Source organism: Gopherus flavomarginatus, chromosome 8 (genome assembly GCF_025201925.1).
Source record: "Gopherus flavomarginatus isolate rGopFla2 chromosome 8, rGopFla2.mat.asm, whole genome shotgun sequence".
Lineage (NCBI taxonomy): Eukaryota > Metazoa > Chordata > Testudines > Testudinidae > Gopherus > Gopherus flavomarginatus.
The window spans coordinates 38,501,297-38,789,654 of record NC_066624.1 but is presented as its reverse complement, the minus strand read 5'-3'; the positions used below and the strand labels follow the sequence as shown (position 1 = coordinate 38,789,654).

Here is a 288,358-nt window from a genome sequence, read left to right as displayed (position 1 = left end):
ATGCATGGAGGGACTTCCAGGACGCTATCTGTGTAACCTGGCAGTATCCTGGCTGTTGTACAACAGACCCTGTGCTTGTTCCCTGCTTTGGAGTCTGGCTCTGAGCCTTGGCTTGACCCCTCAATCCCTGGCTCCGACTCCTGCTCCAATCACCAGGCCCTACTTGTGCTCTGACCACTAGGCCTCACTCCTGGTCCTACCTGCAAGGCCAGGCTGCTCACGTCCTGGTTGAGACAGGTTACCTGTCCTACTGTACTGCTGGAAGGCAATCAGATACCATGGTGATGGGTCTGGTATAGGAGCCCGACTAGGCTAGGCAAGCTGTTCTGTGGTGTTTCTGAGCCCTGTACAGTGTGCCCACCTCTTTCCCTAGGCTCCCGAGCCCGAGTTCCAGCCTGAAGCCACAATTTCAAAGCACCGTCTACACAGCTATTTTCAGAGCACTATTGTGAGCTGTGCTTGCCCAAATCTGGTGACCCAGGCTGGGAGGCTCACTTCTGCAGGCTGTGTAGACATATCCACCATACCTTGCCTAGGAAAGAGAAGACAGCCTGCTTCTTTCTTCCTTATCTTTTGTCAGGGGAGCACAAATTTACCCACTTCCAGCAAAACACGAAGTCCTGTTTCTTTACGTCCCCTTCCTCCACACTGACCCATGTCTTGCTGTCTCCTTAGCCAGCCCCTTCCACTCTAGCTGACTCTTTAGTTGAGAGCTTTGTTCCTGCTCCCAGTGGACAATGAAGTATCCCATAATGCCACTGGGCTGTTCTTTCCTGCAGGAGCAGTGCCTCACTGAAGCCACTGGAGGTGGGAAGGGCAGTGTGTGTTGGCAGCATATAGCTGGGCATCTAAGAGGTGTAGCACAAAAGTCACAGTGGAGGGAGAGGGGGCTATGGAGGCTTTAAGCCACCTTTGTGCCCTCCCAAATCTGGACTCTTCTGCGGGAGCTGCAGTGGTCCCTGGCATAACATAGCTCTGGGGGCCTGTGCAACTTATCAGAGCATCTCAGACCAGGGCCACCCTACAGGTGGCAGCGTTGCCCAAAATCTCTGCACCGCTAGGCGCTGTGGACCAGCCCTGCCCACACATGTTCCTTCCATGCCCAGCCATGCCCTGTGTGCAGGGCTTGTGAGGAGGTTCTCGGAGGACAGCCTGCAGCCATCTTCTGCAGTGTTTGTCCTGAAGAATTCTTCCCTGGCTGGATTTGGGGCTTGTAAAGCCCCTTTATGCTGCTCCAACTCCTTTCTTTGATGTAAAGGGGGCCTGGGAATCTCATCCAAAATGTTTAAAGTCCATTTACTTAGTAGCCTAACTCATAAGTGCAACCTCTCAGTGGGGTTAGGTGGGCAATGTCTGAGCCACTCTCTTATATGCTCCCCCTCAATATAGCTTCAGGGCCTCATTCATGGGTTCTCACTCTCGGTCCTATCCTCCTCCCCACAATGTTTTGAATGTGGTTGCATATCTGGCCTAATAACTTTATTATCCTTCCCATCTTTATTTCTTCCAGAACTGTAAAATCATCTCAACATGGCGTTGAGAGCATGGCAGCACCCTGCAGATAAATCAGAACAGGGTGGGTATCCTGTAAAATACCAGAGAGAGTGTTTGTGTGGGCATGACTTTGTTAACATATGCAAGCTCATAGAAGGCTATTTATTGTAACAGTTTGGCTCTATATTTTTAGGTGAAGTCCTGGGAATAGGGCTTACCCAATGGAGGTGGGCTTCACCACATATACACTTAACGATAGGCTGTGCAGCCTAGCATAGAAACTGTGTTCCTTAAATTTCAAGGGCTGTCAGTTCGAGGCTTTGTGTAGGCTCATGTTTTTTATCAGCACTTGAAGGAGATGATGTTAACCAGTCAAACTAGTCAGTACCAATTATTTCTGAGAGAAAATCGAGGAAAACATTAATTTACTGAAAAAAAAAACCATTTTAAATAAAACCCACACATTTTTTGGCTTTCAAAAATGGTTTTTGGTAAAAATGTTCACTTTTCAATAACCTGTGGATATTTTTTAACCAAAAACTGAACGAAAACATTGAATTTTGTGATGAAAATTAAAAATTTGTACTCCCCAAATTTTGTTTTTTCTGTTTTTCATTGAAAAACTGAAAAATTTCAATCAAAATGAAATGTATTGCACAAATGTTTGTTTTGGACAAAAAGCCATTTTGTCCTCCCATCAAATATAACGTGTCAAGGAAAAACTTTGGAGAGGCTTTATTAAAAGGGCATTTTGATTTGGGAGGGAGGGGTAGTGGATGCCATTGAATAAGCTGTCACTGCTTTACGCTGATTAATGTACAGCAAGTAGCACCCATAAAGGGAACTAAGTGTTATTATTTTATTACGATTAGAGGGTAAATGTCATTTATTTTCATAGCAACCGCTGTAGCTCCAGCATGAGTTGGGCATCAGAACTAGCACCAAGAGGTGAGTGATTCACAAGCATGGAAGTTAATGAAGCATAATAAATGGACTCAGTTTCTGTCAGTTCTTGGTGAAGTTTAGGGCATGGCGCTAGCCCCTGGGTACGGGCTGGGTGGTGGAGGTGGAAAGCTGGCAGCATCTGAGTCAGGGTGATGGGATTCAGCTGATTGCACAGAGCGCAAAATGTATGACCACTTGCCATGTGAGCAAGTAGGAACAGTAGGAGTCTATAGGTATTTTACATAGCCTATGTATAGCTCTCCAGAGACTAAGAGGCAGGGCCAGATCCTCAGATGAAGTAAATCAGCAGAGCCTCATGGGTGTAAATGAAGCAATGCTGATTTACACCAGTTGAGGATCTGGCCCATGGGGGTCAGTGACATAGCTGAGCAGAGCCCCTTCAGAACTGCCATTATGGTGGACAAACAGAGACTGGGGGGTGTCAACAGACAGTTCCCTGAGGAAGTCGGCACTGCTGCTGCATCTTTTCTGGGGGTTAAGGATATTGGAGCCCAGGCGTGTGTCACTCTAGTACCTTTCACCAGGTCTCAAGGCACTAAGATCTATAGAAAATACTGTGTTTTTAGAGGCTCCTTCTTTTTACTACTCAAATGGCAGTGTCCAAAAACACTCTTTGGAAAGAAATCTGTAGGACTGTTGGCATGAGGTTTAAACTGATCTTCTGAACGCAACGGCCAGATTTGTGAGAATCAGACCAGCTGGGAGGTCAAAGAGATTGCAGGCAGGATGTCTTGTGTTCTGATTTATGCTGGCTGAAAAATGAATTCTGAGCTTGTGAACTTCAAGAACAATTCCTAACCCCACGAGCCCAGCTCAGGACTTTGAACGCCCCTGACTAAGGAACACTTGCTGTTTGGAACAAATGATCTATTTTGAAACCCAGAGCTCAGAGATAGCCAGTAAAATGACTCCCTCCAGTAAGAGACTTCCCAAGTAAACAGCAAGTTGGAGGCTTTTTAACAGCAAGTCCTAAACTATGAGTTTCTATGAACAAAAAACCCTCTGTGTGACCAAAAATTGTATTTATTTCAACAGCTGTGTGCATGGAAATTGTGCTGTGCATCAATCGGAAAATTCACACCAAGAAAGAGACATACCTGAGGGCAGGGAAGGAGCAGAAATCATCAAAAATGTTTTATTTTCTTGTGGAAAATTTCAATTGAAATACCAAGAATTTTTGGCTGGAAACAAACAAACAAGGACTGTGAAATGTCATCTGGTGCCTCATGGGAGTTCCAGTTTGGACACTTTGTGCTTCCATTCTCTTCTATAGGCTGGGTTCTCTGGTTGGATGTGGTGCATGGTGGTTTCTCCCTTGAAAATGGGAGAAGGCTGGCTGGGGTGCACCAGGAGAGATGTAGTCCATGCACTATAAATCCCAGGGTACTGAACACCACAGGAAGTGCCACCCACAGACAACCCTGTTGGCAGCAACCCCCCTAGGAAGCCTGGATATTAGAGGAGAATGGGGACATGAGGCAAATGAACTACAGCTCCCATGAGGCACTGCAGTTGCATATTCAAATTGAAATATTTCCCTTTTCTGCATTTAGGCTTTTGACAAAACAATTGAAATAGTCTGCAAAAAGCTGACAGATTTCATAACAAAATGTGTTCTGTTGAAAATCCAGTTTTCCATCAAAAAACAGTTTGGATGGAAAAATTTCAACCGGCCCTGCTAAAGAAGCATGAACCACTGAAAATAGAAAATGAGTCAAATTATCCTAGAAGCCAACGAGGATGAACCCATATAACAGGGAGAATTTAGTCTGGTTTGAACTAAAGAAACGATGCAATTCTGAGATTAATGTGTGACTAATCCGTACCTGGAAGACCATCACATGTGATCAAAGGGCTTTTGATTTTCACATAGGACAATAAGAGACTCATCTTATTGCCATTGGTTGATGCTTCCATAGGTTTTCAGTGCCTCTTGCGCCACAAAAGGACAACTCTAATCTTCTAATCTAAAACCTATCACATCCATAATCTAGACAGCTGCTTCGACCCATTCTCTGAATCCAGTAATAAATCTGATGGGAGCTGTGTAAAATCTGTGTGTCTGGAAACTTTAGACCAAGAAATTCCTTCCAGTTCCTCGCTAGGCTTTGTATAAAAAGCAGTTCCCCCAAAGTAGTGGTGTCTGGGCAGCAACCTACTGCAGAAGGTGAGTCATGATGAATATGTTGCTCCTTGTTCTAACGAAACACCCATTAAGGTCAGCGGCAGCATCTCTGAGTGGCACAAAATTGGAATGATGGGCACAGTAAAGTTAAAAATGAGCTAAAATGTTAATGTGGCTAGTACACTGACTGGGTGCTTCCACAGACAGTAAGTAAATCACCCTGCTTACCATGGAATGCTGCATCCTGTCGGCTTTTGTCATGGGCTTTAAAATCTAGCTAATAGCCCCCCAATGTGGAACCTGTGCTCTTTAACGAGGGAGGGAGAAGCCAATGCAAAGCAATAGGAGATTGGTAACTAAGGGCCCAGTCGTGGTGTCCTCACTCAGGCAAACTCCCATTGTCTTCATGCTGCCAGAATAAGAGCCAGCGGAGTAAGGGACTGAGCCATAAGACTCCAGTGCTCTGCTCCATGGCAAAACGATGTCAGGAGATGGTGTTCTTGGAGGCTGACAGATTCCGAGGTCTAGTATGAAAAGCTTGAACACTGGCAATACGATCTCTGCAGGGACAAGGGTCAGTAAGGCAGATGTTACTAGGCCCCCAGGGTGGCTTTCCATTACCAGAAGGATGCCATTTTGGGAGAAAGCCTTTGTTAAGGAGAGTGCAGCCAATGAAAATGAGCTTGCTCCTGTCAGAGTTAGACTCAGGACTCTCAGTTTGTCAGACCACTCTGTTTTATTAGCACAGCGCTCTGCTAATAACACCCAGATAATGTGAGCACCATGCAAGACACAAACTATTTTATTTATACAGATAAAAGGGCAAGAACTTAACAAGATAACAAATGAAGCAGAATCTGATAAGTTTACCTGGGCTAGACGTGCATATCTTATTTCCTTACTAACTATTACCAATCTTCTGTTAATGTTTCGCCATTAGCACCCTTGTTTATGCCTAATGTTTCTTTTCCTGGCACCTGTATTTCAACATTTCTTATTTCTGCTTAAAGGTATACACAACATTTCTTTAATCTGTTCTTATTTTTACAATATAATTCATTCTACTTTCACGCTCCTTTAGCTCTGGGTGACTGTAGTCTGATGAATGTCACTGGAGGAGGGTGAGGCTCAGGAGGGACCCGGTTCAGCATGGCACCTGGGGCTCAGCCAGGCAAGCTGGGCCCAGACTGCTGGCTGGTAACACTGGCCGCTCTGAATGCTCAGTACAGATCTCATCCCTGCAGCTCTGCTTCCCTATTCCATCCCATATGGCTAATGATTGGTGAGTCTGTGAGTCCTTGCAGCATCTGATTGTGTGCCAGTGCCTTGTGCTGAGTGCAGTCAGCTCTCTGACTTGGAATAGCAGCAGCAGATTATGGCATGATTGAACGGATCAGCTTGTCTGGATTCCTGATAGTGGAGGTGCCCCCACCAATATTTCCCAGTAGCCTTTTCTTTTGTGAGATCAGTTTGGGCTGCCTCTGGTCTTGCCCCATCCATGGTAACAGCAGATAGGAAGCAGTTCAGGGTATTTGCTTCTCTGGCAGGGGCAGGTCCTGCAGACTTTTGTGGCCTCTTCAGTCTGGTGGTTTCTGCAGCCATTCTCAGGTGGGATATCTGCTTGATCCTCTTTCTCAAGCTAACTCTTCACTACCTAGCCATTGATTTCTGCTTAGAGATGGGCCTGAGCTATGAAATTTGGATCTAGATCCCGCTTTCCCAAAGGCTTGGGGTGGTGGCTCTGGAGTTTCACCTCCCATCCATCTCTAGTTTCACTAAATTAAAGCTACAGCAATTAACTTTCCCTGTTCTTCCCCCCATTGCCCCATTGTAGTTTGTATGTGTGGAGGCTGCTAGGGGCAGTGTGCTGGGAGAGAAGCTGAGCCCTGTTTAGGGGGCGGGGCTTACCTGCTTAGGGGTAGTCGGCCAGTCAGGCAGCGGCATAGACAGCTGCAGCGGCACAGCAGCCAGCAAACAGAGCTGTAAACAGGGGAGTTTCAGAGGGAGTTTACAGGGGGAAGTTGTGGGGGAGACTAAGAGACCTAGGCAGAGGAACTGACAGGCTAGTTAAGGGAGTGGGCGCTGGTCTGCCAGTGTTCTGGTGCCTGTTGGGGGTTTGTTTTGTTTTGTGTTTCTTGAACTAACAGGTTTTAGGTGGGAAAGCTATGGCCGATACAGAGGCAGCAGTGAAAGACACAATGAGGATGACTGGATGTGGAAGCTGCGGCATGTACATGATCCTGGAGGGGGACCTGAAAAGAGTTTTGTCTGCATGAAGTGCCACCTGATAGAGCTGATGGAAGAAAAGATCCGAGGACTGGAGATGCAGGTGGAAACTCTGGTCGAGTTTAGAAGAGGGTTCGAGCAGATGATGGAGAAAGGCATGAGGAGGCTGAAGAGATAAGCTCAGACGTGCAGATGGAAGCAGGACCAAAGAATTCAGAGGAGAGACTGCTGGGTGAGGAAAGTGGACAGTGGAAGCATGTGACTAAGAGAACCAGGCAGAGGAAAAGACAGGCCAGTGAAGGAGAAACAGAGCTCAGGAACAGGTTTGCAGAGTTGGAAAATGAAGAAGAGGCACAGCAGGTGGCCGCTGAAGGAGAGAGGGCAAGGAAAAAGAGAAGAGCTGCTAGTCCTGCAGGAAGAGGGGAGGAGTCAATGGAAGCAACACCAAATATGAGCCCCAGGAGGATTGCAAGAGTGAATAGGAATCGAGAGGACTTGCAGCCAGTGGGTGCAGGGGATAGACCGGAGAATCACACTGTCACCAGGAAAAGGCAGCTCTATGTGATTGGGGACTCCTTACTGAGAAGAATAGACAGGCCTGTAACTAGAGCTGATCCAGAGAACAGAAGGGTGTGCTGTCTGCCAGGTGCTAAGATACGGGATGTGGACCTGAGGCTGAAAAGGATCCTAACGGGAGTGGGAAAGAATCCATTGATTGTCTTTCATGTGGGAACGAATGATACGGCTAGATTCTCGCTGGAACGTATCAAGGGAGACTATGCCAGAATGGGGAAGACGCTTAAGGAAATCGAGGCGCAGGTGATTTTCAGTGGGATTCTGCTGCTTCCTAGGGAAGGGCAACAAACGTGTGACAAGATTATGGCGATCAACAGATGGCTCAGGCAGTGGTGCTATAAGGAGGGCTTTGGGATGTACGGCCACTGGGAAGCATTTATGGACAGAAGACTGTTCTCTTGGGTTGGACTTCACCTGAGTAAGGAGGGAAATAGACTTCTAGGATGGAGGCTCGCCGACCTGATTAAGAGAGCTTTAAACTAGGAATTTGGGGGAGATGGTTGGGAGATGTCCAGGTGATCTCCATGCTGGAATTGAACCTTGAGAGGGAAGAAAACAAAGTAAGAGAGGATACAGCCGTGGACAGAAGAATTGACATAAGGAGGAAGGGTAGTGTAGATACCAGTCTAATAGGTGATGCTGGTGGTAGAATGTCTGTGCCTAACCGGGTAAAGAATGTCAGTGAAGCTAAACGGCAAAAATTAAGATGTCTGTACACTAATGCGAGCAGCCTAGGTAACAAAATGGAGGAACTAGAGCTACTGGTGCAGGAAGTGAAACCGGATATTATAGGGATAACAGAAACATGGTGGAATAGTAGTCATGACTGGAGTACAGGTATTGAAGTCTATGTGCTGTTTAGGAAAGACAGAAATAAAGGCAAAGGTGGTGGAGTAGCATTGTATATCAATGATGAGGTTAACTGTAAAGAAATAAGAAGTGATGGAATGGATAAGACAGAGTCTGTCTGGGCAAAAATCACACTGGGAAAGAAAGCTACTTGAGCCTCCCCTGAGATAGTGCTTGGGATGTGCTACAGACCACCGGGATCTGATTTGATATGGATAGAGACCTCTTTAATGTTTTTAATGTAAACACTAAGTAAACACTAATGGGAATTGTGTGATCATGGGAGACTTTAACTTCCCAGATATAGACTAGAGGACAAGTGCTAGCAAGAATAATAGGGCTCAGATTTTTCTGGATGTGATAGCTGATGGATTTCTTCATCAAGTAGTTGAAGAACCAACAAGAGGGGATGCCATTTAAGATTTGGTTTTGGTGAGTAGTGAGGACCTCATAGAAGAAATGGTTGTAGGGGACAACATTGGTTCGAGTGATCATGAGCTAATTCAGTTTAAACTAGATGGAAGAATAAACAAAAATAGATCTGGGACTAGGGTTTTTTACTTCAAAAGGGCTAACTTTAAAGAATTAAGGAAATTAGTTAGGGAAGTGGATTGGACTGAAGAACATGTGGATCTAAATGCGGAGGAGGCCTGGAATTACTTTGTCGAAGCTGCAGAAACTATCAGAAGCCTGCATCCCAAGACAGGGGAAAAAAAACATAGGCAGGAGTTGTAGACCAAGGTGGATGAGCAAGCATCTCAGAGAGGTGATTAAGAAAAAGCAGAAAGCCTACAAGGAGTGGAAGAAGGGTGGGATTAGCAAGGAAAGCTACCTTAGTGAGGTCAGAACATGTAGGGATAAAGTGAGAAAGGCTAAAAGCCATGTAGAGTTTGACCTTTCAAAGGGAATTAAAACCAATAGTAAAAGGTTCTATAGCCATATAAATAAGAAGAAAACAAAGAAAGAAGAAGTGGGACCGCTGAACACTGAGGATGGAATGGAGGTTAAGGATAACCTAGGCATGGCCCAATATCTAAATAAATACTTTGCCGCAGTCTTTAATAAGGCTAATGAGAAGCTTAGGGATAATGGAAGGATGACAAATGGGAATGAGGATATGGAGGTAGATATTAACACATCTGAGGTAGAAGCCAAACTTGAGCAGCTTAATGGAACAAAATCGGAGGGCCCAGATAATCTTCATCCAAGAATATTAGAGGAACTGGCACATGAAATTGCAAGCCCATTAGCAAGAATTTTTAATTAATCGGTAAACTCAGGGATTGTACTGTATGACTGGAGAATTGCTATCATAGTTCTTATCTTTAAGAAAGGGGAAAAAAGTGATCCGAGTAACTATAGGCCTGTTAGTTTGACATCTGTAGTATGTAAGGTCTTGGAAAAAATTTTGGAGGAGAAAGTAGTTAAGGACATTGAGGTCAATGGTAATTGGGACAAATTACAACATGGTTTTACAAAAGGTAGATTGTGCCAAACCAACCTGTTCTCCTTCTTTGAGAAGGTGACAGATTATTTAGACAAAGGAAATGCAGTAGATCTAATTTACCTCGATTTCAGTAAGGCATTTGACACAGTTCCACATGGGGAATTATTTGTTAAATTGGAAAAGATGGGGATCAATATGAAAATTGAAAGGTGGATAAGGAACTGGTTAAAGGGGAGACTACAATGGGTCGTACTGAAGGGTGAACTGTCAGGCTGGAAGGAGGTTACTAGTGTAGTTCCTCAAGGGTCAGTTTTGGGACCAATCTTATTTAACCTTTTTATTACCGACCTTGGCACAAAAAGTGGGAATGTGCTAATAAAGTTTGCAGATGACACAAAGCTGGGTGGTATTGCTAACACAGAGAAGGACCGGGATATCCTACAGGCAGGGCCAGTGCAACCATTTAGGCGGACTAGGCGGTTGCCTAGGGCGCCAAGATTTGGGGGCGCCAAAAAACGGCGCCCCCAATTTTTTTTTAAATGGTTGAGCAGCCGCTGCTGCTGGGACAGAGAGGGAGTCTGAGCTGCCGGCGGCAGCCCAGGGCCCGCCCTGGTCAGGGCGCCGCCGTGGCAGCCGGCAGCCCAGGGTGTCTCCTGGGTCAGGGCACTGCCGCGGCAGCCCGGGGCCCCCCCTGGCTCAGGGCGCCGCCGTGGCAGCCGGCAGCCCAGGGTGTTCCCTGGGTCAGGGCACTGCTGCGGTAGCCGGCAGCCCGGGGCTCCCCCTGGCTCAGGGCGCCGCCGTGGCAGCCGGCAGCCCAGGGTGTTCCCTGGGTCAGGGTGCTGCTGCGGCAGTCCAGAGGTTCGGGCTGCCCGCAGCGCGCTGACCCAGGGGAATCCCTGGGCTGCAGGCAGAGGCTCAGAATCCCTCTCCCTCCCACAGCAGGGGCTCCAGCCTATACCATTTTTCTCGTTGTCGGCAGGGGCGCCAGCGGCTGGGCAGAGCTGCGCAGCTCTGCTTAGGGCATGTAGCAGGAGCCCTGCGAGGGCAGCGCGACACTAGGGCTTCTGGAGGAAAGCGGGGGCTGCCCCCTGGCTCAGTCTCCATGTCAGCCCCAGCAAGGGGCATGGAGAAGAAAAGAGCCTCAGCGGTGGTCTGGTGGAGTGGAGGAAGAAAGAGGACCCCGATGCTTATGCATTGGGCAAGGTAAGCAAGTGTTTCCCCACAGGTCGGCCTCAGGTGCCTGTGCTCCTGCCCCCTTGGTCCTTGGCTGGTCACTGCTGCTGCTCCCCTTGTGCCTGGATGGCTGGAGAGAACAGCAGCCTGCAGAGCTGAGCTGCCCCAGTGCCACCAGGCACCCCCCGTCCCCATCCCCCCCCAGCCCTGACCCCCAGCTTCGAGCCCAGTCCCTCTGAGCTGGAAACCCCCTCGACCCCATCCCCCCCACAGCCCTGACCCCCAGCTCCAAGCCCAGTCCCTCTGAGCTGGGCACCCCCTCGACCCCATCCCCCCCACAGCCCTGACCCCCAGCTCCGAGCCCAGTCCCTCTGAGCTGGAAACCCCCTCGACCCCATCCCCCCCACAGCCCTGACCCCCAGCTCCGAGCCCAGTCCCTCTGAGCTGGAAACCCTCTCGACCCCATCCCCCCCACAGCCCTGACCCCCAGCTCCGAGCCCAGTCCCTCTGAGCTGGAAACCCCCTCACCCCATCCCCCCCACAGCCCTGACCCCCAGCTCCGAGCCTAGTCCCTCTGAGCTGGAAACCCCCTCACCCCATCCCCCCCACAGCCCTGACCCCCAGCTCTGAGCCCAGTCCCTCTGAGCTGGAAACCCCCTCGACCCCATCCCCCCCACAGCCCTGACCCCCAGCTCCGAGCCTAGTCCCTCTGAGCTGAAAACCCCCTCACCCCATCCCCCCCACAGCCCTGACCCCCAGCTCCGAGCCCAGTCCCTCTGAGCTGGAAACCCCCTCACCCCATCCCCCCCACAGCCCTGACCCCCAGCTCTGAGCCCAGTCCCTCTGAGATGGAAACCCCCTCACCCCATCCCCCCCACAGCCCTGACCCCCAGCTCCGAGCCCAGTCTCTCTGAGCTGGAAACCCCCTGACCCCATCCTCCCCACAGCCCTGACCCCCAGCTGACAGATAGTGTCCCTAACACAGTTATTGCTCTTTGCATCCTCTTGACTCTCCCAGTTTCTGTGGCCAGTGGTGAGCAAAATTTCTGGAAGCTCAAGTTGATAAAAACATACATGCGAACATCAATGTTGCAACAAAGACTTGTTGGGCTATCTACTTTGTCACTAGAACATGACATTCTCACAGCATTGACTTGGAGGAACTTGTTTCTAAATTTGCTAAACTTAAAGCGTGGAAACATAAATTCTAAATTATAACATGTTACTCTGTGACCGTGTATTGTGTACATTATATGTGATTTTTTTGGGGGGTGGGGGCGGGTGCAAGATGGAAGTTTCGCCTAGGGCGCAAAATGTCCTTGCACCGGCCCTGCCTACAGGAAGATCTGGATGACCTTGTAAACTGGAGTAATAGTAATAGGATGAAATTTAATAGTGAAAAGTGCAAGGTCATGCATTTAGGGATTAATAATAAGAATTTCAGTTATAAATTGGGGACACATCAGTTGGAAGCAACAGAGGAGGAGAAGGACCTTGGAGTATTGGTTGATCACAGGATGGCTATGAGCCGCCAGTGTGATATGGCCGTTAAAAAAGCTAATGCAGTTTTAGGATGCATCATTCGAGGTATTTCCAGCACAGATAAGGAGATGTTAGTACCGCTATATAAGGCACTGGTGAGACCTCATCTGGAATACTGTGTGCAGTTCTGGTCTCCCATATTTAAGAAGGATGAATTCAAACTGGAACAGGTTCAGAGACGGGCAACTAGGATGATCCGAGGAATGGAAAACCTGTCTTATGAAAGGAGACTCAAAGAGCTTGGCTTGTTTAGCCTAACCAAAAGAAGGTTGAGGGGGGATATGCTTGCTCTTTATAAATATATCAGAGGGATTAATATTAGGGAGGGAGAGGAATTATTTAAGCTTAGTACCAATGTGGACACAAGAACATATGGATATAAACTGGACACTAGGAAGTTTAGACTTGAAATTAGACGAAGGTTTCTAACCATTAGAGGAGTGAAGTTCTGGAACAGCCTTCCAAGGGGAGTAGTGGGGGCAAAAGACATATCTGGCTTTAAGACTAAGCTTGATAAGTTTATGGAAGGGATGGTATGATGGGATAGGTTAATTTTGGCAATTGATCTTTGATTATCAGCAGGTAAGTATGCCCAGTGGTCTGTGATGGGATGTTAGATGGGATGGGATCTGAGTTACTGCAGAGAATTCTTTCCTGAGTGCTGGCTGGTGAGTCTTGCCCACATGCTCAGGGTTTAGCTGATCGCCATATTCGGGGTCGGGAAGGAATTTTCCTCCGGGGCAGATTGGCAGAGGCCCTGGAGGTTTTTCGCCTTCCTCTGCAGCATGGGGCATGGGTCGCTTGCTGGTGGATTCTCTGCAGCTTGATGTCTTCAAACCACAATTTGAAGACTTCAGTAACTCAGGCATAGGTTAGGGGTTTGTTATAGAAGTAGATGGGTAGGATTCTGTGGCCTGCTTTGTGCAGGAGGTCAGACTAGATGATCATATTGGTCCCTTCTGACCCTAAAGTCTATGAATCTATGAGTCTACATGCTCTTCTGTTTACTCCGTTGTGTCTCTCGGTCAGGGATCGGCAACCTTTGGCACATGGCCAGTCAGGGTAATCTGCTGGTGGGCTGGGATGGTTTTTTTACCTGCAGCATCCACAGGTTTGGCTGATTGCAGCTCCTACTGGCTGCAGTTTGCCGTCCCAGGCCAATGGGGGCTGCTGGAAGTGGCGCGGGCCGAGGGATGTACTGGCCACTGCTTCCCAAAGCCCCTATTGGGCTGGAAGCCAATGTTCTGAGAGCAGCATCCACTGAGCAGAGATCGAGTGATATTCCTGAGTGCAAACAGATGTGGTCTGAGAGCACACACCTGGGAGGCAAGAACTCTGAGTGATGATTCCAGCTCTGTCTGTGGCCTAGGGCAAATCACTTCATCTCTCTGCCTCATTTTCCCCATGTGTAAATGAGAATAACAATCTCTTCTCTTACTTATCTCCCATGGGATGGGGAGGATTAATTAGTAAAGTGCTTTGAGATGAAAAGTGCCAAGGGTTGTCGTCATTCCTGTCCCCCGCCCACGCCAATGTTCAGAGGTTATTTCCTGCAGATCTCTGTGTTGCCCTACATAAGGAAGAGCTGTGACTTAGTGATTTCACTGTGCCAGACTGAGCTTCTGAATTGTCCTTTTTACTATGCCCTCGTCCAGACTAACCCGCGGCATCGGCGGGTTAAAATCGATTGCTCGGGGATCGATATATCGCGTCTAGTCTGGACGCGGTGTATCGATCCCCGAGCGCGCTTACATCGATTCCGGAACTCCATCAATCCGAACGGAGTTCCGGAATCGACGCGGAGAGCCGCGGACATCGATGCCGCGCCGTCCAGACTGGTGAGTACCTCGATTTTAGAAATTCGACTTCAGCTACGTTATTCACGTAGCTGAAGTTGCGTATCTAAAATCGATTTTAATTCCTAGTCTGGACGTGGCCTATGTTTAGCAAAATGATGATGTGGGCTAAAGCTGCCCTCTACCGTAGTGGGAGAAACAAGGACCCTGACAGGTGCAATGCTGCCATCTAGTGGTCTCTTATGAAACACATACAAGTATAATAATGGGTTGGATTCTTGGGAATGTTCTAAAAAGGGCCTGGAGAATTCGGAGGGGTGTTTATAGGTTTCATGAACCCTTTTGAGTTTTGAGAAAAACAGAAGTTATTTAAAAGCAAACCTGTCTCTCTTCCAATTTGCACAAAATGTTGGACAGCTCTGGAGGACTATGAATAATTGTAAAACTCATTGACCTACATTGTCGACTTATTTAGGGTGCTTCTATTTTGGGATGCTCAATGTGCGACCTCCAGAACCTGGTTCTTCTGAGATGCTGAGCACTGTTACTCCATCTAAGATATGTGGAAGCTGCGGTTGCTCAGCACCTCTGGAAATCAGGTCCACTGGTTCTCAATTTGAGCACTCCAAAATGGGGCGCCCCATATTAACAGAGACATTAAGAAAAATGAAGGCCATTGTGTTGTGGGCTCTCTCAATTCCAGGAAGGTGTGAGGGCAAGGTTTACATGGGTCTTGCTGCAACACTGCAGCCAACCTGGCCTCTTACTTGGGTGATGCTCCTAAGCCCCCTTCTGCCCAACACAAAACCCTCTGACCCAAGTTTGGTGTTGCTTTCAACCCAGGCTAGTTAGCCTTGCTAGAGCCCTAGGCTAGTAGGGTTTCACTCGGGCTGGTAACCCACCCATTTGGCATTGTGGACGCAGGCTAATCACCTTACATGCTGATAGTCCTTTGTTGCTTTCCCACAATTCCCCCTGGCCATATTTTCCTGCCCTCTACCTACTCCCTTCTGCACCAGAAGTCACCTATCAGTTTCTATACAGTGGCTTGGCATTTAAATCCCTGCTATGTTTCTGATGCACAGCACCTGAAAGGAGATGGCATTTGGTAAATCATTCTCCCCCACCCCCCAGCATGCTTCCAGCTGGCCAGAGCCTGACACCAAAGCCTGTGCTACAAGGAGATGGATGGGGTGCCCCGAACTCTCCCCCTGCCCTAAGCACCCTCACACCCCGAGCATGGCGCCTGCTTTCATGCTGGATGGGCTTTTGACTCTGGATGGTGTTAGTAGCCAACTGGGGCAGAGGGGCCGAGAGGACTTGGAGCAGCCACTGGGAGCACTGAAACTGGAGAGCATGGAGCACAGCCAGGATGACCTTGGGCTGGAGTCCCAGCACCTCTTTGGGGAGAAGACAGGGGAAAGGACCAGGGAGGAACCAGCATTGCAGCAGCCAGATAAGATGTAAGCCTCCATCTTTGTCACTGTTATGGAGGATATTGCAACATAAGGCTTAGCCAGTCTCATAACTGTGATGAGGCTGTTATGTGTGTGGGTGACGCTTTCCTGCAAAGCTTCAACTGAGAGTGGAAGAACCTCCATTCCCTCCCTCCACCCTTCTGCCCTGGGCACATGAAATCCAAGATAGAGGCTAAGTGGGGGAAACAATGATAAACATTTCTTGTGGCAGCCACTTCTGCATGCACACTAAGCAGAGGCTGTTAGTGTGGCCAAACAATGCCCGCAAACGCACACACATGGGTGACATTATCTATCTATCTATCTAATCACACTGGCATTAGTATTACAGCATTTTCAGAGGTAGTCTATATATGAAGTGTACTGCAAAGTGGAAATAAGGTGGGGGACAAAGTGGGGGATGTGACATCTTTTATTGGACCAGCTTCTATAGGTGAGAGAGACAAGCTTTTGAGTTTACACGAAGGTCTGGGAAAGGTACCCCAAGTGTCACAGCTAAATACAAGGTGGAACAGATTGTTCAGTATAAGTAGTTAACACATGTTTCAAGGGATCATTCAAGGTGAAACAGCCTGTTGACACCTCGCCAGTCACAGAGGGAGGGAAAACTGTGGGAGGGGGAGGGGTAAATGGATTATAGATTATTGTAATAAAACATACATCCAGTGTCTCTGTTCAGTCCATGATTTTAAGTGTCTAACAAAGTTATGAACCTACGCTCCCAGGCATGTCTTCTGAAAGGCGATCACTCTATACCTGACCTCTCAGTCGTCATCCCCAATGGAAACCTGCACTGGTAGTGGTGCTGGTCATTGTATGCTGCCATGTCCTAGTTCAGTATCTTCTTTATATTGGCCTGAGTTTCAGTTCACTCCTGGGTAATGATGCAGAAGAATGTCTCATGCAGCAGGAACTCTAAACAGTCTGCCAGGTTTCTAGGCAGAGCAAACTCCTTCCCCTTCCCTGTGTAGCTCACTAGTCCCCTCTAGTTATTAATCTGCCCGTCAGTCACCTGGTGATGAAAGAGCTCCATGGTACAGATGGATAGTTTTCTACTAGAGGCCTGGAGTTGCTGTTCTCTTTCCGTTCTGAGATCTGAAGCAAGTTCCCATCTTTCAGTGCCACCACAACCTGAAATAATGTCAAGACCATCACTAGTAAAAGGTCCCTGACTTGTCCTCTCCAAGCATTTGAGCCCACAAAAGCCAATTTTAAATTTTTTTAATAATAACTATTAAACAGCATGGTGCAGTTTAGTGCAGTGTGAAGAACCAGGGGATATACACCTAGAGGTCCTACCACCTCACACAGGTAAGTGCTGGATGCAGCAACTCGAGTGTGGCTGCTCAGAGCCAAGTGCTGATCACATGGCTAACTCTTCAGTGAAGACACACCAGAAGGAACATTGCATTGGGCCCCACTAAGTGTGGCAAGTACAGATGGCTGTTTGTATCCTTGAGTTCAGCTTGTCCTGAGACAGCTGCTGTTTTGTGGCCATCAAGGTAATTCTGAATGGTCTTCCATCAGCATAGTGAAAGAGATGGGGATCTTATATAACAGTACAGTGTGGGTCCTTTTGTTTAGGTGTTACTGCCATGAATGACTTCTATCCTATCACGATGTCTCTCAGATGTGTCTTCACTGCAGATGTAGTGCAGGTGATCTGGGTTTGAGCACCTGGGTTAGCTTAACCCAGGTGTGAGCATCCCCCCTGCAAAGCTCATTGTTTCTGCACTTGCTTGTGCATGTCTGGAGACACATCCCATGGTTCTTAGTGCTGAGACACTCTAGGATCCTTTCTCTGTCAAGTATGTCAATTGCAGGAGAACTTGTCTGGCCTTTGGGGGCAGGGGCGGCTCTAGCTTTTTTGCTGCCCCAAGCACGGCAGGCAGGTTGCCTTCAGTGGCGTGCCTGTGGGAGGTCCGCCGGTCCTGAATTGCCACCGAATCTGTGGGACCAGCGGACCTCTCGCAGGCAAGCCACCAAAGGTTGCCTGACTACTGCCCTTGCAGGGACTGGCAGGCTCCCTCCGTGGCTTGCGGCCCCAGGCACTCGCTTGGAGCGCTGGTGCCTGGAGCTGCTGCTGTTTGGGGGAATTGTGGGAAGGCATTGAAGGATTGCAAACTCTTAAGTAGTTAGCTTGTGTCCTCACTGCAAAGTGGGTGGGTTCCCGGCTGAGTTAAAGCAGAGCCCATGCTCTACCCTATAACCTGATGGGGGGGCAAGTTATATGGGCCTGTGGTGCCTGTGCTCCAGCAATATTCAGGGCACGTGGCTGGATCTCTCCCCCAGCCCCGCCTGCCACTCTCATGCGCCTCCCCGAGAGCATCCCTGCCTATGCCCTGTGCGGCGGGTGACTGCCCTGGCACTCCACACTGGCTCCCTCGCTTGCCGCTGCTGGCTACAAAAGGGAGTGGTGCCAGCGGCAGGCTGAGGCATTTGGATGGAGGTGCAGAGGAATGAACGAGTGACTACAGCAGCTCAGGCAGCCCCGGGTGGCTGCTCAGCCTGCTTTGGGCTTTTTCTTTTCCTTCCTCTCCTCTGCTTTTCTTTTCTTCTGCTAGTTTCCCTCTGTGGCTGTAGCCAGGGCACTCTGATCCCCCACCCCACCACGCTTCCTCCTCCACATCTCCACTTTAGGGGGAGAAACTCGAGCTGTTTTCCTGTCTCCCCCGCAAACAACTTCACTGCTTCTCCTCCCACCTCCCACTGAACCAGCTTCTTTCCCCTCTGTTCCCCTGGGTGCAATGTAGCCTCCTGCTGCTCCATGGCCAACACGTGAGCAGCTCCTTTTCTTTCACGCTGAGGGTGGGGAAAAGTTTGTTGATTGTCGGTGTTCCCTCTGAACGCTTGTTGCTCTTGTTTTTTAATGAAGATTTCTTACTCTGGGGAAGTGTAACTCCCTGGACCTCAGAGAGGCTCTAGGAGCACATGCAGTGACAGTGGTGTGGGGTGAGTGTGTGAGCTTGCTGCTGGCGGGGAGAGGGCTGAGGGGAGTCCTCCTCTCTGGCCCCAGCCCTGGGGCAGCTCACCTGCACCCCAAACTCTTCATCCTTAGCCCTACCCCAGAGCCTACCCCCCAGCCAGAGTCCCCACCCCCCACCTGCATCCCAACCCTCTGCCCCAGCCCTGAGCACCCTCCTGAAGCCCTCATCCCCACATTGTGCCATACAGGGGAACTGTTAAACACTTACTGTTTCCAGTCCATTTTTACATTATTTTAATATATATATATTGGCTTACAAGGCAGGACTTGGACCCATTCTGGGCACCACCAAAAATTATACAAACCTGCCAGCCCTTACCTGAGCCAGGTAAGCAGGCCCAGGTTTAAAGCCACTCCAAACCCAGATCAGGGGTTTTTCTGTGTAGATGGGAGGGGGGTTGAGCTAAAATGCAGGAAGGAGCCTGGGTTAACTGTGTGGTGAAGACATCCCTTTAGGAGTTCTTTAACTGGGTTCCTTTGTGTGCCACGCTGGAGCCAAGCATGTAGGTTGAGTCGTTCTGATTCCTTGTCTTCCACATGTCGGGGTGATCGCTGCTCATCTCCTTCTCCACTTTGACTCGGCGAGTCTTTGCCTTTCAGATTGTGTTTATATGCTTCCGCCATGTGTCATTCTGCCCCAGCCCGGCTGCCTTCACCTTCGCTCCTGAGCTATCTGCCAAGTGGGATATTTATCTGCTGCTTCCCCTATGAGCCACATCTCCGCGCTCAACTGGATTTCATCTCCTTGCTGAAGTGTGGATTGAGCGGCTTTCAAAAACATTAAATTCACTGTAGAGCAAACAAAACAGCCACAGCTAAGTGGAGAGCCTGGATTGGGTGCTGGGATCAGGATCTGTCTGGATTCCCTGGGAGACTGGAAATGACATAATTTAACCCTCTGGATGCTGAGTGCGAACCCCCCTGAGAGAGCTGCGCTGGAGAGCTGAAGAGAACCCGTAAAGGAATCTGCTCCTGTTCTTGGGTTTGTGTTTCCAGGGCTTTGGATGATCCCTCTGGGAGACATTTGTGTGGCGGCAGTAAGTGGAGAGCTGCACTGCTGTGTGCCATTGCTCTTGTCCAGGAGCTGGATGCTGGGAGGAGCTCGTGTGATGTTTGACCCCATCAGTTGGCCTCCTGTGGTGAAAAACAGAAGCACAGGCACCATGATATTTGGCCTTACTCAGGTTTTTCTGTACTCCAGTTTCTCCATCCTCCCCCTTGCAAGAGCCATGTCTTGCTCCTCCTCCCCTCAAAACAGGAGATTTAGACTGCTCCTAGCTGGCCCCTCAGCCCTGCCCACCCCCACACCACCACCTGTAGGACACCCTGCTCCTCCTGCAGTGTTTAACAGGAGCTCAGGAGAGCAGGTCCAACATTTTTATTAATGGCACAAACTCTCAGCTCAGCTTGAGTCTACTCAGGCTTCTTGGAAGCCCCTAATTCCGACTGAGCATGCTAAGAGACTGAAGACAGGAACTAGCGTAGTCATGCCCATGCTAGTAACCTGATACCTATCCTTATGTGTCCCAGGGGCTAATGGCCTCAGGTTCGCTCTCTTCCCTCCTTGCATGGAGTTGCTGTGCTGGTTCTGCCTCAAGCCGCCTGAGCTCCTCATGTGACCTGCCTCCCGTGTGGTCCCCCCAGCCTAGAGAAGGACCTGCAAGCAGCAGAAGGGGAAGCAGGTCACATGTGTGTGGGAGTGGGGAGGAAGGGCTCCAAGTGTGTGTGTCACAGGCAGGAGGGTTGTGACTTGCACCATCCTAGGGCCTGTTTTTTACCCCCCAATGGAGAGGAAACCCTGCCCCCTAGTGGTCACAAAACCCTTAGTCCAGGGGTGGCCAACCTGTGGCTCTGGAGCCACATGCGGCTCTTCAGAAATTAATATGCTGCTCCTCGTATAGGCATTGACTCCGGGGCTGGAGCTACAGGAGCCAACTCTCCAATGTGCCGAGGGGTGCTCATCGCTCAGCCCCTGGTTCTGTCACAGGCCCTGCCCTCACTCCCCCGCCTCCCCTGAGCCTGCCATCCACTCGCTCCTCCCTCTCCTCCCAGAACCTCCCGCATGCCCGAAACAGCTGATCGGGAGGTACGGGGAGGAAGGGGGAGGTGCCAATCAGCGGGGCTGCTGGTGGGTGAGAGGTGCTGGGAGTGGGGTAGGGGAGCTGATGGGGGGCTGCTGACGTATTACTGTGGCCCTTTGGCAATGTTCATTGGTAAATTCTGGCTCTTTCTCAGGCTCAGGCTGGCCACCCCTGCCTTAGGCAGTGATCCCAGATGTTCCTGGCTCAGCGACTCCTAAGGGTAAATGTGCTGTTTGTTGTCTCCTCCACTATAGTTGCTCAGAAGTATTCTGACCACCCCGAAGCCTCATTCCAAACCCGCAGAGCGTCCCATTCCAGCGCTGAGATGCTGGGATAAAAGGTGCTGTGTGAGTGCAGGGGCTTTTATTTTTGTCGTCTCCCCATGGCCTCTTTCGTTCATAGGTAGAGATGAACTTGACAATGTTGTTTGCCAAGCCCAATCCATGTCTTTCCTTTGTCCTTTCTTACAAATGCCTATGCTGCTTGTGCAGCCTTTGGCCCAAATAAAGGAGAGGAGGCTAGTCAGAAAGCATTGGCATTAGCTCATCTATTGATCCATCAGGCTTCTCGGCTTGCGTAGCGTTTAGGACATGCTGTAAGATCCTCTCAAAGATGCCCCATGAGAAGATCTTGGATCAAATTCACTCTCCCTTCATTGCAGCTGTTCACAGCCTGCAGGTGTGACCAGCATGGCCAATCCAGCAGCGACTGTCTCCAGCTGAGTGCTGTTCCAATGGGTCAGCAGGGCATGGAACACACACTGACCAGAGGGTTACGTGGATATACAGGATTTCTCCCTCCTTTTTCTGTTTGACAGAATGAGAAGGGAATTAAAATTGTGCAGGACCAGGGGGTGAGGGTGGGATTGAGAGGTAGCCTGACAAGAGGACTGGATGTAGGGCTAACTCGCAGGAGCTCCTGAGTTTGGCTCTGCCATTAACTTACTGTGTAGTTTTGGGAAAGTCACTTCCCCTCTCTCTTTGTTTCTATTTCTCGATCTGTAAAATGGGGAGAATGATACTCACCCACCTAACTGGCACTAAGCACCAAATATTAATTAAAGAGACTAAGGCCTGGTCTACACTATGGGTTTATACCGAATTTAGCAGCGTTAAACTGAATTAACCCTGCACTTGTCCACACAATGAAGTCCTTTATATCAATATAAAGGGCTCTTAATATCGATATCTGTACTCCTCCCTGACGAGGGGAGTAGTGCTCAAATCAGTATTGCCATTTTGGAATAGGGTTAGTGTGGCCGTAATTTGACGGTATTGGCCTCCAGGAGTTATCCCACAATGCACCATTGTGACCGCTCTGGACAGCAATCTGGAGTCGGATTCACTGGCCAGGTAGACAGGAAAAGCCCCGCAAACTTTTGAATTTCATTTCCTGTTTGCCCAGCGTGGAGCTCTGATCAGCATGGACTGTATGGGAGATACTGGATCGGATCACTTTATGGGGAGACAAATCTGTTCTATCAGAGCTCTGTTCCAGAAGATGAAATGCCAAAGCATTTGAAAAAATCTCCAGACAGAGGCCACAGCAGGGGCTCAACACAGTGCTGCGTGACAAGCATAACGGAAAGCCAAAGACTCAAATGGACACTCATGGAGGAAGGGAGGGGGGACTGAGGACTCCAGCTATCCCACAGTCCCTGCAGTCTCTGAAAAGCATTTGCATTCTTGGCTGAGCTCCCAATGCCTGAAGGGTCAAAAACATTGTCCTGGGAGGTTCAGGGTATATCTCGTCAATTTACCCCCCAAGTCCCTGTGAAAGAAAAGGGGGAAAAATTGTTTCTCGTCTTTTTTCAATGTCACCGTATGTCTACTGCATGCTGCTGGTAGACGCGGTGCTGTGGCTCTGAACAGTAGCATCCCCCCCCCCTTCCTTTCCTGATGGCAGATGGTACAAAATGGTGGAAAACCGTCCTCATCATCCTGTGAGTGCTCCTGGCTGGCCACGGTGAGATCGGCCTGGGGCGCCTGGGCAACAATGGGAATGACTCCTGATCATTCCCGGCAGACGATGCAAAAGGAAACCGTCCTCATCATAGCAACTGGGGGCTGAGCTCCATCAGCCCGCCCCTTTCATGTCTAATGAAGATTCTGTTCTGCATGGACTATCATAGCAGCGGGAGGTTGCCTAAAAAGTCAGTGTTTCTTATTCCTGCATTCTTTATTACTTCATCACACAAATGGGGGGACACTGCCACGGTAGCCCAGGAGGGTTGGGGGAGGAGGGAAGCAATGGGAGGGGGTTGTTGCAGGGGCACCCCCTAGAATGGCATGCAGCTCATCATTTCTGCGGGATCTCTGTGGCTGTGACCCGGAGCAGCTGTGCTCTCTGGTTCTCTAGTACACTTGCCCCATATTCTAGGCAGGACTGACTTTATTTTTAGACAAAACATAAAGAAGGGAATGACCTGGGGAGTAATTCCCATTTTTGTCCATAAGCCCCCAGCAGACCTCAGCGAGGCCAGCCAGGAGCACCCATGACAGCAGAAGACGGTACAAAAGGACTGATAACGGTCATCGCCAATTTCCAATTGCAAACGGTGCTCTAGCTGGTAACCGTCTCTTTAACCTTGCAAAGGCAAACGAATGCTGCTGTGTAGCACTGCAGTATCGCATCTGTCAGCAGCATCCAGTACACATACATTGACAGTGACAAAAAGCTAAATGGGCTGCATGGTTGCCATGCTATGGCGTCTGCCAGGGCAATCCAGGGAAAAAGGGAGCAAAATGATTGTCTGCCGTTGCTTTCACGGAGGAAGGATTGAGTGACGACATTTACCCAGAATCACCCGCGACACTGTTTTTGCATTGGGATCTCAACCCAGAATTCCAATGGGTGGGGGAGACTGCGGGAACTATGGAATAGCTACGGGATAGCTACCCACAGTGCAACGCTCCGGAAATTGACACTAGTCTTGGTACGTGGACGCACACTGCCGAAATAATGTGCTTAGTGTGGCCGCGTGCACTCGACTTCATACAATCTGTTTTAAAAAAACAATTTATGTAAAATAGGAATAATCCCGTAGTGTAGACATACCCTAAGGTGAATCAGTTGTTGGCCCAATGATGCCCTCTAGTGGGATTTTGTTAAAGATCTCACCTTGCATAGAACTGGCTGTGGATTTGTACCCGTTACTATGGCGTGCGAGTCACTCCAAGGTGATGCTTTGCCAGGAGCAAAGACAAAATAAGAAAATGAATGTGCTTATTCCAGAGGAAAGTTACACCCCACAGGGGTATGTCAAAAGAATTGCTGCAGCAATAGGCACTATAGATACCTACAGATAGCAACATACAGCTATTATAAAAACAGATTAGCATCTTTTCCCTCTATTTATGGGTGTGATTATATAGAACAGCAGAGCTGGATTTCAGCACGCTTGAAGTATTGAGGTGTTTGAAACCCAAACTCAGCTGTGCAGCCAAATTCTGCAAATGGCCCCTCCCTTTACAGCACCAAATCCCTAGAGCCAAGTGTTAGCCATTGAACCCCTATCTACAGACTATACACAACAGGAAGAGGGAGGTGTTAGCTACTACTCCTCTGGAGCCCTGCCACGTCCAGTGTGCTCCTTAGGAGATCCTCCAACAGCCCCCTCTGGCCAGGGCCGGCTCCAGAGCTTTTACCGCCCCAAACAGCAAAAAAAAAAAAAAAAAAAAAAAAAAAAGAGCCACAGTTGTGACCTGCAGCTCTACCGCCGCCACTTCAGTCTTCGACAGCAATTTGGCAGCTGGTCCTTCACTCCAACAGGGACCAAGGGACCCCCTGCCGAAGACCCGGACGTGCCGCCCCTCACCGTTGGCTGCCCCAAGCAACTGCTTGCTGGGCTGGTGCCTGGAGCCGGCCCTGCCTCTGGCTCCTCCTTCCCCTGCCTTCCCAAGAGCTTGGCTCAGAGGCTCTGCCTTTGAGATTTCCCTTCTCAGCAGGCTCCTAGAATCCCCTGTCCTGCAGCGTTCCAGAGCCATGTTAGACCTTGCTGCACTGATAGTGGCATTGCTCTCACCACCATATCTATGGTGTGTATATATGTGTATTTGTAGACATGCATTATGGGCCAGATCTGCAGCTGATATCAATTGAAGTCAGTGGAGCTAGGCTGATTTGCCTCTGTCTCAATACATCTAGGTACTGCAGTATTTCCTTTTCCATATACTCAAGTGTGTGCATATGCATGTGTACATAGAATGTATAAGAACTGTGGCAAAGTTCCTCCTTTACCTTGGTGGGTCCTGCGCTTATTGGCGGATTTGCTCATCTCAGTGATCTTCCCCTCTGGTGGAACCCACAGTCTGGGTCAACTCCTTCTGTGTTTGATCAGGAGTTGCGAGGTTTGGGGGGAACCCAGGCCCACCCTCTACTCCAGATTCCAGCCCAGAGCCCTGTAGATTGCAGCTGTCTATAGTGCTTCCTGTAACAGCTGCATGACAGCTACAACTCCCTGGGCTACTTCCCCATGGCCTCCTCCAAACACCTTCTTTATCCTCACCACAGGACCTTCCTCCTGATGTCTGATAATGCTTGATTGTCTGATAATTCCTCAATCCTCCAGTAGCACACCCTCTCAGTCTCAGCTCCTTGCGCCTCTTGCTCCCAACTCCTCACCCGCACTTCCTCTCCTCTGGCTCCTCCCCACCTGACTGGAGTGAGCTCCTTTTGAAACCCAGGAGCCCTGATTAGCCTGCCTTTATTGGCTGCAGGTGTTCTAATCAATGTAGCTATCTCCACTGCCTTCTAGAAAGATCTTAATTGGCCCCAGGTGCCTTGATTAACCTGGAGCAACTGCCATTTGGTTACCATGGTACTAGGGATTTGGTTAGCCTGTGGCTAACATACCTGTTCCTCAGTACTTTACTGTAGCCATCTGGCCTTGCCCCATCACAGAACATAAGAATGGCCATACTCGGTCAGAGCAAAGGTCCATCTAGCCCAGTGTCCTGTCTTCCATCAGTGGCCAATGCCAGAGGGAATGAACAGAACAGGTAACCATCAAGTGATCCATCCCCTGTCGCCCATTCTCAGCTTCTGGCAAACAGAAGCTAGGACACCATCCCTGCCCATACTGGCTAATAGCCATTGACGGACCTATCCTCCATGAACTTATCTAGTTCTTTTTTGAACCCTGTTGTAGTCTTGGCCTTCACAACATCCCCTGGCAAAGAGTTCCACAGGTTGATTGTGCATTATGTGAAAAAATACTTCCTTGTGTTTGTTTTAAACCTGCTGCCTATTAATTTCATTTGGTGACCCCCCAGTTCTTGTGTTATGAGAAGGAGTAAATAACACTTCCTTATTTACCTTCTCCACTGCAGTCATGATTTTATAGACCTCTATTATATCTCCCCTTAGTCATCTCTTTTCCAGTCTGAAAAGTCCGAGTTTCGTTAATCTCTCCTCATATGGAAGCTGTTCTATACCCCTAACCAATTTTTTACCCTTTTCTGAGCCATTTCCAAGTCCAATATATCTTTTTTGAGATGAGGCGACCACATCTGCATGCAGTATTCAAGATGTGGGCATACTGTGGATTTATGTAGAATTCAAGGTATGTGCATTATTCCTTTCTTAATGATTCTCAAACTCTGTTAGCTTTTAGACTGCCACTGCACATTGAGTGGATGTTTTCAGAGAATTATCCACAGTGACTCCAAGATCTCTTTCTTGAGTGGCAACAACTAATTTAGAGCCCATAATTTTATATGTATAGTTGGGATTATTATTTTCCAATGTGCATTACTATATTTATAATGCATTTGTGTACAAACCATTTTGCATATACTTTTAGTCTCTTTGTAAAACTTTGGCCTGAAACTCTGTTTCTCTTGCTTCTATTCCTCGTTCCCATTCCATTCTACCACTTAGCTTTCTTCCTTCTAGTGTATCTTGCAAGATCTTTGCTCCATCTTTTTTAGTGTTTCCCCTAGTTTGACTTTCTATCCATCTCTTTCTTGTTCCCTTGCTTTTCCTATTGTTTTTCTCCCTCTTTCCCCTGTGTCCTCTTGATTTCTCCTTCCTTTCACTGTTTTTCCTTCTCTCTGTCATCTTCCTTGTTCTCATATTCCTTCTGTCTCTCATTCCTAATTCCCAGCCATTCTCTCTTGTAACTTTTCCCCCATACTCTTCCTTCCCTCTGTCCATTTCTCATCCTTTCACTCTCTCTCTCCCCCCACCCCCAATCCCTCAGTACTGCACCCTCACCCACCGTTATTTCTTGGCATCACCCATTGTTCACAAGCTATGTTTACCCCAGCCATCACTCTGTCTCTCTCTGCTTCCCCTGTCTATCTAATCTCCTATGCATTTTAATGTACACAGCATGCTAGCATTCACAGCAGTGAGAACCTGTAATAGATCAGCTTTGTCCTCCCCTACTGTCAGAGAGGGCTACCTTAGGAACCCATAGGACCCCTTTGACCATCATGCTACCCTGCTTTGGGTTATTTGGCTCCTGGATTTTTCTTCCAGGCCTGTCTCTATTTTTTGAGGGCTCAGCTGTCAAGTGAAAGCTCTCAAGAGGAATTGCTTAATTTTGCCATAAACTAAGATGATTGGTTTCTGCATATTCTTTTCTTTTTTTTTTCCATGAGAAAATGTTCAGTAAAGAAACCCTATTCTTCCTACTTACTGGGCTCTTTTGTTTGTCATTTTTATAAATCAGTGTTTATTGGTCTAATTATTGTAAATGCAGAGCCCAATAAAGGTGACTGCGATTGCAATAGCTGATAATGAATTTTGTAACAAACCTGCTGAGCCTGGAAGCCACCAGCAGAAAAGACATTATGTCAGGTTAACAACAGAGGGGAGAAATCATCCTTGCTAATCTCCTCTTTTCCCAAAGCATGACGGATCTCTCTCCAACCTGTGTTGCTCATATAGGCTCTCTGCAGTAGAGGAACTCTGAGTCTCCATTACACCTAGACCTCTGTATTTTGCTTTGCTGTTAAAGGGGGCAGAAAAGGTCCCTAAGAATGCCCCTCAGCTTCCCTAGCTCTGCTGTAGGGGGCAGGTTACAGATGTATTGGGGGTGTTGCCTGAATACACTGCACTATATGGCTATTCTTTGCTTCCCAGGGAAGGAGAGTGCAGGTTAATGCAACCTTAGGGCTCTTCTATCTTACACCATCACCTCCAAATGCAGGGAATGCAAAGGTGGTTTAAAGCAACATTGTCCCTTCCACCCCTGTCTGCCCTTCCCCCAAGCTGTCTGAAAGCTGCTTTAACTCTTCAGCCTAAAGGACTCTAGGAGGGAGACAAGCAAGAACGCAAAAGAAATCTCTCTGGAATAACTCCCGCAATACTTCCCATGGCCATATTGCTAGCACAGCATAACAGTGCTACCATAATCGTGCTGTTAATCACGAGGAAGCTAAACCAATGTATTCGAAACTTTTCGACTGGACAAATTACAAACCCGGAGAAGTCAAAAATCATAAACCAAAACCCCCAAAATCAACAAAGTGACAGAACAGTCATGAGATTTAAAAAATAATAAACAGGTTCTTTTGATGTGCCGTCTGGCTTTTGACCCTTTTGGGCCCACGTTTTCAAGTGTTTCTCTGCAACCACTAGGACTAGAAAGGTCTAAAAGAAAGCTGAGATTCTCCCATAATCATCTCTCCCCGGGAACTGAGGATTTAAGGAAAACACCAAATACTGCAAGACTCACGGTAAAAATCGCAAAAGTTGGGATCACTGAACTAGCGTTTGGATCCCAGTTACTCTGATCACTGGGTGTACTGTGCCCTGATTAGATATAGCTGGATGAGAGGAGGTCAGAAGCCAGGTTACAGCCAATTTCAGTGGCTCCCTATGCGTCCCAGACAGATGGGGAGAGAGGCTTTTTCAGATTTGAAGCTTTTATGCTCTTTAAAGACTTTCCTTAAGAGTTGGCATGGTGTTGATCAGCCCCTGGCAGGCAGCATGGCTCTGCTGGCTTCAGGCTCTGCTGTGGTTGTGCGGAGCTTCTAAACGTCTGTCGAGGTGAAACAAGGGCTTGTCTCTCTCTTCCCTCTCCCCATGTTTTCTCTGTGTCACTTGACCTAGTTACACTGGTGCAAATGTCTAATGTAAGTACAGTTAAATCAGTTTTAAATTGCACTCAAACTGGTTTAGCTTAACCTGGGGTAACTAGAGTGATTTAAAAATTGGTTGAACTACCCAGGTGTGAGATTTTGAATAGATAAACACCTTAAGTGGCAAGCCGTACCAGGCCTGCTGTGTGGGTCTCTTCTCATCTCGCCACGTTTGGCATGAGTGCCTTCTCCCTTCTCCCTCTGGAACAGCCTCCATTTCCCATCTCCAGCTCTCTTCCTGTCTGCCCAGAACACCTCCCTGCTCTCCTCTGCCTAAGCCTCTTAATCTCTCTGCCAAGTGCTTTGAATAATGGTTTGTGTGAAAAAATTTTGTGCAGAAAAAGGCAAGATCCCTGCAGGCTTGTAAGAAGTGTCAGGTTTCCTCTGCCCGAACCCTGATGCTGGCGTGCTGGGAGGGTATGACAACCGAAACCAGGGACAAAGGGCATGGCTGTCCATCCTCACAGATATCCCACGATCTCTGGGGAAGTCCCACAGGTCCTGTGGCCTCCATTGTGGAGGGGCCAGGCCTTGTTGCAGAGGGACAGGCCTATACTGGAACACCCTGTTCCCCATTATAGTGTGGATCTATGCTGTTCTTTCATCCCTTTATAGGTCTAGCCATGAGAAATTCCTTTGACAGGATTCAAAGGCATAAATGGAGGCACCCAGGATGCTCTTGTGGTTCAGACACTAGACTGGCACTGAGACGATGTGGGTTCAAATCCTCTGCCACAGGCTCTGTGGGTGACCTTGGGTGAGTCATTTAAACTTTCTGTGCTTCCATTCCCTACCTGTAAAATGGGGATAATAATCCTTCCTTCCCCTGCCCTTTGTCTCCTCTATTTGGATGGTGAGCCCTTTGAGGGTTTGTTTCTTACTCCGTGTTCAGACAGGGTCTAGCACGATGAGGCCCTGAGCTGAATAAGAAACATCCACAGGGTCAGCATGACTCCCTCAGGGCTTTCCCTGGAGCCCTTCCAATCCCAGCTGGTTTTTGTTCACCCCTGTCCAAAACCTGGTGGACCAGCCATGCAGAGGGTCTTACCCAGAGTTGCAGGGAGGGGCCATGAGGCTTCTTAAGAGCTGGGCCCCTCCCTCCATAGACCTGTGGGCATTCAAGCAGTTTTCCTGATCCTTTCATCCCCTCGCCTGTGAGAAATGGGGGGTGAGCTTTCTAACAGCAAGCTGTAGTGGCAGTATAATAACGTTGCTGTGGGTGGGATACTCACTGTCACCCTTTGCATGTTTATCCTGTGCCAATTTCCTGATTTTTATGAAGTGAACCTTTTAAGGTGAGGAATTATTTGCTGGGGAAATGGATGTTGTTCTTGCAAGGTGCTCGAGTTGTGATTGTTGGTGGGAGATTTATTTGGCTCTATTAGTGGCGCATTTACTCAGTGTTGTAATTATTGAAAATGATGGTGTGTGTTGATGGGCCATCAGTGGAGTTGTCACCTACACTTTAGTGCCACTGATGGACCAGCCCACATTGATACTCGACAGAAAGGAGCATGCTAAAATTGTCCTAGATCCACAATGTTAAAGGTAAAGCAGGGAAGAGAGTGCTGTGCATAGGAGATTGCAGCAATCCAACCTTCCTTTTATATGAATTAAGCTAATTTAGTTGTCAGCAATGGTGCCAGTTGGACAGCCCTGAGATTGATTACTTCAGTCTACACAAAGAATGGGTGCAGTATGAGCTACGGTAATTTAGCCTTCTCCACACCATTCAGTCAATGGGCCCCATAGAACCAGCTCTAAAGTTAGAACCCATTCAGTCCCTGCACTCTTACCCAGTGTTTGGCATAAAATGGGCCAGGGAGGAGAGCTAGCTGGGTGTGAAGTCTTGGGACTACTGGGTTAAAACCCTGGTTTACCCTGAATATGGTGAGAATAAATGTGACTGGCTGAGGGGCCAAGTCACAAGGCAAAGGGGATCACATGTGGACCTGGATAATGGGGTGGCAGGACCCTGCGATGCCACAGTCACAAGCTGGTGTGCCACTTTGCCACAGACCCCACTGGGGAGTTTGGTCACTTTCTGCTGGGACAGGTTTGCAATGAAGACACACCAATTTTAGTGAGTAACCACAATGTAAATTCTTTTCCTACTTAGTCCAGTAAACAGGTTTCACTTAATCCAGTTTGTTCACACATTCTGTAGTGTCAAACACAGCTGCTGCCAATGGACCATCAAATGTACCAAAAAACCAGCCCAGCCCACCTGATGGCAGTTTGATGCCGAATGTTTTGCAAAGGGGCAGGCATCTAGTTCCCATAGCACTGTGGGCGCCTGTACAGAGGGCAAACGATTCCCTAATTTCCTGAGAGACACATTAGGTGTGTGTTCTGCAAGGGTTAAATAGTTTTTGAATATTCTCCTCCCCCAGTGTTTCTCTGCCTTATTTAAGAGGAAGTATGCTCTCTTTACTCCTTCATTTTCTTCCTTTTGAGTCGCAGATTTCTGCTGGAGACTGAACTAAACACCTTCAAACTTTGAGGCTGTTTGAAGTCAAAACCTGGTTCTGATCCAGATTTAGCAAGCTGTCCCTATCAATACAATGAACCAAACCAAGCCCTAAAGTACAAACACCCATGGGCAGTGGGTATTGCTTAGACTCCCCTGGCCAGCCTCCCCTGGCCTACCTCCCCAAAAAGCCAAGTGTGGACAGTGGCCCCGCCCACACTCGACCTCAAGGCCCCCTCCTGCCTCCTGCTCTTTCCCTGTGGCCCCAGTTCAGGCTGCTCTTCTTCCCCGAAGCATGCTGGGGCTGGGGCTGGAAGCGGGGGGCAGCCAGCAGCCCAGGACTTGGAGCAGCTGGGGTTGCCCAGCACTCTGGGGCTGGGGTACCTGGCACTCGAGCTACTCGGCGCTCCAGGTCTGGGGGCACTGGGGCTGCCTAGGGCTGGGGGGTTCTCCGGCTGGCCAGCCTGGGGCTGGAGGCAGCTGGAGTGGACCTCCTCTGGCCATGTTGGGGGGCTCAGGGCTTCAGCAGGGGAGGGAGATGGAAGGGGTGAAGGAGAGGTGGGGCCTCGTGCAGAAGGGGCGGGGCCGGGGGCTAGCCTCCCCAAACCGGCAGTTCACATGCCGCCCATGCAAACACTCCAGGACTCTGTTGGGGTCAAGAAGGAATTTTCCTCCAGGGCAGATTGGCAGAGACCCTGGAGGTTTTTCACCTTCCTCTGCAGCATGGGGCACGGGTCACTTGCTGGAGGATTCTCTGCAGCTTGAGGTCTTCAAACCACAATTTGAGGACTTCAATAACTCAGACATAGGGTAGGGGTTTGTTATAGAAGTGGATGGGTGAGATTGTGTTACATTGTGCAGGAGGTCAGACTAGATGATCATAATGGTCCCTTCTGGCCTTAAAGTCTATGAGTCTATGAGATCTGGACTCAGCTGGCCCATGTGTCTGTAATGTGCTGAATCAAAACCCCAGCGCTGAGGACTCTTAGCTTTCAGATCTGGATCCAAACTCCATGGCTCAGGCCAATCTCTGTCTTATCTGGGAGACAAAGGAAATTCTATGGGTATTCAAGCAATATTATGGGCCAATTCTGTGCTGCCTTATTCCCTGTGTGACCTCACTGACTTTAACAGGAATATGCGGGTGGTTAGTCAGTGCAGGATTCGATCCTGTGGTTGAGAAAGATCTAAAAGAGAAAAGTAATGATCATTGCAGCCCCAATGCAGCCATAACTCAGCAACATTGCACATCAGAGGGTATAGAAATTAACCTCAAATTCAGAATTAAAATATTATCTGTACACAAAGGTATGAGCTGAGATCTCCACACAAGTCATAACTGAATATCTTCTTGTCATCCTTATATTTAAAATTTCAGCCATAATGTCCCTCTTTTTCAGATGGGCAAAATGAGACAGACAGGCAAAGTGACTAGTCCAAGGATGCAGAGGAAGTCCAAGTCAGAGCTGGGATTAGAATACCAGAGTCCCTGCTCCTAGTCCTGGGCTCAGACTCATTCCCAGAGCACTGGCAGGTCAGTATCCTGTCCTGCTTACTGACTACACCAGGGGCAGCCAATTATTTTTGTCAAGGTCCAAATTTCTTGGTCAAGGTACAGTTAAGGTCCAGACTCCAGAGAAAATAAGAATAAAAATAACAACAATAATGATAATGAGTAAATAAAAATGTTGGGGTCTGTTCAAAAGCATCTGGTGGTCCAAATTTGACCCGTGGACTGCTTATTGACTACCGTGGCACTACACTGTACCATTGCTAAAGGGGTTAGAATGATTCCATTAGCTACATGTAACCTCCTCCTTTGCTAATATTATACAATGACTATATTACAGCAATAACTTTTCACATGCCACAAATCTCTAAGGAGGCACAAACTTCAGACAGCATGAGGGAGCGCTCCCATAGTCTTCCCACTTACAGTGGGTTGAGATCCCTAAAGCCGCCAGAAGGTTGACTAAATCCTTGATTCTTCCTAGCACTTACAGTCAGGAATGCATAAAAAGCAACTCATGCAAAACCAACCAGTGATTATTATCATCAAACCCTTCAGAATCCCAGGAAAGTTTAGCAAGGTCTAGATGAAGAAACCACGTCCCCCACACCAGACACCAAAATGTCACATCGTATTGGCCGATTCTTACAGAAGTTGTCAAGCAAGTGGCATCACGAGTCATTTCCAATTCTCTTTGTATACCAAGAGCCTTTGGATGATGTGCTTTCTTCTCTCCTGCTTTACAAAACAGACTGCATGCTGTTCCCTCCGTTTCCATCATCTGAATCGCTCTGGTCAAACTAGGAGAGTTTGAAGGTTGTGAACTGTGTTACTGGCCCCTCTGGCGCTGTTCCATATGTGCACATTCATCTGGTTACTAGGGAAGATCTCTGCTTTTGTTGTGGTGATTTGTGGAGTCTCATTATCAGCAGACAAATGAAAAGTTAGGTGAATTCTTACTCCAGTTCTTAAAACATTGTTTTGATGTTTAATACATGTCCGGGGGTACAGCTGTTTTTATTTTAATGCTGGTAGAGCATGCTGTAGAATTTGAAATATATTATTATAGGAAACAATAAATATATCATGTGAATGACGCGTCTGATGAACACACTGAACACAAAAGAGCTGACATCTCCACTCAGTTATGCTGGCGCGGCCCCCTTTAGCTGAATGCAGAATTTTTCTCCCTAACATACATTGGTAAGTTATAAAATCATTACAGAGATTGATACAGATGCGAATCTTGTTTACCCCAGTGTAAATCCAGAGACTGATAGAGATTTTAGTCTTGTTTACCTAGGTGTAATAGATCCATCCAGATTCTAATCTCATTTACCCTGATGTAAATCCAGAAATTGATCCAGATTCTAATCTCATTTACCCTGATATAGATGCAGGGTAACTGTATTGACTTCAGTGGTTTTACTCCAGATTCTCACCGCTATAAATGAGATCAGCGTGTGGCCCCCAATGTAGAATCAGTATAAGTACCCATCTGTCAATTCATTTTGGTTAATATCCTGTATCTCTCTCTCTCTAGCTTCGTGAAGCTCTGATCTTCCTATGGAGAAGCAAGATTTTGATTTTTAGCAGTGACTTCTGTTCAAGAACTGATGTGATAAGTCCAATTATTCATCTTGGTGTTTTGTGCCCTTTCATTTGGGTTGTGAAAACCCTTCAGCAAGATCAAAGAAGGGCATGTTTAGTGGAGCTGCAAACATCTGCTCTGGTCAGCAAAAGCTCAGCCAACCTGAGTGAATGCAGTTTGTGCAGATTAGGGCCCAGATCCGCAAAAGTATTTAGGTGATTTCAATGGGATGCAGGAACCTAATTCCCTTAGGATGTCTGGGTCTAGGCCCCTGATTCTCACGTAGAACTCCCCATCCCCTTTCTAACTTCCCCGCTCCGCAGGCCCCAGGGTTCTCCTTACTCACCACTCATGTCTTTGGTAGGGAGAAGGGCAGTGGCAACCTGACCCTGCTACGTCCTGAGCTTTCCAGTGTCTTTGGAAAGGGAAGCCTGGGCACTGGGGTACTAGCTGTCCGAGTGGTGTGATGGTGCAGGGGAATTACCCAGGCCATTTCCTGCCATTGCTGGAGATTTAGGGAGCAGCAGTGACCCCCCACAGAGGTGGGGGAGCAGCAAGCTGGCAGGTCCTGAACACTCTACAGCAGAGGCCCAATAGCTCCACGGGGCAGGAATGAGGAAAGAAGTCAAGCTACTCACCCTGCCCAAGTTGTCATTGGTAAGTAGGTGTCCCCTGGGTATGAGAAGCTGGCTGTGTACAGCTGGCACATGGAGATGAGAACTGAGGGTGGTTTCATGGGAACTTAGACGCACAGCAAACGAGCACTGCCTCCAACAAGCAGTCCTCCAACCATGAGGGTCATGTGACCTGCATGATTCAAACCCGCCCTGTTTGTGCAGCCATAGGTTTTCTGTACATTTCTACATATGACAGTGTCGCACTCCCAAGAAGGCACTTTTGGTTAAAAACTCCTCGTGGCAGGTGCTAATAACTTTTAAAGAAATAGTTTAAACTCTTTTGGGGTGGCATGTCTCCAGCCTTTTGTCAACGTATGGGGACATTTGTTAGGAACACGTGGTACAGTTTTATTCAGCTGTTTGAGTTATCCCACCATGGGGAAATGGCATTTTCCACAGCTTCATGTTTTTCTGATGCCCTTTTGAGCTCTCAGCTTAAAAAAACCAACCTTCCCCCTCCAAATCTCCTTTAAAAACTTCAGACTTGTCCTCCGCTCAATTCAGTGGAGACTAGTGCTTCTGCTCATGTATCTCAGAGAAAAGAGGCCCTGTGCTATTAATATGTCTGAAGAAACTGGATTTAGATATATCAAAGTCCCAAGTCTTTAAAGAACTGCACACTGTAGCTGTGCACTACACAATTTCCTCCTAGCTTTCAACAAATGGTGCAGTGCTCTATGGCCTGAATATACCTGTGATCTCACTGTTTGGCTCTGATTCAGCAACGGGCATCAGCACAGGGCTAACTTTAAGCACATGAGTAGTCTCATTGACTCTAATGTGCTTAAAATTAGGCACAGGCACTTGCTGACTTGGGACCTTAAATAGCTGCTGCCTTCCATCTTAAGAGCTAGATTTTGACATCCTTACTCCCACTGAGTTGCACCTTCTTATGTCACAGGCAGTTGGTTACATTTAAGTGGTGGATGAAGTGTAAGTAATAGGAGCCTGATCTTGTAGTCTTCATGTAAGCAGACATCTCATTGAATTTGATGGGAGTTGTGCCTATGTAGGAATTCTGGATTGGATGGTCTGACAGGGTGTTTATTAAACAATAGAAAGGAAGGGGTTGAAAGCAACCTGTGGCAGTCATGCAGGGAACAGCCAATCAGAGAGTGGCTGCACAGAGCAGCCAATTGGGATCCAGTGGGCTTACATAAAAGAAGCTGCAGGGCCAGAGACAGTCAGTGGCTGCAGGGAGCCCAAGGAGAGAGAGCACTGTGTTCCTAGCAAGTTGCAGGAAGGTAGCACCTTGGACAGAGCAGTTGCTGGCAGGGACCTGGGGAGTAAGAGGTAGCCCCTAACCGGCTGCTAGGACTTGTAGGCTGGAGGCCTTGAGAAGAGGGCAAAGAAAGTGCTGGGGCCCCAGAGAAGTGGCCCAGGGAATAGAAGCAGCTTGGAGTGGCATTAAAGAAATGCAGTAGGAGGTTGCTACTTACAGGGTCCCTGGGTCAGGACCCAGAGTGGAGGGAGGGCCTGGGTCCCCCACACTCACCACTGGGGAAGTTGCTGAACTATAGAACTGGGAGATTCTTAACTCCCCCTCCCCCTGGAGGGGTGAAGACATGGATGGTGGTACGGCCGGAGGGTTGCGTCATGAAAAGGACATTGTGGTTCCTGGGCTGAGACAGCTCTGCAGGTGGAGAAGGTGGTGGGCAAATTTGTTTTGTTTTTTTCCCTTTAATGGAAAATTATTCAGATTCTAGCCAAACATTTTTTTCTAATTAAGCAGACTATTTTGCATTTCTATTTGCATATGAAAAAAGCCCTCACCATAAATACAACAAATCTCCTTCACAACATAGTGTTTGCGAGATGGCTCTCTGGGGGTTAGATCCATCTTTGTTTTTTCGTGGGCTTTAGCAGGGGAATCTCCCCACTGGAGCTGGATGCTTTACTTCCATACACTTCAGCGCTACCATACAAGTAACAAGATGAGAACTAAGGAATAGCCCTAGGTTTCTATGGCAAAGCATATACAGCAGCCACCTTCATTATCTTTCATACTTGATCTGTAGAAATTAGTTTTGTCAATTTTAATTTCAGCCAAGCACAGCAGGATAAACAAAGGAAAGTACAAGAGAAGCAGATGGTTTGTCGAAAAGTGCAGGGCAATCAGGAAGTATGTGCATTTTTTTTTTATAGCCTGTAATGGTCTTGCCTGCCTGCCTGTTTCCATGTAAATCCTGAAATGAATTGGTCTTGAAGAATATTTTTGAAATAAAAGAAATCTCTTACAATGAGTCTGGAATATCAGTGCGCAGAAGTTGCTGGGATTGTTGCTGGAATATTAGATCAGATAACCAAAGAATTTGAAACCCTGCTAAACACTGAGGGCAGAGTTTTCTTCTCAGATCCACAGTGTTGATGTTAACACCAATATTCTTCTCTCCCTTCAGATACATGACTCCCACTAACATCATATGTCTCAGCATACTTCTCCTGCCTTATCATGTCAGCCAAGACCTTTTTAAACTTACCATTTGCCAGAGGAAGCCACACTCCTGGGTGGAAGAGGCAGGGATGGGAGACATATCTCAGGGCTCTAGTCCTGCAGGGAACTGCTGGCTAGTGAACTCCTGTGTGCACATCCTCCTAATCTGTGCAATGTTTGGTAGGAATGTGTGGGAGTTTTCCTTTAAGCTTTCTCCAAAGTCTTTGTGAAATCAATGATTTCCATATGAGCTGTAATACTACTGAGATGCTGTGCTAAAATTCACACACGGAATTTTAGTTGCTGGGGCCCTCGTGGCCCCATGTATCCTTGGCTAATTTGAACAAATGTCCTTTGTCATGCCGATAGATGTGCGCAGACCCCCACATAACGCCAGTCCACCCTGACTCTGCTTGTGAGCACCAGGGAGCACACAGGCTCCAGTTGAAATCCCTTTTATGTACTCCCAGAAAATATTTTCACAACTGAAGTTTTGTTTATAGAAATGCTTATAGAAAAAGGGAGTGTCGTGAAAACCTGTCTTGATATGGATTCGTAAGTATTCAATCTGGAAGTGTTCAGGGGCCATTGAAGGTAATTTATAGGTTTAAGAATCATCCAATCAAGGCACAGAAATAGTACCATGTTGCTTGAGTGATCAAATCACATGTTGCTAATATTGATTTGCAAATACAGTACTTGAACAGTTTGCAAACAATCCAGAGTCTGAAAGGTGTGTTAGTAAACCATTCATTGAATAAATTCAAATAAAGATCACACCTGTAAAAATCCAAGCATGTTTGCACATAATTAATTAACTGATAAAGAGGCTAAATTTGGCCAATAAATAGTTTGCTATAAACACTCTGCTAGTGCTGTCCATTCTAGTGCTGGTCTCTGGTATCCCACAAATCACTCAAGCGCTCGTGTTCTAATGGTAATTGCCAGGTCACTTAGATGGAATAGGTTACTGTTGATGGCCATGCTTTATTTATATTTTTAGTGGCAGGATATAGCTTTTCTGAACGCGAGCGAGTGGGGTTTTCTATGCACATAAATGAGTATCTGCGTCTGGAAGTAGAAAGAGTGGTGGGGAGACAATGAAGATGTGCTGCTGGTTTTAGAGAGGGGCTAGTCAAAGAAAGCAGTGATGCAGCCAGAACCAAAGGGTCACAAGAAAACAAAGTTCAAAGAGGCCTGTGTGAGCACTGCTCCCAGGGGAGGAAACAGCAGGCACTAAAGAAGAAAGCCCCAGTGGCATGTGTGCATTGCAAGATACCTATTTATTATTGATTTCATTTTATTTTGTTGTTTACAGCAGGCTGAGCAGCAGCATGGCAAGAACCCATTTAGATAAAGCAGGGGCTTTTAGCCAAGGTTTGCTTTGTGCTGGCCTGAGGTGAAAGTGTGAGCTGACAGAGACTCAGGGAGTGCTTTCCTTCTCTGATACTAGTGTACAATCCACTAGCTAAGGCAAGTGCTCTACAAAGGGGAGCCCTGGGCCTAAATTCCAAGATGCCTGGCAATGGCCTGCGATTAAGATTGAGGCCCGCTAAAGCCTTTGTTTGTTTGTGCAGGCATGTGGAATTTCAACTAGCTTCATTTCCATTAGTCAGTGCCTGAGATGTGATCTCTAATCACACCTTCAGGTTGAATAGGCTTTACACTGGATGGCTTCAGAAGGAAAGCATTAACCCCTCTGCCAGGATTAGTCAGCGACTCCAGGAGTGCTCTCTGTTATGGCTAATGTAGTTTGCATCTTCCCAGCACATCAGAACCCCCTCAGACTTGCAGCCCCAGGAGGTTAAATATGGACTGAGCTGAGGGGAGAAAGGGTTGGGATAGCAATCATTTCACAGCACTGGAGACTGAATACATGTAGAATGGGCAGTGGAAATGGGGCTTCCCGCCAACAGGCCTCAACCCTGCCTCTAGGGGTGAAACTGAGAGAGGAGTTCGGACTTCATGGCACAGGCCAATTTTTGTCTCTCCTGCTGATGAGATTTCTAATTGTGCAAATTGTGATGATAGGCTTGTTTTTTTTTAATCCCTACTAGGAAATAGAACTATTGAGTCCCATCCTCGACTTTTCCTATAGCGCATCAAACAGCCTCCCCAGTGGCCTATTCTGGAACATAGCCTTAGCATTCTGTCCACAGGGAAAGTTAAAGTGGGAGTCAAGTATCAGAGGGGTAGCCATGTTAGTCTGGATCTGTAAAAGCAGCAAAGGATCCTGTGGCACCTTATAGACTAACAGACATTTTGGAGCATGAGCTTTCGTGGGTGAATACCCACTTCCTCAGATGCATGTAATGGAAATTTCCAGGGGCAGGTATATATATGCTAGCAAGCAAGCTAGAGATAACGAGGTCAGTTCAATCAGGGAGGATGAGGCTATAGCAGACCTTAAGGTGGCCATCCTGCAGCAAAAAAACTTCAGGACCAGACTTCAAAGAGAAACTGCTGAGCTTCAGTTCATCTGCAAATTTGACACCATCAGCTCAGGATTGAACAAAGACTGTGAATGGCTTGCCAATTACAGAACCAGTTTCTCCTCTCTTGGTTTTCACACCTCAACTGCTAGAACAGGGCCTCATCCTCCCTGATTGAACTGACCTCGTTATCTCTAGCTTGCTTGCTAGCATATATATACCTGCCCCTGGAAATTTCCATTACATGCATCTGAGAAAGTGGGTATTCACCCACGAAAGCTCATGCTCCAAAACGTCTGTTAGTCTATAAGGTGCCACGGGATCCTTTGATGCTTTTAAAGTGGGAAGTGAACTTTGTTTTAAACTTGTTGTTATTATTACTTGCATTGTGGTAGCACCCAGCGGCCCCAAATGTGGCCCAAGGCCCATCTGTGTTAAGTGTTGTACAAGTGCATAACACAAAGACAGTTCCTGCCTTAAGGACCCTACAATTATGATGGAAGGCGGGTGGAGTAATGTTTGTTGTTATAGCATGGTGTGGAAAAGGCTGAGAACCACTGTTCTAGAATGGGAATAGAAGTTGCAAAAATACAGCCTTGTCCAGAAAAGAAGATGGAAACATATGGGACATGTGTTCAGAATGAAGCCAGAGTGTCTACCAGGGGCAGACAGGCCATTGGGCAGTTGGATGAACATGTAAAAGAGGCCAAATGGAAGAATCCCTCTGTCAAACAGTACACAGAGAGGGACTTAGCAACTTGGGGTGTATCTACCCTGTGCGGGTAGACAGACTTGCACTGGCTCGAGCTGAGATAGTGAGCAAAAAATAACAGTGTGGATATTGCAGCATGGGTATCTGCTCAGGCTAACTATCTCGAGCTCGGTTGCAGGGGACCAGGTGGCCTTTGACCCAAGTGGCTAGCCCCCCAAGCCACCGCCGGTGCAACAACGTCCACAGGGCTGTTTTTAGTGTGCTAGCTCTCCTTGAGCCTGTCTACACACGCTTGGACACAGACCTTCCAGCTGCAGTGTAGACATACCCGTAGAGGACATGCAAAGAAACCTAGGATAGACAAGGACAGAGGAGCTTTGTTCAGGCCCTAAGTGATATTTCATGGCGCAAGGAGGATTCTAATTCAGTCTATCTCCAGACTCTATGGAATGGCTTTTGGCACTTCTCTATAATAGATGTTTTTTAACTTCCCATCCCAACCCCTGAGTTCTTGTTTGCAACCTGATCTACTCTGATGTACCTTGAGGTCTCCTAGATCACAGCCCTAGATGCTTCTGACTCATGTATCTTCTCCCCGGCTTAGGCGATCCCCTGTGTTTGCAGTCAGTTCAGATGGTCCTGAGGCTAGAATTTCACTGATTCGAGGCTTTTCCAGGTCTGTCTCTGATCATCCTGGCTGCACTTTCAGTCTCCCGTCAGGGTCTGCAAACAGGAACCCAGGCCTTCCACTGTAGTCTTGGTTCTCATACTCAGCTCTGCACATCATATCATTGTCTTCCCCACTGCTGCTGTTTCTGAAGCTCAGACACTGTATCTGATCTTTGCAGTTCACTGCTCAGAAGCTTTTAGCTGGAGTAATGGCAGTGGCATGTCCTGTCATTAGGAAAGCTGGTGACAAACTCGATGGGGCATGCTTTGCTGCTCTGGAACGCATAACAGTCTGGAGCAGGTCTTGCTTGAAAGGCATCTCTCATGTCACATATGATCCAGTCTCTCTCTGGAGGCCTTTTCCAGCCTCTCCACTGTGGAAAACCCGCAATGCTATAGCTACAGCGAATGCCCCAGCTGCCCAGAAAAGTGTGAAATTCCATGGCGCAGAACAGGGGTCCATTATCTGTGCTCTCTCCAGTGGGAAAACAAGCCCAGCAGGATCAGCCAGTCAGTAACAGTGTGGAGCAAGGGAAGAGATACAGCTGTTGCTGTTTAAAATCTTAAATGACAGATAACCTCTGACCAGCAGTAGATGGGGCAGATCTGCTGCTGGTGTACGTTGTCATACCTCCCTTGACTCTCACTGAGTGAGGATAGTTTACACCTGTTGAGGATCTCCCCCTGAGCGGTGTGCCACTTTGAAGATCCCCAGATGGAGCTGGCGTGGCAGGCAGGGTAAATGTGATTCATTTGGTACAGCAGGTTTGATGGATTGAGCTGAGGTGAAGGGAAAGTCAGGGAGGTCGCAGTGTGGATGGATGGATGGAAGGGCCCTACAGATGACCTGTCAGACTTTCTCCAGTTCTTAAAAATGGTGCTTCTGTCAGAGTCAAGCTCTTTGATTTTGTGCCCCCGGTTGCCTATAGGAAAGAACGTGGTCTGCCCCCCGGAGAGTAAAGTTTGCAGCACTGGCAGTAACGCAATACAATTCAGGAATGAATCTTTAAACAGGATTATGACTTATTTTACCAACCACAGCTATCTATTATGGTTTAATAAAACACTGAATTAGTAATCCCCACCTGACTCAACCTAGGAAACGATGAATTTTGTGGCCCAGCTTTCTTCTTAACCTCATGTTGGAAATCTATAGAGGCTGAGATGTTTGTGATTGATCATGTAGGTAGCCAATATCAACAGCTGCAGAATCCCAAGAGAGATTGGACATGAATATTTAGATGTTGTCAGTACCACTGGAGCTACATCCCCATTCAGTGTCCTCATCTTCAAGACGTTGCTAGCATCCTGTCTGGAACTGAATGATGTATTGGCTCAAGGATGGTGTGATCCACATATGCAGGAAAACCCTCTCTGCACCAGGAGACAGATGTCTGTCCTTGGTTAAACACCATCAATAGTCCACTGACTGGGGTGCTCAGTGGGAGTGTCTGGTGGTGAGTCATGGACTCTGGAAGGTTCATGTCTTCTCCTTCCTGACGGACTGCTGCATACCACTGATGCAGGTTGAATGTCAGTGGGATTAAAATCTGTGGTGTCACCCCTGATGGGTCTGTTGAAGGAGGAGAGGGATTGGCTTGTGCCATAGGAGGGAGATGTTGCCCCTGAAACTTCTGACACTGTTAGAAGTGATGTGCAACTTTAGATTGCAGGTCTCACATTTTGGCTTGAAGATAGAATTGATAAATGGAGGGCACCAACTTAATCTTTTCCTTGCTGCGCTGTATAATCCTCTACTTCAGAAAGAGCGAGGCCAAGAATTAAATGGGCTCTGAGCCTCCGCAAACCTCCCATCCATCCTTCAGGTTAGATTTGAGGCATATTTTGCAGGGAGCTGCATGGAAGTTTGTAACATCCACCAACTCTAGGGGTCCTGTTGCCCTTGGACACTGGCAGGTGACTGCCCCTGCCAGCATGCACACACCCACACAAATAAGGCCTAACCACTGTTCTGCCCTATTACACCTGTTCTGCCTGCAAGGCCCAGCCAGCCCTGGCATCATCCATTGCCAGTACCTGAGCTGTCCTGGTTCTGTGATAACTGGAGGAATTCTGTCTCTGGTGCTGTCCATCTGGCATCTCTCAGAGATGCTACATTCAGGGATGCCAAAATAAATCCTAACAGACAATTTGTCATTGGCTTGGAACAAGATCCACCTCCGGATCAGTCATCCTAAGCTATGCCAGCTCTTTCCCCCTGCTCTGTGTCTGACATGATGTAATCATTCGAAGAGGCTATAATTACAGCCACTGTTGATCATTTTTCTAACCCTTTCTCCTCTCTCTTGTAGGTAATGTTTTGTGACAAATCGGTTTCTCTGACACTCCTGTCTCTCAGAATGCGCTGCCCAAGCACACCAATAGGCAGCCCGTGCTATGGTTTGGGAACATCGGGTCTGTAACAGATGGGGTACAGTAAAGTGTGAAACTCAGTTTGATGAGTGAGAACAATCCACACACACAGAGGGAGGGTACAGAGCTGGGTTTCTAATGTGTGTACATACCGTGCGCTGTGGTTTTCACACATCTGTAATTGCAGAAATAGTGAGTGGGGACGGGAGAAGGCGAGACAAATGTGCTCGAGCTGGAATTGGCATTGAGGGTTTTTGGATCCAGGTGGACAGTGTTTGAATCATAACATCATGGGGGCACACCATGCTGACTATGAAATCCAGAGATACTGTGACACTTTAATGGCAGAGTAACATGGTGGCCTGCATCTTTTAGGGCCAGGAGACCTGGGGCTAGTCAGCCCAGTTCAATCAGCTCCACCTGTGGCATAGTTAGCTGAATCTTCACGAGAGGAGGCTGGACTGATTGGGAGCCCCTGCCTTGTAAAGGGGCTGAGAAGTTCCAATTTTGCAGGAGGAGCCCTAGAGAGCATGTTGGGTACCTGTGGCAGGCCTTGCAGTAGGGTCTGAGGTGCTGAAGGGGGCTCCAGGGAAGGAGCCTGGGCATCAGGACAATCCCAGAGCCAGAGAGAGATGTAAAAGTGACTCAGAAGAGGCTGGGAGCTGACCCTGGAGGGTAGGCTGAAGAGGAGCCCAAATAGGGTAAAAGAACCTTTTGCTGTGTGAACTTTTGTCCCCGAAACGGGATTTGGATTAAGTGTCACATAGCTGAAGGGCTAAATTGTGGACAGGAACAGGCCATTGCAGGGCCAAGAGGTGATGAGCATGGGTGGAGGGCACCAGAGAAATAGACCCCTGAAGTGCCATGCCCTGATGCCAGAGGGTGCTGAGGTGGGGAGTGGAACTGTTTACACAGAGATGAACCCAAGCTGAATTCCCACATTTGGACATCCCCCAAACTTTGGTGAGATGGGGCTGGAATCTGAACCCAGAAGTGCAGCTGGGGCAAATCCTTCACTGGTGTCAGTTGTTTCCATTGGCTAGAGCAGAGCTGTGACAGTTTACACCAGTGGAGGATCTGCCACCTACATTTCACAGCTGGTTCCCAATGCTACAAAATCCCAGAAATGATCGCTCCTGGATTTTGGCATCAATATCTGGGCGTGAATTAGATGACTCAGAACCATCTCCATTTAGTAGCAAGGGAACATTCTGAAGCTGTCCAGTTTCTGCTGACAACGGTATAGTCACTTCCCCTTGTTGTGATGGTGTGGTCTGCGGCACACCCTCCAGTCTGCTAGAATAAAAGGGGAGCAAGGGGGAATATACAGTAAGTAGCTTGGTTAATGTTACATTTAGATGCCAATGACACATTTCCAGTGATGTAATAGCTGCCGCTCTCGCTGATATGCAGCATTCACTAACCTCCTTGTCCTAACTCTCATGTGGATAATACCAGAGCAGTTGCCCTGGATTGTGTCTCTGAATCACTGGACAAAGCCCAGATACTCTCCAGGTTTCTCCACTGTCAGTGCAGATCTCCCAGATCCCTGCCTGCTGAACACCCCTATAATTTTTTCCATTGGAGAGTCTGAAGATGGAAAAGGCATCCTTTATGCAGGGAAAGTGGGTAGGGTACAGTGCTTCCTTCACGACCTAGGATAACCTTGGCCAGCAGGTGGATCTCCTGCCGTGAGTAGTATGGTTCCCTCTTAATTCATCTATAGTGTTGCTGACTTGTAAACCCTGGGGCCGTCTGTTCTTTGCCTGTGCTTGTAACGGTTCACACAGTTTGTAAATCCAAGCAGGCATCCAATATGTGATCCTGAAATCCAAACACACAATTGTGCACTGAACTGCACTGCAGTACTTCTCTGTCCTGACATTGCGGTTGCACCTACACAAATATCACTGACTGCATTTTCATTGCTGTTAGTCCTTTACTGTCTCTCTATTTGCTAGAGTTGTGGTGCATGCAGTTACAGTGCTGTTAGCATATCTTGCTGTGTGTTTGGGGCTTGTGTTAACTATATAGCTCAGTTTCTGCCGTAGATAATATTAAGCACTCTTAAATGCTGTGATTTTTGGTTGGAGGGCTCTCCTGTTTGGGGAGTATGCATAGTTGGTTTCCTTTAATGGAAAATTTCTGGTCAACACTTCTAATATTCCTCAGGCTCAGAGCTGTGGGTACGTCTACACTATGGGATTATTCCGATTTTACATAAACCGGTTTTGTAAAACAGATGTGTATAAAGTCGAGTGCACGCGGCCACACTAAGCACATTAATTCAGCGGTGTGCGTCCATGGTCTGAGGCTAGCGTCGATTTCTGGAGCGTTGTACTGTGGGTAGCTATTCCGTAGCTATCCCATAGTTCCCGCAGTCTCCCCCTCCCAGTGCCTGATGGGGCAAAAATCATTGTCACAGGTGGTTCTGGGTAATTGTCGTCAGACATTCCTTCCTCTTGGAAAGCAACGGCAGACAATCATTTTGCTCCCTTTTCCCCTGGATTGCCCTTGCAGACGCCATAGCATGGTAACCATGGAGCCCATTTTGCCTTTTGTCACTGTCACCGTATGTGTACTGGATGCCGCTGACAGAGGCGATACTGCAGTGCTACACAGCAGCATTCATTTGCCTTTGCGTGATAGCAGAGATGGTTATCAGTCGTTCTGTACCGTCTGCTGTGCCACTGTAAATTGGCAATGAGGTGACGGTTATCTGTCATTCTGTACCGTCTGCTGCTGTCATGGGTGCCCCTGGCTGAGGGTGGCCGGGGGCGCAAAGACAAAAATGGGAATGACTCCCCGAGTCAATCTCTCCTTTATGGTATCTAAAAATAGAGTCAGTCCTGCCTAGAATATGTGGCAAGTGTACTAGAGAACCGGAGAGCACAGCTGCTCTTTGTCAGATCCTGCAGAAATGATGAACTACATGCCATTCTAGGGGGTGCCCCTGCAACAACTGCACCCATTGCTTCCCTGATCCCCCAACCCTCCTGGGCTACCATTGCAGTGTCACCCCATTTGTGTGATGAAGTAATAAAGAATGCAGGAATAAGAAACATTGACTTTTTAGTGAGAGAAAATGAGGGGGAGGCAGCCTCCAGCTGCTATGATAGTCCAGGCAGGACATTAAGTGGTGCAGGGGAGAGTTGCCCAGCATCCCGCTGCTATGATAGTCCAGGCAGTACAGAATCTTTTCTTTACACATGAAAGGGAGGGGGATGACCCTTCCAGTTGCTATGATGAAGACGGTTAGCAGCCATTCTGTACCATCTACTAGGAATGACCGGGAATCATTCCTATTTTTACCCAGGTGCCCCCAGCCAGCCTCACCTGAGGCCAGCCAGGAGCACTTACGGGCTGATGATAATGACAGATAGCAGTCATATTGTACCCTCTGCCACCGGGGAGGAGAGGGGAGCAAATACTGCTCTTCAGTCTGCAGCATCGTGTCTACCAGCAGCATTCAGTAGACATAGGGTGACATTGAAAAAAGTCAAGAAACAATTTTTTTCCCTTTTCTTTCACGGGGAGGGGGAGGGGGTAAATTGATGAGCTATACCCTGAACCACCCCGGACAATGTGTTTGACCCTACAGGCACTGGGAGCTCAGCCAAGAATGCAAATGCTTTTCGGAGACTGCTGGGGACTGTGGGATAGCTGGAGTCCTCAGTACCCCCTCTCTCCCTCCATGAGCATCCATTTGCTTCTTTGCCTTTCCATTACGCTTGTCATGCAGCACTGTGCTGTGGACTCTGTATCATAGCCTGGAGAATTTTTTCAAATGCTTTGGCATTTCGTCTTCTGTAATGGAGCTCTAATAGAACAGATTTGTCTAGCCATACAGCGATCAGATCCAGTATTTCCCGTACAGTCCATGCTGGAGCTCTTTTTGGATTTGGGACTGCATTGCCACCTGTGCTGATCAGAGCTTCACACTAGGCGAACAGGAAATGCAATTCAAAAGTTTGCGGGGCTTTTCCTGTCTTCCTGGCCAGTGCATCCGAGTTCGGATTGCTGTCCAGAGCAGTCACAATGGTGCACTGTGGGAGACTGCCTGGAGGCCAATACTGTCGATTTGCGGCCACACTAACCCTAATCTGATATGGTAATACTGATTTTAGCGCTACTCCTCTCGTTGGGGAGGAGTACAGAAACCAATTTAAAGAGCCCTTTATATCGATATAAAGGGCCTCGTTGTGTGGACGGTACAGTGTTAAATCAGTTTAACGCTGCTAAAATTGGTTTAAACGCGTAGTGTAGACCAGGCCTGCGGCTCTGCTTCTTTTCGCCCTCTGCCTTTGACTCACCGGTATGACCATTGAGTGCTCCGTGGTGAATCTTTGTTGAGGATATTCAGCTCTAATGCTCAAGTAAGAATGGCATTTTTTTGGCCTCTATTTTTCCAAGCTGTGTTTTGAGCCATACTTCTCTGGATATGCAGCAGCCATTTATGGACATTTCAGTCTGGCTTGCACTGCATTCATTTTCTTTTCACCATCTTTAAATTCACAGTCCTTCATAATACAGTGTCTTATCTCCATTGTAGCCAGTATCTGTTCCTTCACAGGAAGCAGAGCTCACCAACAGCCACCTTCTTCTATTACATTATTTACATTTGTATTTTCATAGTGCCCAACAGTGATTAGGGTCCATTGTGCTAGGTGCTGTACAAACAAATTATAAGGGATAGTCGGTGCCCAAAGAGCCTACTGCTCTTCAGTACATTTAGCCAGTTGCCCAATGCTGTCCCTAGGATGGAAATTATTTTAGGGATCTCAAGTGGCCAGTTCTGCTTCTCTCCTGAGATTTGATCACCCTTCTATTATTATTTCAACCTTTGTTGTTATGTAGGTTAAATGGTCATAAAACTGTCTATCTTGATGTTACTCTTGCAGCAGTGAGTTTCACAGGTTGGCTATAAGTTGCATTTAATAATATGGGGTGAAATCTTGGTCCCGCTGAAGTCAGTGGGAGTTCTGCCATTGACTTCAATAGGGCCAGGATTTTGCCCATGTTCTTTTATTAGTTATCCATTTAGTGGCCTTTGATTTCATTGAGTGGCCCCTAGTTCCCTTATGATGGGACCAGGGAGGGGCTAATAGGTTTTCACAGGGCAGATTTCATCAGATCTTTTCTAACTCTGCCCCTGTCCTGGTTTGATAATTACAGATTTTGCATTTGATCCATCTGCCCCCCATTATTTGTACGTGGTCTGAGGCCTGGGCATAGGTCTGGATAATGTTCAGTGGCTTCACATGGTTTTTCCATTGTGAATGTATGGCTTGTATTAGGTCACGGATTGACAGCCATGATGACGGGAGGCTTGAGGATCCACAGACCAGGCAGTGCAGGCTTCCCACTGTGCCTCCTTCCTAACTGGGTCCTTTCAAGGATCTGAAGGGACATTCAGACTCCATAGCCCATCCAGTCCTTAGCCTTTTTGCTGAGAAGGCCGGTTGAGATGCCAGTTGTAGTAGGGGCTTTTTGTAATGTTTCCCCTGGGATCTGGCCCAAAAACAAACATGTTCATTTTACACAGGCCATCAAGTAGCCAACAGATAATAAATACTTGCTACCAACCTGGGCTGGATTTAAGCCATAAGCCTAGAGGTGAAAAGCTGCATATCCCATTACTACTCCCCTGAGTTGTGTAGCACTTATGCTCTGGGTCTTAACGGAATGTACTGTAAGCATAGTGGGCAATCAAGCTTGCTTCCATTTGCATGAATATTGCCCAGTGTGCCCTTGGTTAAAGCGAATGTCTGCTGAATTCCTCATCCACTCATGCTGCTCTATCTGGGCTCCTGCAGGCTTCCCTGCATCATCCTGTGTTCATACAGAATGTAGCTGCCTCATTCGTTAGGTAGCTTGAAAAAATATGTTCCTGTGTGCTCCCGTGTGAGCTCTCCTGGCTGACTGCCCCCTTCACGAGGCATTGATTTGAGGAGTTTACTATTTACCTTTGATTCTTTGGCTGGAATTGTACTGAAGGTGCTGATAGATCCAATTTCAAGCTATCATGCTGCCCATTCTCTCCTTTCCTTCTCCTACAACCAATTGAATGTTCCCCAAATTAAATTCACTTCTGTGGGCAGCTAGGTTTTCTCTTTGTATGCTGCCACAGCACAGAGCACATACTGAGTTCCCTCGGACTTCCTGCTGTGCAGATGCATCCATCCGAGATTTGTATCTAATTCAAAGGGCTATATTTTTCTGGTGTAAATCTGGAGTAATTCCACTGGAATGGTTCTGGATTGATGCTGGTGTGAAGGAGGAGAATTAGCCCTGATCCCCTGCCATTTGTGTATATAGGCCTTAAATCTGAGTACATCTGCTTGTCTGGCTTTATATGTTTCCTGATTATTCAGCATTCTGTGATCGTTGATGAACGTTGCTGCATTAGTAAAATTGAATTAAACTATTGAGTGATACAGAGCTTACCTAATTCCATAGAGGTAAGATATGTTCTCTCTGTTACCCCTAGCCCCTACTGGAATAGAGAAGGGCCAGATTCTGCCCTTGGTTACATCTATTCAATGCCATTGACTTTGTTTATATTCATGCAGCTACACCAGTGTTAGAGTTTGGACTGGAGAGACACTTTTTATAGTTTTAAGGCTAGATTGATACAGTTGGCTCCCGCCTCCTTGCTATGTGCAAAGAGCTGGCACAGTTTTTCACCAGCAAATACTCTCAAAGCAGTTAGCCATCTAAGTACCTGATTGTGTTGCCAAGTAAGGTATAGTGCTTAGATAGTTAAATGATCCAAACGAAGCTGGTTGAAATGTTCTGACTGAACTGGACTGTAAAATAAGGTGCAGGACTTCCCTGCCGGCTTGATGTTCTGCCACTACTGTCACCTCTGCTGTCTGTGCCCTCACTGTACTGTTTTCTCTGCCTTCTTTTCTGTTTCAGCCTAATTCCAGTGGCCCTGGAATGCTGTGGGTTGTGCTGCCAGCCTAGCCAGCATGCCTTTGGCATCTAAATACTTAGTGCTAGCCCAGATAATATAATTCTAGTTGACAGGTAGCCATTTTTTCATCACCATCGGGTTCTTGTAAGTGCCACCACAGTCAGAAAGTCAGTCTGGTAAAAATCACATCAGGAGGTTCCCCATTTTAGATATGATTCTACTTTTAAGGCATCTCAAGGGGGGCACCCAAAATCAGTGGTCTTAACCTCCCTGCTCCACTCCTGAGTCCTTCCTGATAAGAGGCTTTGGCCTGCCAGGTGTCTGGTTTTCAACCGGAACACCCAGTCGAAGAGGGACCCTCCCCAGCCTGGTGAAAATTAGTGAGTGAGTGAGGGTGGGGGACAGCGAGCGAAGGAGGGAAGTGGGATGGAGTGAGTGGGATGGGGTCTCAGAGAAGGGGTGGGGCAAGGGTGCTTAGTTAGGTTTTATTCAGTTGGGCTTTGGCTCGAGCCCTTTGTGAAGACTGAGCTGTTAATATTGTAAAGCTCTAGTTCATGAGTATCACTGCTATTACCCTGCTGTTGCTCATTAGTGTACCGCAGCTCGGGGACCTTTCATGATGGTCTTGGGTAATGTTTTAGAGGGCAGAACCAGGTAGGGAAGTACAAATAGTACCGCTGCATGTAGTTCCCCCTTTCTTGTTCCACCACCCAACAACCCCTGGACTCTGCAATGCACTCCAATATAATGAGGGACAAGAGTATGACACCTTGAAATGAAGGACGTCACATTTTTTCTTGAACACACTGTTTTATGAAATATAGCTTTGTGTACAAGCATGCAAATAGCCTGGAACTTTTAATTGAACTAAACAATGAGTACTCGAAGCATACTTGAAGTGAAAACTATGCAAGCTCTCGTCACTTTAGAGACAAGCACTCAGCTGTAGCTGTCTGCCTTCACTGATGGATGTCGCAGGTTTTGCAAGAGCAAAGACATTAGGGGTATTTTTAAAATCATGCAATAAAATAATAAATGAATAGTAGTGTGAGGATTTAGCTATAAACTGTGCAGTTAGGTGACCAGAGCCAGAGGAGTGCATGGGTTATGTTATTGCAACACCAGCTTCCATGATCCAGTTTGCAGCCCATAGAAAAGCAGGGTGCATGCCTCAGAGTAGCAGCCCCTCGGTCTCCTAGGGACATAGACAGGAGAGGAGTCATCTCCCTGTTGGAGTGGATCTCCCTGTCCCTGGCCTCCTTGCAGCTCTGGATGGACTTCCTGAAGCTGGGCTGGAAATACACCTCTACCCAGGTGAGCCCCCGGTACAAGTTGCTGGAGATGCCCAGCCAGCCCAGCTCCTGCATGGGGAGGTGGTGAGTGAGGGGAGCAGTCCAATAGGGCACTGAGCAATTGCCAGGCTGCTCCTTCCTTGGCCTCATGGATGGCATGGTTGCCTGGAAGATGCCTTGGATCTTGGGCTCCAAGAGGAAGCTGGGCTCCTTTTCCTGGTGCAGGAAAGCCTGGAAAGAGTCCTGGCTGCACATGATCAGTTCCTCCAGCACCAGCTGCTGTGCCTCTGGATCACTTGAGCTTGGCTCCCTAGGGGGCCAACATCATATGGTGTCTGGCCTTTGCAGTGGCAATGCAGCTTTAAAATCGGGGCCAGGTGCTGGATGTCCACATTGTATGGGCTGGTTGAGAGGTCTGATCCAAAGCACTGAGTCTGGGAGCGGAGGCAGAAAAGTAAAGAAGGAAATGGGAGGCACAAGAGCATTTATCGGGGAGTCGATGAGTGGAAGGAGCCTTCTAACTAGGGTACAAGAGAAGAGGGATTGAAGAAACTGGTTCTGTTCCCCCATGACAGGCCCAATGGCAGCTCCACAGATGCCCACAGAACTGCCTGAGGAGGTTGCTTGGGAACCAGATGCTACTGCTGGAAAGTGGTTTCACAGAGTGTGGCATCTGTCTGCTGTGACTGAAATCCAAGTGGGATGAGGAAGAGCAAAGGAGGCATTGCCCCCCCTCCACTCCCCAATGCCAGCTAGGCTAAAAAGACCTAATGATGAGTAAAGTGTCAGATACAATGTGATTTGTATTGGGCTTTGGCAAAGCTTGTGTTGCAATGAGCAGGGATGGAAGCCCTTAAATTTCAAAGCCCACATGTGGCATTGTTAATGTGCATGCTTTAGTTCATAGATTTCATGAGGACAATGGATCATTGTATAACACAGACCATAGAACTTCTCAAAAATAATTCCTAGAGCAGATCTTATAGCAAAATAGCCGATCTTGATAAAAATGGCCCCTGATGGAAAATCCACCACAATCCTTGATAAATTGTTCCATTGGTTAATTACCCTCACTGTTAAAAATATACGCCTTGTTTCCAATCTGAATTTGTCTAGCACCAACTTCTAGCCATTGGATCGTGTTTACCTTTCTCTGCTAAACTGAAGAGCCCATTATTAAATATTTGGGATGTGGTGTGTTCTGCTCCCCTTTTTATCTGAACTGATAATAGGATTATGAATCCATTTTGCTGAGAGCACTTTCTGACTTCCAATGTGACAGGGGATATAATGGGCAGGGACTAGAATTGATTCCGCTAAATCTGCTTTGGGAAGTAAAGTGTTTTTAGTGCTAAGGGATCCAGCCAATACCTCTAGTAAATAAAATGTTGGACCCAAAATTAGGGATGGGAGCGTAAAATAATAACCTTGCTGAATGCCATGAATATTTGTGCTATTTGTCTGACTGAACGTTACCGAATGATTCTCTGCTCACTCATGGGGCTGAATAGTGCTTCTCGTCTCAGACCGGACAAATTATGGATGACAAAGACAGTCCTGCCAGTGATAGCAGAAATTTGGAGAGGCCATGTGGCTCAGGGGCTAGGTCAATGGCCTGGGACTCAGGACACCAGTAGCTCTGCAACTGACCACTCTGTGACCTTGGGCCAGTCACTTTACCTCCCTGTTACCCCGTCTCCATTTGTGTGGTCCATTTAGAATATAAACTCTTAGGGCAGGGGCTGTCTCTCGCTGTGTGTCTGTCCTGTGCCTACCTCTAAGGGACCCTGATCTGAGTTGGGCCTTTAGGTGCTATTGTAATATACATTATAATTGATATAACTTTCTATAATTATTTCAATGAAGAAATGTTTAACAAGCAAAAGAGTCAGTGTGAGGTCCCTTCCAGTCCCTCTCCCTGCCAATGCACTGACCCTGTTTGTACGTTTGGTAGGGGTTTGTCCCCTTGGTTTTAAATATCCCAAGCAATTGACCTTCCACCCCTTCCCTAGGAAGACCTCTCCACTGCCTCAGAGCTCTCCCTGGCAAGAAGGTTCTGCTGGAGAATCAACCTACATTTTCCATTTCTCAGTTGAATATCATTACTCCTAGTTATGCTCCCTTCTACTGGACTAAGTAGTTCCCCTTCCTCCTTAGTAGTTACTCCCATTATCTGGTTTCGAGTGTAATTTCATCTGTTTGTAGAGAGCTCCTAGCCCAGCTCTCTCTCCATATATATTTAACTCTCTTAATCTTTTTTCATAAGCCAGTCTCTCCAGCCCTCTGATCATTTTTATTGCTTCTCTCTGAACTCTTTCCAATTTATCTATCCCTTATTGGTACTGAGGGACCCCAGACGGAACATAATATTTCAGGTGTGGTCACATCTGAGTGAGATACAGACTATGGCCTCGTTAGACTAAGAGCTGATGCATTTTGAGATGCAGCCCCAAACTGCAGTGGCTTGTTTGTTTCCTTGCTGCTTTAATGCATGGCAGACTCCTGTGTCTAATCTGCACTCTGTTATTGGACTTTAGGGCCTGATCCTCCTAAATGTTCTTGCACAGGGCTCCAGCTGGCTTCCATGGGAGTTCTGTAGGAGTATCCCCTAACTCTCACTCAACAGTTGTGCTTCCCTGCTTTCTCCCTCCCATTGAATAGCTGTGCCGGAGTTTTTGCCCTACGTGTAGTAAATGTGCTTGCATTTGTCCAAGAAGCATCTCGTTTTATTATTTCCTGCCCATGTTTCTTATCTCTGTAGGCCCTTTTGCGTTAATTCTCTGTACTCTCTGATGCTCTCAACACCTTCTAATTTAGTATCATCTGCCAAATTCATTAACGTGCTGTTTACTCCCTCTTTCAGGTCATTAATGAAGGTATTAAATGAGAGCAGATCTATCCCAGATCCCAGCAGTACCCCATAAACATCTCCCCCTGTTTCTAATTACCCTTTGTTTATGGTCCTTCAGTCAATTTTCAATCCACATGGCACTATTCAAGTGATCAGAATTAATTTTCAAGTTAAGATTCTGTGAAACACAGTATTAAATGCTTTACTGATTGCAGAGATAGTCTTCTATTGCCTTAATGGGTGCCAGGTTTGTATAATTTTTGGTTGTGCCTAGAATGGGTCCAAGCAGAGTTGTCCCGTCCGTCAGACGGACTGGGACAACCGCCATGGGCCCTGCATTTTGGGGGGCTCTGTGCTTCAGGGATATGTGGGGTCCAGGGCAGCCTGGGGTGTTAGTGGAGGGCCTGGCACTGGCAGCAGCGAGTGACCCAGCCCCAGCCCACCCCACTCCACCCTGCTGGGTCCTGGTGTTGCTCAGGGGAGGAGGCGGAAGCCACAAAGAAGCAGGGTGGAGGTGGGAGCTTGGGGGAATGGGGGCAGGGTGGGGGTGGAGCAGGGCTGAGAAGGGGTGGAGTGGGGGTGGGGCAGGGACAGAGGTGGGGCAGAGCAGAGTGGGATGTGCTGGAGCTCGCTCGCTCATTGCTGCCTGCACCAGGCCTCCTGCTAACTCCGCAGGCTGCCCTGGACCCCGCGTCCACTTGAAGCACGGGGCCCCCCGAAGCACGGGGCCCGGAGCTGTTGCCCTGGTCCGTCCTATGGATGGGATAGTTCTGAAAATATAAACCCAAACATTGGTGGAGCCAGGCCCACGTTCCTGAACATTGGTGAAGCACTGGCACCACAGGCCCATATAACTTGCTGCCTATGTCTGCCTTCCCTGACTTCTCTCTCTCTGGCCTCAGTGATAACTCACAGCTCTTGTTCCTGGAGACCAGGTTAGGGGGGGAACAAAGATCTTCTCCCTTGAGGCTGGGGAAGGAGTAGCCAAAGAGGATCGACCTCTTTCTACCACTCTCCCCCTGGCCTTCCTTAAGTGAAGATTCCACTCTGTCCTCATCCCCACAGGCCTGGTTTTCACTCCCTTGGCCTCATGAGGAAGGGAAGAAAATAACCCAGTGAATTTCCTCTCTCAAGCAATCACTGGGCTCCCCTCCACCATTTACTCTGAGTCATCTTCAGGGATTGGGGTGTCGCTCTGATATTAATTTTATAGCTGACTGGACTGCTGCCTGTGCCAGTCCTTAAGAAGGAGAGATTTGCTAGAACATCTTTTGGGACCTGGGTAGTCTTCCTCTCCCCATTTCACAAGCCTGGGATATGTCTTGGGGTCCTGTTGCTGTAGATGGGAATGCAGGCAGGATGGAGACCCTCAAAGCACCTGGTTGGCTTGGGAAAGGCAGACCTATCTGCTCCCTCTTCTGAAGACAGGAAATGGGAGAGCAGGCTGACTGCCTCTGAAGACACTGGGAAAAGAAGGGCTGAAAGACCACCAGGCTTCCATGCTGAAGGGGATTCAAAGTCAGTGGATGATGCTTATGTGGAGGGCGTGGAGTGGAGTTGAGATGAATAGAGCAGACGTGAGGGCTGAGTCAGGCTAATAGTTGGGTGTGTAGGCCACCATACCATAGACATGTTTAGACATCCAAAGATCAGCCTGCTTTTCCATTTGTAAACCTGCTTTTGCTGCACAGAGGTAAATGTTCCTCTTGGAAAAGAAAATTCTCATGCTCATTCTTATCTAGAAACATGACTAATTCATTTTTTAGGAATAAAAAGGGGACCAAAAACATGCATTAAGAGATGATAATCCAGCAAGTTAATGAGCTGCTGAAACATGTAAAACCAACCCCTCCCCCCGCCGCCCATGCTATCCTTACTGATTTGATAGAATGATGGGGGAGAGGAGCAGAAGTGTTGCTGCATTATGCAGCATGGGTCCTGGGGGAATATAGGTCCTTAAAAAATTGATGTCGCTAATTCCTAAAGAAAGTCCTCTGGGCTCTTTCACTTATTGGTTTCCCATCTCTCTGTGTGCTCCCCCGCAAATGCTGGGCCATTACTTAAAACTGTTCCAACAGATTCCTTATCAATCCCAGTGAATTGAAAGGAATGTCACAGGCTTAATGGAACGCTTTGCCAGTCAGCACTATTTTAGTGGCATATCTGGCATTTTAAAGACAAAAATCTCTTTTCCAATATCCCCCACAAACAGGGTAGAGGAGTTGATTCGGAGAAAGGCAACATGCCATGAGCCACAAAATGCTGCAGCCCTTACTGAAAGTGACTGGAGTTTTTAAGCTGGTGGTGGAATAAGGAAAATACCACCAATGGTCACTAGATGTCCCTCTTGTGTCTTAAAAGAAACACGCAGCCACTTCCCCTCCCTCTGGGATCAAAGTAAATGGAAGACACGATAAAGAAAGAGGACTTTATTTGTGGTGTTGTGCCTTAAATGCATAATGGGTTTTAGTCAGTCAGATAAATTCCAGCTCTAAGGAAGTGTTTTCAATGACCATTTTGTCAATATAATTATTAAATGATTATTATTAAATGTACATATTAACAAACAGATCAGAAGAACTGATAGGATTGTAATTACCAGCAGATACAGGGAAGCTGCTTTGGCAACTGCAGCTTCATGTGGGGGAACAAAGCAGTGACATGATGACCCTAATTTCCTTCCTTGTTATTTAATGCCTGGAAGTTTGTTTTGGTGTCCTCCCCCCCTTCCCAATATGTGTCACAAAAGATTGGGATCATGAGGATTTTTAAAGATAAGAGTCATTGGTATTGTAAACGTTGTCAGATCTCCTTAATAAGGGAGATCCAATGCAGAGCATGTTTTAGGAATGTGATTGCAATTACAAAGGTAATGACATTGTACATGAATTGCATTCCCCTCTTTAGCTTTAAAAAGGCAGCAGAGTATACACATTCTATTACGTCTCCCTGAGGTAGCAGGTCTACTGACTGCTTATCTTGTAGCAAGCATCTTTTTAAATGCCACTGCAATGTTAATAATTTTACCTGAGTAATTCTTCCATTTCTTGTTACCTGGGGGATTGTTAATGGCTGAGAATCTTATTCAGACTTTCTCCAGCTCAATCAAATCTTGAAGGCGCCAGTTTACTTTTATTGATCAGTGAGTTCCTGACAAGGTTTGCCACAAGGAAGCATCATCATCCCCCCCCCTTTTTTTTTTACTCAAAAGGGAACAGATTGTTTTAAAGTTTGCAGCTAAAAGCTTCTAAGCATATCTTAAAAACATCTGAGCACAATGCTAATTGTTCTTTTAAAATGTCCAGGCAATATTTTAAAAGGCTGCCAAATACATAAATAACATCCTGTGTTTGAGACATAAAACCTTCTTAATGCCCTTTTTAGGCCTTTTTAATTATACCTAAAAGTACTTTATTGCCACACATTGAGATTAAAGGTAAATAACAATGTTCAATACAATTTGCTTTGTTTTATTTTTCAAAGACATAGGATGTTGCCATGTTACCTTCCTCAATATTTATACTCTGCATTTCTGAGATATGTTTACAAAATTAACACCCTGCATAAAATACATGTATTGTCAACCATATAGTTAGGTTGCATATCTTTTTTTTCTCCTGTGTTTCTATGCTGAAAGTCCTTGACACCTAAAATATTGTTAGAGCTTTCAAGTCAATGAAAAGACCCCTATTGACTTCAGTGGGGATGATTTAGGCCCTCAGTATTATGCTATCCTACAGTTTTTCCAAGTTTACTGTCCTACTGATATTCTTTGCCTTAATTTTATATACAGTAAGTTTCAATGTGAACCCCTTAGTATATTACTCAAATATAAAGTATCCAACCCAATAAAAATCTGACAAGTGGATTAATTTTGGCATACATAATATTTTTAAGTATACATTAAGGACAACTGGATCGGACCCTACGTGTTAGAAATAGACAGTAATGATTGTAGCAAACATTATGAATCCATTTCACTTTCATTAATCTCACAGTGAAAGTTTAATCATCAGCATTATGACTCTATCAATATTGTCACAGTGGCTAATTATTAGTTTACTCACCTGCTCTGAATTTACAAGTACAGGAGCTCATGGTATGAGTCCCTTTAAACTTTTTATCACGTATACCTTTTATGAGATGTTCATTACTCCCATAGACAGTTCATTCTAAATTGTTGACAGATAAACCTTTAGACAAAGATGTGCAGAACTCCCGCACATGTGCTTAACATATTTGAGGCTAAATCCAGACCTTTCATTCAGTGTGGAACATTCCTGCAGGAAGAGCTGATGAAATCAGTAATTAAAGGGCCCACTCTTGCTGTTTCAAAACTCCCTTTTGACTTTTTCTTGAATACAGACTGCATGCTTGGACTTTAAATATAAACATGAAACCAATACATTGAACCTACCAAAAACCAGCCAATCAACCAACCAAAAAATAGAAACACAGACAGACTCTTGTTCTCTGACTCAGCTCCCAGCCTACACTATTTAATTTACAAGCCTCCTGTCAGTTTCATTGATTAAAGATTCAGTCTGTTGGAAAGCTAGTCATGGAAGAGTTTAAACACCCCTCCTTTCTATTCAGTGACCCTAATTATCAGGCAGAGACAATGCAAGAAAAGGCCTTCTCCTGACAGTGTAACATTCATTATGGCCAGCTGATCTCAATTCAATGCACATTCCCATGTTTTTGGATTAAAGCCTTTTTGTTGTTGTTGTGCAACATCAATATTGGATGTGTTGGGCCTGAGAGAGATGTGTCAAAGCCAATGGCAACACAAGAGATCTTGTGTCATATGTTGTTATATTTGTATTCACCGCATTTAGTCTTTTTTTGGGTGAATTTTGTTTGTAAATGAAAGGTAATGCATTGAAGTAATGTCAACGAGAAAAATGTTGTGGCAATCATGCTTTCCCCCTTCAAAAAAAATAATGCATTATATGCAGTCAATATCTTAGATGAGCAAAGCCAGAGCTCAAACACAGCGGGTGGCTCTATTTAAAGAGGAAAAAGCCTTGCTGTATTTTGCCTCCAGCTTATTGCCAAACGCCTCAGAATATGAAGGGTGCATTTCAAAGTCGGGGGCTGTAGGGGAAAAAGAAGGAACCGTCCCAACATTTAAATCCATTAGCAACCAGACAAAACACATATTGATAGATAAAGCCCTGGTCGGTTTCACGAAAGGGAGTGAAAGCAAGAAGGAAACAGCCCGATCCTCGCTGCATCCCTGGCCCAGAAGGAAGCTGCGAAGGGCTCGACCTGCCCTGCCCGCTTTTAGGTACCACTCCGTAAGTTTCTCCAGCTGCCTCCCTCCCCTTGCTCCGCTTTGGCCCCTCCTCTGGGCCAGGAACGCGGTTCCATGGCCGCTGATTGGCTGCAGCCCGGCGTAGCTCAGGTCCGGAGCCGGGCTCTCTCTCCAGACTGTGTGGTGGCCAGGAGTTTGCAGCAGCGGCGGGGAGGTGAAGCGGAGCAGCGAGGAAGCCAAGCCGCCCAGCGCTCTGGCACACGCGTGGCACCGCTGGGGCAGGCTTGCCCCAGGCACCAGCACTCCCGCCGCCAGCCCTGCAGCAGCCGCGGCTCCTCAGGCTTTGGGAGGCTCGGATTTGCTGAAGAACTTAAATAAAAAGCTCCTCACTCGTCCACGGCGTCATTTCTGCAGGTTGGGCACACACACGCAGCCAGCCAAGCACGGCCCCCGCCTAGCGCTTTCCCTCCCCCGGCGTGCGTCCAGCCAGCCACGATTCAGTGACTATGAGCCTGCAAGTGAAACTTTCCCGGAGCGAGCTGTATTTCCCCTGCCCATTCGCAAAGCCGATGAATGCGAGATAATAATGGAGAGGAAAAAGGCAGAGGCAGTCTCCGAGCTCAGCACGCCAGCGCTCTGATTCACCGCGGAGCAGCCCGCACCTGCTGTAAGCGCCTCGGACTTTGCCTAGCCAACCTATTGCTCCTACTTTCCCCGGGTGAGCCGAAGGAAGAGGAGAGGTGGGACAAGTAGCCCGTTGCAGCTGCTGTACAAACTGCTGTAAGAACTTGCGTGGCGGATACGGTGTGAATGACTAGCTCGGGTTTCTAAAGGCGAGCGTGACTTTCCACTGCTCGCCCTATGACTCTCAGAGATGACACAGCCTTCGCCATCTCCAGCCCAGGGAAGTGGCTCCGCGGGAGGGTCCTGAGGAACCCCCACCCCCAAAATCCGATTCTTATTTTGCAGACGCTCCCCTCCTCCCCTCTTTTCAGGCTGTGACTTATGATCGGACAAGGCTCCCCCCACCCTTGCACGTTTGCAGCCGCACTTTCACAGCAGCCTCTGTCTCGGTGTCTGCTTGCTTGTATTTTTTTAAATAGGATTTTATTTTTAGTGCAATAACCACGAGGATGCGTTTAAAGTGCGCCTGGTCTCTGCAATGAGGTCTGTGCTGGGGGGTTTTTTTTCGGAAGGGGGGAGATATTGCGCATGCCAGGTGCAGATAAATCCAGATTCCCGCATCTATTGACTGCTCTGCGATTTTTTTAAGATCTCTCTATAAAAGACATTTTTTCTATAACTTCTGACTTGCATGCATATCGATGGGCGGAAAGCGCAACTGATTTTATTGGGGTGATCGATGCTAACTTTGATAAAGAGGTGACACTGACTGCCGGGGGAAGCAGACGAGCTGAGTGTGTCTCTAGACGATTTTTGCCTCTGATTTAACCCTATTTTAAAAGAAACCCCAGACAGCCAAGCACCAAAACAACACCCCCGCCCCCCGCGAGCCTGCTCCAGCCGGGCTATCAACAGGCAGCCAGGAGGGAGGCTGGGCGCCAGGTGTGCGGAACCGGGAGATGGATATTCTTCTCCCCGTCCTGCTCGCCTTGCTGTGGACCGGGGCAGGAGCCCTGATTAACCTGAAGTACTCGGTGGAGGAGGAGCAGCGCGCCGGCACGGTGATCGCGAACATCGGCAAGGACGCCCGGGAGGCTGGCTTCGTGCTGGACCCCCGCCAGCCCGCCGCCTTCCGGGTGGTCTCCAACTCGGCCCCGCACCTGGTGGACATCAACCCGGGCTCGGGCTTGCTGGTGACCAAGCAGAAGATCGACCGGGACCTGCTGTGCCGCCAGAGCCCCAAGTGCGTGATCTCGCTGGAGGTGATGTCCAGCTCCATGGAGATCTGCGTGATCAAACTGGAGATCAAGGACCTGAACGACAACGCGCCCAGCTTCCCCACCGACCAGATCGAGCTGGAGATCTCGGAGACGGCCAGCCCGGGCACGCGGGTGCCGCTGGAGAGCGCCTACGACCCGGACTCGGGCAGCTTCGGCGTGCAGAGCTACGAGCTCACCCCCAACGACCTCTTCGGGCTGGAGACCAAGACGCGCGGCGACGGCTCCCGCTTCGCCGAGCTGGTGGTGGAGCGCAGCCTGGACCGCGAGACGCAGTCCCACTACAGCTACCTGCTCACGGCGCTGGACGGCGGCGACCCGCCCAACTTCGGCACGGTGGAGCTCAGCATCCGGGTCATTGACTCCAACGACAACAACCCGCTCTTCGAGGAGCCGGCCTACGCCGTCAGCGTGCCCGAGAACGCGCCGCCCGGCACGCCCCTGCTCCGCCTCAACGCCTCCGACCCCGACGAGGGCACCAACGGGCAGGTGCTCTACTCCTTCCACAGCTACGTGTCCGAGCGGGCGCGCCAGCTCTTCCACCTGGACCCGCAGAGCGGCCTGCTCAGCGTCAGCGGCGCCGTGGACTACGAGGAGGGCCACAGCTACGAGCTGGACGTGCAGGCCAAGGACCTGGGGCCCAACTCCATCCCGGCCCACTGCAAGGTGACGGTCAGCGTGCAGGACGCCAACGACAACCCGCCCCTCATCAACCTGCTCTCGGTCAACAGCGAGCTGGTGGAGGTGAGCGAGAGCGCGCCGCCTGGCTACGTCATCGCCCTGGTGCGGGTCTCCGACCGTGACTCCGGGGCCAACGGGCGGGTGCAGTGCAAACTGCTGGGCAACGTGCCCTTCCGCCTGCAGGAGTACGAGAGCTTCTCCACCATCCTGGTGGACGGGCGGCTGGACCGGGAGCAGAGGGACCAGTACAACCTCACCATCCAGGCCAGGGACAACGGGGTGCCCTCCCTGCAGGCCACCAAGTCCTTCACCGTCAAGATCACTGATGAGAACGACAACCACCCCCACTTCTCCAAGCCCTACTACCAGGTCATTGTGCAGGAGAACAACACCCCCGGGGCCTACCTCCTGTCTGTCTCTGCCAGGGACCCTGACCTGGGCCTTAATGGCAGCGTTTCCTATCAGATTGTACCCTCCCAAGTCCGGGACATGCCTGTCTTCACCTACGTCTCCATCAACCCCAACTCTGGGGACATCTATGCCTTGAGGTCCTTCAATCACGAGCAGACCAAGGCCTTCGAGTTCAAGGTCTTGGCCAAAGACGGGGGCAGCCCCTCCCTGCAGAGCAATGCCACCGTCAGAGTGATCGTCCTGGATGTCAATGACAACACCCCTGTGATAACTGCCCCACCTCTGGTCAATGGGACTGCAGAAGTGTACATCCCTAGGAATGCCGGGGTTGGCTACTTAGTGACAGTGATCAAGGCAGATGACTATGATGAAGGGGAGAATGGAAGACTGTCCTATGAAATGGCAGATGGGGATAGAGGATTTTTTGAAATAGATCAGTTCAATGGAGAGATAAGGACCACCAGAGCATTTGGGGAGAATGCAAAAACTACTTATGAACTGATTGTGGTGGCGCATGATCATGGAAAAACATCACTCTCAGCTTCTGCCTTGATTTTGATATACCTATCCCCAGCTCTCGATGCCCAGGAATCTATAGGATCTGTTAACTTGTCACTGATTTTCATTATTGCCCTGGGTTCTATTGCTGCCATTCTTTTTGTCACCATGATCTTTGTTGCAGTCAAGTGTAAAAGAGATAACAAGGAAATAAGGACCTACAACTGCAGGTAATGTGAACTTGTTTCTTTGTACCATGCAATATGTGCTTTGATTTTTTTTCCAATCTAAATTACTTTTTGATTTGTTTTAAACCCACAGGTGTATTGCACTTACTTCAGGAGCAAGAATGAGGGTTCGTGATATTATGTTGCTTTTAAGAAAATTTCCATAAATGTTTTTTTTTTTTAAATTACTCTGGGAGAAGTGTTTTTTAAAAGAATATTCCAGTCTGAATAAGTGTGTTTTGACAATCTGTCCTAATATAAATTTTCTTATGCATTCTGTAGCAGAACAAACCAGTCTGTCTTAAATCATCATAGCTATTTCCTGTGAGTTTGGGGGGGGGGGAAATGTACAGATCTAATTATTACCAAAAGAGAGATCCCCTGATTTTAGATTTCAGGAGAGAACTGTGTTTCATATTGTTGCACTCACTCTTGGGTGAGCAGTACCATCCTGGTTGTAAAGCAAGGTTGGATTTTTGAAGCACTGAGTAGCTGAAAAGGAAAAAGCCCAAGGTGAGGAGAGCTGTAGTAGGTGCTCACAGCACTGAGTCAACACATAGGATAGCAAGTCCACACCTACAGTAGTAGTTGGCATTGATGGGCTTTGCTTTAAGGTTCCTTTGCATGGTGTTTGCATCCTGTCCCTACCAGAGGATGTCACTATGGGCATTTTTTATGTGTTGGTTTTCTTCAGGAGTGGTGGTTATAAAAGGAAGGTGGAAGCTGGGAGAACTCACTATGAAAGAAATCACGGTTCAGCTAGAATTCATAAAGTGGAGCAGTGCCCTTAAAGCTCTTTCTTTCATGTAAAAGAACAATTGTGCATGTATGTTTCAGGATGCAGCTCTTACAAGCAAAAATAAATCCAAAGGAATAGGGGGAAAAGAGTCATTTCCTTGAATAAACCCAATTCCTTGTGAAAATGTAATGGTTGATTTAGTTCTTTTTAGTTGTTTTAATGATCGTATTTACAACTCTGCATGATCTTGCAATGCACAATCACAAGTCCAAAATGAGGAATGGTAAGTCATCTCTGCATCTGAAACCTTAGCTGCTATGAAAGCCTAATGTTTGAAATTGGGTCCCCTGAATATGTAAAAGCCATGCGATTATTGTCTCTTTTACTATTCTCTGTGTTACACAAGTTAGTAGACAAATGCTAACCACACATGAATATCAATCAGATGCCATAAAGGAGCAGCTGCAATGCCTCATAAATGGTTTAATCCTGTTACTAGTGAAATAGCCATGACTTCTTCATTCCTTCAGCACTGAATCTTTCAGATGGAAGGAATGGAAATTAATTTTGATCTACCTTTGTAACGTACGATTGCCTGTGGCAATTTTATAGTGCAGAAGAATGTGCAGTCTTTAAAGTTTTATTTACAGAGATATAATAACGGAGAGTTCAGTTTTTATATCCCATTTTCACAACATAAAGCATGTTTATAAGCCCTTTCGCTGGATGGGGAAAAATCATCTGCAAATAAAGCACTGTATGTGCCATATTATGGGATGCCTAGCTTTAAGTGAGAGCTAATATACTGGATTTCTTGCCAGTTTGGTCCATTAAACAAGAATAGGATCTGAATGTCTAAAATCAAATCGTGGTGGTGCCCCTAACAACTTCATACATAGGACCAGGAGGCTTAATGTGTTTTAAGGATTAATGAAGTGCAGTTTAATGAAATAATTGGTCAATAGAGAAAGGACATCAAAATGAATGCTATGAGAATTGGAATCTCACATTGCTAAACTTAAACATTGAGGTAAACAAAACAATTAAAGCTCTGTCAAGTGTTGTTAGACTAGCCTGCGTGCATACAGATCTTCTGCACAACAAAAATCTCCTGAATTCCTTTAATTTATTGACAAGCACAATGGACTGAACATTCTATTATCAGTGTCAATCTGATCAAGCGAAGTCAGCTGCAGAGGCGCAAAGAAGTACTGTATAGGCTTAGCTGTGTATTTGATCGTCGTGTGTCCCATATGTGCATTTTGTGTATCTGTTTAGACTTGTCTTTTCTTATTTTTTCAAGGTGCCTATCAACATCTGCAGGAGGTTTTTCATAAAATTAGTTAATTTATGAGGTGTATGAAAGAGCTGTTTGATTTGGTGTTTTTTTTTTTTTCCCTGCACAGGCAATTAGCTTTGTAGAGCAAGAATGCTTGTACAATATTTACCTTTCTAGATAAACTTGTGTTACTTATTCTTCCTATTATCTCTTAATTGCAATTATTGGATTCCAAAAAACCCATCTTTATCATGATATGAAAAGTAACAAACTCCACACTTTTGAATGTATATTGCTGGTTATGGTAGTAGTTTAACATAATTCCTTTGAGAAGTATTGTACTGTCTGGCATCTTGTATGCATATCTATATCTATCTGCATGGCGTTTGATAATGGTACACGGTCCTCTGTGTCAAAAAAGAACCACAGTCACTTCAGGGATAATGGCGAGTGCAATCATGTTTTTCATTATTTTTTCCTGTAGTTTAATGATGACATTCTTCCTTTGGTATTTTTTAAGAGGAAAAAGACCCACATCCTGTATCAGTTCATTCTTTCAGCAGGTATGAAGCAAAGGGGAAAGAGAGGCATAGAAAAACAAGCTGATGTAAGAAGAGGTCAGAAGAATAGTTTCTCTTTGAAAACACCATTTTGCTCTGCAGTTTCTGGAAGAAAAACATTTCCCAGGAAGTGGAGAGGGGTATTGGGGGGAGGAGAGAAGAAAGGTTCAAGAGAAGATTTAAAGTTATCAAATGCTACCAGGAAAGAGTGGAAATAAAAGCAACCTGGAAACATTTTGTTATCCAAACAGCCTTCGGAGTGTGGTGGGATAAGTGTGCAAGATAAGAATATTGTGGAATTTGCTGTATTTACTGCTAAGATCTGGAGGAAATCCTCTAGTCATGCTGGTTTTTGAGTTACATGAACTAAACACTTTTAAAATCCTTATTACACATGAATATTACTTCAGGTACCCTATTCAGTTCATGGATCTTAACATTTCCATTTTTCTTTTCTGCAGGCTGAACTTTAATTGCTGATATTTAGTTATCAGGAATATAAACACCAAATGAAACACGGATGGAATTTTCCCTTCCCTTTCTTTTTGTGTGTGACCTGTAAACTTTATATATATGAAAACAAGCTAAAGATCATATATTGCCAGAGGATTCAAAACATGACATAATCTTCATGAATAAGAAGTCTGTGTTAAGATGGGGCTAAGTCCTCCGGGTTTCTTAATATTTATCAAGCAGGGCACAGTTCAGGATTCTATGAGATACTCATTTTTCTTCTTCTGTCCCACAGAATTGCAGAGTACTCCTATGGGCATCAAAAGAAATCAAGCAAGAAGAAAAAAATCAGCAAGAACGATATCCGGCTGGTACCACGGGATGTAGAGGAAACAGATAAAATGAATGTGGTGAGCTGCTCTTCCCTTACTTCATCTCTCAACTATTTCGACTATCATCAGCAGACCTTGCCACTGGGCTGCCGCAGATCTGAAAGTACCTTCCTCAGTGTGGAGAATCAGAACACTAGGAACACAGGCTCCAACCATGTTTATCCCCACACCTTCACCGGGCAGAGTCCCCAGCAACCAGATCTGATCATCAATGGAATGCCATTGCCAGAGGTGAGTGTGGCCAGAACTCCTACAAAGTTTAGGAGGCTGAATCTAAACAGTTTGACAACCTCCCTAGCAGCAAATGACAGTTTGGTGTATAGAACTTAGTGTATAAAGGAAATGTGTCTTGTTGCAAGTCATGCCTCCAGACTTTATAGTATCTGCTTCCAGAAGGAGGTGGATGTTAATGTAAATATACGTACATATAACGCATTTTAATTTTTGCAGAGTATTACACTCCATGCATCTGTTGGTGTTGCCATTGTAGTCTCTGGCTTTTAAGCATTGCAAAAGCTGCTGCTCGAACACAGCGACCAACCATATTTAATGCATGCTCTACATGGATGTTCAGATACCATGGTGATGAGCATATTATGAATATCTACTGGTTACATTAAGAGTTGGATATAAAAGTCTGAAGTCACATAAATCTGTCTAATGGAAGAACCAGCCACTATAGTAATCACTGACTTCAAATATGGGCACAGTCCTGCAACTCTTTCTCATGTGAGTAATTCTTGCTCACCACATGTAGTCCCAGTGAAGTCAGCAGGACTGTTAACGCGAGTAATGATGGCAGGGTCAGGCCCATGCTGTACTAATAGTGTTGGTGGAGTGTTGTTTTTACTTTTTCATGCCAATTTCATACATTTTAGCTTTAACGGGATGACTCTTAAGGAAACATCAGATTAGTCAATAGTTAAATTCTTAAGTAGGTCTTTGAAGGTTTTTTAATTTTTATATGTGGACATTGGTACTATAGCAGGAATACACAGTGCCTCAGGATTTTCACTTTAAATTAGGCAGCTGAAGTTCTAACCTCTCCCATATTGTCACCTCACTGTTGTTAATTAGTGGTGACCATTGAAATAGGTGTCTTCCTAAATATGAAGAAATGAGGCAAAGTGTCTGTGGCCCTGGTCATACTCACTGACTTCCTCTAATTCTGTCAGGTGTTTTCTGTACATCATGGGCATTGTTTACTGTTGCTTGTTTGTTTCTCTTTGAATTGTTGTTTGGTATTAAACAAAACAATCAAAGGTTTGTCATGTTTCCTACTTTAAACAGAATAACAAAGCTGAAAAAGCAGCTAAAATATTTATGGCCTACTCTAATCTGCTCTCAATACACCAGGGTAAATGCAAAATGAGTCCACTGAAAACAGTGGAGGTGCTCCAGATTTATACCTTTTTGTCTACCCAGCGATTAAACACCCAGGGCTTGGCCTGGGTCAGCTGACTTGGGATCACAGGACTCGAACTATGAGGCCATAAAATTGCAGTGTGGCTGTTTAGTTTTGGGCTGGAGCCTAGGTGCTGGGACTCTTTACCCTCATAATGGGTCCCAGAGTTCGGGCTCCAGCCCAAGCCCAAACATCTACACTACAATTTTAGAGCACCACGAGCCCGAGCCATCTGACCTGGGCCAGTTGCAGGTGTTTAATTGCTGTGTAGATATATACCAAGAGCACAGTTTTGCCCTTAGTGTGTGGTTGCAGGCCTATTTTAAAGCAGTTGGTGTCTGTGGGCCTGATCCTGCAGTGCCCATGTTGTCAAAATTCCCACTGAATTCACTGTTTGTAGCATTGTTATAGCTGTGTTGGTCCCAGGATATTAGGACAAAAAAGGTGGATGAGGTAATATCTTTTATTGGAGCAGCTTCGGACAGTGAGAGAGACAAGCTTTTGGGCAACACGCAGTTCAAGGTTTAGGAAAGGTACTCAAAAGTGTATTGCCTTAAATACAAGGTGGAACAGATTGTTTAGCATAAGTAGTGAAAACACATTTTAAGGTCCATTCAGAGTGAAGTGACCCATTAGCACTTCTGCAGTCATAGGACAAATATGGTGGGGTTAGTGAGTTAGATTGTTGTATTAAGCCATAAATCTAGTGTCTCTATTTAGACTATGATCTTTAGTGTCTAGCAAAGTTCTGAACTTAAGCTCCCCATCTCATCTTTTGAAGGTGTGCAGCTTTCTTGTGAGGACAAGGACTGAGAGGTCAGATATGGAACAATCGTTTCTTTTGAAAAATGTTTACCCTGAGGTTATATGGTGTTCCTGTCTTTTATCATGTTTCTGCGTGAGTGTCTGGTTTCACCCCCATGGTTGCTATGGAGGCATTTAGTGCATTGGATGATGTACAGCACATATTGCATTAGGCATGTGTAGAACCTAAGGCTCTTGAAAGGTGTGTTGTGTGGGGTATTGATCATTGTAGCAGTGGAGATATGTCTGTAGGTTTTGTTGTTATGGCAGGATCTGGTGCTACTTTGAGTTGCTGGGGTGTGTGGGGGAAATTGCTTCTGATGACGATGAGCTAGGCGAGGTTGGGGGGTTGTTTGAAGACCAGTAGAATTTACTAGTATTTTAGCCTCCATATGCACTGCATAATTAGGTCCTTTAAAGGGTAGCTTTTGGTGGTCCCTGAATAGGGATATAATCTTTTGGTCTTGATCTATTAAGGAGTCCCTAGGTAAAATCCAGGTGTAGAGTTTTAAAGGAGGAATTTAGTTTGTAATTAAAAGGTGACTCTTAGTTGTTTTCTAGGTCTTTCAGAGATCATCTGCTTTTACCCCTGCTTGCATTCCACATCTGTCCTGCCATAGCAGCTCTAGACTTTTTACATGTTGTCTTATGGTTTTGCCTTTTTCAAGGTTACCCACTTAGATGCACTGAGACAACTTCTGCATCAGTGCACAAGCACGTAGAGCCAGTACTGAATATAACAGCCTGTAGCTGCCAGGGCTGAGAGAGTGTCTAAATGCAATTAGGAGGGTACAGCTGAAGTAATAGAGCACTGTTCCACAGAATTAAAGCTCAGTTTAATCTCTGGTGTAGGTATAAAAGCTGTAATCAAGTGTCTTGGCTGTATCTGAATGGCATTGACTTGTATAATTTACTGTATAGGCTAGGTCTAGGCTAGGAAATTAGGTTGGTATAACTCTGTCACTCAGGGGTGTGAGTTTTTCACACCCATGAGTGATGCAGTTAAGCAGACCTAACCCACGGTGTAGAAAGTGCCAAGTTGACATGGGAATCTCCCATCAGCATAGCTGCCACCTCTTGGGGAGGTGAAGAACCTATGCTGATGGCAGAAGCTCTCCCATGGACACCGGTAGCGTCTTCACTGAAGCACTACAGTGGCACAGTTGTAGCGATGCAGCTGTGCTGCTGCAGCCATTTAAGTGTTGCCCTGCCTAGATACAGATACAGACCTGAGGCAGAACCCCTGATCCAAATGCCCTCATTCTTTAGGAGAGTTTGGATCAGTATCTAGATCTGAATTCTTTTTGGCTCAGGCTTGTCTTTAGTTACCTATGCTAGGGAAATTGATCATACAACCATCTTTGAACCCTCAACTCAGGTGGGCTTGAGAAAAGGTGAAGAATTCCAGAATTTGTTAATATTAAGGCCCCATCAAGATTCAGGCTTATCTGAGCACTGCATGTAATAATTTTTGAGGGGTGGAGTGTCTGAGAGTTCAGTTAGTACTTTTTTTTTGTTTTCAAGGTTGCGTGCAAGCAAAGACTTTTAGTATTCTGTGGGCAGTGTCCCTTGAATAATTCCTGCCTTAATGGATGGGAGAATGGTATCGTTTGGAGGAGGGTCTCAGAAGTGTTGTTGTCTGCTGCTGCCTATCTAAAGGCATTGGTACTCCAGAGCACTGTAGGAGCCTCCCATGCAGTTTCTACATATAGGGCAGTTGAGCAACACTATGAGTGCTCTGAGGTCATGATTCAGTATTACAGATTAAATTCAATCATAAAATCCATCACATGTTGGTATTAACTAGAACTGTCTATGGGCAGCTGGAGGTCTGCAGTTTTGGGGAAGAGGAAAATTATCAGGGGAGACGACATAGCTCAGCTAATAGTTAGTAGACATACTCAACCAGAATACATCTATGTACAAATTTCTCCCTGATGCAGCTGCATTACAGCTAAGCTTTGGATCCAGCTGTGTGTGAATCTCCCCAAAGAAGGCTCAACTCTATTAACTCTGTTTTTTTTTTCTGTTAGGGAGGCAGGACACAGGCAGAAGGGAATGGCATTTCCCTACATTTCTTGTCCCTAACTTGAGTCTCTCTGTCACTTCTTATAAGCTTAATGTATTAGAAGGCACTGAAAAATGGAGTGTTGAAATGAATTTTATTGTATTAACAAATGAAATGTTTCTATCCCCCACTTCAGTGTCAGCTTAAAGCGTAGTATGCCAACAGTTAAACTGGAACTGCATAAGGGGCAGTTACAAGATTTTCACAGTTCTATTAAGAATACAAGGAGCTCTTTCACGGAGTGAGCTCAGAAAGTCTTATCCAAAGCCCACTGAAATAAATGGGGGACTTTCCATTGACTTCACTGATCAGGCCTTGCACAAATCCAGCTCTGAGACTGTCTCTCCACCAAGGCATTGTCTATTTTGTTTGTGTCCTAATTTATATCCCTTGAGGAGAGGGAATAGTCTGTGCACCTCAGTTGCAATGCTGGGGGTGTTGAATGTTCTCCACACTGTATGCCACGCCTTCATATGAAATGAGGTTTAGGAGTGTTCAGCCTCTGAGATCTGACTGGGATCTCTAAGAGCTTTTAAAACCCCACCAGAATGCTAGATCTAATGATCCCCCTGCCATGTGATGCTGAGCAGAGCAAGACCAGAGAAAACCCATGCAAATATTGTCATCCACGCAGAGGCAGGGCCGGCTTTAGGAAGTGCGGGTCCCAATTCGAACAGTTTCGATGGGGCCTCGGCAGGGATAACTTTAAAAAAACCCAAAAAAACACATGGGGCTTGTACCCACCGGGTGGTGCCCCAAGTCTTCGGCGGCACTTCAGCAGCAAGTCCTTTGCTCACTCCAGGTCTTCGGCGGCACTGAAGGACACGCTGTCAAAGTGCCGCCGAAGACCAGGAGTGAATGAAGTACCCACCATCGAAATGCTGCTGAAGACCCGGAGTGCTGCTGGGTGAGTAAAAATTAAAAAGGCGCCTCTAGCCAGGGAAGGGATTCTCACTGGGCCCAGGACCCTCTTAGGCGCGGGGCCCGATTCGGGGGAATTGGTGGAATAGGCCTAAAGCCGACCCTGCGCAGAGGGGCAAGTGGATCTATGGTAGTATCCCCGTAGCATGTATCCTCCCCCTTATGAGAGTTGCATGTAAGCTGGTCTCTGTGAGGTGGGAGGCCGAAGCCAGCAAAGATGGCAGCAGAGTTGGAGAGCAGCTGTGCTACATAATATGCTCCCAAGGGAATGTGGACTAATACTGCATGTGGCAGACTGCTGGCTTAATGCTAATGCTGTTTGCATTAACTAAGTCCCTCTGCTCTGCTCCTCAGCACCAGTGGAGGGCCAGGAGAACATAGTGGGTAGAGGCATGACCATGAAAAGTGAGGCTGCCAGTTATTTACAGGTGGGAAGAGGTACTTCAAATCTGGAAGACCCAAGAGGTTCAGATGAAAATCCAAACTTTTACGTGCTTGTGCGAGTGGAGCCTCCAGACATTTGATGTGTCAGGCATCACTAGTGCCCAGATTATTGCCCAGGTAGCTCAGTGATGGGCTCTTCACAAATGCCCAACTTAGAAAGAAGTTGCACAAAAGAATATTCCAGAACTGTTCAGTATCTGTGGAGAAGCAACCTGTTATCAGAGCCCAGCTTTCTCTTACTACTTAACCTGAGTCCATGCTCTTCTCTTGCTCCCCCCTCTCCCCCCTCCCATGATCTGTGCTTCTAAAAGATAAATAGGTCATTGTCCCTTACCTGGCCTGAGCTCCTGTCCTCCCACCCAGTCCAAAACATGATGGTCGACTTCCAGGGTGCTTCCAGCCTGGGTCTGCTAGGAAGATGACAACTGCAGATCTCACTGCAGCAATCTCCATGTAACTGCAGTAAAACACAGTTGCTGTTCCTCAGTGTCAGACTGTATTACGTTAATAGAAGTTATTGTGCAGTAGCAATTACCTGTTTACGAAGCATATTATTATAACACTTCCAGGTGCAGACTCTTTAGTAATTACGATTCTTACCCAGCCACTTAGATTTCAGATAACCAAATTGTAGGTGCTAGAGAAGGGAAAAACCTGTTAAACTGGATGGGATATCTCCCAGTCAGTGCGGGGTTGTTCCCTGCAGTATATTTACTAGGACTTTTTCCAGTTTAGTTTTAAATGTCTCAAGTGATGAGGTCTCTGCCATTTCCCTTGGGAGACTGTTACACAGTTTATTAGATCTTGGTGTCAGGGAGATTTTACTAATGTTCAGCCTACATGTTGCATTCCATTTTTGTGCTGACGGGAAGGCACAACATTGGTTGATACAGGATACAATACAGAGGTAAACAGAGTAGCTTTATGTGCCAGCTAGCATGAGATGTTTGCATCTGAAAAGTAAGTGACTGTCTCTGAAAACAACCATTTCCCTAGCAGAGGATGGGTTTAGATTGGCTTGATATATAGCTGGTCTTTAATGTGAGGCTCATTTACTTTAACAGTTAAGAACCTTGAAATAAAAGTCCCTGAGGATGAGTTGTTTGTGGAGACAAATGCTCTTCAGGAGACACTTCCTCTTTCTCTGCAGCATAGTTCAAATGGTGGCAGGTCTCTGGGCTGAGTATACAGTGTCTTGTTGCTTATAATTGAACTCACTTATGCTCCCACCTTTTGTCTGATTGGTTTGGAGGGGATGAAGTATGCAGGGATTAGAATGTGATTCTGAGAAAAATTATTAGAGACTCTTACTCTAGAAAGGCTTTTTCTTTATTCTTTGGGCCAAATTGTTACTTCAGCGTGTGTCTGCCCGTAAAATCATTGCCAGGAGAGGATATGTGGGTGCGGGGGGTTCTTCCACTGTGACTTTTGACTCTAGTCTATTCCTGCCAACCCATCACTTCGCAGACCTTCTTTTGGGGGATTGAGGCAAGAGGGGACCTCAACCCCAGCCAGCACTGCTGTCAAGCACATTGATGGGGTGGTTCCCCCAGGGTGGGGCCCGGCTGCTGGTTCACATTTGTATCCAAGGGGTTAGACACAATGCCCCATCTCGTAAGGACGTGTCCAGTGTGTTACCTTTTTGGATCTGGTGCTTGAATCAGAAAGTTCCTGTGCTGGGCATCTGTCAAAAGTTGTAACAACTAAACAACCCTCATGTAGGTCCAAACTATGACCTCTGGGAGGGGGTGAATTCCAGCCAGCTGGTTACCTAAAACCCAACCCTGAAGTTTCGCTTCAAGGAAGATGGGAAAAACCCAACTAGCCTCGGCCAATCTGGTGGTGTGGGGGGAAAAAATCTTTCCCAATCCCAAAGTGGTGACTTGCGCATCCCACAGCAACCTAGATAAGGGAGGAAGGGTAGACTGACTGCTAGAAACCAGCAAACAGGAAGTGGCTCCAAGCACATGGCTTGAAATCTCATGCCAAATCCTGTGAGATGTTATGGCAGCAGATCACGGGCCAGGTCCTGTGATACCTCAACCCTATCCTGGAAGTCTTGTGGTGGCTGGAAATCATGTGGGACCTGTTCTGTCCTTTTGCCCTCTCCCATCATGGGAGCCACCAAAACACTGCCCTCTCTAGGGGCCCTCTTTCGGTCACAAGCAGAGTTTGAATTAAGTGTGACTTGGTGCCAATGTCCAGGATGAGTGAAAAGAGTCAGAGTTTGGCCCTTTATATTAAATTATATTTGTTTTGCAGCAGGGGCATATGAGGTACTCTTTGGAAAGGATGTTTTCCAGCCAAAGGAAAACTGTGCCCATTTTGTGCCTCAGTTTCCTAAAGCTCACTGTGGATGAGTGGCTACCTGGAGAGCCTGGGGAGAAGTTAGCCTTAAAATTAAAAGGGTCATATCTAGCCATCATGTTTTGCACAATGCATCTAAAGAACTTTGCTGGGAGTTATGCTTATGGATCAGTGGTGAATTGGAATGTGTCCTCTGTCTTGCGCTAATGGCAGCTACTTGGTAGAGAGTGACAGAGTGTTGGAAGTGGTTATGGAAGCCAGCATATGGGAGTGTAAATGCATTGGGATGAAGGTGGTATATGCATATGAAATATTACTTCTTATTAAGAGCTTGTAAATCAATTTCTGTCTTGCTTTGATGCTGGTTTATTATCAGCCCACTCAAAAAGGCTGTGCACGTAGTGCTCCTAGGACTTCAGAATCTACCATCAGATATTCCTCTTTGCTATTAAGCTTTTGGGGCCAGGTTTGCGGACCAGAACTGCACATGCATGACCTACTTTATGGAAGCTATGCATGCCTACACAGCTACCCACGTGCTTGTGCAAATCTGATATATGGATGCATGTGGGTAGTGCGCACATTTGTTCCAATGGTGCACTAAAATCACAGTCTCATAATTAGTCTCCCAGTGTTAACTAAGTACTTCTGTTGTTAATCTAGAATTAAAGCACAAGGAATACTAGTTTGCAGTCTAAACAGTTTGGAATGCCGTTCTGCTGGTATCACAAGTGAAGCTACTTTTTACTAAGATAGTGGACTCCAGCAGTAGGCTCAGAAATGACCATCAACCTTTATTCACTCACATGAATAATCTTTATTCATATTGACTTCATTAGGACCACTCACGTAGTGAGCAAAAGTTGTAGGATTAGGCCCGATTGCTTTTAAATATCTTCTTGCCAGGTAGTTAGTGCCTTTCTGACCATAGGAAATGGTTTTCCTAGCAAAAGAGGCAATTTTCTTTTTGGGTAACTCGGGCAGTTTTTGTTTGGAATATCTCTCTGTGTTAACTAACATACATTTTTACAGTTAGCCAAGAATTTTATTTTGTAAGAAATGAAATCAGTATGGCTCTTTCTCTGTCATTTCTGTACTTGTCAATTCTTTTCCCCCCTCCAGCTTCTTCTTTTGTGTGCTAGCCTTAAAAAGCCCCCAAAGTGTCTGTTATAATCATATTTTGTATGTCACAACCAGACTGAATGCCCTCACACTAATATGCCTGGTTTGAGGAAATCCGTTCCTGTCTGGTATAACAGGCAGTTTGTTATAAACCATGCCATTTATTTGTGGGGTTCTACTTGGGAAACAGCTGCATATATAATTGGAGAGGGTTTAGGTCACCTGTGAGTATTGCTGTTTATAGAACTAAAATAAAACCTTCCAAAGCAGAGAGAGTTTTCAGCACTTAGCTGTGAGATGCTGTTGAAATGCCGCTTATTTAAAGAGGTGATCATAATTAAAGCATTATCGGCAGTACTGTTCAGCTTGTCGGAAGATTGACTTCACATGTGAAGTTGCCAGCCTTGTTTTCTCTTTGGGAGGTCACTATAACTCAGCACTTTTCTTTAAGGTGTGTACACACAGGTCACTTCTCTAATTAGTGCATCTTCATGTTTGAGAGTGTGCACCTTTGTGTTGCATAGTATATTAATGGAAATTTTTCTTCTTTAAAAGCTTGGCAAAGACATGTGATGTTTTTAGTATTAGATAATGAATCCACCCCCACCGCTTCGTGGTTTTAAAAATAACCAATAGGTGTTTTATTTTTAACTCTGAAGCAATAAGAAAAGTCTGGGTTTTAGGAAATCGCAAATACACCTCTACCCTGATATAATGTGGTCCTCCGGAGACGACAGATCTCACCGTGTTCTAGCTGAGACCGCGTTATATCTCCCTCACCCCCCCCCATTCCTTGTTCCTTGATCACCCCCTCCAGAGACCCCTGTCCCTAATCACCCCCAGGACTCCACCCCCTGACAGGCACTCACCGGCAGCGGTGGGAAGCGGAGCAACGTGGCCCCAGCCCGCTCCACTCCTCCACCTCCCAGCCGTGGCGCTCCGCTTCCCGCCGCTGGTGAGTGCAGGGAGGTTTGGGGAAAAGATGCCACCTGCACTCACCTGTGGCCAGAAGCAGAACGCTGCAGCTGGGAGCCGGCGGAGTGGAGCGGGCTGGCTCTGATTCCGCTGCTGCCGGTGAGTGCAGGGGGATCCCTTCCCCCAAGCTCCCTCCCCCAAGCCGCGGCTGGGGCCGGCGTGAGGGAAGTGGAACGGGCTGCTCCTGGCCCCCTGCTATCCCCTGGGCCTTCAGGGCCCCCAAAAGTGCCCCCTCCCCAAGCTCCTGCCTCCCAGACTCTGGGGTGGAGGAGCTCCTGACCGCCCCTGAGACCGTCTGCCCCTTATTCAGCCTCTTGGCCTAGGCCCCATCCTGGCACCCTTAACACGCTGATCAGAGCAGTGTGTCAGAGCTTTACCACGTTGTATGCAAACCAGCATTTTGTCGGGTCGCTTTATATTGGGGTAGAGGTGTAGTACCAGGATACAAAACAAACATCTGGCTGATTTATGGGATTGCTAATGGGATATGTAGCATTACACCTGTAGGTCATCTCTTCGGCTCTAGCACAGGTTGGTGGCAACTGAGAGTCATTATCTGATTTGCTGTTTCATGTAATGAATTGGAAATCTTAGTCTTCTTCCTAGCAGATAGGCAATCATTTCACAAGATCCGCTGTCACAGTTGACACCACTCTTGGCAGCCTATGTAGAGAGGCCAAGGACAGAAAGGGCAAGGAGGCTGAAACTTGCCCTTGGGGATAATCTCTCCAGGTCAAGATTGAAGCATGTTAGTAGAGTAGCGTGAACAAAACTCCTGCTGCTGGTGCATGTTTGTATTTGTCTTGTGGATAATTAGAAGACTTTAATTTCCACTGCTGGAAATCCAGAACCTCTCAAGAACACTCAACAGTCACTTAAAATATATACATATGTAAATAGCCACATAATTGCAAGTCACGGAGAACTTCTCAGCTTAACTATTCCTGAACTGTTTTGTATATCATGATACATTCTGTGACCTTTTATAATGTTGGAGGCCAACATTATGGAAATAAGCAGCTTTTTATTCCTTTCTAAGGTCAGTCTAACCAAATTATGCATCTTCTAATGCAGTCGCTTCAAGCTCTGTTTTGAAAATTTCATTTTAATACCTTGCAACAGAGATAAATACTGTAGCTCATTTTCATGTTGAGCAATATATTGCACTGATCATCATTCTCGCTGCATGGTTTCTTGGGCCAGGGTCTTATTTAACGTTGCTTTGTTTGTTCTCTCTTTATACTGATGATAAAGGACTGTGATCCCACCCCAAAACACGTGTGGGGTCAATGTTGCAGAGGTTTCAGAGCTTTGCACCTCCTCCTGTTGAAGCTAATGGGAGTTTTAGCACTGATTTCAATGGAAGTAGGATTGATTCCAATAACCATTTGTGGGAGGTGGCATTTGTGGCCTTGTATGGAAGCAGGATCTGATGTGGATTTGTTTGTGCTTTTTAAGTGTACTGGTTCGGGAAAATAAACTTGAATCAATAGAAATGGACAATGCCCGGACATTGATACCTAGCTACCTATGACCCAGAGGGATATGAATTTTCCCTCTCTTCTTAGGGAGGCCGAACAGCATTTTCCCAGGTGAGAACAAAGGACTATGAAGATGTGAGGTGGGGATAAGAGTTGGCTGCTGGAAGGAGTCAGGTCTCTCACTGAGAGTTTGGTCTGATGAAGGAGGTCAGATAGAGAGATGGCGTGAACCAGGGGGTTCACTGCAGCTTGGCTGGGCTCTGGGCTGACCAGAATGGGCTCTGCTTCAACCTTCCATTTCTCTAGACTACCCTAAGAACTTCTTATGCTGTGTTCCATTTAACAAATAAACTCTACTGTTTTGACAGTTGTGTGAGCGTCACTGCAAATATTTGCTGAGGGGATTAATCCCTGAAGAGTGTGCAAGTTTCTATTGGACTTGCTGGGACTTGCTGTGAAATGAACAGCTCTTGGTCCCTTTCCTTTACATACTAGGCCAGATTCTCAGCTGCTGTAAAACAGCATGACTCCATTAAAATAAATGGAGCTATGCCAGTTTACATCAGTTGTGGAGCTGGCCAGCTGTTGTCTGTCAGACCACACCCAGATCCCTCTGCTAGTTTTGTTTACATGTTCCTTTGCCAGTTGCTAGCAGTTTCCAGCAGAGTTCTGTCACTACATTTTATTTCAGTCCATTTAATCCCAGTCATCTGTCAAAGGGGCAGGTTTTCATCCATATTGCTGCAGAAACCAGCAAGCACAGCTGAAAAAGACCAAGACTTGCCTTGATGATGTACTGAAGAAAATTGCCATTTTTCCTAAAATCATTCAAGCTAGAAATAGCAAAGAACTTGCTAGACCATTCCATCCAATTCATCCTCCTGCCTGTGCACAACTTTCCTCTGAACTGCGCCTTCAGATGTTTACTATAGTACAATTTAAATATCTCAATTGATAAGACATCTACCATTTCCCAGAGATTACTCCACAGCCTCACATCACTGTCTCCAGTGATTTTTCCCTTCCTCCCCATTCTTGTATTCATCCTAAATGTTCCATGTCTGGAATTCATTCATTCTACCCTACTAGTTATACCCTGTCATACCAACCTAAATAAACCTCCCATCTATAAAAAGGGAAATAAGGACAGCCTGGGGAATTACAGACCAGTCATCTTAACTTCTGTACCCGGAAAGATAATGGAGCAAATAAGAAATCAGTTTGCAAACACCTAAAAGATAATGAGGTGATAAGTAACAGTAAGCATAGATTTGTCAAGAACAGATTGTGTCAAACCAACCCGATAGCTTTCTTTGACAGGCAGTCAGTAGGAGAAAGCAGTAGATGTGGTATATCTTGACTGTAGTAAGGCTTTTTTGATACTGTCTCACATGACCTTCTCATAAACAAATTAGGGAAATACAGCCTAGAGGGAGCTTAAGGTGGGTGCATAACTGGTTGGAAAATTGTTCCCAGAGAGAAGTTATCAGTGGTTCACAGACTGCTGTAAGGGCATAACGAGTGGGGTCCTGCAGGGATCAGTTCTGGGTCCAGTTCTGTTCAATATCTTCATCAGTGATTTAGATAATGGCATAGAGAGTATACTTATAAAGTTTGTGGACAATACCAAGCTGGGAGGGGTTTCAAGTGCTTTGGAGGATAGGATTAAAATTCAAAATGATCTGGACAAACTGGAGAAATGGTCTGAAGTAAATAGGATGAAATTCAATAAGGGCTCCACTTAGGAAGGAACAATCCGTTGCACACATACAAAATGGGAAATAACTGCCTAGGAAGGAGTACTGCAGAAAGGGATCCGGGGGTTATAGCGGATCACAAGCTAAATATGAGTCAACAGTGTAACTCATATTACAAAAAAAACCAAACATCATTCTGGGATGTATTAGCAGGAATACTGTAAGCAAGACACGAGACATAATTCTTCCGCTCTACTTCAGGCTGATTAGGCCTCAAGTGGAGTATTGTGTCCAGTTCTGAGCGTCACATTTCAGGATAAATGTGGACAAATTGGAGAAAGTCCAGAGAAGAGCAACAGAAATGATGAAAGGTCTAGAAAACATGACCTATGAGGGAAGACTGAAAAAATTGGGTTTGTTTAGACTGGAGAAGAGAAGATTGAAGAGGGGACATAAGTTTTCAAGTACATAAAAGATTGTTACAAGGAGGAGGGAGAGAAATTGCTGCTTTTAGCCTCTAAGTATAGGACAAGAAGCAATGGGTTTAAATTGCAGCAAGGGCTGTTTAGGTTGGACATTAGGAAAACCTTCCTAACTGTGGTTAAGCACTGGAATAAATTGCCTAGAGAGGTTGTAGAATCTCCGTTATTGGAGATTTGTAAGAGCAGGTTGGACAAACACCTGTCAGGGATGATCTAATACTTAGTCCTGACTTGAGTGCAGGGAACTGGGATACATGACCTCTCAAGGTCCTTTCCAGTTCTATGATTCTGTGATTTTTCTATCTTTAGAAGTTCATTTTGCCCTCTCCTGGGAGATGAGGTGATGCAGCACAACTGATCCTTGTGCTGTAAAGCTCCAATTTGCCAGTTGTCTTTCTGGGAAATAGGTACTCTGAACAGAATGCAGTGTCTGCGTGCAGTATAGAGAAATACTGTTCCCTCCCTATCTTTTAATGAGATTCCTCTACATATTCAGCCCAAAGACTGCATTGGCCATTCCTTTTTTCATGCAGCCAGACTGCTTTTCAAACTCCTGTCTAACTTGCTGTCCTCTATCACCCCAGCTCTCTCTTGGCATGTGAATGCTTGTCAAATAGAACTTGGTAGCTGTGCATGCTCTCTGCTCTCCAGCCAGGTTACGTGGGTTTGCTTTAAAAAATGATGAGAGATTGTTCCATGTAGAGCCATAGTTGAGTGCCAATTACGTTTTATTAATTAAAATACAGGATGGTCTTATTTGTAGCATAAATAGTTCTAACCTTTTAATTAAAATTTTAAATTACAGTGTTCTCTGAATTTATAGAGTTGTGTGCTCTTGTGAAAATGCATATTTTTTAGGGCTTCGTCCTTCTTTATCTCAAATGCCTATTGACATTAGTAGGAGTTTTGTGTGTGCAGTAATACAGAATCATGTCAATAATTGGCAAAGTGGCATTAGGGGCCTGATTCCACAGTCCCTACTTAGACAAAGCTACCCATTGAAGTCAGTGGGCAGATTTGCCAGAGAGACACTGCAGTGTTGGTACTGCAGCATTTTAAATTAGGACAAAGTAATAGCTTATGTCAGCTGGACAAGTGATTATTACTTTGTGTGTTTAACACAGAATCCCAGTTAGTTCTTGTCTCTTTGTCAGGGTAGCCGAGGTTAGTGTAATGATGCCCTAAAAAATGTGTATTACATTTATTGTGGTACATCTCCTCCTCAGTGGCTTATCCAATATCTTCTGATGGAACTGCTCAGTACACTACAAGTAAAAAATCTCATGGGGGTAAAAAACCCCTCATTAAATCAAATAAATACTATATGAAAATTGGAGTTGATTTCTGTATCTTTGAGCTGCATAAGAAGGTCTCTGCCTTTCTGCATTCTATTGGCCACAAGAGATCTGGACATGAATCCTTTACCATCCTCTCGGGGGTCTTGAGCTTGTCGGATTATACCATCTTTTGTAATGGCAGGTGTATGCCACAGGGCAGGTTTTAAAATTCCTATGTTGGTGGATTGCATTAACCCATACTAAGTCAGGTATGTAAAATTCCATTAAGCTAAAACCCTCTGGCACTTTCTCACCAATGCTGGAGATCTGCAGGCTATGCTAATATAGTAGGTTTGCTCATCTATTAGTAGGATGATGGTTTTAAAATAATAACATTTATCTTTGGCTGTGGACTGACATAGTGCATGCTGAGCACAATTTTTTGAAAGGCTTTGCAGATGTTGCTTCAGTCAATCTGGGTCAAAAAAAAGATTGCTTAGAATCATAAAGGTTAGAAGGAGATCAAATAATTCTGCCTTTTTATTGCTTGAATAAAGTGCTTGGAAAATATCATTCACCATTATTAGACTAAATGAGTTGGGATAACATAGGACTCAATATTAATTTTTCCATGTTGGCTGATTTTACCTGTTTTTTTTATAATGCAGCTATATTCTGTATGATTGATTAGTAGCTTGCAAAACTAAATGTATGTATTAGTGTAAGCACATAGCAGTTTAATGTGTTGCATTAGAAACAACAAATAATTATTCTTCTGTTTTACAGAAACATTTGACAGTGGGAAAGACCCAGTTAAAGCAGCTGAATGTTGCATTCAAAAGTTGTTTCTCTGTTTCCTATGGTAGGGGTAGTATCAAGTGATCTGCCTAGACACTATGGAGAGTGTGAATGCAAATTTTTGATATGATAGGCAGTCTAATGGAAAGTTATGAGATTACTGTTTCAACAAATGTCTGTTGTTCTGCTGAACAGGGATTGCTTAACAAATACAAACATCATCATCTTTTAAAACATAGTTTTTTATGTTTCTTCTTTTCTGGGTATGGAAGCTTTTATTTATATATAAAACTTTAGAACCTACATGTCCACTCAGTCCTACAGCAGCCAATTGCTCAGACAAATAAGTTTGGTTACAATTTGCAGGAGATAATGTTGCCCATGTCTTGTTTACAATGTCACCTGAAAGTGAGAACAGGCATTCGCATGGCACTGTTGTAGCCGGCATTGCAAGATATTTACGTGCCAGATGTGCTAAAGATTCATACGTCCTTTCATGCTTCAACCACCATTCCAGACTATATGCCTCCATGCTGATGACAGGTTCTGCTTGATAATGATCCAAAGCAGAGTGGACCGACACATGTTCATTTTCATCATCTGAGTCCGATGCCACCAGCAGAAGGTTGATTTTCTTTTTTGGTAGTTTGGGTTCTGTAGTTTCCTCATCGGAGTGTTGGTTCTTTTAAGACATCTGAAAGCACGCTCCACACCTCATCCCTCTCAAATTTTGGAGGGCACTTCACATTCTTAAACCTCGGTTGAGTGCTGTATCTATCCTTAGAAGTCTCGTTAAATGCGCTATGAAAATGTTCTTAAAACGAATATGCTGGGTCATCATTTGAGACTGCTATAACATGAAATATTAGGCAGAATGTGGGTAAAACAGAACGTGGGGCAGAATTGTATGTCTCCATCAGTTCATTCACAAATTTAATTAATGCATTATTATTTTAACGAGCATCATCAGCATGGAAAGCATGTCCTCTGGAATGGTGGCCGAAGCATGAAGGGGCATATGAATGTTTAGCATATATGGCACATAAATACCTTGCAACACTAGCTACTTAAATGCCTGTTTTCACTTTCGGGTGACATTGTAACTAAGAAGTCAGCAGTATCTTCCGTAAATGTAAACAAACTTGTTTGTCTTAGCAATTGGCTGAACAAGAAGTAGGACTGAGTGGACTTGTAGGCTCTAAAGTTTTACTTTGTTTTATTTTTGAGTGCAGTTATGTAACCAAAAAAATCTACATGATAAAGAGTTGCACTGCAGTACTTGAATGAGGTGAATTGAAAACTTATAGTTCTTTTGTTTATCATTTTGTACAGTGCAAATATTTGTAATAAAAATAATATAAAGTGAGCACTGTACGCTTTGTATTCTGTGTTGTAATAGAAATCAATATTTGAAAATGTAGAAAAACATTTCATAGAATATCAGAGTTGGAAGGGACCTCAGGAGGTCCTCTAGTCCAACCACCTGCTTAAAGCAGGACTAATCTCCAGACAGATTTTTACCCCAGGATCCCTAAATGGCCCCCTCAAGGATTGAGCTCACAACCCTTGGTTTAGCAGGCCAATGCTCAAACCACTTAGCTATCCCTCCCCCATTTAATACATTTCTATTGGTATTCTATTGTTTAACTGTGCAATTAATCATGATTAATTTTTTTTATTGCAGTTAATTTTTTTAATTAATCGCGTGAGTTAACTGGGATTAATTGACAGCCCTAATATAAATATAAAACTCCATTAACTATTGCATCTACAGCTATGTATGGACAGTATTATACAGGTTCTCTGACATTATATTACAATGTTAAGAATAACTTTCAACTGCTTCTGCCATCCTTACTCACATCAAGTAGTACCTTCCTTCACATTTAAATAAGAATTAGACTGCTCAAAGTGTAAGATACTACTTACTGTAACAGTTGCAAAGTCAGCCCTGGATCACAAATGTCCTCATGTTTTTAGTACATCAGTAATGTTAATAAGAACTTAGCTTCTACATATATTTAGAGATGAACCTAAGGCAAATCCAGTGCCCCTGAAATCTGGGAAAGTTCTGATCCAAACTTGGTTCCTGGTTCTTGTGTTTATTATTGAACTTCGGCAAATTCAGTTTCAGGCTGGCTTGGGTCCACCTTCACTGACATTTAATAATGTGTTCATGACAAATGCAATCTTCAACTGCACAGGGAAATTGACTTATTTTAACTTCCTAAAGCTTAAAGACATCCTGCCCACCCCCTTTCTAGCACACTGCTTTTGAGCCCCTTTGGAAAAATGATGTGTGCTGGCCATGGTCCTGACTGTTTACTTCCTTAGGTATGAGCTGACAGCAGTGGTGTTGTCAGCAAAGGAGATGAAATTAGTGGCACATATGCCCTTCCCCTTCACATTTCACACCCCTCCCCAGAGATTCTCTACAGAGTCTGTCAAAAGAGCTTGTTTGATTTGACTGTTGCTGCAGAACCAGCAGAGGGAGCACAGAAGCACAAAACATTATGTAAGTTTTCTGGTTACAGTAGCTACGGGCTCTTTGTGTGCATGTGTGTGTGTGTCTGTGCTCAGTGACCAGAGATGAATTACTTTTTAAAAATGAAAGTATTTAGGAGTAGGCTCTTCCTTTGATTTTCACCGTTAAGTCTCATTAGCATAAGTGGGTGTTAACATACACACATTATGGGAGAAAGACTATATCTTATAGACTTTTGGGGAAATTCCTCATTAGACTCTAACAAATTATACCAAGCTACTGACTGCGCATGAGAAAACTCTTTTTGGAAAAGAGTATCGCTTTTCTATTCTGCTCTGTATTTTCTTTAGATTCTTCTCATTGATCTGATTAAAATAATCCTTTTTAAAGTGTGTTTCTTGGCAGAACGGTGATCCAGTAAAAAAAAAAATTACACACTGAGTTTCTGTATTTGTTGTCTCAAAGACATCCATATCAAATTAGCTTCCGAAGATCATTTATCTAATTGCCAGTATTAACAGCACCAGCTGGTATCAAAAAATTGAGGGATGTCTCTTCCATCACCCCAGTAATACAGATTCTCTAATCAGGATTTAGAGAATCCATTTTGTTGATGATACACATGGAAGAATAGAATCCACTTTCCCCTCCCATAGCTGTACTGGCTCTGCAGTGCTACCAGGAGTAAATGCTTGTTTGTCCCTAACATAAGCAAATGGGACTCAAATCCCACAGAGAATAGATCTGTTGAATTACGTAGTTACTTTTCACACTAAAATGACACTGTAAGTGTTCATCTGCCCTTGCTGCCTCTAGTTTGAAGCTGTAACTTGCCATGTGTGAACATGACAATTGCTTGCTGTGATAATGCTGCTCTGTTGTTGTTTGCTATATTATATGGCAGCTTGAGGCGTGTGACTGTTGCTGTTTTAAAGTCAATCAATAATAATTATTTTTACTTCAGGTGGGGAATAAGGGAATAGAGTGCAGTAGCAGACAAATTCTTAAATACAAAGACAATGTTTGCATGCAAATGTCCTTGGTGATAAAGAATAGGGATAAAATGTATATGTATTTCATGAAAATTGTTTCTAAATACAATTGTTTTTACAGATTTACATGAAGCTGATGGTTGTTCTCTGGATATTAAAACTAAATATCATACACCCAAAATCCTTTTGGGGATCTTCGGAAGGGGGGATGGTAGATTTGTCTACCTCTCTTCTCCCACCCTCCATTTACATAGGGCAAGAAAGTCATCCTGATGCAATCTGAGAAAATTATATATAGCTCAGTTTTCACATACCAGTTCTATCAAAGAAAAATTGAATGTGACAATCCTGGGTCTACTGTTATGAGGCAAATTTCTTATTCCTATGACAGCCACAGAAGCATTAATCTTGGGTGCGTAAAACGCATTCCACCCAGTGCATCTTTGTAAAGTAGCCCTCAGTGGAAGATGTTACACTTCTATACCACTGAAAAAGTTCTCTTTTTCAATATCTCCTCTGTGCACCTTTTTGGTTCTTTTTCAAAGTCCTTTTTTACTTTGTTTGGATGTTGCAATTAATGAGGTTTTGAAGTACATGTTCCGTCAGTGTCAATTCGGAACTTGTAAAATCTCGGTGGCCAAATCCAGTATTCTTGAATCTGCTCAGACTCAATGATAAGCATGATAGAAACACCTAGATAAACAGAGTGTGATTATTCAGGCAACTTTCTCCTCGCAGGGAAAAAAAATACTCTTCCAGCTCTCTTTTTGGAATCAGAATAACTTCCAGTGGCCAATTTTGGTTAATAATCACAGATGCTTATTCCCTGTACCCCTCATCAAGTACTGCATTGAGTTTCCTACTATCTGAGCTCATTAGATTCCCAATCACATCAGACCCTATTAGGCTATCTTCCATTCATAGCTGCTGAAGTTCCCTTATTACCTCACTGCTTGTCAAGATTTTCCTTTTTACGTTGTAAATTCTTAATTGTGTTCTGGCACAGCATAAGCTCGTTGTTTTGTTTTGTCCTGCAAAATAGTTTCTCTGATTTTGAGTGTTGTCTGTTGGATACCCCCATCCATCCGCAATGGTGCAGACCATGTCCCCTCCTGGTCATAGTCACATAATATCCCTGTGGCACCTACAGCAATTGCTTATACAGTAACTCCTCACTTGACGTTTTAGTTATGTTCCTGAAAAATGCGACTTAAAGTGAAACGATGTTAAGCAAATCCAATTTCCCTATAAGAATGAATTTAAATGGGGGTGGCTAAGTTTCCAGGGAATTTTTTTTTTCCCGTACAGTACAGTACTATAGTTGGGAGGTGCCCCTACCTTACTCCACTCAGGCACAGCCCACCGGCACTGGGGACAATGAGTCAGGCAAGGAGCCTGAAGGTGCTGTGCGCTAGGAAAAGCACATTACACAGCAGCAGCTTCCCCTACTCTGCAAGCACCAGGGGTGGGAGGCTCAACCCTTGGCCTGCCCATGCTACCTCTTTCCCCCTAACTCCCACCCTTAACTTGCCTCTTCTTCCCCCCCTTTACTCCACACCCCGCATCCTTGCTCCTATCCTCTCCCTCCCCTTGCCTCCTGCCCATGGCAATCAGCTGGCTTGCGGTGTTTGGGAGGCAGGGGAGGGAGGGGGAGTCTGCGCGCCGTGTCCTCGCTCCTCCCCCTCCCTCCTGAATACCGCAAGCCAGCTGATTGCCATGGGCAGGAGGCAGGGGGAGGCGGAGGAAGGCGCTGATCCGCAGTGTCTGCTAGGGGGCAGGAGGCGCTGGGGGGGGCGTGCAGGGGAGCTGATGAGGGGGCTGCCAGCTGTGGACAAAGCAAGCAGCGAAATGATGTTATAGCGAAGCATTGCACAACTTTAAATGGAGCATGTTTTGTAATTGAGCAGGGACGTAAGATCGAAACAACGTTAAGCAAGAGGACGTTAAGTGGGGAGTTACTGTTCAGAAAGGTAATATTAGGTGACTGTTTAATGTAACTGAGGAGCTGGAAATAAGGGAGAGGAGCCAGCACCATGTGATCAGCCAGATTTCCATGGACCATGGGCTAATGTGGCCCATGGATTGAGACCCTGTTCTGTTGATTATATGCCTTAGAATGCACTGAGTTTACAGATGCTTCCTTGCAGTTTTGTTTAATCGTTCTTTGCCCCATACATAACAATGAAATTCAACGCAATATTTTGTACTTACTACAAAGGGCATCTTTACCACAGACTTTAATTAGTATTATGTATGCATCTCAGAGAGAGACATCATCTCTTATAGTACCATATATGAGCCATATTGAGCACCTGCATATTCCCATTGCCTGAAATCATGTAATACTTAGGAGCAGTTATTTTCAGATTTGCAGGTTGGGAAATGATGTTTAAAATGCTTGAGACCTGTCAATGCTAGCAGCTTTGCACTGGTGCAGCTGCTGTATTGTTGGCTGTGGATGTAATACAGATGCTTCTTTTAGTGTAGACCTACCTGGTTGTGAAGAAAATATAAACTGAATGTAAACTGTTGCAGTTTTGGCTTTCTAAATCTGCAGACGTACAGACTAAAATGGTGGGTCTGAGTTTCAGAGATGTTGAACACCTGCAGCTCTTATTGAGTTGGAGATCAGTATTGCTAAAAACCACACCCAGTAGCTTTGAGAGGTTTTAATTGTCTGTTTCAGTTCACCGAAGTCTTAACCCTGAAGCCTAATGGTGACAACAATCCTAAAGCAAATTGTGATGCAAACCCATATTATTACTACTACTACTATAATAATAAAAATTTATTATTTATTTATTATTAATATCATTATCATACCTGTTTCACAGGTAGGGAAATGGATGAAGAGAGGTGAAGTGAGTTGTCCAAAATGTCATGTCAGAGCAGGGTTTAAAACTCAGAAATTTCTGGGCTTCTACTGCTGTGCTCAGTAGAAATAGAGTGTAATTTTCTGGCCATAGAACCAAATCTGTTTGTTAATGGTATATGTTTTTCATTTGACGGTAAGGTTACTTCTAGCATTACAACAAAAAACAAGTAACTGTAAATGACAAAAGTGTGATTTCTCAAGAGAAACATTTTAGAAAATGAGTTTGCTAGTGAAGTAGTTCCTTGTGGTGCTGGGCGAATTTCAGATTTTTTTTTTCCAGAGTAGCAGCCATGTTAGTCTATATCCGTAAAAAGAACAGGAGTCCTTGCGGCACCTTAGAGACTAACAAATTTATTTGAGCATAAGCTTTTGTGGGCTACAGCCCACTTCGTCGGATGCATAGAATGGAACATATAATAAGAGTGAATATATACATGCAGAGAAGATGCCACATATATTCTATCAGCAGAAAAACAGGTAACAGTAAGACCAGTAAGAACGTTTCCCAGAGTTTTAAAAAAATTCAGTAGTCTTTTTTTTGTTTGTTTGTTTTTTTAGTACAAGCATTTTGTCATGGTGTTTTGTGGCTGTAGCATTGCAGCATTATACTTGTGCCCAACAGCCAGAAAGTGAATTTGAGCCCAAGGGCTCCAAGCGTAGAACAACTCCTGTAGAACTGAGCGGAGAGCTTACAGCACTGAACCCCTGGACCAGAAAGAGACTCCATATGAAACTGAAACTGGCTGACCTATTTTCATTCTTCCAAGCAGAGAGAAAGACAGCAAGTAAATGAGCAGCATAAATAATGAGAATAAAATAGATATTTAATTTTTTTCATGTATTAATAGTAACAGAGAGAAGGATTTTAAAAGGGTGTTTTGTTTTACCCAAGAATGGACACAAATCCTATTTGACTTAAATGGGAGCTGGTTCTGTGGCTTTAACTATAGCCAGATGTACTTTTACAAACTTTTTCTGGGTTGTGATGAGGGGTTTCATGTGTCTGTAGGAAAAGCCTCCCATGTACATGCACTTATAAAAGCAAAACTGTGCTTGTTTCATTCGAAGGGCAGAAATAACTATGTGGGTGAAAGCACAGTTTTGCTGGTAGAATCTGCATCCACACTAGGAGCCCTTTGCTGGTATAGTACACTGGTACAGCTACTCTGGCAAAGTGCTCCCAGTGTAGACTTGACCTATGTTACAGCCTACAATCAAAGCTTCCCCCCATCTTTTTCTCCCACTTTCTTTTCAACCATCTCCCATCCCTTTGACACTCTTAATGATCCACTTTAATTCTGTGCAGGAATCCCTTGTAAGCCATGCTATAGAATTAAGCTATGTTGAGCGGTGGTTGGCTGTCATGCACCCAAGTTTTTATTGGCTCACTTAGTTTCTCATTTAATATTGATGATTTTTTTTCCTCCAACCTGCCGTTTCATCTCAAAGGGAACTATAAGGCATTTCTGAACAAGGTAGGCTCTGATCATCGTCCATCATGTTACAGATGTAATTGTGTACATTCTGTACACTCTGTGGGACTCACAGAATCGCCAGGCAGAATGTATCATTCATAAATTGTTTAGGGCGACCTTTTGTACAGTAGCACTAATTATTATTATCACAGAAGCCCAGTAAATGAGACTGGTAATTATTAGGGATTTATTTGAATGGACAGCTGAGCTTTTCTTGGCAAGTTAGTCAAAGCAGTTGTCATGACAGCCACACAAATGTGTCTTATGAATTGGGTTAATTAGGGTAATTAATAATTGTTGTTTTGCCCTTTTTTAACAAGGGATTGCCTAGGCGTTATCAAAAGGGGAAATCGTCCCTAGTGCATTTTTTTTTTTTTCTGGCACAACAACTTTCAAATCTTAAACCTGAAGTAGTAAGTACCTGCAGGACTGCCATTACATATGTAAACGTGGCATTCTTTTTTCTCTTGTGCAAGCCAGGGTATGTTTTAATCTTACTACTGAACCGCTGTTACTTGCCAGAGTTACATAGCGAAGGATTCATCATCACGAATCGTATTATTGTAGCACCTAGGAGTTCTAGTCGCAGACCAGGCTCCATTGTGCTAGGTGCTGTACAGTTGTCATGATCCTGTTCTGCCAATGGGATTTTTGTCACTGAGGGCATTGGGACTAGAATCAGGCCCTGTACACACTAGAACTTTTGAACTCATTTTAAAGCCTGGATTATAAATTATTTATTTTGTATTATGGTAGTGCCTGCCTACAAGCCAAAGCCCAGTTTTGCTAGGTGCTTGTACAAACATATAATGAAGAGACTGTCTCTTTCTTGATGAGCTTACATGACAGATGGATTTTGATTCTCTATCAGAATTACTAAGCTGAATTCTCTCTCTTCTGGTATGGATGACCAGTTGGAGCTAATCCTGACATCCTTGCTCAGGTAAAGCACATCTTTATTTCAGTACTTTTTGCAGTTTGCTTGAGACCTTAGACTTAGTCACTATTGTAATAATTATCATTAATGTTGTTTATAGTGTGTCGTGTCTAGGAGCCCTAGTCATGGATCAGTGCCCCGTTATGTTAAGCAGCATGCACACACAACAAGATGACCCTGTCCTGGAGAGCTCTCTGTCCATGTAATTTAACTTGGAAGCCTCATAGTCCCACTTCGCTTTACATTAAGTTACTGCTATTGTGATTTTCTCCATTACTGCTAGCGTGTACTCGGTGATTCACAAGACCTTTAGTGGAGACAGTCCCTGCTTTGAAGAACGGTAAAAATGTGACAAAGGGCTTCAGGATTTAGCTGCTGATTATTAAAAATGAACCAAGATAACAGGTGTGACTCAGGCATATTAAAATAAGCTTTGTACAGAAATGAACTGAAGACATGATTGGAGACCGTGACTGGCTTTTCAGCTGCAAAAGCCTTGTTTATTTTTTTTTATCACCTCTGGGTTTTTGAAGACCCCTTTAAAAATAAAGTTTATGTGATAACACACATCTTTTAAAAAGAAAATAATGAGGGTAGGAACCCTGCAGAGAGGCAACAGTTTTAATAAAGAAATACTTTACATCATTCTCTTACAACCTTAGGGCTAATAGCCTGGAACTGGTACTTTGGCTCCTTTAAAAAGCCCAACAAGGCAATCCAATTATGGACTCTGAAACATTTTTATTTTTAGTTTCTTGTAAAAGCAGTTCATCCTCTGCCATGGTACATTAACTGGAGGGAACAAGAAGCAGTGAGGTTTTGGCACCTTTTGTAATAACTAACTGGCTATATTTACCAGATTGTTAATGCAGAGGGAGTATTTTTTTTTCCTTCTTGTAAGGGGAGATGGAAGGAAGTTAGATGGAGTAAAAGAAGGAGAATGCAGTACAATCCATACCTTAATAAAGACCTACTAAGTTGGAAAGCAGTTTTTCTCCCTTTCCTACAGTTTATCCTCTTAATAGGCAACACTTTGGTTGTTTCTGCTGAATTTTTCTTCTCTGTCTAGTTGAGTGATACCTATCTGGGAATGGTCCCCTGACCTGTGCGTACTGATATTGTTCTGTGTCAGTTTGCTGTCTTCCCCCAGTGGAGGTTGGGCCAGAAAATATAGTTTGTTTCCAGTGCTCTCTCCAATCAGGAGAGAACAAATCTGAGCTATGGGTGTGAAGTCCCTGCTGAAGATACTTCCTGGTGCACGTAGCACTGAGCTATGGGTGAGGAGTACTATGTGAAGAAACTTCCTGTTATGTACAGCACTGCATCATCTGCTAGCTTCATTATGGTTTTGTTTTTTAAAAAAGCCATCCTCTGATGGATGAAATATTGGCCAGAGGTAGAATATTAGACATGATAGAACAGTGATTTAACCTGATACCGAAAATCCTCTATTCTTTTGACATTGGATAAAATAATTCTGGATACGTGTGTTAAAATGCATCCTACATCACTTCTTGTAAAAGAGTAATATGTTGGGCCAAACTTATCCTGGTCTAATTTCCTTACTTTCAAGGGAGTTACATCAGTGACTAAGTTGGCCCAGAGTGGCCCTCTACTAATAATTCTCAGTACAGGAAATGCCATTTGGAGCATGCTGCTCAGAATCCTTTGCAGAAAGCTGGGTGTGGAATAAAGATGAAGCATGAGAGAATTTTGGCAACGCACCTCAAAGTCTCCATCTCTCCTTAGCAAGCAAAGCCCCACTCACAGATGTACAATACATCACACTCCTCTATAGGCAAGAACTATGGGTAATAAGCAGGAAGAACTGGAAGTGCTAATAAATAAATACAACTATGACATTATTGGCATTACTGAAACTTGGTGGGATAATACACACGACTGGAATGTTGATGTGGATGGGTATAGTTTGCTCAGGAAGGATAGACAGGGGAAAAAGGGAGGAGGTGTTGCCTTATATATTAAAAATGTACACACTTGGACTGAGGTGGAGATGGACATAGGAGACGGAAGTGTGGAGAGTCTCTGGGTTAGGCTAAAAGGGGTAAAAAACACAGGTGATGTCGTGCTGGGAGTCTACTACAGGCCACCTAATCAGGTGGAAGAGGTGGATGAGGCTTTTTTCAAACAACTAACAAAATCATCCAAAGCCCAAGATTTGGTGGTGATGGGGGACTTCAACTATCCAGATATATGTTGGGAAAATAACACCGCGAGGCACAGACTATCCAATAAGTTCCTGGACTGCATTGCAGACAACTTTTTATTTCAGAAAGTTGAAAAAGCTACTGGGGGGAAGCTGTTCTAGACTTGATTTTAACAAATAGGGAGGAACTTGTTGAGAATTTGAAAGTAGAAGGAAGCTTGGGTGAAAGTGATCATGAAATCATAGAATTCGCAATTCTAAGGAAGGGTAGAAGGGAGTACAGCAGAATAGAGACAATGGATTTCAGGAAGGCGGATTTTGGTAAGCTCAGAGAGCTGATAGGTAAGGTCCCATGGGAATTAAGACTGAGGGGAAAAACAACTGAGGAAAGTTGGCAGTTTTTCAAAGGGACACTATTAAGGGCCCAAAAGCAAGTTATTCCGATGGTTAGGAAAGATAGAAAATGTGGCAAAAGACCACCTTGGCTTACCCTTGAGATCTTGCGTGACCTACAAAATAAAAAGGCGTCATATAAAAAATGGAAACTAGGTCAGATCACGAAGGATGAATATAGGCAAATAACACAGGAATGGAGAGGCAAGATTAGAAAAGCAAAGGCACAAAATGAACTCAAACTAGCTATGGGAATAAAGGGAAACAAGAAGACTTTTTATCAATACATTAGAAGCAAGAGGAAGACTAAGAACAGGGTAGGCCCACTGCTCAAGGAGGAGGGGGAAACAGTAACGGGAGACTTGGAAATGGCAGAGATGCTTAATGACTTCTTTGTTTCAGTCTTCACTGAGAAGTCTGAAGGAATGTCTAGTATAGTGAATGCTTACGGGAAGAGGGTAGGTTTAGAAGAGAAAATAAGAGAAGAGCAAGTAAAAAATCACTTAGAAAAGTTAGATGCCTGCAAGTCACCAGGGCCTGATGAAATGCATCCTAGAATACTCAAGGAGTTAATAGAAGAGGTATCTGAGCCTCTAGCTATTATCTTTGGGAAATCATGGGAGACGGGGGAGATTCCAGAAGACTGGAAGGGGGCAAATATAGTGCCCATCTATAAAAAGGGAAATAAAAACAACCCAGGAAACTACAGACCAGTTAGTTTAACTTCTGTGCCAGGGAAGATAATGGAGCAGGTAATCAAAGAAATCATCTGCAAACACTTGGAAGGTGGTAAGGTGATAGGGAATAGCCAGCATGGATTTGTAAGGAACAAATCGTGTCAAAGTAATCTGATAGCGTTCTTTGATAGGATAACGAGCCTTCTGGATAAGGGAGAAGCAGTGGATGTGATATACCTAGACTTTAGTAAGGCATTTGATACGGTCTCGCATGATATTCTTATAGATAAACTAGGAAAGTACAATTTAGATGGGGCTACTATAAGGTGGGTGCATAACTGGCTGGATAACCGTACTCAGAGAGTAGTTGTTAATGGCTCCCAATCCTGCTGGAAAGGTATAACAAGTGGGTTTCCGCAGGGGTCTGTTTTGGGACCGGTTCTGTTCAATATCTTCATCAACGATTTAGATGTTGGCATAGAAAGTACGCTTATTAAGTTTGCGGACGATACCAAACTGGGAGGGATTGCAACTGCTTTGGAGGACAGGGTCAAAATTCAAAATGATCTGGACAAATTGGAGAAATGGTCTGAGGTAAACAGGATGAAGTTCAATAAAGATAAATGCAAAGTGCTCCACCTAGGAAGGAACAATCAGTTTCACACATACAGAATGGGAAGAGACTGTCTAGGAAGGAGTATGGCAGAAAGAGATCTAGGGGTCATAGTAGACCACAAGCTTAATATGAGTCAACAGTGTGATACTGTTGCAAAAAAAGCAAATGTGATTCTGGGATGCATTAACAGGTGTGTTGTAAACAAGACACGAGAAGTCATTCTTCCGCTTTACTCTGCGTGGTTAGGCCTCAACTGGAGTATTGTGTCCAGTTCTGGGCACCGCATTTCAAGAAAGATGTGGAGAAATTGGAGAGGGTCCAGAGAAGAGCAACAAGAATGATTAAAGGTCTTGAGAACATGACCTATGAAGGAAGGCTGAAGGAATTGGGTTTGTTTAGTTTGGAAAAGAGAAGACTGAGAGGGGACATGATAGCAGTTTTCAGGTATCTAAAAGGGTGTCATCAGGAGGAGGGAGAAAACTTGTTCACCTTAGCCTCCAATGATAGAACAAGAAGCAATGGGCTTAAACTGCAGCAAGGGAGATTTAGGTTGGACATTAGGAAAAAGTTCTTTACTGTCAGGGTAGTTACACACTGGAATAGATTGCCTAGGGAAGTTGTGGAATCTCCATCTCTGGAGATATTTAAGAGTAGGTTAGATAAATGTCTATTAGGGATGGTCTAGACAGTATTTGGTCCTGCCATGAGGGCAGGGGACTGGACTCGATGACCTCTCGAGGTCCCTTTCAGTCCTAGAGTCTATGAGTCTATAGTGTTGTTCGTTGTGTCCCTCGGTGTGAGCTCCGTGTCTCCAATTTAAAATCGAGCGTCTGATGTTAGACCCAGTACTGAATGTGTGAGTCACAGCAAGAACACACAATCAGCAGGTGTCTAGAACAGCAGTAAGGCTCATCACGAGTCATCCGACAGACTGAGTGGCAGTTGGGTGATATCAGCATGTCACGGGCAAAGGATGGCAGGACAACTCCTTACACTTTCACTTTTTATGAAAAGAATTAAAACCAAACTGTTCCTTTCAAGGTTGGACCTTGGGCCAGGCTAGCAGATGCCTTGGTGCTTTGTGAAAGTGAGGCTCTGGACCTTTTGGACAGGGTGACTTGATTTAAATCACCAGGTGAAAAACCTCCATTTAAATCATCAATTTTGATAAACTTTTCCATTTGTACTTCACTTATTTTCTGAAGAAGCAAATTCTCATTGGTTGATATAAACAATTAAAAGATATTGATTTACAACTAAATGGAGCCTTACATTAGATTTGGTACATTTTTTTTCCTATGTAGGAGGGTACACTATAACTGTACATTTATTTAAGCAATTCTATAACTTAAATTCAGATTCTTTATTAATTGCCCATTTTTAGTATGTTAGAAAATGGTAAATGATATTTCTTATTTATTAGTTAATTAACTGTTCATGATTTGTGTCAAGCTGCATTAGGATGGCAACTGGAATTTAAACACACAAAACAGCATACTTTAATTAAATGTTTTCAGAGATTATAAGAAGTTTAGGGCTTAGCATATTTTGTATTAAATTCAGATACCACTTTTAATAGATTTATTTTTAAAAAGAAAAACTTACAATAATTTAAATACCATAAAAATCCAATTAAAAAAATTAAAAAAACTGATGTTTTCCCATCCTTTTCTTGGAGGAAAATCATCTGAAGGACTGTGTCTTTGGGGAAGAATTTCAGTCTGCATCTTTGACCTGGCACTGGGGTGCCACATGAATGTGATGGGTTTGACCTCTGAGGTGAGGGAGGAGATCGTCTTATCTGTGTCCCCTTTCCGTTCTTTCCGTTTTCCAAGGTGGATTAAAAAAAGTAGTTTCTTTAGCCATAGTCTTAAGTTTTGTGCATCATATTGTGCAACTTGTGCAGATCACATTGAAAGGCTTCAGTGTTTACAAGATGAAAGAGAAGTATGAAAATATAAACTCCACAGGATGAATTTCACTCTTGGACCCTCCAGTTTCATTGGTTACCCTTTACAAATGTGTCTCTCATCTTTGGCATTACATCAGTTTGAAATTTTTGGTGCCACTGCTGCTGTCGAAGGGAGGAACGAGATTCTCTGCTATACGCTGACTGATTCCACCCATCCCATCTCATGCAGCCTGCAAAGCATAGCCAGAGCTGTGCTGCTTTGTACATCGGTCAATGCATCGATCCCCCTGCAGCCTGGATTAAAACGCCTGACTTTTCCACAGTTTGATGGTAATTTCCCCTCCCTTTCTCATTTCAGAGTTCCTTTGTCAACTTCCCTACATTGGTACAACCTGGAGAAAGGCACAGTACCTTTCAGCCTTGCAGTCAGTCTCTTTCATAACTGCAGGGTATTTCTGTGGTTTGGAGAGCTGAGAGAAAAATTTTATCCATGCAGCAAAAATGGGAAAAATTGCTGTTTGATAAATAATTTCATTGTGAGTTAAATACCGTTGAGATTTACAGTGGTAGCCGCCAGAAGATACTTTGTTTGCAATTCATCCCTAGCAATTATAGATAAACAGTTTAAATGATGACAAGACAAGTATTCAGGGTATTATTTCACAGGGTTTGATCATCCTCAATTGTTGTGGGATTTTAGATGAAGACAGCTTGAGCCTGCTGGAGCCATGGCCTGACTTTTAAAAAAACGCATGGGCACAATTATGTACCTAATGTGCACGCACACATCTACTTTGGTTGCATGTACAAATGGTTATTTGTGGGTCTAGCCAACTGTATGTGTGTGTAAATACTCAATGTTCCCATGCACATTTTAAAAATCAGGCCTTCGGTCTCTGGCTTTGCCCTTTTACTATGGCCAGGTTAATTTCATTTTGAAAAAAATAGTGAAAAAAACTCTAAAGGGTTATGTAGATTGCAAATGCAGAGTTTGATAGAGATCTTTTCCCCTTAGGGAGAAATTTCCCTCTCATTCCTTGTGCATAATTACAATAAATGGGCTTGTATTTGGGAACTGTATTGGAATTGGGGAGATTGGATCCATCCCCCAAACTGTATCGCTTTGGATGATGATATCCTATGCTGTACTGGCCTACTCAAATGTGGCACAGAATCAAGCTTTGCCAAATGTGGTGGCCATCAAGTTATTTGCTCGCTCACTCTGCAGCAGCCATCTCTCCGTGCAGTGGAATTGCAGTAGCTCTGGTGTGTTCAGAGCCTTCGTTGGCCCCTATGCTGCTGAGGAGTTTTATGACCTTCAGAGGGAGAACACCTTCAACACTGTTACTTGAGGAGAGAATGTGCCAATGTTTTGTCTTGCAACTGCATTGTTCCTCCTGAAGGATTTCTCTTGTCTGTTTTTTCTCTCACTGATGAAATATACATGAGTAATACTACTAGTCAGTAATCATAGAGCTCCTTTCATTCATGATACTAAAAGTGTTTCACAAAGGTGGGGAGAGATCATTATCTCCATTATACACACGAAGAAACAAACATTGGAGGCTAAGTGACTTGCTCATGATCTCAAAAGTGAGTCAGATGCAAAATCAGTTACAGAATCCAGGCATCCTGGCTCCCAATCCCTTGTTTTCATCAATCTTTCCCTTGATGCCTTGGCCTGGAATTATGCAATGGAGGCAGGGGCACTGCTTAGGCACACAAGCTGATCTCCTAGAACTTCCTTTTGATTGAAATGGAAAGGCATTGGCGTGACCTCATGACTTTATTATTCCCAACACAATTGCAAAGACTTTGGGCATTTTTTGTCATGACAAATCTGAGATCCCTCCTCTGGTCCCCAAAATGTATCACTTCCAACTTGGAGCTCCAGAGAGCGAATGACAATGAGTTTTATTTAACCCTGGAGATAGGAACATTTAAAAAAAAATTGAATCTGTTACGTTAGATTTTATTCGTAACAGAAGGAGACAGGGAAAGGACGGTTTTTAAAAGGTCTCCAAGTCATGCCCCGTTAGTCTAAGATCTCTGATTAAATCAAGATTGTTTCAGGGCCAACAGCCTTGCAGTGCTGAGGGTGTTGAAGGAAATGTCTGAGGCTGCACTCGTACATATTGCACATCAGAAAATCCTAGACATGGTGCTACAAAAGACTTATTATTACGTTGTCTTGGCCTTTATCCCCAGGGACCAATTCATGATTTTTTCCTTAAAATGTATTCACACTTGTGTATGTTTCACACACACACCCCCCCCCCCCGCCATGCTTGTGGTGTTTGTGTGTGTGGAAACTGACCATGCAAGCGGTCCTGTGCACTCCCTGAACACAGGGAGTAGACTCTGTTAGCTTCAGATAGACTGGTATGGAAGGGAGCTTTGATGTGGGCTGGAGGGGGAGCCACATGATCTAAACGTAGGTGGCTCTGGTGGCTGTGAACTCTCACGCAGTGAGTGTAATTAAGGGGCAGTGACTGCCGTTGCAGCCCATAGGCTAGGGCAGTGGCTGTGGAGGGGACTGTGCTGAAGCCCATCACTGCTGCCCTACGTTGGAGGGTGTGTATTTAATTCCCCTGATTCTCTGCACAGGACATCCATACAAAGCTCAGTTACTCAAGCTTTATGTGAGCTTCCTGAATTTCATCCAGTTTCATTAGGCTTTTGTTAAAAAATTACTAATTAATGTAGGATATTATTACCCCTTTGGAGACAGGGAACAGAAGATTCAGAGTTCTATGGCTCTGCCCTTTGTTACCAGCCTGAACTTACCTTTAGGATGTTTTAAGCAGACAGTCCACATCATCAACCCCAGAGCTGCTGAAAGGAGCTGGAAGAAAGAAGGGAAGTCAAAAGATTTGATAGGCAGCAGCAGTGGCCTCAGTAGCACATTCAGAGAGAGATTCCTGAGGCTTTAATGTAGAAAGTAGTGTTTAAATGGGGTCTAGACTGGAGGAAGGGGAAGAGAGGCAGATAGGTTGGTAGGAGTGATGGGGAGAGGGGGGAAGAGACAGAAGATGGGACAGAAAAAAGCAGGGAGCTGACATCTTTCAAATGCAATCTGAGAGTTTCTTAGCAGTCACTCTTAGAGGCTTCTCTGCCATAGCTGCTGGGATGCAAGTGTCTCCACTCTTTCTTCCTAAACCTGCTCCATGAAGGAAATTGCTTGGGTTGTGTTTGCCAGCTGCGCACTTTTGCTTTTTTAGAGGCATGCCTCTGACACCCCACACACTGCTGCCATCCACCCAGCCCTAATTCCCTTCTTCTGTGAATGTGAGGCCCTGATCAGTTGTTGCTAAAGCTTGCCTAGCCCTCTGGATGGGTATTGGCCTTAACATCAGAACATCTCAGCTCCCTGGAACCAGCAGGGCCTACTTAGCGCTCTATCTGATCAAGGTAGATACCTTTGTGCCATTTACTCTGTGTAGGATCTTTCACATGGGGCCTTAAATACTGAGGTCCTATCTGCTCTGCATGGGCATTAAAGGTCCTAGGACACCTTTTTGTAAAAGAATGAGGTTGTCTTTGTGTCTTTGGGCACAATTTCTCCTCCCCCTGCTGCTTTGGGCCTGGTAGGTGCTGCCCTCCACCTTAGGGATGACTGTTTCTCAGTTTCTCTCAAATAAAGCCAAGTCCAGTATCCCAGCCAAAGGCAAAAATGGACCCTACAGAAACAGTATGACTCCAGTGTGAATGGGCAGGCAGGGCTGAATTTGGTAATCACTATGTCCCAGTGTGCAGGGTGGGTAAGAGCTGGTGGGTCCATGACCAAGCAGATAACTATGGTTATTCCCACCTAGGGAGGTGGAGCACACTGATGGCAGCAGGGGCTAACTCAGGGGTCAGAGCCATTTTTAAATTTTTGTCTTTTGACCAAAATATTTTGAGAACCACATCACATGCAAAGCTACTTGTAGAGTTAGAATTTATCAACTAATAATAATTGAACATATTAAAGTTATTACTACTCACCAATACTTTTAATATGGCTTCTGTTGTTTGAATTTGAGTATAAACAGGAGGGGGCTCCGGGCAGAGAATTGGGGTGCAGGGAGGGTGTGGGTTCTGGAAGGGGGTTGGGGTGCGGGAAGGGATGCGAGTTGCAGGCTCTGGCCAGGAGGCGCTTACCACAGGCGGCTCCTGGTCAGCTGCGCAGCAGGATTCTGGCCCCATGCCACTCCCAAAAGCAGCTGGCTGCTGGCACGTCTCTGTGCGCCCCTGGTGGGGAGGAGGCAGCTCCACGTGCTGCCCCCACCCCCAGCACTGTTCTCACACTGTGTGGGCGGTGCTTGCGGGAGTGGGCAGTGCACAGAGAACCTCTGCCCCTCTCCCCCACAAGGAATGCACAGAGATGTGCTTCCAGGAGTGGCATGGGGCCAAAGCCATACTGCACCATCGGCCAGGAGCTGCTTGTGGTAAGAGCCTCCCAGCCAGAACCTGCACCTTGCACTCCCTCAAAAAAATGACTGTCAGCAAGGGGGCAGCCAAAGAGCTGCATGCGGTTCCGGAGCTGAAGGTTGCTGACCCCTGGGCTAAGTGGTTCTGCTGCTGCTAGGTGGCTTGGGATCAGGGCCAGCTTTAGGAAGTGTGGGGCCCAATTCGAACATTCTCAGCGAGGGCCCGGCAGGGATGACTTAAAAAAAAAACAACCATGTAAAGAAAAGTCTTTCATTTCTTAGCAACCGGTTTCCCTATTAAAAGCTCTGATTTAAGGGATGTGTCATAGTATGTATTTTTTTGTACCAATAGGGTTACCATATGTCCGTATTTTCCCAGGAAAATTTCCCAATTTTAAAAATTCCTCCTGGATGGCGATTTAAGAACCAAAAAGACTGACGTCCCGGAAAATACAGCTGTACGTTAACCCTACCTAAAGTTCTTTTTTAAAAAGATGGGCCTGAACTAGAAATGAGCTCCATTTCACATGTGTGAGTCCCCACCACTCCCTGAGGGTGTGCTAGGGTGACCGATTTTATAGGGACAGTCCCGATTTTTGGGTCTTTTTCTTATATAGGATCCTATTGCCCCCCCAACCCCTGTCCCAATTTTTCATACTTGCTGTCTGGTCACCCTAGGGTGTGCATATGTGTGGGTCCCAGCTGCTCCCTGCCCCCTCATTGAAGCAGGTGTGCAGGGTTACTGCCCTGGGAACTGCAGGGCACTAGTGGACATGGGGCTGGCTGAAGGCAGGGTAGGGACTGACTGGAGGTAGGGTCTGGCTGCAGGCAGGGCAAGGAGTGCGGGGCTGGCTGACTTCAGGCAGGGGTGTGTGGCAGGGGTTGGCTGGAGACGGCAGGGGCTGCAGGGCTGGTGCGGGCAGGGCAGGGGGTGCAGCACGGGCTGGCTGGAGACGGGGCTGTGAGGCGGGCTGGCTGGCTTCAGGCAGGGCCGCAGGGCGGTGCTGCAGGAGTGGGCAGGGCTGGAGACAGAGGAGTGTGGGACTGGCTGGCTTCAGGCAAGGGGGTGCGGCAGGGGTTGGCTGGAGACAGGTTGGCCGCGGGCAGGGGGTGCAGGGCTAGCTGGAGACAGGGCCAGCTTTAGGAAGTGCGGGGCCCAATTCGAACAATTTTGATGGGGCCCCGACAGGGATGACTAAAAAAAAAACAAAACAAAACACTTAAAAAAACCACCTTTAATTTCTTCCATGTATTATTTACATGTATTATTTACTTTCCATGACTATGTACATAATAAAATTATATATTACATACATTACATCATACTGTATATGGCTTTTCTTACTCCCACTTGGGTACTTCCTACCAATATCTCTTGATCTCTTGCCCATATTGATAGAAGTCACCACATTCTAAAAGAATATTAATTATAGATTTTCACTTTCATATTAGGAAAATAATTTGTTTTGATAGTTGTACAACTGATTTTCTTCAATAATGTTTATTTTATGCCCCCTCCTTCCCCCCAGCATGGCCTGGCCCCGTGGAAACACTGCCCCCCACCAGCGCCGCCCACCTTGCAGAAACAAACCCTCCTTCCTCAGCACCACCCTGTCGAAACAGCTGTGGGCCAAAGAGGAAGGGGTGGGGGGAGAGAAACGGCACACATAGGCAAAAAGAAGTATTCCATTCTATTCGTCCGAAGAAGTGGGCTGTAGCCCATGAAAGCTTATGTTGAAATAAATTTGTTAGTCTCTAAGGTGCCACAATCACTCGTGTTCTTTTTGCAGATACAGACTAACATGGCTGCTACTCTGAAACCTGGCACACATAGGGTGACCAGATCACAGCAGTAAAATAGGACCTCCCCCTTCCTCGCTCGGCCCCACCATCACACCCCTCTTCACCCCCTAGTCCCCTGCTGACTTGCTGCGTCCCTCCTAGTCAGTCCCCCACCCACCACTCGCCTCCTTTCACTTTCTCCCTCCCCTGCCAGAAACCCCCATGCCTGCCCCTAGAACCCCTGCTGGCTCACTGCTCGCCTCTTTGCCCACCTGCCGCTTGCCCACTCGCTCGCTCCCGCACCCCCCCTCCCCCGAGTATATAGCCTCATTTAAAGACCCAGGGGTCACTATATTACTGCACACAGCAGTCAATCAATGCAGTTGTAGATAAATCTCTGGATTATGCATTTTTGTATAACTTTTATATGACTTTGTACTGAACCTTGATAATATGTTATAGCGGGCCCCTAAAGTAGTATAATTAAGGTAAAAGAAAAATGTCTTTGCTAGAAGTAGAATAGGATCTTTCCTCCACTTTGTAATCAAATGCCCTATTGAATGAATGAGGTGTGAATGAGGAAGGTGTGGAAGGCAGCACCTCCAGACAGCTGCAACCCTTGGAGAGGGGCTGGGAGCCAGACCAAGAAGCTTTGCCCAGGGCTGAGTGGGACAGAGTTTGGGTGCTGGGTGCAGGCTCCGGGCTGGGGCACGGGGTGGGGTGCAGGAAGAGTGGAGGGGTGCAGGCTCTGGGAGGGAGTGCGGAGGGGTGGGTGCAGGCTTTGGGACAGAGTTTGGGGGCTGGAGGGAGGTGCTGGGGGGAAGGGACTGCCATGTGGCTTCCTTCCTCCCGTGATGCCCCTCACCATAGCCTCAGTGGGGGATGGAGCTGCCCCTTCCCCAGTGTTTGTAGGAGTGGTGGCTGGGGGGAAACCCAGTCAAACTCTGGTTTTACTCTTTCGCTGATGGGCCACTTAAACCCCTTACAAACTCCTTCCTGCCTCTCTCACTCCCCTTTTCTACTGGGCTTGTTTGATCTTTTCGGTGGAGCCAGATGAAAACCACAAACCCCAGTGAGAACAGCAGGCTGGAAGACTAGACTGAACCCACAACCCAGCCTAGTCCATCCCAGAGCCCAGGACTGAGGGCAATGTCCCCCCACCCCCAGGCCACCTGCTTCCACTCCTGGCCTCTCCCAGCGCTGCCAGTGATTCTGTGTGGCTGCATTGGGTGGGATTTCAAGCGGACCCCTCAACTCCCCGCTAAATTCACCCCTGTTTTGCGACCACTCTGCACCAAGAGCACCTTCCTTCCTTGCCCTAGAGCTGCTGGATGGCTAGAAAGCTGAGCTGGGCATTTGATTGATCTAGAATATTATCATGCCCCCCCCAACCTTAATATTCACACAGCTTTGGGGGGGGCTATTCGCCCCCCCCCCAAGCCGGTCTATTTTGTTGTTGCAGGGCAAATGAAGGAACCATAGTTTAATGGAAATATTCAGCCCCTACAGCGGTCTTGCAGCAGGGAAGACAGAGTTGATGGGAAGGGAACTGGTTTGGATAGGAGCCCCAGTCCCCTTCCTGTGCAAAATAATTTGGAGAGGGAATCAGATCACACTGTGCCTCAGTTTCCCCTTTGGCAGGGAGATGGCGGGGGGGAGATAAAAGTCTCAGCCTGCCGTGCCATGTTGCAGACCTTTTGCATTCTCCTCTCTTGCTGTATTTGATTTCCTCCTCCAAACCTCCCTCTCTCTCTCTCTCTCACCTGGAGTTCACAGCACTAAGTACTAGCTGGGGGCTTTTTTCCTGGGTTACATGACATGATCCCAACTTTAGTTTCGAAACAGACACACGCAGGCACAAACTCACCCTCAAACAGCAACACCATGAAAACCACAACACCAACCCAATATCACAAACCTAGGGGGAATGACAGGGTCAAACACTCACCGTTGGAAGCCCCAGCAGCTGTTCAGGTGAGTGAGGTCCACTGCAGAGATTCCTGTGTTTCCCACCGGACCAGAAGCTCCCTTGGCGTCTCCTCCAGGCCCCAGGTGACTGCTGGGGGGAGGGGAGGGGACGGGAGGAAGGCTGCAAGCACGTGTGCCTTCTCCCCCGTCCCCTTCCCCTTCCCCTCCTGACCTGCAACACCCAGCGGCTGTCTCTGCCTCAGCCCTCTGCCGGCCAGCGTCTCTCGTTGCCTAGCAGCAACAGCTGCTGCTTCCGGGAGACGCAGAACTTTGCTTCCAGGAGACAGCCGGCCAATGCGGGGCCCCTTCAGGCGCGGGGCCCGATTCGGGGGAATCGGGCAATTCGGCCTAAAGCCAGCCCTGGCTGGAAACATGGCAGGGGGTGCAGGAGGGGCTGGCCGCGGGCAGGGGGTGCGGGTACAGGGGGTGCAGCCCACCCTGTATGGTGAGTGCCCCCTCCTCCTCTCCCCCCACCGGGGTAGCAGCAGCAGCCGCCCGGGGCTCCCCTGCTTCCACCGCCTTGGCCCTGTAAATAGCCACGGGAGCCCTGGGGAAGTGGTGGGGCTCAGGCGGCTATTTAAAGGACTGGGGTGGCAGAGACAGCTGGAGCCCTGGCCCTTTAAATAGTCCCTGGAGCCCGCCACTACACCAGGGCTCTGGGGGCTATTTAAAGGGCCCGAGGCTCCCCTGCTTCTACCACCCTGGCCCTTTAAATAGCGGGGAACCCTGGGGAAGGGGTGGGGCCGGTAGAAGTAACTGGAGCTCTGGACTTTTTAAATAGCCCCCAGAGTCCTGCAGCCATGCCCCAGGGCTCTAGCAGTGGGGCTCTGGTGGCAATTTAAAGGGCCTGGGGCTCCAACCCCTGCTGGGAGCCCCAGGCCCTTTAAATTGCCCCCTGGGGAAGCCGGGCCACCCCGGTAGAGCACACCGGCTCTTGCCGGTATGCCGAACCGGCTCTTGGGCGCAGGGCCCTCTTAGGGGCGGGGCCTGATTCAGGGGAATTGGTTGAATTAGCCTAAAGCCGGCCCTGCTTGGGATGGATGGTCTCCTCTTCCACTCCTCACAGAGCTCTCCAGCCACAGCCTGGTCATTCTGGATGCATGTAGGAATCAAGGATTTGACCTGCTGTTTGTAAAAACCTTTGGAGTGAAAGGCAACTTTACATAGCCCCCATTTTTGTTTGATACAGGGTGGGTATGAGCCTTGTTTTCCTGGTCAAATTCCCACTTGTGCATCCTTGTGCTGTCCTCTGAAAGAAAATGCCCCCTCTAGGTTCAATGTTCTTTGCTTCCCATTTGTTTTATAGTGCTGGTGCAAAATGACTGCCCCAGTTTACAGCCTGAGTGTCTGCATTGAAAATGATTGGTGCACCAATCCTTGTGTATAACCGCCTGTAAAGAGCTTTTGGATTACAGGGGCCATTATGAATGTGAGGTGGCTTTCTTATTACATTTGTGCACTTCATAATGACACTGCAGATTTCTGATATGCCATCAAATTCAAACTGGTGATATTATTTAGCCACTTCCAGGCTAATTATGGCTTCATTGTTGCTGCTTTCAGGACCGAATCTAGGTTTCTAATGCAATCCCCCTTTTTAAAATCAAGTCACAACAACTCCTTCCTCCTGCTTTCCATCCATTTCCAGTTTTAAAATGAGAGAAACATCTATTTATTTGGAGAGGGGACAGGAATTCAGAATGGATTAGTAAGTATGTCTGTGCCTTAATATAATCTGTTTTGATACTTTTTCTCATTATGGTGCACAGAGTGATGCTAAGGGATAAACTCTCCTTCGCTACTCCCAGTGATTTTGCTGCAATGCTTTTATTTTATCAGGAGAAAATGGAGGCCAGAGTCAGTCAGTTCCTTAAATGTCTAATAATTTCAAACAGAACTAAATGCCCTTTATTTAAGCTGCAGTAATAATTAGAGGGTTGCCAGTGATAAGCAACCATGTAGTCTGGCTCTGAGGAATGTTCATTGTGCCTCATTAAATTTGGAATTAGTACTTAAAAGGTCAGAAATAAATATTCTGTTTATATTTCTGAGACAGTAAATCTAAATGGATGCGATGTTTGCACATCCTCATCTCTGCTCATTGCTGCTGAACTGAGGCTCCCCTCCATTTGGTTAGCAGCAATTAGAATGTCTGGGGTGGGGGAGGAAGGAGAACATGGTTTCATTGATCAAGAGCAGGAAAATGACCTGCAATATTACATCTAATTATAAAACATCAATAGCAGAAGCTAAATGCACTTACTGTTTCAGAGACACTAAATTGCTAGTTTTCAGTTTGCAATCTCATGTATTATAGGCTTGAGCAATAAACTTGGGATGTAGGGAAAACTGCTTCAAATGGAGATACCAGAGGTCAGATCCTTTTAACCTTTATTGAACTCCTTCAGGTGACTGGGGCCTAAATGCTATTTATAGTTGAATTGCCTCACATTTTTCTATAGTCTTGTTTCCGGCTGTTGACTTAATGAGTGCACAGCACTGCCCTTCCTCTGTCTGAAAATATTTGGGAAGTTTGTGGTTATGTAGATCCATTCACCTCTAGGTTCAAATCCAGCTGAGTGTGGCACTGATGGAACGTTCTCCCCATCTGATTGTTGTTGCAGTGTCCTATGTGAAATGAGTTGGTAGTCTCCATCCGGTTCCTGGCTTGTAGGACTGTGCATCACAAAATCCACTATGACTGGCACTAATTGGCTCTGTTGCTGGCAGTCTCAGCAGAAAGGCCAAGGACTGAATGGGCTACTCAGTCTGAACTCCCCCTCTCATCCTTCTGGTCAGGGTGGAGGCACACTGGAGAAGTTTGCATTGCTGCTGCCTGTTGTGCGAATAATTAGAGGTCATCATTGTCCAGAGCTGTCAATCTTGCAACTTTTCCCATTATTAAATTCGCACAAAAAATGAACAAAAGGTTAGGGAAGTTTGATGATAACCTGAGTCAGTGTCCAGCAGCTCAAAAGGCTTATTCTGTACTCATGACTCTGCAGCACTTCCGAACCAAAGCACAAATTATTTATCTGTCAGAGAGGGTTATTGGGCTGTTGAATAGTGATGTGGGCTTTGTTCCTGCAGTCTCTCCAACAGCACATACCTATGATTCCCCTACTCTAACACCTTCTCCAAAACCTACACTAGGGTCACTATCAATGCTTTTGATGGCACTTCAGGCTGCAGAACAACCCCCTTCACCACCCCCTTGTACACTTGGCTAATTACATAATGTTGTCCATTCCTTCCTGGCCTCTTTGGTGATCCATGTACAGCCTGGAGTGTGAGATTTGATTCTCCTTATTTTAGCATGTACAGCTACCAGTCATGTTGCTGGTCGTAAAATTATGCATGCCTGTCTTCACCTGACTGCGATATGTACATATCAGAGATACTAATGGAGAAATCAAATTTGATGTGAGGCTGGTATGTTTGTGTGTGAATGAGAGGCATCAGAGTTTTCTTCTATTTAGATTAGAATGTTCCATCTCATCCAGTTTTTGCTTGAAGTCAATCTGATATTGCACATAAAAATAATAGCAATCTCACCTGTTTATAAGGAAATTAATTTGTAACTGTGTCCCATCAAGTAACTGGATCAGAAATGTGGTTTGGAGTAAAGGCCTCTTCTCTTAAAATGCATTAAGATCTTTTCCCTAAATACCCTAGGACCAGACTCTGAATCCAGTATTAACATAGATGAGCAGTAACTCACACTAATAGTTCCACTGCAGTTAATGAGTCAGTGAGATTACTCATTGATGTTAATGGTCCTGCCCTTAATTTTAAATTAACAAGGTGTTTTCTTTGTGAACTTCAGGATTTCTGTGCCATCCAATGAGAATTGTTGTCTGTGCATTAACTTCTGGTTAACTTCTACAGTAACTTCTGGTTCCTAAACACTATGTATGACGTGTGTGAGAATATCCTCTACAAAGCTGGTGCTTGGATTGCTGCAAGAAATTGTGTGACATTCAGGCACACACCCTTATTTCTTCAAAGCAGAACTGCAGAAGGTTCATAGTATAGCTCTTATTCATAATGTATGACTCATGAAATCAAAGATTAATTCAAAGACAAATACTCTCTGTGAGTTCAGGACATGCCCAGCGACCAAAAACTCTTGGGAATCTAACCACGTAACATCCCTGGAGAAATTGCAGGGCTGCTGGCGAACCGGCTCACAAAGGGGCACGTTTCAAAGAGATGTGCTAAGTTTTAGCTCTGTGACTCCGTTGATCCTTAGAGAACTGAAAATGAGTGGAGTCATCTTTAGTGCCCTTGAGTGAAGAACTGAAGATGAATCAGTTTGTCTCCAGCCCCCTCCTTCATCTTCCCATTCTCTAGGAGCCTCGTTTTTCTCACCCTCCTCTCCTGCCATGCAATGAAACAAGGGTCTTCCTGATTCCCTAGCCCTTCCCTCTCCCCCCCCCCCCGGTTTATTAGCACAGCGTTTCCCGGCAGAGGCTGGGCCATGAAGTACTAACTGGCATGAGGGAAGGAGCAGAATATGTAAGACAGCTAGGCCATTAACAACACATGGTAAGATCAAAGGAGATGTGATTGGTTTCATTTTCCTGAAAGAGGACTTAGATTCCAAGGGTATGTCTACCCAGCACCTAGACCCCCCACAGCTGGGCCATACTAGCTGACTTGGGCTTGGGCTGCAGGGCTGTTTCGTTGCTGTGTAAACTTCTGGGCTTGGGCTGGAGTCTGCGCTCTGGGATCCTCCCACTTTTCAGGGTTCTAGAGCCCAGAAGACTCAGGGCTGCCCAGAGGATTCAGGGGGCCTGGGACAAAGCGGGGGAGCTGTGGCGCTTGTACTCACCCAACAGTGGTCTGGGTCTTTGGTGACATTTCAGCGGCAGGGGGCCCTTCGGTTGCTCCACGTCTTCAGCAGCAGTGAAGGGCCGCTCGCCGCTGAAATGCTGGTCAAAGACCCGGACTGCCTCCGGGCCAGGGTTCACGGGGCCCCTGCGGGGCCCGGGGTCTGGGGCAAATTGCCCCACTTACACCTTCCCCCCAGGCGGTCCTGAGAAGACTACACAATAATGAAACAGACATGCAGCCCGAGCCTGAATCGGCTGGCACAGCCAGCCATGGGTGTCTAGATGCTGTGTAGACATACCAGCAGAATATACTAGAATGCTCCCTCTCTCATAGTGAGCTAAAGCCAACATTACCTACACCTCAATGGTGCTGCCAGCCATTTCCCTTCTCTCTTCCACTGCTAAGTCCATGCCAGCATTTCATCATGCCCAGCTTGTCCTGTGGATATTATTCACATCCTCATGCCCTTTCGTGGTCACATTGGGTACTCAGGCCCAGACAGGAAGAGGTTTTCCAGCAAGGGGAAGTAGATAGGAACAAATCTGTTTCTTCCCAAGAGTCCCAACTCATCTCCCTCTTCTTAGGCACAGCACACCTTCAGGTGTATATTTGAACTCCTAGAAAATGGTAAATCCAGTAGGTGTTAAAACACTGAGGAAATAGTCCAGTGCCTGCCCTAGGGTTGTCACTGGGAGTAACTGCTAAAATCTGACATGAGCCTTCGAAAATCTGCTCCAAGTTTGTGAGCCAGGTAGCAATGCTGGAGAATATATCCCTTCCCTGGGTTTCATAGATTGTTGCCTTTTACCTAAGGTATGTTTAGAATTGGGTAAAGGGCACATCACTAAGTTACCCTGGGCTGGACTGTTTGTTGTTTAAAAAAGTCTCTCTCCTTTTTTGTTTGAAGAAAAGAAACACATGCACAGAGGGGAAAAAAACAAGCTCAAATATTAATTTTTTCCCTAACGTTTTTAAAAGTGAATTTAGTGCTGTTGAAAGATGCCGAACTAGCAGCCTGGAGAGTTGGCATCTCTGGTTAGCCATAAAGCAGTACAGCATAGATAGGGACAATGCATGGCTCCTCACCCTGCCTTCCTCAGATCCTCAGCCCAGAGCTGCAGGAACAATGGAAAATGGGGAGTTCAGGCCTCATGGCCCTTTCCTTCCTTGGATTCTCTGCTGATGCTGCCAAGTTAGATGCCAGTTGTCATTCTGTATTTGTGCTGTGGAGGCTGCCCACTGAAAATTGGTCTCAGGCCACTGACTTATTTCCCATGGGACATCAAACGGTCCATTGGATAGTAATGTTTTTTAGCCATTGCTGGCCTAGGCATGATTTAACCTACACCAGTAGTTCTCAAACTTTTGTACTGGTGACCCCTTTCACAGAGCAAGCCTCTGAGTGTGACCCCCCCACTTTATAAATTAAAAACACTTTTAAATATTTTTAACCCCATTATAAATGCTGGATGCAAGGCAGGGTTTGGGGTGGAGGCTGACAGCTCGTGACCCCCATGTAATAACCTCGTGACCCCCTCTGTTTGAGAATCCCTGATCTACACCATGTTCTGTAATTAACCATGTTTTACTAATATGACAACAGATGCTTTATTTAACTTGCATGTATGTCCTATTCCACGTAATGTAGCTCAGATCATAACAGTTGGCGTGCTTATCTAATAGTGAGTGGTTGATGTATTTCAGAATCTGCAGGTTTGTGATGGATTGTCCCATGGAGAACAAGGCTGAGAATTAAGTGGGACTGAGAGAAGTGGTATTGCATGCCTTGCTTTTTCCACCAGAGAGGCCATGTGCATTTTTATGAATGAGTTGACATTTTTGTGATCTCTGAATACACCTGCAGCACTGATGTAAAGTCAGAACACTTGCTCTTGTGATGACTACGTTAATCTTAATCCTTGTTGTGCTGGTTAGGATTGAGGAACTATCGTATTGGGAGGGCGGATTTTATTAAAACCAAACCAAGAGATTCAGACAACAGCTCTGAATAAAGTTCTAAGTCATTTTTTAATTATGAAGAGTGACACACAAGTTTTATTAATGAGGCATGTAAAAAAGGCTGAGGGATAACTCTCAAAAAGTGGTACTAAAATGTCTATTGTCCTGTAGCTCATTTAGTGAAGGATTTCTGCATGTGTTAGCAGGAGGTTGCAGCAGGTTTACAATTATTTGTAGAAAGACAGAAATGTTTTCATCTTGCTGTGAAAGGGCCATAAAAAAAAGTACAAAAAGGGCTGATATGTTTTATATTCATATTCCAAGTCTGAGGTTTTTATAGAGATGGGTACATGTCAATAGGATTGGGGTAGATAGGAACCCAGCTCTGAACACCCCTGGACTTTGCAAGGGGTTTGAAGTCCAACATTGTGCAGAGTCCCTATCTCTACAATGAGCCAAACCAGAGATCTTTGGACCCACAAACGTTAGGGGTATTCAGAATCCAGATCCAAATATAGTGATTTGACTCTATCTCTAGTTTAGGGGTTCAGTTTTGATAAATGCCCAGAATATCTGAATTTGATCAAGTTCTTCAAACTTCTTGGGTCTGCAAAACTGGACGTGAATTCTTTGGCCTTCTCAGGAGATTGCTGTTTCCAGTCAAGTTTCTTTTGCAGCATTACTGCTCCATCTCATGGTATTTTAGCACTCCAGTCCCAAGGGATGGCAGAGACAGTGGAAAGAATAAAAAGTATTGGGGGAAATGTCAATTGAACTTTTCTGACCCTCAGGCCAGTTTGTTATGATTTTAGGTGAATGTTGAGGTAGGAGGAGGTTATCTTGTTTCATACTCTCCATTTTGCCCATCCCTAAACCATTATAGGGTCAAATCCTGGACACTTGCACAAAGCCAGGGGATAATGGCCTGTCACATGGTTTGAGTGACAAAATCCTTCTCTAGAGGGTGAATAGCACAGCTATGTGCAATCTATGGGCTATAGTGACATTGACTCCTTCCCTCCATCAGTAGTTATGGCTGGTTGATCTAGTTGTGGACACACTGTCCGTGCTTCCAGCTTAGTTCTCCAGACACCCTTTCTTCTCCAGAGTGTAGTCCCCCTGCAGTCATGCATTAATATGTCCCAACCATGGATCCACATGGAAGGACTATGTGCCCATATGGAACCTATTTCAGGGGTTGGAACACAGATAAGACAAGATGGGCAGGAGGAAATGACACACAAAGGGCTGGAGGAAGGAAGAGTATTGAGAGTCGGAGCTTCATTCTCTTGCCTATACCTCTATGCAAGGGGAGTGCAAAGTGGGTGTACGTACTGCTACCAGATCAGAAAAGTGGTGTTCTATACCCACTTTTCATTTACTTAGCGCTGGTGTAAATAACTACAGAGGGAGCAGTGGAGAGAAAGAACATGTAATATAAGAGGCTAAAGAACATGTGGGGAGGTTGCATGGAAGTTAGTCTCTGGTCTGCGGTGCCACAAGGACTCCTCGTTCTTTTTGCTGATACAGACTAACACGGCTACCACTCTGAAATATGGAAGTTTTGGAAGATGATTTCTTGTTTTTAATTGTTTCCTTGAAGTAGTAAATTTTGAGATCAGACTTTGGGTCTGATCCAAAGCCCTTTGAAGTTCATAGTAGTCCTTCATTGACTTCAGTGGGCTTTGGATCAGACCCTTAAGGAGGCAAGGGTGGAGGGGTCAGGAAGGGATTGACAAGTACTTTTTAGATTAGTACTGTATCCTGTGACTAACAGGTCATTTGGTAATAGCAAAGCCAGCTCCCCCCGCCCTGTCCAACTTGAGGGCAGGGGGGGGAGTTTCATTGATATTTATGACAGATTTTAGAGTAGCAGCTGTGTTAGTCTGTATCAGCAAAAAGAATCTATTTCCCCATGTTAAAGTATCCTCACACCTTCGTGTCAACTGTCTGAAATGGGCAATCTTGATTATCACTTCCGAAGTTTTTCTCCCCTGCTGATAACAGCTTCTCTTAATTAATTAGCCTCTTACATTTGGTATGGGTACTTCCATCTTTTCATGTTCCCTGTATGTATAAATATCTTCTTATTGTATGTTCTATTCTATGCATCCGATGAAGTGAGCTGTAGCCCACAAAAGCTTATGCTCAAATAAATTTGTTAGTCTCTAAGGTGCCGCAAGTACTCCTGTTCTTTTTATTGATATTTATGCAATTTTTAATTTAATAGGAAAGACTTTTCATTCAGAACAATAACAGTGAGTTAAAAAAATGTTTCAAATTTTCTTGCTGGTTACCTGATTTGGAGGTTTTTTTTTTTTTTTTTTTGGTTGAGGCAGCAGCTAAAAATACATATTTTTACAGTGTTTTATCTATTTAGGAAATATTAACAGGTTTACAAATCCTTGCCATATAAATATCAGGAACAAAACAGTAATAATTACAACAATGAGCTTTTGTTTAAAGAATGCAATCATCAGATCTCTCTATTTAACAAGATGTTACCATATTACAGAGTGAGCATCAGGACAATACCTGTGATGTGTCATTTCTAGTGATTTTAGTAAATTGAGTGAAATCTTGGATTACACATATTGAACAGACTTGGCGTGTCTATCAAATGTTGAATATTCAAAAAAAGTTGGGCAGGTGTGCTGTTTTTTTTCTTTCTGTTTTTTTGCACATGAATGTACTTTGAATAAAAGGTAACCAAATAACAAAGTGCCTGTTTGCCCCTTGTCTGTTTTGCAAGGCATATACACCTCTATTCCGATATAACGCGACCCGATAGAACACAAATTAGGATATAATGCGGTAAAGCAGTGCTCTGGAGGGGGAGGGGAGCAGGGCTGCACACTCCAGCAGATCAAAGCAAGTTCGATATAACATGGTTTCACTATAACGCGGTAAGATTTTTTTGGCTCCTGAGAACAGCGTTATATCGAGGTAGAGGTGTAATTGATGTTACTTTTTTCCATACTTTATTGAACCATTCCCTCTACAGTTGGATAAAACTACTTTTTAAAATTAAATATTGGTAAGCTGCATGCAGTGCATGAGCTTTCTTGTTGATGGAATTGACCTTAAAATACCCATATGTGAAAATCTAATCCCAATTATATAGGACAGTATAATTTTTGGCGTCCCCTGTAAGAAAAGTGCAATCTGAAATCTTCCAGTGCTTTAGTTTGGAAACCAGAAGATTAATGCTAGGAGAAGAGATTCAGTGCTTCCGGATAACCTGAATATATGGTGTATTCTCAGGATACTGTTTATGGGACCGATCGTGAGACATGCTGAGCATCCTTCACGCTTGTTGAAATGAATGAGAATTCTCAGCACCACTTTGGAGAGTGAACCCTGCCAAGTGTAATCATTTACAAAGAGAGGGTTGAACTGGAATTAAGTCAAATGAATTTTGATTAAATAATGCAAATTGTAACCCAGTGCTTCTCTTGGAAAAAAACCTCATTTCTTTTTTAGTTTTTTATTTTGATCCCATAGCCTGCACTGAGATAACCTTGACAGATAATCTGGCAGCTGAGGAGCAGTCTCATAAACTGCCAGGCTGCCTCATAAATTACGTTGTATGTACCAGTTTAGATCCTGCTGCCAGCCCTTGCTGAAGGCTGCAAGCCACCAATGGATGGAATCAAGTTTTGTTTCTCCAGGGCAGCCTCATCGCTCGTTGCCGTATCTGAAGTCTGGAAGTAATTTGCATTAATAGTACTGATTTCTATAGCATGCTAGAGTTCAAACCTGGGAACAGATAGTGTATGAAGCCCAAATCCCAACAGAAACCGAATCTATTAGACATAGGGTTGTGGTGTCTTCTTAGTTAGTAAAACGAAGTACAGCAGAAAGTGCAGAGAGTGAGAGCAGTGTGTTTCTGAATGTATGTGTCGGAGAAACTAGCCAGCCAAATCTGAATTATAGGGATCTTTCTCCAGAGAAAAGTGTTTGTTTTGTTTTGTTTTTTGACAAAAGGCCAAATTCTGGTCGCACTGAAGTCCGTTGCAAAACTCCCAATGACGTCAATAAGACCAGAATTTAACCCTAAATGATCTCCTGGCTAGAACCAGAGAGAACTGGTTGGGGCAACGATTGCTTCGCATCCTATTCTGTTGATTGATGTAAGATGGCCTTACCTGATCCGAATGAATGATCCTTGCTCTGTGCTTCAGGGGAAGGGGAACTCATCACCCAAGGTCTGTGGACAATATCATGATAAGGAGACATTCTATTTAATATGTGGTGCATCTTCTATGGGAGGACACTGTTCGGCTCCAGCATGGACTTGATTATCTAATAGGTCTTTTTTCCATCTCTTATTATTAGGGGCATACTTAATTCACAATTTTGCAGATTTCACAAAAATTGTGAATCGTGGGATTGTTCACGAAATTAACCTTCAAAATAAAAATATGTATTATTGATAAAACATGCTGCAAAACTTCTGTGATTACCACAATGCAAAAACAGTTGACTATAATGTGATATCATTCCAAACATCAAAGTGGATAGTAAGAGTGTATGTCAAGTTGCATGATGTAGACTAAAGTGAGCATGGCAGTCATTATAGTAGATTGTTGATTGAATGTGTGTCAGCATTTATGATAAGTGAGCAGGACAGTCATCAGGTTGAGTGAAAGGATCGTTGTTGCATATAAAGATGGCTGACAATAAATAAAGGCAAAAAAAAATCAGCTTTGGATCATGTGAAACAGTACCAGTAAGAACCTTACATGCAGATGGTAGTAAATTGTTTTGTACATCTTGCAATGTGACTCTGGATTTGTTCAGAAAAAAACACGATCAATCACCATTTAGAGCCTGAATCGCATATTAAATGAAAAGCATGTGCAGAGGCTACAGGTCAGGACAAAAAACAGGTGACAGGGTCCACGATGTTTAAAACAACAATTGAAAGTAGTTTAGCAAAAAGAGACGCTACAGTGGAGCTAGTGGAGGCCTTTCCTGCTGTCAACATACCTTTAGAAAAAATGGATAATCTAATACTAAGGGAGTACTTTATAAAGCATGTACCAAATGCTGGCATTTTCCTGTGTGCCAAATGCTGGCAGTTTCCCGTGTGCAAACAAACTTCACATTATCTAACAGAAGTAATTGAGAAGCACATTCAGTCTACAAAATCTGCACTGGCAAAATACAATTCCATTTCAGTTGTAGCTGACAAAGCAACAGATACACAGGATAAGTACATACTCCATATTTTTATTTGTACCTTGCAGCTGGAAAGGTGATCGTATGCCTGTTTTCCTAACAGAGCCTGTTCAGATCAAGTTTTTAAAATTTTTTCAGCTGTATCCCAAGCTGTTGCAAAGGCTGTTGTAAACTATAGGTTAAATTTCAACAAGGTCTCGGCATTTCCCTCTAATAGCATGATATACGCGTGCAAAGCTGTCTCTGCTGTACTACAAGGAATGATGCCCAATGCAATTCACATTACCTGTAATGCACACATGTTTTCAATGGCCAGTAATATCTGGCACACACGTTTCCCTGATGTGGATGTGTTGGTTGTTTCTTTTAAAAAACAAATATTCAAGTATTGTCCAAGTTGTAAACTATGATTCAAGGAGTCTGTGGCCAGTCAAAGTGGCAGCCAAGCAGTGTCACTTCCACTTGAACCAGTGATTACAAGGTGGAATTTGTGGTTTAATGCAGCTTCCTACCATGCAAAGGTATTAAATACTACCAGCAATTTGTGTGTGAGGAGCGTGAAATCACACCAGGCATACAGTCTTTGCTCAAAGTCTCTGATCTGTTCAAACAGCGCAACATTGAAGACCAGGTGAAGTGAGTTGGTGGCTGAGAATACAGTCCAGTTCATGCAGCTTCTAACATGGTTTGAAAGTTGGTAGGTTTTGATTCACAAAGCATACAAGAAATTGATAGATCTGGTCAGCTGGACCGAGTATATGGCATCTCAGGAACCTTCAGACTGCCAAACTGAAAACAGCCACGGACAAGAAGTGTTCCAGTCAATACCAGAAAAGTTAAACCATATTACAGGTACGATCAGTCATTGCAACCTCCGTTTAAACAACCAGCTGCCTAGTTTTTGAGTGTTGTTTGCATTTTTGACCCAGATCAGGTGCCTTTTCTGTGTTTTGACTCTGAGCTAATTCAAGCAATTCCTGGATGGGAGAAAGATCATGACAACAAACATGCTGCTTGCCTGACCTTTTGTCAAAGAATGCCAGATGCCAGTAAAAGTAACTGAGTTTTGGGGCTCTATTTCTAATTGGTTTCCAAAGCTCTACAAGTTGGCAAAACACTGCCTTACAATTCCTACCAATTCTGTGGATGCAGAATGTGCAGTTTCAAGGTATGGACAGAAGTTGTCAACTGCAACTGCTGGTGGATGCTGCACGCTGTCTTTAACACATAAAATTGACAGTTTTATTTAGGTAAGCATAAATGTGTATTTCTAAGCTTTATGTACAACTTTTGAGTATTATACTTTATTATTTATTATTTTATTAATTAATTTAGCAGGCTCCCTTATCCAAGGTGACTTACAAAGGTGACCGTAGTACTGTACAATACTTGTTACACATATACTGTATGAACACATCTGCAAAATTTGCTATTTATGTTGTGACCAACCCATAAAAAATGTGTGATTTTCTCTGATTTAAGTAGGCCCCCACTCATTACCATAATCCTGTCTAATTGCATTTATATTTGGCGATAAGATCAGTATCCAGGTGTAACTGTTCTGTAACATATTGATATGTGACATGGATTCTGCTACCTATTTGGATGGAAGTCAAAGCGCAAAGTGGCATTTTCATATGGGGCATACGGTAGCAGCTCTTAACCAGGGATGCTGTATAGGCTGGGTGAACTTCAGAATTTGGTGAACCAGTAGTTTTTGGAGGACATAACTGAGCTGCTCAAGCATTTTGCTAACTCAGCCTGTTTCCACTTTGGTGCATGCTACCCTCTTGAATGTTCCTGAGAGCACCAAAAGGGGTTGCTGCTATCAGGCCTTGTCTGCACTGAATTTCTCAAATTATCTCCCTTTCACCAGAGCAGCTCTACTGCTTCCAGCAATGGTGCTCACACTAGTACTGACCAGCTGCCAGCAATTTTACTAGTGTTGTCTAGAACTTGGGAGCCAGTAAGTACTGTTTTGTAGTAATGGTCTCCTCAACGTGATGTCCAAATGTGATGGCATCAGGGGGGATTTTGTACTGGCAAATAACACAAGGGGTTTGGGAGATATTGATGGGTAGCTGGACAGGATTGGCATTTGGGAGCCAAAATGGTCTGGGTGTGTCTAGCAGCGTCAGTAAAAATACACGTCGGCATTCAATACAATATAGCCCTGTCTCCTTTCTATCCTAGGAGAACAATATGGTGCTATGCAAACATTGCCGCTGACCATGCAGCCACAGGGGGCCACTGGCTCATACAGGCTCAACCCCACTAGTGATAGGCTGACATGTTAGTATTGTATTTACTGCTCATGCCATGATCCTGCCTGGGTGGGATATTTTTTTGGCAGAGCTTTGTGGGGATCATGACATATCCCTGTTTATCGTGGTGCTGGCTGGGGTACATCACAGTTTCTCCTCTCCTCCTGTTTAGCAGGAAACCTCCATCTGTTATTCCCTTAGCTTCTTACACAAACACACAGTTGCTTTGGACATGTTCCATATTCCACCCACCCTTTCCCTTCTTCCTTTCGTAATGGGACTGAACCACACACACAGCTGGCACATTAAAGGAATTTAGGCAGGTGGGTGCTGACGATTGGGCATGCAGCTGGGTTGAGGAGGTGGGGAGGAGGCCAGCTGAGTAGCTCCAGATTTGCTTGAGCCAGCCCTGCATCTGACAGCATAAGATGATTTAATGCACTCCCATCAGAACAGTGATTGCTTTAAAGCTGCCTCTGATTCCTCCTGTCCTCCATCGCTCAGCTCCTGTCATAGCTTGTTTACAAACTACCCCATTCTTTATAACAAATACATTTCTGATTTCCCCCGCCCTCCAAGCCCTCAACAAGTTTGCAGAAGACAATACAACAGAGATCTCTGTGGACAGTCAGAGCACTTCTCCAGAGGTGGAAGCATCAGGATTGATGGATAAACACTGTGTCAGAAATCTTATGCAATGTAAATCTTCTCTGTGTGTTTTAAAAATACATGTGTGTGTTTCCTACAGAGACATTAAGCACTTTAACGATCAGAATCATATTGCAAGAACAAGGATGCAAGAACTGCAGAGACTGGTAGTTTGTGCAGTAAATCTCCTGCGTGACTCCACAGTAGTAATTACTATGTGAAAGTAATAACTGAGCTGTGCTGAGTGGGAGGCCAACTCCCCCAGCTCTCAGAGGATAGCATGTTTCTCACGGGGAGACTCCTGTTTGTTAAATTAGATATTGTGTTGTATTTCAGAAAAGGTCACATTTAACCAATGCTGCTTCTGCTTTATTATCTCGGTACAACAGTGTAACCTCCACTGTCACATGAGTTGGTTTCCTATCCAGCCCTACTTCAGCTGCCTGATTCTATGCATCCTGTTGGCAGCAGGCTCTGCGCTTCTTTATTTATTGCAACATTAAAGATGCATACATTTATTTTTACTGCGTTCATAATTGCCATAAGAGCAGGAAATTGTATTCCAAAGTAGCACTTACAAAGAGGATGGAGGGGAAGGGTTGATGCTACAGCTGAACATCCCAGATTTTGAGGAAATCTGGACCTGGGTGGGTTCTTTGACTCAAGCTGTTTTTGTCTTTTATTCCAGACTATTTTATTATTATTATGTGTATTATAATAGTGCCTAGAGGCTTTAACCAGGATCAAGGAGAATAGGAAAGGGTGAGGCCATGTATCTCCTATAGGGAGATGCAAACTGAGAGCAAAATGTGGCTCTTTCAGGGGTGCTGTCTGCCTGCTAGTGTCCACCCATGTCTCCCTAAGCTGACTGTGTCACAGAGCTCTCTTGGAAACATCTAGTGCTGTCTGTATCATTGATGTGCTGCCGTGTGTGCAGTGAGTACTGCAGCGAGGGAGCGCTGAGCAATGTCAGAGCCTGGCCATATGGCACCATAGGAATATGGGGGTTGGGAGGAGGGGAGGTAAAGGGAAAATCTGTGCTGCTGGGTCCCAGGTGCTCCTAAAAGGTGGTGGTGTTTTGTTCTGTTTTAGTGGAGTTAGGAAGGATAAAGAGTGGGAAAGAGATACCTGACTGGAGCAAAGAGACGCAAGACTGTTCAATGTACCCATCGCCCACGTCTGAATAATGACTCCAGGATGTGCTAATACCTGATTATTAACAGAATCATAGAGTTAAAAGCAGGAATAACTATCAGGCCCAGCTGCCCATCCCCTGTCCTGACCTGTCCACACTGATCCCTATGGTATATTCTATAGTGCTTTGCCTGCCTGTGTTTTGAACAACTCAAGCGATGCACCTTCCATCACTTTCCTTGGGAGACTATTCCAGAGCCTAATCGACTGTGACACTAAACCTTTCTTTCTTTCTAAATGAGTTCTGGGTATTCAATACCTGTTCCTATGAAAACAAGGGACAGTGGGATTTTTAATACATGTTTAAACTATATTGTTTTACGTGCAGACTTTGTTTGGGGGAGGTGTTTGCTTGCAAACAACATAATTGCAAGTACTGATTTTTGTCCCCCTCTCTTGTCCCATCCCAGTTTTAAGCATACCTGTCATTGTTTGCTTTTGTAATAGTACTAAAACTCATACTAGTCCTCATACTAATGTTTAACAAAAAGATTTAAAATAGAGCTGTCAAGTGATTAAAAAAATTAATCGCAATTAATTGCGGGATTAAAAAAATCGTGATTAATCATGCAATTAATTGCAGTGTTAAACAACACTAGAATAACATTTATTTAAATATTTTTGGATGTTTTCTACATTTTCAAATATATTGATTTCAATTATAACACAGAATACAAAGTGTACCATGCTCACTTTATATTTATTTTTGATTACAAGTATTTGCACTGTAAAAAAACAAAAGAAATAATATTTTTCAATTTACCTAATACAAGTACTGTAGTGCAATCTCTTTATCATGAAAGTTGAACTTACAAATATAGAATTATGTAGAAAAAACCCCTGCAGTCAGAAATAAAACAATGTAATATTTTAGAGCCTGCAAGTCCACTCAGTCCTACTTCTTGTTCAACCAATCACTCAGATAAACAAGTTTGTTTACATTTGTAGGAGATAATTTGCCCTCTTCTTGTTTACAATGTCACCTGAAAGTTAGAACAGGCACATGGCACTGTTGTAGCCAGCATTGCAAGTTACTTACGTGCCAGATGCACTAAAAATTCACATGTACCTTCATGCTTCAACCACCATGCCAGAAGACTTGCATCCATGCTGATGACAGGTTCTACTCGATAACAATCCAAAGCAGAGTGGACCAACACATGTTCATTTTCATTATCTCAGTCAGATGCCACCAGGAGAAGGTTGATTTTGTTTGTTTGTTTGTTTGGTGGTTTGGGTTCTGTAGTTTCCGCATTGGAGTGTTGCTCTTTTAAGACTTCTGAAAATAAGCTCCGCACCCTGTGTCTCTCGGATTTTGGAAGGCACTTCAGATTCATCTGCAGTGAAAGTGTTCTTAAAATGAAGAACATGTGCTGGGTCATCATTCAAGATTGCTATAACAGGAAATGTATGGCAAAATGGGAGTAAAACAGAAAAGGAGGACATACAGTTCTGCCCCAAGGAGTTCAGACACAAATTTAATTAATGCTTATTTTTTTTAATGAGCGTTATCAGCATGGAACTATGTTCTCTGGAGTGGTGGCTGAAGCATGAAGGAGCATATGAATGTTTAGCATATCTGGCACATAAATACCTTGCAATGCTGGCCATAGGTGCTGACTTCGTGGGTGCTCCGGGGCTGGAGCACCCATGGGGAAAAATTGGTGGATGTTCTGCACCTACCGGCAGCTCCCCACCCCACCCCCCACTGTAGCTCACCTCCACTTCCATTGCCTCCTCTGAGGACACCTTCTCCGCTTCTCCTCCTAGCTCTTGGGAAGGAGCGGGGGGAGTGGGAATATGGTGCGCTCAGGGAAAGAGGCAGGGCAGGGTTGGGGATTTGGAGAAGGAGTCCAATGAGGTAGAGAGGGGACAGAGTTGGGGTGGGGACTTTGGGGAAGGGGTTGGAATGGGGATGGGGCAGGGGTGAGGCCAGGGCCAGGGGGTTGTGAACACTCACTGGCGTCAGGAGAAATTGGCACCTATGATGCTGGCTACAACAGTGCCATGCAAACGCCTGTTCTCACTTCCAGGTGACATTGTAAACAAGAAGAGGGCAGCATTATCTCCTGCAAATGTAAACAAACTTGTTTATCTGAGTGATTGGCTGAACAAGAGGTAAGATTGAGTGGACTTGTAGGCTCTTAAAATTTTATATTGTTTTATTTTTGAATGCAGTCATGTAACAAAAAAAAATCTACATTTGTAAGTTGCACTTTCTCAACAAAGAGATTGCACTACAGAACTTGTACTGTAGTAGGTGAATTGAAAAATATTATTCCTTTTGTTTATTTTTAAAGTGCAAATATTTGTAAGCAAAAATAATATACACTTTGATTTCAGTTACAACACAGAATATAATATATATGAAAATGTAGAAAAACATCCAAAATATGTAATAAATTTCAATTGGTATTCTATTATTTAACTGCAATTAAAATAGCGATTAATCATGATTTATTTTCTTGAGTTAATCACGTGAGTTAACTGCGATTAGTTGACAGCCCTAATTTAAAATAAAGCACCCACTTTAAATTCTCCAGCAGGGGATTACCTTGCTGGTATTTACATAGCTATGCAATAAATATTTTAACATTTTAATTATACACTAATAAGAAAAATACCTTTTGAACTTTCTGCCAAATTGCCACATGCAGAACTGGATCCATCAGGGAATTAAAAGCAATTAGTTTTGTAACAGAGCGTGGTCATATTGTTTCTTCTCTGCAAATTGTTCTGTGGTCACCAGTCAGCCTTTTTCTGTCAAGTGTTTATATAAAGACTGACAGGGCTTGGAGACTTCAGCTGCCTAAAAAAAATAAATAATGTAGGACATTTAAGGTATTAATTTTGCATCAGATGTATTTCTTGCTCTCTAAGGGACAAATTCAACCTTCACACACATTAATACAGCTCTCATTGAAGTCTACAGGAATTTTGCCAGGGTAAGGCCAGAGGGCTTTATCATGCAGCTGTACTACATGTGGAACTCCCACTCTGTTTACCTTATGCATTCCTAGTAATAGTTATGATGCTCTATAAACTCCTAACAGCTCCCTCTCTGAGGTGGGTCAGTATCATTATCCCCATTTTACAGATGAGGCATGGGAAAGGGAAGGTCAACATTTACAAAAATGTGCATTCCTTTTGTGTGCTTCTATTTTGGGAGGCTCTGATTGATTCTCTGAAGGCAGCGGTGCTGAGCCATTTGCAGCTCCAATTGACTTCACTTGTAGTTGGGGTACTCAGCATCTCTGAAAATCAGACATCCTACACTGGGCCAGTCAGAAATTGAGGTATCCCAAATTAGAGGCCACTTTCGTAAACTAAGACTAAGCTTGATAAGTTTATGGAAGGGATGGTATGATGGGATAGCCCAATTGATCTTTGATTAGCAGCAGGTAAGTATGCCCAGTGGTCTGTGATGGGATGTTAGATGGGTTGGGATCTGAGTTATTGCAGAGAATTCTTTCCTGGGTGCTGGCTGGTGAGTCTGCCCACATGCTCAGGGTTTAGCTGATCGCCATATTTGGGGTCGGGAAGGAATTTTCCTCCGGGGCAGATTGGCAGGGGCCCTGGAGGTTTTTCTCCTTCCTCTGCAGCGTGGGGCATGGGTCATTTGCCGGAGGATTCTTTGCAGCTTGAGGTCTTCAAACCACAATTTGAAGACTTCAATAACTCAGACATAGGTTAGGGGTTTGTTATAGAAGTGGATGGGTAGGATTCTGTGGCCTGCTTTGTGCAGGAGATCAGACTAGATGTTCATAATGGTCCCTTCTGACCTTGAAGTCTATAAGTCTATGAGTAAAGCTGGGCCTTACTAGCTTGTTCGAGGCCACATAGCAAGTCAGTGTTAGAGCCAGAACTAGAACCTAGCTCTCCCAATTCCGTAGCCTGTTCCTAGCTCACTAGACTACACAGTCTCTCTAGTTTTGAATATACCCATCACAGAAGCATCTGGGTGCCATTAAAGAAATTGGGAATGCCTCATGCAGGCTCATATTTTGAGTAAGGACTGGGTCCAAAGTAGGTTGCCCATGTAGATCTGAAGGCAGACATTGTCCCAAATAAAATGTCCCATTCTACACTCCCCATATGGGTTAAATGCCCGGTGGACATTGTAGGAGTTTTACCTGAGTAAGGATAAGCAGGCCTGGGCCCAGAGTGTGTCTTTAGGTGCAGGATTTACCAGTTAATTGCCTTTGTCCTTAATACAATGAACCTTGCAAACCTGAGGTTCCGGTTAGGTGAATCATATTTATAACTATCTCCCTTGTCTTTTCCTCCTTTCAGACTGAAAACTACTCTTTTGATTCCAACTATGTGAACAGCAGAGCCCATTTAATAAAGAGGTATGTGGGTTTGCTTGAAAATGCTTCGGTTTGCATAGCCAAATCCAGATTGTTTAGCACTCTTTTCTGCCTTATTATATTCTCTTGATGTTTTGTATGCAAAATGCTTCTGGAATAGTCATTTGATTTTTTTTAAAACAGTATTTGCTTCCTATTAAATCCCATTGCTTGTGGTTTTTAATAAAGGGAAATTTTTTTTTATGTTTACCTCCTCACTGGGAACTAGCAATGACTTAGGCAAAATGCTGTTACCCTGACAACTTTAAAATTCATAGACTTTTTTCCATTTGAAAGCACAGGAATAAAATGATAGATCTGGATGGTGAAAGCTCCCTGACATGTAAGGAGGGAAAAGAAACTTATTTGGGGCCAGGTAATTGGGTTTTGATATTTGTTCATTGTTTTAGTTTGAATATTAAAGCAAAATATAATTTTGATGGGATTTTGTCCCATTAGTACTAAATCATCAGCCCATTTTCATCCCAGCAGTTACCCCTTGGGTTAATTTGGCCCACTGGGTAAAATTCTCTCAATTATATCTTAGGTCTTCATCTGTAGAAGAAGAGATGAGCCCAATAGTTAGCTAACATTTCCGTTACACCACCTTAACCCCATTGACTTCAACTGGGTTGTATCTTAACTAACCGAGAGATGAATTTAGTTTGTGGGGGGAGTCTAAAAACTTTTTCAGTTCACCCATTCCACTTCCCAGTCAATAGAAGACCCTGACACAGCAAAATTGTTTCTTATCAGGAAGCCACAATTCAGTGCAGGAGATCTGTATCCACTGTTAGTCATGGAGCTCTGCTCTGGGAGGGTTTTCTGCACTCCAGTTTGCAGGGTGGGACTAGATAGGCCAGGTGAGGTGGAGGAACAGAACTACTCATCATCACCTCTCTCCCCCATTCAGGATTCCCTCCCATCCCTGACTCCAGGTCTGGGAGGCAACTCCTGGACCAAATACTGCACAGTTTTATTTGTGAAGTTTTATTCATGAAGACAGTGGAGTAGCAAAGGTCTAACAGAGCACAGCTGGGTCTTGAACTGTTTAAATCTTCCAATAGTAGAGAAAATCCAATTACTTTACTGGCAAAAATCCCATGGATTTACATCTTAAAAATATAACGAGGAGAATTACAAGTGCATTATCTGACCAACTTCAGTTCAGCCAGTGAAGGGCGGGTATATTTGTTTGCATTGTTCATGATGTTTAACAATGATAATGTGACTGCTGGAGAGAAATGGGCTGCCTGCAACATATCACTCCTTACAATATAGTCAGGATTCGTTCTTCTGAAAAACAAATCTATTAATGTTTTCTTTTTTACACCTAACATAAAAGCAAGCAGCATTCCTGACTTCCACGGCAAGGTTTACTCCAAGCCTGTATTGTTCTGGGATTCCTGCAACTGCTGATACTCAGAAACCTGCCTTTGCTTTAGAAAAGTGGCAGTGGTAGAAACATATTTTGTGAGAGTGTGTTGCATTATGGCCTGTCTCACTGCAGGAAAGACAAATGCATTGTCATGCAGATTGCTTGCACATTCTGAATGGCAACTCTATGTGCAGTATTCCGCCCCCCACTTTACTTGTCTTGCACTTTAAGTCTAATGAATGTCATAAATGTGAGGCAGACATTTGAGAATGGAAATGTCATCCATTAAACGCTGGAATAATTTTAATTCAGCAAAACCTTTTGTTTTTGTGGAAATGTTGTAGTTGCTCTACCATTGCTATGTGAATCTCCCAAAATCTGTGAGTTTAATTAAACTTTTTCTATTTGTCTCTCTCTCTCTCTCTCTCAGTCACTCACTCTCTCACACACACACACACACACACGCACACACAAAAATAAATTCTGGATGGAAAGGGCTTTCTTACTTTAAAATTCTCTGATGTTGCCTGGAATCAGTCAGTGGCTTCAGCATGGACATCTTTATTGAAAAGGTAGTGTTTGAAGGTTTATCAATTTAAATGTATTTTCACAGTTCCCCCCCCTTTGTGGTTCTGCAGAGCACGAAATGGTAGGTGGTCCACTTGGTTTCCGTGGAGACACAAAGGGGCTTTGCAAACTAATGAAAATATCTGTTTCTTTAGTGCTTTGAAGCACAGGCCGCTCCCAAGACTAAATGATTTTAGTCAAAGCCAGCTAGCTGGAAAATTTGGGCCAGATCCTCAGTTGGTAGAAAGTAGTCCAGTGAAATCAATGCTTATTTAAACCTGCTGAGGATATGACCCGTTTGTCCTAATTTGGTAAAAGCAATGTTGAAAGACATTGTGAAAGAGAGCTCCTGGGTAGTTAGCCCTGATGCTGAGATTTGAATTCCCTGCCTAGATTGTAAGTTATTTGGGGCAGGGACTTTCACTTACTCTTTTTGTACAGTGCTTAAGTGCAATGGGTTCATCTTGGTTCATCTCTAAGCATTCCTGTACTACAAAAAGAAGCAATTACATTAAATGGAGAGGGACAATCTCCGCCTCATCTTGGTCAAAGTGCTGTCAGCACTGGAGTAGGAGGAGTAATGCTTAATTTGTGCTAGGGCTTGCCAGGGCTGAGCCCTGACACCTCTAGGCTTGGCAGTTCGTAGCTCCAGCGCCTCTGGGCTTGCTGTGTCAGTTATGAAAATAAAAAATTGCTTAAGCCCTGGCACCTCTTTTATTACAAATTAAGCACTGGGGAGGAAAGGGCTTAAGTGAGCCCTCCCTTCCTTGTTATCCACCTGCTTGTTTAGATTTTGCTTCTTCTGTTCCTTCTCAGGCATTCTCCTTTACAGACCTTCTTTTCTAGAGTGCCTCTTTCTCTTTGTGGATGGGTAGCCTGTATGTTTCACCAACTTCTCCTCAGCAGTAACCAGTTGATTTTACAATTCTGCGATGTCAGCTTGTCCTCTTTGCTGCCCTGGGGGTTCTCCATGAGCTAGCTACGTTTCAGAATGGACTATATCTGATTTTAGCCTGACGTCTTAAAGCTTTACCTTGTCCACCAGTTTGCATGGCTGCCAAGAGTTTCTAGGATTTGTTGTTTCCCATTTTGCATCCATCCTTAAGCCAGAGAGGAGAATTTCCCAGCCCTCAGCTCTTTGGGCTCTGAGCATCTACCGTAAGAACTTCGCCCTCAGCTGTTGTTGGGAGCTCTCTATGATATGGGCTTGCTCTTGCAACACTTTTTCTAATCAGTGCTCTGCTGCTGTCGCTCTCCATAGCACATGGAAGGCAGCGAAGCACCATTTATAAGGGGCGCTACAGGGGTAGACCTGAAAATAAAATAAAATGGAGCTTTCAAGCAGATGCTGTTTCCAGCTTGCAATATAACAAGTCTATGGGCACAGTCAGGTGGGGGCAGCTTTAGTTTAGGTAGTTGAGAGCTCACCAGTTCTAGCAGTACTCACCATCATAAGTACATGGCCATGACTAGTGATTCTGGATGCCCTACTTGAGATACCTTAAAGAGTCTGATTTTTCAGAAAGTGCTGAGCACGTGCCTTTGGAAAAATCAGGTCCCTTTGAATTGTCAGAAACAGAGGCACCCAAAATCACTAGTCACCCTTGAAAATGTAAGCCATAAGGGAACCTGCTCAGACCAGTAATATCTTTACCTGTAAAACTAAACTTTGTTACATCAGTCACTGTATAAGGTCAGACTTATACAGAACACCAAACGCAGCTGATGTTTTTCCCCCAAGCCTTGCTCTGTATAGGATTTCCTGCAGGAGCTGCCTGTCTCTGTCTTTGATTCCCTCAAAGTTGCACCCACTTCTTTGTATACGTTGGTAGCATTAATAAGCTGCTCCTGCCACAACGACCAGAATTTACTTTGCAGTTTTATGCCAAGTTCTAACTCTTGCTAATCTGAGATGTCAGGAGCAAAGTCCAGCATCCATTTATGAGATTGTAGATCCTGCCATGTTCAGGCCCTGGTCCTGTGGGGATTGGCCCCCATGCAAAACTCCTCAATACTGGAGAAAGGTGTTGAGCAGGGCGGCCAGAAGCTTTCAGTATAGTGCCTCTTAAAATAAGTTCTGTGGGGCAGGAACTGTCTTTTTGTTCATTGTTTGTGCAGTGCCTCACACAGTAGGGTCCTGGCTGTGACTGGGGCTCTTAAGTGCTTCTACAATAGAAATAAATAACAGTGATAATAATTGAAACAAAACAAGCCAGTTTCCTCAAAGGAAGTCTGAAGCCTTTTAAAGTCACATGGACCCTGGGAATTATAGCCATCTGCGTCTTCTGGCTCTTGGCTACGGGTCTCTGCCCAATAAAAGGCTCTCCGTGGCCCGTGTTCTATAGTCACTCTCTTCCAGGTGTCAGTGGAGTTGGTCCCAGCCTCATAAAGCCCAGATGGCAGAATGTGCTGAACATCTTCATGTCCTAATGCTGATGGTAGTCAGAGTGTGCTGCTCTGCTGGTACATTCTCTACATTCAGGTCGATGCACCTTACTCAACACCTCATGCAGTTCTTGCCATGACCTGTTCAAAGTAATCTCAGAAGTGTGTACTGAGCATTGCTTTTTCTTTTGCCACTGGGCTTGTTACCACCGTAAGAACTGACAGATCTAACTAAGGGTCCATCCTGGTCCAGTACCTTTTCTCTAACAGTGGCCTGAGCCAGCTGCTTCGGAAGAAGGTACAAGAAACCTCATAATGGACAATATATGGAATAGCCTTCTTCACAGGGAATTTTTTTATTCCCAAATATCGGGCTGCAACAGAAGTTGGTTAATGCCCTGAAGCATATAAGGGATTATCCTAGCTAATGTAATTTTGAATGTTCTTATTTATATAAATGTCTAATCCTTTTTAGAATCCTGTGAAGCTTTTGACCTCAGTAGTATATTGTTGCTTTGAGTTCCACAGGATGGTTTTGTAGTGTGTGAAAAGAATAACTCTGAAGACCAATATAAGCTGGATTTTCTGTTTTGCAGGATGAATGGATATGGCGAGACAGTGCTACCCCGTAGGGCTCCTTTTTCAGCAATACATTAGTCGTTGTCCTGACTGCCATTTTCTTTGTACCTTATGTACTCAGCAGCACGGCCAGGAAGTTCTACCAGCCTGTAGCTGGCACATTCAGCAATAGTTTGTCTGTATTCACAGGAGACCTTCATTTCTTTTCTGTTAGAATGGTTCAGAGCTGAATGTGACATGCCAAGTTGAATAGGTTGAATTGCTGTTGTACTTTGTCTCTTCCTATTCTTCTCAGGTATAAGGTGATCCTCTGTTCCTGATCTTGCCTCAAGTCTGCTTTAGCTGTGCAACACTTCAACTTTTCGTCTGTTTGGCTTATTCCACACTGAGCAGCAACACTTTGCTTGTGTGCTAAATGAGCAAGATCGTTGTGTAATTCTCACAAACCCGTAGGCAGTTCCTGTTTCAGAGTTGCAGCTAGTTCTAGTTGCCTACTGGAACGTGCATAGAGATCAATGCAATGGAACACTCTTTTTGTGGTTTTGAATTGTGAATACCTATGAAAGAGATTTTTTCCCCCTAGATAATACAGCCAGTATAAGTCTTGCTTCAGGGTTATGACATCATCCTGGCTAAGAGAGACTTTATCTGATCAGACTTGACATGACAGTAAATCATTGTTCTTTCTTAAACCCAGCAGTTCAACTTTCAAGGACTTAGAGGGGAATAGTCTCAAGGATAGTGGGCATGAGGAGAGTGACCAGACCGACAGTGAACATGATGTCCAACGAGGCCTGTACTGTGATACTGCCGTCAACGATGTGCTGAACACCAGTGTTAATTCCATGGGGTCTCAGATGCCTGAACAAGGTAGGTTGTGTCACTGCAAAATATTGTATGTTAAGAGAGAGATCTGTGGAGCTTTCTGACTGTAGTAACATTAGATAGCTGGATGCTGATGGCTAGAATATATTCTTGCAAGGGTGTACATTAAGGATGCTTAGCATTTACTGTATATAGTGCTTTTCTTCTTCCAAGTGCTGTATAAATATAAATTAATCTTCACTACCCCTGTCAAGTAAGTAAACAATGAGGATTATTCTCCATTTCACAGATGGGGAAACTGAGACTCTGCTGAGTTTTTATGTGAAAGCTATTCAAGTGGTAGAGTTAGATTTAGAGCAGGAGCTAAAGTGTTTCTGATCAGGTCCTTACTGAACTAGACCTCACTTTCTTAATCAAAGATCACATGCCCTATTTTTGACACTCTGTAGCAGGATTTCAGTAGATCGTGAGCAGACATCATCCACACAACATTTTGAAAAGGTCAGCTGAGCATATATACACGTTATTCACACATTCCACAGGAGATTAGCTCAGTCTAGTGGGCGAGGTATTTGTGTCTTTCCCTCCACCCCAATAAACTGCAGTTTCACCTGTTACACATACCCATATGCAGAGTTGGAAAATCAAGCTATGATCTAAACCCAAATGAGTGTTAGCTGGAGGAAAATAGAAGAGTTCAGCTGAGCCCATTCCTTCATATGTACTTGAGCATGAATGTCGCTTTTAATGTCTTACTGATGCAAACATCCTCTGCAAACATCCTGTCATTTTCAATTAAGATGTATGAATGCAGTTTAATGCTCAAGCTCAGGGAAGCCTTAGGGATGCTTGGATATCTCTAGAGAGAGGCTGTAGCTGAGGCTCAACTGGAAGCCCCACTGCTAAAAGACTTAAGGATGTGAAAACAAGTGCTGTGATTATGAACTGGGCTTCAGCTGTTGAATTCAATTCATGGTAAACATCATTAAAAGCCTTTGTTTTGATGTAATAAAGAGAGTCAAATGGGGAGAGTTCTTACCATCCGTGTTGTAAAAGATTTCCTCTAAAAGAAACAATAATCACTACGGTAATTCCTAAGGGATGCTGTTAAATGACCATAGTTAACCCTGGAAAACTGTGCAAGTTGGAGTACATAGAGGTCACCTACCAATTCTATATTGTCAGCCACATTAACTGGAGAGCGGTGACATCTACAATGATAATGTATTTTCCAGACAACCATACTGTGGCTAAAGATGAAAAAATTAAACATTTATGTAACTATACAGTGGCAATTTAATTCTCCAAGGACTAGCACTGTGTCCGAGAATGCAGGCTGATAGGTATTGTTTATTATTCTTCTATTACAAAGAAATGCTTTTTCATTTCGATCAGGAAAAGGTTTCCTAAGATGGTCCTTGCAGTAAGAGATGGCTCTGGGAGCGAAAATGCTCATAATTGATTCCTGTCCCGTTGGAATGGTCTGAACAACATCTGTTAATTTTTTTGTCACCCTTTTTTAGCAAAAACCAATCTTGGTGGAGTGCCGGATAGGAATTGACAGAGATTACATTTCTGACGAGGCTGTGCACTGCCTGCAGTGTGCATGAGATAACAATGAGAATGAATTGAGAGGAACGGGCTGGAGTCAGACCTGGTCAGTAAAGAGACACTGGTGATAAATTTGGTTCAATATATTGGAACCAAATCTTCCAGTATGAACTGCTAGTGAAGACAATTAGGTGGGGGAGATCCAAAAGCACATATTGGAGTCAGGTGCCCAGCTCCCATTGACCTTTAATGGGAATTGGGTGCCTATCACATACTGTGCATTTGCAGAGCTCCCTCTTAGCTGTTACTTTGTGGGAAACTCAGTTAGTTGTAACTTCCAGCTCTTGTTCATTAATATTTGTCACATATGGGAGTATCCTCATGTTTATGCCATGCCAGGATTATTCACCATGCTCTGATTCTGCAAATCACTTAAATACATCATAACTTTAAGCACATTAATAGTCTCATTGACCTCAGTGGGGCTACTCACATAGTTGGAGCTAAGCAGGGCCTAAGGGCTTGCCTACACTTAAAATGAACAGCTGCACTGCTGTAGTGCTTCAGTCTAGACACTACTTACACTAATGGGAGGGATTTTCCCTTTGGTGTAGATAATCCACCTCCCCAAAAGGCAGTAGAATTCTTCCATTGACCTTGCACTGTTTACATGGGGACCTAGGCCAGCTTAACTGTGTTGTTCAGGGGTGTGGATTTTTCACATCCCTGAGAGAGAGTGAGTTATTTCAACCTAATTTTCAAGTGTAGGTCAGGCCTAAGTGCTTTACTGGGTTGAGGTCTGTCCTGCCCTCCCAAAACTTGTGGCTCGATATTGCCATCTGACTGGGTTTGACTGAACGCTCTCATGCGAGCAGAGGTTTTTAAATGGGATTGGGGAAGACCTCTTCTCTGAACCCTGTGGTAGAGTAGTGGAAGACCTAGCTATGCGCTCTAAGCCATATGCATTTATATGGTTACAGCCTGCATCAAAATTTTGATCTGGATACTACATGACTGAAGTATCTCTACACAGCCTGCTCATTCTAAAACTGCTCATTCTGGTGTCTGAGATGCTTCTCTACATCCTTTTCTGCTGATGGCATTTCACATATACATATACTTAGAGAACTAACACACTGAGGGAGGGCTGTATTTGGATCTGGTGTAAGATACGTACAGCTCCATTGGAGTCACTACTTACATCAGGTCTGACTTTGGTCCTACTAACACTGTTGTAATGGCTATTTTTAGAAGTGGGAGTACTCTAGGCCAAGCATTGGACATCATTAGTAGTATTTATGTTAATATTATGCTAGCATTCCTGGGCTTGTTGTGGAGCTACAGGCTGCTTCCACCATCAGCTGCGTGTTTCAGAACGTGGTTGGGCAAGTATTGTGGCTGCTCTAACTTTCTCCTGATGTCTGTCTCCTCTGGCATTCACAGCTTCCAAAAACTAGGCACCTGTGTGCGTGTGTTGCTGCTTCCAATTATAAAAAGGTGGGTACACACTGTATAATAACACATATCTGAGGCCCCATCTTCTCTGCAGCTAAATGGACCCAAGTTCTGTTGCAAGGCCCCTGGATTCTGTGACACGCTGATGCAGCATGCTGGAAATTTTGTGGTGGCTTTGTTTGGGGATCCGAATCAACTATGAAAATGAATAACAGAACCAGTCAATGCTCCTTGTGTTATTGATTTTGGTATTCTCTTCCATTTATTCTACGTTCTCTCCTTGATTTCACTTTTCAGTGTCCCGCAGAGTTTTGAATTGACAACATGACTGCTTCAGAGGAGATCATAGGGGGAAAGTTGGAGGCTTTGGCAGCTGGGTGGGGAATAATTGGGCTTTTGGCTGCTGATGAGACACATGGTCCATCTGGGAAGGTACTGCTCAACATGAGTGTGGGTGGCAGAATCTGGCTCTCTGTTACATGCCTACAGACACAATTGTTGCACAGTTTTGAGCATTCTCTACGTTTCCAGTAATAACACTGAAAAATCAAAAATCTGAATCGGATACACTTGTTTTAGATTACTGTGACTCCCTTCACTACAATGGAGTAACTTGTGATTTGCATGTGGTTAAATTAAATCAGAATCAGGCCCCAAGTATCTGGAATATAAACCCAGTCATTAGTTTAGTGGGCACTCTCCTGAACCAGTAAACTATTCAGGATTGGTGATCTAGGCAAGAAGCAAAGTTTTACATAAGTGTTCTAGAGCTGTAAGTAATCTGCCTTACTATTTCCATTTCTGGCAGCTGCGCAAACAATTCCTCTTCATCAGGCAGGGAATATGGCTCTAGTGGCCTAGCTAAACATAGATGGAGAAACGAAATACTAGGTGATCAAGGAATCCCTTCTCTTGGTCAAAAGGGCTTTGGAAAATGTCCTGCCCTAGGGCAGGCTGGGGTGGGTATAAAGGCAGACTGACTGATCAGAAGACTGTTTAACCCAGAGGAATGAATGGGATCTTGCCTGGAAAGTCATCAACATGGTTGTTGAATAGCAGCAACAAGAGTTCATGCACAAAATCATTAATTTTTGTAGCAGATACTAAAAAAGAAGGTAAGGAAGAGGAACGTTTTCAGAAGCTCACTCGTTCATCGAGGCTGTGCCTTGCCCTGATACTTAGGCTGCAGAAAATGGTCAAGAAAATCAAGGTAATTAGACAAGAGTAGTAATAGTCATTCTTACAGGGTTCATGAGACATCCAAAGGATTCAGGAGTCTTCCTTATCCACTCTGGGTAACTCTTGATCTGCTGATGTGAGATCCTTATTAGCATAAAACTTTACGGCCTATGAAACATCTTGATATCAAGGGTGCTTCTGAAAATTAGGAGCTTCTAACAAGATACTAATTGCTATCCTGAAGGCCCAATGAACTTTAACCTTTAAAATACACTACTGGGTATAGGATTGTTTCTGGGGTTTTGATGAGCGATGGGGATTAGTGGGATCTTGTTTAGGCACATCTTGATTCTTGAGATTTTATATTTCCTGCAGGAAGGAGTAGACAAAATTTGATCCAAGCTTCTGCCTATAGTGCTCTTGGAGAGGCAGGCTCCTGAACACTCTCATTCAGCATTCTTAAGCCTGGGTAAAAGCTTACAGCCTGATAATTAAAGTCAGTAGCAAAACTCTCATTGAGTTCAGTTGGGACAGACCTTTGTTAATAGATTCTGTCCTTACCAAGCAGTCCTGTACTGGCACAATGTGTTCATAACCTAAAAAGCTGTCTTGGCAGCTGTAGATTAAACCCTCTACCATGGAGCACCTGTTGGCACTCTTAGCAGTCAGAAGGCGTGGGCTGATTGGCCATTCTGGGTGGGGAAGGGCTTTGCATCCCTGTGCTGGTAGGGAGTTGACCTCCATGCTGGTTGTGAATATGTTAGCATGATTGGGTGTATTGGGTAAGGACACAGGATCGACACTAAAGGGTCCATTGGCTTGGAACCTGCTGCTGAGGGACAAAGACCCTCTACTCCATGTCACAGGTAGGAGTAGTGACTTCAGTGGGCTAAGGACCCAGTAGCCTGCTATAACTTGAGGGAAAATTTCATCACTCTCTTCCAGTCCCTGTGCAAGATAGCTTCATAAAGCCAGTTGCTCTAGCTTTAGCTAGAATTCAGGAGTGGTGTCACATAGGCCAAATACGCTCTGGGAGGTATGGGATGTGCAGAGTTCAGCCCTCCTGTTTCTATGGGGAAGCTGCACTCAGGAGGGATTAATTCCTGAATGACATGCATGCAGTGCAATGATAACAGTGTGTACTACTCCCACCCCCTCCCCCACATATGCACACCCCTTCCCTACTTGGGAGTTTGTGTGGAGAAAGGGGGGGGGGCGGGAAGTCACCTTTTAGTTCTGGCAGGGCTATGTAGGAAGGTTGCTGCTGAGGGGTGCTGAATCAGAACATTTTCTAGTTATCCTGATTCTGCCCTGCCTTGTACTCTTGCGCCTCAGCTGATGCAAAGGAATCAGGTCCATGATATTATTAAACCCGTCCTAGATTTTTGTTTTTGTTTTGTTTGTTAAAATGAAATGTGTGACCTGAACTACTTGACAGTGTCCCTTTAATTGTGTGGCTTTGGACCCTGAAGTTGAGAGGTGCTGAGCATGCACTACTCCACCAGAAGGCAATGCCTTTCCCTCTTTCCTTTGGTAATCATGTAGGTACCCCATAGTAAAGTATCACCTCTAAAACGGCAGATCCTAAGGTCAAGGGTAGCAGCATGTGGTCAGAAATATTATCTTGAGCTCTGCTGCTAGCGTATTTTAGAAGTCAGAAGCATGCCCAGTCCCTCTTTACCTCATGATCTTAATTATTGATTATAAATTCATCAGTTGAAAAGATTGCTTTAATTGCTGTAATATGCACCCAATTTGGAGTTCATTACCACACTGAATTGTTTTCCTTTTCCTCCTAATTGATACCAAATGGAACATACAGGAACACACACACTAACGTTTCTTTGCCTTTCTCGACTGAATTTACCTACTGCAATTTAATCATTTGTTTATTTCTGGAGATGCAGGGCTTTGCAATTTAGTCAACATATTTATTTATCAATTCTTTCATCAATTGAACGCTCACATAGCAGGTTTGTTTGGAAAAATAAGGTTTTGAAGAAACTGATTCCTTTTACACCTAACTGCGGTTGCACCTTTGGTATAACAATGTGCTGTAGAATGCCTAATTCACTGTTGCATCACTCTAGTTTTTATTCCAGGGTACTAGTGCAGACCTCTAATGAAGGTGCATATCAGCTACATTGATGTTTCAGCTCAGTATATGAAGCATTGGTGGAAATCACAATTTCCACACAAAGTAAATGATTTCCACCAATGAATCATATACTGAATTTGAAATATCAGGTAGCTACTGGTGCAAAAAGTCCAGCAGAGAAAAGGCCTCAATCAAACAATGGCAGGTTACAACGCTAGTGGCAGAATGTTTTGGTTTTTTTTTTTTTTTTTTGATTTTGAAGCTTCTTAACACGCATTCCTCTCAGCAAAGCGGGAAATTTGTGGTGTGGAATATTTTCTGACATTGCAAGGCAGTGTGGTGCTCTGTTCCATAAATGGTGGCATGGACCAGATGTTCATAGAGTAATTGAAAATTCCATTTTATCAGAATAGCATTTGCTGTCAAAAAGTTTTGTCTTTACTTCAACAAAGAGGTTGATTAGATCCCTAAGGACCTGAATTAGCATTTTTGAGGCTAGATATAGTGTTTTGCAATTCATGTAGTTATTTCTCCCTTGGTTTTGCTCATTCAGAGTCTTTTTTTTTTTTTTTTTTTAATGCTTTCGTCCTCTTGCAAACATATTAGTTGCAAAAGTTTAGTTCTCTCTCTCTTGGTGTGTGTGTGTGTGTATAAAATATATGGAGAAATATTTAGATCTCTTCAGTTACTTTTTCTCACCTTGTTGTGAGCCAGAAGCATACATGTATTTTAAAAACATAAGACATAGAAACACTTGCTTATCTAGAAACAAAAGTGTAACTGACTACTTCAAATATTTGTTAGCTGCAACAGAGACTTCAAACTTATCTGAATTCCCATTCGTGGTCAATATTTTTAACATCTGTTGTAAGAAACAGTGTCTTGCTCAAAGAAGCAATGATTCATTGTTTATAATAAAAATAGAATATGAGGGAAAAAATATTAGAATAATCACACACAAATCATAGGAAGTTTGTGGTAGAAATTACTATAGCAATAATAGAAAAGCTTTAAAAATCAGGGTGAAGGAGTTTGATAAACTGCTTTGTTCACTCATGTGTATCTTCAGATAATTGATTCTAAAAGCACCACTTTTTATTTTACTAGTAACAAATCAGCAGCAAAGAGTGGCAGAAAATATCATCATCTTTAAGGGCCTGATCCTGCAGACATGCATGCGTGGGTAGTCATTTGCGCTGGGAGCGTCAAGGGATCTTTGAGTGGAAATTAATTACATTTTTATTCCCAATTTAAGGCCCACTTACAATGGTCTGGCAGTGGAAAAGAGGCCTTAGTGTAGATAACTCACATTCATAAGTATTTGCAGGATTAGATCCTATTCTGTCCTATACAGGTTCTTATACTGTACTCATTTCCATAGGTATCTCAGAGCACCTTCCAGTAGTGCATTAAGCAATTTGACTAACATTTATAATTGGAAATATATATATATATATAGCTGACATAACTTGTTGATTTTGGTCCTTGTTTCAAACAGACATTTTATACCAGGGTGTCTTTTTTGTACTGCAAAGTCAGTTAATGCCGTCTGTTTTTGTACCCATATGAAGATTTGAGTGATATACTCTAGGACAGGAGTCAGCAATGTTTGGCACACGGCTCGCCAGGATAAGCACCCTGGCGGGCTGGGGCAGTTTGTTTACCTGCCACGTCTGCAGGTTCAGCCGATCGTGGCTCCCACTGGCTGCAGTTCGCCCCTCCAGCCCAGTGGGGGTGGCAGGAAGCGGCGCAGGCTGAGGGATATGTTAGCCACTGCTTCTCGCCGCGTGCCAAAGGTTGCCGACCTCTGGTCTAGGACTTTGGATGTAGAAGCACTGCTGCATTTAAAAAACAAAACAAAACAAAAAACTGTTTAAAAAATCTACTGTCTATATTCATATATGCGGTATAAGAAATGAAATCTAAGGCTCCTGGTTCAGTGACAGTATATTCCTTAAGATGGATAACAGCCATGAAGTATCAATTATTGTAATGTTTCTGATTTATGTATTATTACATTGATCATTTAGTAAAAGAGCTTAAATACAAGCTCAATGGTATAGCTGTAGTGTGTTCTGGCTAGCTTGGAAGGGGGCAGTCCAGCTTGTGAATGAATTATGAAACCCAGGAAGAAGGGATTGTGGAATGTGGTTGCGCTGAGTTTTAGAATAAGAAGAGGAGTTGGTTGTTGGTTTTGCACTTTGGATACTCAATAGGTTATCATTTAAGAAGTACTATGTTAGTGAAAGCCTTCAGCATGTCTCACTGGAGTAATGCTGAAAGGGGCTAGTGTGTGTTGTGAATGGCTGATATGACAAGGCTATTTTTGTACTTAGTGGAAAATTGTGTGTACATTTCTCCCAACTGCCTACTCTCCTTTTGTGAAAAAGGCTAATGTTGCTTCCACATCCTGCAGGCTTCAGATACAGGGAGCCAAACTGGAAACTCAGATTGTTAAAGGACTGCAACGCCTCGCTTGAGAATCTGAAAAGCTAGAGCTGGGCAGCAGGGTCAGGTTACCCCCAGTTGTTGGACTGTAAAATATTTAACTTCTGCTGCAACAGGCCAGGGTGGTAGTCATTTGGGGTGGCATTCATTTAATATGCTAGTGATCTGTGCATGAGACGCATAGGGGGGTATCTGAGGTTTACCAACAGTTGATCTCAAAGGTAGTGGAGGAATTAGTAGACACTAGAGAATCCTGAGGGCAATAGAGTTGTTTGTAGGCATTAATGGATCCTCTGTGTTACTTCTTTCTTAGCTTTGTATATTCAGTAGCTTTTAAATTTCCACATGTACAGTTTGATTAAACCCTGCACTGGAACATGGTGTCAGGTGAAGAAAAGGAGATACTGAAATATTTATAGAAAAATGTAAAATCAGATTTTAAAGCAACAGAGTAAACAATAAACAGGTTTGTATCCCCCTTTCTTTGGGTAACAAATCATATCTTATATCCTGGGCTTTCTGGAAGGCTTTTCTCAGTTTTCAACCTTATCATATTAAAGATCACTCTTGGAATATCTCTTTCACTAAAATTAATCAATCCAAGGTCATAGAAGTTAGATCTTGTAGATAAATTGAGCCCATTTTCCTGTATGTGCAGGAAATAGTCCTCCAGATTGGAACATACTGGTGATTTTTCCATCTATTAAAGGTCACTTGCAAAGGAAAATTCCTTAATGATGTATGTGAAAGTTTGTGTGGTTTCTTAGTTAACTTTTTCCCCTCTGTTGTTTTTTTTTAAATAAAAATGTAGGTCTTGTCCAACTTATGTTTTAGAATGATTCTCTGGAGAGCTCTGAATTGGAGAGAGAAAGGGAGCAAAACTTAAATGAGAGGGGTAGTGATTTTTATTCAAATGGTTTAAACCCATTAGTTTTGTATTTGCTTTTGTTAATGTCTATTTAACTCAAGTTCCTAGTGCACAGTTTGAAGAAAAGATCTCTTTGTTACAGTCCAGTTAACCTTTTCTCTGGGTCCTCCAAGTCATCCTTTTGCAAAAATCACGAAGATAAGACTTGGTATTTCTGATATTTCTAAGATAAACAAACAACTCGTGGCTTCGTTCTCCATCATAAACAAGCCAAAAAGTGCACATACTCCTTTTTTGCCCTTTCCCAGTCACCTCTAAGGAAAATATTAACTCATTCAATCTATCACCACAATGAGGTGTGGTAATGGTTAAAGTAATCTGTTTCATATTTAGCAGTAGGGTAGGTGTATGAATAAAAACTAGCCTTCTGTTAACACAGCAAGTGAGCACTTGCTGATCTTAGACTGTAATCAATCTACATAGCTAATGAGTTTGAAAACTGACTGAACTGCTGGGGCTGGCACCAGGAAACTTGCATTACAAACCAACGATCTCTTATTAACCTTTTGTGTTTCCTTCATGACACTAATTAGAACCAAATAAAACTACCACGTGTGAATTGCTATGTTAAAATACAATTTTCAAAGGAAATATGATCAACTCCAGAGCTCCCAATTGCCAGGCCTTTCCCTTTAATTATGATTGAGGATGGCTGTGCTGCTGTTTAATGAGAGGCTCATATGATTAATGCTGTAATGTTACTGTAATTAAAATGGGAGAAAAAAAATGTCATTGGAACCTGTATAATTTACAGATGTCTCTACATTCCGGTGGTGCAGCAACAAAAAGTGTTGCATTTGAGGGATTGTAAAATTTATTCTAATTAAAATTGCCAGATTGACTAAACAACAGGTGACTTACGAAACCCGGGTGGCATGCTCTTTGGGTGAGAAATCACTCTGAAATCAGTGAACTTTACAAAGCTGTTTGTTGTGCTACTAAATAAGAAAATGTGTACTTACCATGGCAACCTGCATCAATTTTGCTGCTGCAGTAAAATACAGGGCCCTTTATTAAAGGAATAGTCACTATAGATGGTGGAACTGAGCTGCAGCTTCTGCTGATTTTCAGTACATGATATCACAGTGCTAGTAGTTAAAGACCAGAGTTCTGTTCACAAGCCAGTCACTATCAAGTTAAACCACTTTCTGGCTTATGTAATATTGCACTGTGGTGGGGTGAAACTCCGTCATGAGCTGGAAGAGGGTTAAGAGTCTATTAATTATGGCAGAGGTGCAATAGATGTACCTAATTAATTGCTTCTCAGGCAGAGAGGTTGGAGTGGGAGGCATCCGGTGATAACTTAATGTACACTTGGGCCCCATAAAAGAAGAGAGAGTTCGTTTTGAAGAGAGGAACCACAGGGAGCAGCGAGACACTGTGAAGTGGCCTGAGCCAGCAGTTGCAAGAGAGCAGAGACCTCAGAGAGGCTCATTCCAAGGGGCCAGTGCTCAAGGCCAGAGCTGGCGGAGAAGACTCTGGAGCAGCTGAAGGAGGAGCTCAGAGAAGGGTTGATTTGCTGATTACTCTGTTTACTAATTTGAGCTAGTAGATGCCTCTCAGCAGGACTGAATTATGTGCAGAGATAGATGACCTACAGGTGGTGCTATGGATGCAGATTCTTGCAACATCACTCCTTGAAGCATGATGGTGAGTGTGCCCTATAACACGTACCCACAAAGTCTGCTGGTAATGTTGATACAACTCTGTACAGACTTCTCAATATGAGCATAATATCATGTTCTGCAGTGTTCCATCTGTGAGTTACATCACACTCCACTGAGGAGCACTGAATGTTCTCTTGGTCTTATACATAGAAAACTCTGTCACCTTCGCTACGGATCTGTGTAGAGATCAGATCATAGATATTTAATACCAATAAGTAGCCTTATTTGCTCAGTTGGGGGAGAATGCCCCACATCACCCTTACCCTGGATCAGGTCTCCAAAGACTTATGGCTTTGACCAAAAACACTTTCAACTGTCAGCCACCATAGTCCCATAACCACAAGAGCTAACATACTGTTCACACTGGCAATAGAAAGTTGAATGCCCAATAGCTGAATGCTGTCTGATCACAACAGCCATCAGCAGTTGAAGTGATGCCATGGCCAGTAACAGCCTTTCATTCCATTAAACAAGACTTTATTTTTGTCATGGTCACTTGGGTGTAAATCAGATGTTTGATTTTATTCCCCATGGCAAAATTGGTACAGTAAACAAGTGTAGCAGAGAAAAGGCATGGACTCTGCCTGGTTCAGGGTTCTTTAAAGTAACATATTTCCATTATAAACAAAGTTGTAGAGAAGAACAAATGCACCTTCATTGGATAAACAAACAAGAATCTGCAATATTCTGAAATAATACATGTCAAAAATGTTGCAATTTACAGAAGGGAACTGTACCCCTGAGTTTGTTCTTAAGCTTAGAGCCCTGCATAGATACAAAATTTGTATCAACATTCGATCTGCAAAAGTGATGCGCAGATATAAAGTGGATATATGTGGATTTGCAGGGCTCTACTTAAGCTTTTACCAAATGATCTGTGTAACAATATAAAAATCAGAACTGCTGTAATTGACTCTACACAGTAAAGAGAGCGTCCAGCTTTTATCCATCTTAAAGGATATGCTGCCACTCAAGTGGGAGTCTCAGATTTATTTCTTATACAGCATATATGAATATAAGATAGATGATTTTAAACAGGTCACAGAATTATGAAAAACTTGTGAAGCCCTTAGTCACAGGGTATTCAGGCAAATCTCTCATTGAATTCAGTGGGAGAAATTTACTTGAGTAAGGGCTCCAGAATCTGGAGTTCTTAAGTCAGTGGATATGACACTGTCTGGGAATCAGAAGATCTGGATTCTATTTGTGAGTCTGTCACTGATTTGCTGTCTCACATTGGGCAAATATTTCACTGCTCAGTGCCTCTGTTTCTGTTCCCACCATTTGTCTGTTTAGATTATGAATAGGGACTCTCTCTCATTAGGTATTGGTTACAGTAGGTAGCATAAGGGGCCCCTTATTTTGGTTAGGGCTTGGAAGGCCATACTACAAATAACAGTGCTATAGGACATGGTAGTTTCTGTACATTTTCCCCCTTCTAAGCCCAAGCATCTTCCTGTTGTTATTTTTATGGGGAATAGCCTCTGTGTATTTTTCCTTACTTGTTTTTTACCTTCTGCCTTTATACAGTAGCAGTTGTGGCTTGCAGAATGACTGATTGAGTTGCTTAACTAGCTTCTTAAGGTAATGCCATGTTTTGGTGTCTCAGCCTCAGCTCTAGAAGGCTGCAAGTGGCAGACATTAACACCAGGTGACTTGAATTTACCACTCTGCTACTTCACCTTTACTCTGGTGTCAATACACTGAATGCACAAAACTGAAATTACATAGTGATGTATCGAGCTCTAGATCTGTGCCCAATAACTAACAAAATATGTATCAGAGGGGTAGCCGTGTTAGTCTGGATCTGTAAAAGCAGAAAAGAATCCTGTGGCACCTTATAGACTAACAGATGTTTTGGAGCATGAACTTTTGTGGGTGAATACCCACTTCGTCAGATGCATGTACATGCATCTGACGAAGTGGGTATTCACCCACGAAAGCTCATGCTCCAAAACATCTGTTAGTCTATAAGGTGTAACAAAATATGGAAATTCTGAAGTGGGTGGTTTTGCATTTTGTGCAAGTGGAGCAATATTATGAAAAATCTCTCCCTGCCTGTGTGAATTCCCATTGGAAAAGGGGAGAAGTGAATGAAAAAAATGACAAAAATAATCTCTTCAGTTTAAACAGTAGGAGATGAAAATTGCTTGGATATGCTGTAACAGAGAAAAAAATTGTTCTACTTGCCTTGTTTGGAGCTCTTTGCCTTATGTGAGCATAACTCATGCTTGGCTGTGGATCATTTTGCTAGGCCATCAGGTGCACAATCTGTCTGGCGCTCTGCTGTTTCCTATTCTAAAATCTTGGTCTCAAATCATCTTGTGATAATTTGTCTTGTGAGGTTTCAAAATTCAGATATGACTAAGGAAAGAGGCTACAGATTTCCCTGTAATGCAGGTGGGGGTGCAGTTCCCAACGTGTGCTGGGGATGAGTGTTATGGGGCTACAGTCTGAGTGTTAAGGTGTAAGGTATAGAGAATGAGATCCATTGTTTGATTCTGCGAGGTGCTGAGCATCCTCAGCTCTTAGTTAATGGGAGTTGAGGGTGCTCAGCACCTTGCAAGATGAGTGCCTAAGTGTGGCTTAGATTTTTCAGCTGTAAGTTAAAAGGAAACATTTCACTTGCAGTTAAGTGACCTATCACAGAGCAATAAAAGATCTAGGCTGTGGGGTTTTTTTGAGGAGTTTAAGGGAATTAGATGCCCTGATCCCATTGAAATACAAGAGGTGGGTACTTACTCTGGTTCCTTTGAATATTCCAGTCTCATTGAAGAGCCTATAGATGTCTGTCAAAATGCACCATGCTGCATGCTTCCTGTATTAACTGGAGCACATAAGGTTACTGTATTGAATACATTATATGATGGGTAGCAACTCATGCCTTAAAATTCTGCTCTATCCTTTTTTCCTGTTTTAATGATCTGCTTGGATTTCACTCTTTTGAAGTGTATGGATACAAGGGAGTGAACACACCCTGTGTGAGTGGAGTGGAAGGTTCTGCCCTCACTGCTTGCACACCTCTCTATTCCCTCCAATTAGCTGCTTTAATACTTAAAACCAATTCTGATCGAGGGGAGGAGTCCTGTGATTTGTTATAGAAAAGAAATATCTTTCTCAATTCAAATCAGCTGCTTCTGGGTCAGAGGATGCAGCTCCGTGAGAAGTTATAGAAGACACATCTCATGTTTGGAAGAGGAGAATTTGGCTAGAAGACTGAAGCTGAAACTTAATACAACAGTAAATCAGAAAAGGCCAGGGAGCCACAAGCACTCCTGCGAGTGCTAGGTAAATTACTGAACTCTATAAATAGCTTTGTATAGTTAGCTCTAGTATTGGACACTATATATGTACTGGACATTCAGTTATTTGCTATTTTTCATGATTTGAGTTTGCCTGCTGAGTTATTTGTGTCACTGACAGTTCTGCTCAACAGAACACTTCAGTTGAATCACAGTGTGCGTCTTGGTGCTTCATTCTGCCTAGGTTTTTTTGGTTTCTTTAAACTAAGCTCCTCAGAAACCATCTTAAGGGGACATAAGGCTGTACAGACTCTATCTTGCAACTCCCTCGGGTTTGGTTTTCTGCATTTGTTCTGACGTGTGCTTCTTCTGAAATGATTCTCTGTTTAATTTTGGTCCTGAAGACTTATTGATTTATAGACCTTATTTACTTTGCAATAGAGCTTGTCTCTCTGGAATTCTATGAGCCACATGCTAACCCAGCAGTCTGAACTGTTCAACGCAAACTGAATTTGTCTGTCTTGTATCAAAGTTTTGTTGCCCTCCAGTGTTGCTGTTAACACATGTAACCATGCCCATATCTAACTCATTTATGTGCAAGGGAAACACAAATGGCCCTGGTACCAGCCTTTTGTTATAACTCATTTGTGACATCATTCTGCCTTGAGCTATTTCATTTCATGGACACTGTTTCTTGTCTTATAAGAAATGTTTAACTCATGTCATCAACTCTTTCCCTTCAGCACACTACTGTGCTTTGGTAAGCCATTCTGTCTAGTGGTGGAAAGCGGTATCAAATGCTCTCTTGAAATCTAATGGAAATCCTGCCTTATTTCACCCTCCCTCTCTGTCTCTTTAATTGGGAATATATTTATTTATGCAGGTATTTATAAACAACAGTCATCACTGTAGCATCTGAGAACTTAACATTAATTAAAAATATGCAATTAAAATGAAAAATTCCATTCATATGGGGTAGTCAAATGACCTCTGCTACTTCAGTCCAAACTCTCTGATTACTGCTTTGTTCATCTCTGTACATTATGATTAGAAAACTTGTTCAGAAGCCTTGCTGAATAGATGTACCTTGCACTGGTCCCTGAAGGCTGCCATACTCTAGCTCAGGCAAACAGAAAATGAAAGTTTCGTAGGTGAAGGTCCCCTGCTGAAAACACCCTGCAACCATTCCTAGACCATTCTACCCCAGGAACTGACAGTAGCAGAAGCTTCTGGGTATAAAACACTATATGATTTGTCTTGTAGCTGCTTTACTTAGGACCCGACTGAAAGCCCACTGAAATCAAAGGCAGTGTTTCCATTGACATAATTGGGTTTGTATCGGGCCCTTAGAAGCCACTAGTACATTTCTCCCTATGTACCATCTCAGCATTGCTGTCAGTTGGAGAGCCCCAGCTGACAGTCTTTGATATGAATTCGGAGGCTTGGAAGCAGGACATTCTCAGTGGAGATACTTTCATTCTGGAGTTCATTTCCCCCGTTAGTGCAACACAGACTAAGTCTCCCAGTGCCTGTACAGGGAGAAGATATTAGACAGCTCTTTAATCTAGCAGACAAAGACAATAACGCGTTATAGTGGCTGCAAGTTTAACTCTGGGAAAAATTTTAAATGTAAATAAGACCCAAGTTTTTAACAGGATAATCAGCTACTGAAGCGGATTCCTGAGGGGTGTGATAAATTCTCCATCACATAGAGACTTTAAATCAAGTTTGGATGTATTTCTAAAATATATGCCTAGTTCCACCATAAATTATTAGGCTCTCTGAGTGTGGTTCAATGGCCTGTGTTATGCTGCGGGTCAGGGTAGGTGATCATATTGATCCCTTCTGGGCTTACATATCATCAGTCTGTAAAATGGTTGATTGTTCAGGATATTGTGTAAGGTAGAGTAGCTTGTAAAGGAAGAATGTAGCTCGGGCAATGTTAATCGCCATGGTGGGACTCACACAGGATGAACAATTTTTCCAGTAACTCTGTCCAAGACCACCTAGGAATGCACACCCCCATTAAATCTGCTCTTCCTTTCTAACTGACAAAGGCTGTCTCTCACTGAATTGTATGTACATGCCTGAATGTTTAGCAATCTTCTCCATAATTAGAGTTTCCAGTCGCCCTCACCCACAGCTGAGGAGGGCATTTTTAAAGGCCTCTAATTTCCTGGAGCTTCCCTTTTTTATCTTTTATTTCAAAATGGCAAGTAAATGAGCAACCCTCTAGTCTGTTGTTCCTACCTCTGCACTCAGGGAGCTACCAGACATTGTTACCAAAGGCTTTCCTATTTGCTATGCTCCAGCCTTCGAATTCTGGAGTGTAATTCGTCTGGGCCTGGCACTTTGTCAACTTTCAACAGTTCTAATTGCTTAGTTATCTGTGCTGATGCAGTTGTTAAGCCTGTTATAACTTTGCCCCTCCAAACATGGGAAATGTATTTCTGCTACTTTTGTGACTACTGAGGATAAGGATGAGAAGGTGCTGTATGCTTTTAGTCCTTCTGCAATATTATTAACCTCATTTGTTGTAACTTTTCAGCTCCTATCTCCAGGTCCTTGTTGCCTTTGTGCTTTTATGTATCTGTATTTAAAGAACTTACTGCTTCCAGTACTTTGTTCTTTCATTTTATTTGCCCCTCCAGCCTTCATTATCATTTTTTATTAATTTAGTTGCCTGTAGTTCTTTTTATCACCCTCTTCCTCTTCATTCTAGGTGCCCAACTGGCTGCTACCATTCTCCACAATCACTCAAAGCCTCATTTGTCCATCCAGGTCTCTTGCATTCCTAGTGCATTTCTTACTAAATGCAGGGCTGTCCTTAGGATTTATGGTGCCCTAGGCAGGATTGTTAAACTGGTGCCCCTGTGCCTATCTTGCTCTTAGCAATACAAACATAAGCTTGCAGTATTGGAAAACTTGCCACATGCATGTTATTAAAACCAGTTTAACTTAATTAAGCACACTGTAATGCTGATGAACTAGCCCTAAAAAGTAGCACTATAGAAAAAATTCTGATTTGACAGAATGATGCAAATAATATAAGTTTTTTTTAATTTGTCAACATTTTATTGGAAATTTATATGAAGAGGTATTGAAACAAGGATTAGTTTTTAATTTAAAGCAATCCTTCTGGCTTTTTTGGCTGCAAAATCAATAAGAATGTCATTGTATGACAAAGACAGTGTGATGTCTTGTTTGATTGCAAGAATAGCAAGACCAATCAAGTGTTCCTGACTCATTGTAGAGCAGAGATAGTTTTTAATGAGCTTTAGTTTTGAGAAACTCCGTTCTCCTGATGCTACTGTTACAGGAATTGTCAGTAGAATATGAGTGGCAATGTAGGATCTATGTCAACAAGTTTGCGAGTATGAATAACTGTACAATGTCCATCATCGATTTTACATGTGGCAACAACTTAATTCTTCGTACAGTTCAAGTCCATTTAAATCAAAATGATCACCGTGCTTCAGGAGGCTCTCTAGGTCAGGGATCCCCAGCGCGGTGCCCGCGGGCGCCATGGCGCCCCCAGAAGCCTCTCAATGCACCTGTATACTGGCCAGAGGACGAGCATCCGCCAAAATGCTGCCAAAATTTGGCGGTATTTCGGCACTGACGCCTCTGGATGACACTGCTTGCTGCCGATAAGCAGCGTCATCCAGAGGCGTCGCTGCCGAATTTTGACGGCATTTTGTCTGATGCTCGTCTGCCACCATGGTCCTTCATCTGGCACCTGCCGGACGAAAAAGGTTGGGGACCACTGCTCTAGGTTCTTGCACTTTGTCATTAATTGCTCTTGTTTTCCTATTTCTTTGAATTTAGTCCTGCTCAGCCTGCTGCCAGCTGAGTGAATGGAACCTCAGGCCGACAGCGGGTTGAGTGGCTCAGCTGGGGTCTCAGCCATTGGCCTGCTCAGCCTGCTGCCAACCTGGGGTTCCTTGAGGGTCCCTAGCCAAGCAGCAGGTGCTGAGTGGGGCTGGCAGCCGGGACCCCAGGTGGCAATGGGGCAGCAGCCGTAATCCTAGAGCAGTGGCGGGCTGAGCCGCTCAGCCCACCGCTGCATGCCACCAAAAATCAGCTCGTGTCCCACCTTTGGCACATGTGCTGTAGGTTGCCGACCCCTGCTCTGTACACTGGTAAGGAGATGAGCATATTACATTTGTTGGAGGGCTCTATTTAGCAGTAACAGGGCTATAGGAAAGTCAGTCAACATTTTTTGTTTCTCTGATGAAAACTGGCCCACTCCCTTCCTCATACCAAACTTGTCACAAATAATTGTCAACAACTTAATTTTCTGTTTTTGGCTAATATATTGATTAAAAAAAATTGAAATTGAATTCAGGATTGTTAGCAAGCATTTTTGGCAAAAAAATTTGCTCAATGACAATCAAAATGGCAACACAGTACTGCTTTCATGCTTGGTTCACCCCTTCTCCCCTGCCTGCTGGTCCAACAGCTGCAGTAGAGGAGGAGATAAGTGGAAAACTGCAGGACCCCAAAATCCACCTCTTGGGGTGCAGAATGGCGGCAACAGCAGCAGCAAACCCTCAGGTCTGATCACACGCCAATGGGCACCACCACCAGCTCAATAGACCATGGTGAAGTTAGCAGAGCATCTGATCTCAGAGACGGGGCACCCATGGAGCCACAGCAGCTCATCCTGCCCTGTGCAACTCCCCCTGGATGAGATGGATCACTGCGAGTCCGGGGGAGAGACGCACTTCCCAGCTAGGGTGACCGGATCCAGATGTCCTGATTTTATAGGGCCAGTCCCGATATTTGGGGTTTGTCTTATATAAGCACCAATTACCCCCACCTAGGGTGACCAGACAGCAAGTGTGAAAAATCAGGACGGGAGGTGGAGGGGAATAGGAGTCTATATAAGAAAAAGACCCCAAAATTATAAAAGTGGGACATCTGCTCACCCTACCCCAACCCCCTGTCCTGATTTTTCACACATGCTATCTGGCTATCCCCAGCCCAGCCGTGTGTGACCATTCCAATCCTGGCTGCCTGCGAGGAAGTGAGTTACTTTCACTGTCATTCCTCAGCAGGTAGGCAGCCAGCCTCCCCCTTCTCCCCCAGCGCCTCACCCAACCCAGCCCTGACAGCCCTCATGCCGGGGGAAAGAGTCACACTCACAGGTGAGTTCCTTCCCCCACCCCTTCCCAGAGACCCCAGCAGCCAATCCCCTCCCTCAGACTGTGCTGCATTCGGCTCTCTCTAGGACCCAGCAGCCCTGCTCTTACATTCTCCACTGCTTCCCATCTGTCCAGCCTCTCTGCAGAGCAGTGCCCCCAGACCTAGTGGTGCCCTAGGCGGCTGCCTGTTCTGCCTATGGCTAAAGACGACCCTGACTAAATGACACACAAAACGTTAGTGCATTAGCATCCCAATTCCAAGAACAGTCTCTATCCTCTCTTCTCTCATCCCCCCTTGTGGCTCATCCAATTTAATTAATTATACTTAGTGTATTACACATCCTGTCAAAATTTTTCCTTTCCAAGGTTTAATGGTTTTTTAATTCTAATGTATGCTGCATGTGTAAGTGTTTTTGAAATGAAGAGAGCGCACAGTGGCAGAGACAGCCTTACATCTGTACACCACAGACAGGGAGGAGGCATATGAGGTAGGTTCCCTGCAGAGATTCTCAAGCAGAATTTCCACAGGACCATGTTTGCTGCCTTGGAAGTGGCAGCCCTATCACTGAACACACAGGGAAAATCAAGCTGGCATCGTACACAGGAACATATGCAAACTTAAAATATTTGCCAGCATTAACAGTAAACTCCTTTCCTGCGAGGGTTGTATTCCTGCCTCTCCTGGAGTGTGGTAGATAGCATTAAAATGCCTGCTGATTCACTGGGAGCCTTGCCTGTATGGGGAATGCAGGATAAGGGGCTGAGGTGAGCTTGAATATAATGAAGCTTACTCTCCTCCTTTAACCAAGTGTATTTGAAACTCTCAGATTATACCAGCTTACTTCAGTGCTGTTTCATTCCTTTACAGCAGTGCTGCAATCTGGATACGATGGAAGCCAGCCTAAGTTACTAGCGGTGTTTAGGACTTACATTAGGACTCTGGCAGGCTGGTCTTCAGACTCCAGTGGTGCTTAAAAGGTTTGGTCAGAAAGGTGACTGTCTGAATAACGTTGTGGGGTTCCATATTTATTAACTCTATGATTCCAGCTCAAATCTGCTCAGTGCAAAAGATGTTTTTCTAGCTGTCAGTGTTACATATTGCTTCAAATCTGAAAGTTGAGCTGGGTTCTGTTTGCCTCTTACATCTTCACCAGAAATAACAATGATGTCCTTGGAACTTAGCTAGTGTTTCTGTGAAAGATGTACAAGGCCAAATAGACTCCATCTTGCCTACCCATAGCTGGATTGGTGCTACATGGTTAATGTTATCAAAAATAGCTTGAGGTCATACTGAGAGGTGAGATGTGGAGTGAGACGATCACCTTGCTGACCGTAAGCCACTTTAATCCTGCATGTTGGAGGTCATTAGCATCTACCCTCTATTCTCCCAATTGCTGTTGAAATTGAAGGAAGGCAATTTTGTGGCAGATCTGTGCTGTGCTGACTGAGTAGGCAAGAGCTTGTGTGCTGGTCCTAAAATCTGGAGCGCAGTAAGAGGTCAGGAACCCATATTTTGGCGTTAGTGAAAATTCTGCTGGTAGTAGAATTAAAGGTTCACACGTGTGTGTGCGCGCATGTGTGTGTGTGCACGTGCAGATTTTGGTGCTAAGAGAGGAGGATTGGAACTAGTTAGGGGGGGAACCAGCAGTGATCTAGATTCCAAACAGTCTTCTCTCCTTACTTAGGCTGGTCTGACTCTACCCAGGAGTTGGCATCCATTACAAATGTTTTTGGACCTCAGTAGTTGAAGAGAGATGGAATTGGGGACTGGTTAGTTTTTGTTATGATAAAGGAGAACTGAGACTTCAAGACAGGAGGAAAAATGAAAAATTGAACTTTGAGGGCCAGACTCTCAACTAGTGTTAATTGATGTAGTTCCATTGACTTCAGTAGGGCTGTGTCAGTTGACACCAGCTAAGGATCTTTTCAGAGAAATAATCAAGACCTAGTACAATGTGGTGACCAGGAAGACTTGAATCTGCAGTTCCCCCTTATAGCTGTTGGAACCAAAGGTCAGCACATATATTGTTTTCTTCTTCATGGCTTTAAAAAAGAAGCACCATCCTAGGTCTGATCTCAGTCCAGTAGTGCTGTGCATTTCTGACACCAGAATGATGATATATAGTTTCCGAGTGACAGGTTCCTTGTGGGAAACTTGCACCATCTGTGTGTTGGGGAACTACAAAAGCCACCGTGGAGCTAACTGTTTTCTTCAGAATATTTACACAAATTATAAAAATGTGATTGTTTTTCATTTCTTTTGTTCAGTTGTTTTGTCATACCTCTCTGGTTTACAACATGAAACCGGTTAGCTAATTTAGCCCTTCTGAAAGTATGATCAGTCAGAGAGGGACTGCACCAAGGCTACTGGGAGCTGAGCTTGTGACATACCTCATTGGTAAAGTAATTTCCCCTGGATTTGTATTAAGGTCTCAGGTTTGACCTATGACGACATACTGGCTTTATGTATATATTTATATGATATAATGTCATGCTATTAATTTATGAGGATAAACTCAATTGCTGGAACTAATCGTCTGCTGAATTTAATGGGCCAGCTTCCCAGTCCTTTCAGTTTCCTTTGCACTGCTCTGGAGATGGAATACGTCTGCACTGAAAAAAACTCCAAACTTTTGGTGGCAAGTCTAGGATTCCTCTCCCTGGACTTCAGAGCCCAAGCTCCAGCCCAAATCAGAATGTCTACAGGGCTATTTTCAGTGCTTTAGTGTGAGCCTGAGTCTGTAGACCTGGGCTCTGAGACTTGCTGCCGTGCATGTGTGATGGTGATGTTGATTTTTTTTTTATTTTTATTTTTTGCAGTGTAGATATATCCAAAGAGGCCGTAAAGCCAGCCTAACCAGCCAGCTGAGGATTTTCACTGGCATAGGGGTAGCCCTAGGGAGACACAGAGCTTGCATACTCTATTTTTAGCCCCCAGAGTAAAAGATGTGGCTGGGGAAAGAGGGCATTCCAGAATGCCCTTGTGCTCCCCAATGCCAGAATGGACCCTGGGGCCTGTTGGAAGCTGGCACAGTTTAGAGCAGCTTATGTCAAACTGGCCCCAGGATCAGGAAGCTGCAAATTTTTTTGTGCTGCCTCCCTTCAGCTGCATCTAGGGCTTACGGGATGCAGCTGAGAATCAGGGAACGTGTATTTACACTCAATATACCGCTTCTTTAGACCGAGGAAGCCACTAGTGTGAAAAATAGAGACTGTATTAGACACAAAACAAAGGGGTTAAAGCAAAAGAATAGGAAAGGAATAGCACAAAACCAACACAGTCACCTTCTCTGGAGTAACGTGGGGCTAGTGTAATGGCAGGGAAAAGCAGTTTCGGTAACAGAGGATTCCCCCAGTACTACTCAATAGTGGGAAATGCCCCATTGTGCTGGGAACCCTGCCAGCTCTCTCTGAAGTTCAGAGCTGTGTATTTCTAACAAGTACAAAGAGCTTCTCATAATGTTTTGCCTCGTGGGTACGTATATGATTAATTCCATGCAAGCATTACTGGTGCACTAATAGTTCTGGAGGTCCTAAAACTGAAAAAGGAAACACATTTGGCTCATACTTCATACACAATCACTTACACTTAAGCTATTGATAGCTGATTGGGATCTGTAGACTGTTGGGCTGGTGCCACTGGGTTTCTAAGCATATTCAGTGGCTGGAACAGACAGTTAGGCTGTAGGTTTTGGCAAGCTGTGGGTCTCATTAGTCAGGCTGACAGTATCTGACACTAGAGATTCCCATCCACTAGGGTGAAGCTCACTTCCCTAGGCTTTGGCTGACATCCCAACAATATTTACATGAAGGACAACAGAGGACCACTGTTAGATACAGGCTGTAAGTTTCCAGTAGGCAGGCCATTGCATGTTCTATTTGTCCCTGCCTGCAGGTATATGGGATCTTGGGGAGCAATTACCACACAGGTGGGGTGCAAAATAAACTTTATTAAGAAAATGCAAAAACAGGGAAAATTTAATAGTGAGGGGTATGGGGTTTGTTAAGGTAGGCAATTGGGGAGGGAGTTCTTTTAGTATAGTATAGGGGGTTTCAATAGTGGGGTACAATACAGTGGGGTACAATACAGTTGGTAACCAACTAACACTGAAGTATAAATGTAACAGGTAGCTAACAATTTCTAGGTAAAGGGTGTGTCACAGCAGCATATAACCAACTAACCGTTATGGGTAAAATGTGTTAAATAACCAACAACTCTAGGTAAAAATGTGTCACAGTGGTGTAAATATAAAATGTGAGGTGTGTGAGAGAGAAAAAGGTTAACCAATGGGGTTTTATGCTAGACTTCAGTAATACAATTGAGGTTTGGCAGCAGTAGGAGCGGGGTGAACACGTGGGGGAAGGGATTAAAAGAGAGAGAGAGAGAGAGAAAGGCAGTGGTAGAGGAATGAGGTTAGGGGATGGGGGAAGAGGAGCACGTGGTGGAGCAGAAACCAAAGATAGAGGCGCTACAGAGGGAGATTTAAACTCAGGGAGACACAGAGAGCAGACAGGCTGCAAGTTTAAACAGCAGAGAGACTGCAATGAGTGACTGGGGAGCTCGGGGGGGGGGGGGATTGGGGCAGTGGGAAGACAAATTCAAATAGTAAAAACCTTATCTATCCCCTAACTTAATCAAACTTATATAAAATGACAAGCAGCTACAGAATACAACCAGGCAATGATTTTCTAAACTTATCTTAACCAACAATTAGGCAACACAACAAATATCACAGAAACTTACAAGCTCTACAATCTTAACAAACTATGACTTATTAAATTAAAAAAAAAAACAAGACCTATGGTGCACCTTATGCTATGGGGAGGTTACAGAGGGCAGAGTGGTATGTATCCAGGACCCAGCTCCCAAGGAAGCCAAGGGATGGTGGCTACAGCGGTGGATACAGCTGAAAGCAGAGAGCCCCAAGGCAAAGCCCACAGGAGCAGAGCTTAGCAGTGGCAAAGAGCCCTGTAGTTTAAGAGAGGTTTTAAGACACAGACCAAGGTTTAGCTTGAGTCTGTGTGCTGGGGAAACAGAGCCAGCAGCTAAAATAATAAAATAAAAGTACAGAAAGTTTTACAGAGGGATTCTTACCAGTCCCCAAGGCAGCAGCAAAGGCAGAAGCAGCAGCAACATCAGAAGAGGCAAGGAGGGTTCGGTACAGTCTCAATAATCAGGAGATCTCTCAGGTAGCAATTCGTTCTTCGTGGGGGGGGGCGTTCAAAAAACGGGGGTACGCTCAAAAATAAAACGAGAGCGGAGAAAGGACCCCCCAGAACCCCTGGCTGATCAGACCAGGCAGCAATGCAGGAACCTTTCTGAGGTGTGTTTCAAAAATGTCTGGTTTTAAAGGCAAACTTGGGCAGTTTCCCACCAGTAATCCTGATAGGCTCCCTCTGTCACAGGGGAGGGGGCACAGGGGAAAAACTGAAGGTAAGCCCAGAGACATGCCTGGACATAGTCCTGTGCAATAGGTGACTCAAGAGCACAAGAGACTATGACTCATGCCCAGGATCTTAAAACCACAATAGGCCTTGCAGCTCTGGACATTGCCTACCCTACACCAAGCCCAGGTTCAACGAGGTGATAACAGGACTAACCCTTTGAAAAGGGCAGTGGTCCCACTTAGCATGCAGCACAAGTGGCCATCCCTTTGAGAAGGGCAATGGCTCTTGTTAAACAACTTAAGGGGCCCTCCCTTTGAGAAGGGCAGTGGCCCTGGTAAACAACTTAACAGCCAGGGAAGGGCGGCCACAGGAGAACAGAAAACAAAATGGAGTCTGGGGAAACAAAATGGAATAGGGGAATAGCTGTAACGGACACTATTGAATACTCTTTTTTGATTATTTGGATAATAATGAAGTTTAATGATGTCCTTGAAAAATGTGAGGAACAGTTTTTTCATGCTAAGCATGCAAAGCTGTGTTTCATCTTTGGTGTCGGAGTAATTTATTTGTATTGTGGCATCAACAAAGGGCCCCAGTCAGGATCAGGGCCACCTTGGGCTAGGTGCTGGGCATATACAGTCCCTGCCGCAAAGAGCTTATCATCTAAAAAGTTCCGGCTAAGCACATAGCTTGTTATTATCAGAACAAAATCCTGGAATTATAACTCTTCCAAGCTGCCCTTCCACTTGCAATTTCAAGTTCAATCTTTCCTTCAGGACTGGCTTCATTCCCAGCAGGTCACAAGGATTGGACTGGATGAAAAATATGCCAGTACTACCCTAAACTTCATTCACAATTTAAGCTCCACCTACTCATGATATCAGAGTAAAGTGCTGTTTACAGTAGGTTGCTTACATGCTTTCATCGAGAGTTCACAGTATAGATATTCTAGTTATCACCATTAGTCTTTTGGGGTAATTCTCCATTACCATGAAGAGGGGCTGTTCACGCCTCTCAGAGCTATTGATCCAGGAAGTCTGCAGACTCAGAAACACTGGCATCAGCGTATACCCAATTCACATGCTGCGGGTTACTTTTGCACCTATAAGGTCTAGAGACATCATTTGTACCTTTTAAAATGGAGTCTTAATGGTCCCCACCACAAAAAGGTACCGTCTTGCTGAGTTGGGATGGGCCAGTCCAGTTCAGTCCCCTAGAGAGGGTGCAGCTGGCGCTGTTAAAAAACATACTACATTCCCCTCCAGCTCCTCCACCATCCAAACCATCTAACTTCACTCCACATGGCAAACCCCAGATTCACTCCCAGTGTTCTTATATCACCCCAAAATAGCTGACCCCTTCCTTTCACAGTCAAAGGCTGGCTGGAAGGGCAAAGTTACCGTGTTGCAGCTCCAACAGGAGCTAGAGTCTGGCTTGCCTGCTGAGACTCAAGCTCTGCTTTCAGAGTGGAGAACACTAAGTGGGCCAGGTGTCCTGGGGGTGGGGGACTTTTGATTTGTCCAAGGATCTGGGGGTGTGCACAGTAGCAAACATGCTTGAGACTCCCTCCCTGCCTTTGAAGCTGTCTGTCCCTACTTCTCCTATCACTCCTGAAAGCATAAAGTGTTTAACTGATGTTTACAATGAGATCGTAGAAACTTGACCCTTACATTTCTGTAGCAGCTTCTATCGTAAAGGAACTTGAAGCATCTTACACGCTTCGCACGTACAAGAACAGTTACACCACCACTTAAATGCAGCCACATCTGGGGTAGGTCACAACACCTGTTTAATAGTGAACAACAGCATATGTAACTAAATTCCATGGCTCAGTTAGGGCAGCAGAATGGAATGACCCAAAGTGGAATTTGGCCTGGATGCCAGTCCACTGTACAAAGAGCCATGGATCTTAATGGACCACATCTGGGCAAGAGGTCCTAGGTTTTGCCTCTCATCTGAAATCAACAAGCACTTTCATTACAATAACAGTAACAGCATCTTCTGAGCCAGCTTCACAAGAAGGGGTCTGAGGATGAATGGCTTTGTTTCACTTTCATTAGGGTAAGAGAAAGCTAAGATAAAATATCCTGAGAACCTTGCCCTTTGTCAGATCAAATCAGTTTGGAATATCTTCTTATCTTTCCCAGCTATAATTTCTGGTGTTTTTGTTTTTTTTTTATTTTTGCCAGAATAGTCCAAGTACCAGTTTTCTGATTGACACAATTTTGCATGGGATGTGGTGATGATTTGATTCATTGCTGTAGTTTCAGTTTGGACACAGGGTTTGATTGAGTTACATGGCATGGAATATTTGAATTTGTCTGCTTAAGATAAGACAATAGGATAGAAAAGTCACCTTTGGATTAATTTGCTTTGTCTGCTAAAGTCCCATTAAACTGAAGACAGCTGTTGTCAAAGGCATAAGGGGAGACAAAGTTCTGCTCCCAATTGTGGGAAATGTGTTTAAACAGGCTAGAAATGTTTCCTGCTCTGCAGGGTATAATACACTTAAATGGTTACATTAACATGAAAATATATAACAAAGTGTGTATTTAGGACAACCCTTTTGTATCCTGTGCTAATGAATTCGAATTTCAGTAATGAAGTCAAAGGGTTGTATTCTTCTCTTGATGCTTGCAGTATAGTAACTCCCATTAGCATTAATGGATGCTGCACTGGTGAATCATAGGATCATAATAATTAGAGATGGAAAAGACCTATCAGATTGAGTTTATTCTTTCTTAGGGACAAATCTTTCTCACTGTGCTCGTCAGCAGCCCTGTTGGCTCAGTTCTTATGGAAATAAGCTCCATATAAAATATCCCAATAGATACGTAGGGAGCAGAATTTCAGGGGTGAAGTTCTCCCCATGCAGGAGGCCAGCACAAGCTCTATGGATCACTTATGTTTTCAAAGAAAAAAAAAAGCTGGGGAACGGAGGCTTCAATGGGGTTTAAATGGTGCACTGTGCTTGTCCTATACACAGGAGTGAATTTCACCTCATGACTTAAGGCATGATTTGATCCACTGTCCCTAGATAAGGGGGAACAGCCAACATTAATCCTATACTACACTAAAAGTGTGTCCAGAATTCAACATTCCTTTGGGTGATCTACTTCCTTCCCACAATATCCCAGTTTCCAGAAAGCTGCTTAGATTATCAAAAAAAACCTGGTTTTGTGGCAGAAGTTGTTCCATCCCCGTGCACTAAGTCTATTCGTATCCACCTAATTTACAGTTTAAATGGTACCTTAGATGTAACTGGGTGTGTGAGTTTTCATTCTCTGTACAAGTACAGTTAACCAGAAGAAAAGGAAATTATTAATGGTAACATAGGTCAGGGAAAAATAAGTATATTGGGCCAGATCCCCAGGTGGTATAAATTGGCATAGCTCCATCGCACTTCATTGGAGCTATGCTGATTTACATCAGCCAGACCCATTATGCCTCGTCTGTTGAACACTGCAAAAATTCTTATCCGAAGCTGCATGTGAACCTTGGTCTCCATCAGAAGTTGAATAATAAATTAGCCTAGTTCAGATCCCTTGTTTCATTAAAATCATTCCTTGTGAGCAGTTGCTTTGTCCAAACACTATTGATCTCCTGTATTGGAATGGGCAACATGGGGTTAAAAGCATAAACATTTTCAACTCAGAAACCCCAAACAGGGAAGTTTAAAAAAAATCCTCATTGCAGTAAAAAAGCATTTGTCACTGTCCTCGTCTATTAGTAGCCTCTAAACATTTTACAAGAGAAGCCGTGGCAGGATTACATTTCTGCCTGGATTGGAGGTTCCTTATTAGTAGAGGCAGAGGGCTCTGTAAAAGTCCATAGGTCAAAAATATAATACAGTATTCCCCTGCTCTTGTTTCCTAACATTAAGCCATTAGGGTAGATAAGCGAGAGGTGCAGAGTCTTAATTTATAAGCAAATGATGATCTGTGGTTGGGGACTGTTTGCAATTGATAGAGCTTATTATTTTGTCTGGAACTTAATACAGTGGATCACTGTTTGCTAACCAGTACCAACAAATCCCGTGTCTCCAACCCTTCTGCAAAAATAGACCGAGGGCTGGAGCCTCAGCTGGTGTAGGTTAATGTAGCTCCTTGAAGTCAGTAGAATTGTATCTAGTCTGGAATCTGGGTTAAGAGAGGATGAGTTGCATAATATAACATTCTTATAGGCCTGGGACACTGCTCTATTAAAAATATTATGGGAGTCCTGGGCAGTAGGGGCCATTGTGACTGTATCATCCCTGCAGGGTTGACATTGTACAGGACCCGTTCCCATATCCGTTCTGGGAATCTTCCCCCAGGATGAGCATTGCTGCTAGTAGGGGGAAAAACTGCTGTTATCACAGATAAGCAAATGCTGCATTTTTTTGAAGTGAAGGCTATTGTGTGGTTTGTTCTGTTTTGTAATAAGAGCAATTCCTGAGTTAACTTTAAATTAGTTTCCTGCACCATAGCACTTATTTCTTTATTTTAAAGCAAAACATTTGGGGCTGAATTTTGTGCCGTGAAAGTGAGGGACAGATGTCTCTAAGTGAAGTTGGTACTGGTACATGGGTGTATTTTTAGCAGCTGGCCTCCCTTTTGTGCACATAGCACTAGATCATCACTTTCCACTCTCTCCTGATTAGGGCAGCCCACAAGTGCACTGTCCCAGGAGGAACCAAATTGGGAATCAGAGGCTCCACCCACTCACCTGTGCAGGATGGGAAGTGGCAGCTAGATGGCAGCTACTCACCTGTCATCCCCCCCAGCCAGGGCAATGTGGGTAGCTTGTAGGTTGGAGTGGGTAGACTGGCTCATGACTGAGCCCATAGTTTGCACATTGCAAAAGTTGGGTGTGTATTTTTGCACCTTTTTCATGTGTGACCTTAAAGTGGGAGGGAGAAGAGGAAGGAAGTGTGTTTGTTTTAAAAGGACAGGTCCAGGATAGCTCTTCACCCACATTTTTTCTCAAATTTCTGCAATTGCCTGATGCAAAGGATTGCATTTGGGGACAGGGGCTGGCCTTCTGCAGAAAAATAGCCAGGCTCTGCGTGACATAGAGGACTCTGTAAATTTCCTGCTTGATCAGAACCCTGTATTTACACTGAGAGAATGCCTTGTATTGAGTATATTTTAATGAAAATAAAGATGTCAGATGGAAAAGAATCTTAAAGAAAAGTGTAAAATACGGCAGTTGTCCATGAGATGGCTAACCACAAGTAAACATCAATGGCAGTGTTTGATCCCTTCATGTTTACTATTTATTCATATTTATTATTCATAAATTCCAGCACAAATGTTAGGTTTGCACTCCAGTGACAAATTTGCATTTTACTTCAAGTTTGATTTCTCTCCCTCTTCCTCCCCCTCTGGTTTTTCGAACAGGGATTTAATGATTTACCATCCCAGATAGTTTCTCTTGTGTGTGCTCTCTAGCTCCTCTCAGCTCTCCCCTTCTTGTTTCAGGAAAAGATTTTTAACATGGAAAAGTGATATTTGAATAGATTCCCCTGAGGCAATCAATTTACTTTTAATTTGTCTGGAACTAAGCTTTTCTTTGTTGCAATGAGAAAGGATTGAAACTGCTGTAAAATGTATTTGCTTCCAGGAAGATTTTGAAATGAATTTTTTAATGATCATGCTGTTTGCTGTACCCAGCAGCAGTGTCATCATGATTACAGTATAACCATACGGTTGCTGAAAAAACAGTGAAACATCAAGATAATGCCATACTTTCATATGAGGGTACTTACGGTAATGGATAGCGAAAATTAGATATACTAATAAATATTAACACTTATATGGCCCCTTGCACAGACCTCCCTATAAACCATCTTCATGTGGCTCAAAAACATGATCAACGATGTGGAAAAAGCAGCCACCACTCTATTTACTTCATATTTTAGACAAATGTCCAGGGCTCAACTCAAAAATAAGCTCTGTGCTTCCTGTGTTGCAAAATGTTTGGAGAATTTCTGGAGTTCCCTTCCTCCAGATCTCTGTTGCTCACACATGCATGTGTGCTTGCGCACAACATCCCTTCTTGCCTTTCAGTGTACAGCCACAATCATTCAAAACATCTCCGTTAATATATTAGCATCTTCGTTTCCCCAGCCTACTACTTTCTTGATTTGCCTCTAATCAGTCCATAGCAAGCTGCTTTAATTCTTAGCTGGATCCTGAGATCCCAGGAATAATTTGCAGCCTGTACTTCACCCAGGCATTCCCTTTATAGACACCCGCACAATCGAGATGGCATCAGGTGCTTCAGTGAAGTCTAGCACTTTGTCACGTACTTTTTCTCCATCGCACAGGCCAAAATACACATGCTGAAGCCCCAGTCAGTCTTGGAGTGTCCTTTTAACCTTTTCTTTATTTTCCATTTCCATGTGGCTCCCTGCTTCTTTCTTCTGCTCCCCCTGTGTAGCACAAATGAGCCCTACTTATTTGCCTCTCCAAACCTCCTCTGACTTGGATTGAACTGATTTTCTGTTCAAAAATGGAAACTCCAGGGACTATTGTGATTGCCCAAATTGCACTGTAGATGGTATAACAGCACGTCAGCCCACCATTTATCAGAAATATTAAATCCCCTAGCACTTGCACCTTGGTATGTTTTAACTTTGCCTCTGGCCAGCACTAGAGATCCAATTGAAGATAATTCAGTTGCTCAGGGAGCTGAATGGGCCGTCTTTTCAATCCGTTTTCGTGTTGTACAGGGCTAGAGTGAACTCAGGTGAATAGGAGAATGGCTGTGAATAGGAGAGAAAAAAAGGGGGGAAGCGCAAAGGCTTCAGTTAACACTTACTTAACTGCCACTGTTGTTACACAAATGATTTGGGGCACAGCCCTTCACGTACCTCCCCAAACAAAACTGTACACATGTACCTGCTTGATGGTGGGATTTAAAAGCCATTTGAGGGTTTGTTTCTTCACAGGTCCCCTGCTGTGACTCTCATCTGTGAAGCAGCACCTTGTGCCAGGCAGAAGATGGCATGCAAAGCCAAGGGGGAGTCTTGCATGGCATAGAACCCTGTAAAGCAGCCACAAGGTTGCGAGACTTATGAGGCCAGAACCTCAGTCCCACTACAGCTGCTTTGTGCTGTTTTGCTGGCACATAGCAGTCTGAGAGCTGGCTTACCTGGCCAGTGCAGAATTCTTCCAATGTGAGTGACTCTTGGATTGGTCTAGAGCAGTGGTCCCCAAACTTTTATATCGCTCTCCGCCCCTTACCCGTAATGTAATCTGCCCATGCCCTCTCAAGGAGCCTGGGCCAGGAGCGCAGGGGCGGCTCCAGGCCCCAGCATGCAAAGCACATGCTTGGGGCAGCATGCCACGGGGGGCGCTCTGCCGGTCGCTGGTCCTGTGGCTCCGGTGGACCTCCCGCAGGCGTGCCTGCGGAGGGTCCGCTGGTCCCACGGCTCCGGTGGACCTCCTGCAGCGTGCCTGCGGAGGGTCCGCTGGTCCTGCAACTCCGGTAGACCTCCCACAGGCACGCGTGTGGGAGGTCCACCGGAGCCGCAGGACCGGCGACTGGCAGAGCGCCCCCTGCGGCATGCTGATGTGCTTGGGGCGGCAAAATGTCTAGAGCCGCCCCTGCAGGAGCGGAGTCACCGCTGGAGTCAGGAGCTGGGACTGGGTCGCGGTTGGGGCCAGGAGCCGAAGCTGGGGCTGGAGTGGAGCTGGGGGCAGAGCAGATCTGGGTGGCGCTCGATCCCCTGTGCTCCCCCAGGCTTGGCCCAGGCCCCACCTTGACCCCTGAATCTTCCTGGAAGCCCCCCTAGGGGGGCATGCCCCCACAGTTTTGGGACCATTGGTGTAGAGCGATCATGATATCACCTACACCACTGCCCTGCCAGCTCCAGTGGTGTGGCAGGGAGAAGGGGCATGGCTCTGGTTTCTTTATGCCTGACTAACCCTAGCTTCAGGAATGGTGTTTGCGGATGCTCTAACTTACATCCAGGAACTGCCCTGGGATCCAGGGGACATAAAGATTGTGTTAAGCACACTCCCCCCCCCCCCCCCCGGCGCCCCCCCACACCTTTGGGTTGTACTGAGGACTCCACAGCCACATCCCAGGACTGGGGCCACAAGTCTTTTTCTTACCTCCCCCAACCTTCTCCCCAAATACAGTGAAAGTGTAAAAAAAAAAAAAAAAAAAAAAAAGAAGAGAAAACACTAGAAGGGGTGAATGGCGAGAGCAGGGTGGAGCAGGGGGCATGCTTCCTGTGTCTGGAATTTGACTGCAGACTGTTTGAATTCTGTCATACTGTGGAGGCTGCAGTATATCACTGGTGTCATGAATTCATGAGCGTAGAAATGCCTGAGCACCATAACAAGCTGTCATGGTACAATTCCCCACTTTGAACCTTAGCGTCCAAAAGATGGGGTACCAGCATGAATTCCTCTAAGCTCAATTACCAGCTTAGAACCTGTAGCGCTGCCACCGACCAGGAATTCCAGTGCCTGGTACACTCTGGTCCCCCCAAAACCTTGCCCGGGGACCCCCAAGACACAGACCCTCTGGATCTTAACACAAGGAAAGTAAACCCTTTCCCTCACCGTTGCCTCTCCCAGGCTTCCCCTCCCTGGGTTACCCTGGAAGATCACTGTGTGATTCAAACTCCTTGAATCACAAAACAGAGAGGACAAGTCACCTTCCTCCCTCCTTCTCTTTCCCCCTCCCAGACTCTTCCTGAGAGAAAGTAATCCTGGCACAGAGAGAAATCAGCCTCTCTCTCCCTCTTCCCTCCTTTCTCCTCACCAATTCCCTGGTGAATCCAGACCCAGTCCCCTGGGGTCTCACCAGAATAAAAAAACAATCAAGTTCTTAAACAAGAAAAGCTTTTAATTAAAGAAAGAAAAACAGTAAAAATTATCTTTGTAAATTTTTAAAAAATGGAATAGGTACAGGGTCTTTCAGCTATAGACACTGGCAATACCCTCCCAGCCTAAGTAAACAAGTACAAATTAAAATCTTTTCAGCAAAATACCAATTTGAACTCCTTCCAGCCAAATACACATTTGCAAATAAAGAAAACAACCATAAGCCTAACTTCCCTTATCTACCCAGTACTCACTATTCTGGATCTATAAGAAACTGTATCAGGGAGATTGGAGAGAAACCTGGTTGCACGTCTGATCCCTCTGAGCCCCCAGAGTGAACAACAACCAAAACTAACAGCACAGCCCAAAAACTTCCCTCCCTCAAGATTTGAAAGTATCCTGTCCTCTGATTGGTCCTCTGGTCAGGTGACAGCCAGGCTTACTGAACTTGTTAACCCTTTACAGTCAAAGAGATCTAAAGTACTTCTGTGCTATTAACTTTTCTTATCTGTTTATGACACAAGCCCTGATATTTTCCTAATTATTTTGTGGCTGCAACAGCTTCTCTTTTCCCCCAGCCCTTTGTGTTCTAGAGTTCAGTGAAAGCTGCTCCTTGCACCTATGGACAGGAAGGGTTCTGTGGGTCCAGAATATTATACATCAGGCTATCTCCAGCGTGTTGCTTCTTTGCAGTCATGTCATCCCTTCTGTCCCCACTGCAGTAGCCCTTGTACATGCCTACTCATCTCTCATCTTGACTATTATTGTCTCCTCTCCATCATCTTCACTTCCTCCCATTGATCCCTCCAGCCAACCCAAAATGTTGCCAGTCTCCTCTTTCCTCCTCATCTTCCTCTGCTGTGTTCACTTCCACCCCCTCCATTAATATACTGTTTTCTATGGCATTGCAGTCAAGATCCTTACCTTCAAAGCCCTACAGACTCTAGTCCCCATCTGCTGAGCACATTTTTACTCTTGCTTCTTCCCACTGCCTCTCTTGCTCTTGTCACCGCTCCAGATCCTCCTCACTGTTCCCCTTATCTCCTTCCCCCATGCCTGGCTTTGTTCTGTCATTCGTGTGGCCCTCTACATTTGGAACATTTTGTCTCCCTTTCTCCTTGTTCAGATCATTCACGGCTTCCAGGAATTCTCCTTACCTTGTTCTCTGATAATTTTTTCACACCTCTCCTCGCTGTCCCCATGTCTTGTCTCGTTCACCTTGTCTTGGACAGAAAGTCCACAGAAGTCAATAAGTAGCGCTCTACCAAATTCACGGTCCATTTTGGCCAATTTCACGGTCATAGGATTTTAAAAATCATAAATTTCATGATTTCAGCTATTTTAATCTGAAATTTCATAGTGTTATAATTGTGAGGGTCGTAACCCAAAAAGGAGTTTGGGGGTGGGGGGGGGTTGCAAGGTTATTGTAGGAGGGGTAGCGGTACTGCTACACTTACTGCTGTGCTGCTGCTGGTGACAGTGCTGCCTTCAGAGCTGGGTAGCTGGAGAGCAGCAGCTGCTGGCTGGGATCCCAGCTCTGAAGGCAGAGGCTCCGCCAGCAGCAGCACAGAGGTAAGGATGGTCTGGTATGGTATTGCCATCCTTTCTTCTGTGCTGCTGCCGCAGAGCTGGGCCCTCAGTCAGCAGCCGCCACTCTTTGGCCACTCAGCTTTGAAGGCAGCAAAGCAGAAGTAAGGGTGGCATGGTATGGTATTGCCATGCTTAATTCTACACTGCTGCTGGCGGGGCACTGCCTTCAGAGCTGGGCACCTGGTCAACAGCTGCCGCTTTCCAGCTGCCCAGCTCTGAAAGCAGCACAGAAGTAAGGGTGGCAATACTGTGACGCTCCCTAAAATAACTTTGCAACCCCCATGCAAATCCCTTTTGGGTCAGGACCCCCAATTTGAGAAACGCTGGTCTCCTCCGCGAAATCTGTATAGTAGAGGGTAAAAGCACACATAAGACCAGATTTCACGGTTCATGACACATTTTTCGTGGTTGTTAATTTGATAGGGTCCTGTCAGTAAGGAATCATGGGGATCAGCCCCTCAGGTGTCAGCTGCTCAGATCAAGGAACACTGTATTAGTGTAATGATGGTGATTTTTACCTCTCCAGGGACCAATATCCTGGTCTGATTTTTGACTAGCGGATGTTTATGACCTTTTCTCTTATGACTTGTGTGTGAAGCTGGTGAAGTATTTCTACAATAGATTTTTGTAAAAAAATTGCTGAGATGCTAAGCAAGCTGCAGTTGTGAGGTAGTCGTGCTTGGTGCATGCTGTGGGCCTAACTGGCACTGTTCTGACACAATTTCATTCCTGCAGTGCCAGTTCATTGTTTTAGATCAATGCTGTTCCAGTCTTTGCCCTGGCTCCCATTTCCTCTTCTCTTCGCCCCCCTCCGCTCCCCATTACCAACATGGGCTATATCTTTTTTATGCAGATGAAACAGGTTTGTTTCTCTCCTCCACCAGACCTTTCTGAAGCAATTTCATTCCTCGCCAGCCTGTCTGTCTGAAGACTGCATGGCTCAGGCCTTTAAAATCAATACGGCCACAACATGTGTGTTGTTAGGGCTCATTGTAAGTTGCCGTTGTGCTAGTTCCCTGAGGTGGGAACAGAGGTGGTTTGAAATCTGGAGCTCAACATGGGCTTTACTTTACTCTTTGAGAAGTCTATTTATTCCAGAGGTGGTTGGATTTGTTCTTTCTTTATTTTTCTATATTAGGGATTATGATCAGCTCTGACTGTTTTTTCCCCTGTTGTCTGACTTAAAAGCAGTAGCCCAGTGTCTTTCTGATTAGGCTTCAGAAGTGCCGTAGTGTCTTAGATCATTGAGGATCAGATTTTAGGAATCAATATTAAGGTGAAATAGTAACAGCTTCATTGAAAACATCCATCTGGGCTGGAGGTGTGTATACAACTGACCAAATGCTCCCCAGTATCATGTCCCAGCAGGCACTCGGTCTTGTGTAAAACCTGGGATGGAGTCTTCAGGGGCTGACTCTACTTGGGCTGTTCCAAAGTCCTGAGTGGGAACATGCAAGGAGATCTTTCCAGGGAATCGTATGCTATGCTTGCATACTTTCCTGATAAGGTAGGGTAATGGCTCCAGCAGGCTCCCAGGGCAGCTCTTTTTGCCCATGCGGAAGTAATTCCTCTCATTTATGTGAGAGGGAACCTGTGTGGAGATGCAGAGCTTTTTGCTGTATCTGCCAGGTCAGGTGTATCTCATTAGTTCCGGACTCGGCAAGATAAAAGGCAGAGGCAGTCAAGAGAAGAGGGTAGCTGTTGTAGGAAAGTGTTAGGGATTAAGCATTACGTTGAATTGTTTTAAATATAATCCTGTCCCATGGTGTTTTGTTCTGGGTTAAATTTCTGAATATAATCCAGAATCAGGGAGATTTAGGGAAAAACCTACTTTGTGCATGTGCTGCCTTTTATTAGGAGGTTCAGAACTTGCCCCTTCATACTTCTTGCATGGAAGACTTCAGAATCATAGCCTTCTGTACAATATTTGACTTGCAGAGCTGATGCTGCTCATTCAGTGATCCCTAGCTACAACACTGTCTAACAACATATGGTCCTCTATGGGTGATTTTCAGCAGAACTAGGACCTTAATTTCAGACACACTCAGCTTCCAACATGCTGAGCCCTTTGGAAAATCTGACCTCTATATTGAGACTTTTTTAAAGCTCAAGGTTGTAGCCGGAATTCCATGATGCCAGATCAGATTTGGCTTGCTTATTGGTCCCAGTGATTCCTAGGCCAGTGCATTTGGGTTCAGGAAATACCATCATTCAGTCACACGCATATGGTCCTATTTGGGTTCAGGTGCCTGTTCCATATCTCAGGGTCTCCCACGTAGTGGAGCAGAGAGGAGATGGAGGCAGTGGAGCTGTCGATTGTCTGCCTTGCTGCAGGAAGAAAAGCTATGTCCTCTTTATTGCTCCCAGCCACTCCTTTGTTCTCTCCTCCCTTTACTTCCTGTTGGTGCCTCCTTCATGGATCAGTAACCCCTGACCCCTCCACCCACTCTGTTAGATTGCTTGCTCCCACCTTGCTCATTCAAGGATCCAGGCAATCTTCCTGCCCAGTTCCAGGAAGTCCCCTGCTGCCAGCTGCCTCCCTGTTGTTTATGCATTGTGTGCACTGCACTGTGTGATTATTACCTGTGCTTTGCTCCTCACATTAGGAATGTTTTTAGTACAGACGGTAACAATTATATTGGCTCAGGCAGGCCTAGAGCTGTAAAGAATTTCCTGTCTTATTATTTTGGATAGTTTAAAAATACTGCTTTAAAGAAACAGAACATGAATGTGAATAACTATTGTGGGTGCTGTGGTGGCTGGGTGAACTGGAGCTACGCTAGGGAGAACAGCACTGCGCCGAGGCTTTGTGCCTGAATGGTGGAGGAGCATACAGAATACCTCAGGGGAACGAGAGGCTGCCTGCACATGAGTGGCAGTTATTACACCTGTTCTACAGGTACTCCTCCCTTGGGGTTCAGCCTGCTCCATTGTGGCTGCAGGCTAGTGCATAGAAGGGTTGGAGCTATGGTCACATACCTTAACATCATCTTTCTGGGATGAGTGCTTAGCGCTGCTGGATCACTAGAAACTCAGTTATGTTTGCCTCTTGCATAGGTGCACTGGAAGAGGAAAGGAAATTCCTGTGCTTATCTCTAGCACCCTTCGCATCTATAATGGAGTAAAATATTACTTCAGATTAAGTGCTGGTCATCCATGCCATGCTGATCAGCATGGTATCTGAGAGCCCAGTCCAGCCCTCATCTAAAGGGAGCCAAAGTTGTTGTTGTCTGCCATTTGTGGCTTTTGCAAAAGGAATTAGCTTGTGTCAGTCCAGTTCCTAGTGGCCATCTGTGCACATCTGAAACCTAACAATCTCTGTAGTGACTCCAGCAAGTTAGGTGGCAGAGAGGTGAAGCTGCCATCTTACTCTTTGAGATGGTCTCCAAAACAAAGTTGAGGCATGTTTTGGAGGATAGGAACAACATGGCAAAGCTAGCTGTTATGCTACCTGTGCTGTACCAGTTCTGTGAATAAACAGGGAATCAGTTCTGCATCTTTCACAATCACTAATTTTCTTCTTAAAAGAAATCAAACAATGTCCATAAATGTAACATTCCTCAGCTCTTCCCAACTCCTACTATTCATGGATTTCAGTCAGTTCTTCTATGCAGGCTATAGATGACTTTCTGAAAACAAATACCTAACCATTTGTCCATAACAAGCCAAAGGAAGGGGGAACCATATACATCCCAGACAGAGCAGTAACTAAAAGGGATAGCTCAGTGGTTTGAGCATTGGCCTGCTAAACCCAGGGGTGAGAGTTCAGTCCTTGAGGGGGCCATTTAGGGATCTAGGGCAAAAATCTGTCAGGGGATTAGTCCCCCTCTGAGCAGGGGGTTGGACTAGATGACCTTTTCAAGTCCCTTCCAACCCTGATATTCTATTATTCTATTCTATGATTCAAAGTATAAGAGCATTTAGGCAGCTCCTAATGCAGGTTGTTCTGCATGTAAAGCTGAGCACATCATTCTCTGAAAACACTGTAGAGAAGGCTACTGAAATCCAGACCTCCTGCACAGCCAGTCAACACTGCCTTTTGTACAGTAAGGTAGCTGCTGTGATGTAGAGAAATTGCTAACATTTTAGACATAGATTTTCAATGAGTTGTTTTTTCTCTCTTTTTCTAGGTTTGCTTTTTACTAGCTGATTCTCTGTAAGTGTTAAGCTGCTCATATTTTGGTGCATTGTGCTATGTGCTGAGAATTTTTATCAGCCACCCTTGTGCTAGAATGTGGTGGAAATACAAATGTATTTGAAAAGCTGAGGTTATGTGTACAGAAGTACAAAGCATCAAAATGAACTGTTTTCAGGTGGACAGGAAGCAAACCAAAGCTGAGTCTGCACCTCTGTGGGGTTCAGTATATCGAACTGGCAAGGAGTGAATGCATTATTGTATTATTATTAACTTTAACGCTTGACCACATTGGTTTGTTAGTTTATTTGTGTACAAATTACAATAAGAATATGCTACATAACAGTGGTTCTAAAACTTTTTTTTTTCGTGGACCACTTGAAAATTGCTGAGGGTCTCGGCGAACCGCTAAATGATCTTTCCAAATGTTTGTGCCATTATCTAATTATTGTAAAGCGCTTTGGATAAAAGCGCTATATTAAAAAAACCTTAATAATTAACGTTTTTTTGTTTTACAAATAAAAGCACACAACTCATATTTTAATATCAGAAGACTTACCTTTCTAATGCGATGGATGTGCCCTTTCTCCTCCGCCACGGCAGCCCCCGAGCTGGGGCTGGGAAGGAGGGGTGTCTCTCCCTCTCTCCCTCACCGCAGCAGCCCCCAAGCTGGGAAGGAGGGCTATCTCTCCCCAGCAGCCGCAGCCTTGGAGCTAGGGAAAGTTGCCTCTTTCTCTGGCCCCTGCAGCCCTGCACATCCCTCTTCTCATCCCACCTGCTCCCTATTCCCCCCAAGGCCACCACCTCACCTTACATGTGCGTCTTCTCCAGGGTCCAGGCACCTAATTAGTGGAGCCATGGCTGCGTAGTTCCCCTAATTAGGTGGGTGGCCCTTCATTCTCTTGTGTGCGGCCACCCAGGCACGCACCTTAGAGGGAACTGTCCGCGGACCACCATCCACGGACCCCAGTTTGAGAACCTCTGCAACATAATTTTGAATATAATGTGTGTGCTTTGCAAAGGTTTACTGAGTCGTCTTCAGCTACATGTTCTGATCAAATGAAGAAAACACTACAGTCAAAAGCATATACTGAAAAAACCTGGGATGTTATCTGTATTAAATGGTCTAGTTCTTAGGACACGACAGTGAGAGTCAAGAGTCCTGGATTCTATTCCAAGCTCTGTCACAGATTCACATTAGCGCTTCAGACAAGTCACTTAACCTCTCTGTGCCTCATTTCCCCATTTGTGGAAGGGGGATAATATTTCCAAGTTCACAAGAGAACTGTGTGATGTACAAGGGGAAAATGTGTTCCCTTGCTTGGGTGTGGGAGTCCTGAAAAAGATGCAGAACCACAGAATTTCTTCTCCATAGGGAGGACTGGCCACAAAGTGGCTGTGTAGGGGAACTCCACACCCTATGTGTGCCGTGAGTGTGGCCAGCGGGTTCACAAACTATGCAGATCCACTGACCAAAACCCCAGCACAGTGAGCTCTGTCCGCTATTGGGGGATAGATTCCCCCTGTGACAATCCTACCAGATACGATTTTGAGCAGAGGTTCAAAATGTGATCCTTAGTTTTTGTAAAGAGCTTTTTGATCCATGGATAAAAGATGCTGTAGAAGTGCAAAATATTATTCCATGTATCAACAATGGAAATGCTGCTAGTTGCAGCCGTAGGTTCTGGAGCAGACGACAGGGAGAGAATCTTTATTATTCCCATATGAATGGAGATCAAGTGCTGGAAGTGACAAATTTAATCTTCAGTGGAAGGAGGTGGTGCTGGTTATTTACAAAGCCTCTGCAATTGTGTGGGAGGCCATCAGGGAATTAAGCAATATGTAAAAATCAACAAAAATACAAACAAATAGCAATCCCAGATGTAGAATTTATGCTCAGATTTTGAACAAAGTTAAAGCAGAGTGCCTTTTAGCATTGGTTACTGAAACAAAAATGCTGACTCTAAGCAGCTTGACACAGGAGACAGACCCGTTCTAATTTATTTCCTATCATAAGTTGTTTCCCTTTAGGTTTTAGTTCTGGCAGCAGCAGCAGCAAAAAGCAAATGACACACAACCTGTTGGAAATTGAACTTCAGCCTGTTAAAATAATAATAATAATAATAATAATAATAATAAATGCAATAAAATGCCCCTTTAAAATATCACTTTAAAAATGTCTGCTGTTTGTCTGAAAATAACTAATATTTATGTAGGCATAATAGAAAGGGTCTGATCCTGTAAACTTCCTGAGAATCCCCTGGAAGCCAGCATCCATATCCTGGCACATCCTGCTGTGGTGATGAATACTTAGATTGTCCGTGCGTTTGTGTGTGTGTAAGTACACCATGCTATCTGATTGGACTTCGGTGTTAGTTTTGCATGTGTGAGTAAGGATTGCAGGGTCATCGTCCAGAAAGAAAGAATCCTCAATTTCATAAGCCATTGTATTTTCTTCACACAGATCAAACTGAAGGATTTCATTGTAGGGAAGAGTGTCGGATCCTTGGTCACTCAGATAGATGCTGGATGCCCCGGAACTCTGTCCCCAGTCGTGCAAAATCCCCTGAGCATGGAAGGAATGTCATGGCACTCTCTATAGAAGCTACCACTGTGGATACAGAGCCTTATGAAGACTGTAGTACAAAAAGAACTTTTGCAACGTTTGGGAAAGATGGGAGTGAACCCCTCGCCGACGAGCGTATCGTCAACCTGAAAGGCAAAAGAACAGTGGATCTGCCCATCTGCAGCCCAAAGGTAAATGGTGCAGTCCGCGAAGCGGGGAATGGCTGTGAAGCTGTGAGCCCCATCACTTCACCCCTTCATCTGAAGAGCCCCCTGTCTAGCAAACCTTCAGTATCATACAACATAATGCACTGCCCGGTAAATCGCGACCTGGAGCAATTTGTAAACAATGGCCCTTCTCGGCCCACTGAAGCAGAGCCTAGAGGGGCAGACAGTGAAAATATAATGCATGAAGTTAACCCACTTCTGCAAGAATGTAGAGAAAAAGACTCACCAGGAGTGAAGAGACTAAAAGACATAGTACTCTAAACGGCACCATATAAAAAGGAGAACCGACACTACTACAAGCGCATATTGTTTTTAATTGCTTACCAATGGTTCACAAATTGCTGTATTTAAGAGCTTTCCCTAAATGTATTGTTTATAAATGAAGCTATCGTTAATGTGACAATCCCACTTGTTTCAGCAACCAGCAGGGGTGTTCAGTTGAAGCAAATTAGCTTGTTTTTCTTTTGTCACGGGGTAGGGGTGAAGGTGAGACCAGTTCAGTTATAAAGAAGTATTATGTATGGAGTATTTTCAATTTGTATATTTTTATATCTCAAAACTCTCTATTATAAATTGCCATTCTTTGTAATGAATTGAATTGAAAACTCCTTATCTGGCCATCCTTAATAAACACCCTGAAGTTTTTGTAGTCTACACAATTTAATGGCCATTTCTTATGTACAACTGTTAAAAGAACAATTCAATGAGTTTTAATATTTGCCTAGCACAAGGCTGTTTGTCCTTTAAAATGTTGCTATTTTGCTGTGGACACCCCTGCATTAAGAATCCTTTTGCTATCACATGCTTATCTGTACTATTATCGTATTTGATATTGCAAATTACTGTATGTCTAGTGATGGCAAAAGGCTTTCAAGTTTTAAAAAAAACATAGATATATTTAAAACTTGGGGAAACTGCTAATTTCAAAGCCAATGTAAGGAGTGTTCTCTCCCCGTCTTACCCTCCAGCACCCCACACATCCTATACTTGTTTTCACAGAGCTATGATAGATCATTGTGAAAAGTCATTTGGGGGATATTCTGCTGCCTAATTTGCAGTTGTTAGATGCAGCGTGCTGAACGTTTTGAGATCCATTTTTTTTTGTAATGTCAAGGCACTGCATGGAAAAGCTTCTCCGTAAGTTATTAGTTCCCAGGTTTCGATATTCCCTGTCTCTAATCATCTCAGAGTGAGGGAATTGTTTAACAGATCTAAATTAGCATCTTGGTTAGACACACACTTCCTGATTCAACATTTCCCAGTCATGATTACACTAAGTACCAGCGTGAGTGTATGTATCTCATCATGGAATGGATTTTAGAGTGATATTATTTCTATTTATCCTGCATCAAAAATAGGTATAGAGTAAGCAATAGAAGGATATACGTGTAGGGACAGACAGGTGAAATGTAACACCACTACTAATCAAATTAATGTGCCTTCCATATGGAGAAGAAAAATTTGAGTAATTATTTTTTCTCATAATTAAGTACATATTTTATGTGGTTAAAAATTTGCACACATGAAATAGATTTTTAAAAGAAAAAGGACCATTTGAGCTACTGGAACGGCCATTTTGTAGAAACAAGGGGAGCTATAAAGATTTTCACAGCATGGTATATTCTCTGCTCTCCTGCACTACATAATTGTTCAGATTGGGTTTGAGTGAGGTGGAGTGGAGGATGAAGGTTTGTGAATTAGTAACCCTTTATTTGACAGACTTTTCTACCCAGAAGAATATTCATTAGAGCTTAAAGGTTCATTATAAGGCAGGGAAAAAATACAGATATTGCCAACATTTGCTCTGCCAGTGAACTGAAAATAATGGTTTCTAGAGAAACAGTCTTCCTAGTACTAATGTATCTTGATAACATTCTCGTTACTTTGATTTATTTAAATTAAAAATGTCATCAGGAAAAGAGCCTCCAATTGTTATTGTCCTAGAAATCAAATAAGCTCCAGTCCTTTCTTTTCTTTAGAGAAAGTGGATAAAATGAATATGGATGAGTTTTTGACTACTCCAGTTGGTACATTACCAGTATGTCTTATGGGCCCAGGAATTTGAAAATAAATTATCAAAAGAACTTCTAATTAAATTACTAAAGCTTTTTGTATTGGTGTTGATTGCTACCTCATGCAGATGGAATCCCCCTAGTTGATGTGACTGCATCTATCCCTCTAAAACTGACCTGTATTTCATTTTTTTCTTTAATTTTGAAGTTTGATTCATTTTTTTAAATAGTATGTTCTTTTTATTCTAGTTTTTTATATCTTGGGTACTGTACTGCTGTCATTAAAATGTATATTTTTTGCAAGTGGATGTATATTATATGAGCAATAGAAAAAACAGGTTGGTTTCGGGGGGGTTAAGTTACTGGATATTAAGATGAGTGTTTTGTTCATTATGATGTAACCTGTATTTAACTTCTGAGAGCTTTATTCAGTGAAAATTCATGTCCTTACTTACTGAGCCACAGAAGCCTCCTGGATATCTTCGTTCGCTGCAGAAATTAATCCTCATTAATTGACAGAAAATTGTTTCTAGAAGAATTTTGTGTGTGTGTGGCAGCAGTAACTCAGAATCAGTCTATCAGTTCCCCCCCCCCCAACACATATTCTTCAGGTGCATATGGATAACCAATGGCAATCATGAAGCTTTTGACATCAGGGGCCTCTACTTAGGATGCTCAAAGACTCTGGTTGCTTTAGGCTAGCTGACAAAATGGGTTGAAGTTCATATGAACCTTTTGCTCTCTCATGGAGAGCCCCCAAAAAGGGCTTGGGTTTCTTCAAACTCCTGCGTTTTACTGCTGGGATTTTGTTACAAAATCCAGGAAGCTCATTAGTTTTGCACTAAGTTCAGTGAAACTCTCCGTCCAAAAGTTACCTTGAGATTTCAAATTTTCACAGCACGAATGTAAACAAACCTGAGTGGGGATATGTGTGTTGCAAATGGTGTAAACTGAACCTATCTGCCTGCTTGATGCAATCTCTCCTAATTTGAAACGGGTGGGTGTCATGCTGCATTCATGGCAGGTCATTTCCCTGAAATGAGCCAGTCAAGTACTTCACAAAAGGGAGCTGATGAGGAATAGCCAAAAGGCTTCCCTGAGGAGAGCCGAAGGCATGAGCCCTCACTCTGATAGAAGAGAGCCCCATTCCCCGCCCCACAGCTCCATGTCTGCAACAAGTGGGAAACTATTTAGCCAAGAAGGTCATGTTTGGGTCCAGGCCATAGAGCCACCTTCTCTCCCCAAACATGCACACTCCACACAGAGTATGGCCCGTCATCTGACTCTGTTTCTGAGATCTGGCTAAATTCCAGCACTAACGTCATGATTCCTGCCTTGGGTTATCTTAATCCAGCTCCACTGAAGACTCTCATTGGTTCCTTGCGGGGTTGGATTGGGACTTAACTCCCCAAGCCAAATCATTTGCCCAGAAGGGCTTGTATATTATCTTCTATGGAACTGAGAGCAACAATCCATCAGGCAACATGGGAAAGGGAAGGCTAGCCAATTAGCATGGATTCTCCTCCATCCACTACACTGTGCTGTGAAAATTGGACCGTCCTGTTCCTCTCCCACAGCCCTCCTCCTCCCCATCCAAGGAGAGACTAGGCAGTGGTCCCCAGTCACCTGATCCAGTGAATATAAAACAGACAGAAGAGTCCAGCTGTTGATTTCTACTGAACTTGGGCCTCTGACTATTGAGCTGCCAGCACCATCCTGGCACTGGGTGGAAAATAGATGCTAACGGAAAAGAAAAAACATTTCTCTGATTTACCTATTGGGAACATTCCATGCCACTAGAAATAAAAGCGCAGCCCAGAAAATATGTGAAATATTTCTTTATTAAAAGGGAGTTTTAAGAGGTCAGTAAGCCCTACTGCCTCCAAGCAAACCATTTAAACAACAGTCTTTCCCGTCCTGGCCTGTGCTGAAGCTTGGGATCTTGAGTGCCTAAGGCACCTGCATGACACATTATTATCACATGACAAGAAAAACCAGGAGAGGGACTGGAAAAGGTTCATCACCCACAGAGTTCCCTCCCCCCTTCCAAATATTTCCTGTTCCCACTTGCTTTCCCTCTCTCATTTGAAATCAGTTGAGAGCTTCTGGCTGAGCTGTGTTATAATGTTTAAAGTAGTTAAATTAACCACATCAAAATGTGAATGACCCAGGATGGCTGTTTTGGACAAGCTGTAATGAAGCTCTCTTTAGAATTTATATTCTCATCAAATTTGGTGCAGGAAAATCGTAAGAACGGTGTAGTAGTTTATATCACCTTTAACAGCCTGATTTCCAGAGGTGCCAATCATCCACAACCCACGTGAAACCAATACTGGATTGTGCATGCAGCATCTCTGGATACCAGTCCCCAAAGATACAATCTGAGTAAATTCATGACATGCTCTCCTCAAAGTGTAATATTTACCTACTTGATAGAATATCTTTAGAAAATCCTTTCACAAGTGGAATTTTCTTTTCCTTACATTGAAATCTTGCGGCACTGGTTTTATTTTTATGCTGATATATACAAAGGGGAATATGGGGGGTTGGTTGCGGGAGGGTGGATCGATGGTTTTAAAAATAATCCGTAAGCACTTAATGCATTGTCCTGATGAAGTTGTTGCGATTATCCCTGTTTTATTGTGAAGCTGGAGATGGCCTGTGGATCACACATTGTGCAGAAGTGAATTACGTTTTTTCAAATAGGAAACAAGTTGCTTTTGTGAAGAACACACTGTCTGATTAATATGTTGAAATTACTCTTGGGAGGAAAAAACTAATTACGAATAGAAACACATTTGTCTATCATTGGGGGAAATGGATGATCTTGTTGCTACAGCTGCTTTTGCCGCTACAGATAATCTTTTATCCAACTTATGAGGCGCATTTAACCTTAGCAGAAGAACCCAGCTAACTCTGTTGCAAGCCCTGGTGAAATGGATTCTTTACTGGCATCAGCTGATGTTCAGCTGATACGAGCTGGGATATAATCTTTAGTGACGAGAGCTGACCGAGTGCAAGCTAGTTTTCAGCAACAAATACCTCCTTGCACTATTCAAATGCTAAGGTATTGGTTGCAGAAGATCTTAAGTCTTAAAGCTACAAGCTTCTGTAGCCTGCTGACCAGTCTGATGACACCATAACTGCCCGCCAAAGCAAGGCGGATTTCAGTGGGACTTAAGTACTATTCATCAAGGTGTCTCTGTTGCTGATTATATGAAGAATAAATTGTTGTATATGCTGATATGTATGTTATGTACATTTTCACAGTGATGGAATCATTGTAAACAAAAAAAAGGAAAAAAAATCACCATTCTGTCTATTTTATGAAGATGATAAAGCAGCTTTATTAAATTATTACAGTTCTGTTTCAAAATGGTGTACCTGCCACATTTTCTCTCATCTAATGAGAAATTTGTTTTCCACTTCCATGTGATTTCCCCCTCTCCCCGCCCCGCTTCAAACATCTAATGCATTTTAGTATTAAAGGCAATTATTGAATAAAATGGAAATAAGCGTTTGGTTAAATATGACTAAGAGGGTTTGCTTGTGATTGCCTCGGATCCTTGGCCTGGCAGAAACCAAGGAAAACAGAGCTGTTCAAATGGTCTTTTCTTAACCCTGTAGAATTTCAACTGTTGCTAAAATGCATACTGTAATATCCAGGGGGCAACTGCCCAGTTTTAATATAACAGTCTTATTTTGAAATGTTTTAAATCTCAGATCTATATTAGGTTCACTGGAGGGTGAAATTCACTGTAGTGCATTGGGACCACATAAGCCCCTCCCTTCTAGTTAAATTCCACTCACAACCCATGTTGAGGGCTCAACCCATGTTGAGGGCTTAATGTGAACTGCAAAGGGAGGAAAAAAAGTGTGTGTGTGCCCCCTTTCCTCCTTCATTGTTTGTAAAGAAGGCCTATAAAATGTTTCTTCCGCTTGGAATATGAGAGAAAAGCAAGTCTTGCCTTTCCAGGTGTTGCAGGAGGTCTCTTTGGAGGACCTAGAGAAGTGGTTAGGGAGCTTTCTTAGCCCTTAATTGATTATCCTTCTGCCGGTCTTGTACTGGGGGTGAATTTCACCCATAAGGGGGTGTTATATTGGTCTTTTCCCATTAACTGGATTTGTACTCATTTTAGCTAAAACACATGATCTTGGAGTTTTGGTGAAAGATTAAATAAACCCAAATATCCTGCAGAAAAATAATTATCCAGTGGGGTCTGCTTGAGGAACAGTTGAGGAAGTGGAGTGGCTGTTGGTGATGATGGGAATAATAATTTAAAAACAGATTTATATTTGCTGTCTTTAGCTTTAAAGCAATGGAGAAGGTTACAGCAGTATGATACAATAGTGAAGGTTCCTCTTAAGTTTATCCCTTAAAAACTGCCAGATTCTGAGATTTAACACTGGGGTGATGTAACAATAGAGGGGGCCAGATCACCTCGTTCCAGGAAGATGGAATGAACAAAGGCTCAGAGGATGGCCTTAGCGAAAGATAGGAAGTATGCCAGGGAATTAGTAGTTGGATGGGGAAAAAACCCAGCACTCTGTCCTTTTAAGGCACAGATCAGGAGCCCTGGAGTGTAAGGTGAAGTAAGGCTCCCCTCTCTTCCAATTGAGAGGTGCAGTCTGGAGGAAGGTAGTTTATAGATAACCACTTCCCTTGGATCAGGAGAAGCGCTGGTAGCAGAAAGAAGCTGGAAACGGCTAGGAGTGGGGACCTTGTGAAGAACAGATGCTGGCAGGAGGAGAACTCCATGTGTGTGGACGAAGAGCCAGAGATAAATGTGAGCTCTGGTGTTGCATCACAGAAGTTTATTTTTGAGACCTTAGGGAATGTGTGGGATTGGTTGTGGTCATGAAACCTGCCTTGAGTGGAGGGTGGCTCTACTCATAAGAGAGACTATGTAGAGGTCATTAGGGGTCCTGAAGAGGGAGAAGAGAGGCAGGGTGCTTCAGTGGGACCTCTGGCCATGAAAGGGCACTCAGTAAGTGGCAGCCCTGTTACAGGCCAGAGGAAGAAAATCCCTCTACACTGCAATGTGTGGTAGGAAAAAAAAATCTGTGCTTCACTGCAGATCCTGTATTCCTTGCACACTCAGCACTCCAATGTCCTTTCACTGAGAGTTGTGAGAGAGCAAAGGATGCAGGGTTGAGCCCTTGATGGGTTTTTAGTTATGAAGATCCATTGAGGCTGAATTCACTGCATTGTGGAGGACCTGCACAAAATCATTTGCACCACTTTAACCCCACATTTAAGTACTTCCACAGTGAGTCAGGCTTGGCATGGCTGTTTGCACGGGGGGGGCAAGGTTCCGCATTTGTGTAATAACCTTTTACCACAAGGATAGATTGTATCAGATTACTTTGTATCATTACATGCTGCAGGCTATTCATTTCCATTACAAATCTGCTAAGGAGAGTAATGCTAAAAGAAAAGCAGGGCTCTGGGAGCCAGAATTTCAAAAAGCTCAGCATGTTGGATGCACGTTGGTGCCGAGAACGTGAAAATCTGACCATAAGAATCACAATAGGAGCAGCTGGGGCTGAGTACTTTTATCTATTCCTTATTATTATTTGTACTACAGGAGTGCGTAGGCACCCCGATCGGGGATCAAGTCCCCATTGTGCCAAGCACTGTACAGACAAGTAACAAAGAAGGCAGCCTGTGCTCCAGTCCAGCTGTGAGGCAGGGCCCGGTGAGCGGATAAAAGAGACAAATAGGAGGGTGAGAGGAAGAGGAAATGTGAACATGAGCAGAGCAATGGAAGTGACAGGTACTGAAAATCTGACCCATTTTTAGGGGTCTATAGGGAAGCCAGGTTCCTCTGATAACCTCACCCCATCTGCAGGGGCTGAGCACATGGAAACCTGGCCCCACAGAGCTGTGTTGATACGTGCTAAACCTGAGCAGATTTGGACTGATAGAGTAAAATTTGCTATAGTACAGAGGGCCCATAGGAGGCACCTCATAAAGCCCTGGGCCCTTAGAATTAAATGCATCCCAGCATAGGGAATCATGTATCATACAGACAAATATTACCTTTAATTTGTGGCTTAAGTGGTGTGTAGGTTGGTGTGTGAATCGCTTGCGGTGTGCTTTAACTCCCCATGCTGGCTGGTGGGAGCATGGGTGTAGACGAGGGACAGTATTTGTTCTGCAGCATGGTCTATCCCTGCTCAGAATGGGTTTAAACACAGCGGTAAGAATGCAAGTGGTGTCCATGCCCTGATTACACTAGTGCTCCCCGTGTTGCTATCACCAGTGGAGCTGCACCGGTGATGGTGTGACTGTGGGTAATTTCCCAGGAAAGGTGAGTCTAGATGAGGCCACAGAGGCTTTAAAGTCCAGGACGTGATTCTTTTGCTCACAGATTTCCATGAAAATGAGTGATAAAAACATGCATATTAAAGTGAGTACATTGCTCTCCAGACAGTGAGAGCTCTGCCCTGTTTCACAAGCAACTCCAGTGTGATTCACCAAACCAGCAATACCTCATCCCTTGTTGGACCAGCTGAGGTGGGAATGATGCAGAGGTGGCTCTCGCTTCCATTGGGGAGTGGAAAGGAGAGGGGAGAGTCTCATGATGATTGTAGGAGCAGCATTGATTAGGCTATAGGAAGATCTCACCAGCCCTCCACAGGCAGTGGGTCTGGGATGGCAACCTGCAAACAGGCAGCTTCTTGGGCTTTGGGAGAGCCAGGCACAATGACCCTTAACTAGCAATAGTTTAAATGGGTGGGGACTGGCAGCAACTTCCTTGCTGCAGCCCTGGGGAGCCTGCTATAGGGGCCATGGAGCAGCTGGGACTGGGGCAGCTGGGTGCTCACTGATTAGTGTCACATGCCAGGGCACTCTGCTGCCAGGCGCTGCAGGCTGCCTAGTGCGGGAATTGGCTACTGCTTGGTGGCTCATCTTCCCAAGGCACATGCCAGCGCACGTCACGTCAGAGGGCAGAGCTGAGCTAAGGACAGCTTAAACCTTGCTTTGGTTTTTGGAGCGCTGTTCCTGAGGGCGGGTGATTTCATGGGATTTGCTTTAGCAAATTCTTTCCAGTGTTTGCCTTCTCTGCAGAACCAGTGGGAACACCACCTTCTGCAATCTCACGGTGGGAAACACACATTCTGTGGGAGCATGTTTGAGCTTAACCCTTTCAGTGCTACTGACCTTTCCAGATATGTCCAGCTAGAACAAAGCTGCTGAGCTGTGAACATCCCAGATCTGTCTCTAGATAACAGAAGTGACTGGTAACTGGTGGTGGTTATCATTCACTGGGCTTGCTGATGGGCAGGTTTCAATAGAGCTCCCAGTTGGGTACCTGAAACCTGGCTCTAGCTGTAGGTCTTGAACTCATTGGCAAGTTGTATGAAAGTGAAATTCACATCACGTGGAGCACCAAAGGTCTTGTGTTGATCCTCTGCTTAGGGGTGAATTTCACGCTATAGTCCCAGGCCAATTCCCATTGGATTCCATGGAAGGACTTACATTGACTTCAGTGGGAATTGGATCAGAGCATGATTTAATAAAACTGTCCCAACCCATCAGTGCATTTCACGTGCTGCAAGGCTCCTGCTTATAGCCAGCTGAGATCCATTTGAAATGTCTGCTGTGATATCTCCCCTCTGCTAGGCAGCTGTCAGTACACTGTGTCTCCTCCAGCATACCCCAAAGAATTTAGCATCTTAAGGCCACTGCGTGTTTAGACAATACATGTTTGTATTGAATTTTGCATAATAACAGACCCAGAAGAGGGCTTTGGCTGATGGAGGCAAGAAAGGATGATTTATAGCAGTCCACTGAAAAAGGAGGAATTCCTTTTCAGAAATTATGCTGGCCCTGAATAATGCACTAAATTCTATTCTTCAAGGCCTCCTTCCATATTAACAACGAGGTCAAGATCCTCAGCTGCTGTGAAAGCACTGAAATCAGAGAAGCTATGCCGATTTTCACTAGGTGGGGATCTACCACACAGCTTTTAATGGGGCCATGATCTATGCTATGTGTATGGAACACAGCTGTGACTTACTGGTCCACAAGCAGACGCATTTGATATTTACTTTAAGATCTTTATATTTCTTCCATATTTTCAATTATAGTCCCAAATATATCAAAATTATACAAAGCATTTTGTTGTGGGTAAAACTACAAAGGGGACTGCTAATGAGATGGCACCCTTCACCTTGGCTTGCCCAGGCTGCTAGTGACTAGAAGCTGTTGCCATCTGAGGGCTGCATAGTGGCTTATGTGAAACGAGATGGTGGGATTCAGCTTGTTTTCCAGGAGGCAGCTGTGTGCATCAGCAAACCACCCTCACATCTGGCCCCTTCATTCACAGTCTAAGTGGAGGCCAAGGCTAGAATGGGCTGTGGAGGTTGACTACCCTCTGGGCCATGCTGGAGGCATACTGGTCGGGCAGTGCATGAATCTTGCAGTATCACTGACTGCCCTGGAGGCAGTGCGCTCGTGTGCTGTACCCACTTTGCTCAGTCTATGCTGGTGCCAAGAGATACCATGGTCTCTCCCAGGGAGATCCCCTGCCCCAGCCAGCCCCCTAGGCTTGCACAACAGGGGCCAGAGGAAGGAGGAGGCTTAGCCAGGGTGTTTCCCCCCTCTCCCTTGCACAACACCCCTGATGGAAGGGGTCACAAGTTAGGGCACCCTTCAGACTGCTCTAACCTCCTTCCGGGGCTGGCCTGGCTCCTGCAAGCCCCAACGTTAGGGGAAGGTGAAAGCTTCTCTTGGTCCCTGCCCTGGGATGAATTCCCCTGAGTGTAACTGTTCTGTGCATGGAGAAAGGGTTTTTAGTCGCCTGGACCGACACCCACATTCACTTCACTCAGAAGAGAGAAGAGATACATAAACAATGGAGTCAGTTCCGACCCAGCCACAGTTCAGAGCTGGTTCACAGAGAGCACTCATTTCTGTTTCTTATGAATATTATTTTTTATGTTATGTGTCTCCCATTTGAAGTTAAATTGGAATATCTAAATGCAGCCAAATTGGATTAACAGGCAATGAATTATCATATACTTTGACTATTAAATTCACAAAGAGAAGAACAAACAAACTGGAGGGATCAAAGGCCTGAAAGCATAGTGTAAAAACACCCTGTCTGATTGAAACACTGTATCTTCATACACTGGAGAGAGAATTGCAGGAAGAGAAGAGGAGTGGGAGATGGGACTGACAAGGGACCCAATCCTGCGTTCGTGGCAGCCCCTGGACATCTTTGGTTTCCCTGTTGCAATTTGAGTGGTTTGGGAGGACTGGGAATCCAGGATTGGACTCCAAGCATGACTTATCTGCCATTTGTCTGTAATGGTGCGGTAGATGTGTTTAGCGCTCTCACAATAAATAGATAGTCTTTGCACTCAGAGGATATTCCCTCTCCGAAATTGTCCTCCCCATAATCCCATCAAGGTAATGAGGGGTTATCACCATCCCCACACTCTAGGAGACCTGCCCACAGGAAGCCTGGGTGGAGGGGCTGTATCTCTGTATATGTCCCTTGGTTCTCTGGTAGTCTGATTCTCTTGGCTCAGTTGGTGTCCCAATATGTGCGGGGATGGGAGTCACAAGGGAAGGAAACTCCCTGTTTTCAGAAGGAGTTCAAAAGCATTAGATGATCAATATGGTCATCTTGTGGATGAATGGGAAGTGAGAAACTCAATTACAGGGGAGCCATATGTCTTAACATAGCCTGCAACAAAAACTATAGGGCCAACCTTCTTTTCAGTCATGCACACACCCGCATAAATAGCCACTTCACACGCTTCTGGGACATTGCAAATCAACAAACCAATCTCAGGCTGATTGGGGAGCATTCGACCAGTGAAGAAATTGAATTATTATCACAGGAGATACATTCTAAAATGGTCAGAGTGCACCACATTCATTATGCACTGGGGGATGGGGGTCAGGGAGATAGCTAGAGACTAGGGTCATGAGTTATTAATGCACATTAGTAAGACTGGTGGTGGTATATTGCACATATGTATGTCTGTGGTCAGAACTTTTATTCATCCACACCTTTAACTCCACAGGCTTGAGCCCCTAGTAATTTGTACAGTCAGTTCAGCCTTCATGTCCAGGATTCCCCTCTATAAGGCCACTCTCCACAGACGAGGTATGAGGTGAGTAGCAGTGGGACAACCTTGTCTGTGTGCCTGTATCCTGACACTACTTCATCAGCATGCCCACAGATCTACCCCTAGAGATGAGCAGGAACTTGTGTCTCCACAGTTGTAACATTACTTCATGCCTTCTAATTCAGAACTATAACGCAGAGGAACCCCAAAACAGAAAGAGAGTGAGAGCAGGCTGCTCCCTAAAAGACATAACTAGAGGCATAACCCTCCCACCCCCTTACTCTAGGCGGGCTGGTTGCAAACTGACTGGCAGTGTCTGTTTGCCACCCAAGCCCAGATCACATGCTTCCCTGTAGAGCCCACTAAGCTGCAAGCAGGAGCAGGAACCCCCCTGAAAATTAAAGTGACAGCTTGTAATTTTTACGCCATTTTCAGTACACCACCCTCTGTACCTCATGCAGTTATTTACACCTGTGTGAAGTGGATGTTAAACTATCATCAGGTCCACTGCCTGGTGGTGGAGCTAACCTGGATCTGCACTGCTTTGCAGCCTGTTCTGTACACAGAGTTGCAGCAGTTTAACTAGTGATTTTCAGCTGATTTAGTTAAACCTGGGTCATCTTTGAGTGTGGAAATACATGCATATAACCTTAGCATATGTTGTGTAGCTTGCCACCAGAGCAGAAAACTAAGCCAATATAACCAGATTTAAACATGGGGGTTTCTGCTGGTTTAGTTACATTGGCTTTTGAAGTGATGTTGTTAAATTGGTGCAACTTCTATATGTTGGTGTAAGCAGAGTCAGGATAAGCTCTACCCTGACATCTGGTGGAAAGAATTTCAGAGAGTGTATTTGCATAGGCATGCCTACCCTATCCCAGACTGCCGAGCTGTGGGACTGCTTGGTGACAAATGACTCACCCTCAGTTGGGTGGTACTTGCTAGATAAGGGATATGGGTTCCAAAACCCAGTGAATGGAGAGAGGTTGGGGACAGGTATCTGTGCTTGGTGGGGCAGTCTCCTTGTGAAGCCAGAAGCACCAGTTCCACCCCCTCCTCTCTCCACTGTGGAATGTCAGAGTTGATTTTTTTTATTCCTTCAAGAATCTAAATACTGGTTACTGAGCTGAACTCACTTTGGGCTAATGGTGCACTAGCACTGGGGCTCCCCCACTAAGAGCTGAGATCACTAAGAGTTGAAATCACTAAAGAGCTGAAATAATTGAGCTGAGAGCACTGAGTACTGTGCTAACTAGTGGGGGAGCCTGAAGATATACTGTGGAACAGAGCAGCTGGTGGAGTGGAGCAGTTGCAGGGACGGCTGGAGCGGATCACGGGACAGCTGGTGGCAGCAGAACGGCTGGCAATGTGGAGTAGCTGTGGGATGGGTGGAGTGGCCCACAGAGCGAGCGGAGCCAAGTGGTTTGCAGAGCAGCTCATGGAGCAGAGCAGCTGGTGGAGCGGAGCAGTTTCTGAGGATGGCTGGAGGAGCAGAGTGGAGCAGCTGGTAAAGCGGAGCAGTTCATGGAGAAGGCAGAAGCAGAACCCACGGAGAGGCAGGGCAGTTGGCCCCGGACCACGTAAGGTGCCCATTTCTACCCAGGCTGGGGGGAGGGACCTCTACAGATAAACTCTCGAACTCTGGGGTGGCATTGACCAGAGACTTTTGGGTTGTTGGACTTTGGGGTGATTGGACTTAAAAACCTAAGGGGAAAAAGGACAGTGCCAAACGTACTTGGAGGTGGGTTTTTGTTTATGGTTTGTGTTATAACTCTGTTTGTGGTGTTTCTCCAATGGGATGCCGCATTGATTCCTTCCTTTATTAAAAAGATTTTGCTACACTCAGACTCTGTGCTTGCGAGAGGGGAAGTATTGCCTCCTAGAGGCACCCAGGGGGGTGTGGTATGTGAGTGTCCCAGGTCACTGGGTGGGGGCTCGAGCCGGTTATGCATTGTGTTACTGAAACGGAACCCCTGGATACTGAACCCGGCCCTTGTTGCTGCCAACTCAGAGGGGCAGAAGGGTTACATTGGCAAGCCCTGACAGAGAGCAGAATTTGAATCTAATTTACTAGGAACTGGATGCAGACCCCCAATTCATTTTACCTGGGTCCCAAATAGTCATCAGAGAGAGAAACACAGCCAGCCGCACAATTATATAACACCCCCTGCTACTTCACTTCACGTTGCATGTGTTTCCCTATTTCATTTTAACGCTCCAGAGATAAGCGACAAAAAATGGGTTGGAGGAGAGGGGTGACTGGAGTGGGACATGTATGTACAAGTTGTGCATACAGGCTGTATGTACATGAAGTGACTGACTGGGGCTTGTTCTCCTCAAATACATTGAATAGTTAACATTCCGAAGCTGCAGCATGATCAGTCATTGCAACCTGTATTTTTACAGCACGATTGTGAAAAATCCTCTCACGGCGCTTTGCATTAATACAGATGAAAAATAGAGACATGTTGGAAACAATATTAACCCCATCACCTATCAAGCTTAAAAGCTTTTCCTGAGAAAAATGTCTCAAGATTGCTGTTAAGTAATTGCAGAATGGGCTTAGATCTCTTAGGGAAGATCATTACACAACGTTGACTGCAAAAAGCATGAGCTCCAGCATATTTTTGCTGAATGCCCAGCTCTACTTCTAAACCCTCCTTCTGGAGCTCAAGGGGTGCGCTAAGACATATGGCATGAGAAGGTCAAAGTCATACACTAGACCAATTCCTCACAAAGGCTTAGAAGTCAACAGAAGAATTTTAAACTCAACATGGCACTTTATGGGAAGCCAATGCTGCCTCTGAAAGCTCAGGAGTGGCACAATCCAAACAGCAGCCTTGGCAGGAGCCACTCTACATTGGCTGAAGGTGATGGATTGTCTTCCAAGGCCCAGATAAAAGAAGAATTGCTATAAGAAAGCCACAGAGAAACAAACACAGGCACGAGGGTTTCCAAATTCCAGGGCAGGAGGGATGGGGGTTGCCTGGCAACGTGTCAGCTATTGCAAAGCTCTGCCTTCCTTGGCAACTGCTTGTCAGTCACGAAACTGAGGCCTGTTCAGAAATGAAAAGTGAAGCCATCTGATGCAGAGGTGTCCTTTGGCTTTCTGCGCCCAGCCGCTTTGGGCCATGTGACCACTTCATTGGCCCTTCCTCCTTGTACGCTTCAGACCACTGCCCCTTCTGCAACATAATGGCCAATGCTGTGCACTATGGACTCACCCTGCCTCATACCATCCAATGGCCCCATCACTGCCCTTTGCCCACTAATCATGCGCAGCCCCCTCTACTGTCCACTCTGCCTGCACCCTTGGCCCTTTCCCCTCACTAGGACTGCACTCACATCCTGTCTTTCCTGTCATCCAGCTCTGTGCCTCCCCCTGGCTGGATAGATGACCCTTCTCCCTTGCTGTGCTGTAAACTTGCCCTTTCCTCTTACTAGGGCCAACCCTTCAGCCACATCCTTTCACTATTGCTGCTCCCTGTCCTCTCCCACTTGGCAGTTGTCACTCCAGCCTTTCCCCCTTCACTGTGTGTTTACCTGTTATTTTCCCGTGCTACCCAGAATGCACAGGTTCACAGACAGACTCTTGAGCTTAAGTAGTATGTCGATTATTCACTGCTTTAGTGAGTCATCAGTTCACTGCAACAGGGCCCAGCATAGGGTTAAATGCAAACGCCCACCAACATTCTGGTGCTGGCTTTGAATACAGTGTTACAAAGTTATTCATTAGATATTGTATCAACCCTTTTCCGCCTAACACTGAGATTAGTTTGCTAACTCAAGTTGTTTACCGAATTGGATTGCTGACCCAGTTGTTCACCTGATCAGGTTGCTGGCTCAGCTTTCTACTAGGCTGTTCTCTTTCCTTTTCACATGCCCCAGTACCTTCAATGTACGTCCTACACATTCCATCCTACACTATGACCTCCCCACCCACCCCTGCCCTCCTGCCTTTTCCGCTTATTGTGGCTGATCCAATCTGCTACCGCCCCTTTCCCTCTTCACTGTGTTCACCCCCTTTTTCCTCCTTTGCTATGGCTGCCCTGTTCCTCCCACTGTAGCTTCCCTATTGCTCCATGCAGTTGGCCTTGTCCCTGTTTTGCTTGTGGGCCCACTTAGATCATCGCTGTATTGTTTGGTGTATTTTGTAACCTATTTTTTACTGGTGACAGGCTTTTCAAGCATATGTCCCCATCAAATTAGGCCCGTTCAGCAGTGGCAACATTAGACACAGGTGCTGATGGTAGTGACAGCAAACAAACCAATAGGGCAAGCATGCAGTATGGCGACCAGATAAAGAGTTCGGGTGTATGAAGAGCTGTGTGTACGAGAGCAGCCGTACTGACCTTGTGGCAAAGAGCTCCTCCTAGCTAAAGTAAAACAGACAAGAGCAGCAGCACCCAATCTGCCGTCACTCAGGCTGGGGACTGGTTCTGCCACCTGGTACTAAGGAGTAAATATCCCTTCTCAGCTCCTTTCCACACTCTGCTCTACAGGTTACTTTCTGGGCAGCAGTTGTTATTAACCTATCTTCATTCTGCTCCCTCAGTGTACACTATGAAGAGACCAGACAGACAGAGAGGGGAGCTGTTTTACCTGGCAAGACATTTCTGCATAGAAGAAAAAATAACGAATGACTTCATCCTGCTTCTTTTTCTACTAATAGAGAGATTCTTACACATATGCACACGAAATACAAGGGCTGTTGTTCATCCACTTAATTGCCTGTAAAATTAGTATTACTCCATCCCTTCTGAGCAGTTTAGTTGAACTCATAGGGTGAACAGTGGAAAACCTCCCACTCCTTTCAATGAGGCCAGGGTTTCACCACAAAGCTCTTGATCCTACAGTTCCTGGAGAGGACCTATATGTGTTATATGGAGAACATATTAAAGTAAGAACTTCTGAGTAGCATGTCATTCTCTAGTTCTCTTCTGCAGCACATGGTGTCAGCTGTCTCTCTGCATACACGTACATTTGCTTACCTGCAATTGTCCACTAATATAAGGTCTGGTATCTCCTAGTCTAAATTTAGGAGTCTCCCTGCCCAAGCTTCCAGTGCCACCCAGATCCACCTCTAAATTACCACGACAAACATATATGTTCATTCATCAGCCATAGCCACTATGATCCCCTAATTGTACCGTCCACAGATCAGCAGTGTAGCACTTAATTGCTCAATGGCTAATTAGCTGTGGTAATACAGTAATTCTATGTTTGCTTGGCTTGAAATGCTCCTGCTGTGTTCTTCTTCCTCTCTTGCAGCTCTGACTGAATCTTCTTGCCTCCTGTAATTTCCACTCTCCATCTGCATCAAGTTCAAGAAGCTGTCTTCCCTTTCAAAGCTAGATACAGCTCCACTCCTACCTGCATCTTATCTAAAACTCTTTATAAGGCGGTGACATGACTGTGCTGGCTCCATCTGATGTCCAACTGGATTTGATAGTATGCGTCATTCTCATGTGCAAGTCTTGGAATGGAGTTAGAATGGGATGAGGGCCCCTTGGAATCCTTAACTGACAGTATAGAGTTCTGCTTATCAGTTGCACTGGAGTTAATATGAACCAGTGTTGTGGGGGTCTTCAGTGTCCATATGGACCGTGATTCTTCCGAATTAGCTCAGTATTTCATAGTCACAATGATAAGCCATAATTACCTTTGTCATAGAGTGACCACCACCTCCTGTGTTACAATGCGCTTGTCCCACTGAGACAGAAGATGTATTCTACTGTCCTGCCCTTAAAGACTAATAGAACCAGGTGATCCTGAGCTTCCCACAGGCACTGTACTGGTATTCTGATAGGACAGAATAGCAGTCTTTTGACAGTGACTGTCAGGAGGGTTGGGGTCCTAGGTGCCCTTTTAATATTCTCCATCCTCATGAGTCTCCTTGGTACAAAAATAGCCTGCAACAGAGTAAATGGGAAAAAGACTAGAGCCTTCCCCCTCACGTGGTAGTTGAAATAATTGTAGGTACTTTAGCTAACAGCCTCCTGATTTAAATCTGAGGGGGCTGAAATAGAGCATTTTCAGAGAGGGGTCCTCAGCTCTGGAACTTGCTTCTCTCATTGGTCCATATTTTCCCTATTGCAAAATGCTGTGTCCATCTATGGTGCCATATAAATAAGCTGCATAACAGTGGGTGATGGCTCCTGGTGAGCATCCTCGGGCAACCCACTCATTTTCACTAACTTATAAACACACTTTTTGGCTCTTCATAGGATTTTATTTTTCCAGTGGGCCCCATGACCTCTGAGCTCCCCAGGCTTTGGGCCAGCTGCTTTGTAATGAATGGCACCTGATCAAGATGCCATTCTGTCATGCAAGCCAACAGCTGAGCGGAATCCGATTATAAGAAGCCGTTTGCCCTCTGCACTGTGAACCTCACCTGGGGGGGGGGGAAAGCCTGTTTGGGGCCAAAATGTTTTGCTAATGCAGTCTGTTTGCTGAAGGAAATAAACTCTCTGAAATGTACGTGCTTAGTTGGAGTTTTTCTAATTTACATTTTCTGCTGTTTACATTTACCAGTGTTGTTTTTCCGTGGGCTCAGATTCTAAGGCTGGAAGGGAATTTGCTACTTCCCTTCAGCCCCGGTAATAATTATAACAGTTAATGTAATACAGCCACTGACACCCCTGTGAGGCTGACTCATTTGTGCCTGAGCTCCACCCGTCTCTCCCTGCACAGTCATGTGAGATTCATGATAATCCAGTCTTGCTTGCAACAGTGACTCTGGAATACCCCTCTCATGCCTTCTGTTTGAAGCATTGATTTTTCCTCCAATTAGCCTAGCAAAAAGATCCCATCTCTTCAAAAAACAGCCATTGGAGGTCAAAACAGAGTCATCATTTGAGTGACGAAGAATCCAGGGACCTTCCCGCTAGGGGTCAAGAAGAAGCAGCAGTGAAGTTTGCGAGAGTTAGATGAGGAGCTCTAAGGGGCTGGAGAGCTCAACCAGATCCCTCAGTTCATACTCTGTAAACTCCAGTCCCTGCTGCTGTTACTGGGGATCAAAGACTCTGTGAGGTCTTTGAGGAAAATGCCAGGCCAGAGACTGAGAGAGAAGAAACCCTTATGAGGTCAGAGAGACTGCTGGTCCTGCCAACCTGTGAAGGAGTTGGGTCCCTCCCCTCAGCCAAGAGGACAAGCTATGAATAGATCTGGGTAACTCTTACCATGGATAGAGTAGGCTCATCCTTTCAGAGACCCATTTTTTCCAGAGAGATCTCCATCCCACCCCTGCTTAGTGCACGCTCTCCCCTTTGGCATCATTGGCTTCCATCGCCCTTGGCAACAGGATCCGCCCTCTACGAGGTTGCCAGGACGTGTGCATTTCAGCGTGATGGTTAAGCAGTACAGTAGTCATAGCTAACACAGAGCCAACGGTGGGGAGTTAGCCCAGCACTCCCGTGTGTCACACACTTACCGTAGATTGTGGGCTTTTATTCTACTGGTTTATTTGCCAGCCTTTTAATGGCTCTCTAGTTTCAGCTTAAAGAAGGCCATTCAGGGCAGGTGGCCCGCGTTCTTTGCTATACTGTCTGCTTGTGTGTTGGTTCTTTAGATGATAGGTGTTGCTCCCATTAGTGGGTCCTGCTGGCTTCCCTAGGGGGACTGCAGTACCGGTGTGAAGACCGTTTCCCTGGTGGGGACACCGCACAGTGCTGAGGCATCCTCCTGCAGAGCCCCCTTCTGCCCCTCAAGGTCCCAATAAATCTGCTCCTCCTGTTTAAAGCCTGAAGACTGCTGCCCAGAGATATGGAGGCAGAGTTCCCCAGGGGAGAGGAGAAATCGTAAGCTGTAGCTTGATTGAAGGATACAAGTGTTGGGTCTAAACTTTTGGTGAACTTTGGGGAGCCAAAACACACCCAGACTGGCCGTCTCTGCATAATCCTTTCTGAACCCTTTATCGAACAAAGCACTGACCTGCAAACTACTCATGACACCCCCTTTATTAAGTAGCCATTAGCCTTTATCTCTATGCATTTACTTGTTAAACTTGCTTTTCCTGTAAAATCTTGATTGATTATGCATGACCATTATCTTTTGTTAATCACTTTGTTTACTTCTGTGTATAAATATTGATGCTCACCCCTAATAAAGGGGCCACACTTAATCCAAAGCTTTTTTAGAGCTAAGGATAGTGTGAGCCCGTTGATCAACGCATTGGTGTCTGGTCTCTGACAGAATTGTGTGCCCCATACCAACTCCGCACGAACTCGGGTGCTGGAGAGGTGAGTGAGGACTTGCTTTATTACCTAACAATTTGGGGGCTCGTCCGGGATTCCTTCTGGTGCGGTACCTCTGTCCAGTGGTCAGACCACTCATATATGAATTGGCAAGGCGCCACAGGAGATTTCTCCCAGCCAATTCAATATTGAGGGGTCGTGTACTGGACAGCAGGGTAAACGCCAGTTGGAGGGCTCCTGTCAGACACCATGGGTCAAGGGACTAGCGTGCCTCTTGAGAGTCCGTTGGGGATTGTAAATAAGTTATGGAACGAAGGGAAACTCCCAGTACAGACAGGAATGTCTAGGAAGAAGTTGTACACACTATGTGTAAGGAATTGGACTGGGTATACCGCGGTATTGGCCGACCCGGAGATGAGGTGGCCTTCGTATGGCTCTTTCGAACAGGCTGCCTTAAGAGGAGTAAAGAGCCGGATCGAAAAAGACCATCCGGGACAGTTATGTTACTGGTTTTGTTGGGACACAGCAGCAGAGCTGTGGAAATCTTTAAAAATTATGGCAGTCAGGTACTCTCCCGAGAGTGAACCCCCTCCAGGTTATTTCGATGAAGGGTGTAGACCACGGCGTGTTTTGACTCGTCAGCTGGTCCCCTCTGCACCTGCCCCTATTCCTCCGCAGGGGGACTCTCTCCATGTAGCAGAGGGGAATCTGCAGAATCCCAAATTGGAATTTCTGCAGAAGGATGAGGAGGAAATGGAGGGGCAAACCTCGGGAGGAGTAGTTACTAGGCTAATGTCCAAACAGATACAGCAGGGTGCATGCCCCCCCCTGAGGATAGCCCAGAGGATGTCCCCGTCAAATCTCTTGCGAGTAATAAAAGTATAGTTAGAGAGATGCCTTTACAGGTGCACCACCAGCTCAGCCCATTCCCCAGGCCTGGATCAACTACGGGAAACAGCAGCAGCTGCAGCAAACTCAGCCTCCTCAATGACGGTACCCCGGGGGCGAAGACAAACAATGTGATGGTCTTATTTCCTTAATGTCTTTAGCCGGCTCCTTTCTCACTTTCTCCCCTCCCAGCAAAGAGCCTCGTTTAACCCTTTCAGTCCAGGGACTGCCTGTCTCTTTCCTCATTGATACTGGGGCTACTTTCTCTCTTTTAAATCATGCCCCCTCTCCCTGGCTATCCTCTGAGGTTAAAACTGCGACTGGGGTGGAGGGCAACCCACAGTCTCTGGAACTCACTTTGCCTTTGAATGTTGTTTATGCTGATAAATGTTTTCCTCACCGTTTTCTTTTTTCCCCAGCTTGTCCGATCCCTTTGATGGGCCGGGATTTACTCTGTAAGCTTGAGGCTACTTTAACCTGCACTCCTGAAGGGGTAGGATTATTGATGACAGTGTTAGGAGATTCGGCCCCTACTCAGGGTAATTGGGAAACACCCCCCTCTCTCTCCCCTGACCTCACTGACTTGCCTCCAACCCTCTGGGGAATTTCTGACACTGATGTTGGCCTGCTCCTTTCGGCAGAGCCCGTAAGGATTCAGGTGAAGCCTTCCTTAACCCCCCCGTCAGTCCCTCAATACCCCCTGTCGCTGGAAGCCCGGGAGGGCATCCGCCCCATTATCGAGGGATTCATTGCACAAAAGCTAGTCCGCCCTCAGCGCACTCCCTGTAACACCCCTATACTGCCTGTCAAAAAGCCTCCTAAAAAGGACGGAGACCCTGTTCGTTGGCGCTTTGTACAGGATCTACGAGTTGTTAATCAGTATGTGGTCCCTCTTCATGCAGTAGTTCCTGACCCAGCTACTATCATCAGCCAAATCCCCTGGGATGCTGAGTGGTTCACTGTTATTGACTTAAAATCAGCTTTTTTCAGCATTCCTGTGCACCCAGACTCTCAGTATCTCTTTGGTTTCACCTGGGAGGGACAAAGTTATGTCTGGCAACGACTCCCTCAAGGCTACAGAGACAGCCCCACGATTTTCAGCCAGTGCCTCCGCCACGACTTGGAAGGTTTCACCAGTCTGCAGGGATCCACATTGGTCCTATACGTAGATGACATCCTATTAGGTAATCGCGAAAAAGCTGCCCTCCGCATCGATGGTAAGGCACTTTTATTATACCTACACACCAGAGGCCACAAGGTAGACCCTAAAAAGATTCAGTGGGTCTCACAAAAGGTCCGATATCTGGGCTTCCTGTTAACCCCAGAGGGAAGACAGATGAACCCAGCCCGCATAAAGACTATTCAAAACTGCCCTCTACCGAACACCAAGAAACAACTTCGAGGTTTCTTAAAATTAATTGGCTTCTGTCGCCCCTGGTTGCCGTCCTGCGGGGAGTTAAGCAAACCGCTCCACCGACTCACTGCTAACCTTGCTCCTGACCCTTTGTAGTGGTCCCCGGACACTATTCAAGCCTTTCAGTTACTCAAGGACAGTGTGGCCTCCTCCATGTCTCTCCGTCCCCCCAATTACAGCAAACCCTTTCACCTTTTTGTCCACGAGAGGGGCGGAATTGCTAGTGGTGTCCTTACCCAGCTGAGCGGGCCCCACCATTTCCCGCTTGCTTTTTTACTCTCAGCAAATCGACCCTGTCGCTCAGGGAACCCCATCCTGCACCCGGACTCTGGCAGCAGCTGCCCTGCTGATCACAAAGGCAAAGAGCCTAACCCTGGGTCATTTTACCACGGTTTGGACCTCTCATGCCTTGTCAGCCCTTCTGCGTAGGGGCACAACCCAAGTCTTTTCGGCCCATCGTCAGCAACAGCTAGAGGCCGAACTCTTAGAAGACACTAACCTAATTTTTGAAAGGTGTGGACCCCTTAATCCAGCTACCTTGCTTCCTGACCTGCCAGTCCTCCAGGATCAGCACGACTGTGTGGAAGTAGTTTACAGCATCTTACAGATAAGAGACAACCTGTTTGACGTGCCACTGGACAACCCCGATTGCATCCTCTTCTCGGACGGAAGCTCCTTCTATGTTGATGGCAAGCGTTTCACTGGTTATGCTGTCACCTCTGAATGGGACATTCAAGAGGCCGCCTCACTGCCAGGCAACTGGGGAGCCCAAGCCGCTGAACTCTATGCCCTGGCCCGAGCTTGCCAGTTGGCCGCTGGTAAGACCGTTACCATTTTTACTGATAGCAAATATGCTTTTGGAGTTGTGCATTGTCATATCCACCTCTGGAAGTTTCGAGGTTTCCAGACAGCTGCCGGTAAACCCATTCAGCACCTCCCCCTCATCCACAAGCTTTTGGACACCCCCGTTACCATTTTTACTGATAGCAAATATGCTTTTGGAGTTGTGCATTGTCATATCCACCTCTGGAAGTTTCGAGGTTTCCAGACAGCTGCCGGTAAACCCATTCAGCACCTCCCCCTCATCCACAAGCTTTTGGACACCCTCCAAAAACCCTCTGTCCTGGCTGTAGTTCACTGCCGGGCCCATACTAAAGATAGTAGCCCCGTTACCCGTGGGAATGCCCTGGCTGACGCCTCCGCTAAGAAGGCTGCCACCTTACCTTTAGCCATGCCCACATTGGCTATTGCAGCCTCCTCCTTTACTCCACCGCACCCCGTACCAGTACCCGCTGCTGAACTACAATCGTGGGAGAGCCTCGGGGCCACTCTGGTCAAAGGGACCTGGCTTATGCCAGATGGCCGAGCCTGCCTCCCTCGCTCCACATACCCCGTGGCAGTTCGCTGGCACCATGATAAAGGGGGTCACTACGGCACGCACGCCCTCGTGGACACTATCGCTCGCTTTTGGTATGCTCCAGGCATTCAACCCTATTGCCTATCAATAGTGAAAGCATGCAGCACATGTCAGCGTAATGGACCTGCTCCGCCTCTTAACAAAATTAAGGGTGGAAGACCTCCGCCTGCTGCTCCATTTCAACATCTTCAAATTGACTTTGCAGATATGCCAAAGGCTTTTGGGAAAAAGCACCTCCTTGTTTTGGTTTGCCCTCTGACTTCCTGGGTCGAAGCTTTTCCTACTGCTAATTGTACTGCTGCCACAGTGGCGAAAATTCTCCTTAGAGATATTGTACCCCGTTTTGGCATCCCTCTTGTGCTCGACTCAGATCGCGGACCTCACTTTACTGGTCATGTCCTTGGCCGTTTAGAACATTTCACACTCCTTTCATACACCCTACCACCCCCAGTCTAGCGGGAAAGTTGAGCGTATGAATAGGGAACTTAAGTTTACATTGGCTAAATACTGTCAGGAAACAGGATTAAAGTGGCCTCAGGTACTTCCCTTGGTCCTGTTTCACCTTCGTACTCGCCCAACCCGCGCATTGGGATTATCCCCCTTTGAACTGCTCTATGAACACCCCCCCTTTCAAAGGCGGGGCGCTACCACGTGCTGATGTTTCACTATTGGGAGGGGATCATTTAACCGCGTGTCAGTTTGTCTCCCTACAGGCTCGCCTCCGTACCCTTTGGAAAGCCTCGCAGTTTTCCCAGACCGTGCCGCTGGAGGAACAGATCCACCCGTTCCAACCAGGGGACTTCGTCTGGGCCAAAAAGTTCGTTCGTGACGACACCCTCCAGCCAAGGTTTACTGGACCCCACCAGGTTCTTTTAACAACCCAGACTGCAGTGTTCCTGGAAGGACGCAAATCTTGGATCCACCACTCCCACGTCAAGCCAGCCTTAGTGGACCACAGTGACGGACCAGCAGCTCTTGTCACCACTGAGGACACTGCCTTCGACCAGTGGACCAGCTTACCTCTCTCAGACATTAGACTTAAATTGACTCGAAAAAAATGAGAGGACCCTTTATTCTGACAACTGTATGTTTTTTTTATGCTTTTTTAGTTTATTTTCTGCTTATGAAGAATGCTGTGTTTTTGTAAATGACACCTACTCTAACACTTTTCAACGTACCAAACACCTAAGGGAAATGGCTAAAACTACTCCTCTGGCCAGCCACCTTATGATTGGTGGGGAGCCTTATGAAATTGGCTGCCCGGATTTGGGTGGGTTAAAAAAAAAAAACTCTTGGTGGGTGTTGTTGGGGCCATAGTAGTCCTTATAATACTGTGTTGCTGTATTCAGTGTGTCCCCTCCCTCATAAACTCATGTAAGTCAGTTTATTCTTTTCTCACTTCAGCTAAAAGCCTTACTCTCTTCGAATTGGCCCAGGCTGAAATTGCCAAGCGGCCCTTGAGATCTTGAAATAGGGTGTAGCTTTTTGATTAATAGTTATCTCAAAGCTACAAATGGAGGAATGTTGGGTCTAAACTTTTGGTGAACTTTGGGGAGCCAAAACACACCCAGACTGGCCGTCTCTGCATAATCCTTTCTGAACCCTTTATCGAACAAAGCACTGACCTGCAAACTACTCATGACACCCCCTTTATTAAGTAGCCATTAGCCTTTATCTCTATGCATTTACTTGTTAAACTTGCTTTTCCTGTAAAATCTTGATTGATTATGCATGACCATTATCTTTTGTTAATCACTTTGTTTACTTCTGTGTATAAATATTGATGCTCACCCCTAATAAAGGGGCCACACTTAATCCAAAGCTTTTTTAGAGCTAAGGATAGTGTGAGCCCGTTGATCAACGCATTGGTGTCTGGTCTCTGACAGAATTGTGTGCCCCATACCAACTCCGCACGAACTCGGGTGCTGGAGAGGTGAGTGAGGACTTGCTTTATTACCTAACACAAGTAGCACTCAGCTTTTGAAATCTCCAAAGAGAGTTGAGATATTTCTTGATCTGCTCTTGAATAAGTCATTGCGACTGCTGTTAACTTACATTAACCACCAAAAGGCATCTTGGTATGCTGGGAGAGAGGCACATACATCTCTGTGCATCAGGACAAGAATATATCTACCCCAAAGGTGTCTGTGGAGATGTCATGGCCGGCAGGAATTCTGCTTCTGCGCCTGGGTGTAGCCTCAGGAAGAGACTTGGAGGTATTAAATATTTGATTCACAAAGTTTATTTTAGCCTGATCCAGACTGGCGTTTCCAGAATTTAATTGGTTAGAAGAACAAACTCAAGCCCTTTTCTGGGGCAGAGCCATTGTTGTGTTTGCAGAGCGACATTATAACAATAGATCAACATGACAGAAGGAGCCAGCAAAGGTGTTTTAAGATTCAGGCCCATCTGCATTTACCAGTTTTACATAAAGTCAGCACAAGCTCAAATATCTTTTAAAGTATAATAGGCAAGCTGCTATGCAGCTCCGTGAAATCAACAGTTTGGGTTTTATAACAAAGATGTGTCACATATCCATTTTAGAGATAATGCCTGTGCCTTAATGTAAATCCAGGTAATGGATATCTTCTGCATAGTCACAATGCAAAATGCCTATGCAACCTGGGTCCTAGTAGCATTCCCCCTCCCCCTTCTCTGCAATCTACAGCCTTGCCTGGCAACAACGAGAAAATGGTGGGGCCATCTCTGTGGTTAGTGCTGCACTTTGTAGAATAGGGCCCCGGATTTGATTCACCAGACTAGCTGCTTTTTTTTCCAGAGCTGGCAAGACTCTTTCTCCTTTCTTTGTAACCGCCGCAGCCTCAGAAACACCCCCACTCTCTCTCACTAGTCCATTCCAAATGCCTCACTGCTCATTATTTTTATCCTCCCAAAAGGGCTAGAATCACACCTAGTACTGGGCAATTTGTCTGCAGTGTGGCACACACACAGACGTGCTAGCCTAGCCCACTGCTTCTAAGCACAGAGACTGAAAGAAAGAGGGGTAGGCCATGGTATTATTAGGCCAGCCTGCATGGCCTGTGCAGGCCTGCTGCACTTTGCTCTCAAATTATTCCTTTGACTCTTTTTCATGTGTTACATAGATAGGGAGAATAGAGTGTGGCTGCACCTAGAGGACGGCAGCGTGCTGTTTGGCCACATAGGCCAGGGCTACAAAAGGATGTCACCCCCATGACATGCAAAGGGTCAGTAGCCAATGAGACCAGTGGCTGCACTTACATTTGTCTCCTGATGTCCCATCCTCCCCCTGCTTGGCTACCATCTCCGCTCCCATCTCTGGATTCTGGCACTTCTCAAGCAGATCCCAGTATGTTCTCAGGCATCAGGTCCAGCTCCTTGTCCTTGTGATCTGCCTGGTCCGTGGAGCTGGTGTTCTTCTCTGCCCCCTCCTCACTGCCACTGTACAGGTAGCCTTTGTTCTGTCCAGTGCACATCAGGCTTCATAAAGGTGAGCGCTGGGCATTTAGCTTGCCCTCTCCAGAAACTGGCAGGTTTTCCACCTTAATCTAGACCTGCTGTTATTGTCCTGCACTTTGTTCTAGCCATTGATCTTTCCTCAGAACTGTTTGCCGGACCAAGGGGTGCCCTGACCTGGCAAGGTGCTCACACACAAATCAGAGACCAGAGTGTTATGACTCATGCCAGGCTCAGCTATGACTGCATTTCCCATCATCCCAAATGGTCCCCAATGGCCAGACATTTGCTTCTGGCCAATTCACAGTATAGCCTCTTCTGAGACCTTTTGGCTAGGAATGGAGTTGATCACAGGAGAATGTCATGGTGATGCTGGCCAAATAGCATGCCAATGAGCCCCATGGGCAGTGATATTTGCACAGGCTTCGGGCAAATTTGGCCCTCTGTTCAGAAAGTAGTCTAGCCAGCCACCTAAGCCCTCTGGGGCTGTTTTGGGAGGACATTGTGGGTCATTATATCACGCTCATGCTGCACCAGTGAAAACTGGAGGGCCACATGGTGGTTGGCCTTGCTCCAAGCACATGTAAACCACATGATCTAAGCTCCTGTAAATCCTTGGGAGCATCTTCACCTGTGGATGTGAGGTGTTACATGGCCACTAGGCTCCTCTCCAGCTCCAGGCAAAAACCTGCTCCAAAGCCCTGGTTAGCCATGCCAAATTTTGTCAGTGGAGACAAGGACTCTGGGCAGCAGTAAACATTGCTTCTGATTGTTACTGAGCTTGATTCCCAAATGGAGCTGCAAGTTTTAGCTGTATGACTGATTCCTCTTGGAATTGGCACTGATGAGAAGGATGTCAGTAAATGTGAAGTGCTCTGTTTGAACCAAAGCCTTTGCTGTCACCTTTCCCAGAAAGACCCTTTGGGTTCATCATTCAACCAACATGAAATGACAGCGTCAAAATGTTTGGATTGGGTATTTTTGTTTGTTGCCCTTTTCAAAGCTATTGAAAAAGGCATATCTTGCTGCTTTGGCTTAAAAGTGCAAACGGTTATGACTGAATGTCCCCAGTACCTATTTCCTGTCTTATGATTTGAAAAAGAAGTGAGTTTGTGCTTCGTTCAAGATTGGAGCTGCAAGTTGCATCCTTAAGGTATTACATGTTAACAAACATGTTGATGGGTCAGACTGTGTTTTTTAAATGCTACTTTTTGCTTTTGTTTTTGCCCTTGTAATCTAGTACAGGCCGCAGCACCTTTCGGTTTATTTCGTCAGAGGTCTCTAAGCAAAGCTTATATCAAAATTTATTGCATCTTTGGGAGTAGTAATTTTCAACTCAGCTTTCACATTACTCTATATTTGTTACTACTCTTCCACCAGGGGGGAAGCTGGTTGTTATTAGTTCCTTGCGTGATACAGAACATTTAATTTTAACAGAAATCACCAGGAGAGAAAGACATATTGCTTTTCATATCCAAAGTGTCAATATCTTGACCATACTGTAGCGGAAATAATGTTTACCATATGGTGGATTTTTATACCTTAACTTTGCATCTGCATTCCTGCTGCCTCTCTCTTCATTCAACGGACATGGTGCGGGCAATAAAAAGCACTGCATGCATGTTCTCCTTCAGTGGGATCACAAAAGGGCTCCTCAACAGATAAGGAAATAAGCCATCCATACAATAGCTGTGACTTCCTGCTGGGTTTCTACTCAATGCTTTTTTTTGTAGCAGGACAGAAAGCGTAGGGCAGGAGCATGTATTGGAGAAGTAAACGCATATAAATTCCACTGAGGGCACAATTGCAGAACATGTTGGGAGTGGTAACTAAAGCCACAAAAAACTTTCATCAGGTGAGCCCAAACAAAGTGAAGCTGGCCTGGTTTTGAATTTCATTGCAATCCCAGAGATTCAGGTCAGATTTTCTGAGGTTCAGGAACTGAGTTTCTAGTGAACCTGGGGCTGATTTATTGTTAAACTCTGGGAAAGTTTTGTGTGTATGGTGAGTTTCACTTCTAGCTGGGAGCTTTGTTTGAATGCTAAAGCAACTCAAGGGGCTGGATCCTACCTTTCAACTCCAGCGAACAACAAAACATTTGTGCAAGGCCCCTGTGGACTGATACTACTAAGGTTCACACGGCTCTGATGGCATTGCATTATGTGAGATAATCCTGTTAAAGGCCAGAAAATTCAAAAGGCGCATTTAGCCCTTCAAATGGCCAACATTTCTTTGGGTTGGTCAACTCTGCGTGATCCTTGTGGAGTGTCCTTTGCATGTTCCAACTGCCTTCATTGTTTCTTTACATCCCTACCTAACTTTCCGTGATTCCTACAGCAGTAACTGTACTGTGCAGAAAGTGCTGACATTTTGTCCTTCTGCTCTGAGTTGAGTTTCTGGGAGAGGTGCCCAAAAATCATGTATAAATGACCATTTATATTTAATATTCCATAAAGATGGTGGTTGGAATCACTACACACAAGTTCAAGTATTAGCAACTACCCCAAATGCGGGCCTACGTTTTACTGAGGATCTCTGATCCTTTCACGATCATGACCTGGTCTCTGCTTTTTGAACCCCTTTTAGCCTTCTCTGGCCAGCAGGAAGCAAGGGCGTGAGCCCCCTGCTCTGAGAAACAGCATGTCCATCCCTCCTTACTACCACGTAATCTCCCTAGAGTAATCTTTCAACTCGGTGCTCACATGCCCCATGTTGCCAAAGAAAGTGAGGGAAAATGGCACATTTTTGGAGAGCACTTAGTGATTGGAGGGCATGGGAAAAGACAGGGTAATGGACGGCAGAGATAAGGGAAAGAGGGGGTCAAAACTGAAGGGCGTATTATTAATTGCATTAAGGCAATGGGTTTCAACCTGTGGTCAACAGATCTCTGGGGGGTATGCACGCTATGTCAAAGGGATCAGCGAAAGATTGTCGTTACCATAGAACAGTGTTTTTCTACCAAGGGGAGGAGGAGGGGTCTGCTATGTCTAAGATTTCCAAAGGGGTACACACCTCCATTTCAAAATTGTAGGGGTCCTCAAATGAAAAAAGGTAATATGGATAGGCCATAGCTGAGATCAGGGCCCCCTGGTACATACAGGTACCAAGAGACAATCTGTGTTCCAAAGAGATTATATTCTAAATAGACAAGAGAGAGAAACGGTGAGAGAGAGAGAGAGAGAGAGAGAGAGAGGCAGAATTATTATCCTTATTTTACAGACAGGGAACCTGAAGCGCAGAGAAATTAGGTCATAAAGACACTCTGTGGAGAAGCCAGAAATTAGCTCCAGATCACCTGACTCTCAGTCTAGTCCATTAACAATAAGACCATCCTTTCCCTCAAAATTGGTGAATATCTTGGGCAGAGGTTCAGTCCAATGCCAAGAGAGCGATAGAGACGACATTCCAAATGTAGTAGCTTCTCTTACGACCTGGAGCCAAATTCCATTTTCTCACCCTTGCAACTCCAATAAATTCACTGAGTTTTCATGGGTGCAAGGGAAAGGAGACTTTGGCCTAGTGTCTTGCTGTGACAATAGACTCCAACCTCAACATTTTCAGTGCTGTGACAACTGGAGTAAGACCTGGGTATATTATGTCCCTACTGTTGTTTGCACTGGTCATAGAGAAAGGCAATTGAGAAATTTTATGGACAAAGCAGAATTGGATGACCTCGTTTTTGCTGATGACATTGTCTTGTTTGGTTTAACACATCACCGAATGGAAGAAAAGATCCAGCGTTTGACAGACACAACAAAACAAATTGAGTTCTTTACCAATACGGGGAAGGCAAAGTATATGGCTATCAATGTCCCACAAGCAGCCATCAGAGTACCTAGATCAGGGGTCGGCAACCTTTCAGAAGTGATGTGCCGAGTCTTCATTAATTCACTCTAATTTAAGGTTTCACGTGCCAGTAATACATTTTACCTTTTTCGAAGGTCTCTTTCTATGTCTATAATATATAACTAAACCATTGTTGTATGTAAAGTAAATAAGGTTTTAAAAATGTTTAAGAAGCTTCATTTAAAATTACATTAAATTAAAATGCGGAGCCCCCCGGACCGGTGGCCAGGACTCAGGCAGTGTGAGTGCCACTGAAAATCAGCTTGTGTGCCGCCTTTGGCGCGCAAGCCATAGGTTGCCTACCCCTGACCTAGGGAAACACTGGGAGAAGTAAGTCATTTTACCTATCCAGGGAGTGAGAAGTGCAGTGGTGGAGATACCGTGCTAGATGCCAAGCAATGAATAGAAAAAGCAGCAAACTTTTGTAAACATGAAAAGATTTGGAAAAGTAGCATGACTGGCACTGATTCAAACACCGGCATCAGGTCTGTCCTCCCTTCTGATGTAGAGTCATGGAAATCTATAACAGATATTGTAAGAAGATCAACTCATTCCAAAGTAAATGGCAGTGGAACATCGCATTTTCCTGAGTCCGTTGGAAAGAGTTTGCAATGTCCGAAATTTCTAAGTAGAGCAAACCAACCTAAAGCATCAAACATGGTAAGAAGACGATGATGGACATATTTAGAACATACTTTAAGGATGCCACCATCCTGACTTCCATGTCAAGTGATAATATGGACACCATCTGGGAAGAGAAAAAGAGGGTGACCTAGAAAAATATTAAACAGAACAATAGTGAAAGAAGTCAAATCCATCAGCCTGACACTCAGAAGTCTGAACAGAGCAGCATCAGATCAAAAGGGTGTGGGAGGATTTCAAAAAAAATGAGACAATGGAGTTTTATTTCCTACTGACTTTAATGGAGAGCCATGCAGCCAACAGTCCCACAACTGGCTTTGAAAAGGTAGTGGCTAAAAGACTCCTCAGATAATTCAGCACCTGCCTCTCTCAGTAAAATAGGATGTTAATACGATACAATGGAGAATTGCTAATATAAATTTTATTTTTATATGAGTGCTTTCATGTCATATTGGAATAAGATTAGACTTTTAGATCTTGTTTAGCCATTGAGCACAGTAAGGACTTCATTATCCTGACAGAAGGTTTGAAGAAGAAAAGATGCAGCACATATTAGAATTGGGAGGATAATGGTCTCTACTAAGGGGAAATTTTGCAATGCTTTCATTTAAAATTAGACTGGACAAAGTAGTAGAGACTATACTGTTGGGAACAATCCTATATTAGCAGAGGGCTGAACTAGATGAGCTTGTAAATCTTGTCACAGAATCATATAAATCAGAAATGGAAAAGACTTCTTAGGTCACATTGAGTGTTTGTTCCAAGTCAATGCAAGATTGTTTCTTAATGATAGATTTCCTGATGGTTTGTCCCATCCAAATACAATGTCTCAAGTGACAGAATTCCCCCTTGCAGGGAGACTAGCTCACACACTAATGCCCTGACCTCTCGAAGATTTAAGCTTGTGCTTAACTTTATTCACTGTGACTAGTCCCACTGAAGGTAATTCTTTGCAGGATTTAACAACTTCAATGGAGTTACTCAATGTGTAAAGATAAGCACATGCACAAATCTTCGCAGGTTCAAGGCTTAATATTCATTAATTTGCTTCATTTCTTCCTATTACTGCTAGTTATATTCCTTCTCCTACCTGGATCCCTTTAAACAATCCCTTTCCCTTCTTGAGGTCCGTCCCCTTCAATTATTTGTAGACAGTTATCACCTTTTCTTCTGTCTAATGTCTAGGATGTAGCCAGTCAAACATTTCCACAGTAGATAAACTGTCATTTCTCAGGCACACAAAGGATTGAAAACTGCGTTAGTATTCAAGCAGCACATCTTCCAGTGCCAAATCTAAATTTGATGCTAATGCTCAATAGAACAATTTTTGTTGTTTTCTTGCTTTGGAGTGAAAGGACCACTTTGCGGACCAAACCACAAAGATTCAAAATGGAGTAATACTGAAATATCCAGCAAGCAATCTGGTGAGATGATGAACTTTGGTCTCCACTACTTGGTGAACAGAGAAGACGACACTTTCCTGAGTCCATCTGCTAACAGACTTCCCAATTACGCACTTGCTCGCCACACTTAGAGCAGATGTTCACGCTAGGAATAGGCTTCTCTTCTAAAACAGGAACCATCATATTGCATTAGAATCTGGGAGCCAGTTGTATGTTTTGTTTCACTTTTCTTGCTGACAGAGCGTGAGACACAAAACATTTTAAATGAATATCTGCACAGTTGCAAACACATAGTGATAAATATTAATGTTAACTTGTTAAACGAGGAAGCAGCCATGTATCTGATGGGCGGTGATGCTTTGCCGTAAGTGACACATCATTATTTGGTGTTCATTTCACATTTTTCATCCCTAGATCTCAAAGCTCTTTACAAAGGTGAGGAAGTTTTAATATTCTTATTTTACAGATGGGGGAGCTGAGACACAGAGGGCTTGAGTGACTTGGCCAAGGACTTTCAGTGAGCTAGTGGTGTGTGAGTCTTCATCTGTAGATTGTGTGCAACTAGTTTGTTGTGAGTATTTGAGATCTGAGCTCTGGACTGAGCTGATTGGACTGAAAATGAGCATCTAGTCCTAGCTTCTGGCAGTCAGAGGTATAAGGCCACCCAGAGCACAATGTGGCATCCATGACCAACTTGGCTAATAGCCATTGAGGGACATGTCCTCCATGAACTTATTTAGTTCTTTTTTGAAACCTGTTATAGTTTTGGCCTTCACAACATCCTCTGGCAAAGAGTTCCACAGGTTGATTCTGCATTGTGTGATGAAATACTTCCCTTTTTTTTGTTTTAAACCTGCTGTCTATTAATTTCATTTGGTGACCCCCTAGTTCTTGTGTTATGAGAAGAAGTAAATAACACTTCCTTATTTACTGTCTCCACACCTGTATGATTTTATAGCTCTCTATCATATCTCTCCTTAGTCATCACTTTTTCAAGTTGAAAAGTCCCAGTCTCATTAATCTCGCCTCATATGGCAGCCATTCCATACCCCTAATCATTTTTGTTGTCCTTTTCTGAACCTTTTCCAAGACCAATATATCTTTTTTGAGATGGGGTTACCACATCTGCGTGCAGTAGTCAAGATGTGGGCATACCATGTGTAATAACCTTAGTCCCAGATTTGGACCTTAGCGTCCAAAATATGGGGGTTAGCATGAAAACCTCCAAGCTTAGTTACCAGCTTGGACCTGGTACCTGCTGCCACCACCCAAAAAATTAGAGTGTTTTGGGGCACTCTGGTCCCTCTGAAAAACCTTCCCTGGGGACCCCAAGACCCAAATCCCTTGAGTCTCACAACAAAGGGAAATAATCCTTTTTCCCTTCCCCCCTCCAGGTGCTCCTGGAGAGATACACAGACACAAGCTCTGTGAATCCAAACAGAGTGAATCTCCCTCTCTGTTCCCAATCCTGGAAACAAAAAGTACTTTCCTATTCCCCCAGAGGGAATGCAAAGTCAGGCTAGCAATCCAACACACAAATCTCCCCTTGATTTCTTCCTCCCACCAATTCCCTGGTGAGTACAGACTCAATTTCCCTGAAGTAAAGAAAAACTCCAACAGGTCTTAAAAGAAAGCTTTATATAAAAAGAAAGAAAAATAAGTACAAATGTTCTCTCTGTATTAGATGATACAACACAGGGTCAATTGCTTAAAAGAATATTGAATAAACAGCCTTATTCAAAAAGAATACAAATCAAAGCACTCCAGCACTTATATTCATGCAAATACCCAAGAAAAGAAAACCATAGAACTTACTATCTGATCTCTTTGTCCTTACACTTAGAAACAGAAGACTAGAAAGTAGAGCTACTTCTCCAAAGCTCAGAGAAGGCAGGCAGCCAGAAAACAAAGACAAAAGACTCTCTATTCCCTCCACCCAAAGTTGAAAAAATCCGGTTTCCTGATTGGTCCTCTGGTCAGGTGCTTCAGGTGAAAGAGACATTAACCCTTAGCTATCTGTTTATGACACCATGGATTTATATAGAGGCAATATGATAATATGGTATGTTTCTATACCCTGACTGAATAAGTGTATATCTTAGAATCAGATTGCTAGTGTGAACACTCATGGTAGAGTAGAGGGATTGCAATTTTGCCTGACTCCTGTGTAGGGCACCTTCTGCCAGCTGCTTTTCTTGCCTTGCCTGGCTGGCTGGATCTCTCTAGCTTATCTGTTTACTGGTTTTACCCCACCACATAACTCTATTGTTTGAGCACCTTCCCTGTAAATCAGTAAGAATAGTGAAGTCCCTAGCAGTTTTCATGTAGTCTCTGGCACTATTTACTCCTTAACTTCTGTCTTAGTTTGCTCATCTGGAAGAGAGATCTGACCAGGACATACCTCACCTCTCTGGGGGATGCTAGGAATGAATGTTGGTAGAAGTGCCTTGAGATCATTTGATGAAAAGCATCTCAGAAGTGTAAAGTGTTATTATTAATTACCATATTACATTAATTGGACGGAGGGGACAGAGAGGCTGATCAAAGCAAGAGCTCAGGTTTATTGGTCTCCCCTGAGATTTTGGGGGCTGGTGAATAGAACTTGGCTGCACTTTACCCAGGTCTTAGTGAGCCTGTTTCCTCCCAGACAATGCAGCATTGTCTGAGTAGGAGGTGGATTCTCAGTGGAGAGGAAAGAGAGACATGTTCCTTATTTAGCTTTTAAGCTTGAGTTCATCCAAGGGAGGCAATTTGATTCTCTTTGTTGTTTCCAGCATCATTCATCCCTTCTGTTTGTGCACTACAGAGGCTGAAGCTGGAATATGCTTTGAAAGAAGTTTCCCTTTCAGGATCTTTGATGTTAGGTTTGTTATATATACATTTGAAAAGTATTTTACAGATGACAAAGCCTAGTGCTGGCTCTGTGCTGGGCTGGTGTGTGTGTGTGTGTGTGTACGCGAGTGAGAACCTCACCAGTGTGTGATGGTGATTAAAATCCAGCAATTCCATTTGCTTTTCACTGAACAATTTGCAACATGGATGAGGCAGCAGCAGGTAATAATGAATCCTGGTTTATGTTTGATTTTTCTAACCCTCCCCAGATTCTGGAGGTGATTGGATTTGGGCTACCAGTTCAGCTCATAACACAGGGCAGGCCCTGAGAGTGGAATTCAAAACGTGATAGGTGACTGGGTTTTGACTCCTACAGCCACATTGCGAGGGTGCTTGGATTTAGGGTTCTGATCCAGATCCATTATCAAGAGATACTAATCGCAACACGGAGATCCAGGGGTAAGTCTGCATTTCAGTGCCTTCCTGCCCCCCAGAGGAAGTCCAGCCAAGGAGAGCTGGACCCAGTTGTCTCTGGAGTTTATCCCTTAGGCCAGCCTGAGAAGGTGACTAGGCCAGAGTGCATCCTTGGTACCAGAGATGCACAGTTTCTAGCCTGAGAATCAGTTTAGAATATGAGTTCTCACTGGTCACCAGAGCTGGGCAGGAAATGGCACATTTTCCCATCCCGTGACCATTGCTGAGATTTCAAATTTTTTTCCTGTCCTGAATTGAGACAAAAAGTCCAAATATTTTCATGAATTGAAAATCTGCAGAAAATTCACATTGGGTCAATCAAAACATTTCGTTTGGATAACACAGAAATTGTTTTGTTTCCATTTTGACCCATTTTTATTTTTTTAACCTCCCCGCCTTTCATTTTAAGTATAACTAACTCACATTTCAAACCGAAAAGTGGTTTCAAACTGAGAAAGGAAACTTGTCATTTGGAAACACTGAAACTTTTTTTTACAAAATGTTTTCAAATCTGAGTCATTGAATCCGATCCTTTCACTTGAACAGGTTTGGTCGTGATGAACTGGCATTTTCAAACAAAAAATCATTTCCTTGCAATATTCCCAATGAGCTCCACAGTGAATTTTCATTGTTCATCTTAACCATGACACTGCTACGCTCCCCAGCGCTGCTCAAACACGGACTCCTCAGTGGGGATACATTAGGCATATACCGCAGCAGTTGAGAAATGCCCTGTACCTGGGTTATCCATCCCATATTTGTGCTAGATGGTGCTGAAGTGGTTAAGTAAGAAAGACGCTATATAAATAAAATCTAAATCTGTTATGTTTGCCGCTAATTGGCTTGCAAGTGCCGTTTGTTTGAATTTTGGAACTTTCACAGAAACGGGTGACCTTTTGACAGTGCTAATGTTTCCTGTGAAATCCCACAAGCTCCATACAGTCCCTCAGTTTTGCTGTGAAAACCTTGCAAGCGTAATTGCTCCACTCTTCTCCCATGCCTTTCAACTCCGTAGGCTGAAATCGTTTCCCATGGCATGTCTCAGGGAAGTTTCCTTGTCACTATGGATTAATTAGTGTGCAGCAAAAGTTCTGTGCTCAAAAATGTAAGCGGTAATTGAAATGAGGACAATACAAAGGGAGCAAATGGACTAAAACTTTTCGATGGTGCATTTCTGCTCTGTGTCCATTTTGGGCTCTGAGATTGTTTAGAGATAGGCTTGGATCCACTGCCACCACTACTTCTTTTGCTCCTTCTTTCTCTGTTCTTACTAGGGAGTACGTGATGTGTTGTGTAAACCCCAAACAGTCTCCGAAAGGGCTAAAGGGAGCCTGAGTACTCTATGACCTCATTTCCTACACCTGGGGAGGGTGTAGCAGGTGGAAGGAGGAACTCAAACAAAAGCATGCAGGAAGGTCAGAGGGAGTGGCTCAGGAGAGAAGAGGTGAGGAAGTCTTCTCCTGGGAGGTAAGTCTGGTTAAGGACCCAGTCAAGGAGGGAATAAAATAGACATAACTAGAGGAGACAGGACTACCTCCTGCAGAGTACCCTGCAAAGGGAGCAGCCTTGCATGGTCAACATCTTGAGAAAAGGACCAAGAGGCGGTGAGAAGAGGAAGAGAGACTGAAACCTCAGAACCAGTAGGGGTGAGAGAGCTCCAGCCATATTTTCAGTTGGGACTTTATTTTCTGGAGAGATTGGGGTTGAAGGGAAGGAGCAGAAGACCTTTCGGGGCTTCCTGCCTTTGCATTAATTCTAGTGGATAATATTATTTGGAACTTGAAGAACATTATCACCCCAGAAGGAGCAGGGCTTCAGAGGAATGTCGCTGGAGTAGCTGGTGATCAATGCAGGAGACTATCAGAAAAAGCCACAAGAGGATGCCCCTGGATGATAAGGCTGCTACAGGGTTCTGATCATCTAAGGATGAGAACAGCAATTGTTACTCTCCCTACATAGCAAGAGGTACTTTAGACATGTCCCTCGGTGATTGCAATGCCACTACCTCCCAGGGCCGCACAGAGGGGGGTGGGGGCCAAAGTGAGGCAATTTGCCCCAGGCCCCACAGGGGCCTCCACGAGAGTTTTTCAGGGCCCCTGGAGCAGGGTCCTTTCACTCGCTCCGGGGTCCCTGGAGCTTCTTCCGCTCCAGGTCTTCGACAGCAATTCAGCGGCGGGGGGTCCTTCCGCTCTGGGATCTGCCATTGAAGTGCCCCGAAGATCTGTGGCGGGTGGGAGGTCCTTCCACCCTGCAGTGCCCTGAAGTGCATCAAAGACCCCCGCCGCCGAAGACCCCAGGCCCCCTGAATCCTCTGGGTGGCTCTGCTGCCTCCATCACTTGGTTTGTGTAAAGCTTTTCCTGGCAGGGTGAAGCTTCTGGTCACTCTCTGTTTTAATGTAGTGTGATTCCAGGCTCGACCCAGTTAGGACACTTACCTCCTTCACCCACAAGAAGTGCTGTGACAGTGTTACTTGTGAATTCATGGATGGACAAGAGCAACAGTCTATATAAAGAGCTATGTTAAAAGAGCAGCTGGGTTGCAAAGTTAAAAGCTCAGAGGTCAGGAAGGCCCAGATTCTCAAAGGTATATAGGCATCTCGCTCCTATTTAAATCAGCGGGAGTTAGGTGCCTAAATATCGTTGAGACATGTAAAGTTGCATTTGGAATCTTAACATTTCCCCTTTGTGCATAATCATTATGGGATAGTCTTCAGTGACACAATGACATTTTTTCCCCCACTAGACCCCTCATTCAAGGCCTGATCCAAATCCCATCGAAGTCACCCTCACTGTAAGAAGTGCGTGCCTTCGTTCAAATGGGAACTTAGGCACACATTTTTAAGAGTGCGTGTGATTCACCAGCGAAACAAACTCCCAAGGGAAGTGGTGAACTCTCCATCTCTTGATGTCTTCTGATCAAGACTGGATGCTTTTCTGGAAGGATACGCTTTAGCCAAACGTGCATTATTGGGTGCAATATAGCAGTAACTGGGTGAAATTCTACAGCCTGTTTTATGCAGCAGGTCGGACTCAATGATCTAATAGTCCCTACTGGCCTTAAAATCTATACAGTGATGAAAACTCAGTTGAAATGCACCCATTAACATCAGTGGACTTTGGGCCAGGCCCTTGGTGCATTAAATAGCTGGCACTCAGTGAACAAGGCAAGTGCTCTTTGTTGCCATTATTGTTCATCTCATTTGCAGCACACCAGCCTAACCCTGCTCTGAGTGAATTCTTTCTTTCGAGCTGTGCCGATGGAGCCCACCTGAACAGCCCGCAAATCTTAATGCATTGTGTATTATTTTTCTAATATAATGATGAATAATTTCTTCCCCATTAGCCACCGAGGTCTAATTACAATTATAATGAGAGATTATTTTGATTAATTAATATCTGTTTGAACATGAGCAACTCTTTCTGTGAAATGCCTGAGGCTGGTTCTTTCATTCATTGTCCCCAGCCTTCCCCCAGAATCTCTGACAAATACAGAACTCCAACACCTGTAATGCCTGGATATGCACAGCTGTACGCCACTGTGACAAACCCAGACCAGTGAGGTACAGGAGTCTGGTAGAGGGCAAATATACTGGTCACTGGATGAGTAGTTTTCTGTTCCCTGAGTGACCAGAGCAGGGGCTGCATTAGAGTAATCAGGAACTTGCTAGAACCAATTAAGGCAGACAGGATGATTAGATCACCAGCATCTAATCAAGGCAGGCTAATCAGGGCACTTGGTTTAAAAAGGAGCTCACTCCAGTCAGGCAGAGAGGAGCCAGAGGAGAGGAAGTGCGTGTGAGGAGCTGGGAGCAAGAGGCACAAGGAGCTGAGAGTGAGAGGGTGTGCTGCTGGAGGACTAAGGAGTACAAGCATTATCAGACACCAGGAGGAAGGTCCTGTGGTGAGGATAAAGAAGGTGTTTTGGAGGAGGCCTTGGGGAAGTAGCCCAGGGAGGTGTAGCTGTAATGCAGCTGTTACAAGAGGCACTATAGATAGCTGCAATCCACAGGGCTGTGGGCTGGAACCCAGAGTAGAGGGTGGGCCCGGGTTCCTCCCAAACCTCCCAACTCCTGATCAGACACGGGAGGAGTTGATCCAGACTATGGGGAAGATCACTGAGGTGAGCAAATCTGCCAGTAAGCGCAGGACCCACAAAGGTAGAGGAGGAACTTTGTCACAGCCACCAATTACTGATCCTATCTGCAGAGCAGCCCGAGTTGTGGATTGTTTGACTTGGGATGGTTTTAGGGGCAGAGGCAGTGTGTAAGAGAGTGTGGATTCACAGCCCGGTGTAAAGAGCTTTTTGCAGCTCTTTCTATTTCTGTGATGCGTTTTCCTCTCTCTGGCTGGTGGGGAATACTAATGAAACTCTTCTTTGTGTCCTGCTGGCAGTGCTTTTTTGGGCGATGCATGCTCCTTTCACGTTAGTTTGTGATCTCAAACTAGTTGGGTTACCTGGTGAACTGGGGGGATTTACATGGTAACCTGATGATGCCAGGCACTGCAGTGCTTAGAAGCATGAAACAACCAAACATCAGATCCAGTGTCAATTAATTGGCATTGTTTTTAACTCCATTGTAGCAAACAGAGGCACCTTAGACCTATGTGAGCACGATGGGCCTGACTCTGGCACTGACAGGCCATGGCAGAGACTGGATTTCTCTAACAACTCACACCTATTTCCCACTTGGAGAGTTGTACTTTGCCCCCATATCCTGCCTTCTTGCTCCTAGGAGTGTGTGCACCAGAAGCCATGGAGACTCCTGGCTGTGTAAAGTGAGGGTACGTCTACACTATAGGATTATTCCGATTTTACATAAACCGGTTTTGTAAAACAGATTGTATAAAGTCGAGTGCACGCGGCCACACAAAGCACAATAATTCGGTGGTGTGCGTCCATGTACCAAGGCTAGAGTCGATTTCTGGAGCGCTGCACTGTGGATAGCTATCCCGTAGCTATCCCATAGTTCCCGCAGTCTCCCCCACCCCTTGGAATTCTGGGTTGAGATCCCAATGCATGATGGTGCAAAAACAGTGTCACCGGTGATTCTGGGTAAATGTCATCACTCATTCCTTCCTCTGTGAAAGCAACGGCAGACAATCATTTCGCGTCCTTTTTCCCTGGATTGCCCTGGCAGACGCCATAACATGGCAACCATGGAGCCCGTTTTGCCTTTTGTCACTGTCACCGTATGTGTACTGGATGCCACTGACAGAGGCAGTACTGCAGCGCTACACAGCAGCATTCATTTACCTTTGCAAGATAGCAGAGACGGTTATCAGTTGTTCTGTACCGTCTGCCATGCCATTGTAAATTGGCGATGAGATGACGGTTATCAGTCGTTCTGTACCGTCTGCTGCTGTCATGAGTGCTCCTGGCTGACCGGGGGCGCAAAGACAAAAATGGAAATGACTTCCCGGGTCATTCCCTCCTTTATGTTGTATCTAAAAATAGTCAGTCCTGCCTAGAATATGGGGCAAGTGTACCAGAGAACCAGTGTACCAGAGAGCACAGCTGCTCCGTGTCAGATCCCGCAGAAATGATGAGCTGCATGCCATTCTAGGGGGTGCCCCTGCAACAACCCCGCCCGTTGCTTCCCTTCTCCCCTAAGCCTCCTGGGCTACCTTTGCAGGGTCCCCCCATTTGTGTGATGAAGTAATAAAGAATGCAGGAATAAGAGACACTGACTTTTTAGTGAGATAAAATGAGAGGGAGGCAGCCTCCAGCTGCTATGATAGTCCAGGCAGGACATTAAACGGTGCAGGGGAGAGGAGCCCAGCATCCCACTGCTATGATAGTCCAGGCAGTACAGAATCTTTTCTTTACACATGAAAGGGGGGGCTGATGGGCCTCAATCCCCAGTTGCTATGATGAGGACGGTTATCAGCCGTTCTGTACCATCTGCCGGGAATAACCGGGAGTCATTCTTATTTTTACCCAGGCGCCCCTGGCAGACCCAACCTGAGGCCAGCCAGGAGCACTCACGGGATGATGATGAAGACAGATATCAGTCATATTGTACCATCTGCCATCGGGAAGGGGATGCTGGTGTTCAGCGCTGCAGCACCCCATCTACCAGCAGCATGCAGTAGACATAGGGTGACATTGACAAAAGTCAAGAAACTATTTTTTTCCCTTTTCTGTCACGGAGAGGGATGGGGGGTAAATTGATGAGATATACCCTGAACCACCCCGGACAATGTGTTTGACCCTACAGGCATTGGGAGCTCAGCCAAGAATGCAAATACTTTTTGGAGACTGCGAGGACTATGGGATAGCTGGAGTCCTCAGTACACCTTCCCTTCCTCCATGAGCGTCCATTGGATTCTTTGGCTTTCCGTTACGCTTGTCACACAGCACTGTGCTGTGGACTCTGTATCATAGCCTGGAGATTTTTTTTCAAATGCTTTGACATTTCGTCTTCTGTAACGGAGCTCTGATAGAACAGATTTGTCTCCCCATACAGTGATCAGATCCAGTATCTCCCGTACGGCCCATGCTGGAGCTCTTTTTGGATTTGGGACTGCATCGCCACCCATGCTGATCAGAGCTCCACACTGGGCAAACAAGAAATGCAATTCAAAAGTTCGCGGGGCTTTTCCTGTCTACTTGGCCAGTGCATCTGAGTTCAGATTGCTTTCCAGAGCGGTCACAGTGGTGCACTGTGGGATACCGCCTGGAGGCCAATACCGTCGATTTGCGGCCACACTAACCCTAATCTGACATGGCAATACCGATTTCAGCGCTACTCCCCTCGACAGGGAGGAGTACAGAAACCGGTTTAAAGAGCCCTTTATATCGATATAAAGGGCCTCGTTGTGTGGACGGGTGCAGCGTTAAATCGGTTTAACGCTACTAAAATCGATTTCAACACGTAGTGTAGACCAGGCCTGAGTGTCCCAGGCAGACAGGAAGGGGCTGAACATCGTGTGTGCTTTGGTATGCAGTGGAGTGTGGGATTCACTCACAGGAGAGGAGGGAGCTAGAGCCCTGCATGTGTTAATTTCCTTGGGCCCCTCAGCTCTTTAGGCTTCTCCGACCTGCAAAGCTGGTACTGAGAGCAGCTCCTTGTTCTTTGGAAGGCGCAGATGAACCTGCACCAAAACCTGTACTTGTGGTGAAGGTGGCTTCGTTTTCACTCATGTTCCTTTGTGCAAAGCTTAGAATGGTTAGAATGGGTGAGAGTTCTAGCAAAGGAAATCTGCCTAGTGAGTCCCCAGTCTATCACTGCAGAGGATAATTCACTAACAGCTGGGAAACAGAAAACAAGTATATGCCAATTATGTGGTATCTTGGAATAGGAAAAGAGCTGATGGTTTCAGACCAGTTAGCTCAACTTTCCCTCTGCTCTCTGTAGCCTTATCAACTAGAAGAGTTTTGCAAATTCCCACCATTGCAGCTGTGCCACTGTTAGCAATCGGGGGGAGAGGGGAATTTTCTGCCTGAGAGCCTATGTCCTTTCTCAGCAGTAAGTTCCTGCTCTGTCCATGAGCTCAGCTAATTCATGCTTCTTTGCCACTTGCTCTGGTTTGAGTCACCACTGCCCTGCACCTTGTGCTGTCATTTACATGCCCCGGTGCAAAGTGAGAGCAAAGCACAACCAAATCAGAAGGGTAGCACTTTGCACCAGCATAAGTGATTATATATTGCTCAGGAGCAACTGTGAATGAAGCCCTGTGTGTCCAGCGAAACATCTTGGTGCTGTGGTGATCTCACTGTCCACTCGGATTCTCTGCGTTGGCTCTGGCTGTGAGTCTTCTATGCACATGTGTGTGGCCCATTTCATGGTTTCTAGGGGCTGGATGTTTTGCATGACTCTGTATTTATCTGTCCTATTGGAATGCATCTGTGGAGCCCATGGAGGCTCAGCAATAAGCTTGCAAATACCAAGAGCCGTAGTACAGACAGGTCCAGGGTTCAAATCCAGGGCCGGCTCCAGGGGTTTTGCTGCCCCAAGCAGCCAAAAAAAAAAAAAAGCCGCGATCGTGATCTGCAGCAGTTCAGCCGGAGGTACTTCGCTCCAAGCGGGAGTGAGGGGCCCTCCACTGAATTGCCGCTGAATACCTGAAAGTGCTGCTGCGCTCCCGAGTTGCCACCCCAAGCACCTGCTTGATAAGCTGGTGCCTGGAGCCGGCCCTGTCCAAATCCCAGCCCTGCATTGTTGTAGTGCAGACTGTTCTGTGTAAAAGCAGCTTTGGTAATGCACTGTGAGGACAGGCCTAGAATCCAGAAACTCCTGATTTCTAGGCCTGGATCTGCTGCTGTTTTGCTCCAGGTGAATAAATTACAGCTGCTGGGGCCCTGTGAGGGAGAGGTCTCAGGGAGACTTCAAATCCAGAACCCGCTGTCTATGAGCCCTAGGTGTTTTAGTTAATTACCCCATTCCCAAAGAGGGCCTGGCTAGGGGAGTGGCTATTGTCTCCCCATCTATGCTCCTTCTGAATGGAGGGAGCAGATGCTGAGGGTAGCTTCTCTCCTGCAAAAGTACTTCCTGACGCGTTCTAGGTGCGTCTATTCTATGCAGGCAAACTGCCTCAGATTGCTTGGGCATTACATCCCCACTCCTTCCTACCCACTGAGTGCTCCCTGAGACATTCTATCCGTACCTGTGCATTGGGACACCACATCTCTGCCCCCTTCTTTGCTTTCCTCCCCCCAACCCGGCTAGCACGTCGCTGGCTCCAAAGGCCAGAATTAGCCCCTCAACTTCGCTTTAATTGCCCTGTCTGTAAAATAGGAGTTGACAGTACCCGCCTCTGGGAGGAGTTGTGAGGATGAATAAGCCAGTAGCTCTGCAATGCAAAGAGTTGTGTAACAGGAGTGAGCGAATGATCCTGCGTCCATTCAAGCCACTGCAATGTAGCCACTGGCATCAGGATTCTGCCCTTTGTGCTTTTTCATAGATTCATAGATTCATAGACTCTAGGACTGGAAGGGACCTCGAGAGGTCATCGAGTCCAGTCCCCTGCCCTCATGGCAGGACCAAATATTGTCTAGACCATCCCTAATAGACATTTATCTAACCTACTCTTAAATATCTCCAGAGATGGAGATTCCACAACTTCCCTAGGCAATCTATTCCAGTGTTTAACTACCCTGACAGTTAGAAACTTTTTCCTAATGTCCAACCTAAATCTCCCTTGCTGCAGTTTAAGCCCATTGCATCTTGTTCTATCATTAGAGGCTAAGGTGAACAAGTTTTCTCCCTCCTCCTGATGACACCCTTTTAGATACCTGAAAACTGCTATCATGTCCCCTCTCAGTCTTCTCTTTTCCAAACTAAACAAACCCAATTCCTTCAGCCTTCCTTCATAGGTCATGTTCTCAAGACCTTTAATCATTCTTGTTGCTCTTCTCTGGACCCTCTCCAATTTCTCCACATCTTTCTTGAAATACTGTGCCCAGAACTGGACACAATACTCCAGCTGAGGCCTGACCAGCGCAGAGTAAAGCGGAAGAATGACTTCTCGTGTCTTGTTTACAACACACCTGTTAATGCATCCCAGAATCACGTTTGCTTTTTTTGCAACAGTATCACACTGTTGACTCATATTAAGCTTGTGGTCTACTATGACCCCTAGATCTCTTTCTGCCGTACTCCTTCCTAGACAGTCTCTTCCCATTCTGTATGTGTGAAACTGATTGTTCCTTCCTAAGTGGAGCACTTTGCATTTATCTTTATTGAACTTCATCCTGTTTACCTCAGACCATTTCTCCAATTTGTCCAATTTTGGTTTATATAACGCCGCAGTATGATGTATAATAACGCCAGTGCTGATACTCCCATGATATCATAGGTCCGAGGGGGTGAAAATACAAGATCTCCTGTTATTGCTACAACACCACAACACAGGGGCCTGCCACTTGGGGATCCCGAATGCCCTGTGTAGCTTGAAAGCTAGTACCTTCCACCCACAGAATTTGGTCCAATAAAAGATGTTATCCCCACCTATCTTGTCTGTCTGTCCCCTCCTTGTTAGCTAACTGTCCCTCCCAACCCCTGCTGGGTTTAGATGGCTTTGGAAAGACAGAGCATAGCCTTTGTGAAATCTCTCTCCTGCAGGCTCCGGGGTTGTGCTGCCCCAGATTAGGTAGGCAAATGTGCACAGCTGTTTAACATAATTAATTTAACTCTGTGAGTTAGCCTGAGGGGTCTGGTATTTCTGGATGCAGCAGGTGAGGTGCAGTGAGTGAGCTTCTGACCTGGAGGCATACGGGTAAACAGGATTGTGGGCAGGGGCTCGGAGTGCTCAGAATAGCTGGGATCAATTTGGTCCTTTCAATGTATTGACAATCTGTGGGCTGAATGGATGGTGGTTTGTTTCGGTGTGTTGTGTTCATGTACGGGGGCAGGCTTGTGCTGAACACAGGGAGACAAAAGAGTATTTGGTTTGCATGTTGAAAAAAAATTAAATGACCTTGAGTCCATGTGTGTCTTTGGACTAGCCCCTTAACTGCTCTCTGCCTTGGTTTTCCCATTGCAAAATAAGAATAATTCCTATCTGCTCACAGGGGTGAAGAGGATTAATTATCTGATGTTTGTAGAAGGCTTTGAAGAAATAACGAGCTATAGAGGTGTTAAGTATTATTAATACAACTTAGTAGTAATAATATACAATGTGAGAAATACAGAGCAGCGGGGAAGAGGGGATATTTTATAGTGCATGGAAGCTGACAGAGGGGGAGTTACAGGTTTCTGTGTCCCTCTGTAGACAGCAATGTGTTAGCTGCTGGAGTGGGCACAAAAAGTACAAGTGGCTTAACGGCAAAGGAACTGCCTGCAAGTAGTGACTGCGATAACATCCCTGTGACAAAACTCTTATGTCTCACTCCAGGAGCCCCTGCCCATTAGAGAATGAGCTCAGGGGAGATATCTGCCAGTCTAATGTACAGTACATTCCAGTGCGTGCTTTAGTGCTGTGCATTAGGGTAAACAAAATAACCCCCAAAAGCAAATGGTGTCAGTGTTATACGCTGAGAAGCTTGTCTCATTGTGGGACTGATCTTCATTTCTAACGGCCAAGCAACCAAATCACTATGCCGCCCCGTGCCTTACTGTGACATGAGCTAGTACTTACTTCACTGCAGTGTTATGAAGTTTAATATAGGTAAAGAACTTTGGAGATCCTTGGAGGAAGGTGTTGTAACAAACCTCTGGCCACCTAAGATCTCCCTGATGGTCACCCAGAATTTTATGACAGCAGCAGTGGGCTAGATTCACTAAGGAACTTAGGCGTGGTTATGCTGAGCTTCACCACACTTCACTTTTAGGTACCTAGATAATCACTGGGATTCACATAGCCTGCGTTTGGGGGCTGTGCTCCCTGTACGATGAATGGAGAGAGATTGGCGCTTCAGAAGGAGATTCGGAGAAGCCAGCATGCTACGTGGCTCCTTCCCTAAGTTAGCCAATGGGAGATGCCACGCCAAGGGGTGTGTCCTCAACCTCATCCCTCTCAAGGAGTTCGGAGCCTAAATCAAGGCTGTTCAGAGGGGCTTCCCTGCAACTGGGGATTCTCAGCTGCCGGGCCACAGCCCATTGGTGGTTCACTATTCTGTGTCAGCAGCTCTTGTCAGGCTTGACACACTCACTACACCTAACATGCTGTTGTCACAGTCTGTATCTAAAAGATGTCATGCAAGGTATCATTGGAAAACTCATACCTCACTGATCACGAATTTTCTTGCATTATGTATGAACAGGGTGTGTACAAAGAATTATGTATATATGCTGGAATGCTTTTTTAAAAATATGTTTGTCCAGCAGTGCATAAACCCAGTCTGCCTTAGACAAAGGAATGTGTATTTGTTTGCCTGTCCAGCCTGGCCATTAGGCAGAGACAATGAAGGTCCATTTACAAATAAGGCAAACGAAGCTATCAAGCGAATAAGTTGGTGAGAAAACAGCATGGAAAGAGAAATTTTATCTGGACTATAGAGACAGGGAGCCTGAACTTCAAATGATAAGCAGTCAAATCAACTGACTGTATACAATGATACAGTACTATAAAAGTGTATCAAGTAAGATCTTTTATGAACGCTCACGATACACTGGTGATTAACATTACTGTGAAATGTATGTACTGTATTTACACTATATGAGAAATTATGACTAGTCACTACTATTATGCTTTAATGCCTGTGACTAAATGATGTTTCAACCAGGCAAGTCAGGGGAGTGGATAACCGTTTTTTCCCCAAGTCAGCAGAAAAGGCAGCTATCTACCTGTCTCTAAGGAAATGAAGGAAAGTGTGACCAAAAACAATGACAACCCAATTTACGTACGAATCAGGGAGGGATGGGAAATCCACAGGGAGGGAAGGACAGCATAAGGTCATCCTGAGCCTAGGAACAAACCAGTGAGTTTGGGAAGGTATAAGGAAAGAGAAGCCTTCTTGGCATCCATCCCTAGACAGATACAAGGGGCTAGAGATTTTACAAGTTGAGCAAGCTGGGTTCTTCAACCATGGGGCTAGAAGTCTCTGGGAATGGAAGATGGGTGAGGAAACTCCCTTGAACAAAGATTGTAAGTTGCTGAAAATAGGACTTAGCCATTAGAAAGTGTATTCTTACTTTTGTTTGTAAACCTTTCTAACTTTATCCCTTCCACTTGGTAACACTTAACCTTTGCCCTGTTGTTAAGAAACTTGTTTTATTTTTACAGTAAACCAACTCAGTGGTGTGCTTGAAGGGAAGGGGGTATTTACCCTATCATAACCTAGACTGCAAAAGTCCACATCCCTGACCAGCCTTTGTACTGGACAGGCAGTTGAGCTGTAGGCAAGTCTACAGCTTGTGACATGAAGGGGTAAATTGTAACTTTGGCCTTTGGGTTGATGAATTTGGGGTCAACGAAGGATTGGTGGATAGCTGACACTTGTGCCCCCGTGTCTCTCCACGCAGTAACCTTCTTTCCGCCCACTCTCAAATTTTCCCTTCGCTCCAAGGGTATTTGAGAGGCATCCGGGCCTGGGGATCTTTGGTGTGATGGTGGTGTAATGAATTGCACTCGCATGGTGTTCTTGGGACAGTTGGCCTTGATATGTCCCAGTTCATTACACTTAAAGCATCTTCCATCTGATGGGTCACTGGGCCGAGGTGAGTTACTGGAGACTGGTGAGGTTGAAGGGTAGGGTATCTGTGGCTTTACTTGGGTGGTATGTGGGGTCTTTGGCTGTCCTCGGTTGTAGGGTTTATGGTCTGTGTGCCCCCTGGGGTAATCGTTCCCCTTGACAGTAGCTTTCTTGCTTTCTGCCAGTTCCATCCATTTGGCTCCAATCTCCCCCGCCTCAGCGATATCTTTGGGATTTCCATCTTGTATGTACCGTGTGATGTCTTCAGGAACACCATCCAAGAACTGCTCCATTTGTATGAGGAGGTGCAGTTCTTCCAAGGTTTGAACGTTGTTTCCTGTTATCCAGGCCTCATAGTTTTTTGCAATGTAGTAGGCGTGTTTGGGAAATGACACCTCTGGTTTCCACTTTTGGGTTCTGAAGTGCCGACGGGCATGATCTGGGGTTATCCCCATCCTGTATCTGGCCTTGGTTTGAAAAAGTTTATAGTCATTCATTTGCTGCTTAGGCATTTCAGCTGCCACCTCTGCTAAAGGTCCACTGAGCTGTGACCTCAATTCTACCATGTACTGGTCTTCGGGAATGCTGTACCCAAGACAGGCTCTTTCAAAATTTTCCAAGAAGGCCTCGGTGTCATCACCTGCCTTGTAGGTGGGAAATTTCCTGTGCTGTGGAGCAATAATTGGCGCCGGGTTGTTAGGGTTGGCTGGCACATGCAGCCCAGCTTTGACCAACTCCAGTTCATGTTTTCTCTGTTTTTCCTTCTCTTCATTCTCTTTTTGTTGTTTTTCCATTTCTTTTTGGTGTTTTTCCATGTCTCGGCGGTGGGCCGCCTCTTCTTCTGCTTGTTTCCTTCGGTAGGCCACCTCTTCTTCTTCTAGTTTTCTTTTGTGTGCTGCCTCTTGGGCTGCCTGTTCTCTTTGGAAGGCTGCCAGTTTGATGCTTTCTTCCTTTTCTTTCATCTCCATCTGTCGCCTGTGTTCAGCTTCTTTGAATTGCTCTTCGGCCTCAATTTTTGCCTTAGAAGTCATGATTCCTGTTTTCTTGTGTTGGGGTGCCCTCCGGTGTTTATCTTCTGAACTGCAGGCTCTCTGTTGCCTCCTGAAGTCTGCCTAGCAACAGTGCTTTTAGCTAATTTTCAATGTTAAGTAAACCTGAAAAACCACTTTATTTGCATTTATATAGTGCTGGTAATGACTCTCAATGGGAGTGCTATTGTGTGACAAAAGACCCTTAACAGTCTCTTAATGGCTTCTCGCTTAACATGCAAGCCACAAACTGCCAGAGAGAGCAGAAAAAAAAATTCTCTCTGGTTCCCTTTTAAAACCAACTGTTTCTCTCTGCTAAAAAGCCCTTAGCAGAGAAAAGAAAAATATAATATTCCTACTGGCTTCTGGATTCTGTCTATATCCCACCTGCTGCTACACCATATCATAACCTTAGTCCCAGATTTGGACCTTAGCGTCCAAAATATGGGGGTTAGCATGAAAACCTCCAAGCTTAGTTACCAGCTTGGACCTGGTACCTGCTGCCACCACCCAAAAAATTAGAGTGTTTTGGGGCACTCTGGTCCCCCTGAAAAACCTTCCCTGGGGACCCCAAGACCCAAATCCCTTGAGTCTCACAACAAAGGGAAATAATCCTTTTTCCCTTCCCCCCTCTCTGTTCCCAGTCCTGGAAACAAAAGTACTTTCCTATTCCCCCAGAGGGAATGCAAAATCAGGCTAGCAATCCAACACACAGATCTCCCCTTGATTTCTTCCTCCCACCAATTCCCTGGTGAGTACAGACTCAATTTCCCTGAAGTAAAGAAAAACTCCAACAGGTCTTAAAAGAAAGCTTTATATAAAAAAAGAAAGAAAAATACATACCAATGGTCTCTCTGTATTAAGATGATACAATACAGGGTCAATTGCTTAAAAGAATATTGAATAAACAGCCTTATTCAAAAAGAATACAAATCAAAGCACTCCAGCACTTATATTCATGCAAATACCAAAGAAAAGAAACCATATAACTTACTATCTGATCTCTTTGTCCTTACACTTAGAAACAGAAGACTAGAAAGTAGAAACTACTTCTCCAAAGCTCAGAGAAAACAGGCAGACAGACAAAAGACTCAGACACTAAATTCCCTCCACCCAAAGTTGAAAAAATCCGGTTTCCTGATTGGTCCTCTGGTCAGGTGCTTCAGGTGAAAGAGACATTAACCCTTAGCTATCTGTTTATGACATACCCCTCTTATGTTAATAAGCTGTAATGTGCTTTTGTCTCTTTAAGCCAACCTTATTATGTCTCAGTGTTCCAGGAGAAGACTGGGAGCGTTGGGATCACCCTGCAAGTCATAACCCAGGCTGATGGAGAGCAGGGTGAGGCTGTTGTGTTGTAGGCAGGCTGCTTGGGTCAGAGTGCTAAGCCGGGGCTGCACAGCACATAGGCGCTCAGAGCTGCTGCTTGTCTGCTGGCTGTGGGTGTCCAGGCTGTGAGCCACAGCAGTAGAAACTTTCAGGCATTTGGGGTTACATGATAAGCAGTGACACAGCCTCTCACTGGTCTGGGTTGCACCCCAAAATGTGGTAGAGGTGCCTCCCTCTGACTGGGATTCTCAGCTGCAAACCCTCACTTGGCATTAGGTGCAGATGCTGTTTTGGCAAGAAGCCCGGGGCGGGGGAGGGGAGGAGAACTTCCATCATAACTTTTAGCCCACTAGTTGGGGTACTCACCTGAGTTGTGGGAGACTCCTGGTTCAAGACCCCCCCTCTGCCTGAGAGGTAGGAGGGTTTTGGCATGACCCCAGTGAGTGCCCTAGCCACTGGGCCGTGGGATATTTGATGCACGTGGGTGGCTACAGACTCATTCTTCTGGCTGCTCACACACTCGTGCCTAGTGATTCTTTGCAACACCATTTGATCACCACAGATGGCCACCTGTGCCAATGGGTATGACAGCACCCGAGGCATTCCACCTAAGAGCTGGAAGGCCTGCCAGGGTGAAAATAACTGCAGATGCTGTCCTCACTGTAGGTGAAGGGAGCAATGACCCAGAAGCTGAGCGAGACCATGACAAGGTTTAGTACAAGCAAGGGAGGGACAAGAACATAAACCTCAGCCCATGAAAAATGTGGTCTCAGTGTGAGGTGACAAACGCTGGACATCTTCGCACAGCAGAGGAACAGAAAGCAAGATCAAGGAAGTGAGAGATATACCAGATCTGGTGGATAGGAAGAAGGTGGGAGTGGACTTATTTGCTTTCAAGGAAAAGAAGGACTTGATTACAGAAGCTTTGCATGGTCAATGCCCTGCCTGGTACAAGAAGCAAGTCAGTGACTGGCAAAGTGAAGGTTTGCTTTGTGAGATATGGCATTGCAGACATGGTATTCACCAACAATGGACCCCACTGTGCCTCAGAAGAACTTAAGGAATTCACATACACATGGGAGTCTGACCACCGGATTTCCTCCCCAGCATACCCACAGAGTAGTGGTAAGATAGAATCAGCTGTGAAAACAGCTCAGAGATTGTTACACAAGACTGTTTCTTCTGGTTCAGACCTCTTATTACCATTATTGGCGCTCAGAAATACCCCATCACAGGGTGCCAAAACAGTGTGGCACAGGCACTGATCGGACAAAGGACCAAAACTCTACTAACAGTGAGGGGAGATCTGTCACAGCCAGAAGGATGGAGATGCCACAGAGAGAAGAGGGCCTACAATGAGAGAAAGCAGGCACCAGAGTAGGACAGGTCAGCCAAGGAACTATTGGCCCCAGAGACAGGCAGGACTGTGAGGATCCAGCCGTTACAGAGACACCAGAAGAAGTGAACTAAAAGGGTTATGAGAGGTGCAGTGGGACCCAGGTCATGTGAGGCGACCATGCAAGAGAGACAAGTGATCTGAAGGAACAGGAGACACTCATGAGCCAGCAGACACAACACCCAGAGAAAGCCTACAGAGATCCTCATGGAACAGAGACAGAGACCCATCTGGAGTCCACCCCGTTAGGAAGGGAGGAGACTCCCCAGAGAAAGAGTTTACTAGACTTGGAGACAGAGAGAGCGTGAAATGTTTGGTTAGGACAAGGATCTAGAGAACAATAGATGCCCCTGTCCCTAGCATAGAGAACAGGATCTTGTCTCTATATATTCATACCTCTGGAGAGGTTATCTGGGGGCACCAAACCTCTGGATCTGAAAGCATGAAATTCTTTTGCTTGAATTCAACAACCAGGTTCACTTGGTTGCTGGCAGTAGCAGACAACATCTGTATAGTGGCTAACAAATGTGTTTAAAGGAGACAGAGACACACTTGGCCAACACATTACATATACTTGAGATTAGCCTAAGTTCAACCATTAGTGGTCATCAAGCCATGTGGCTGCATCAATGTAAACTCCAAGTAGGCACGGAAAGCTGTGATTTGCACTGGTAGCACAACTCTGGTGTCAAGCAGCTCAACCAGTGCTAATCGTGGCTGTTCGTGCCCACAGCATTGCAGCTTGTTGACCACTGATGGCTGAATCCCCAGCATAGCCAAGACCCAAGACATGTATCCCACTGTAAGGATAAGGAGAACCAGTGATGATCTCAGATAACTGTCATTAAATGTTGACTTTTAACGGTGACCACTGTGTTCCTGGAAGTGGCCTCAGAGGAGATAGGGCTGTGCTGTTTGAGTCAGGCAGGGACCTGGCAGTGGGAGGTACCTGAACTCATTTACTTGGTCACCTTTTGGAGACCCAGCCAGGAGTTCTCAAATCATCAAGGCATCTTAACTGAGATAAAGTAGCCTCTGTTGCTGCCCTTCATGTGGGAAGGAGGAATGCCTATCTTTTAAAGAGTGGCCTTGTTTTGAAAAGTTACAGGGGGAAAAAGGTCTCTCAGTTAGACAAATCAAGAGCGCGGGCATTTGCTACCAGATAATATGCAGCTAATGACTATACTTTTGCCAGCTGTAAGACATGGCTACTTACAGGCGCCTGCTGGGGTCACAATTGACTAAGGGACCATTCTCAGCCTGGCACACCCTTATTTTGGCACACAAAGAAGCTCTCCTATGATTTATGTCAGTCTCTCTCTTTCCCCACTCACACCTAAGTGCTGTTCGCAGCACTCGAGTTAGCTGAGGAGTCTTGTGGCTGCCTCCTCACAACTCAGCAGAGTGTCTCACTGTTGCTGTAACCCTCTGTGATGGTCAGACCTCTGTGGCAGCACTAGTTCTTCTGGTTTTCTCCTTGTGTGTCTTGGGCAGCCTGTGAGCTCTGTGTGTGTGTGTGTGTGTGTGTGGGGGTATTATTGGTGGAGGTTGTTATTACTGTCTGGGTGGGGAACTCCTGCCATTGTCCCTGCCCTCCTTAACCACACAACCACCTGCATTGTAATAAGAAATCAGCTGCAGGAGAATGCAATAATACAAGCATAGGAGCGGGAACTAGGTGTGCGGTGGGTGCTGCAGCACCCCCAAGTTTTACACGGGGCTCTACTTCCGGCCCCGTGCCCGGGCTCCGGGGTCCTGGCTGTCACCCCACACACAGGATCTCGGCTGACAGCCCCGTGCCCAGGACTCCACTCCTGGCCCCGCGCCCACCCCGAGCTGTGGCTACAGCCTCGTCCCCGTACCCCCTGTCCACGTCCCCCCCTCTCAGAGACACGGCCCTGCTCCCAGACCCAGCTTGGAGGGGGATTGGACTGGGGTAAGTGGGCGGGCTTTCAGCACCCCCACTATTAAAAGTGTTCCAGGACAACTGAATACAAGGAGAAGGGGGGATTTGATGACATTGAAAGGTGCTGTATTCAGAATTGATGAAATGAAATAAGGGCAAGACATGATTAGCCTGTGGATCTCACTGCCACAAGACATCAGTGGGGGCAAGAGCTCAGGCGACTATTTGATGAGATGGGACATTTATTTGGGTAATGACTATACAGTTAGCATAGTAAATATTAAACATAAGCAAGAATTTAGGAAGGGATATAAGGCCTCCTGTTTCAGGACTTAAGGCAGCCTCTAACTATTGGCTGTCAAGAGGACACTATCCGTGGGGGAAACTTATCCCATCATTGCCTAATACAGGGTTCTTCCTCTGAAGCGGCTGGTATTGGCCACTGTCAAACAGGACACTGGTCTGATCCAGTCTCTCTTTTCCTAATAAGAGAGTTTCCAGGAAGGAAAGATAGGTGTTCAATCCTAGGATGCATCAGGCGAGGTATTTCCAGTAGCGATAGGGAAGTGTTAGTACCATTATACAAGGCACTAGTGAGACCTCATCTGGAATACAGTGTGCAACTCTACTCTCCCATGTTTAAGATGAATTCAAACTGGAACAGGTGCAGAGAAGGGCTATTACGATGATCCATAAAATGGAAAACCTACCTTATGAGAGGACACTCAAAGAACTTGGCTTGTTTAGCCTAGCTGAGTCAAGGCTGAGAGGAGATATGATTACTCTCCATAAATACATCAGAGGGATAAATACCAGGGAGGGAGAGGAGTTAGTTAAGTTAAGTGCCATTGTGGACACAAGAACAAATGGCTATAAACTGGCCATCAACAAGTCGAGGCTCAAAATTAGATGAAGGTTTCTAACCATCAGAGGAGTAAAGTTCTAGAACACCCTTCCAAGGGGAGCAGTTGGGGCAAAAAACCTAACTGGCTTCAAGACTGAGCTCGATACGTTTATTGAGGGAATGGTATGATGGGACTGCCAGTAGCAGAAATCCCCAACTTCTGGAGGCAGGGCACTAGATGGGGAGGGCTCTGAGTTACTACAGAGAATTCTTTCCCAGGTATTTGCCTGGTGGGTCATGCCCACATGCTCAGGGTCTAACTCATCACCATATTTGGGGTCAGGAAGAAATTTTCCCCCAGTTCAGATTGGCAGAGACCCTGGGGAGGTTTCACCTGCAGCATGGGGCATGGAGTCACTGGCAGGTTTAAATTAGTGTAAATGGTGAATTCTCTGTAACTTGAAGTCTTTAAACCATAATTTGAGGACTTCAGTAACTCAGCCAGAGGTTAGGGGACTATTTCAGGAGTGGATGAGGTTCTGTGGCCTGCAATGTGCAGGAGGTCAGACCAGATCAGGGGTTCTCAAACTTCATTGCACTGCGACCCCCCTTCTGACAACAAAAAATATTATATGACCCCAGGAGGGTTGTATAGAAGTCTGAGCCCACCCAAGACCCGCCAAAGCCAAAGGACTTCAGCCCCGGCCCACAGTTTGAGAACCGCTGGACTAGATGATCATGATGGTCCCTTCTGACCTTAAAATCTATGTGTCTATAAGATGAGATTTGTAAATAGATAGTAAGATGCAGCACATAAATGCAGTTCTAGGTGAGAGATGCAGAGGAGAAGCCTCTCATACCAATAGTAAGATTGCTTGAAGGCTCAGAGAGAAGGCCAGTACTAGATAAACGGATGGGGAGAGGAAGCGAGATATGCCATGAGCTTGTCCAAGCAACACCGTTAGCAGAGCTTTGCAAACTGATACCTACCAGGTGAAATGGAAAGTGAGCCATTTATGGGCTAATGAGGTTCGCTGAAGAATTAGAATACCGGCCTTACTTTCAGAACTGGTTGGGGAAGAAACCCAGAAGGTTGGATCCTTTTAGAAGGTCTGAGATTATAGAGTTCAAAATCTTTCAGACTATTTAATGGGCTCTCCTATGGAGGGTGAATTTCATCCATATGTGAAACCTGTTCCAAAAGCCATCTTGGCTTTCATCTGACTTTAAACCTACATCTGTGGGACTTGAGCACTTGCTTAACTTTAAGCCTTAGGCCTCTATCTAGCAAAGCACTGGATGTACCTTTACAGCAGTGAATGCTCCCAGGGACCTCCCGAGGACTAGTCACCTGCTCAGAGTTACAGGTGTGCTGGATCAGGGACTTAATCTGTCCTGTTCCAGATTCTTTTTCTTTGCAGAAAGAAAGAAAGAGCCCTTGAGCAAATGGAATGTCATTTTATATCTAGGCATATACATTTGTGTAGAAATCTAGGTCAGAATGGAAATTTTCTCACTGCCTTCTTGATGGTGAAGTCCCTGAAAGGCTAAAGATTGAACTGAAATTAGGGACTTCCCAGTTTTTGCAAGCGATTTATAATGCATATGGGGAAAAGAGTCTCATGAAACTGCCGGGGGTACAATCCATCTGAACTGACCGCAATATTTTATAATAATGTAAATCGTAGCAATAAATAATGCCTTGCACTCTTGGGGGTCAGTTTTCTATAGAGCTGACATCATGCTAAATATTTGGCTGTAAGTTTCACAATGGCAGCTACTGGGTGCAAATCTCTTTGGGAAATCAGTTATATGCGATCAAGGTTTCATCTGAAAATCTGGCTTTAATTTAGGTCCCTGAGTTTCCTTGAAAAGCTAGTCCAGTCATCGATGGCAGGTACTTGACAACCTGGCCCACAGAGTGCTGTGCATCCCTAGATCACAGATCACTTAGTATGAAGATAGGCAAACGCTGTCCTCCCTATTTTACAGGTGAGGTAGCAGTGGCCTAAGGAGGTTAGGGGCCACTTTTCCCTAAGTGACTTCAGATTTTAAGGCTATGAGACTTGAGAGCATGAGAGGCTTATGGAGCTGCAGACACTTAGCAAATCTGAAAACTGGGCCTGAGGTGTCCCCTGTTGATCACCTACAGTTAGGCTGCTTTTGAAAACAGAACGGTTGACCTCTTGACCAAGGTCACACCAACAGTGAGTGAGAAATGTGGGAATGGAACCTAGGGGCCACATTTCCCCTCTGGGAGTTACTCACTTGCTGAGGCAGGAGAATCCACCCCGGGGGATCAGATCCTAAGGCCAGAAGGGACCACTGGGATCAGTAAGTCTGACCTCCGGCATAACACAGGCCATAGAATGACCCTGTATTCCAGCCGTGTTGTCAGTCCATGAGCCCACAGCTGCCTGTGTGGCAACATGTTGAGTAGCCTTTTGCCACCACAACACACAACATTACACACATTGGCACAGCTTGGAAAATGGTGCATCATTTATTATAATAGGCTTGACAGCCTGTCCTGGTGTTCACAGGGAAACACTCAGTGAGATGAATACAGCCTTTGTCTATAATGGTAAGTTAGTCTTGTGCATGTTGGGGGAAATATGTTTATCAATGAAGACAGGGTGACTCTGGATGATGCTGTAATGGAGAGACAGTCCTGTGGTGTGTGGAGGACTGCTAGAACTGCAAGCTATCACTTTAAGAGTGTTTCCTGGTCCTGCTTTAAGCTAGGGGGCTCTGTGGCAAAGTGTGGTAACAGAATCAGTCTGGGAAGAGGCAGCATAAGGCAAGGTGGGGTGAGTTGTGCTGAGCAATCTGTTTTTCTCTCTGTTTGTGGGTTCTTATGTGTTATTGTTCTGTATTATAAGTAGTATAATGTTGCAACCTTCCAGCAAGAGTAATTATGTTTTCATCTAATTTATCTCTGTGTGTGCTGTGAACATAAGTCCCTGCTGGCTCAAAATGGATACAGGTGATCTGGCGTGATAATTAACAGCCAGCCCAGTAGAGAAGGAGACCAGTAGCTGACAATTTTACATGTAAGAGTGAGTGTGAGAAAAGTGCTATGTATTTCATGATGTTGGGGGTGTGCTGGGGCAAATGGGCACTGTGTAGGTCACTGTGTTGGGATATGGTGGGTGGCAGGTGGGGGCACGGTATAGTTCACTGTGTTGGGATGTGCTGGGGCAGAGAGGTGCAGTGTAGGTCACTGTTGCGGTGTGCTGGGGCAGATGGGGACACAGTGTAGTTCACTGTGTTGAGGTGTGCTGAGGGTAAATGGGGGCACGGAGTAGTTCACCGTGTTGAGGTGTGGTGGGGCAGATGGGGGTACAGTGTAGTTCACCGTGTTGGGGAGTGGCTGGACAGATAGAGGCACAGTGTAGTTCACCGTGTTGGGGTGTGGTGAGGGCAGATGGGGGTGCAGTGTAGTTCACTGTGTTGGGGTGTGCTGCGGGCAAATGGGGGTGCAGTGTAGTTCACCGTGTTGGGGTGTGCTGCGGGCAGATGAGGGTGCAATGTAGTTCACCGTGTTGGGGTGTACTGGGGGCAGATGAGGGTGCAGTGTAGTTCACCGTGTTGGGGAGTGGCGGGACAGATGGAGGCACAGTGTAGTTCACCGTGTTGGGGTGTGGTGAGGGCAGATGGGGGTGCAGTGTAGTTCACCGTTTTGGGGTGTGGTGAGGGCAGATGGGGACACAGTGTAGTTCACCGTGTTGGGATGTACAGAGGAGAGAGAAAGAGGTGTAGCTTGTTAATGACTCCCAGATGGCAGGGCTAGCCCTATATCAATTAGAAACTCATTATTCACTATTGACTTCTGCCACCCCCCCCCCCATATATTTTATGCTATTTTAAAAACCATCCTACAGAAACCATCTAGCTCTGCTGTACACATGCCACTGGTTGAAACAGTGAGAGCGTCATTAAAGCACCATCTGAGAGACAAGATGTGACTTTACTCCTGTGTTTCAGTAGGAAAAGAAAAGCCCAGTTCGCAATCATTTGTACAGCAAAAAACTACATTTACACTGTAAAGTATTTGTAGGAAACTACATTTGCAGAGTGTACCTGAAATCAATTCAATTGAATTCAATAGCAGAAGCCCTCTGCTTTCTTTTCCTCGTTCGTCTAGGGAATTAAATCCGTTAGCACAGTCTATTTACCACACAGTCAGGCGTGGTTTCTTGCAGTGTTAACATTCCTTTTCTTTTTTTTGCCTTTAATCAGAAGCAATTATTCAGTTGTATTCATGGGTAACATTAAAACAAAAATAAGTACATTATGAATATTAAGTGCAAGCAAACAGAGCTTTGTCTTGGATTATTGATGTGCTCTGTGTGTGTATTGCCTGGTGTACATGACAAGATTCCTTCCCCCCGCCCCCCGTTCTTTCTGTTTCATTTTTTGTATGCTTGGGAGAAGAAACAAAAGAGACTGGGACGAAGTGTCCAAAAGGAAAAGCTCCTTACCTGATAACAATGGACACCCCTGGGTAAAGTCTCTGGTCTTGCTATGAGTCGCTTACAGGCAGGAGGAGAGTCTTCAGTTGCCCGTATCTGGATTGTGGCTGAAAGGGGGACAGGGCTGTAGCTGAGCACTTTTGCAATGCTTTGTGATGTTCTCCTCTTAGAATCAGAGCCTGATCTTCAGAGATGCTGTAAGCACTGCTCCCACTGATGTCAGCTGGAATTGTGGCGGTACAGAGCCTCTGAAAGGCAGGCTGGGTGCCCAACCGAATACACCATCAAGGGGCCCAATTTTCAGAAAATGATGACCTATGAAATTTAGGCCTTCTGAAGTGGTCTCTCTTTGGGAGCCCAGAATCATTAGTCACTTTAGCCCACCCGAGTACTCACTATGGCAGACAAGGGGCTTGAGAAGGTCACCTGCAGCAAAACAAAGACCTGCAGAATGGCCATTAGCAACAGGAAAGCAAGCACAGCCCTCTTTCAATGGTAACAGTTGTCAGGTTGTCAGGATCCCTGGGCAGCACCCGGAGCCCATCTTCCAGATAGGATTAAGCATGGGGAAGTCTGCCAGTGATTGTCACAATGCTTTATAGCCTTTTACACACATTGGTTGATTAGCCCTCACTACACCCCTGGGAGATGGTAAGGATCCTTATCCTCACACAGATGGGGAAATTTTGGCAGAGAGATTGTGATTTGCTTGAGATCACTGAGGGAGTTGGCATCTTTGTTGGGATTAGGATTTAGGAGTTTCTGCCTCCCAATCCTACACCTGGGACATGTGTTGCATGCTGGATAAGTGGTGTCATGTCCCCCTAAAATTACTACCAGCTCATGGAATTACTCTTTAGTTTAAGTAGTAGAATTCTGTGCTGAAGATTCCTAGTTAGGTCCTTATACCATAAAGTCTGTCTTCCTCTCCTCCCGCCTCTGTGCACATTCACATAATCATGGAAACGTACGACTAGAAGGGACCTCAATACTTCCCTGCACTGAGTTAGGACTAAATATAATCTATTATTCCTCTCATTAGGGTCCTGCTCTGTCTCTCATTGAGAGGCACCTACTGACTTCAGTGAGAGTTGGATCAGGGCCTCGGTTGGGAACTGATCTCTCCACCAGATGAGGCAGCTATTGCTCTTGTTCTGTATTGTGTCTGGATGACTGGTTCTTCACACTTTTAAATGGTATTTTATATAGTTTTTATTGCATGATGCTTGGGTATTTCTCAAGAGGGGCCTTTATGAATAGATGCAATGAATCAATGGAGAATAATAATCTAAATCTAAAGGAACATGGTTTGCAGAGCAATGCACCATTTGCCTATATTGAAAGTGCGATGAGAAATCACCAGGGCAAGATGCAGCACTAGAGAAAATGAGTCTGGGAGAAGGGCAGGGGAGGAAATCCAATTTCTGAAAATGAAAATAGATTTAAAAGAAATACTGCATAAAATTATACACTAAATCCTTTTTCTCAGCATCCAAGCCCACACTAGAAGATGTGTTGATAGCTGCTTCCGTTCTCTCATAGTAGCTTATTCTCTGGAGGCCTGGTGCTTTAGTTACTTTGCTTTCTCTGTGGTGACTGCAATTTACAATCCTACTTTTTATTGGAACCTTATTTGTGGCAAATAGGGGACTTACTCATTCTGGTGGATTGCCAGTAGGCCTAGGTGACTAGTGGCTGTCTGACTTATATCCTGGAGCTTGTCCAGCTGAGATACCTCCTTGCCTTAGCCTAGTCCTTTTAATAGCCTTCCAAATGAATTGTTGTTCCCAAGTCCTTTCCTGAACCACTCCCCATGGAGCCCAAGATAGACAGTACCTCTCGGAATGTCTTGCTCCTGATGAATTTACCTAGTGTAAATAAACTCCATTAAAGGGTCTTGTACCAATGTCCATACTCACACATGCTTTATACAGCAATCCTCTGTTCAGACAGTGTGAATTGTCTCAATGTATCACAGTTACAAAGACTCTTAGAGCTAAATAACGCTGGAGTGATCCACTGGGAAAATTCATTGGTTCAGGACCTTATAAATGGACTTTATTCACACCATCTAGAGAAAATATACCTGTGTCCGTTGACTTTTCAATATCTATCACAGAGAACAAAAAAACCCCAACCATTTAAATGTCTGGGAAAAAATCACAAATAGGCATGAGAGAGAGAAACCCACTAGCTAGTAATGAAGGATTATTGAATAACACACCTATGCATCTCTTATAGAGCTGAGATATTTAACTCTTCCTCTGCTGAGAATAACTAGAATTGCACAGAAGCATGTTTGTATTTTGGGGTCTATTGTGACTTTCAGTGGAACGTAGGCTCCTAAGTCACATAGGCACTTGTGAAAATGTTGCCTTTTAAGTCCTTTGAGGTACTGTGGGCAAGCACTAATATACAGTGGGGGTATCTATAAGCCCCATTCCCCCAGGTCCTGTTAATTTTAATAGCACTGAAGCTTTATGGATGAGAGTGAATCACATGAACAGAAACTACACAGAGAGTGTGTTCAGGCCATTCCTTATCTACTAAGCATTCAGCTAGAGTGGCACATAGGGAATAATCATTTGTAAAAGTATGTCAGGGCAACAGTTGAGTAAATCATGCTTACTGGGAAAATATATAATGTGTAAGTGTTACTCATCGTTCTCTGGCATTTTATCATGTATACTCTATAGCAAGTACTAACTGCCAATTTGGCTCCCCTTTTTACTACTGTTAACATGTATCCAGGCTATTGTTCTAGCTCTTTTGGAAAGGTCCTTATGTATTAATTTCAACACCATAATTTTTATGCAGTCACTGTGTACAAATCTGTAAATATCATGAGTTTTGATTAGTCATCAAGGAGTTAAAGGATTAAACCAACTAAGCCTCTGTACTCAGAAGATGCCCATGGAACTCTATGATATGATACAGAATGATGAGCTAAGCAAGTGCAACATGGCTGGAGCTACAGGCATGGTTTAGCAAGTTGATATCTGTCCTTTTAGTGAGAGAGTTGCTGGTCTTGGTTTTGGAAAATTCTCTGAACTATGCAGCAAGGTGCTAAATACTTGTCTCATCAGGTCTCTCTAAACAATTTCAATGCAGAGATACCTGGAATTTTGCCAAACTGCTTTGGGTCACCTCTTCTAATTGTCTGTGGAATTCCTGGTCAGGTCTGGAATGCGCTGAAACGTACAGTACCTTGTAACGTCAGATTCTGTGCTCTACTACCAGAATGTACCGTGGTCAATGTTTACAGGGTATTCACTGAAATTTCCTCAGTACAGATTGAACTGAACCAAATGCCAGAAGCTTACCCCTGAGGGGATTCAGAACTTTGCAGCTTGGTCCTAGTCTCTAGTCCTGATCTTGGCTTCTTCTTTTAAACAGAAGGACCATCTCTATAAGCCTAAGAAATCTACAGCTGTGCATGGGATATCCCCTATAAGAAGAAGGGGATATCCCAAAGTCCTGGTGTCCCAGGGACATGTGACTGGGAATCAGAACACGCTGAAGTCAATCATCCATTGGAGCAGAGGCTAGTTCACAGAGAGGGGCCATGGCTCTGATAAGCACAGGCTTAGCTGGTTCCTCTCACCTTTCAGAGTGTCTGTGAGGTGAGATGGAGGACAGAGAGGGCACTGCTGTGGGCTGAGGCTTTGGAGGCTGGGGCTGGCAAGCTGGAGGATAGCAGCAGGTTTTCAGGGGGATCCTGCCAAAGGGTTGTGTGTGGCACATCTAGCAAGCAAGTTTCCAATGACTCAACCTGCCATTTCTTCTCTAGTGTCAATAGCTCCTGTAAAGCCACTGGATTAAATCTCTGTGGATGGCCCTCAGCTGTGTAGCACCAGCTCTGCATAATTTCTAACAATGGTTATCAGACTAGAGGGGCTCCCTGGTGTTGAAGCATGAGGTCTGGTTTCATCAGTCATGTCACATTACATTATGTGATGCAAGGCAACGTGGCATGACTGATGCAACTCAACGTTAAATGTCATAGAGCAACAGATCAGCTCAGGGCTACAGTAGTTTTATATGCCCATTTAATTCGGTATTTAAAAACCTACACTCAGAGCAATCTACATCACATGCTACATTTGGCCAAATCGAACAGCAAATGTGTACCAAACAAAGTATATAATTCTGTGATCTTTCACTCTCTCTCTCACACACACATGTACGAGGCCCTCTGTCAGATTTAAAACCATGGGTCTGACTTTCCTCTCACCAATTTAAACCAGGAGTAATTTCACAGAAATCAGTGTAAAACTGATGTAAACTAGAGCAGAATTAGTCTTCCGCTTTACTCTGCGCTGGTCAGGCCTCAGCTGGAGTATTGTGTCCAGTTCAAGGCACCGCATTTCAAGAAAGATGTGGAGAAATTGGAGAGGGTCCAGAGAAGAGCAACAAGAATGATTAAAGGTCTTGAGAACATGACCTATGAAGGAAGGCTGAAGGAATTGGGTTTGTTTAGTTTGGAAAAGAGAAGACTGAGAGGGGACATGATAGCAGTTTTCAGGTATCTAAAAGGGTGTCATCAGGAGGAGGGAGAAAACTTGTTCACCTTAGCCTCCAATGCTAGAACAAGAAGCAATGGGCTTAAACTGCAGCAAGGGAGATTTAGGTTGGACATTAGGAAAAAGTTTCTAACTGTCAGGGTAGTTAAACACTAGAATAGATTGCCTAGGGAAGTTGTGGAATCTCCATCTCTGGAGATATTTAAGAGTAGGTTAGTTAAATGTCTATTAGGGATGGTCTAGACAATATTTGGTCCTGCCATGAGGGCAGGGGACTGGACTCGATGACCTCTCGAGGTCCCTTCCAGTCCTAGAGTCTATGAATCTATGAATCTATGAATCAAAATATTTGTCCAGGACACATTCTCTGTGCCTGCTTCTTCCTCGTGGCCTTCTATAGACCTTCCTGAACTCATTTGTTATGGCCCCCCCTCTACTTTTAAGTCCCTCCTGCAAACCCACTTCTGTTCCACTGCTTACAGTGGATCTTGGTGATTTGAATAGAAAATCTTTTATTTTTCCTGTCCTCTGACTAGCTAGGTGGCCTAAGTCTGTCCCTGATTTAACAAAGCTTTTAAGCACCCGCTTAAGTCCATGCCAGTTCAGGGCAGCACTTAAACACCCAATTAACTTTCAGAAAAATGTCCCCATGCTTAATCAAGGCCTCTGTAAATTCCAGCCTTCTCCAGGAAAGATATCCTCTCCCCCCCATGTATGTCTGGAACATTACGGGTATTACCACAAACTAATGACAATAACAAATAATTCCCCAACCTGTATCACTACCCACAACTCCGTAGACAATTACAACTGAAGGTAATGCTTCAGTCACCTCGGACTGTGTTTATGTCCTGTGCGCTGCATTCTGCTTGGACAATAACAATAGGCCGACCAATTTCACTTGGGATTTGAATCTGTTTTACTGTCTGTCTCATTCATTCGCAGGAAGTTGCAGCTCCTGGGTTATAGACACTTCTGCATAATGCTCTCATCCAAATAAAAATCTGTTTTCAGTTTATTTTTGACCAAACCTACCCCCCCACCCCAACAACAGCACCAACCTAACGCCATGAAAACATTGCTATTAATCTGAGGTGGTTCCCAATGGGAGGCCCAGAGGAACGCATACTGTCAGCATTAATTCATGCAGATTCCTGCTCCATTGCTGTCAGAGCTAGGCATACAGAGGAGTCACTGGCAGCATAGATCCAGATAGAGCTGTCCTGCTGGAGGATAGTAAGGCTAAGAGAGAAGTGCAGAATGACTGGTCCTCTGTGAATGCCCCAGACGTTTGCAAATGCCTTGATCTATCACATTCTGAAACACTTCTGTAAAGCACCACATAAAGTCCCACCGCTATATAAATATTTATTAATTACTAGGTTATGCACTCCCGGGGGGCTGATTCTGACCTTATTCCAACATATTCTTACTCCACAAGCTTCAGTGGTATTTCTTCTGACAGATAGCACTGCAGATGACTGGAGAATCAGGCCCTATGTCAGTGCTTAATATTAGATCTGGTCAGAGCATGACAAATCCTGTTTCACAACAACTTTTCGAGGTTTTGAAATTTGTCTTTAATCCACATTGGAATGAAGATAAAACCTTTCAGATGTTTTGCAAAATGGAATTGTGTTGGAAGCATCTGTTTTCAGATTGAAAAAATCGGGGTTTGATTTGGGTCTCTCGCTCAGTGGCTGGAGAGCCCACCCTGGACCTCTTCCCATTTCAGATTTTGTAGAAATTGATGCATCGCTGCATGTTTCAGCTTCAACAAAATCACACATTTCCACCAAAACAACAACAACAAACCATTCCACTGAAAATATTCCAACCAGTTCTCCTTGGCCTGGTGAGTGCTTCTGTTAAGTCGCTTCTCAGTTTGGATGATAAGGTTTTATATAGGCAATGTTGCTGTCCCAAAGCCATTTAAAAACTATGGCTGAGTTCCATGTTTTGCTGTGTTTGTGATATTGCTCAGTGTTGCCAGGGTAGGGTTTGTTTGGTTAGTTTCAATTTCCAGAGTTGACCAGACACTTTGTAGCCATTTATGAATTCTGGGCAGGGTAGAATAGAGCCATTTCTGAAAAACTGTGCATCGCGTAGTGATATGATCTGTTGATGTAGATACCACTGGGATGTGTGCTCAATAGACTTATATCCAAAGGCTGGGAGGTGGGCAAAAGTAGTCATGTGTTGTCTGTAGCATCATTGTTGTATCTCAGATCAGAAGCAGGGGATGAAAAATTCATAATTTAATTCAAGGCTTATTTTTGGATCTAGATCAGAAAAAATTCTGAAATGGGTAATCTCATGTGCATTTATATTAGTGTAACTCACTAGCAGCAGAACGGCTTTGTGCCAAGGTGAAGGACTTGCTTTTTCATTTTCAGCCTGGAGTGAAATTTCCCAGTTGTGATGATAGGATCCTGGAAATAATCGTTGCCCCAACCGTAACACACCTGCATTGTAAATAAGGGTGTATTACACTCAGTATGACTGGGAAGTGGAGAAATTAGAGATGGAAGAGACCTATTGTTCACTCCCCTGCTAGTGTAGGAATTCAGTACATTATGGGTGTCTTTTTAAGTACTCTGCCTAGTAAGTGATGACCACTTTCATTAGAAAGCTATGCCACTAATGAATAGACTCACTCTCAGATTAGGGGATCACAACAGCACATGCACTCAGTTGTTCCCCAGAAAGGAAAAAGGTGATGCTAGGGGAGTCGGGGTACTTGTAATTGAGGGGACATGCAAGGTTCGATCCCCTAGTTCATAAGAACATAAGAATGGCCATACTGGGTCAGACCAAGGTCCATCCAGCCCGGTATCCTGTCTGCCAACAGTGGCCAGTGCAAGGTGCCTCAGAAGGAGTGAACCTAACAGGCAATGATCAAGTGATCTCTCTCCTGCCATCCATCTCCATCCTCTGACAAACAGAGGCTAGGGACATCATTCCTTACCCATCCTGGCTAATAGCCATTAATGGACTTAACCTCCATGAATTTATCTAGTTCTCTTTTAAACCCTATTATATTCCTAGTCTTCACAACCTCCTCTGGCAAGGAGTTCCACAAATTGACTGCGTGCTGTGTGAAGAAGAACTTCCTTTTATTTGTTTTTAACCTGCTGCTCTTTAATTTCATTTGGTGGCCCCTAGTTCTTATATTATGGGAACAAGTAAATAACTTTTCCTTAAAAGCAGCAAAGAATCCTGTGGCACCTTATAGACTAATACACGTTTTGGAGCATGAGCTTTCGTGGGTGAATACCCACTTCTTCAGATGCATGCATGAAGAAGTGGGTATTCACCCACGAAAGCTCATGCTCCAAAACGTCTGTTAGTCTATAAGGTGCCACAGGATTCTTTGCTGCTTTTACAGATCCAGACTAACACGGCTACCCCTCTGATACTTAACTTTTCCTTATTCACTTTCTCCTCACTACTCTGATTTTTATATACCTCTATCATATTCCCCACTTAGTCTCCTCTTTTCCAAGCTGAAAAGTCCCAGCCTCTTTAATCTCTCCTGATATGGGACCCGTTCCAAACCCCTAATCATTTTAGTTGCCCTTCTCTGAACCTTTTCTAATGCCAGTATAACTTTTTTGAGATGAGGAGACCACATCTGTACACAGTATTCGAGATGTGGGCGTACCATGGATTTATATAAGGGCAATAAGATATTCTCCATCTTATTCTCTATTCCTTTTTGAATGATTCCTTACATCCTGTTTGCTTTTTTGACTGCTACTGCACACTGTGTGGATGTCTTCAGAGAACTATCCACAATGACTCCAAGATCTCTTTGCTGATTAGTTGTAGCTAAATTAGCCCCCATCATATTGTATGTATAGTTGGGGTTATTTTTTCCAATGTGCATTACTTTACATTTATCCACATTAAATTTCATTTGCCATTTTGTTGCCCAGTCACTTAGTTTTGTGAGATCTTTTTGAAGTTCTTCACAGTCTGCTTTGCTCTTAACTATCTTGAGCAGTTTAGTATCATCTGCAAACTTTGCCACTTCACTGTTTATCCCTTTCTCCAGATCATTAATGAATAAGTTGAATAGGATTGGTTCTAGGACTGACCCTTGGGGAACACCACTAGAGGTGTTGGAAGGGTTGTACTGGCAGCAGGAGTCTCAGCACATGAAGGAGTTTACAGAAGCTGACAGGTTGGGGACCTGCAAATATAAGGCTGTGTGTGACAACACATGTACAGAGGCAGCATGGGCTAGTGGAGCTGCTATTGGACTGAAAGTCAGGAGACCTGGGTTCAGTTACCAGCTCTGACCTGCTGATTTGCCCAGGGTCACACACTGTGCCTCTGTTTCCCGTTTCTCTGTAATGTCTTCAAGACATGGGCTGTCTCTTACTATGTGTCTGTGGAATGCCCAGCACAATGGGACCTTGATCTCACCTGGGGATCTCTAGGCACTACTGTAATATTTTTAATAGGACCTATGTGTGGGCTGGGCTTTAACAACAACATTTTATCAAATCCCTCGAACTAGCTGGTCAAGCAGCTAATTGAAAGTTGCAAAAGTGAATCATTTTCTTTTTACACTTCTCTCTCGCGCTCTCTCTCTCTCCTCCCAGCCAGGCTGGCTTATTTCCATCCTCTTTCCACTTCTCTTTGTTGTTGCTAAAAAGATTAAACTTGTTTGATCAGGTTCTGAGTCAGCAGAGTTGGAGAAGAGAAGATGAATGAGGCTCTTGAATGTTGTTCATTCCCCACATGGCTCTCCTCTTGGGGGGGGGGGAAAATTCCCCCAATGTACTTTAACACGCTGATTTTAATGTTCTTTTTATTTTTAAGTCATTTTGCCCCTTCTTGTCTTATTTTGTCTTCTCTGGGATAATGGTGCTCCCTTCAATCCTGCTGCTCTCCACTCTGATCCTTTCTGCTGTTTTTCTGGTTTAAAAAGGGCTCTCCCTTTCTTCTTCAGTAAGCCGGGACAGGATCCTAAAGTGCAAGGAAGTTTCTGTTCTCTTTTGTCCCCCCAAACCATTCCCCCTCAGCTCGACTCTTGTATCTTGATCCTCTTCATAAAGCTTAAGAGGCAGGTGCATTCAAAACTCCTTAGACCTGGAGCAAAAGGCTGAAGTGTGGAAAGAAATCTAAAATGTCGTGTGGAGAGATGGGTGCTAGGTCTTTCGGAGAATGTTTGCAAAACAGACAGGACTTCCCGGTGCATGTGGGAGGGAACCTAGATCAGAAATATGGTGGGAGAGTTAATTAGCATTAATATGTATTGTCATAGCTCCTAGGAGCAGACCAGAACCCACTTGTGCTAGGTGCTGTACACAGCCAGAACAAAAAAACAATCCCTCCCCTAAAGAGCTGGCAATCAAAGTATAAGACAATGAACAACAGATGGATATAGACAGATGGGGGAAGCACAAGGAAACCCTGACACTGTTCAGTTTTTTGTGGCATCGCAACAAAGGAAAGTTTTAAGGAGGGCCTTGAAGGAGGATAATGAGTTAGTTTTGCATATGTTCACGGGGAGCTTAGATTTCGCTTTTGACTTGGCACGTTTCATTAGTTCCTTCAATATGTCTGGCCTCTTGGCCACGTTAGGGTGTTAGCTAGGGGCTTTGGTAGAGCAGCCCATTACAGTGCAGACGTGGTAGCACCTAGCAGGAATGTGCACAGTTCTTGTCATGTCAATATCTCTGAGTTAAGATGTAGGCCTGTAACACATTCATTCAGGGAGCCACTTCTGGATTATCATTTATTATTTTTACTTGTGGCTTGACTCCAGTGACTTTCTCACAGATGGATCTGACTCATGATGCTTGGAGTTAGATATGAGCTTCCCCACAGTGCAGGGATGGGGTTGGGAGTCAGGGAGTTGTTTTGGATCTGGTGTTGGATCAGGCACATGTCTAAATCCTTACCTACAAGTCTATTAAAACCAAAGAAATAAGGTAAAGACAACAAAAGGGATGGATTGAACCCAAACCTTGGGCATCCCGGATTTGGGTGTATTTAAAATCCAAATCTAGCTCTGAACTGTATAGCTTAAGCCCCTCTCTAGTGATGTGTGAGCAGGGGTGGTGATCTGTGCCAGGCCTTTACGGAATATGGGACTGTATCTCCAGCACCTAGTACAATGAGGCCCCACGATTCTGATTGGGGCCTTTGGGGGCATTAGCACAATACTGCTACTTAATATTAGTTGCCTCTTCTGCTCCTTTCCAGTTTACCCAGCATTTCTCAGGAAGGATATATAGCTTAAAACCAACTACCTGTCACATATGTGGAAAACCTGGAGAGCATGGATTGGACTCCTCAGCCATCTTAAGTTTCCTCAGTGACTTTTCCCCCGGCAGACCTCATCCTTATATCGAGGGATAGCTGCTGCCACCAACAATATAGCTTCAAAAAAGAGTTCTTAAACTGTCCTCTCATGAGCGGCCAATTGTTTCCTATTCTTGACCGGGGGGGTGGGGGGCGGGGCGGAGAATGGGAGGAAACAAACAGAAGAAAATGGTGCATCTGTAATCCTGGATTCGGCTTTACAAATGCCATGTGGTGGTACTATGTGTGTCATTCATGGAGGTGATTTTACACTAAAAAATCCAATTTAAACCTGACCTTTCACGTACGAGAACATAATAGATTGTGCAGCCAAATAGCATCCTCCTAGTTGGGGACAGCAGTGAACTGGAATATTAGTTTTGTGAGGGTGCATTTGAATTTTGCAAATTAATTAGTCAGAAGTTGCATGTCTAAGTACTGGTCCATTAATGTACCTGTGACAAAGAGCATTCCCACTTGGGTATGCTGCCGGAGGCACAATGCGTACATGGTGGTTTTGTGTTAGAAAGGAAGCATTTCTCTCCTCTATCAGCTCACCGTGATATCAGGTTCTGAGAATTGTATCACTATAAAATAAATGCTTTCCCAGGGTGAGATTGTGATTTGGACTATATGCCTGGGTGCGGAGCTGTAGGCATCTGCTTACTCCCTGCGGGGCAGGTGGGTGGGAAGCGGAGGAGCCAAGGCTCTCCTTGCCCTGCCCCTCCTCCACTCCCCAGAAACACTGGTCCTTGGACCGGTGTTGCTGCAGTGGGAATTGTACTCTGCTGCTATTATAGGCTAGCAGCAAATCACTCTAAGAACAAAGGGTGCTGGTCTTTCATCAGTGCTGGGCATCAAGTTGCCATCTAGTCACAGGAGCAGTATTTGCTGTTTGTATTGCAGGAGCCCCTGGGAGCTCTGGCGGTAGATCAAGGCCCCATTGTGCTAGGAGCTGTACAAACTCTGAACAAAAAGATGATCCCTACCCCCAGGAGCTTACGGTCTAGTGATCCATATTGATTACATGAATGCTGGTTACACCAGTGATACTCCTTCCATCTTGACAATACTTAGTGTTAAATGGGGACTCTCTCCCAAATATCTGCCACAATGTCCAGCAGCTGCAGCTGCCTAGCAGTTAGAGAGAAATTCTTCTCAGCTTTGCCCTCCATGCTACCCACCCCTTCCCCCCTCCTGTGTGGTTGGAACAGCCTGATACTTGGAGGGGAGCCTCAGCTCACTCATGTGAGTCTGTTGCAAGCCTTTAGGTCTCCCAATAATCAGTTTTAGATCAAAACTTCCAAGTGTGGCTCTTTGCGTGGCAGCTCCCTATGTCAGCCTGGGGCTGCTAATCCCCATCTTCCTGCTGACTTGGGAGGCTGCTGCGGGCGGCTGCTATGTTAAGCATTTATGTTAATACCTTATCAGGCAGTCACATCCCATGGCTTATCATTTTCATCAAGTCTTGGTTTTATGGTTGAAAGGAATTACTTTCAAAGGACCATTACCAGCCTCCCTCTTTCTTACGGTCTTATGCTTGTCTGCTATTAAGCTTTTCTAGAGACAGGGTTTTTTTTGAGTAAAGCTCATAAAAGCTGCTATTTATAAGTTCCTTGTTCAAGCCCCCTTACATCAGTTACTGCCTTGGTCTCTCTGGTGGACTGAAATGATCCTGTTTGAATCTACTGGCAAATTCACTGGGAAGGAGCAAAGACATGTCTTTCATATGGGCCACATTCTCCGCAGGGGTCTGATGCCAATGGAGCCATCCGCACAGAGAATTTGCCCCACTAGGTGTATGATCAGGTTGTGACCGGGGCCATGCATGGGTGCGAGAGGATGTGGGAAGGTGCCAGGAGTCTCATGCCGGAGCTGGGCACAGCTGGCCCACCCCCAGAGGCAAGGCCTGGTTCTGGTCACTCGTGGCAATAGCTAGTGTGGGAAGCTGTGATGTGGGACACTGGTGGGGAAAGCACACCAACCAGGCTGAGCATAGGGACCAGGATGTGGTCAGTCAGGCCTAGTGGTCGGAGTCGGGAGCCAGGAACTGGAGCTGGGGGGTTGGAGTTGGAGATGGAGTTAGGAGTCAAGCCAAGGGTCAAACCAGGGCAAGAGTCAGGGGTATACGGAGATGAGGAGGATTCGGGATAAGGAGGGCAGGAATCTAGAACAGGCAGGAAGATAGGGTTCAGGAATTAGGCGAGTCAGAGTCCAAAGGGGAAGCCAGCCAAGGATCCATCTAGTTGCTCAGATAAGATCCTGATGTGCATCCTACTGGCTTAGGTAATGTGTCTGAGCCAATCAGTGGGGTTGGATGGCTCCCTAGTCAGGAACTTCCTGGGCAGAGGGCCTGGTAAGCTAGAGCTCCACTATCTCCCTTCTCCAGTGGTTCTGGTGAGCTGCTGGGTGGCAGGCCAGGATCTGAGCTCAGCCTGGGGACCTGTGGGCTAGGTTCAACACCTGCGATCCCTCACACTAAGCCCGACAGCTGTGCGTGCATGTGTCTTCCATACTGGTCAGCTGCCTGAGCTATCACCCCATTGCCTGAGTTCACTCTGCTGAGCACCCTTCTGTTCCCACCCTCAGCCCTTTGTGGTTGTGCATTTCCTTCTTCCTGCTCCTGCTGTGCTTGCCCATCAGCCCCAGAGCTGGGGCTTTCTCTGCAACCCCCCACATGCACACTTACAGCCCCACAGCTGGCAGGCAGAGGGCTAAATGTGCAGTCTGAGGGAGAGGAAGAGATGGGAGGAAATGGAGAAAGGCAGCAGTGATTGGGAGAGTGGAGAATGTGGGAGATGGAGGAGAGGGAAATAGAGGAACACAGGGGAAAATAATGCAACTAGGGGCTGATTCACAAAAGGCAAACAAACAAGTCTAAACTCCACAGGTGACTTACTGTGGGATGATGAGACTCCCACTACTGCCACCAGGAATGCGATACTAGGTGAATCCTGGGAATAAAGTAAACATCCACAACAGCAAAAACAATTCTAATCTGATCCAGTTAAATGTGTGACTCCTTGGACCCTAATGGCCACTCAACTTGGGTTCTGGGGGGATTTTAAGGGGGAACAAATGCCAAAAAGAGCTCCTGGCCATTCATTCTGGAGAGTGCCAGCCCATGAGACAACAGGAAAAGGCTCCCAGCTGCTGCAATGGCATAGTGGGTGGGGGTAAAATGCTGTCTTGCTGATTAAACCTATCCAGAGTGTGTTGTAGCTGCTATGGGACTTGGGAGATCTGGGTTCAGTTCCTCCTTCTGGCACTGATTTCCTGAGCCACCTCAGTCAAATCACTTTATCTCACAGTCCCTGATTGAGGCAAGCACTTAAGCATCTGCTTACGTGCATTTCTATTCAGGAGAACAGTTAAGCACATACGAAGGAGCTTTTCTGTCCTAGAGCCTTAGTGCCTCCTCTGTAAAATGGGGATCAAATACTTCCCAGCGTCACAAGGGAGGTTGTGGAGATGTATTTGTTAAAGGTTATTGGGTGGTCTGACACTGTGGGCCGTAGAAATGCCTACACGAAGCCAGCATTTTGAGAATTACTGCCAAGCTCTTGAGTTGAACCTAGAAGCAAAAAGAAAGTTGACTGCGAGACATAAGCCGAGGGGCTCTGTGCTGCAATGACTAGCCCTGCGCAGGAGGACAGCTGCATTCTGTGCCGCTTGTCATATGTAATTCGTTCTGTTCTTCAGGGTCTCAGCTTTCATTAAACACGAGTTGCTAGCCTTCTGGCTGTACAGCAAGTCTTGATGATGTAAACTGCCCTGTGCTCTGGAGTCAGGGCATCTTTGGATTTTCTGAGACAGATACATTCCATTTGTGTTCATAGTGGTATTTTTCGCTGATGAATTAAAAATGGATCTCAGCACCTTGTCATGCCACTTGCCAATAACACAAAAACTTTTCAAATGCCTGCATCAGACACTACTGCAGTCACGTTCCATTGCCTGTGCAAAACAGTATTGTAACAGTTGGAGAGAAGGACCGAACGAATGACTCTGCCCTTGGGCAGACACGTATCATACAGATAGACACCTGGATAGACAGAGCTGGCTGCTGGAGCTAGGAGAGAGCAGCTCCTTACCGCACAGTATGAGAGGCACAAAGTGAGCACTTGCTTCCAGGAGAGCTTTACAGGAGAGGCTAGGCAATAACCTCAAAGATGTCTAAAATAAGCTGAGAGTAGGGTGACCAGACAGCAAGTGTGAAAAATCAGGAGAGGAGGTGGGAGGTAATAGGAGCCTATATAAGAAAAAGACCCCAAAATCGGGACTGCCTCTATAAAATTGGGACCTCTGGTCACCCTAGCTGAGGGAGGGCAGGCAGAGTGAGTGAGGAGCCTCTGGGTGCCCTCATGGAAGGGCAGAGGCACAAGGAGATGCATCAGCCCAGGTCAGAGGGATTGGGACCATTTCTAGATGGTAGGCTAATATTTGCAGCAGTTCTGCCAGAAGTTATTAAGCTTGATAGTGCTCACCTACTGACCAGGCGGGAACAATCACTTCCGTTACAGCCTGTGTGAGGCAGGAGGCCAGCCTACACATTGCCAGTGCTTCCCTCCAGCATCAAAAGCTCTGCCTGACCTCGCCCTGACTTCAGGTGGGTCTGGGCTAGGTTCTAGCTGGGCCTTCCTCACAGCTCTACTTCCCTACTAGAATGGAATAAAAACACAGAGGCCCAGATCTTTAAAGGTATTTAGGCCTTGTTCTGTTCAGTGTTGTCATGCCCAAGTCTCATTTTCAAACATGATTTATGCACTTGGTAGCCTATATCCCATTGACTGTTAATTTAACTCCCATTTGAAATGAAATTTAGGCTCCTAAATCAGCTAGGTGTTACAGTGCTGAGTGCAGCAGTGCCTAAATACCTAAGAGTCTGATCTAATGCCTAAGAGTCTGAAATCACTAGGAATCTTTCCATGGATCGGTGTTTATTTTGCAGAAGAGAAGAGTACCACATGAGCCTTTCACCCCTTCACCAGAATGAGAGGGGACTCGTATGAAAACAAAAGGGGGTTTTGACATAAGAGAAGGAAATGTATTTCTATGCACCAAGCAAATAAGCTATGGAATCCAAAGCCAGTAGATATGCTTGTAGCAAATAGCATAGTCAGATCCAGTACAGGATTAGACCCATGTGTGAATGAGAACAGCATCACAGTTCCTCCAGCAAGGATCAGATTAAAAGGATTATCAGTCTGTCAGGGTAGAAGGTTGTTATAATCTGGGGCTGCATAGCACTTTCCCTCTCCTGACTCATGGTAAGTGTTGAAGAATTGGCTGCCCTATTGTAACTTCCCATGAATCATCTGTCCTTGGTGAGCACTGGAGACAGGGCAGCAGGCTAAATGGGCCGTTGGTCTCCTTGGGTGTGGCAATTCCTCTCCCTGAGTTTCTGAGGCTCTGGTATAGCTTGTCACTTGATTTAGACATCTCTAAATCTACTGGTGAAAGATACCAAACTGTGCACAACATCTGGCCAAGCGCACCTTGGGATGAATAGAGAACCATTATCTCGTCCCTTTAAATCCCATTTTCACCTGCTTATGTGGTACAGGCTAGAGCCTTGCTGGTGATACATACTGAGGCTTGAAGCTCATCTGCTTCGCAAAATCCACTTGTCGCCTTTTAAAAATAAACTTTCCTGTCTGCTTTGTTCAGCCTTGACTGAGTAACATGGGGCCGGGCTCAGCAAAGCAGCTAAGGGGATAATTTGTAATATGCATGCGCTACATAGAATGAAGGGCCAAACCCTGAGAGGTTCTGAGCATTGAAGTCAATGTTAGATCAAAGGCAATTCACATGCTCGCAGTTTATGATGATGAACTATAAGGATTGTGGTAGCACGTAGGGATCTCAGTTATGGATCAGGGCCCCACTGCGCAAAGCAGAGACGAATAGTCTATCCCTGCTCCAAAGGCTTACAATCGAAGTTGAAGATGAGCAACAACAGGTGGATGTTAAAAGCAGACAGGGGATAAGGAGCATCAGGTGACAACTGTGAACCTGGGGCTTTCTGGCTGCACTCTTGGAAAGTGGATGTCCGGGCTCAGGAATTAGTGATATTAACTAAATATGCAAAGGTAAAACTATTTGGAGAGGCTATTCAAAAGAAAAGAATCACTGGGTAAGTCCAAATGCATCTTTTCTGTAGTCTCTTTCAGCACCTAGCCAATTGCTGAGTCAAATCCGCAGCTGGTGCAAATCATAGCAATGCCAATGCAGTCTCTAGAGCTACACCAGTTTACACCAGCTGAGGATATTGGTTGGGATTTCCAAATGGCTGACGTGGCAGAAGTCAATGGGAGTTGTGCTCCTGAATCTCACGCCTGGCCCATGATGTGGGTGTGGAACAGTGTCACCAATGGATTGTAGAGCAAGCCTCTCTCACAGGACGTTTTATAGCGCTGGAGCCCTTTGTTGCTGCTGGCAGTCAGGCTGGGTTAGGGCTGGAGGAGGTGAAACCCTAGCTGCTTTCTTTAGGCTGGTCAAAGTCATTTTGTCTTGGAGAGGTTTTAGCCAGACCCCATCTATTGTCATTCACGTCAGCTGAGCTGGGCTGATTCATGCTAGCTGAGGATCTGGCCCTTTGGGTATTTATCATTCTGTCTTGTTTTTATTCCATCTCACTCACGTGCTGTAACCACGTTCTGCAGTGAAGTCACATGGACCCTGCGTGTTGCCTCCAACACCCTGATACAGGGCCGATCTGTATCACCGTCCACTCCCCATCACACAAGGGAGTGTGACAAGACTGAAGGAGTGTAAATTCAAATGAACAACCATACCCCTGCAGTGTCCGGAGCGGTAAGAACTGTGGTGACTGTGTGTAGTTACTGCACCTTTAAGGTCTTGAACAGACTGCGCGGTGGAGTTCGAATGACTTGGCAGCCGATAGCCACTTGCGGCTGGAGTTGAGGGTGGAGACAAGGCCATGAATGAAGTGGTGCTGGATGCAGCTGGTAAATAAGGACCCCTCAATGGGATTGCTTGATCCCTTTTATTGTGGTTGCTACTATGTGCTTTTTGCTCTTGCTGTTTCATCCAATTAAAATAGCTGCAGTTAATTAAAAGACATAATGGATTTCAAGAGACATACTGCAAGTTGCCCCTCTCGTCCTTTCAGCAGATGCCGCCTTAGCCAACTTGCTCAATGCTCTGTCTTCTGTGCTTTTATTTTTAACTAACTCCTCTGGGTTTCTCTAGCTCACATGTTTTAAAGAGAGTAGCTCAAATTGCCTCCCCCAGAGTAATAAAATGCAGCCCACTGGCCACCCTTTCCCTGTAATTGCAGCGCGAGGGCAAAGTTGAGCAGCAGCAGGTTTTTGTAGCTGGTGAATTCCAACAAGCAATTTCTATTTCCAGGGCAGACGTGAGAGCTAGCCAGTGTTAGGGTTGTGGGCATTTTTAGGATTAAACATGTATGCAAATAGAGATGCAAATGAGGTGCATCCCTTGGGCATCTGGCTAGTTACTAATATGGCACTCAGTGTCCAAAGTTTGATGACCTCTGGCTTATAAGAGGAAGAAGAGAGCCTGCTGTTGCTTCCCTTAAGCCTCTCTTACAGAAAGCCTGTTTTTCTGAATGGCATTTAGGGCTTGTGTGCAATGTAACGTGGCCCAAGGGCAGAGCTGCAATGTGTGGCTCTCATTTAAAGCACATGGACGCTGGAGGTAGGTGGACTCTTGTTTCAATTTCACAAGCATGAGGGTGGATGGATCGCAGTTGGGAGAACAGTTCCCAAGGCTCATCTGTCACTTTGTGGCTAATATAGTCAGCCCACAGGCATTGGCTGTATTGCCCAGTCCCTATACAGATCTGATGGTAAAAACATACTGACCTTATAAAAACAAGCATTAGAAACAGCTCTTGTAAAACCAAGTGGCAAATGGAAGGAGGGGTGGGGGAACCAGTGCTGCAGGAGTATTTTGAATTGAAAGGAAAACTCTATGCTTTGCATTTCTTCCTATTAAAAATGCTAATAGCCACTGGATCTTTTGATTATTTAATATGATTCGGAATAAGAAGTATTTGTATTCATTTTCAGAGATGATGCGCAGATCTGATCTTAAACTGATTTAGACAGCATTGTACATCAAGAAAAATGAGAAGGGAAAAAGTCTAACGTATAGTAATTTTTTTACATTGTGCTTCTTGCAAGCCTGCACAAATTCTAAGCTATAGATACTTTCTATCTCCAAAGTTTACATTACAAAAGAACATCAGGCATGTACCGTTAAAGTACTGTAAGAGCAGGAAATGCCAAAATGAAGAGGACATGCTCAACTTTAACTGTGTCACCTTGCACTGTGTATGATGATACAGTTGTTAATAACATAAACACATGATATATCCTCAAATACTGCTATATTATTATTATTTATTGTTGTTGTTGTTGTTTTATTATTTGTATTATCAAACTGCCTCGGAGACCCATTCATAGACAAGGACCCCATTTGGTAGGCAGTGTACACAGAGCAAAAAGCCCCCTCAGTGTTGTCTACAGTCTAAGATGCACTGCAGTGGTGTATGACACTCCTCCAATAATATGTATTAGGTACTGGGTCTGGAGTAACCATCCCATATGCTTGAAGTTATGCGGGTAGATATGGCTACCAACTGGAGTAGGTAAGTGCTCTCCTTTTCCTTGTACAAAATGCTAGCAGACTTATTCCCAGCTCCCTCCCTCTACATTTTATTTCTTTACCCTTAATTGAGGTCCACTTCCTGTTTTAAAAAGACTCTCATAGAATATCAGGGTTGGAAGGGACCTCAGGAGGTCATCTAGTGCACCCCCCTGCTCAAAGCAGGACCAATCCCAAGACAGATTTTTGCCCCAGATACCTAAATGGCCCCCTCAAGTATTGAACTCACAACCCTGGGTTTAGCAGGCAAATGCTCAAACTGAGCTATCCCTCCCCCTGACACTTTCCCAAGTGTCTGTGAAGGCAGGCAACATCCACCTCCTTTTGTATTACTATTAAGGTTTATTCCGTGTCTTTAAAACACGGGCACCCAGCTGGAGGTGGGTTGGCACTATAAGCATGTTTGGATCTGAAAAGGAAATGGAATGGAATCTTTTCCCACCTACGCTAAGCAGGCTTGAATCTGCTAACAGAGCATAGAAAGAAGGAGGCTGGCCAGAGACAGTAAACAAAACAGAGCCCTGAGGGTGGCCAAGTAAGTACAACTCCAGTCACTTCAATGGAGCTTAAGGGGCAAACACCAGCAGTGAATTAGGCCCCTAGCACGTGTGATGGAATGAAACCCCAAATGATCCCATATATCCCACATAGCTATAATATATATTTGACTGGTGCACAAATTTCACTTGTGTGTATGTATGTATGTGTTTGTGCACCAGTCAAATTTTATTGTTTGAAGCAGTTCAGAGTTTTGGAATAATAGAAATAGCATTGGAGTAGGTGGATTAGTGGGAAGAATAAATAGATGGCAGTTAAAGTTGCGTGATAAATGCAATTTAACACATGGTTCTGCAGTGTATCGGATGAATATTACCACTTCATGTGTATAATATATATGTGGTTTGATCCCACCCAGCCTTGAGAGCTAAACTAGGTCAGTACTTGGACAGGAGAAGGAAAAAAGAGGTGCTGGTGTCTTAGTAAAGGCACACTTCTGGCTGAGTCCATGCTGAACCAATTCCCATGGTGTTAGAGATTGCTGGGCTGCTGGAAGTGCCATGTTTTGAATGAGGTATGAAACTGGGCTCCTGAGCACTTGTGGTCATTAAAGCTAGAATAAGAGGCCCATATACCTCCTAAGGCCCATACCTCCTAAGATCTCCTGTTGAGGCTTATTTAGCAGAGCTGGCAGAATATTGTAAAAATGTTTCCCATGATTACTACATTTTTACAGGATTTTATTTCATCTATGTTTACCTTCTTTTATGTTTGCTGTCTGTGTGTATATTTGTCAGTCAGGTTGTAGGCAGAAATGTTCACCTGAACAGTGAGCTTTGGGGACCTGATTTTCATTTACACTAAAACTCCTTTAATGTAGGTGTAAATGTAGTTCATATCCTTTTACATGGCACCTACACTGCCAGAGAGGTAGGTGTTTGTGTGGGGGGCTTCATGTAAATGAGAATGAAAGCGGGGGTGAATATTTGTGGAGACTGGATTTTGAATTTATAGAGTATTTGTCTGCTTATCCGATCAGAGAACAAACTGTACTGTGTGACCTATGTGTCCAATCAAAGTAGCTCAAATTTCAGCTAATGGCAGTGAACTGCTTCCAAACATGACCAAGAATTATTCATAGAAATTAGGACTAATTTCAAATAATAAATGATATAAAGCAAATCACAGGTGGCTTGTAAAGTTCACAAAGAGAAAGAGGCTGTGAACTATTTATAAATATAAATTAACAAATGGAGCTAGGTAAAGTACCATGAGATACTTAGATGTAGGGTTGCCAGTTTTGGTTGGATGTATTCCTGGAGATTTCATCACATGAAATTATCTTTAATTCTTGGAGACTTCAAGCCAATTCTGGAGGGTTAGCAACCCTACTTGGACGGAAGGCATTCTAGAGGGCATAGTCTATATAATGTAATTTCTTTTAATGCTGAATAGATTAATTGTTTAACCCCACTTCCCTTTCTCATGGTTATATGAGACATGCTCTTCTCTGAATACATATATATTATTAAAAACACAAACTAGGTGTTCATGAAGATGGGTTTAAATTGAAATGTAATACTTGGATTTTAATTTAAAAAATTAATAGTCTTTCCCTGGGGGTACCAATGTGTGTGTCATGTATGCAGAGATGAGACAATGGTTCTGGTCAGTTTTGGGGCTTACCTTATGGATAATCAGTTAAGAAAAATAAATAGCTGGACAACAGGTGTAGGAGTATTGGTTAGCAGACAGGGCCCTGACTGAGTAAAGTATAAGGCACTTGCATAATTTTACCAAGTGAGTTGTCCCAGGAAAATTAATGAGACTATTGACGTACATAATCTTAGGCATGTGTCTATGTCATGTTTAATAGTTGCTTGAATTGAGGTTTCAAGCAGGGCATTGGAAATTGGGAGTCTTGGCTTCTATTTCTGGTTTTACAGTGTGATCTTGTGTAAGTCATACAGTAGAACCAAGAGGAAGAGCAAGGACAGGGTAGGCCCATTACTTAAAGGGGGTGGGGCAATAACAGAAAATGTGGAAATGGCAGAAGAGCTTACTGAGTTGTTTTGGTTTTCATCAAGAAGGTTGGTGGTGATTGGACATCTAACATAGTGAATGCCAGTGAAAATGAAGTAGGATCAAAGGCTAAAATAGAGAAAGAACAAATTAAAACTTACTTAGACAAGTTAGATGTCTTCAAATCACCAGGACCTGATAAAATATATCCTAGAATACTCAAGGATCTGACTGAGGAGGTATCTGAGCCATTAGCGATTATCTTTGAAAAGTTATGGAAGATAGAAGAGATTCCAGACCAGAAAAGGGCAAATATAGTGGCAATCTATAAGAAGGGAAATAAGAACAACTCAGGGAATTACAGACCAATCAGCTTAACTTCTGTACTCGGAAAGATAATGGAGCAAATAATTAAGTAAGCAGTTTGCAAACATCTAGAAGATAATAATGTAGGTAACAGTCAGCATGGATTTGTCAAGAACAAATCATGTCAAACCAACCTGATAGCTTCCTTTGACAAAGTAACAAGCCTTGTGGATAGGGGGAAAGCAGTAGATGTGGTATATCTTGACTTTAGTAAAGCTTTAGATACAGTCTCAGATGACCTTCTCATAAACAAACTAGGGAAATGCAACCTGGATTGAGCTACTGAAAGGTGGGTGCATAACTGGTTGGAAAACTGTTCCCTGAGAGTAGTTATCAGTGGTTCACAGTCATGCTGTAAGAGCATAATGAGTGGAGTCCTGCAGGGATCCTTCTGGGTCCTGTTCTGTTCAATATCTTCACCAATGATTTAGATCAGGGGTTGGCAACCTACGGCATGCATGCCAAAGTTGGTTCGTAAGCTGATTTTTGATGGCACGTGGGGTGGGCTGAGCCACTCAGCCTGCCGCCACTCTGGGGTTTCCACTACCGGCTCCTGCCAGCTGGGGTCCCACCGCCGGTCCCACTCAGTACCTACTGCTGGCCAGGAGTTCCTTCCCCTAGGCTGGCAGCGGGCTGAGACCCCAACTGGCAGGAGCCGGTGGCCGAAACCCGAGGGCAAGGCAGGCTGAGCCCAGCTCTGGGGTTCTCACTGCTGGCCCCTTGCCAGCCGGGGTCTTGCTGCCTGTACCACTCAGCACCCGCTGCTGGCCTGGGTGAAGGAACTCTAGGCTGGCAGTGGGCTGAGACCCCAGCTGGCAGAAGCCGGTGGCTGAAACTTCAGAGCTGGGCGGGCTGACCTGCTCAGCCTGCCGCTGCTCTGGGGTTCTGGCTGCTGGCCCCTTGCCAGCCGGGGTCCCTGCTGCAGCCCCACTCATCTTGCTTCCGGTTGGCGTTCCAGTGCAGGCCCCCTGCCAGACAGGTCCAGGCCTCCAGCCCTGCTCAGCCCTACCAGCCGCCAGCTCCATTCACCTCAGCTGCCGATCTGCGGTTCCAGCTGGTTAACAATTGATCACTCAGAAGCCTGTGTGCAGCTTAAAGTATCCAAATACGTGCCACCACATTGGAAAACTTAGCAAGGAAAAGCAAGGGCAAGGATCACATTAAACTAATAAGATCTGCATTTTAATTTAATTTTAAATAAAGCTCCTGAAACATTTTGAAAACCTTGTTTACTTTACATATAACAGTAGTTTGGTTATATATTATAGACTTATAGAGAGACCTTCTAAAAACCATTAACATGTATTACCGACACTCGAAGCCTTAAATTAGAGTGTATACATGAAGACTCGGCACACCACTGCTGAAAGGTTGCCGACCCCTGATTTAGATAATGGCATAGAGAGTACACATAAAGTTTGCGGATTCTACTAAGCTGAGAGGGGTTGCAAGTGCTTTGGAGGATAGGATTATAGTTCAAAATGATCTGGACAAACTGGAGAAATGGTCTGAAGTAAATAGGATGTCATTCAATAAGGACAAATGCAAAGTACTCCACTTAGGAAGGAACAATCAGTTGCATACGTACAAAATGGGAAATGACTGCCTAGGAAGGAGTACTACGGAAAGGGATCTGGGGGTCATAGTGGACCACAAGCTAAATATGAGTCAACAATGTAACACTGTTACCAAAAAAGCAAACATCATTCTGGGATGTATTAGCAGGAGTGTTGTAAGCAAGACATGAGAAGTGATTCATCTGCTCTACTCTGTGCTGATTAGGCCTCAGCTGGAGTATTGTGTCCAGTTCTGAGTGCCGCATTTCAGGAAAGATGTGGACAAATTGGAGACAGTCCAGAGAAGAGCAACAGAAATGATTAAAGGTGTAGAAAACTATGAGAGAAGATTGAAAAAGTTGGGTTTGTCTACTCTGGAGAAGAGAAGACTGAGAGGAGACTTGATAACTGTTTTCAAGTCCATAAAAGGTTGTTACAAGGAGGAGGGAGAAAAATTCTTCTTCTTGACCTAAGAGGATAGGACAAGAAGCAATGGGCTTAAATTGCAGCAAGGGAGGTTTAGGTTGGACATTAGGAAAAACTTCCTAAGTGTCAGGGTGGTTAAGCACTGGAATAAGTTTCCTAGGGAGGCTGTGGAATCTCCATCACTAGAGATTTTTCAGAGCAGGTTAGACAAACACTTGTCAGGGATGGTCTAGACAATACTTAGTCCTGCTATGAGTGCAGGGAACTGGACTAGATGACCTCTCGAGATCCCTTCCAGTTCTTTGATTCTCTGAAGTCATTTCACAGGCCTTGCCTCTGTTCGTCCAGCAGATTGAACTAATTCATGTTTGTATGTTTGTCTGAAAAGAAGACAAATGTCTTGGTCTTTGATAAAAGGACAAAGAATAATGATGATTATTATTACAAAATACGTTCATTTATTTCAGCATATGTAGTGTGCTTGTTCTCAAGCTCTGAGCACAAGAACCAATCTGTTGAAAAACACATATATACATCATCTGTTGTCAATATCAAAACACCAGGGCCGCCCGGGGGGGGGGCAAGAGGGGCAATTTGCCCCAGGCCCCGGGCTCTGCAGGGGCCCCCACTAGAGTTTTTTGGGGCCTCTGGTGCGGGGTCCTTCACTCGCTCGGGGGCCCCAGAAAACTCTTGCGGGGCCAGGCCCCGGAGCCTCTTCCGCTCCCGGTCTTCGCTGGCGGGGGAGTCCTTCCGCTCCGGGGCGGAAGGACCCCCTGCCATCGCATTACCGCCGAAGCGGGACCTGCCGCCGAAGTGCAACCCGGTCTTCGGCGGTAATTCGCTGGCGGGGGGCACTTCAGAGCACTTCAGCGGCGGGTCCCAGAACGGAAGGGCCCACCGCCGCCGAACAGGGCCAGCTCTAGACATTTCGCCCCGCGGGACCAGCAGACCCTCCGCAGCCATACCTGCGGGAGGTCCACCGGAGCCGCCTGCCGCCAATGGCCCTAGACCCCCGGAATCCTCTGGGAGACCCTGCAAAACACTCCTCAACTCACAAAAACTGAGGACTTGCCTCATTCAACCACTTTCTTAGAAAAAGTCTGGTTAAACTGACTGTGCAGTGCCCTGAAAGTCAGTAAACTCTAGCTGGGGCAGGCCTAAAATGATCTCATACCTGGCTATTCTTATTCATATTATAGTAGTTGTCCCCTCAATGCTAGGTGTTCTGGGTACAGAATGACAGACTGTCCATGTCCCAAAGAGAAAAAGTGAGAGGAGAAACTGAGGCACAGAGTTGCAAAGTGACTTTTCTAAGGTCATGCAGCAGGAGAGCTGGGAATAGAACTCAGCTCTCCTGTTTCTCAGTCCAGTGCCCTGCCCTCTAGACTATGATCCAGGTAAACTTGCTAAAAAAATGTTTTGGAAAATGTGGAAAGTCCACCCTAAGGCCTCAATCCTGCAATGAGCCCATCATTGGGTAAAATCCAGGACCAATATGGAGCCACTGTCTTCAGTGATGTGCCATGCAAGCTCAGGGATCCATCCACCTGGAGCTCCTTGCAGCATTGAGGTCTAAAATATTATCCCTGACCCCATTATTCTGCCATGCTGGGGCAGTTGTGAGAGTCTGCAGGGCTGTGCAAAAACAGTGAACCTTTTTTGCTAAATTTGGTGCAAATTCCCATTTTCTCTCTGGGCCGTTCCATCTTCCTCCCCAAATTCTCTCTTGTGTGAAATTTTCACAAATGGTAGCTTTTGCTGTAAAGCATGTAAAATAATGCAAGTGGTAATGCACCCATTGCCCTCCAGCTAAATGATATTTCAGACTGTGAAATTCCAAACATTGAGGCTTTCACTTGTTAACCACAGGAAAATGGGCTCATTTGCACTCCATGAGGCCCTGCTTTCAAGAAAACTATTGATCGGAATGTTTCCCAGGATTATAGTGACTCATGACTAATTTTGCTAAATCGGATGTTTGGAATTTCAAGTGGAATGTTCTGCACAGCCCTGATCAACAGCTGCTTGGTTTAAACCTCAGGCAGGTAACTAACTTGTGCTCTCATGCTGCAAAGGGATTGTTATAGGTCCAATAGCGCTCCACCTACATGGATCTATTTACGGGATTGGGACCTGGACACACTCTTCTCAATCTTCTCCTATGTAGGCTCTAGTCCTGCCATTGACAGATGGACTTCTGCACCTGTGTGGAGCCCCACTGAAGACAGTGAGGTTCCACATGGGCCTCAGGGCTCATTTGCCCCCTTCCTCCCTTCTTTTTTCCAGTTCTTTAGGACTTGTAAGCCTTTGATTGCAGACCAAACACACACCATGTAAGAGCACAAGTGGCTGGTCTTGCTGCTCATAGTTTATAGTGAGAAGGATGCTGATTTTCAAGACAAGGAAGAATTATAATGGCTCTTTGGAGATAATAAAATGCATGACCTTTTTACAGAGCTATTTTATTAAGTCTTATTAGAAGTGGTGAACTGGTTTCATTTGTCTTATAAGCTCAACTCTGAAAGTTTCCTATAGGTTGAAACTTGATGTTTGTGGAATGAGAATAAGTCTGATCAAAAGAATAAAAGATCATTTGAATTTTGGTCCAAACAGATTTTCAGTCACAATTTGGGGTACAGAAAAGTGCTATGTAAATTTCTCAATAAAACCCAAACAGAGAGAGGAAGGGTTCTCTGAGAGGAAAGGGCTGTAGATGAGGTTTCAAGATATTCCATAAATTTGTAGGTTTTAGGATCTGAGGGACCCTATTGAACATCTAGTCTAACCTCCTGCATAACAAACACCAGAGACCTTCATCCTGTGATTCTTGCATCAACCCTAATCCTTTGTGATCTGAGATCTTGGTTCAGATTTTGGCTCCACCACAGACACCATGTGTATCCTTATGGTGTAGCCTTGTGTATCCATGTGTTCCATCTTTGAAAAGAGATAATAAATAATCCTTCCTTTCTTCCACCCTTTGTCTGCCTTATCTGTGAGCTTGCAAACTCTCTAGGGCAGAGATTGTCTCTCATGATGTGCCTGCACAGCACAATGGGGCTTAATCTCAGACGAGGCCTCCAGGCATTACCATAATACAAATAATAATAGTGTTAATCAGGGCTGATTCTGCCACCCATTGTCCACTCTGCCTAGTCCTTGATTGTCTTTCTAGACCATTCATTTCAATGGGACTTCAGGTGGAGTGAGGTGCTACTCAACCTGAGTAAAGGTCTTGGAATCTGGCTGCCCCTAACCCAAAAGGGATTTGGCAGGAGCCCTACTTTCCAATTGTACCAGGAGCTTGCTGCTATTTAAATAAATCAAAATCAAATAAAAACGGGACTTTTAACTGCTCCAGGGAGGGTTCCATCTTCGGAGGGGCATGCAGTGATTTAGCTATTAAGGTTAATGCTTGTCTTCCTGCTGTCTGTTGAATCTCTGGGTTAGGCAGTGCAAATAGCTTAGCCGGTAGTTTTAAAGGTCATTGTGCAAGGGAAAAAAAAGATCATACACTGCTCATGGAAATGTCCTTAGTAATCACTGCCTGCTTAAGGGAGGAAGGGGCGAGAGATTCCTTGAACATTTATCTCTTCCTGCTGATAGTTTTGTGACAGGCCTTGGATTTGTGGCAGCTCTAACAGTGTGAGGCTATATCCTTCTTTTATCTATGGCTCGCTCTACGATTTATGTCTTGGGTTGCGGTGGTGCTGCCTGGCATTTGAGCTGTAGTTACTGCTCACCTTTCATTCCAGAGCCTCCTTTCCTCCCTACACCAACTTTTTCCCCCATCATCTTGCACTAAATGGTAACATGGCTTTGTTCCAGTTGATGAGCAGGTCATGCAGCTACCTCCAAAATTACCATCCAGGCTGCTTCCTTGCTTGGCTAGCAGGCAATTTTGTAAAATTAAGGTTGCTTGTAGTTTGCAGCTCTTAATTTTCTCCTTTGCTTCCGCTGGACACCTATGCCAAATTTTTCAGAAGTGCCTATCTTGAGACACTGTAGGCTTGATTTTCAAGAGTGCCAAGTACCCGCAACTCCAATCAGAGTTGGTGGCAGCTGCAGATGCTCAACCCTTTCTGAAAATCAAGTCTAGAGTGTTGCATGTTGGCCACCCAAATAATACGAAACCTGAAATTAGCGGATAGCTCTGGAAAACTGATCCAAATGCCTCACTTTTGTGATACGTCTGACCAGCTCCAGACTGGTGGAACACAATCCTGCGATGACCTCTTCCCCCAGTTCTAATGACACAGGTACTACCCTGCCATCTAGGGATTGGCTGCACCTTCACCAATCTATACATTTTCACTGCCACCTTCTCCAGGCCCCTTAGGTTCATTGTTCTGTTTTACCCAGTACGAACAGTTCAGGCTTGAGCACTGTTTATTTTCATAGAATCGCTACCTGCTCTTTAGCTCATTAGCCAGAAATGAAACGTGAGCCTTGGACATGAAATGGATCTTCTCATGTTTGGGACCAGGTTAATTCTTGAGTTCTTTCAGTAGCGTCCCCAAATGCCACCCTCCCTTTTTGTCTTTCCTCAGCAAAGCTGTTGGACTGTGACCTCTTGGAGGAGGGGGGGTGGGTGCAGTCATGGCTTTCAGAAAGGCAGCTCTGAGGCAGGCGTTTAGCAGTGGCTCTACCAACTTGTTCTTTCAGAAGAGTGAACTATACCCTCAGTTTCACTACTGTAGCCTTATGGAGAGGAAGAATGATGGAGGGTGGAGGCAGAAGAGAGAGAGAGGGTCCTGTTCACTTTCACTGTTTCCAAAAATGAAGCATATTCAAATATGTGCTTGTACCAAGCTTACATAAAAAATTCACGATAAATTGATGAATCCTAGTAATCTGCAGTGCACTCTGTAGCCTTAATGTTCCTAGCACATTACAGCTCATGCACAGAGCTGAGTGACGGAATGAAAGCAGCTTTTCCAGTCTCTGTTCTTCACCTTTTCAGTATGAAATTCTTGTTGAGTGTGATCTTTGTTGTTTCATGTTGACAGACTTTTGTGCCTCTTTGCAATGCCATTTACATCTTTGTTCTTTCCCTGACACTGTCCTCTTATCTAGAATCAACTGGTCTTCAGCTTGTTCATTGTACTGAACAGCTGAGTGGAAGGAAGGCTCCAGATAAGGAACAGAAATGGCATGGAAGGCTTGTGCCGGGGAAGTCCAAAAGGCTCAGGAGTCTTAGTTGAATAAGCACCCACAAATTCAGACACACTGGAACCTCTTTGCTCTGTCAAATTGACTCATAAATCTTATGAGGATATCCTTTCTCCTGTGAGATTTCTAGACTATTCTGCTTGTAGTCAGAGTGGAAATATGACCGGACGCACCATTGCTCATGGTGCATTGGCACTTCTCAGCCTAGCCAGAGCTCGAAAGAGTAGCAGTGCCTGAAAATGTGCTGCAGAAAGCTGTCCTGCTTTGGGTGAGAAAGCTTAATGGGCTGTAATAGGCCTTCTTCTTTCTGAATTTCTAGGATAGAATTCCAGCAAAATGAAGGGGGAAATTAATTTTCTGGACTTGTTTGAAGTTCATGTGTTGAGTGAAGGTTTGAGCTGATCTTTACTGTATACAAACCAGCATGACCATCCCTGCCGAAGCCCAGAAAAACAGTCATCATGACTAGATGAGCTATGGCTAATGTCCTGATCCTGCAAAGACTTATGAACATGCTTATCTTTAGATGCAGTGAGTAGCCCGGAAATGTTCTCAGTGCATAAAGCAAAGCATACTTGTGAGTCTTTTGAGGATCAGGGCCTATCGTTGTTGCATTTTTAAAGTTTTTTCTTTCTAGTCTGAAAACTTCCTACTCAGTGTAACAGATGGGAACAATTTAGATTTTTTTGAAGGAAGGCTACCATTTGATATCTATAAGCTTTATCCAATATCCTGTTGAAGTCAGGGCTAGTCTTTTCTGTCTTTGCATCAGGCCCAGTAAGTAAATTAATGCAATGTTTTAGGGGTCCATAAACATTTACAACTGTCCAAAAGGAGATGGTGTGTGGAGCGTGGCTAGAATACAGCACTGAGAATGTCAAAACAGGCGCTACTCCAACAACGAGTCCACATCACACTAAGTCCTTTTGTCACTAATGTGAAGCTCATTTATGCTTCAGCTCACTTAAGCGCATGTTTAATTCTGAACATAAGTAGTCTCATAGAACTCAGCAGAACTACTCACATGTTGAGCTGGGCAATTTATTTTAACAAATAATTTGTTAACCAAAAAATGCAGTTTGGGGCGACCAAATATTCTTTGTGAATTTGGGTCTAATTCAGTGAAGAGTTTTGGCTGACCAAAAAAATGAAAAAAAACCCAAATTTTTAAAAACATTTGACCCTTTTTGTCATTTTTGAAGAAAGGATGTGGACTATTCATTTTGAAACAATATTTAGAAGTTTATCTACATCTATTTTAAAAAAAAGTTGGGGAGAGGGGAAGATACCTGAAATTCAAATAAACAAACCAGTGGTTCTCTTTTTGGTGAGGAAAAAAAATGCTACTTTTATTTTGGGCTGACTCAAAACTGTTTTTTCCCCCTGGATTTTTTGGGTTGGCCACCAAACTGAAAAATCAACTATTTGCTCAGCACTACTAATGCGATTAAAGTTAAGCACATGCTTATCTGCTTTGCTGAATCAGTACCTTACTGAGCTTTAATTGAATATCTTATATCTTACAGATTATATACACTGAGTATATTCTATATAATACCATCTGCATTAGAAATTTCTTCTACTGAGTTACCCATTTTTACGCTTGCAGCCACCTGTTTTAAGCCCCTTATCAAGGGGGATTGTGTTTAGGTTTAGGAAAGCCAGAGTTCAGCATTGGCGTTTTCCTGTTCATCTCAATATGAGTTGTATCTAGAAGTGGGTTAGGGAGAGTGAAGACCCAATTTGTGTTCAGGATTTGTTTGTTTGTTTGCTTTTATTTTAATAAAGGAAACAGCTATTTCTCATTGCCAAGTGTTTTATCAGAAAAGGTCACTTTAAATTTTTTCTGTGGCTTGTCCTGCTGAGGCTGAGCACAGTGAGTTGCATCTGCCTGTCATGTCACGTTAGTGTTTATTGGGTACCATACAAGCAGGGCTGGCATATCATGAAAACCAAGTTGTTGTTCTATGTGAAAATGGAAAAGTTACAGCTTTCCAGAAGACAGGCTGGAGAAACATGGGCCTCAAATGGGATCAGAAAAGTTCACTTGAATGAGTGGGAATAGGACCAGCATTCAAGGCCCAGGTCCAGCTTCCACTGTCAATTGAGCGCCTCTCGCTGACTTTGGGCAGCAGTGGGTACATTATTTGATTTGGGATGTGTCAGATCCTACTACCTCATCTGAAGATTTAATGTGACCAGAAGCAGGGCTTTTTCTGTTAAGCTACTTAGCCTAGCTCTTTAGCTGAGTCACTTCAACGCTCTGTGTCTGTTAGCTCCTTTTGAAAAATAGCAATAATTAAGCCTCCTTTGTAAAGTGCTTTGAGATCTATAGATGATATTAGAATACATGAGATCTAAGCATTATTGTTATTACTCCCACCTACAAGTATTTTGAAGAAAGACAAATGTGTGTGTACCTTCAGGCAGATCTCCAGACAAAGGGCAAAAGAAATGGGACACTTTTGCCCCTATTAAAAGTAGAAATGCATGATGTGCTTCCCCTATGGCTTTCGAAATTCCTGGAGCTTGACGCAGCCAGCCATTCACGCTCCAGCTTAAATCCAAACTGCATTGCATCCCCTTGGGGAAGTTTCAGAAGGCCCCATAAGTACAAGATAACCTATTTTAAGGAAACATTGGGATTTTTTTTACCAAGGGGGAAGAGAGGAGGCATTGGAGTTGTAATATATTGTTGATAGCTCTCCGTTCTTGAGTGCTGCATCACTTTCTAAGAGGAATCCGTTTCAGATTTGGAACCTATATATCTTTAGGAATAATTTAGGCCCCAGTTCAGGAAAGCATCCCCAGTCATGAATACAGTTAAGCATTTTTTTTACCTTTTAAGCCTATGCTTATGTGAAGTCCTTTGTCAGGGCTTAAAGTTTAATCGCTTTCCTGAATCAGCATCACAGTCTTGTAAAAGAGTTGGTGGCAAAGACCATTTAATTCTATTGTCCTGGATTCCTTTTGCGCTATTCTGGTGACATTGTCCTTGAGGTAAATTGCAGTAAATGATACAGTCCCCAAATAATGGAGATGGCTTAGGACCTGATTATATCATTGCTCACTGTTTGTGTATAGTCCAGGAGCTACATCAAATCAGCCTGAAGTGCTACCATAATAAAAGTAATTAATAATAATCAATCCTGCACCTATAAATGTCTTTAATCAAGCAAGAGAGAGCAAACAAGTGCTGCTCCAAACGGTTTTGCTTTCCCAGGGGTAGAGTTGGCTGAGTATAAAATTTTCTGTGAATATTCACTCGAATAAAAAAATGAATTAATCTGGCCTTCCGTTATGCTCCTTTTGCATCTCATGAATATTTTATAGGAGTTTACTGGCAGGAAACAGTATATTTAAAGGAAATATAGTGGAAGGTGAATTTGAACTTTTAATTACAAGTGTTCCACTGGAAAACTGATTTGAGGGCTACACTCAGCCAATCAGGGGAGATAAAATTATCATGTGATCTATGGGCCCAATCAGAACTAACCACTGCAGCTTGACTCAGAAACTTTAAATAGCAAATGCCCATAACTAACTTCTGGTGAATAATGTATAGACCAAGAATTTTAATTCTAAATAATGAATAAATTTAAAATAATCAGAAGCTGCTTGTGAACAATTCATAAAGAGAAAAATCTCATTGAATAATTTGGATCAAATCAATTTATTCATTCATCTCTACTCGAGTGGAGCAATCAACAATTCAAGTTGCACAAAATAAATGACCCAGCAAGAAGCTTTAAGAAAATCATTTCCTAGAAACTATTTCTCAAAGAGTCATCACCAGGCCAGCCAGAGCATTTGTATGGAAGAGTGGCAGCGGGACATTGTAGCATGGAAGGAATTTGTCCCTGTGAATCATGTATAAAATGTTTCACTGGAGTCTCCCACTCTGAGGGTCTTTTTGTGGGGAAGCACAGTTTAAAAGCAGCCGAAACCATGGCCCTTGTTGCAAGAACAACAGTACTTGGAGCAAGATCCTAAATGATCCACTCGCCCCTGGTTCATGGCTGAAATATCTTCTGTAAGTGAAGCTGAGATAAGGAGATATGAGTGAGCGAGCCCAGTTAGGATTTGTTTACTGATAGTTCTGGTTCATTTATAGACTTTTCTGTTTCTTCTCTGTCTTCACCAACCAACACGTCCTGGGGGCCCCAGCTTAGCAAAGCACGTTAAGCACATGCTTGCTTATCTTTAAGCACCTGAGAAGTGCCATTGACTTCAGTGGGTTGACTCACTTGATTATAGTTAAACAAGTGCTTCAGTGCTTTGCTAAATTTGGGGCATGGGAATATAAATAAATGGAAGAATCCTTCCCGGAGTAAGTAAAACATTATCTAGCTAAATATTTATTCTGTGCAGCAGATATAGGTGGTGCTACAGTGAATCCCTGTATACTTACAACCCTGTATCTCTGGTGCCTTTTCCCTTGATAAGTTATCCACATTATGCATGTGGCTCTGAATTGAGGTTGGTCTATTTACTCTGAAGCATGCAGGAGGAGAGAGAATTTATTTCACCACTGTGGCTTAGTATGTAAATGTAACTGCCCCCTTGAGGGAGGTGAACCAGGTATTATCTATCATTTTAATATTTTATATTAGCAATAATTTAAACCTAGGAAATAAAACCACAGCAGAAAGTCTGGGTGCTACTTATGGCCAACTGTTCCATTTCAAAGTATAATGGTAAAAAGTATCTTGAGTTTCCACTGAATAACATAAAAATAAAGGGCCAGAACTCCCGCCAGTGTAAGTCAGTGTAACTGATTTACGTCAGCAGAGGATTGGGCCTAATCCTGAAAAACTCCCCTTGACTTCAATAGGACCTTTACTTTGCATAGGGCTGGAAGGTGAGACCCGCAGTCATAGAAAATGTTAGTGAATCACAGCTGGATTGAGAAGAACACCAATGTCCAAATTTGCTGCTGGTGTCAAGTGACCCAGCTGTATTGACTTGTCACCCACAACTTCCAGTGAAGTCAATGGGAGTTATAGGCACTTAGCCCTTCACAGTGTTGGCTCTAATACTTGTAACAGATGCTGAACATAACAGACTAATGGTCCGGCTGATAATCCTTTGTTCCTATTAGTTATGTTTGCTAATTACTATGATTTAATTATTCATACAGCGCCATATGTATGCGTGGTGCTATAAAGGCAAATAGAAGAATGAAGTCTCTGTCCCAAGAGGCTTACAATATAAAGGAAATGATAACCGAACAGAAATTGGCCATAAATTGCAATAAGGGTAAGTATGGAGAGTCAAATCTCATGTTTCAGAGCATAAGGAATAAGGATGGATGCCGTCACTTCACCCCAAGAACAGCAGTGTGTAATTAGATCAGTGGTTCTCTGATCTCTTCAGTCGGGAAACCACTTCATGACAGCAATCCTCTCATGAACCCGCTGCCCCTCCCAACTCACTGCCTGGTTCTCCAAACGTCTCATTCTGCAGACCCCTGGGATAATGCCCTAAAGTGACCTAGTCTATGGACACCGAGTTGAGAACCATTCGGTTAGATGCTTTATAGCTGAGGGAAGGTTCACCTTTTAAAGCATTAGGTATTGGCCGATGCCAGACAGGCTACTGGCCTTGAGGCACTAATGCGCTAGTTAATAAAGGCATGGGTTTTGAAAGTGAAGCAAATACTAGCTGGCAACAGTTAACCTCAGTCATGTCTGTTACATAGAGAAACCCCAGTCCCGCTCTCAGGCTGTTTGGCACATTCAGGTTTCATTCCATTAGTATCAGCAGCAGTGGCTGTGTTGCTCAGCCCAGGGGCCGCTGTGGAAGAGCCTCAGGAGGTGACATTTTTGGAAGTGGAATCCTACGCCTGGCAAGGAGCCAGGGACAGGCCCTGCCCCTTGATGCATAAACTGGGAGCAGTTGCTAACGCTGCTGCTGCTGCCATTTTGGGCATCTGCCCCTTGTTTGCATTCCCCTGCTAGATCCGCATCTACCTGTGAGGCACGTTTCTGCAAACGTGGCCCCATTTTATTTGTGCCTTTTCATTTCCATCCCTTTCTGGGATTTTCTAAATTTGTTTCCCATTCTTTCCTGCCCCCTCCTCTCCTTTATACAGCTTTTCCAGTGGGTAGAAAGTGTGGGTGAAATCTCCTGTGTTGTCCTAGTACATGCCTCCTAGAAAGAGGGACACACGCTGTTGTCTGTGGGGGCTGCTTGCAGAAAGGTGGAACACAATAATTGTTCCTTAAGCAGAAACAAGCCAGTTTCTACCTCTCTGATCTCTCTAATCTCCTCTCATTACCAAGTGGTGGTGGCAGAATTGTGCTCAGTGGTGCTTTGCCACATGATCAAACAACTGCCTAGCACATTTGGAGTGAAAACTGATTGCAAGGGAAAAGGGAGAACCAAACCTGATGGCTGGTGAGACTCCTCATAAACCTTTGAAATTAAATTAATGAGTTTTTTTTCTTCTGTCCCCAGAACGGTTCCCTTTAAACAAGATATTAAAAATAGGAATATCAATTTGGCAGATGGTGCAACTGGGCTGTTGGCAGAAGTCTGTACAATACTGCACAGCCACAGACCTTCCTCTCTACCCTTGCACATTGAGCTATGCTCTGGCGACTGTCCAGTCTGTATTTTCCTAAGGCTGCTGCACACTGTTTCAGTTATCAGTTCTGAGACAATCATGTGAGTCTGAAGGGACTGCCTGTGGGTCATCTACTCTATCCTCCAGCTGCTTAACAGGTTAGATATTTGTTAGTCCTAAAACATCCCCAAAAGATGGGTGGCTAATTTTGCCTATAAAAACAGTAGGGCCAGATTCTAATCACAGTGGCATCAATGTAAACAGTGAGTGAGTTCAGTGACTTTCAGGGGTTGGGAGGGTAGCATGGTCCAGTGGATAGGGCACTGAAATACAAGCCAGGACAGCTGGCCTCTAATCCTGACTTGCTCACTGACTCCTTGTGGTGACCTGGGGCAAGTTGCTTTATATCTAAGTGCCTCTGTTTTCTGCTCTGTACAACAAGGACAATAACACTTCCCTTTCTTTGAGAGGTGCTTAAGAAGAGCAGAGTATGACTCTGTTTACTTGTGAAGTGCAATTGGAATCAGTTCTGGTATTTCCAGCAATGGTGATTTTACGTTCTTCCTGGGCACCTCATTATTTGATTTTATTTATAGCATCAAGAACCCCAACCTGAAACAAAGGCGCCATTCTTCTCCCTTGTTTCATTGCCTGAACTGGTCTGAAACTGAGAGAAAGTTGCTTAGTAAAACTTAACTTGAATTTTCCCTGCTGCAGCTTTGGCCCATTGCTGCTATTTCAACATGGGCATAGTGAGTATAATCAATCCCTGCCACCTTTCTAACATTCCTTTACACATGTGTATCATCCCATTATGCCGCATATGTCCCTCAGCCTGTGTTTCTCTAGACAGCACTGGCCAGATTTTGCTCTTGCATACTCCACTGTGATATCGCTCAACTGACTTCAACAGAGTTCTGTCCCAACTTCCACCACTCTCATTGAGAGGAGAATCAGGTCCTGTGTCCCCAGTTCTCTTTATGCATAGGTTATTTTCCAGATCTTTCAGCACTTTTGTTGTTCTTTTGAACTCTTTCTAATGCAGCTGTCTTCATTTAAAGGTGATGTCCAAATCTCAGCACATGCCTTCAAACAGAGGCCTAACTGATGCCATGCAGAGTGGAATAATTACCTAGCATCACAATATTGATTTCTATTCAGTTGATCATCCCCTAGGCTCTTCTTTGTGGTTTTACTGCCTGACTGGAACACCCTCATTCTGTGTCTGTGCTTTTGATTGTTCTATCTTACATGGAAATTGCTTTGCATTAGTTCTACTGAATCTGGTTATATTGAATTCAGAGCATTTCTCTAATTTATCAAAGTACTTTTATTCCAAGTACTGTAATGCAATCTCTATTGTGAAAGTGCAGCTTATATATTTAGAATTTTTTTTTACATAATTCACTCAAAAATAGAACAATAAACACTTTAGAGCAGTGGTTCTCAAAGCCGGTCCACTGCTTGTTCAGGGAAAGCCTCTGACGGGCCAGGCCCGTTTGCTTACCTGCCGCATCCACAGGTTCAGCTGATCGCCGTTCCCACTGGCTGCAGTTTGCTGCTCCAGGCCAATGGGGACTGCGGGAAGCGGCGTGGGCCAAGGGACGTGCTGACCGTCCTTCCTCCAGCCCCCCTTGGCCTGGAGCGGCGAACCACAGCCAGTGGGAGCCACGATTGGCTGAACCCGTGGATGTGGCAGGTAAACAAACCGGCCTGGCCTGCCATGGGCTTTCCCTGAACAAGCAGCGGACTGGCTTTGAAAACTACTGCTTTAGAGCCTACAAGTTGAATCATGAAGAGGCATAAGAATATTTACCATATCTAGCACCTAAATACCTTGCAACGGCAGCTACAACAGTGCCATGCAAATGCCTTTTCTCTTTTGGGTGATATTGTAAATAAGGAGCAGGAAGCTTTATCTCCCATAAAGGCAAACAAACTTGTTTGTCTTAGCAATTGGTTGAACAAGCGATAGGACTGAGTGGACTTGTATGAGGTGAATTAAAAAATACTATGTCTTTTGTTTATCTTTTTTACAGTACAAATATTTGTAATAAAAATAATAGTGAGCAAAGTGAGCACTGTACCCTTTTTATTCTGTGATGTAATTGCAGCAAAGAATCCTGTGGCACTGTTATAGACTAACAGACGTTTTGGAGCATGAGCTTTCGTGGGTGAATACCCACTTCCTCAGATGCATGTAATGGAAATTTCCAGGGGCAGGTATATATATGCTAGCAAGCAAGCTAGAGATAACAAGGTCAGTTCAATCAGGGAGGATGAGGCCCTGTTCTAGCAGTTGAGGTGTGAAAACCAAGAGCGGAGAAACTGGTTCTGTAATTGGCAAGCCATTCACAGTCTTTGTTCAATCCTGAGCTGATGGTGTCAAATTTGCAGATGAACTGAAGCTCAGCAGTTTCTCTTTGAAGTCTGGTCCTGAAGTTTTTTTGCTGCAGGATGGCCACCTTAAGGTCTGCTATAGTGTGGCCAGGGAGGTTGAAGTGCTCTCCTACAGGTTTTTGTATATTGCCATTTCTAATGTCTGATTTGTGTCCATTTATCCTTTTCCGTAGAGACTGTCCAGTTTGGCCGATGTACATAGCAGAGGGGCATTGCTGGCATATGATGGCGTATATTACATTGGTGGATGTGCAGGTGAATGAACCGGTGATGGTGTGGCTGATCTGGTTAGGTCCTGTGATGGTGTCGCTGGTGTAGATATGTGGGCAGAGTTGGCATCGAGGTTTGTTGCATGGATTGGTTCCTGAGCTAGAGTTATTATGGTGCGGTGTGCAGTTACTGGTGAGAATATGTTTCAGGTTGGCAGGTTGTCTGTGGGCAAGGACTGGCCTGCCACCCAAGACCTGTGAAAGTGTGGGATCATTGTCCAGGATGGGTTGTAGATCCTTGATGATGCGTTGGAGGGGTTTTAGCTGGGGGTTGTATGTGATGGCCAGTGGAGTCCTGTTGGTTTCTTTCAAGAACACAAGAGCGGAGAAAGAAACCAACAGGACTCCACTGGCCATCACATACAGCCCCCAGCTAAAACCCCTCCAACGCATCATCAAGGATCTACAACCCATCCTGGACAATGATCCCACACTTTCACAGGTCTTGGGTGGCAGGCCAGTCCTTGCCCACAGACAACCTGCCAACCTGAAACATATTCTCACCAGTAACTGCACACCGCACCATAATAACTCTAGCTCAGGAACCAATCCATGCAACAAACCTCGATGCCAACTCTGCCCACATATCTACACCAGCGACACCATCACAGGACCTAACCAGATCAGCCACACCATCACCGGTTCATTCACCTGCACATCCACCAATGTAATATACGCCATCATATGCCAGCAATGCCCCTCTGCTATGTACATCGGCCAAACTGGACAGTCTCTACGGAAAAGGATAAATGGACACAAATCAGACATTAGGAATGGCAATATACAAAAACCTGTAGGAGAGCACTTCAACCTCCCTGGCCACACTATAGCAGACCTTAAGGTGGCCATCCTGCAGCAAAAAAACTTCAGGACCAGACTTCAAAGAGAAACTGCTGAGCTTCAGTTCATCTGCAAATTTGACACCATCAGCTCAGGATTGAACAAAGACTGTGAATGGCTTGCCAATTACAGAACCAGTTTCTCCGCTCTTGGTTTTCACACCTCAACTGCTAGAACAGGGCCTCATCCTCCCTGATTGAACTGACCTCGTTATCTCTAACTTGCTTGCTAGCATATATATACCTACCCCTGGAAATTTCCATTACATGCATCTGAGGAAGTGGGTATTCACCCACGAAAGCTCATGCTCCAAAACGTCTGTTAGTCTATAACAGTGCCACAGGATTCTTTGCTGCTTTTACAGATCCAGACTAACACGGCTACCCCTCTGATACTTGTGTTGTAATTGAAATCAATATATTTGAAAATGTAGAAAAGCATCCAAAATATTTATAATAAATTTAAATTGGTTGATTATTAAATTATTGATTAGCTGTGATTAAAACTGAGATTAATCATGACTATTTCTTTAATCTAGTTAATTTGTTTTGCATTAATTGCATGCATTAACTGTGATTAGTTGACAGCCCTATTCACAATCATTGGGAGTAGAACATGCTTGAGAAGAAAAGAAAAAAGAAAGAATGCTTGTGTTCTGCAGAACATGACTCTGTCCTAGGATTTGGATAATTACCTCCCATGGTCAGAACGTGCCTGTGGCCCACATGTTTGACACCACTGCTCCAGATAGTGTCTGCATTCTGGCTATCCATTAAGCTGATCGTGTCAAAGGAAGTCACGAAGGCCAATGTTTTCAAGTGTCCAGTTATTTTTGGTCCAGTTGGACCCCTGACTTTCCTAAATGCTGATCACTGGTTGGCCCATTTAGCTCCAATTGGAGTTGTGGGAAAATCAGGTAGCAAAATAGACACTCAAAACTGAGATGCCTTTTGAAAATATGGGGCTAAGTTAGTTTGGCATGTTTTTGTTGCTGGTGGGAGCTGGTCTGCTTTCCTTATTTTTCTCAGGATATTCCACTGCCAGCTTTGTAAACTGCCCTTTCATTTGATCAGCTACTGAAAGTAAATGTGAACTGATTTGTGATTCCTTGGATTCCCCTTTTGCCCTTTGGAAAACGGGGATGCTTATCCTTCTCCATTCATCCACCCTCCATGAGTTCTCAGAAATAATTGCCCCTGGTACCTTTATCACCTCTTCTAGTTCCTTTAGGCTTGTAGGGTGAATGTCATTGGCCCTTGCTGATCTGAACACATTTAGGTTATCTAGGTGCCAGTGTTCCTGCCTCATTCTACCTCGTGACTGATCCCTTCTCTTGTTGTCGATTCCTACATTACACACCTTCTTAATGTTTCCCTTTCCCTTGAAGACTAAAGCAAAGCAGCACTTTAGGATATCAGCCCTCTCCTTGTCTGGCAGAGCTGACTTTTTCTTGACTGAGCTTCTGCACAACAATGGTTCCTCTCCTAGATTCTCTCTCAAAATGACTCTAGCTAAATTCAGATTGGCACTGTTGCCATGATGCATATTTATTGTTCCATTCCGTAGCACTTAGAGTGTCCAGTGGAGTTCAGGGCCTGTTATGCTGTGAGCTGTATGCACACAAGTGAGTCCCTGATCCAATCATCTTATAATCTAAAAAGACAAGATTGACAAAAGGTGGGAGAAAGGAAAAGAACTGAGATGCAGAGAGATTAAGGACACATTTTCAAAAGTGCTCAGCATCCAGCAGGTTTGAAAATCTGGCCGTGAGGGACAAATCCAACGCCAGAGAGTCTGGCGCCAAGCTGGGACTTTAGCCTAGATCTTCTGTGTCTCAGACCAGAGCCTTAACTGCAAGACCAACTTTCCTCTGGGAGAGATACCCCCCTGCTTACCCTCCCTCCCCAGTTCAGGTCAACCTGTTTGTTTCTTGTATGAAGTGTGTGGACCAAAGTTTGAGTTGGTGTGTGTCTTCCTGAATATGGTCCATCTCTGTGTTCTTAATGCTTCGCAAGAATAAACAGCTGTTTGCACAATTCAACTGATCATGCTGGTAAGTCATTTTCAGTGTGATACACTTGGAGCCTCAGCCACACTTCTCCCCTTTAATGCTCAAGATCAAATTCTGCCACCCTCATTCTTATTGATTTCAGTGGGAGTAGTCAGCTGTAAGGTAGTATGCAACAGGAATAGGGTGGTTATGGCAAGTCTAGCTGCTATTGGGTGGGTATTCACATCACAAAACAATTGCCATTATGAGGCCCATGTGTCACCAGTCGCAGCAAAGAAGCCAAGGCTGAATGGAGATTGAACTTCTGTCTTACTGCCAAAGGGGTTAAGGCATATGGGCTGGGGCTGAATATAGTTTCCCTTGTAATTTTAAAGGGCCAGAGTCTGTTATTACTCACATCACATAGTAGCTTGCTCTGTAAGTAGTTCCATGTTCTTCTGTGGGACTCGTCACAGAGTCATGTACGGATACTACACAATATGCGCAAGTGTGGCAGAGTCTGTCCCTGAATAAGGATAAACATAGGGAGAACACAGAAGCAAAGAGGGGAGAATCCTCCCTTGTGAGATCTTTGCTGTTTAAATCCTTTCACAAAGGATGCAATGGCGCTGCATATGGCTGAAATCCCATGTGAATAATAGAATCCTTTATAATGGAGCAAGATGCATGCCCTAGTGCAGTTTTCCCCAAACTTGGGATGCCGCTTGTGTAGAGAGAGCCCCTGGTGGGCTGGGCCGGTTTGTTTACTGCCATGTCCACAGGTCCGGCCGATCGCGGCACCCACTGGCCATGGTTTGCTGCTCCAGGCCAATGGGAGCTACTGGAAGTGGTGGCCTGTATGTCCCTCGGCCCGTGTCACTTCCAGCAGCTCCCATTGGCCTGGAGCAGCGAACTGCGGCCAGTGGGATCCGCGATTGGCCGGACCTGCGGATGCGGCAGGTAAACAAACTGGCCCAGCCTGCTAGGGGCTTTCCCTAAACAAGTGGTGTCCCAAGTCTGGGAAACACTGCTCTAGTGGCAATCAGACAGCTACCACCTCTACCGGGACAATGCTTTTTCTACTGTGGTGCAAAACCTAAATCTAGGGGATTCCTCTCTGATCGCTCGGCTTACTTCAATATCCCATTGAAATTGATGGCCGTGATGCTCCTCATCCTTATTCAGGTTGAGGAGCATTTACTAACTTGATTTACTCAAGTTAGTAAATGCTCAACCTGAATAAGGATGGCAGAATCACGCCCATAAAGAATAACATGAAAAGCCAATATCTGTTGCTTGTATGTCCAAAAAGCTTCCCTACAAGGTGCCGAATTACATTGATTGTATTACTGGATTATCAAATGATTAAAGCCATTAACAATCCACTCTTGAGCAATCAACATAACAATGTTTAGTTGCCTTGCAGTAACAATTAAGAGATGAAGCAATTTGCATAATTACATTGTATCTGAAAAAAGTAAGTTCTCATTAAGAGAAGTTCAAAAGACTTTTTCCTATGGTTAAGATGACTCTAGCAGGCCGATTTCTCTCTCCCTCTTCCCCAATAGTACCTTTTGTTTTTTCATTTCTGAAAAGGAAGAAAATAGCAAAGTGATTTTACCATAAGGTGTTTTGGGCTGCTCATGGGGGCCTCATGACCACAGTTTTGGTGATGGGGATTCATTTAAATGGGAAAATCTATTCAAAACTGGTAATTAGCTAATATGATGTTTTATTACCCAGTGAGATTTCAGATGACATGTTAGAAAGCTCAATGAATAGTCAGAATGGCTGGTCTCTCCTAAATGAGCATTTATACAGTCATGTTACAGATATAATCATCAGATGGACTGGCCAAGCCAGATTCTGCACTCTGAAGGGGGACACTGGTATATTCCGAAGAGGGTGCCCATCTTTTTTCCCTAGCAACCAACTTCTCATAGATGGTTCTTTCTGTCTGTTACAGCTATCCCCCTATTTCCCCATACTCCATTTTGTTTTTGTTCTTCTCCTGTGGCCGCCCTTCCCTGGCTGTTAAGTTGTTTACCAGGGCCACTGCCCTTCTCAAAGGGAGGGCCCCTTAAGTTGTTTAACAAGAGCCATTGCCCTTCTCAAAGGGATGGCCACTTGTGCTGCGTGCTAAATGGGACCACTGCCCTGTTCAAAGGGTTAGTCCTGTTATCACCTCGTCTTGGTGTAGGGCAGGCAATGTCCAGAGCTGCAAGACCTATTGTGTTTTTAAGATCCTGGGCATGAGTCATAGGCCTCATGTGCTTTTGAGTCACCTATTGCACAGGACTCTGCCCAGACATGTTTCTGTGCTCTCCTGCCTGGTTTTTCCCTGTGCCTCCTCCCCTGTGACAGAGGGAGCCTATCAGGATTACTGGTGGGAAACTGCCCAAGTTTGCCTTGAAAAACAGACATTTTTGGAACAAACATCAGAAAGGTTCCTGCATTGCTGCCTGGTCTGATCAGCCAGGGGTTCTGGGGGGTCCTTTCTCTGCTCTCGTTTTATTTTTGAGCGTACCCCCGTTTTTTGAACCCCCCCACGAAGAACGAATTGCTACCTGAGAGATCTCCTGATTATTGAGACCGTACCGAGCCCTCCTTGCTTCTTCTGATGTTGCTGCTGCTTCTGCCTTTGCTGCTGCCTTGGGGACTGGTAAGAATCCCTCTGTGAAACTTTCCCTACTTTTATTTTATTATTTTAGCTGCTGGCTCTGTTTCCCTAGCACACAGACTCAAGCTAAACCTTGGTCTGTGTCTTAAAACCTCTCTTAAACTCCGCGGCGCTTTGCTGCTAAAAATAAGTTTGTGCCGCTGCTAAGCTCTGCTCCTGTGGGCTTTGCCTCGGGGCACTCTGCTTTCAGCCACCATCCCTTGGCTTCCTTGGGAGCTGTATCCTGGGCACATACCACTCTGCCCTCTGTGACTTCCCCATAGCATAAGGTGCACCATAGGTTTTGGTTTTTTTAGTTTAATAAGTCATAGTTTGTTAAGATTGTAGAGCTTGTAAGTTTCACCTGCCTTGTTATAGTTTACTGTTTTGTTGCTCTGTATAGTTGCTTGTTATAGTTTTGCTTACAATTGTGATATTTGTTGTTTTGCCTAGTCGTTGGTTAAGATAAATAAGGTTTTTGCTGCTTAAATTCATCTTCCCGCTGTCCCGATCTCTCCCTGAACTTTCCCGTGTCTGTTTTTCCCCCGCTCCAATCTCCCCCTCTGTGTGCTTCTCCGTGTCTCCCTGTTATAACTCCTTGCTGCCCCCACCCCGCGTCTGCATCACCCTCCGAGCCTCCCAAACCCCTTGCTGCTTCTCCCCCTGTGAAACTTCCCAAACCCTTTGCCATTTTTTTCCTTTGTTTTTGGTGTCCGCTTGTAGCTTAAACCTCTCTCCAGCACTTCTTTACACTTCTCCGCTGCCCCTCCCCTACCGAAGATCACCATCACACTGCTCCGTTGTCCTTGCCCTGCAGGGCTTCAGAGTCCCTCGCTACTTCCAGCCACACTCTCCTGTCATCATTTGCCACTAATCATTCGCTCCCCTCCCCCCTCCTGTTCCTTGACAGATTATCTGCTATCCTAGCCTCACAAATTCACATTTTACTTGTAATTATAATACCCCATTGGTTGCTTCCACTTTTCTGATATACTTTGTATTTGCATTGATACCATTGTGTTACATTGTATATAAGGCCACCAACCACTTAATACATTCTATCTAAGATTGTTGACCATTTTATATAGAAGCTACCATTTTATTTTGCATTTCTTTTTGATACGCTTATTGACTGTACTGTATCCTATTGTGCTGAACCCCACTTACTGTACCCCACTGTTAGAACTCCCTACACTGTTCAATAAGAAGAACCCCCCCATCATTGTCTATTGTAAACACCCTATACACCCCATCCCATCGTATTTCATTGTTAAATTCCCACCACTTCCTTTTTTCTTTAATAAAGAAATTAATTGGCACCCCACCTGTGTGGTAATTGCTCCCCAAGATCCCATATACCTGCAGGCAGGGACACTTTCCAGCAGCACCTTTCCCTCCCTCAGCTGAGCTGTTTTGAAGCCACATAGTTTTGATGGGTCTAAGCTAAGTTTAGTCTGAATAGCTCCATTGGTTACAGCTCTCAGTACCTCCCTCTTGCTAGTTCCTTTGTCTGGCTCTCCATATAGACCTTTGTATTGCTTGAAGACTCAGCTTGTCATTTTCCATAGCACCCAATAGGATGTTGCACCAGCAGATGCGCCTGAGGGAAGCAGAATCTTGGGTATCAACAAGGAGAGTAGTAACACAGTCAGCTAGGACAGATGGTGCTGAGTGCTCCTCATATAATGCAAGTGATCATTCCTGGGCATTGTGAGATGAAGGAGGCCACAAACCTGTTGCCAAATTACACATACTGTGTGAAGTGCGGTGAGGCCTGTGCTAACAGCTCCAGTGCTGCCAACTTCGTTTCTTCTCAAGTCTTATAATATTTGGTGTTTTTCTTAAATTTTCAGCTCTTGGGCTCATAATTATGTAAGAATCTCAGCAATGGTTTTGTACCGGGTTGGTTACCCGCTCCTGCCCTGAGGGGTTTAAAAAGTGGCCTGGCAGAGCTTGAGAGCTACTGCTCTAAAAGCTGGGCTCATTGGGGAAGTGGCCACAGCTGGGCCACACCCCAATCAGGCCACAGCTGGCCCCTATAAAAGGCTGTGAGCCAGGAGCCCAGGCAGTCTTCTGCTGCCTGTAGAGGGAGAAGGGCCTGACTGCAGGAAGCTAGACAAGGTACCTAGAGTGGAGCAGGGCTGGGGAAAGGCAGAGGAGCTGGGGAGCTCCAGCCTGGAAGGCCCCAGGCTGCAGCCTAGCATTAGGCCAAGATGTACTGAGGGCTGCAGGGGGCAGCCCAGGGGAAGGCAAAGGAAGGAGATCCAAACCCCTTTGCTCATGATGAGTGGCTGATACTGCAGTCTGCCCCAGTGAACAGGGGCTAGATGGAGACTGGGCAGTAGCCAATACTGAGGCAAAGTGGGGATACTGGGGTGGGGGTTCCCCTGGGAGGGGGAGACCCAGTTAAAGGGGCACTGGGGTCCTGGGAGGGACATGGGAGCCAGTAGCTGGAAGGCGGATAACTGGCCTACAGAGGGTGCTCTGGGCTGGATTGAGCTAATTTCTGGAAGTCACCAGCAGGAGGCGCTGCAGGGTGAGTCTGGGCCATCTATAGGTTTATAAAAAAATTAAGTTTTTAGCCTGCATGGTTGTGTAAAAAGCCTGTAAACGCAAATGAAGGGCACTCTACAGGCCTGGAAACCTGAAGGCAAAGAAGAAGACCCCAAAATTTGTTGTTTTCTTTAAATCTTATAATTGTTAAACCAATCTCATGACTTTTGAGCCTGACTTGTGATTTTTTGAGTGCTTGGGGCTGGTGATAGTGAAGTTGTCTAGAAGCCACGGTCACCCTGGGCTATTCAAAACTGAAATTTTAACCTGCTGAAACCGCATCCATCTATTGTTGTTGTTCATTTATTTGTATTGTTGAAGTGCCATGGACCAGGATCCCATTGTGTTAATCTCACTGGGGTCTATGAACACCTGCTTTAAAGAAAACAGCAGTCTCTTTGCTGTCTAATGTTAACAGGCTGCACTGCATTCAGCTGGTATAAAGACTTTTATTTCCCCATGAGCAGTGAATCCATACGCCAGCTACATGGTCAGCTAATATTCATTTTTTGATCGGTGCTGTGTGGTCATGGGTAAGCAGGGACGTAATGGGAATTAACTTTAATGGAAGTCTGGTGTTTGCGGGCATATACAGATCTCTGTGTGTTAATTTCATAACGAGCCCAGTGGGTGTATTTGCAATTGTGTGAGCATCACTGAAATGCATTCAGGACCTTTCTTCCTGTTTTGGCGCTTGTAGGAGCCCAAGGACATACACAGCATTCAGGCATATTCCACCACTGCAATATAGCTCCCTTTGCAGTGGAACTGTCCTGTGCTGACAACGAGTGAGGTGAGAGCTACAAAAGAGTTTTCCCAACTGGAAACTATAGGGGGAAGGTTCTATATGTATGTATGTAATTACCCAAGTTGGGATTTGGTCACTGTGACAAAGTGGGAATGTTGTTTTGTTATGAGAATGCTGAGAGGGAAGTTTTTCTGGGACAGCCTGCATTGGGGAAGGGAGCATACCTGAGCATGTAACCTGAGAAGATAGGTGGGGGGTTGGAGGCCAGGTAACACCTCTGCCCTGGAAACTAGAAAAATGTCACAGGCTGGGGGAGGAGTTGTGGGGAGGCTGCGTGAGAGGCTGGAGAGAGTTTCAGTTTTGAGCTGGCTAGGAAATGGAGAGGGGCAAGCCGATGGGGCTTGGGCTTCCCAAAGGGGCTGTGGCCTCCCTGGGGGCCCCAGATGGACCTAACTAAAGGGAGTCCTGTTTTGGACTGTGTTCCTGTCATCTAAATAAACCTTCTGTTTTACTTGCTGGCTGAGAGTTATGGTGAATCGCAGGAAGCCGGGGGTGCCAGGCCTAGTCTCCCTCCACACTCCATGACAACTGGAGTCAGAGGTGGGATCTACTGCTCCCCGTGGACAGCACTTCCTGCAGTAAGTGACTGGGGAGCAGTAAAATGAAGAGGGATTGACAGGGACCAGGCGTGCTGCAGAATCAGCGCGGGATGGTTCCAGGGGCTGATTAAACCCCGGGAGTGTGTAACCAGCAAGAAGGACTTTTGCAGTACCAGAGTCCCCTGGGGGATTGCAGCGAGCAGTCCCAGGGGTGGAGGAGTCTGCCGCTCGACCCTGGAAGAGAATGGTGACCTCAAAGGGCTGACACACTAGAGGTCTCCCTGTAAACTGTGGGGAGTGGCGAGCACCGAGGTCTGTGAGTGGCTAACAGGAAGATGTATGCTAAGTGCCTTTAGAGTGACCTGGTGAAGCTATGCAAGCAGAGGGGGCTGGGCAGTGGGAGGCTCACCAAAGACCAGCTGATTGCCCAGCTGAAGGAGGGAGATCACTCGAATGAACTGATCCCTGTCTCTGAGGGAAGCAGCCTGGCAGATGCAGTGCAGGCACCAGCATCTGGCCCAGCTGGGAGTAGTCAGCTGGCTGCGCAGGGCTTCCCAGGACCCCTTCTTCCTATGCCTAGGGGAAAGGTGGGAAGGAGTCCAACAAATACCGAGGGCATCGTGACACCCCTGGTCAACGGGATCTTCCCGGCAACGCTCTGCATCCATGGAGCGGAAGCGGCTAAAATGGGAGAGAACGCTAAAAATGAAAGAGGTGAAGGATCATGAAAAACAGAGGCAGCATGAAGAGAGACAGAGGCAGCATGAGCTGGAGCTGGCCAGGCTGAGGAGCAGCGAGCCCCCGGCTGTGGTGAGTGAGTGGGACCCAGGCCTGCACAGAGCTTTGATAAGTGTGTCGTGGCCCAGCATAAGGAGGAGGAGGACATGAATGACTTCCTGGATGCCTTTGAGACGGCCTGTGAGTTGCACCAGGTTAATCCTGCAGACAGGCTCCAGGCTCTCACCCCCTTACTGGACCCCAAAGCCATGGCATTGTACTGCCAACTGGTAGGGGCAGAGAAAGAGGACTACGAACCATTCAAAAAGGCCCTGCTGTGCAAGTTTGGGCTAACTCCTGCGATGTACCAGGAAAGGTTCCGGGGTCAGGATAAAACCCCTGAGGTCTCATATCTGCAACGAGCTGTGCGCATGGAGGGATACGCCAGCAAGTAGGCAGATGGGGCCCAGACAAAGGAGAACCTGGTTAAACTGATCATATTAAAGCAACTGTATGAGCGGTGCCCATCTGTAGCGAGGTGTTGGGGCTCCCCTCCCCCTCAAGGAGGGTTGAGCCCCGTCAGTCATCCACAGGGGCGGGGCCGCTGGGCAGAAGTCCCGCCCCTCAAAGGGTCAGGCGCCGACCCGGAAGAATAAAAGCTGGGCCCCAGCCTTCAGTTGCAGCTCGGCCACTGGCAGGATCAGACGTGCCTGCTGCCGCTCGTGACTGGGAGGCTGCCCAAGCCAGAGGTCGAGACCAGGAGCCGCCGGAGCTGCCTCGCCCCTACTACAATGAGGAGCTGCCGGAGCTGCCTCGCCCCTGCTACGACGAGGAGCCGCCGGAGCTGCCTCGCCCCTGCCACAGCCCCAAGGAGCCCCCAGACTAGGCGTGGCCCGAATTCCCCGAAACCCTACCTGATCTGCTGCCCAGCCCGGATTGGGAGGAACCGATGGTCCTGGACGTCTCCGGAACAGAGGCCCCGGACCAGGTAGGAATAGAGGGGGAATTAGGAAGTAGCCCGGGGGCAGCTGACTCCAGTCAGGCTGCAGAGCTACCGTTGCCCATGTCAGTGTGTTGCGATCAGGACCCCACTGACCACCAGTAGCGGTGACAACCGCTACCAGGGCCCCGGGCTGGAACGCAGAGGAATGAGTGGGCCTGCGTTCCCCCTGCCACCCGTAACCGGGTGGCAGATTCCCCCTCTCCCCAGTCGGAGAGGGCTGTAACTGTTTAAACTGTGTTTGGTGCCCTGCCCGAGCCAAGGGCTGGGCCCCCCTTTGACTTTGCCACTGCTCTGCCCTGCTCCAAAGGGCCAGAGCAGGCTGTAATTGCAGGGAAGACATCGAGGCCGGTGTGGCTCCCCTCCCCCTCAGGGAGGGTCGAGCCCCGGCGGAACCAGTCTACAACTGGCACCTGACCAGGGATCTTCTGAACCGGGCCCCTGTGAGAAGGGGCTGGTAGAAGGACCCTAGTGCATCCGGTGTCCCCAGGGCAGGGACCATGGATGTCGAACGGCTAGTCCAGCTGCTGACAGAGAGCCAGGAGCGGCAGCAGGTGGCACAACTGCTGCAGCAGCAACAGCAGCAGGCCGCCCATCTCGAACAGCAGCAACAGCGAGATGCCGCCCACCTCCAGCAGCAACGACAGCAACATGCTGCTCAGTTGGAGCACCAGCAACAACTCATCCAGCAACTCAGGGCGCAACTACAGGCGCTTCTTGGGCCCGCCGCCCGAGTCCCCTAAGGGGCCACGGGGGAGGACCCCGCGGGACCCCGGTCACCGGTGCCCCTGCACCTGACCAAGATGGGCCCGGGGGATGACCCTGAGGCCTTCTTGGTCACCTTCGAGCGCATGGCCCTGGTCGCTGGATGGGCCAAAGCCCCATGGGCCACCCTTCTGGCCCCATATTTAACCGGGCCCGCCCAGCTGGCCTATCGTGGGTTGGCCACGGAGGACGCCAAGGAATATGATCGGGTGAAGGCCGTGATCCTCGACGCCTTGGACGTCAGCCCTGACACCTTCCGACAACGGTTCCGGGGCCAGACCTATCCGACCGGCGCCTGTCCTTGCTTAATTGCACAAGGCCTGAAAGAGGCCTGCTGCCGCTGGCTGCACCCAGAAACCCGGACGGCGGAGGACGTGACCGAGCAGGTGGTCCTCGAACAATTCGTACAGATCCTGCCGGTTCGAGGATGGGCCTGGGTGCTCCGCCACTGGCCTACCACCCTGGGGGCAGCAGTCTCCCTGATGGAGGATATCCTCGCGGCAGAGGCTCCTGTGGGGCTGGCCTTCCGGCCACCCGCCCCGAGGCCCGGCCAAACTCGTGGAAGCCGGAGAGGATCCGGCCCGCCGGGACAGCGGCGGCTGAGTCATGGACTGGGCCCTGAACCAGCGCCGCGGACCCAACGCGCGGAGCCTGGCCCGCACACGGGTTTGGAGACCTCCCCTGCAGGTCCATCGGAACCCCGCCGAAGCCCCCAAAGCCCTCAGGCCACCGGTCCCCGGCGCGTACACTCCGAAGTAGGACCTTGCTTTAGATGCAGGAGGACTGGCCACTTACAGCGGGACTGCCCGGAGATGGAGTGTGACTTCGGGCAGGTCTGCGCAGGAGAGGGCCGGGCTCGGCGGCCTCAGCCCCCGAAGCTCACAGTCCCGGTACTCATGGGGGACCAAGCCACCACGGCCTTGGTCAACTCAGGCTGTGGTCAAATGCTGGTCCGTCAGGCTCTGGGGCCCCCGATCGATCCTAGTCTGGGGCCCATTCACCTGCAATGTATCCACGGGGATGTTCGGTCCTGTCCCAGTGCTTGGGCCCGCCTGACTGTTAACGGCCTCACTCGGTCGCTGATCGTTGGCGTGGCCCCTCGACTGGCCTATCCTGTCATCCTGGGACATGACTGGCCCGCCTTTGACGGGCTCCTTCGGTCTATACCGGCCCTAGCGGCCGAGTCCCTGGAAACCCCAGAGGAAGCCGAGACAGACGCCGAGGGGGCCGGACTAGAAACCCCAGAGGCCGAGGAGTTAAACGAGGGAGCACCCCCTGCACTCCGTTTTGACACAGACTTCTGCCGGGATCAGCGGGCCGACCCCACTCTCCGATGGGCCTACGAACAGCTGGCCGCAATTGATGGATCCATTATCGACTCTGGCCGGGCTACACAGTGTCCCCACTTTGAGCTCCGCCGGGACCAGCTTTATCGGATGGAGCGGGACCCCCGCACACAAGAACTGCGGACGCAACTCCTCGTGCCCCGATGCCATCAGCAGGCCGTCATGAGCTTGTCCCATGATGTACCAGCCGCAGGCCACCTGGGGTATGAAAAGACCCTGGCACGAATTCGGGCTCGGTTCTACTGGCCGGGGCTGGATGGAGAGGTAAAACAATACTGCAACTCCTGCCCGGAGTGTCAGTTGGCCGCACCAGCCCGAACCTCCAAAGCGCCCTTGGTTCCCATGCCAGTGATTGACACCCCATTTGAGCGCGTCGCAATGGACTTGGTCGGCCCGCTTCCCCGGAGCGCAGCTGGCTTTCAATACGTCTTGGTCCTGGTCGACTATGCCACCCGGTTTCCAGAGGCCATCCCCTTGCGGAGCATCACGGCCTGGGCCATCACAGGCGAATTAGTGAAGGTCTTCACCTGCGTGGGGCTGCCTAAGGAGATCCTGACGGACCAGGGCACTAATTTTACATCCCGGTTGCTAAACCAAGTCTGCCAACTCCTGAGGGTAAAACAACTGCGGACCTCTGTCTACCACCCCCAAACCGACGGCTTGGTGGAGCGGTTCAATCGGACCCTCAAGGACATGATGAGAAGGTACCCGCCAGACGAGCTACGCCATTGGGACCAACTCCTCCTGCCGCTGCGCCTGGCTGTCCGAGAGGTCCCACAGGCGTCGACCAAATTCTCCCCCTTTGAGCTCCTATACGGGCGGAGGCCTCGGGGCCTGCTGGACCTGATGAAAGAGACGTGGGAGCAGTCGGCCTCCCTGACCCAGGGACTCCTCCAGTACGTCCTCCGGCTACGGGAACGCCTAACTCAAGCGGGGTCCCTAGCGTGGGAAAACCTAAAAGCAGCCCAGGAGAGGCAGGAGCGAAGCTATAATCAAGGCGCGCGCGCGTGGGAACTTGGCCCCGGAGACAGAGTCCTACTGCTCCTGCCCTCCAGCGAATCGAAATTGTTGGCCCGGTGGCAGGGCCCCTACGAGGTACTCAGAAAAGTGGGGCCCATCAACTATGAGATCTGCCAACCTGGTCACCGGAGGGAGAAGCAAATATACCATGTTAATCTGCTGAAACTGTGGCGTGACCGAGAGGGCCTGTTAATCGACCCATGCCCGCCAGAGCTGGAACTAGGTCCAGAGGTGGCCCAGATGGAGGAGGTGATGGAACCCGCACTGGGGAGCGCCCTGACGGTCGAGCAACAGCGACAGGCCAAATGTCTCATGCGGGCCTTCCGACAGACCTTCACGGCCCTACCGGGCTGCACGACTGTCACCTGCCATAGGATCCAGACTGAACCAGGGAAGGTCATGCGGGAG

The 288,358-nt window shown here is 45.2% G+C and overlaps 1 protein-coding gene and 1 long non-coding RNA gene across 5 annotated transcripts; one reads left to right on the top strand and one right to left on the bottom strand.

Annotated features, from left to right (window-relative positions):
• Window positions 1-58,756: 58,756 nt before the first annotated feature.
• PCDH19 (protocadherin 19) lies at window positions 58,757-177,510 on the top strand. 4 transcript variants are annotated; one of them, XM_050965007.1, is made up of 5 exons: window positions 58,757-63,737; window positions 67,061-67,388; window positions 126,008-126,066; window positions 131,673-131,842; window positions 173,912-177,510. In XM_050965007.1, exons 1-5 carry the CDS (start codon window positions 61,600-61,602, stop codon window positions 174,499-174,501), a joined length of 3,285 nt encoding a protein of 1,094 aa, XP_050820964.1. In that variant the 5' UTR covers window positions 58,757-61,599; the 3' UTR covers window positions 174,502-177,510. The 4 variants fall into 4 exon arrangements, with proteins under 4 accessions (XP_050820964.1, XP_050820963.1, XP_050820966.1 ...); XM_050965006.1 differs by having other exon boundaries at window positions 131,670-131,842; XM_050965009.1 differs by lacking the exon at window positions 131,673-131,842 and having other exon boundaries at window positions 173,912-173,999.
• Window positions 65,219-105,828, bottom strand: LOC127056820 (uncharacterized). The gene is made up of 4 exons (XR_007775925.1): window positions 105,610-105,828; window positions 100,255-100,312; window positions 73,134-73,256; window positions 65,219-67,075 (listed from the first exon to the last, which is right to left on the bottom strand). It is a non-coding gene; the product is annotated as an uncharacterized LOC127056820 (long non-coding RNA).
• Window positions 177,511-288,358: the final 110,848 nt, after the last annotated feature.

What these genes read in the sequence shown, in the direction of transcription:
- PCDH19 (XM_050965006.1), top strand. Translation starts at nt 61,600, where the DNA reads ATGGATATTCTTCTCCCCGTCCTGCTCGCCTTGCTGTGGACCGGGGCA. An exon ending in ATAAGGACCTACAACTGCAG is followed by an intron (nt 63,738 to 67,060) that starts GTAATGTGAACT and finishes TCTGTCCCACAG; the next exon opens with AATTGCAGAGTACTCCTATG. An exon ending in AGAGCCCATTTAATAAAGAG is followed by an intron (nt 126,067 to 131,669) that starts GTATGTGGGTTT and finishes TCTTAAACCCAG; the next exon opens with CAGTTCAACTTTCAAGGACT.